Below are 203,104 nucleotides of genomic sequence, written 5' to 3' on the forward strand. Positions count from 1 at the left end.
ATCCCATATATCCCATATATCCCATATATCCCATATATCCCATATATCCCATATATCCCATATATCCCATATATCCCATACTCCATATCCCATATCCCATATATCCCATATATCCCATATATCCCATATATCCCATATATCCCGTATATCCCATGTATCCCATACTCCATATCCCATATCCCATATATCCCATATATCCCGTATATCCCATGTATCCCATACTCCATATCCCATATCCCATATCCCAATCCCAATCCCGTGTCCAGCACTGCGCCCCCTGGCGGCACGCTGCGCACACTCTCTCCCCCCGCCGCTCTCCGTGGTCTCGCCCGTCGCTCCCCGCGCCCCGGCCATGGTCCGTCCCTTCCCTCGCTCCCGCGCATGCGCGCTCCCGCCGGACGCGGCCCGGGCCGGCTGCGCGCTCGGGAGGCGCCGCGCGCACGCGCAGTGCGGGGCACCGGCACCGGGGCCGGGAGCGGGGGACACCGGGTGAGGGGGACCCGCGGGCCGGGCCGGCACCCCGCGGGGCGACACTGACCCCGCAGGCTTTAGGGACTCCCCGGAGCGCGGCGGCACCGGGAGCGGCGGCAGCATGAACGCGGCGCAGGGCACGGTGGGCAGCGACCCGGTGATCCTGGCCACGGCCGGCTACGACCACACGGTGCGGTTCTGGCAGGCGCACAGCGGCATCTGCACCCGCACGGTGCAGCACCAGGACTCCGTATCCTTCCCTCCTTGCCCGCCGCCCCGGCCGCCGGGGCCGGCCCCGGTTCGGGCCCCGCTGCTGCTCGGTAGCGACCTTAACGGAGCCCGCAGCAGGTGAACGCCCTGGAGATCACCCCGGACCGGAGCATGATCGCGGCCGCAGGTGAGCGCTGCTGGCCGCGGGCAGCCGGGCACCGCGCCGGTGATGAGCGTCTGCCGGTGCTGAGCCCTGCCCGGTGCTGAGCCCTGCCCGGTGCTGAGCCCTGCCCGGTGCTGAGCCCTGCCCGGTGCTGAGCCTGTACCCGGTGCTGAGCCTGTACCCGGTGCTGAGCCGTGCCCGGTGCTGAGCCTGTGCCCGGTGCTGAGCCTGTACCCGGTGCTGAGCCGTGCCCGGTGCTGAGCCTGTGCCCGGTGCTGAGCCTGTGCCCGGTGCCCGGCCCCTGCCCGGTGCTGAGCTGTGCCCAGTGCTGAGCCTGTACCCGGTGCAGAGCCTGTGCCCGGTGCTGAGCCGTGCCCGGTGCTGAGCCCTGCCCGGTGCTGAGCCTGTGCCCGGTGCCCGGCCCCTGCCCGGTGCTGAGCTGTGCCCAGTGCTGAGCTCTGCCCGGTGCTGAGCCCTGCCCGGTGCTGAGCCTGTGCCCGGTGCTGAGCCCTGCCCGGTGCTGAGCCCTGCCCGGTGCTGAGCCTGTGCCCGGTGCTGAGCCCTGCCCGGTGCTGAGCTCTGCCCGGTGCTGAGCCGGTGCTGAGCCCTGCCCGGTGCTGAGCCTGTACCTGGTGCCTGGCCCCTGCCCGGTGCCCGGCCCCTGCCCGGTGCCCAGCCGCTGCCCGTGCTCGCAGGGTACCAGCACATCCGCATGTACGACCTCAACTCCAACAACCCCAACCCCGTCATCAACTACGACGGCGTGAGCAAGAACATCACCTCGGTGGGGTTCCACGAGGACGGGCGCTGGATGTACACGGGCGGGGAGGACTGCATGGCACGCATCTGGGACCTCAGGTGGGCACCGGGGCTGCCCCGTGCCACAGCAGCCCGGCTGCAGGGCGAGCTCACCCCTCTGTCCCTGTCACAGGTGCCACAGCCCCTGAGCTCCCTCTGTCCCTGTCCCAGGTGCCATAACCCTTGAGTGCCCCTCTGTCCCTGTCCCAGGTGCCACAGCCCCTGAGCTCCCCTGTCACTGTCACAGGTGCCATAACCCCTGAGCTCCCCTCTGTCCCTGTCCCAGGTGCCACAGCCCCTGAGCTCCCCTGTCACTGTCACAGGTGCCATAACCCTTGAGTGCCCCTCTGTCCCTGTCCCAGGTGCCACAGCCCCTGAGCTCCCTCTGTCCCTGTCCCAGGTCCCATAGCCCCTATGTGTCCCTCTGTCCCTGTCCCAGGTGCCACAGCCCCTGAGCTCCCCTGTCCCTGTCCCAGGTCCCGGAACCTCCAGTGCCAGCGCATTTTCCAGGTGAACGCTCCCATCAACTGCGTGTGCCTGCACCCCAACCAGGTGAGGAAGCTGCCTGCTCTGGGGCTCCCAGCTCAGGATCCTGAGGAACAGCTCAGTGCCCATCCCATGCCATGGCAGGGACACCTCCCACTGTCCCAGGCTGCTCCCAGCCCCCTCCAGCCTGGCCTGGGCACTGCCAGGGATCCAGGGCACCCTGGGCACCAGAGATGTGTCCCAGCAGCAGATGGGTACCACAGGAATGGCTGGGGGCTTCACACGATGTGTTTGTGGTGCTGACCTAGTGGCTGCTGCAAGGGACAGCACAGGGGCTGCACTGAGCTCATCCCCTGGCAGGAAACACCCTTGGAGCAGGATCTGCCCCCCAGCATCCCTGGGGAGGCCATGGGAGCAAAGCTGGGAGAGTGGGGGCAGCTGGGAAGCTGGAGGGTGACAACATTGCCAGGGACAAGCTTCCTGGGGCCTTTGGCTGGGATTCCCTTCAGGTGGGGCTTGGCTGAAGTTCCCCAGTGGGTTCAGCAGCTGCTGCTGAGCAGGGGGAGAGTGGGGGCACTTGAAGAGGCTGAAGGGAGCAGGAGCAGGGAAATCAATAGGGATCAATCAGTGCTAATGGCTGGGCTGGGCTGGGCTTGCAGGGCTGTGGTTTTGCCTGCAGACAGGGCCGTGCAAACCTCTGTAAAGTCCCGAGTAATGGAAATGTTCCCTTGCATTTCATTTGGCAAAGGTTTAATTTTGCAAGTCAGGCATTTCAGGCTAAATTTGAGATCAGTAGTGCTGTGAGGGTGTGTTATGTTAAATGAATATTACGGAACATAGGTCTTAGATGTGAAATAATCCCTGACACGGTGCTGCTGAGGTGCAGAGTGTTGGTTTGTGAGCAGAAGGTGGTTAATTAGACCAAAGGTGGCAGCATTTCTTCGGGCAGTTCCCTCTGTGGCTCTGCAGTTCCCTCTGCAGAGATGCTGATCCAATTATCCAAGGATTCCTCACGGCCTGAGTAAAGCCATGGAAAGTTTGGACTCAGCGTTTACACCTGCTGAGAGGGGGCTGAGGAGCCCAGAAGAGACTTCAGTGCAGTCAGAGAAATGCATTGAGTGGTGTTTGTGGGCTCAGAACCAGCCTCTGCTCCCAGGGACAGGATTAGCTGTGCCTGATGACCTGATCTCCTCTAGGGATTCTGCTAAAATTGTGGACAGTGCAGGGCTGTCGATAAAGGCCGGGTTTGAGTGGAGACATGCCAGCATTGTCTCCTGCTCTGAGCACGGGATCAGAGCCAGGACTGCTGCCCTTGGCTCTTGTCCTTCCCCTGAGAAGGGGAGAGAGAGAGAAAAACCCACTTCAGGTTGTGTTTTTCTGGTGTCTGCACCCTTGAGTGCTTCAGTTGTTCAGTGGCCAGCCTGTCCCTTAGTGCTGCTCTCAGACGTGCTGAAAACCACTTGGCTGCTGTGGATGTTTGGAGCTGTGGCTGTGCCACAGCCCTGGAACTGGGACAGCTCTGGGGTGTAGAAAATCAGCAAACCCTGCTGGGGAGGGAAACAGCCTTCTGTGGAGTGTCACAGGAGTCATGCAGATGGGACAGCCAGGCTGGGGGACAGCCCTGGGCTGGGGGAGAGGAGGCAGGACAGGACTGTTCTGTTTAACCCCAGGGCTGCAGGGACACCATGTGGGACAGCCAGGCCATGGGACAGCCCTGAGCTGAGGAGAGGAGGCAGCACAGGACTGTTCTGTCTCACCCCAGAGCTGCAGGGCTGCAGCGGTGCTGCAGGGGCACCACGCGGGTGCCAGCTGCAGGCTGCTGCTCACGGTGCCCACAGAGACACGGCCGTGTGCCCTGCAGGCAGAGCTGATCGTGGGCGACCAGAGCGGGGCCATCCACATCTGGGACCTGAAGACTGACCACAACGAGCAGCTGATCCCCGAGCCCGAGGTGTCGGTGAACTCGGTGCACATCGACCCCGACGCCAGTTACATGGCAGCCGTCAACAGCTCGGTGAGCCCTGCTGGGACGGCCTTGGGTGGGCATCCCCCAGCCTGGCACAGCCCGGGCACGGCTCCCTCTGTGTCTGCAGGGAAACTGCTACGTGTGGAACCTGACGGGCGGCATCGGCGAGGAGGTGACGCAGCTGATCCCCAAGACCAAGATCCCGGCGCACAACCGCTACGCCCTGCAGTGCAAGTTCAGCCCCGACTCCACGTGAGTGTGGAGCCCCTCACCTCCCTCCCCGGGCAGGCAGGGGCCAGCCGTGCCTGCAGCCCTGCCTGCAGCCGTGCCTGCAGCTGTGGCTGCTGCAGGCTGCACACTGCAGGTCCCCAGGGAGGAGCAGGACGAGGCAGGGGATGTGGCACCAGGGGTTGCTGTCGGGGTGTCCCCCTCGTGCTCCCTGAGCTCAGCAAGGTTTGCAGCCAAGAGCTGTTCTGCAGTTGGGATCCAGCTGCTGCAGCATGAGCTCCTGCACGGAGTGTGTTCAGCTGCAATCTGCTGTCAGTGCAGGTGCAAGGAGATGTGGTTGCACTGGGGACAGGTCCCCAGGCTGCCACTGGCCCTGGCCCAGCTCTGTGCACCCAGAGGCCCGCAGGGGGACAGTGACTGATGAGCTTGCCCTCAGATGTCTCCTTCTTGCAGGCTCTTGGCCACCTGCTCTGCAGATCAGACGTGCAAGATCTGGAGGACTTCAAACTTCTCTCTGATGACAGAGCTGAGCATTAAGAGCAACAACCCCGGGGAGACGTCGCGGGGCTGGATGTGGGACTGCGCCTTCTCCGGGGACTCCCAGTACATCGTCACAGGTGAGGCTGCCCCGGGCTGTGCCAGGGCCCTGCAGCAGCCAGGCCTGACCAGTGGCCCTGCCTGGGTCGTGGGGCACAGGGGCTGTGAGCTGGGAGCAGCCAGTTCTGCTGCTGCAGTGGGGCAGCTGCTGGAACTGGAGAGGAGATCTCCAGCCGTGCTGTTCCCCTCACAGCTCACAGCTATGAGTCCCTTGAACACACCTGTGGTAATTTGCACACTCACTGCTCTGCAAAAGAGCTAAAGCCCACATGCAGAGCAGTGCACTGAGCTGCTCTGCCTTGCTGGTCATCACCAGCCCTAAGGATGGCTGAATGAAGCAAGAGCGAAGTATTTCTTAGAATAATAGTAAAAAAAGAAACTGAAAAGGTAATGTACATCCCACTCTTCTTTTCACTCTGTGTTCCAGCCTCCTCTGATAACCTGGCCAGACTGTGGTGTGTGGAGACAGGGGAGATCAAGAGGGAGTACAGTGGCCACCAGAAGGCCGTGGTCTGCCTGGCCTTCAACGACAGCGTCCTGGGATGATGGCACGTGGCAGGGACAGCACCTCTGCTTGTTCCCCCTTGCCTTGCCAGACCCTCTCCAGAGCCTGGGACACGCTCTGCACCCATCCCTGTCCATGTGCAGAGGGCTGGGGCTCTGCCAGGGGACAGCCTTCAGCTCCAGGCAGGACATGGCTGAAACGTGTGTGGCCCTGAGGGAGGGGATGGGAGAGGGAGGCACAGTCCCACTGCAGGGACACGGGTACAGTTCAGCTGCAGGAATCCCTGGGGCATCGGCTGCTGACTGCTCTGGATGTTCCTGTACCTCAGAGTGGGAAAAAATAAACATCAGCCTTTGCCAGTGATGGGAGAGGCTGAGCAAAGAGGAGAAGCAGCTCTTGTCTTGGTTTGCAATCCCTTTATTCAGAGTGTTTCAGAGTGACTTGGAGAGCTGCTCTCCTAAAGCCAACCACCCCCAGAGGTAACAACAACCACCTTGTGTTGAGCAGAGCCTGGAGCCCCAAAACTCAGCTGCTTCCTGGGATTCCTCTGGGCCTGGGTCTCCTGATTCCTAATTCCAGGCACAGCCCTGGAGCAGAGCTGCAGAGTCTGTGCTGACAGGGCTGAGCAGAGGCCTCCTGCTTCTCTTAACTCTCCTGCTGCTGCTTTTCTAAACTCTCCTGATGCTGCTTCCCTAAACTCTCCTGATGCTGCTTCCCTAAACTCTCCTGATGCTGCTTCCCTAAACTCCTGACCTGCAGCACGGAATCAGCAGGAAGCTCTGGGGGTGCTGTGGGTGTTCCTTCCTCGTGGAAGTCAGAGGCTTTTCAGGAGTCCAGTTCCAGTCTGAGGGCAGAGAGGGCGGCCGTGGCTGCAGCACCTACTCGGGCAGGTAGTAGAAGCAGATGGAGACACAGATGTTGCTGGGGAAGCAGATGTCAATGCACAGGTAGATGAGGCGCTGCCTGCCCGGCCCTGCCCAGGAGCAAGGACAGCAGTGAGAGCAATGCTTTGGTGCTGCAGCTGCAGGGTCCCCAGGGATGCTTTGGTGCTGCAGCTGCAGGGTCCCTGGGGAGCTGAGCAAGGGGAAGCCTCAGGGAATGACCTTTCTCATCCAAGCTGGATCAGATGGAGCAGGCTGACAGCTCAGCAGCTGCTTTGGCTGAGGATGAGGGTGACAGGGATTAAGCAGCATGTCTCAGGGACAGCTCTGTGCTGGCTGTGCTGCTGGGGCAGCTCAGAGCCCATCCCAGTGCCACGGCTCAGGACAGGGGGTGGGTACGAGCCAGCTCTCAGGGGTGGTGAACAATGGTCTGATTTTGCACTGGAGGTCACTGTCCCTGGGCCTTGGCAGCCTGTCCTGGGCTGCATCAGCTGCTGTGCAGCACAGCCTGATCCTCTTAGAGGTGCTGCAAAGCTCCTGCTTGCCCTGCCGGGGGAGGTGGCCCACTTACCGTGGCCTCTGCGCACCCAGAAGATGGAGCTGTGCCCACACAGGCTCTGCACAGCCTGCCCCAGCCCCCTGGGCTCCAGCTGCTCCCCGGCCACGATGCCCAGGAACTCCCGGTAGAACTGGGTCTGGTTGTTGGGCTGCAGCAGCTGCTCAGCCTGAAAGAAACGTCCTGTTGGTTCCTCCCAAGGCACTTTGTGCCCCTCAGCCCTGCTCTGGCACCCAGGAGGGTCTGTACCCCAGCAGCTTCCTCCTGCCAGCTGCCAGTCCTGGCTGCCAGCTCTCATCTCCTGTCTGTGGGCTCTGCCAACCCAGCACTACCAAGTCTTATCTCCATTTAGGAGCCTCAGGGCTGGGCAGGTGCTTTCCTCTCCCTGCATCCCTGCTGGGAGTCTGTGTCCCTACACTTCTCTGGGAGTGAGGTGGGGACCAAGGAGTCCCCAGGAGCTGCTGAGGAAATGGATTTCAGATGGCAGGGACACAAAAAAATGGGGCTTTCTGTCTTTGGAAATGGAACCTGCCCCTGCCCAGGCATCCACTGACACTTTGTCCTGAGGGTCCTTGTACACGATTGCCTCCAACTTCCTTCCCTGGCAGTTGGTAACAAACCCCCTTTGTTTTTCCTCCCCCGGATTTTTGAGCAGGTAACAGAATCCAGGGGGAGCAGGTCCTGCAGGAGCTGCTGTTCACTCCAGGAGCCACAGCCCCCTGCCCCAGGCTGCTTCCCACAGGAATCAGGGTCTGGATAAAGCCCTGGCTGAGAGCCCAGCCTGGGGCACAGCTCTGCTCCTGTGAGCAGTGCATCCCCAGAAGAGGGGCTGGGAGAGCCCTGCCCGGCTCCCTGGGCGTGGAGAGTCACCCCTGCAAATCCACACAGGGCAGAGCACTCCGTGACCTGTGCAAAGCTCAGTCCACCCCCCAGCTGGCCCGGGAGTGCTGCAGCAGCTGCTCACGCTGTGCTCAGAGGTGTTGAGAGCCGTCTGCAGGGTCTGCAGGTCCCAGGGCTCCATCCTCCTCAGGTAGCAGGCTCGCTGCTGCAGCGGCTTGTAGCACACGTAGCCCTGTGGACAGATGTGCCCCTTGCAGCAGGCAGCACACACCCACCCTGCCCCAGAAACCCCTGAGGAGGCCACTCTGCTCTCCCCTGCTCTGAGCTCATGGCTGAAGGTGCAGAGGAAGGCAGAAAGGGCAGCTGGGGAGGCAGGGTGCCCAGCACTCACGTTGCTGCTGTCGTACAGCACCACGGCGCTCTGGTTGCTCTGCGAGGTGATGTAGTAGGTGACAGTGCTCCTGGCCTTGTCCACCACGGCTGTCTGGTTCCTCAGCGGGTCCTGCTGGCCCTGGAGTGTCACTCGGAGGAGCTGGGAGCCAGCCTGGGCACGAGGAGGGAGGGCAGCACCCACCAGAGCTGCTCTGTGTGCAGCATCTCCCACCAACACCCGCAGCTGGCCCTGGGCTGGCCCCTGCTCTGTCTGATCCAGTGGGGAGGAGCAGGTTCTGACCCACTGAAGGATGATCCAGAACTCCATCCTCACCCCCAAAGGGAGGGAGGAAAGGGCCAGGGGACCCCAGCCCTGCCAGCACCTCCCTGCCCCTTCCTGCATTGGGCAGGGACTGACCCAGCCAGAGCTCAGCCCAGAGCTCTCCCATCCCTGCTGGGAGCTGCTGCCTGCCCAGACCAGCATCCCTTACCTGGGCAGAGCTGGGGGAGGAGCTGAGAACGCCCACGACACTGACACCAACAACCACAAAAAACAACAAGGCAACAGACAGGATGATCCAGAAGGTCCTGGAGGGAGCTGGGAACTGTGCTGTGGCCCTCCTGTCCTGGAGCCAGGCAAAAGAAGGAGGAACAGGAGTTAAAATGGACCCTTCTGCCAATTCTTCCTCATCAGTCAAGTTTCCAGCTCATGACACAAACCCTTGTGCAGACTGGAGTGCAGAGCTGCCAAACCATTGCAGCACCTGGAATAATCCCACAGCTCTGAATTCCTGATGCAGCATCCTGGCACCAGCACTGCCAGGAAAGCTGCAAAGCCCCCAGGGCAGCTTTCCAGACACGGGGAACAACAAATTAAATTATTGTGGTTTACAGCAGAAATCCCCAGGGGACAGTCAGCATTGGAATCAGACCCTGTGTGGAGTGATCCTGCTTCTGTCCCCCTCCCTGTGCTGGATTTTCTTTCTAAATTATTCTCCATGAGACCAAGGAAAAGAGCGTGGCAGTGCTGTGACATTTCTGTTGGCTCTATTAATTTACTTTAATTCTTATATTGAAGCAATTAAATTTAACTTCATGGCACATAACGGGATTTTTACAAAGCAGAAAATGTGCTTTCAATAATCTCAAACACAGCCCACATTTAAAAAATAACCTGTTTCTCAATCCTCTGAAGCACAGAGGAATTCAATCCATGCCCAGGATTACATGTGCACGAGGATGGGCTCATCCAGCCTTGGGACAGTTGTGGATCTTTATTGGGAACTGGGAACTTCCAGGTTATTCCCTGAGAAAAGCAGTGAGTTAAAACTGCACCTCTCTGAAATCCCAGCAGTCCAGCAGAGCAGAGCCCCAGCCCTGCAGTAACTGGCAGATTTTCAATAACCAGTGGAATTCCCTCTGGTGGGAAAGGTGCACACCAAGAAGTGCAGCAGCTCCCGGCCCTGGCAGGGCACAGCTCACACCCAGCCTGAGCTGAGAGCAGCTCCTGCCAGGAGCTGGGCTGGGGGAGCTGGGGACCAACAGGACCCTCCCAGGACCCCTGGGAATGGCAGCAGCTCTGCCCCTTGGGAGGGGGATCGGGCAAGCACAGAGCAGCACTGCCTGTGAGAGAATCACCCACTCCTGGAATGGTTTGGGGTGGAAGGGACCCTAAAGCCCACCCAGTGCCACCCCTTTCCATGGCAGGGACACCTCCCACTGTGCCAGGCTGCTCCCAGCCCTGTCCAGCCTGGCCTGGGCACTGCCAGGGATCCAGGGGCAGCCACAGCTTCCCTGGGCACCTGTGCCAGGGCCTGCCCACCCTCCCAGGGAGGAATTCCTTCCTAACAGCCCATCGAACCCTGCCCTCTGGCAGTGGGAAACCATCCCTGTGTCCTGTCACAGCCTTGTCCAGAGAAGGACACAGGGACACAGACAGCCTTTAGCCAGGAGCTGCTGGGACAGGAAATGCAGGAACAGGGAATATTCAGGAATACTCACTGCAGGAACAGGGGATACTGACTGCAGGAACAGGGGATAGAGCAGGAACAGGGATGCTCAGGGATGCTCAGAGCAGGAACAGGGGTGCTCAGGGATGCTCACAGCAGGAACAGGGATGCTCAGGGATGCTCACAGCAGGAACAGGGATGCTCAGGGGTACTCACAGCAGGAACAGGGATGCTCAGGGATGCTCACAGCAGGAACAGGGATGCTCAGGGATGCTCACAGCAGGAACAGGGATGCTCAGGGGTGCTCAGAGCAGGAACAGGGATGCTCAGGGGTACTCACAGCAGGAACAGGGATGCTCAGGGATGCTCACAGCAGGAACAGGGATGCTCAGGGATGCTCACAGCAGGAACAGGGATGCTCAGGGGTGCTCAGAGCAGGAACAGGGATGCTCAGGGATGCTCACAGCAGGAACAGGGATGCTCAGGGATGCTCACAGCAGGAACAGGGATGCTCAGGGATGCTCACAGCAGGAACAGGGATGCTCAGGGGTACTCACAGCAGGGGCAGCACGGCCGGCACCGTCCCCTCCTTCCATCCTCCACTTCAGGCGAGCGCCTGGCTGCTGCTGCTCTGCCTCCTGCCCACACACGGGCTGGGCATGATCCCGGCCCCAGGCACAGCTGGGGAGCCTGGCCGTGTGTCCGGGGGCCATAAATACCTGTCCAGGAAACCTGAGGAGGGAGCAGGAGTGAGCACTGCTGTCAGTGCCCAGCACGGCCCTTCCTGCCCAGCCCCGGCACGGGCAGGAGCCACAATGGAGCCCTTTGTGTGCCCGGGGCTGGCACGGCCCCACACGGGCCCAGGTGAGGCTCTTGGAGAGATCAAATGCCCAGAGGACAGTGGCAGCCTGCCCTTGTGGCAGCAGCAATTTCCAAATTTCATCAGGAACTCAGTGCTGCTGGAGCTCCTGGGGCTGGGGCCAGGTGTGATCCTGTGCCAGGTGTGATCCTGTGCCAGGTGTGATCCTGTGCTGATCCTGCTGTGCCAGGTGTGGTCCTGTGCTGATCCTGCTGTGCCTGGTGTGATCCTGTGCTGATCCTGCTGTGCCAGGTGTGATCCTGTGCCTGGTGTGATCCTGTGCCTGGTGTGATCCTGTGCTGATCCTGCTGTGCCAGGTGTGGTCCTGCTGTACCAGGTGTGATCCTATGCCAGGTGTGATCCTGCTGTGCCAGGTGTGCTCCCGCTGTCCCTGGGCTGCACAGACACACAGACACACCTGTGCCACCCTCGGAGGAAAAGGGAAAAGGGCTGTGCCACAAAGTCACCGCCCCTGCTCTCACACTGTCACCCGTGTCCTGAGAGCCTCCCTGTGGGAGCAGAGTTCCTGAGCACACAGATCCTGAGCAGTCCAGGAGCCCCCAAAACGTTCCAGACCTGACATGTCCAAGGTGTGGAGGCAAGGAAAAGCCAAGAATTCCTAGGTGTGATGTCTGTCCAGGGAAATTGCAGGCTTTGGACTTTTTCCTATCACGCACAGCCCAGGGCTGAACAAACTGGGTGACAGGAGCCCACAAGGAAGGAGGAGAGGGACTTTGGCCAAGGGCATGGGCAGGGCAAAGGGGAATGCCAGGGTTAGATTTGGTGTTGGAAAGAAATTCTTCCCTGGGAGGGAGGGCACGCCTGGCACAGGTGCCCAGAGCAGCTGGGGCTGCCCCTGGATCCCTGGCAGTGCCCAGGCCAGGCTGGACAGGGCTTGGGGCACCCTGGGACAATGGGAGGTGTCCCTGCCATGGCAGGGTGGCACTGGGTGGGCTCTGAGGTCCCTTCCAACCCAAACCATCCCTGACCCCCAGGATTCCCAAACACAGCTCACAGAGACCAGACCAGTGAGACAACGCTGGGGAGAGCAGGTTTGAGTTTAATGGGAATTCAAGTAGAGGATTAAGAACAGTTTGGAAGTCAGAACAGAGATTTGAAGCACGATTGACACCGCCACCAGCCCATGCCAGCACCCTGGGCCCAGGCAGTGGCTCCCTTGCCAGCCAGAGCCCTCGGCAGGGACAGCCTGACGAGGGATGCTGGACTCTCTGCTGGCCTTCTCCTGACACAAAAAGCACACCAGAAACAGAGACTGGATCCAAACCCACACTGTTACACCAGACACAACCTGCAGTGAGTGCACAATGTCCATCTCCACATTACCCAGAGCAAGGGCCAGCTCTGCCTCTGGCACTTTGCACAAGAGATTTTCCACACTTCTTCCACAACTCCCACCTTACAAACAAACAGCCTTTCAGAGGCTCAGCCAGTGCTCTGAACAGAGACCCTCTGGACTGCAGGGTTATTGCTGTACAAAGAAGGTGACAAGTTACCAGGCAGGAAATGGCATCAGCACTGCCCGAGCTCCTCAGCTGGGCAGGAAGGAAAACCAGTGCTCAAGTGGAACTGTAGGTACTGGAATCTATGCGATAAAAGCGTGTTATTTGCATATATAATTTTCAGTTAATTCTATAACGCAAAAGCTTTCACTGTGGGATTCGGGCAGCACAGAAACCACCCTGTGGTGAGCCCCTCATTGCCCAATCCCACCTGGAGATCAAGAGGAATCATCCCTGAGCAAGCCAGCACTCCTCCTGCCCACCGTGCCCGGCCCCCGCCGGCACACGCGGAAGATCTGAACCTCAGGGATGGGGAGGAAGCACGAGCTACCCTCACACACAGGCAGCAGCCACAGGGCTGCTGTGGACAGCTCTCCTGGGCACTACATCCATCACTGAGCAGGAACTGGGATTGTGCAGCTAAAGCCAAGGCTCGTTGATGCTGAGGGAAGTGCAGGAGCTTGGTCTGCATTGATCCAGGGATTTCTGGGAAGCAGCAGCAGGAATGAGGGACAGTCCTGTGTGGCTACAGACTCTCTGCATTACCAAATGCAACGTTTAGGAGAATTAAATCAGTGAAATACATTCCTCTCATCCTCCCTCCTGGGAAACAAGATATATTATCAATCATAGTCTCTATTTATAATTTAAATATACTCTAACTTTATGCTCAGGGCGTGCCAGTGTGTACATGTGCTTTACACTCTCGACCTTGGACAGACACTGTGTGCAGCAGCCAAGGGCTGGAATTTTGTGGGATCATCCCAATCTGCATCACAAGTGCAACGTGCAGTGGTCAAATGAAGGAGATGAATCTGTGTGACCTGAGGTGGGGCTGTGCCCTTCAAGAGGGCCCCAGCTGGGAAAAAGCCACCCCAAGGGCAAACACCAGCTCCACAAGTGTCTAACCACAACCAGAGCTGCTGCACATCCCAAGAGTTGTTTCCCTGAACAGACTGGGCTGAGCCACGGCCCAGCCTGGCCAGGACATGATCCTTCCCCTCAGACCAAGCAGCTCCAGCTCCCCGGCTCAGCGCAGAGGAGCCGGGCTGGGGAGCACCACCAGCACTGCATCCATGCACTACAGCTGCACTGCTGGGTGCATTACAACTGCACTGCATGGGTGCATCACAACTGCACTGCATGGGTGCACTACAGCTGCACTGCATGGGTGCACTACAGCTGCACTGCATGGGTGCATCACAACTGCACTGCAAGGCTGCACTACAGCTGCACTGCATGGGTGCACTACAACAATGCACTACAGCTGCACTGCATCCATGCACAACTCCACTGAATCCATACATTACAACCGCACTGCATGGATGCACTACAGCTGCACTGCATGGATGCATTACAGCTGCACTGCACCCATGCATCACAGCTAAAGCCAGCCGCAAGCCCCAGCCCCTGCAATGCCCCCGTTGTTCAAAGTGCATTTCAGACTGAGATGTAAACAGAACCGTACCGAGAGGACAGCGAGGAGACAAGCGAAGGGTTCTAACCCCGGGGAGTGCCTGGTGGGCACGCCACTGCCACGGGGCTGCTGCCCGGGCTGCCCCGGGCCCGTTACTCCCCCAGCGCCGGGAGCAGGTCGGCGATGCTGTCCACGTAGTAGTCGGGGACCAGGCTGTGCCTGGCGGGACAGCCGCTGTCCTGGTGGCCCCGCACCTCGTCCAGCGCCGTCACCCCGCTCAGGGTGAGCAGCGTGGTGAGGCCGCAGCTGTTGCCCATCAGGATGTCCGTGTCCAGCCGGTCCCCCACCATGATGGTGCGCGCGGGGTCCACCGGGAACTCCCCGGCCACGCAGTCGAACATGAAGCGGTTGGGCTTGCCCACGATGAACGCCTCGCGCTGCGCCGCCGTCTCCACGGCCTTCACCAGGCAGCCCGTGCCTGCGGGGACAGGGACAGGGATTAGGGACAGACAGTGTCTTCATGGCCTTCACCAGGAATCCTAGCCTTCACCAGGCAGCCCGTGCCTGCGGGAACAGGGACAGGGATTAGGGACAGTGTCTGCATGGCCTTCACCAGGCACCCTGTGCCTGTGGGAACAGGGACAGGGATTAGGGACATGGGGCATCTCCACGGCCTTCACCAGGCAGCCCGTGCCTGCGGGAACAGGGACAGGGATTAGGGACAGACAGTGTCTGCATGGCCTTCACCAGGCACCCTGTGCCTGAGGGAACAGGGACAGGGATTAGGGACATGGGGCATCTCCACGGCCTTCACCAGGAATCCTAGCCTTCACCAGGCAGCCTGTGCCTGTGGGAACAGGGACAGGGATTAGGGACAGTGTCTGCATGGCCTTCACCAGGAATCCTAGCCTTCACCAGGCAGCCCGTGCCTGTGGGAACAGGGACAGGGATTAGGGACACAGGGATCTCCACGGCCTTCACCAGGCAGCCCGTGCCTGTGGGAACAGGCAGAGGAATCAGGGACAGAAGGCTCACAATGCCCTATTGTGCCAGGACAAACCCGTCCAGGACACTGGGAATGGACACCTCAGCTTTACAGCAGAGGGCTGCGTGGGTCCCAGGAGAGGTGGTGCTTAAAGCCTGCCAGGAGATGGGAATTGCATCCCGCGGTGGCAAAAGGGAACTTCTATCTGCAAGTAAAGGATCAATAAGGATTCTCTCTCTTTAAGGGTGCTGTGGAAAGGCTCTGGGAAGCCCAGGCTGCCTCAAAGAACCCCAGGACAGCTGGAGCTGAGGGACCTCTGGAGATGATGCAGTCCAACCCCCCTAGAAGAAAAGGCCACCTGGATTAGGTGACACAGGAGCGTGCCAAGGCGAGTTTGGAACACCTCCAGAAACTCCACACCCTCCCCGGGCAGCCGCTCCAGCGCTCCGCCACTCCCCAGGCCAAAAGGCTCTTCCCGAGGCCGAGGAACAACTCTACCAACACCACCCCGAGGCGTGCCCAGCAGAGCACGGAGACCCCCCGCTCCCCGCTCGCCCCGCGCACCGGGGATGCCGGCGCCGCCCTCGAGCGGCAGCCGGTGGTCGCGGTTGGTGCCGACCAGGAGGCACTCGGCGCCGCCGCGCAGCAGGTACCGCAGCGCCTGGCACAGCTTGGCGTAGCTGAAGTGCTCGTCGAAGCCCACGAGCACGGCGCGCACGGCGGGCTCCAGCGGCGCCTGCAGCCAGTCGCGGGGCGCGGGCCCGGGCAGCGCGGCGGGCCCGGGCCCGAGGTGCGGGATGCCCACGGCCTCCAGCTCGGCGGCCAGCGCGGCGCTGCCCAGCACGTAGGCGGCGGCGCCGGGCGGCAGCGCCTGCCGCAGGTAGCGGGCGGCGCAGAAGGCCGAGCTGAAGACGTGCCGGGGCTCGGCGGGCGGGAAGCCCAGGCGCCGCAGCTTCTCGGTGTAGGCCGCGCGCGTCCGCCCGCTGTTGTTGGTCACGTAGCACAGCCGCTTGCCCGCCGCCGCCAGCCGGCCCAGCGCCTCCGCCGCGCCGCTCACGGCCGCCTCGCCGCGCCACAGCACGCCGTCGCAGTCGAAGAGCAGCGTGTCGGCGTTGGCCAGCACGGCCCGCGCCGCCTCGCCCTCCAGCCGCCGGCAGCGCCGCGGGCCGCCCGCCGCCATCGCGCCCGCCATGGCCGCGCCGCCGCGCCCGGCCGCCCGCGCCTCCCCATTGGCCGCGCCGCGCCGCGCGCCCGCCGCCCGCGCCTCCCCATTGGCCGCGCTCCGAGCGGACCGCGTTCCTATTGGGCGGCGCTGCCGGCGGCCACGCCCCCCGCGCCGGGAGCCGGCGCCCGGTGTCCCCTCCGTCCTCCCGCACGTCGCCGCCGATGGCGCCCGGCGCGCTGCGCTCTCATTGGCCGCCCGGCCCGAGGGCCCGCCCCCCGCGCGCTGCCATTGGCCAGGGCGCGCCGGGGCTCGGTCGGTACCGCGTTGGGCAACGCCGCGGTAGCTCCTCGGGAACTGCCCGGGCTCCGCTCCGCCGGGGCCCGGCGGTCACCGGGGCGAGCGGAGGGACCGCGCCCCGACAGCGCTGGACAGCGCCCGGAACCGCCGCGCGGCCGGCGCGTTCCCCGCCGAGCCCCGTCCCGTTGTTATGACGACACGGCCGTAAAGCCGCCATCTTGCGGCGCGTTGCGACACGGGGGCCGCGATGGCAACGGGCGCGGGGCCGGCGGCGCTTACGGCAGCAGCGGCCGGGCCGGGCCGGGGCGCGGCCGCCGCGGCCCCCGGGCCCCCCGCGCCCCTCGCGGCCCCCGCCGCCCTCATCGGCCTCCCGCCGCCCTTCGGCGAGCAAGGTACCGCCCTCGCGGGGCCCCGGCCGGCACCGCCCGGCCTGGCGGCGGCGCGGCCCGGTGGGTGCGGGGGCCGGGCCGGTGCTGCCCGCGGGGCGGGAGGCGGCGGGGTCGCCTGGGCCGGGGTCGCCCCGCTGCCCTGCAGCACCCCCAGGCGGTGTGTGCCGGGGCCGGGACAGGCTGGGAGCGCACCGAGCGCCCGGCGGCCCGGTGCCCGGTGCCGGTGCCCGGTGCCGGTGCCCGGTGCCGCGGCCCGGCCCCGCTGACGGCGCTCTCCCCGCAGACGAGGATGACGTGCACCGCTGCGGGCGCTGCCAGTCCGAGTTCAGCTCGCTGCAGGAGTTCGTGCAGCACAAGCTGCAGAAGCGCTGCCAGCGCCCTCCCGACGCGCTGGCCGGCCTGCTCGGGCAGGACGGACAAAAGGTGACTGCGAGGTTTTATCAAAAACCCTGTGTCGGGATTTTCCCCTCCTGAGGAGCTGAGGGGTTCAGGAGAGAAATGTAAACAATAATGATTTGCTGCTGTAGAATGCAACAGGTGCAGCTGGGATTGGGGCAGGTTGGTTGTTTCTAATTAAGAGCCAGTCACAGATGAAGCTGCATCGGGCCCTGAGAGTCACAACGTTTTGTTATGCATTCTGTTCTTGTTCTGTGTAGCTTTCTGGTCATTCTTTTCTCTCTGTTCTTTTAGTATAGTTTTAATGCAGTATTTTACTATAATATATATCATAATATAACAAACCAGCCTTCTGAAAATGGAGTCAAGCCTCGCGTCTCCACACATGGAGAGTTACCAACAGGTGACAGCGGCTTCTCCCAGCCTGGGCTGGAAATCATTCGGGTGTGCTGGGTTGGAGGGAGGGAGCAGTGTGCTCAGGCGAGCAGAGCCTGCCTGCTGAGGGCTGCTCTGTGCCAGCAGGTGGTTCCTGCTGTCGAGGAGTCCATCACTGTTGCTCACATTGTCGTTGAAGCCTCTTCCATAGCAGAGGAGATCAGCGACGCCTCGGCCATCGTAGGTGAGCTCTGCCAGTGCCGCGGCACCCCGGGGGGGTCTGGTACCTGTCCCCTCATCTGTGACCTTCCTGATGGCTTTGGGTGGGTGACACCTCCGTGTCACTGGGATTTGGGGCTGTTCCCACAGAGCCCTGGGCCAGCTCTGCAGTCCTCCCCCACCAGGGCAATGGAATAGCCATGGGATGGGTTGGGTTGGAGGGACCTCAGAGCCCACCCAGTGCCACCCCTGCCATGGCAGGGACACCTCCCACTGCCCCAGGCTGCTCCAAGCCCTGTCCAGCCTGGCCTGGGCACTGCCAGGGATCCAGGGGCAGCCCCAGCTGCTCTGGCACCTGTGCCAGGGCATGCCCACCCTCACAGAAACAATTCCTTTTCAATACCTATTCTAAACCCAATCTCCTTTAGCTTAATTAATACAACTAATTAATACAAATTAGATGTTAAACTCTGTTCCAGAAGTGCCCATTTATGCTGCCATAATGAGGAGGTTGCAAAGACTCCAGTGGCAGGTTTAAAACATCTTTTCTCCTTCTTCCTGCTGACATGCTGAGACAGGGGATGGTTTGTTGTCCTGCAAGGAACCCAACTGTGTCCCCACCTTTTCCCAGGCAGTGGGCACATCAAAGAGGTCATTGTAGCAGGAGAGCACGTGTTTGAGAACCCGAATGGCCACGTGGATGGGGAGGTCAGTGAGGAGCAGGGCAGCCCCGAGGAGCAGGAGCAGGACACGTCCAGCGAGCTGATCAAGGTCAAGCTGCAGGTCAACAAGGAGGGGCGATACGTGTGTGAGCTGTGCCAGAAGACATTTAAAACTGTGAGTAGCCCCTCTGCTGGTGTGGCTTGGGGAGCCTTTTAGGCTAAGAGATGCCAAGACTCAGCAGCAGTGTGCTTTACTGCCTGCCACCCTTCCCAGAGGGAAGTTCTGCCTTCACAAGGAGCCTTGTTGTTCTTTACAGCTCAAATGTAAAGTCTTTAAACTCTTTGGAACGTCTCTTAAAGGAAATTCTTTCCCTAGGCCAGCATCCTCAAAGCTCACATGATCACTCACAGCAGCAGGAAGGACTATGAGTGCAAACTCTGTGGGACCTCCTTTAGGACAAAGGGGTCTCTGATCCGACACCATCGGCGGCACACGGGTGAGAGTTCTCCCAAACAGAGCTCCTTCTTACTGGAGCTGTTTGTGGTTATCCATTTGCCTTCCAGTGGAATTCCTTGCTGCTTCCCATGTTTTGCTGAGCTGAGACCATTGAGCTCCCCAGAATTTGGGGGCCTGGGAGGCAGTAGAAGGTTCTGGGATAGGCACAGTCATGTTCTCCAGAAAGCTGAACATGTTCTTCACCCTGTCACACAGAGCTGATCCTGGCAGTGCTGGCTTTAACATGGTTGTTTGATTCTTGTCATTTCCAGATGAAAGACCTTACAAATGCAAGAAATGTGGGAAAAGCTTCCGGGAATCAGGAGCTTTGACTCGGCACCTTAAATCTCTGACGCCTTGCACTGAAAAAATCCGCTTCAACGTGACCAAAGAAATAGTTGTCAACAAAGATGATCTGCCATCAGGTCAGTGATGCTGCCAGGACCTGCCTCCTGTCTGAGAAAGCCAAACCCTCACAGCACTTGGAATAGAAATTCCTTCTGGCACAGGCTGCCCAGAGCAGCTGTGGCTGCCCCTGGATCCCTGGCAGTGCCCCAGGCCAGGCTGGACAGGGCTTGGAGCAGCCTGAGATGGTGGAAGGTGTCCCTGCCATGGCAGGGGTGGAACTGGATGACCTGTAAGATCCCTTTCAACCCAAACCATTCCATGATTCTTGTTTATTATAAGAATTATTCCCGTGGTTTTGAAATGATATTTTCTATACCAGAAAAAGTAATTTATAGAGCAAAGTTATTACCTTGAAGCTGGGTGTGAACTCAAGAATGTTTGAGAATCTGGTACCAAGGTGGTGTTAACAGGCACCTTGTGCTCTGAGGCAGGTTTTTTAGGGCACAAGGAGTTGCTGAGGGGTGCATTTCCCCACGTGGTTCATCCCTGCAGGGCCCTGCAGCTCCAGCACAGACACGGTGTCCTCCATAGCGAGCGAATCCATCGAGGCCTCCCCTGTCATCCACCTCGTGACAGATGCAAAAGGCAACGTGCTCCATGAGGTCCACGTGCAGATGCAGGAGCTTCCCGTGGTGGATGCAAAACCCCTGGAGCCAGATGTGAGTGTTGTTTGCCTCAAACACCCTCTGTGTGTTTTACACAAAGACATTCCACCTCGTGAGCAGAGGTGTCTCAGGTACTGACAGTAAATCTGGGTGTGGAATGAACTTGGTGGGCTTGTCATTGAGTACAGGTCCATCTCATCCTCCTCCTCAGCCCAAGGTATTCCCTGGTTGATCTTTGCACCCCACAGCACAGCACTGCACACCCCAGAGAGAGTGGCCCTGCAGCAGTGTTGCTGTAAAACGTTGTGGGTTTGCTGTGCCCAACTTCCTCTCTGTTCCTTCAGCAGCCGCATCCCGAGGAGCTGCCCTGCGAGGGGGAGGTGAACAGTGAGAACCTGCTGAGGCAGGCCATGAGGAATTCGGGCATTGTCATCGAGAGAGTGGCCGTGGAGGAGGTGCAGAAGCCAGAGGAACCTGTGGCAGCTGCTCCAGAAGAGCTGGAAAACAAAGGGGTGGAAGTAGAAGAGGAGCCGTGTGGGGAGCAGTGTGCTAAACTGGAAGGAGCAGAGTCTGTATGTTTGTATTCCATCAACAGATTCATTTTTTAACCTTCCTTGTCTCTATTTGGTTGTGGGCAGCACTGTTGTCCTCATGTGTCTGCCTGTGGCTTTGTGTCAGGTTTTAGAGTTACACTGTGCAGGTGTGATTTAAGGAAGATGTTCCTTCAGGCACATGGTGTCTCTTTTCACAACAGAGAACTCTTTCCTGTCAAAGCTGCAGTGCTTAACTGGGAATTTGGGTAGCAATCCTAACTGGACACAGCAGTACAAAAATAGAAAAGCAGTTTTCCCATTTTCTGTCCAGCAGACACCTGCAGAAAGAACCAACGGGTACAAACGTTACATTTGCTCTCACTGTAATGAAGCCTTCAGTGAAGCTGCTGCCCTGGAAACTCACAGCAAGAGTCACACAGGTAAAGTGCTGCTGGGGCTGCTGTGTGACACGAGCTGTGGCTCAGTGAGCTCAGCCATGCACAGCTCCCCTGAGGAGGAGAGACTGCAGGGGCTGGGCCTGGTCAGTCTGGAGAAGGGAAGGCTGCGAGGGGATCCATCAATCCACACAAATCCCTCCCAGGGGTGTCAGAGGATGGTGCCAGTGACAGGATGAGAAGCAGTGCCCAGAAACTAAAACACAACAAGTCCCATGTTGACATGAGGAAAAACCACTTTGCAATGAGGGTGGCAGAACCCTGGACACATTCCTGTGTCACCTGCTCCAGGTGACCCTGCCTGGGCACAGGGCTGGACTGGATGATCACCAGAGGTCCCTTCCCACCCCATTTTGGGGTTCTGTGAAAGCCCACACACATGGTTGACAATACAATTCCTCCCCTTCTCCAGGTCACTTTTTGTTACAATTCAGTCACACCTGTACCACATCCTTGTGCTGCAGCTTGCCCCGGATCAACCACACATTTTCCCCCTGTGTCCCTCTAGAGTACAAACCTTTCAAGTGTGAGGAGTGTGGCAAGGAGTTCACCAAGGGCTACCTGCTGAAGAAGCACCAGGAGGTGCACGTGAACGAGCGGCGGTTCCGCTGCGGGGAGTGTGGCAAGCTCTACAAGACCATAGCCCACGTCAAGGGGCACCGGCGCGTGCACTCGGACGAGCGGCCCTACGCCTGCCCCAAGTGCGGCAAGCGCTACAAGACAAAGGTGGGCCCCCTCCCAAACCTCCTCAGGGCATGCCCAGAGCCTGGCTTTGGCACAGGGCAGGAGGCTTTGCTCCTCAGAGAGCTCGCCTGTCTCGTGTAGCCCAGAGAAGTTGTGGCTGCTCCAACCCTGCGAGTGCACAAGGCTGGATTGGACAGGGCTTGGAGGAACCTGGGATAGCGAAAGGTGTCCCTGCCCATGGCAGGGGGGTGGAACAAGATGTTCCTCACAGTTCTTTCTAACCTAAACCATTCAGTGATTCTGTGAGCTGAAACTCCAGAAAGATGTTGGGGTTTAGTGGGCAAAAGGACATTTTTTGTAAAACCATCACATTTCTGAAGAAACTGTTCCTTCATGTGTGGAGCAAATATGTAATAACAGTGTCCTGGTTCTGGCCAGGACTGGGTTAATTTTTGCAGTAGCCAGGAGGGTGCATGGCTAGAACAATCTGGTGTGGGGGGAAAGGGGTTCCTTCTGTCTATTATTAGGGCAGGTAAGTTGCTCACCTCTTTCTTGCACTCTCTGTCATCAGTAGTGGTTTTCTATCTTATTTCTGTTTCTGGTAAATTGTTCTTATCTCAATCCATGATCTTCACCTTTTGTGCCTCCAATTCTCCTCCCCAGCTCACTGTGAGGGGAGGGGGAGAGGGAGAACAAGTGAGTGGCTCACGGTTTGGAGAGTCACGGTGTGAGCACTGACTTGGGAAGTACCATTCCTAAACCACCACCCCAGAAAATCATCCTCATGCCCTATAAGAGATGTTGAGTTCCAATGTGGGAACAAACCCGTGAGCTGGCCGTGTCCTTGCTGAGCCCTTGCCTTGCCTCCCTGTGCGTGCAGAACGCCCAGCAGGTGCATTTCCGGACCCACCTGGAGGACAAGCCCTACGTGTGCCAGTTCTGCAGCCGGGGCTTCCGGGAGAAGGGCTCCCTGGTGCGCCACATCCGCCACCACACCGGCGAGAAGCCCTTCAAGTGCTACAAGTGCGGCCGCGGCTTCGCCGAGCACGGCACCCTCAACAGGCACCTCAAAACCAAAGGTGAGCAGTGCTTCCCAGTGTGGGGACACGACTCCATTTTGCTCAGAAGGCTGATTTATTATGTCAGATATTAAAATACTACATTAAAACTATACTAAAAGAACAGAGAGAGAAGAAAGATCCAAGTGTGAGGACACGAGCCTTGACTCCATTTTGCTCAGAAGGCTGATTTATTATGTTATATATTATATTAAAATACTACATTAAAACTATACTAAAAGAACAGAGAGAGAAGAAAGATCAGAAGGTTACAAAGACATAGAATAGAATAGAATAGAATAGAATAGAATAGAATAGAATAGAATAGAATAGAATAGAATAGAATAGAATAGAATGCATAACAAAATCCTGTGACTGCTCACAGCCTCGGCACAGGTAGCTGTGATTGGTCATCAATTGAAAACAATCCACATGGAGCAGTGGAAGATGCACCTGTTGCATTCCACAGCAGCAGACAGTTATTGTTTACATTTCTTTCCTGAGGCTCTCAGCTCCTCAGGACGGGAAAATCCTAGGAAAGGATTTTTCATAAAATATCATGGCTACAGAGCAGAGCTGCCCTGGGCTGGCATCTGGGAGTGGTGCTGAGGGTGGATCTCAGCAGCTGACAGAAGCAGAGGACACGTCTCAAGCTGTGTCAAGGGAAATACAGGTTGGATATTAGGAAAAGGTTTTTTACAGAAAGTCCTGGAATGGTGTGCCCAGGAGGTGGTGGAGTCACCATCCCTGGATGTGTTTAAACCAAGACTGGATGTGGCACTCAGTGCCATGGTTTAGTTGAGGTGTTAGGGCTGGGTTGGACTCGATCTTGAAGGTCTCTTCCAAGCTGGTCATTCTGTGAATTCTGTGGATCTAATGGCCCACATGGAGTTCCAAGAAGGAAATGTCTGGGTAAAGTTTAATAATCTGGTCTGGTGGGATTAGTTGAACTGGACTTGCTGCTCCTTTAGCTCCTAAGCAGGGATTTCCAGACTTCTTCAGGTAGTGCTGACGGTGTTATTCCAAAGGAACAATGCAAGTTTACTGGAGGAAAAAATGGACTTTTGTAGGAGATACTGAGATGTATCAGCAGAAAAGATCAATTATGTAAAATATTACCAAATTCTTCCTGTGTGTTCTTCACACATGGCTTGGATACCCTGAGTGGTTTTACCACCTGAATTTACCCATGTGGTGCTTGGAGTTGCACTGGACAGCTGCCCTGCTCCTGGTGGCACTGGGACTCTCCTGGGCTGTTCCTTGGCTTGTCCTGGTGGGCCAGGAGCCCCTCAGGTGCCACTGGTCACTTGTCCGTGGCATCCCCCTGCTGCTGCTGGAGATGGTCACAAGAAGTGATGTTTTTCTGGACTCCCATGCAGGCGGCTGCCTCCTGGCTATGAAGGAGGTGGAAGAAGTGATAGTGTCAGAGGAGAGCCAGTCTGCTGACAACCTGGCAGCCACGGTCCTTTCGGAGGATCCGCACACGGTGCTGGTGGAGTTCTCCTCGGTGGTGGCAGACACCCAGGAGTACATCATCGAGGTGAGGAGGGGCAGCCAGCCTGCTCACGGGGAGCTCAGCACAGGCTTTGGTCAGGAAAAACTGCAGTTGTTCATGTTCCTGCTCCAGGCTCTGCCCTGCCTGCAGTGGGATCAGCCTTGTTTGGGGGGAAAGCACTTGGAGCCTCCCCACCCTCCCAAAGTGCTGTGTGTGCCAGGAGGCTGAGCCTGAGAACTTCTGACCACACCAGATTTTAGGTCCTCACAAGCTTCAGCTTTCCCTCCTATTTCCTCCCATTTCTATTTAATTTACTGTGCCCCAGATAATCTTGTTGTTTCTAACAGAGGCTGCCAAAAGCAATGAATTCTGCATTTCACTTTCTCCCCTCTGTCACACAGAGGCAGTTCTCAGCAGGGTAACACAGCTCAGTCATTGAGTGCTGCTGTAGTTCTCCTCCAGTAGGAGAAAAATCTGCTGCGTGGCCAAATCCTGCTGAGGGAGGACATTCTCTTTCAGTTATTTGTCAACATTGTGCATTCCTTTTAAGTAGCTCCTGATAATGGGATTGGGAGGGAATGTCAAGGAGTTGTCTTTGGAGCAGCTGCTGCATGTGAGTGGAACAGAAAGGCTTGTGCAAAAGATCTTAGTGAATTATATCTCAGTGATAAAATTCTTTTTATAAGAACCTAAAAAGAGAATAATCTTATTTTGTCTTCCAGACTTCTACCGAAGACATGGAGACCAGTGAAGCTACTGAAATAATAGAGGGAACAAGACACGAGGTAAAGCAGTGGCAGGAGGGGTGACACGTGGCAGAGTGTGTGTTCCTGGAGCAGCTGGATGCAGAGCTGCTCCTGCCACTGCCCCGTGCAGTGAAAACTGCTCCTAACGCAGCAGCCCTGTCCCCTGCAGGTGGACAGCCACATCATGAAGGTGGTGCAGCAGATCGTGAACCAGGCCAACTCGGGCCACCAGATCATCGTGCAGAACGTCACCGTGGCCGAGGGCGCCGCGGCCGCCGACGCCGCCGACACCATCACCATCGCCACGCCCGAGAGCCTGACCGAGCAGGTGGCCATGACGCTGGCCTCGGCCATCGGCGACGGCGCCGTGCTGGCCGCCGAGGGCGGGCTGGCCGCGCAGGAGGCCACCGTCACCATGGTGGCCTCCGAGGACATCGAGATCATGGAGCACGCGGGCGAGTTCGTGATCGCCGCCGCGCAGGAGGGAGAGGTGGAGGTGCAGACCGTGATCGTGTGAGGGGCTCGGGCTGCTCGGGGAGCGCGCGAGTGGTCAGGGGGCAGGGCAGGTGTGAAACGGGGCAGGTCTAAAATGGGACAGGACAGGTCTAAAATGGGATAGAACAGGTCTGAAACGGGACAGGGCAGGTCTGAAATGGGACAGGGCAGGTCTGAAACGGGGCAGGACAGGTCTGAAATGGGATAGAACAGGTCTGAAACGGGGCAGGGCAGGTGTGAAACTGGATAGAACAGGTCTAAAATGGGATATAACAGGGCAGGTCTGAAATGGGGCAGGTCTGAAACGGGACAGGACAGGTGTAAAATGGGATATAACAGGTCTGAAATGGGATATAACAGGCCTAAAACAGGACAGGACAGGTCTAAAATGGGATAGGACAGGCCCAAAGGGGACAGGGCAGGTCTAAAATGGGATATAACAGGTCTGAAACGGGACAGGACAGCTCTAAAACTTGATAGAAAAGGTCTAAAATGGGATAGAACGGGTCTGAAACAGGACAGGACAGGTCTAAAACTGGATAGAACAGGTCTAAAATGGGAGAGGACAGGTCTAAAATGGGAAAGGACAGGGCAGGCCTGAGGTGTTCTCAGTCTAAATCCAACACCGGGAGTTAAACCCTTGGCCTGGTCGCCCCGAGGAGACTGACAGGTCCCAAGTGGCACTCAGTATTCTGTACAGCAGCCTGGAATTAAGGAGGATCCTTTGGGAGTCAGCCCCCTGTGCCCAGCACTGGGACAGCAGTGGTCTGGTTTTTAAAAGGATCAGAAAGTGTAGCAAGTGTGTGGGGGTCTCACGAGGGATTACTGAAATATATGCATTTAAAACAAGTTGAGAAAACCAAACCTAAGGAGTGGTGGTGTGTGCTGAGCACCACTGAAACACTCTCATGCCTTTAACCTCACTCCTTCAGGCCTCCCAAGGCACGGTACTGCAGTATTTCTCTTTTCTTTGGTATCCTGGACAAGTAGCCTTATGTACTGGTCTATGAATGCATCATTGTACCCTGCAATGCCAGCCAGGCTGCTCTGAGAGCCAGCCTGGGGGCTGGAAAGCCATATTGTATAGCAATTTGGTTTTTTTTAACCATATATGGATTTTTAATTGCATATTGTACAGATTTGGCATGTAAATAAATACATTTTTAAAAATAAAATTATTTAAAGTTCTTACTACATTTTTTTTTCAATTTCTATTCTATTATACTCAAACAGAAGAATTTCTGGAAGGAGAGGAGAATTTAATTTCCTTCCTGAAGTTAGTGCTTCAAAGGTCAGTAGGACATGGTTTCTGCAGGTAAGACCCTGCCAGAAGTCATTCTTTCAGCTCAATCCACACAAGCTGCTGTAGTCATTGTTAACAGTCATGGCTTAATTGTTTCCCAAAGAAAGATACAAAAAGAGGCTGCTCCCTCAAAATTGACAGGAGCTCTGTGTTAGCCCTTGCCAGAGGTAAAGATTCACTTTGGGAAGATGGACAAATCCCTGTGCAGGGGCCAGGACTGGGCTGGCCTGAGTCCCACTGAGGGAGGGAGCTCCAGTGCTGCTCTGCTGAGGCACCAATGTGTGAATTCTGCAGTAATCCTGTTCCAAAATCTGCCTGGGGCAGCCAAGCCCAGTGCTGAACTCCAGTCTTAGAAAACATTTAAAAATGCCCAGAGAAACACTAACAATATCTTCATGTTTTCTTCTTCCTTTCCAGCACGGTGGGAGGGTTAAAGATTTCCTTCAAATTCCTCCAGATGCCTTTGGAATAAATGTTTCTGTAGACGAGGGGTCTGGCTTGAGGCTGCGAGGGGAGATGGGGGGAGCCCCCCAGCCTTCGGGATTTGCACCATTCATTGGTGGTCTGGTTGGTGAGGGCCAAGTACAGGCTGAAGGTGCAGTATCCCCCCAGCACGAGGGTGAGCAGGATGACGAACCCCAGCATGAAGACAATCCTGGGGAAAGTCAAGAAAAGGTGCTGCAGAGAGAGAGAGGAGTGAGTTAGAACGTGGGAGGGCTGAATCCCATGGGCACAGCAGGGCCCAGCTGGAGTGCACATCCCTTGCATGTGGAACTGTGCATTCCAGGGTGCTGTGTCCTGCTTGGGCACCTCCACCCAGGCACCTCAGGGACTCTCAGCTGTTTCCTGAACTTCACTACAGCAGCTGATCACTGGAATGGAAATTCCATCTCTGTGAACCTGAGCTGCCGAGTGACAGATCCTGCAGACAGGAGGCTGTAGGATGGGAAGTGCTGTGAGAAAAACACCCCATTCCCAAAGTATTCAGCAGTGGCAGTTTTCTAAATCTAGTTATATGTGTGAAACAGCTAAAACCCTGCAGACTGTCCCCAAACCCTGCAATCTGTCCCAAACCCTGCAGTCTGTCCCAAACCCTGCAGTCTGTCCCAGACCCTGCAGTCTGTTCCCAAACCCTGCAGTCTGTCCCAAAACCCTGCAGTCTATGTCAAAACTGTCTGTCCCAAACCCTGCAGTCTGTCCCAAACCCTGCAGTTTATCCCAAAACCCTTCAGTCTGTCCCCAACCCTGCAGTCTATGTCAAAACTCTGTCTGTCCCAAATCCTTCAGTCTGTCCCCAAACCCTGCAGTCTGTCCCCAAACCCTGCAGACTGTCCCAAACCCTTCAGTCTGTCCCAAACCCTGCAGTGTGTCCCAAACCCTGCAGTCTGTCCCAAACCCTGCAGTGTGTCCCAAACCCTTCAGTCTATCCCAAACCCTGCAGTCTGTCACAAACCCTTCAGTCTGTCCCAAACCCTGCAGTCTGTCCCAAACCCTGCAGTGTGTCCCAAACCCTGCAGTCTGTCCCAAAACTCTGTCTGTCCCAAACCCTGCAGTCTGTCCCCAAACCCTTCAGTCTGTCCCAAACCCTACAGTCTGTCCCCAAAACCTGCAGTGTGTCCCAAACCCTTCAGTCTATCCCAAAACCCTTCAGTCTGTCCCAAACCCTGCAGTGTGTCCCAAAACTCTGTCTGTCCCAAACCCTGCAGTCTGTCCCAAACCCTGCAGTCTGTCCCAAACCCTTCAGTCTGTCCCAAACCCTTCAGTCTGTCCCAAATCCCACAGTCTGTCCCAAACCCTGCAGTGTGTCCCAAACCCTTCAGTCTGTCCCAAACCCTGCAGTCTGTCCCAAACCCTGCAGTCTGTCCTGTGCTGGGGGAACAGGACGTTGTTCAGTGCCGGACAGAACACAGACTGACCTGCACGAGGAGGGGGATGTCCACGGGGTGCTCCTGGCCCTGGCCATCGCGGTAGGTGCCGTGCAGGGCGCTGGAGAGCAGCAGCAGCTGGGCGAGCAGGGCAGCAGTGACAGCAGCCAGGGCGGCGGCGGTGGCCGCCAGGGACAGCAGGTACAGCAGGAAGGCGCCGGCGTTGCGCGCCCCGATGCAGTTGTTCACCCACACACAGTGGTGGTCAAAGCGGTGCACGCACGCCCTGCACACGCCTCCAGGGGCAGGGGCAAAACGAGAGCCTTGGCACTTTGTTCTGCAGTAAGTGGTTTGATCTTTATGCTTTTTTTTTTTTTTTTTAAGATGAAAATATGTGGGAGTTGCAGTCAGGGTTTAGCTGACTGCAACCTTGAATAAATTCAATTGTGTGTCCTAAGAAAAACAATATATTTTGTTTCCTCTTTTATTCACCGAGACTGCAGCTCCAAGACTTTGTCTGACAGTACTGCCAGGCAAAGCACCTGGAAGGCAGAGATGAGAGCTCCCACCTCTATTCTAGGTGATAAAAAGAGGTGGTGGACTTATCCCTGGCAGTGCTCCAGGTCAGGCTGGCAGGCCTTGGAGCACCCTGGGCCAGTGGAAGGTGTCCCTGCCCCTGGCAGGGGGTGACATGAGATGGGCTTTAAAGATCCCTCCCAGCCCAAACCATTACAGGACTCTGTGACTGTGAAACAGAAAATCCTGATCTGAGGTCCTGGCAGGTGACAATTTCTCATTTATAATAATTTCTCATTTATAATTCCAGCTGCTCACAAGCTCAGCTGTTCCTGACCCTGAATTATCCCTCAGGACTGGTAAATTCTGTGAGCAGAAACAGCACCCAGCCAGCTCCAGGGATGGGCAAATGCAGCTGGGACCTGGGACCCCAGGAACACAAGCACAGCCCTGTGAGCACTGAGCTGGTAACAGCACAGCTGTGGTGGCAGCTGCAGCTCCTGGAGGAGGATGCCCTTGGGAAGGTCCTACTGCCACGGTAATGGAGGAATTTCAGATCCTTACTGCAGTGCTTGGACCGGGCTGGTTTCTGCACGGCGCACGTGGGACACACGAGGCCTCTCTGAAACAGCACCCCATCATAGGCATAAACCTCAGCCAGGGATGCAGCGTTGGATTTCGTTACCGTGCCTGCCAAAGAGGCGAGAAAAAGAACTCAAACATGGCATTTGTAGCACTTTTTTTCTCTTTTCAAAGAGCACGAGTGTGATCTGACCTGGGTCGGCCCGGGAGCAGAGCAGGAAGCAGCCCAGGTTGGCAGCCAGCAGCAGGTAGGGCAGGAGCAGCAGCAGGAGGGGGAACTGCAGCTCCCAGCAGTACCCAAACACCTCGCAGGTGTACTCCCCAAACACTGCAGCCTGCAGGGCCACGTGCAGCACCACAAACAAACAGCTCCTGCCGAGGAAAGGGGACAGCAGTTAATACCAGCATCCTGATTAACAGGTCAAGTACACTCAGAGGTGATCAAAGACTTTCCAAATGCAGGGAGACGCCTCTTTTAGGTTTTCAGGCCAGCTTGGATTGCATATTAATAGTGTTTTCTCCATCCACTGGCTTCTCCTTCTCTTCTTCCCACATATACTCCTTTAAATATGTCAGCTAAATTCCCTGCTTTATTCACATGTCCTTTGGATGTTTTTTCCCTGTCAGTACAAAGTCTTATAATCCCTTGCTGCTGACAAAATATGCCACAGCAACGGGCCACAAAACATTCTGCCAGAAGACATTTGCTACTCTGAAAGCAAAGAAAAAGCCCAAAAAATAATCTTTAAAACTCCACAATAATAAAACCAGCTGTCAGGAAATAAGGGTGGCAGGAGGTGGGCAGTGAGCACCAGTTCCAGAGTGTGTGCAGAATCCCAGCACCTCTGACAGTGTTAGAGCAGGCACAGAACCAGCCCAGCACAGCTGCAGATTCACAGCCCCGAGGTCACTGTCACAGCGAGCTGCTGTCCCCAGGGAAAAGGTATTTAAATCCTTCCTGAGGCACCAGAGTTCACAGACACACAGAATCCACCTGGATGCAGGGGCAGCTCCCCCTCAGCCACCTGGACAGCCAGGCTGCTGGACTGAGGCTGATGGGATTGCAGGCAGAGGATGGAGGCTGGGACAGTCTGACTCCATCTGCAGCTGCCACAGAGGCTGGGGTAATTCCTGTGGGGCTGCAGCATCCCAGCAGGGTCACCAACATCTGTTACTGGCCACGTTATCCTCATTTGTCAATGTGTTCAAACATTCCAGGGCACCCCTCCCAAACAAGGAGCAGGGGAGGCAGAGACAGCAGCGTGGCAAAGCTCAGAGGGAATCTGTAACCCCTGCCAGGCACCCCAATGGACACAGAATGCCTCAGGGTAATACTGAGAGCTCTGACGGTGGCAGGAGATCCCAACAGCAACCAGGAATCAGGGTAAAAAGGAATGGCAAAGCATGGAAGGGCAATACCTCGTGTGGAAGAGCCTGTGCAGGGCCCGCTGTGCCACCCTCTGCAGCTGCCGGGGGAGCACCAGTGACAGCACCTGAGGACATGAAGCTCTGTGTCACCCGGCCATCCCTGCTGCTCAGATTTCACTGCCAAGTCCCTCACCCTCAGCTCTGGAGCTGCACAGCCCCAGCACTGGGCAGCAGGATCCTTTTCAGGGGCTTCCCACCACAGAATCAAAGGTGGGAGAGACCTCCATGCAGTCCAGCCATAACACAGAACCACAGAAGGCTGGACAAGGCTTCACACCCCTCGAGTCCCAGCTGTGACAGATCCCCACCTTGTCCCAGCCCAGAGCTCTCAGTGCCACCTGCAGTCCCTCCCTGGACACCCCCAGGGATGGGGACCCCAAACCTCCCCGGGCAGCTCCCGCGCCTGAGCCCCCTCTCCATGAGGAGGGAAGAGAGGCAGGAATGCTGCCGGGGTTTTCCACAGGGGAATGAGGTTCCATGCCCCTGGGAGCCCCCCAGGCCCAAGCAAACGTATCTGGGTTAATGTGTGAAAGTTCTAAGGAGCTTAGGGTGGGTTAAGCAGGGGATAGAACTGAGCAATTCCCCAGCCACAATATGCTCCATCAGCCCATCTGACAGACAGGGGAGATAAGCGAAGGGATAAAGCTGGTGGCTTCCAGAAAAGAGAGGGAAAAAACCCCCACGAGCCACCAAACCCCAAAAATGCAGTTTGTGCAGCCCCAGCCCGATGGCTCCGTGTCCAATTGTCCTTTCCAGCAGAGCCTGCCCTGCTGAAGGAGCTGCCCTGCTCAGGGAGGGGCTCCCTGGGGCAGGGACGAGCCCCAGGGATCGCTGCTCCGAGTGACAATCTCTATAGCAACACAGGAATTACAGAGGCTGTGCCTATTTCTAGCTGACACGGAGGGAAAAATATGCAGTGAGAGCTTCTTGCCTCAGATGTGAAAGACCAGCAGGCAACAAGCATATGTGGAGCTGAGAAGATGCTAAATATTTTGGTGCGAACTGCTGCGTCGCAGCTCGGCGGCTCGAGGGACGAGTGTTTGCAAAAATAAAGATTTTTTTTTTCAAGTGTGCTGCAAGAGGAAACCAAACCCAGCAAAAAGAACCTGCAGGAAACCTCAGCACTCTGCAGGGTAGTGCCAAGTGCCCTGAGCTGCTCCCCCATGGCCCCTCCAGGCCCTTCCCCACCCCCTGCCCATCCCCTGGATGCTCTCTAAGGGCTTCAGACCCTGCTGATATTCTGGGGTTTGCATTGCTCCTTATCTTAAAATAATTTATCTTGTAATAATTTACCTTGTATTGTGACCTTGCACTCAGCATTGCCTGTATTTATATCCCAGGTAAAATATTGATTATATCCACATATATTTATTTCCCAGGCACAAGTATTGACTGGATTCCTCCAGACAGTGGCTTCATACCACAGCAGGAATTTAATTGCTGCTGTTTAAACACTTCATAGCAGCAGCTATTAAGATATGGGGGGAAAAAAAATCAATTTCTCTGCACAGTGTGTCTATAAACCAAAAGGAAGTATAATACCAGTAATAAAAAAAGTCTGTCTGAACTCCTGTGAACAGCATTAAACATAATTTACAATTTAAGTGATAATTCTCTCATCCTTTACCTTCCAGAAATATTACACCATTTTTTTTCCCCTTTTCATTCAGACACAGCCCAACAGACAGAAAAATGAACTGGTGCTTTCCCAATTCCCCATTTTCACAACAAAATGCCAATTCTTAATCCTCTTTTAAAGCTCCTCATTCCTGCTCCATTCTTAGAGAACAAGAGCCCGCAGCATTAGTACACACATTAAAGAGCTTTCCCTCAAATATCTGCCACCACTTATAATTCTCTCCCGATTTTAATCCTCAAACATCCCCCACCTTTTCCCTCTTGATGACAGCAGCAATTCCACAAAACTGCAAATTCCTGTTTAATTTTTCCAAGCTGTGCTGTGGTGTTAGTGAAGAAGGCACTCCTGGCGTGGTGAGAAGCTCCATCCTCACCCCAGGCAGGGACAGCAGCTGGCAGACCCAAGGGATTTGTACTGCCTACTTGGGCAGGGTTTAACCATCTCAAAGGAAGTGCACTTCCACTTCTAGCTCACTTCCTTGAGAGCAGGCATTAAAACAGGGTGAAATATCTATATCTATATCATCTATATCTATCCATATCTATATCTATATCTATATCTATATCTATATCTATATCTATATCTATATCTATCTATATCTATATCTATATCTATATCTATATCTATCTATAGATATCTATCTATAGATATAGATACAGATATAGATATAGATATAGATATAGATCTATCTATATCTATAGATCTATATCTATATCTATAGATAGATTAGATATAGATATAGATATAGATATATAGATATAGATATAGATATATGGATATGGATATGGATATGGATATAGATATAGATATATAGATATGGATATGGATATAGATATAGATATAGATAGATACAGATATAGATAATTTTTTTTTGAGAGCAAATGTAGCAGTCACACTAATTTTAGCACAACCAAGCAGGGCAGATGGGCAGCAGGGAGCTGCAGGCTCCCCTGGAGGCGCAGTGCTTTACCTGGCCGGCCCTGCTGGCACTCCTGCTGAGGAAGCTGTCCCTCCTCCCCGAGCACAGGCACAGCAGGGCACTGAGCGCGAGCACGGAGCACAGGTACACCAGGAAGAGCGTCAGGAAGTCCATCCCGAGCCCTGGAATGGAGAGGAGAGGCTGCTGGAGCCCTGGGTGCCCGTCCTGCAGCAGAGGCTGGCATTGCCTGAGGCCAGGGATGGAGGCACCGAGGGAGATGCTTGGTGCAGCTCTGAAACAGAAACACGCAATCCCCACATCCTTTCGGCTGGAAATTCCCATCCTGTAGGCTGGAAAAAGCCTCCCAGCCCACGGAGCCCCAGCTGTGCCCATGCCCACCTTGTCCCCAGCCCAGAGCTCAGTGCCACCTCCAGGAATTCCTGGGACACTCCAGGGACGGGCACCCCAAACCCACCTGGGCAGTTCCAGTGCCTGAGCAGCCTTTCCATGGGGAAATTCCTGCTGTGCCCACCCTGCCCCTCCCCTGGCCCAGCCTGGGGCCGTTCCCTCTCCTCCTGTCCCTGTTTCCTGGGATAAGACCCCAAATCCCCCCAGGATAGGACCCCAAATCCCCCCGGCTCTCCCCTCCGGGCAGGAGCTGCGCAGAGCCAGACATCCCTCCTGCTCCCCGTTTTCCTCCAGGCCAGCCCCTCCCCAGCTCCCTCGGGATGTCCCCAGCCCCTCCCGGCCCCGCTCCCTTCCCTGGCCGCGCCGCAGCCCCGGGGCTCACCGGGGCCGGCCCCGAGCAGCCGCGGCCCGGCGGAAGCGGCGCCGCTCCGGCTCCCGGTGCTGCCAGCGCCCTCCGGCGCCCCGGCGGGAGCGGGGCACAGCCGCCGAGCCGAGGAGGAGCACAGCCGTGGAAACACCCTCGGAACGAGCCCGCAGCCCCGGCGGTGCCGCAACCCGCAGCCCCGGGCCGGTGATGCGCTGCCTCCGTCCCCCCGCTGTGCCATCCTCAGCAACCGCCAGAAATTCCCGCAGCCTGAGGGAGTTTTTGTTGGAGCCCCCAAAGCAGAATTCCCGTGCCTTCCCGGGGCTGGGAGCACGATGTTCCCCGGTCCCCCGGTCCCGCCGTGCCCAGGCGCGGGGCTCGCTGCCCCGGTGCCGGTCTCACCCGGGCCGGGCTGAGCTCCGCACCCGGAGCGCTCCCGGCTCAGCCCGGCCCTGCGGGGCTGACAGCTGAAACCGCCGGGGCCGATCGGGTTACGGGCCTGCCTGCCTGGAAGCTGCCAGAGAAACGCTCCGGGGGCGGCCGCGCCGCCATCCCAAGGCTCCCAAAGGCTCCCAAGGGCTGGGATGGTTTTCCCGGCTCCGGGGCCCGCTGTGCCGCTGGCTGCAGCTCGGACAGCACAGGTAAGCCTTCCAGGGATGCCCCAGGGGCTTCGGCCAAAGAGGAGAAGAATCGTCGTGGTGGGAGGCAGGAGAGGAGCTTGAGTTTCAGGAAGAGTCTTTTTTTTTTCCCTTGGTAAGCTCAGTGCACCAAACAGGACATGAGAGGGAGAAATGCAGCCAAAATATTCCCGGGGCACAGCTGTCTTGGAGTGCAGCCCAACACATTGGGTCTTGATGGAGGATGGAGGGAAAAAACATTTCCCCCAACCTGCTGAGACCGCAGAATTTCTGCAGGTACAGAAACAGCTCGGCTCGGTCACTGGATGGCACAGAAGGGGCTGGGGTGGGCACCAGGGGGTTTATCTGTGGGGGACAGGCAGGGGGTGTGTGCCACGGTCCCTGGGCACAGCCAGGCCAGGAGCTGCAGGGAGGGCACTGGGACTGGCACCAGCACTGGGACTGGCACCAGCACTGGGACTGGCACCAGCAGTGCCCACTCTGGGTGCCCTCACAGGCTGTGCTCAAGGACAAGCAGCCAGCAAAGAGCTGGGCAGAGGCTGAGACTCAGAGGGGTGAAGCTCGCTCAGTCCAAGCACTGAAAATCACTCAGAAAATCTCATCTGGCCAAAGCCTGGCAGAAGGTTTTAATGGAAGGCACATCCATTCACTCGGGATCCCAGAACTCAGCTCTTTCGAGGATTAACATTTGCTGTCAGTGTTTAAAGGGCTCAAGTCAGTTAAAAATGGAGGGAAAAGAGGCAATTACCTCACTGGCTGAACAACAACAACAACAAAAGGGAATTAATTGCAGTTTTAACTGTTTGGGCAGGGAATGGCAACAGAGATGCTGAGTTTGTAGGAGCTGTGTGTGTCAGTGCCAGCTCAGGGGGACAGATGCCCCAAAGCCCCGGGATTGCTCAGAAGGAGATTTGTGCAGCAGAACCTGCCAGAAAGGAGCTGCAGGGGACAGGAGGAGCAGGAGGAGGAGGAAGGAGTGGGTTTCAATCCCCTGAGGCAGTGACATGACCACAGAGGTCCCGAGAAGGAGGAAAACCCCGCAGCTCTCGTTGCCCAGCCCCATGCCAGCTGTGCCAGCTGTGCCAGCTGTCCGGGGAGGTTTCCCAGCCCATCCATCGCTGCCGGCAGCACGGCCGTGCCGGAGCCGAGGGGGGCGATCACGGCGTGGTCCAGGGAGAGGTGCAGACCCCCCTCCCGCTGGAGCCGCGGCAGGACGTGTAATTCCCTGAAACCTCTTAGCGTGCTAAGCCCCGGCATCCCTCGGTGCCGGGGAAGCCGAGGAGAAAATCAGAAATAGCAGCTTAAGGGACAGTCGGTGACAGAGCGGGGGGCTCTGCGGCCAAACGCTCCCTGCTCCCCCTGCCGGGACCCCTCATCCCCTCATGGAGCAGCCCTGGGACAGCTCTGCTGCCTGGGACAGCTCTGCTGGCTGGGGACAGTTCTGCTGCCTGGGACAGCTCTGCTCCCTGGGGACAGCTCTGCTGCCTGGGACAGCTCTGCTCCCTGGGGACAGCTCTGCTGCCTGGGGACAGCTCTGCTGGCTGGGACAGCTCTGCTCCCTGGGGACAGCTCTGCTCCCTGGGGACAGCTCTCCTGCCTGGGACAGCTCTGCTGGCTGGGGACAGCTCTGCTGGGTGGGACAGCTCTGCTCCCTGGGGACAGCTCTGCTCCCTGGGGACAGCTCTCCTGCCTGGGACAGCTCTGCTCCCTGGGGACAGCTCTGCTGCCTGGGGACAGCTCTGCTCCCTGGGGACAGCTCTGCTGCCTGGGGACAGCTCTGCTGGCTGGGACAGCTCTGCTCCCTGGGGACAGCTCTGCTCCCTGGGGACAGCTCTCCTGCCTGGGACAGCTCTGCTCCCTGGGGACAGCTCTCCTGCCTGGGGACAGCTCTGCTGCCTGGGGACAGCTCTGCTGCCTGGGACAGCTCTGCTGCCTGGGGACAGCTCTGCTGCCTGGGACAGCTCTGCTGCCTGGGGACAGCTCTGCTGCCTGGGACAGCTCTGCTCCCTGGGGACAGCTCTGCTCCCTGGGGACAGCTCTGCTGCCTGGGGACAGCTCTGCTGGCTGGGACAGCTCTGCTGCCTGGGACAGCTCTGCTCCCTGGGGACAGCTCTCCTGCCTGGGGACAGCTCTCCTGCCTGGGACAGCTCTGCTGGCTGGGACAGCTCTGCTCCCTGGGGACAGCTCTCCTGCCTGGGGACAGCTCTCCTGCCTGGGACAGCTCTGCTGGCTGGGACAGCTCTGCTCCCTGGGGACAGCTCTCCTGCCTGGGGACAGCTCTGCTCCCTGGGGACAGCTCTCCTGCCTGGGACAGCTCTGCTGGCTGGGACAGCTCTGCTCCCTGGGGACAGCTCTGCTCCCTGGGGACAGCTCTCCTGCCTGGGACAGCTCTGCTCCCTGGGGACAGCTCTGCTCCCTGGGGACAGCTCTCCTGGTGAGCCCCAAAGCCCTGGACCCCCAAATCCCTGCAGCAAAGCAGGTGGGGGCTGCAGTCCCAGCCCCTCGGTGTGTCGCTCACCGTGCCGGGGTCCCGGCTGGCCCCGCTGGCCCCGGCGCTGGCCCCGCTCTCCGCACGGCGCTGTCGCTTCGCATTTGCCCTGCGGGAGGAGGATTTCCCTCCCCGGGCACTAATCTGTTTTCCCTCCTTGCAGCTCCTAATTCCCCCCAGATCTGCAGGCTCAGGTCAGCGCCAGGCTCAGCCAGGACGAGCACGGCAATTAGTCTGCCAGCGCCCCTCTGTGCGCTGGAAATAAAGTTAATTAGGAAAGGAAAAGGCCAGGATGACCTTAGCGCGTGTGTGGCGCTGAGCTGGAGCGCCTGGCAGGGCGCAGGCTCCCGTGAGAAGGCCGGGAAGGGGCAGCCACCCCCTGCCCGCCCTGTCCCGGTGCCACGGCAGCCGTTCCACCGGCCCGGAGCCACCCCCAGCCCCGGGGGCTGCAGGAGAGCGGGGGAGCCGGGAAGATGCTCCCAGGAGCCCTGCGGGTACACGGGAAGCGCTTCCCGGGGTGATGGAGGAGAGCCAGGAGAGCTCCGAGCGCTCGGTGGGGCAGAGCTGAGAGCCCCCGGCGGGCCCGATGGAATTCTGTAAGTGCCGAGGGCCGGGGAGGTGGAAGGGTGCAGAGCCCGGGCTTCCCCCTGGGCCCGTCCCAGGGCTCGCTGGGCTCCTCCTGGGGCTCTCAGAATTCCCGCTGGGGCTGTCAGAATTCCCGCTGGGGCTGTCAGAATTCCCGCTGGGGCTGTCAGAACTCCTGCCCAGCAGCCCCAGGGCTGGGGTTTTGTCGCAGGTGGGTTCATCCCGCCCCTGCCAGGCTTGCCCCGAGCTCCACCCTCAGCTCTCCCCCTCTGAGTCTCAGTCTCTGGAAGATGATTTGCCCAGGTGAAATTGTCTGGGTTTCATTTTTGTAAGTGCTTAATGCGTGTTCGGTGACACGGATGGAGCAAACACGGGGGTAAAAAGCACCTTCACAGACAGCTGAGATCAAGCACAGAGGAAAACCAGATAGGAATTACTTCAGTGAGAGTCAGCGGGCAGTGCAGGCACTCACACATCGCACAGAACGGGAGGGTGGGGAGGGACCTGGCAGGGTCATCTGGGCAGCACAGCTCGGAGAGGGCATCCGAGGGCATCCGAGGGCACCGTGCCCATCAGCCAGCCGGCTTCACCTCGGGCAAAGGCGACTCCTGCAGATGTTCAGATGTGCCCGATGTCTCCTGGAGCATCCGTGGAGCCAGTCCAAACCCTTCACGGGAACCACAAACCAGCCCTGCTGAAAGCTTTCTCCTGCCATTTCGGGGTGCTGCCATCAGGGCAGTTCAGACATGGGACTGAGAGGGCACAGAAGTGATCCTGGGAGGGCTGAGAGGATCTGGCAAATTCGAATGGATTTACAGTAATTTTGTAGTGGCAAACAGCTAAAATACTGAGCGTTGAGAAGGGCTGGTTAAAACCAAGCTGGTTTAAGTCCTTGGATCACGTACTCATTAATGTATGAGAAATTCATCATGTCTCTGACTTTCATCATGTCAGAGAAATGAACTAATCTTTTTGATAGGCAAATAAATACAAGGAGATGCCTAAGTGAGGCTCCTGGGGAAGGGGCAGGCGGGTGCCCCAGGTGAGACCAGGGCTGTGCCAGGTCACATCTGAGTGCCACGTGTAGCCCCAACCTTCCCAGCCAACGTGGCCTCCTCGGTGACACTGCCAGCAGCCAAAGACAGAGTAAAAGCTGCTATTTTCAGGAGATCTAGAGGAAATTCAGGCTTTTGGGGCACGGTGAGGGGGACACAGCACACGCTGTAATCCCCCACCCCATGGGCCCCACACGGCACCTACAGGAGCAACTCCAAAGGGTGGAAAACCCATCCCAACTCCTCTCTTTCCCTCCTTCTTTTCCAGTCGCAGCCATGCCGGCAACCAACCAGGGCTGGCCCGAGTCCTTCGGGTTCCGGATCGGCGGCTCGGGGCCGTGCTACATCCTCTGGGTGCAGGAGGGCAGCAGCGCGGCGCTGGCGGGGCTGCGCCCGGGGGACGAGGTGCTGGAGATCGAGGGCCAGCCCGTGTCCTCGCTGGGCTGCCAGGCGCTGCTGGGGCTGGCCCGGCGCTGCCGCAACGTGCCCCCGAGCATCGGCGTGGTGTCGCGGCTGCAGCACGCCAGCATCCCCCCCGGGCCGCGGGGGGGCTTCGGCTTCGAGCTGGCGAGCGAGAGCCCCCCGCGCGTGGGCAGCGTGAGCCCCGAGTCGCCGGCCGCGGCCTGCGGGCTGCAGCCCGGGGATTACCTGCTGCAGGTGGACGGCAGCCCCGTGGCGCTGCCGGAGGCGGCGGCAGCGCTCGTGGGGTCGTGCCGAGGGAGGACCCTGCGCCTGGCACTGCTGCGGCCACAGCGCGGGGACACGCCTGGGGACACGGCTGGGGACACGGCTAGTGACACCATCCATGACACCGCCCGGGACCCCGGGGCCAGCGGCGGCTCCGCCCGCCGGGACAGGAGGCAGAAGGCGCAGGAGTTCAGCAGGAAGGTGAGGCCGGGGTGTGCGGTGAGGGGTCGGGGCGCTGGGCACCCCCTGTGCCCAGCGGGGTTGGGGATTGTCGCCGCCAGCCTTGGCACGCTGCGGGGGAATGGTCCCGGCTTGGCCACGGGGCTGGGGTGCAGATCTGGGGCATGACAACCCGAGAGAAGGGTCTGGTCATTGCCTGGGGGACAGATGGGCGCTGCAAAGGGCTTGAGAGTCCCTGGGGATGACCCCAAGTTCTCGTTCCCTGGCACTGTGAGAGGTGGAGAGACCCACAGGGCAGGTCCTGCTCTGCTGCGTGCCCGGGTGTCCCTTCAAAGCCTGAGCCCGTCACCCCGCAGACATTTGAGTTCTTATTTTGTTGCAAAAGGGAAAACATCAACGCGATTACATCTTCATTGTGCTCCTGAAAGCTTCCTAGTGGGTATTTTACCAAACACCTCGCCTTGCGCTAATTATAAATTTGATCACAGTTGTTTTTTTTTCAATCTTTCTCATTTCCATTTCAAAGTAGCCTTTTAAAATGCTGTTATGAAAATACCCAGGCTGGTAGGGCTTTTTTTTTTTTTTTTTTTTATTCCGAGTTAATAAAGGAAGAAGACATCATAAAGAGATTTGTGGGTATCAGGCGAATCCCCTCAGTCAGCTTCTCCATTAAAGATTCACGAATACCCACCGAGGTTTGGATTCATGGGCGTGGGAAACAGATACCTGCTGATTGCAGGAGATAAACGAGGAGGGAATGTGACTGTCTCTGAAGTCACATTAAGCCGAGTAAAAGATTCCTGGACGATGACAGGACAGCAATTCTGTAGCGGTGCTGTGAGCAGCCCACGGGGACCGCTGTCCCCTCCCTCCCCAGCCCACGGAGCCACCTGGGCCAGCTCCAGCCGGCGTGGGCACAGGCAGGAGCACAGCGCTGCTGGAGCCCAGCTCAGCTGGCAGAAGCCTCTCCAGAGGGAATTCACAGCGCAGATGTTTGGAGTGGCTTCAGTTTCTCTGTGCTGCAGAAAATGCTGAACCAGGGGGGGTTTTACCCCTCCTCTTCTCGGTGCTGTGAGCACCCGGGGGCTGCTGCCTGCCCAGGGTGAGGCTGGAGGGCTCAGGGGGTTTGTGTTTGACACTGCACCGCCCACGGGTCACCTTGGCCCTGCCTCCTTCGTCTGGGAGAGCCCCAGGCTGAATCGCCTGCCTGGCAGGGAGTGGTGGCCCTGTCAGTGGCACCGGGCAGGGCTGGGCCGTGTCCCGGTGTCCTGGGGAGCCAGGGAGGTGCTGACAGTCTCAGTTCCAGGGCAGTGCCTTCTCTTGCCCCCTGTGTGCTCAGGGGACCGCCTGAGGGCTGGCAGCACCCCCGTGGTGGTGGGGTCCCCATCCCTGGAGGTGTCCAAGGAGAGGCTGGACGTGGCACTCCGGGCTCTGGGCTGGGTGAGGAGGTGGGGACCGGGCTCAGCTGGGACTCGAGGACCTGGGAGGCCTCTTCCAGCTGAAACGATTTGTGATTCTGCGATTCCCACCCACCAAGCCCTGCAATCCCGGCCCAGGCAGAGATTTCACAGCATCCCTCTGGGATCCACCCCCCAGGAGCACCGCGGTGTGTCAGCGTGAGCTGGCCCTGGGGACCGTGAGCCCAGGGGACACTGCTGCGGCTGCCCCACTTTGGGTAACCTTGAAGTGCTGCTGCTGCCGGCAGCCAGCAGCACCAGGGGGCTCTGCCGGGCTCCTGGTGCCGGTGTCAGCCTCCCTGGGGAGCTGCCAAGTGGGACAACACCTGGAGAAACGGCTCTTCCCCTTCCCCAGGCAGGTGATGCCCGCGGCTCCCTGGCAGTGCCAGCACGGGGGTGCACACAGAGCTCTGCCCACACCCCCAGTGCCCAGGGGAGGGTGAGGGGCTCCTCTCCCCTCCCTGCAGGCAAACCTGCTGGCAGCACAAAGAATCACCTTCAGGAAACCCCAGGTACCGAGAGGTGTCACTGGGAGTTCTGCATCCCACTCCGGGTGAGGAACCAGCTCCCACTGCCAAGGACAGGGGGCAACCCCCCAGAGTGGGAGGAGGTGAATAAGGAGGGTCCCCTGAAGGGTAATTGGTAATCAACGGTAATTAACTAATACTCTGCCTGTCCCAGCTGGAGAGGATGGGGCAGAGGCTGGCAGCTGTCAGTGCTGACCCAGGGCTGGCACTCACCCTCCTGTTCTGTGCCCCGGTGCCCAGGGCAGACAGAGCTGCCCAGAGGGATCAGGGAGTGAAGCACAAAGCACGAACAGCTCCAAAAGCCCATTGCAGCTTCCCCTGTCAGCAGGCTCCAGCCTGATCCCACCCAGGCTGAGAGCCAGCAGAATTTTGGGAATTTGGGGTCACAGCGCTGCTCTGGTGGAGTGTTGGGACAGCCCAGCAGCTGCAGGGCCACGTGTGGGAGCAGAGCAGTGTGTGGTGGGCTGGCTCTGCAGTGTCCCCCTGTCCCTGCGTGGCTCCCTCTGCCCTGGCTGGGCAGGGAGTGGGACACAGGAGTGCCCTGCTCCACGCCCTCCTGCTCAGTGCCCCTCTCCTCCCCTGTGCCACATGCAGGTGGACGCCATCCTGGGGGAGCAGCCGGAGCTGAAGGAGAAGCTGTTCACCGTGCTGAAGCAGTACGCTGCCCAGAGGAGGGTGGAGAGCCTGGCCCATGCCCTGGGCATGCTGCTCACCCACGAGTCCCACCAGCACCTCATCCACAGCATCAGGTACAGGGGCACCTGGCGCTGCCCTGTGGCACCAACCACGGCCTCCTGTGCCAGCTGCTGAGCTGGGAGGGTCCTGGGGAAGGGCTGGGATGGTCCTGGAGGAAGGGTTGGGAGGATCCTGCAGGGAAGGGTTGGGAGGATCCTGGAGGAAGGGATGGGATGATGCTGAAGGGAAGGGTTAGGAGGATCCTGCAGGGGAGGGCTGGGAGGGTCCTGCAGGGAAGGGTTGGGAGGATCCTGCAGGGAAGGGCTGGGAGGATCCTGAAGGGAAGATGCCAACCAACTTTCCAAGGGACAGCTGAGCCAAGCTTGGTGGCACTTAGCCCAGCACCCCTGTGCCCTCCTGCCCAGGGTGTGTGGGGGGGGCCTGCTCCCACTGCTCTGCCTGCAGCAGGGGATGTGGCTCCCATTCTTGGCTCTGATGTGGATGGGAGATGGGATTAGCCGCAGAGGCACTGGAGATTCTCCAGAAGCTTGGCCAGAAAATAATCTGAGTTCTGCAGGGTGAGAGCTGGTGTGGGTGAGGGCTTAGCCAGCGCTGCCAGCAGCTCTGGCAGGGGGGGCCTGGGGGTCTCTGCTGGGGCTCAGGGTCCCTGGCACCTCTGGAGCCCCAGTGCCAGGGCAGCGAGGCCAGAGCTGGGCTGGAGCTGGTGCTGGCCCGGGACACGTGGTGGGATTACAGCCAGGCTGAGACCATGGCCATTAGGGAATCAGGTCTCCATCTGGCCTCGCTCCGGGCCCAGCTTTCCAATTGCTGCTTTAATCAGAGGAATTGTAAGATATTACAGTTTCCATAACAACGTCCCCGTGCGGGGTCTGCTCTGACCCACCGTGGTGGGGGGGTGGCTCGGGGCCCTGGCCATGCAGCGTCCCCCTGCCATGCTGTCACTGCTCTGGGTCCCCCAGAGCCCTGCCCACCTGGGGACAGCAGGCACAGAGCCCTGCAGGTGCAGGGGGCACAGTCAGCTGCCCGCAGTCACCTTGCCCAGGTGCCCGTGTCCAGCCTGTCCTGTGCCATTGAGCGTTCTGGAGGGACCCGACCTGCCAACAGCTGGGGCTGGGGGAGGGATGGATGGCACCGAGCCAGGCCTGAACCATCACTTCAAACTGAATCACAAAATAAGCCCCCAGCACTCACAATTCGGGAGAATTCTTTCCCCCAGCAAGATCCCTGAAAATGCCTCAAACGCCTCGGGTACCCCCCTGCCACCATCCCTGGGGAATTACACGGGATTACCTCCCCTCACACAGGGGATTTCAGTAAGTGTCCAAATCTTCTTCCGGACCCAAGCCCCTCTGTGGGGGGCACAGCAGGGTCCCCCCAGGCTGTCCCTGTCCCAGCAATCCCTGTGTCAGTGAGCAGAGCGTGGCTGGACCCGGGGCTGCCATCCTGAGCTTGCCCTGTGCCCAGCCTGTGATGCCAGGGGCAGCAGCACCTCATGGCTCCCCAAAACAGGGTCAAACCCCCTGATTGCCCCCTGCCCCTGTGTGAAAGGTGAATGCCAGGCCTGGGCCAAGGGGCGCCGTGGATCTGGCAGCTAATCTGGCTTTAATGGAAATGAAATATTTAGCTCGGGCAAAAGATTTACCGTCTAATCTTAATGAAATGAAGGCAAGAGAATAAACAGAAGAGGTGCCTTGGAGAGCAGGTTTCCCAGCTGTGGGTGCTGGGGCAGTGCCAGGCGTGTTGCTGTGCCTGATCCTGGGGTCTCTCCCACGGCTTGGCTGCCAAGGAAGGGCTGTCCCTGCTTTTGCTGCCCCTGTTTTGGTGTCCCTGCTTTGCTGTCCCTGCCTTTGCTGTCCCTGCCTTTGCTGCCCCTGCTTTTGCTGCCCCTGCTTTTGCTGTCCCTGTTTTGCTGTCCCTGCTTTGCTGTCCCTGTTTTGCTGTCCCTGCCTTTGCTGTCCCTGCCTTTGCTGTCCCTGCTTTGCTGCCCCTGCAGGCGGTGAGCAGCTCCCAGGAGCTGTGCACTCCGGCTGCTGTGAACTCCTGGGTGATTCCGGCCGGTTCAGGCTGTCCCTGCCTGAGGAGGGGTCTGTGCCCTGGAGCAGCACCCGGGGCTGGGAGGGCAGGGGGGTCCTGCAGGGGCTGGCCCGGTTCCAGCGCTGCCTGGGGGTGGGTGCAGTGTGGGGGTGCTGCTGTGGCTGTCGTGCTGTCCCGGGACACGGGGCAGCCACCCCGGGCACTGACGGGGGTGCAGTCTGGAGCCCTCAGGCCTGAGCCAGCGAGTGTCCTGGGGCTTGTCCTGTGGGATCATCCAGGGGGCACTTGGCACCTCGGGAGTGCCCACGGCGCATCCCTTGAGGCCGTGCCCAGCTCTGCTCTCTTTCCACCCGAGGCGGGGACAGCCCCGTGATCTCATCCATGTGCTCACCGGGAGGAGAGGAGCCCTCGGAGTGGGGATGAGCCTCTCCTCCCCAGGATGGCCGTGCCACTGGCCAGGGCTGCGGTGGATGCCGGCTGAGGGGTCCCCGCCGTGCTCCGTGCCCCGGGCAGGCGGCGGAGCCCTGGCACGGTGGTGGCGGGCTGTGTGTGCCCGTGTGTGCCCTGGCACGCAGGGCCAGCCGCCGCTCCGTCCCCGTCTCCCACTGACCCTCGCGCCGGCCTGATTGGATCTTCCCTCTGCACCAGCTGTGTTTATCTCTGTGCTGTTGCTGCTGCCGGCTGTCCCCTGCTGTCCCCTTCCCTCTGGCCCCCCCTGCGAAGTGCTGCGGCTCAGCGGAGCCCCAGACCCCGGCTCAGCGCACGGATCCTCCCGGGGCTGCCGCCGCCCCTCCTCTGCCCTCCAGCCGGCCTTTCCCACTATTGGATTTTTTTTTTCCACCCCTCTTTCTTTTTATCTCCAATGGATTTCATCCCATTTGCCCAGTATTAAGCTCCTGCAGATTTTAATTTGCTGACATTTTTTTCATCTGCTTGGCTGTGGAGAGCGGGGATAATGCACGTGCTGCGCGGGTCCTCCCCGCTCCCATCGCTGCCCATATGGCTGATGTGTGCGGGCAAAGTGCACAGCTCTAGCTCTGCCCGGGGATGCTGAGATCCGGCTGCCGGGGGGGAAGATGAGCTGCCTCGGGTGAGTAACCAGCGCACCTTTCCCGGCACTGAGGGAAACGGGTTTAAATCACGTTCCTCCTGGAACGCGGCAGCCCCTGGCACCGCGGAAACGAGGTGTGCTGGAAGTTAATTAACTCTTAGCATCCTTATTGCCTCGGAGCTGCTCCGCTCGAGGGATCCGCCAGGCGGGGGAGGGAGGCTCTAATTTGGGTTATGCCATCACCTGCGACACCAGAGCGAGGGGCTTGTCCCCTCTGCCCCCCGCCGGGCCCCCGGGCCGGGGCTGGCCGGGATGGGTTATCTGGGGCCGGCCGGGATGGGTTATTTGGGGCCGGCCGGGATGGGTTATTTGGGGCCGGCCGGGATGGGTTATCTGGGGCCGGCCGGGATGGGTTATTTGGGGCTGGCCGGGATGGGTTATTTGGGGCCGGCCGGGATGGGTTATCTGGGGCCGGCCGGGATGGGTTATTTGGGGCCGGCCGGGATGGGTTATCTGGGGCCGGCCGGGATGGGTTATCTGGGGCCGGCCGGGATGGGTTATTTGGGGCCGGCCGGGATGGGTTACCTGGGGCCGGCCGCGGTCTCGGGGGTCCCGTCCCTCGGTGCTGCTCTGGTTTCTGAGCCGGTTCCAAAGCGGGCACAGCTCGGTGCCAGCTCCGTGCCCGGGGCTCTGCAGAGCCCCCCCAGCCTGTCCCCGGGCTCTGGGGGCTGGAGTGACCCTGGGGGCCGGGCGGGACTGCCGGGGTGCCCTCGGTGCCAGCAGGGCTGTGCGCTGGCACACCCCCGCGTCCGGGCACCGTGTCCCTTTGCAGCGCGGGTTCTCCCGGTGGTGCCGTGCCCGGGATGCGCGGCCCCTGGCAGCGCCGTTCAGGTTAAAACCATCGGTTTGCGGTGGAACTGGGGGAAATGTCTGGGTTTGCCAGCCGCGGGGACAGCAGCAGGGACACAGCCGGGGTCCGTGAGCCCGGCCCGGGCTGGGCTGGGCTGGGCCGGGATGGGATGGGATGGGATGGGATGGGATGCGATGCGATGGGATGGGATGTGTGCGGTCCAGCCCGGCTGCATCCTCAGGGGAAGCTCCGGCTCCCTTCGGACTGTGAGGTGTTTTCTCGGCTCTCCTGTAGGTCGTGTTGTGCTTCAGGGCTGCGGGCAGGACCCTTTGGGGCAGTTTGTTCCTCACTGCTTTGGTTTGGCTCCGTTTGCTCCCGGGATAACGCCGAGGGGGCCGTGCTGGGCTGGGCCGTGCTGGGCCGAGCCCGCTCCCGGCTCTGATCGCCGGCGCAGCTGAAATCGCTGCCCCCCGGGGGCTCCCTCATGACGGGAGAAATTCCGCCGAGTCCGCGTTCAGAACGCTCCCAACACAATCTATTTGTCCCAGCTTGTTTTTCACGGCAATAAAACTGCCTGGCGTGCTGCTGTATTAAACTGCTCCAACCATCTGTGACCGGCCCTGGATCAGAAATTCCATTTCAGCCGTTAGCATTTATATATTATGGATTGTGCTGCTTCCCTGCTTCTCAGCCCCCTCCACGGACCCACCCTCCGGGGCTGGGGGAGCTTCCCGGCTCTTTTGGGTGTAGATGGAACGTGAGAGACCCCCCGAGTCCCTGATGCTGACACGGACACTGAAAAACCCATTGAAAAACCACCTGGGTCACAGGATGCTAATGGAGGAAAAGCAGCTCTTGTTCGCTTCCATTAAAAAAAAAAATCCCTAATCTGATGGCCCAGCATATGCTCAGCTGCCCAAAAAAAGGGGAATTAGGGCGGCAGGGAACAAAACGTGTCAGCAGTGAGACAATTGGGAGCGAGTTCCTTTTTTATTGGCGGAGTTCAAATAGGTCACGACCAAAATGCCTCGGTGGGAAATCTCCTGATGGGAGATTAAATTCCTTTGGCAAATCAAACTCCGGCTGGGATGCAGATGGGATCAGCCTGGCCCGCCTGCACCCTGCTGGAGCCACAACTTGGATTTTGGGAAGTGCTTACTTGGGATGAGGTTCCCAGTGTCCTAAAGGAAACAGGAAAAGCAGAGTGGAGCTGCAGGAAAAGCCTTTCTGGGGTCTCTTTGAAGCTCTCGGTGTCCCCAGAGCTGTGGGACCGCCTGTCCGTGCCAGGACAAGGACAAGGCCAGCAGGTCGTGGTGCACAGCGTGGTTTGGGCACAGGGACACTGGGTTTGGGACAGCCGAGGGCACCCTGGGGTGCTGCTGGGACCCAGCCAGGGCGGGCTGTGGCCGCTCCGGGGCAGATGAATCCTCAGTGGGCAGGGAGGTGGCAGGAGGGTGACCCTCTCCCGAAGCTCCGGGGGCTCTGGGCTGTCCCCGGGGGTGGCAGGGTGCCGGGGAAGGGCTGAGGGGGCTCCAGCCCCGTGCTCAGCCTGCCTGCCCGCAGGAAAGGCACCTCCTGTCCTGGTGACGGCGACAATGGTCCCACCTGCCCTGGGTGAGGGTTGTGGAGGCTCCAGCCAGGGGAGAGCGGGGCTGGCACAGCTCCCTGCTGCTGCTGCGGGCTCAGCGAGCTCTGCTCCTGCACGAGGGGCTGGAGGCTCGGCAGCCCCGGGGCTCTGACCCTGTCCCACACACGGCTGGACGAGGTTTGGGCATTTGAGGTTCAGAATTCCTGTTCTGGGGTAAAGCCTGCAGGAGTTTTCTCTCCTGGATTTTAGCATCTGGCTGGACCAGCAGAGCTCTTCAGGGCTGGCAGTGGTTTCCACAGCACAGTTAGATATAATCCAAATGTAGCTCAGTGTTTTAATCCACTCTGGGACGTGTTTTTCTGCACAACTGCCAAACCCAAGGTCAGGTCTGTACTGGTTGTTTTGGGGCCAAACCGTACGTTTTTCATGTCTCCTTCCTTTGTTCCTACCTGGGGACTGTGTGTGATGTTGGCAGCTCGGGGAGCCTCACATCCTCCTCATCAAACACCAGCCATGAGCTTAAAGATGGCGTTATTTAAATCAAAGAAGGGGTTTCTCTTTTGTTCTACTGAAAGGCACTGGGGTTACCCTGGGGTAAAGGATGCTCCGGTGAGGCTTTGGGCCCGGGACTCTGCTCCTGAGCCTGACCTTGGCAGCTCCTGCCCAAAACCCCCGGTGCCGTTTGCCTTTAAGGTTCCTCACCCCTTCCTGCAGCACGTAATTTAAACACCAGCACTTTAGAAGGCAACTAATTAGCAGCAGGGAGGCATCCCCCCGGAGTTGGGCGCCGCGCCGTGCCCTCCTTTCCGAGGAGCGGCGAGCTCCAGCTGGAAATCCCAGCACAGGATTTTTGGGGAGAGACGGAGGGGAGGGCACGGCTGGCACCGGAGCCGGGCACACGGCAGCGGGGGCTCTCGGCCGATGCTGCAGCGGCCCCGGGGGCTGCAGCGGGGCCGAGCCGGGCCGAGCCGTGCCGAGCCGGGCGCAGGTGTCGCTCCCCGGGCACGGCGGGGGTGCCACAGGCGGGGCGGCAGCGGCTGGCGTGCTGGGCGTGAGCCGAGCCTGGGGCTCAGCTGCATGAGCATCTGAGGCGTCTCCCCTTTGTTCCCGCCGCACCCCGACAAATGGGAAAGGACCGGAGTTTCTCCCGGCATTTTCGGTACGTGTCCCCGCTCCGCCGGCCCGCGGGTGCCCGCTCTGGCACAGCCTCGTGCCCCGCGGCCGTGCCTGGCATGGCTCGGCTGCCTCTGGGGGCTGGGGGGACCCCGCTGTGTCCCCGGGACCGCCGTGCCACCGCAGAGCCCTGGCACTGCCCCGGGGCAGCGGCGGCGGGGGGAGCCGGGCGAGGCTGGGGTGGGGGCGCTGGAAGAGCCCGGGGCTGCTTCGACTGCAGCCTGCAGGACAGCCCGGGGGAGGACGAGGGGCTGGGGTGTGATGGAGCCAGGCTCGCTGTCCCCTCGCTGCCCTGGCTGAGAAAACTCGGGGCAGCTTCACCCGCCCCGGCCAGGCTGGAGCCGGCCCTGCTGCCCTGCCGGGGACACCTCCTGTCCTGCTGTCCTACAGGGGACACCTCCTGTCCTGCTGAGCCCCTGCCCTGCAGGGGACACGTCCTGTCCCGCTGAGCCCCATCCCGGCTGGCACTGTCCCGGGCAGCTCGGTGCCCTCGCAGGACGTGTGCGGGTGGCACAGGGGCTGGCTGGGGATGGGGAGCAGCTCCCAGCCAGGGCGGGCTGCAGGAGCAGGACTGTGCCCAGCTGGCAGCTGTGGCATGGGAGTGTGGCACAGGCTGAGAGCAGCCCCAAGCAGGAGCCCAGGGCAGGGGACGGGCACAGTGGCACTCTGCCACCATCCTGGCCGGGCTGCTTTGGGGCTGGGGGGAAGGTGAAGCAGCCCTGGAGCATCTGGGACTTTTCCTGGCCTGGAAGATGCCTTGAATTCACATCCACGTCTTCGAGCAGCTGAGCTCTCCCGAATGAGTGCAGAAGCTGCTGCAGAGGAGGGCTGGTGCCCGGGGGCTCAGTGGCATCGGGCATGGCAGGGGGCACAGGGCTCAGGGATGGGGGTGCTTTTCCATCCCCTCTCCAACAGGGAACAGAGCTGGGGCTGACCCGGAGCACCCGAGGAGGAGGAGGAAGCAGAAGGTGCCAGCACTGTGCCACCCTGCCCTGCTGGAGCTCCACAGGCAGGGTGGGCACATCCAGGCTCTGAATCCTGGTGGGGTTTGCTGGGAGAGGGAAACCCCAGCTGGGCACTGCTCCTTGGTGCCATGGCAGTGGACAGAGGCAGGTTTGTCCTGTGGGATGGCAGGACACTGCGGGAACAGCCACGGAAATGGTTTTTCCTGCTTTGGTGGCATTGTTTGCAGCAGTCGGTCGGGTCTCTCCTGTCTGGGCCCCGCTGTGCCCCAGCTCTGGGGCAGTGCCAGTGCCAGGTCCTGGGCTGGCTCTGGGGCCGAGCTGCTCAGCCCAGTGCTGAAGGAGCTCGTGCAAAGTGGGACAGCTCTGCCGGCACAGGCAGATGTAATTTGGCCAATTAAATGGGGTTGTGCTCATTCTGCCTGTGAGGAACCCGGACTTCTCCCTGGTGGGTGCCCAGCCCGGGGCAGGGGCTTGGGGGACCCACATCTTCCGTGTCCTACAGGGTGAACTATTTATTAGCAAAATGTCACTCTTTTCTAGTTGCTGCTGTATCACAGATCACCTGTGAATCGCACCAATGTGTTCCTTGTTTCAAATTGTCACCAGATGCTCTGCGTGAGCATCTGCCAGCCTGGGGTGGCTTGTGCTCTGCCTTCTCCTGCACCAGCTCCTGTTTTCAGTTCTGCCTTCGCCTGGGGGAAATACAGATGTCCTGCTCTGTAGGTTTGGGATTTGAAGCCTCTCCTCCTCTGTGTCCACCCAGGATTTTGTGTTCCCTTGGTGGAGCTGTGGGATCCCCTGCCTGCCCCAGCTGTGTCCCGCTGTCCCTTCCCCTCGGAGCAGCTCCTCGGGGCCCTGTGGCACCAGTTGGGCCCAGTTCCTGCTCTGATGGGGCGCGTGTCCCCAGGCAGCCGGGGGGGACTCGCACCCCTCGGGCTGTGATGACACCGGCCGTGCTCTCACCCCGCGCCGTGCCGGGCGCGAACCAAGCCCGGGATGGTTTTGTGTAAATGAGCTGCAGGAGTTGCTATAGAAACACCCGGAGATGCCAGCTCCTCCCGAAACCCCAAAATGTGTGAGCAGAGGGCTGGGGAAGGTGAGCAGGTGGCGGGGTCTGGCTGCTGTGAGGCAGAAGGAAAATTGTCTGCCGGGGTTATGGAGCTCACCCCGGCCCGGGTGGGAGCGGTGCCTCCTCCCTCCCTCCCCCCTGGGATCCTGCTGTGCACTCCCCGTGCCTCCTCTGGGGGTCCTGGGGGTCCTTGCAGGGGCACAAAGGCCACCTGGCTGCTCGTACCGAGCAGAGGGGAGGTGACCTGAAACAGAGCGAGTTCTGGGGGTGTCCCCTTGCCTGTGGCATCACCCTGCCCGTCCCTGCAGCACCCGAGGGACACGGGGCTCCTGCCTGGCTGTGCAGGGAGCTGGAATGTGGCTGGAATATGGGAGCATGGAGATGGGGAGCAGCGTTTGGGGGGTACCAGAAGAAACAGGTCTGGAGGAGGGGTCCGACATCATTGCTCCAGCTGAGCTCTGCATGGGATGGGGGAAGAGATGCGGCTGGCGTCCCCCCGGTGTCCCCGGCACCCCCGGTGTCCCCGGCACCCCCGGTGTCCCCAGCACCCCTGGTGTCCCCAGCACCCCCGGTGTCCCCAGCCCCGGCATTCTCAGCTCCCTGAGGCCCGAGGCCGAGCTCACACGCAGAGTTCTGCCCTTTCCCTCCCGGGGATGCCCGGATCCGCAGCTCCGTGCCACACCTGCCCGCGCCGCGCTCCTCACCCTCCTGCCTTGCCTCCCTCCCGCAGGATTTTCATCCCCAAGAAGCACCGGCAGCGCTTTGACGAGGTGGTGTCGCAGAGCCTCATCAGCAAGCTGTGCCGCTCCAGGAGCGAGCACGGCAGCCGCCTGCGCCGCAGCCGCAGCGAGGACCAGCAGGAGCGGCTGCTCGTGTCCACCCGCGCCAGCTCCGTGCCCCGCAGCCACGAGGAGCTCAGCAAGAGCCTCCGCAAGAGCGCCTCGCTCCTCAGCAGCAATGCGGCCTCGGGGGCGGCCCGCAGGTACCGCGCTGCCGGGGGAAAGGTGGGGTGCTCGGTGTGCAGCTCTCCTGGGGTCGGCGTCAACGAAGATCTCTCCCTCTGGAAGGCTGAGCAGCTGTGTGCCCCTTGTCCCAGCTCCGGGGCACCCTCTGTGTGCCCTCAGCTCCGCGGGGCTGGCTGGAGGAGCTGGGGTGGCACTTGCAGGCTGAGAGGGGGCGTTTGCTGCTCGCTGGGTGGGATGCAGGCTGTGCCAGCAGGATCCGGGATGCCTGGTTGTGCCAGCAGGACCCAGCATGTCTGGCTGTGCCAGCAGGATTCGGGATGCCTGGTTGTGCCAGCAGGACCCAGCATGTCTGGCTGTGCCAGCAGGATTCGGGGTGCCCGTCTGTGCCAGCGGGATTCAGGATGCCCAGCTGTGCCAGCAGAATTCAGTGTACCCGGCTTTGCACTAGGATTTGGGGTGCCCAGCTGTGCCAGCAGGATTCAGGATGCCCAGCTGTGCCAGCAGGATTCGGGATACCCGGCTGTGCCAGCAGGATTTGGGGTGCCCGGCCGTGCCAGTGGGATTCGGGGTGCCAGGCTGTGCCAGCAGGACTCGGGGCACAGAGCAGGCTGAAAGGAGCATGGAGCCAGGTTGGGGTTGGTCTCTTTTCCCAGGAGTGACAGGACGGGAGGAAATGGCCTCAAGCTGCAGCAGGGGAGGTTTGGTTTGGATGCCAGGGAAGGTTCCTGCCCAGCAGGGGCTGCGGGGCAGTGCCACCGGGCAGTGCCACTGGGCAGTGCCGATCCCCGTTCTGCCGGGGGGAGGACACGGTGCGTGTGGCACCGGCTGGCACTGGCGAGCAGCTGGTGCTGGCTGGCAGGTGGGGTTCATTACCTGAAAGGTCTTTTCCAGCCCCAGGACCCCCTGGCTCGAGGCGGTGCCTGCCCTGCCCCAGCAGGGTCTGGGTGCCAGGCTGTGGGTGGAAGGCAGGGCAATCCCAGCCCGGGATTAACCCACTTCCCTGCCGGTGCCCGAGGGCGGGGAGCTCCCGGGCTGCCTGCAGAGCCTGCCGAGAGCTGGGGGAGCCCGGCTCCAGCCACCCTCCTGCCGGGCTGCTCTGCCCTGTGCCTTGTCCAAAACACACTCCCAGCCCAGTCCCCCTCCCTGCCAGCGCAGGATCCCGCTGGTTGGAAATGATCTCAGTGATGCTGCCGCCCCCAGCCCCCTGCAGGAGCAGCCCCCAGCTCCAATCAGCCTCCCAGCAGGGGGATTTCCTAATGCTCCTTCCAAAATTTCCTGCAGGAATTTAATTCCTCTCTCATCAGCCTACGAGACCTTTGCTCCCTGAACCACATTGTGTCTCTAATTCTCTAATAAAGAATCACAGACTGCTTTGGGTTGGAAGAGCCCTTAAAGGTCATCCAATTCCAGCTCTCTGCCATGGGGGGCTGGAACCGGATGATTTTTAGCTTGTACACATACATTTATTCTTTAAATCTATATATTTATCCCATATTCCACTTTGAAACCACATCTGAAATGCTTTGGTATCAAAGCGACCTCGTGGGGACATTGGGGATTCAGGAGAAGCTGGGCTAACAGGGCTGTGGAGGGGCTGGGGAGGGAAAGCAGAGCTGATCTTGTACTCTGACATCCCGTTTGCCTTTGTCACCCCAGGACTGTGCGAGTTTATAAAGGCAACAGGAGCTTCGGCTTCACGCTCCGCGGGCACGCCCCGGTGTGGATCGAGTCTGTCCTGCCAGGTAAGAACAGGGGATCTGAGGCATCACAGACTCAGCTCTGCTCCGAGCTGGAAATGCTCAGTGCTGCTTGCTAGAAAAGAGCAAGAGGGACTTGCCCAAGGCTCGCTGATGGAGTTTTTGCAGTGGAATAAGGAGCATCTTTGGTACAGTTTAGCTTGGCTTTATCCACTCCTCGTTGGGGGAAATGGGAGATGTGTTCAGTGACCAGCCTGAAACGCCACCAGTGCTCCCAGTGCGGGGTGGGAGCTCCCAGCCCGCCCAGATGGGCCAGGCACGGGGGCTGGGGGTGTCCCCAGACCCCATCCCAGCCAGGGCTGCTGCAGCTGGAGCCCCTTTGTGCCTGCAGGGAGCCCGGCGGAGAAGGCTGCCCTCAAAGCTGGAGACAGGATCCTGTTCCTCAACGGCCTGGACATGAGGTAGGAGCTGTGAGGGCACCCAGGGCAGGGTGGGCACACGCTGTGGTCACTCCTGGGCGAGGGGAATGGGAGCTGCAGGCCCTGGTCCCTGCCGTGCACAGGGGTGTGCCCTGAGGGGACAGCAGGGACAGCTCCTTTAGTGCTGCTGTACAGAACCTGGCTCTGAGAGGAGCATTTTCTCCTCCCCTGCTCCTCCTCTGAGTTCTCTGTGCAGTTTATACAGCCTGGCTTCTCTGCAGCCTGCCCCCAGACCCCAATTCAGGCTCTCTGGGCTAATCTGTGCGTGTTAAACACCTGAGGTTCTGCTTTGGAGAGCAGCAGAGCCCCAGCCAGCCCAGGAATCACCCCCACAACGGGATCGTAAGCCTAAAGCCAGGTGGGAATCCCATGTGTACCCAGAAGTTAATTCTGTGTGTTGTTTGTGGGACCAAGGGTACCTGTGCCCCTCAGCAGTGCTGTGTCCCCGGCTGTGCCTTTCTGCATAAAAACCAAGAGCAAAGGGCTAGAGGAGGCTGCAGGACAAGAGGGGGTGATGAATATTTAAAGGTTAAGCTGATGCTGCTCTGTCAGGGCCAGGTTCTCACGTTTCAGCTGATCCAGCGAACTGTTGGCTGATGCAGCACTGCCAGAACAAAGAGACCGGCTTGAGGATTGTCCTCTGAGCCCTGGTTTTGGAAGGCATTGTCCCAGCCTGGCCCATGCCCTTCTCCAAGGGCATCCCAAGATTTTTTTCACCTACAAAATGACGCTTTATATTCACCTTGCATTTTCTTTCCATGCAGAATTGGGGCAGGCGAGGACAGACCTGCAGCGCTGTGTTATTTAAAGGAAAAATCATTTTCTGGGTCTGGGTGTAGCTTAGTTCTGCCTTCCTGTGCCGTGGCACTCCTCAGGGCGGCCAGGGGCATTCCCTTGGTTATTCCTGGGTGCACTCCTGGGGCAGGACCCAGCCTCTCCCTCGGGGGCTCCTCCTGAGCAGCACGGGTGGAGAGAACCCCGGGAATCTCAGAGGGGCCCAAACCCCTGTGGCTCCGAGCAGCACGGGGAGGCTTTTCCATGGCAGAGGGAGGCGGCTGCCGGCCGTGTGTGCCCGCTGCTGGGGGCTGCAGCAGCTCTCAGGGCTCTCTGTGCCCGCAGGAACTGCTCCCACGACAAGGTGGTGTCGATGCTGCAGGGCAGCGGGGCCATGCCCACCTTGGTGGTGGAAGAGGGCATCGTCAGCTTCCCCAGCGGTAAGAGAGCAGGGGGAGGGTCTGCAGAGCCACGCCAGCCCCGTCCCTGCTGCAGGAGGGGAGTGCTGGGGTCTCTGGAACGAGCAGGTGAACACACAGCCTGGGGATGCTGCTCTGCCCAGGCACGTGGGCCTGGCTCTGTGGGATCAGGCTGGATCCCAGGCTTGGCTGCCCTCCAGGAGGGCTCATCCTGCTGCGTGGCTGTCCTCGGTGTCCCTTGTCCTTGCTGTGCAGCGTGTGCTGTCCTTGTGTGCAGAAACCCAACGCCAGGGTGCTGCACACACCCCGTGGCTCGGGGCTGAGCTGGGCAGGATTGTTATCCTGCTGCAGGATCCGTGCCTGGTCAGGGCTCAGCGTGCCTGGGGCACTGCAGGGGGCCCGTGGAGGGCAGGAGCCCCCGGGCACAGCGTGGTCCCCAGGAAATGCAGGCTGGGGGGGATCCCTGTGCAGGGGTGACCCTGTGCTGGGGGTGACCCTGGGGTGTCCCTGTGCAGTCTGGAGGGTCCCTGTGCAGGCTGGGGTGACCCTGTGCTGTTGGGGTGCTGCTCCCCAGTGCCCAGAGCGGGGAGCCAGGGCCTGGCTGTCCCTCTGGAGCAGCACTGACTCCCCTCAGCCCCATGTCAGGAGCCCTGGGATGCCCCAGCTCGCTTGCAGGCGCACCCAGACCAACCCCAGCAGCCTGGAATGGTTTGGGTTGCAGGGGACCTAAAGACGATCTCATTTCACCCCCCAGCCTGGGCAGGGATACCTTCCACCTGACCAGGCTGTTCCCAACCCTTCCATCCCAACCCTCTCCAAAGCACAGAGCCAGCGCCCTCCAACTGCTCCCCTGCCCTCAAAGGAAGCCGAGGAAAGACAGAATGTTTATTTTGCAGACTCTGACTCTGCCGAGTGCCCGAGCAGCTCCTCGGCCCTCACCTCCCTGCAGTGGGTTGCAGAGATCCTCCCCTGTAGCATCAAGGTCCAGGGGAGGACGTTCCCGCAGCAGCTGGAGCACCTGCTGACCCCGCCCGAGCGTTTCTCCGTCTGCAGGGCCCTGGAGGGCTTCTTCCAGCACCGGTAACTCCTGCCAGCAGGGAGCCCTCCCTCGCCTGCCTGCAGCAGCGCCAGGGTCGCTGCCAGGCAGGGCACGGCTGGGCGGGCAGGCTGGCACAGCAGCTCTGTGCTCTCCAGCCCCAGCCAGGGCTCCCCTGGGCACGAGCTCACCTCGGCCCAGGTGTCCTGCCTGGGGACGGGCACATCCTGCAGGGTTTGGTTCTTTAGGTTAAGCTGGTCACCTCTTGTCCCCCAGTGCAGGCTGTCGTGCAGCCTGGCTGTCCCTGACACAGATCCTGTTCCCCTCTTTCAGTTCCATCCTTGTCTCCTCAGGACTCCCAGAATCCTGCCTGCAGCATTCCTTGGTGGCTGCACGGGAATGGCTGTGGTGGCAGAGCCCTGCTCCTGCCATGGGGCACATCCCCTGTCCTGTGCAGGGATCCAGCCACGTGCCCTGGCACACCCCAGGTTCCAGCCCTGACCTCCTTTCCTGCCTGGCTTGGGCTTCCAGCAGTGTCTTATCACAGAATCTTGGAATGATTTGGGTTAGAAGGGACCTTAATGAACATCTTGTCCCACCCCTGCCATGGCAGGGACACCTTCCACTGTCCCAGGTGCTCCCAGCCCTGTCCAGCCTGGCCTGGGCACTGCCAGGGATCCAGGGGCAGCCCCAGCTGCTCTGGGCACCTGTGCCAGGGCAGAATTTCATCCTGTTGCAGGCTGTTCTATCCTCATGGGATGGGTGCTCAGCTGTTCCCAGCAGCCCTTTTCCCTGCTCTACACACCCAAATCAGATGGAGCCTTTGGCCCCAGGAGCTGCCAGGCCAGCCACGCTCCCTGCTGCACTTCTGCCTCAGCCAGAGGGACACTGTCACTGCCCAGCCCACATTGTCCCTGTCACTGCCCAGCTCAGGAGCATTGTCACTGTCCCTGCCAGCCCTCTCCTGTTTCACAGGAACATTGTCACTGTCCCTGCCCAGCTCAGGAGCATTGTCCCTGTCACTGCCAGCCCTCTCCTCCTGTTTGTCAGGAGCATTGTCCCTGTCACTGCCCAGCTCAGGAACATTGTCACTGTCCCTGCCAGCCCTCTCCTCTTTCACAGGAACATTGTCACTGTCCCTGCCCAGCTCAGGAGCACTGTCACTGTCCCTGCCCAGCCCTCATTGTCACTGTCCCTGCCCAGCCCTCACTGTCACTGTCCCTGCCAGCCCTCACTGTCACTGTCCCTGCCAGCCCTCTCCTGTTTTGCAGGAACATTGACACTCTCATTGTGGATGTGTACCCGGTGCTGGACACACCAGCCAAGCAAGTCCTCTGGCAGTTTATCTACCAGCTGCTGAGCTACGAGGAGCAGGAGCACTGCCAGCAAAAGCTGGACAGGTTTCTGGGGTGCAAGGCCTTGGCAGGTGAGAGGAAGGAGGGACACGCCGTGTCCTCACGGCTGTGGCAGCTCAGTCCCCTGTGCTGCTCTGGTTGTGGAGTGGAACTGCGTGGAGAGGAGAGATGGCACCTGAGGGTGGCTCTGGGAGCTTTTGGAAGCTGCTCAGGTGCTTAGAGGTGAGGGAGTCCAGGAAAGGAGCAGCTGGTGTGAGGGCAGCATTCGGATCAGAGAGGTGAAATAAGGGTGACACGGCGTCCCTTGGGATGCCACAGAAATAGCCCTGCTTGGAAGAGGGGCTGCTGTCCCAAAAAGCCACAAAGGCAGCTGGTGATCCCCTTGTCCCTGGTCCCCTGTCCCCTCACCATCACCCTCACCTGGTTCTGTGGCAGCACAAAGCCAGTGATGGACAGGGGAGAGCAGGTTTGAAGAGAAATGTCCTAATCTGTGTGTTTGTGCTCTTAATTGCTTCCAATTTCCCTAGTCTCAGCTGCTCACACAGATGTGTTCATTTTAGACTCAGCAAAGGTAAAAGGAGTGTTGTTTTGGAGGCACACAGTGGTTTGAGCAGAAAACAGAAGCAGCTCCAAGTCGTGGTGCAAACCCTCCCTGTCGTGCCCGGGATCCTGTGCTCCACACTGGATCTGCTCAGGGGATTTGCACTCAGCCACCTCTGCTTTGTGTGTGCCGAATCACAGCTCGGCACGGGCTGTGGCTTCCCAGGAATCCATGCCCTTGTTTAGTGTAAAGTTCACAGCTGCATTCCAGGAGTGCAGAGCAGGAATGCCCAGCCGGGGAAAGGGAAGCACAGGAGCAGATCTCCCTGTCCAGGCTGGTCCCTGGCTCCTCTCAGGGAGCGGGGCAGGCTCTGAGCATGAGCATTTTGGTTGTTCTGGTCTGTCCTGTGTCTGTGTCTGTGCCTGGCAGCAGCATGGCCAGAGATGTCTGGGTTTGGGCTGCTCCTTCCCCTGGGCTCCCAAACCCCAGTGATCCCCCACGTCCCAGTGCTGGTCTGCAGGGTGCCTCAGGGATGGATGCTCCCTTCCTCCGTCCTGCTCTGAGCTCCCGGAGCTGGGTGGATGGCTCCACATGGCTCCCTGATGGATGGGGCCATGTGCTCCTTCCAGGCAGCATTCCAGGCTGGCCCCTCTTCCTTCCTTCCCCTTGGGGGCAGGAAGGCTTTGCTGGGAGCAGCCCAGCTCAGGGCTGGGGTTCCATGCAGGCCATGAGCTGCTGGCTGGCAATCCTGCTGGGAAAAGGGCCTGGATGTGCCATCCCTGAGCATCCATCCCTCCCTGTGCCGGCAGCAGCACCTGGAGCCTGCTCAGCTCCCGGGCGTGGGGCGAGCAGCTGCCTGGGGAGGGCAGCTGCTGTGAGTCCTGGGGGGCTCTGGGGGGCTTGGGGGGCTCTGGGGGGCTCTGGGGGCTGTGCAGGGTGGGCAGCCGTGGGGTCTGGCTGTGCCTCACAGAGGTGTTTCCCGTGCAGCCGAGGCAGAGGCTGAGGATCGGTACCGAGGCAGCTCCGTCCGCGGTGCCTCCCTGTGCCGGGGCAGCCTGCGGAGCCCCCGGCCCGAGGAGGGGGCAGCAGGTGGGTGACGGGGGCTGGGCAGGGGGGTGCTGCCTGCTGCGTCCTGCTCTGCCCCCAGCCAAATTCTGACCCATTCCTAAGCATGAACGGTGGGGAAGGGTGGAGGGAGGTCAGATAGAGCCAGCAGCGACACATCGGCTGGAAATCCTTGTTTTGTGAAACAGAATCACAGAATTACAGAATCACAGAATCATTTAGGTTGGAAAACCCTCCAAGATCACTGAGTCCAACCTGTGACTGATCCCCACCTTGTCACCCGGCCCAGAGCACTGAGTGCCACACCCAGGGGTGCCTCGGACACCTCCAGGGACAGCAATTCCACAGTGACAGAACCAATTCAGTAAGAGACCACTTGATCATGAGGCTGAACGTTATTTCCAACCCCTTCCATTACTCAGATGTGAACTGGTCCTGCTGGTCTGGGCCCCCCCTTCTGGAAGTAAAATTTATGGCTTCCCTCTGAACATTCTCAGAATCCATCAAATTAACAGGGAAAACCACACTTGTGAAATCCCTGTGAGGAAGGAGATGACGGCTCAGGGCCGCTTTGAGACTCCTGGCAAACCCCATTTGAGGCACCAGGCCTGCCTCCCTTCAGGGACACAGCCCTGCCTGTCCCATGGCTCCTGGCTGGTGCTGATGGGCCCTTGACCTGTGCTGCTGACCACCTCAGCTGTCAGGGGGGTCTCAGACACTTCCCAGGGAAGATCCTCTGCCCTGGCTCTGAGGATTTCTCCTGCTGGGGATTAGAGCCCGCAGAGCAGCCGACAGCTGTGCGTGCTGGAGGGGAGCCCTGTCTGGGCAGATGTTGGCCAGCTGTGGGGAGCAGCCCTGTCCTCAGCTGCCCCGAGGGAGGAGTGGAGCAGCTTGGAACTGTCTGCTGACCTCAGACCCGCCCTGCACTGCTCCCTCGGGACCCCAGGGCCGGGAGCTGGGGCAGGGGGGTCACCCTGGGCGCTGTGTGGGTCAGACTGTGGGGCTGGGGCACGGGCAGAGCAGTGACGGGTTTGTCTCTCCCTCCTGCAGGCAGTGACACCGTGGAGGTCCCCGTTCGCCTCATCCCTGGAGAGAGGCAGGCTGGTGATGGCACGTCCCTCCCGGAGACACCCAACCCCAAAATGGTGTGCGGGGGCAGGGGACACCTCTGGCAGGGCTTCGGCCACGTGTGTGGGGTGGCGTGTCCACGGGAAGGCAGTTTGGTTCCTTTACTGCGAGCACAGGGCAGCAGGAAAATGGAATGATGTGTCTGGGGGTGAACACCTGCAGGGGCTGACGGTGTCCCTGCCCCTCTCTGAGGTCACCTCCCTGGGCAATTAGTCATCTTTAATTAGTCTGCCAGTGTCTTCCTGCAGCCTCAGCAGTGAGAGGCTCTTGGGGGGCTCAGACAGGGCAGAGCAGCCTGGGCTGGGGTGAAGCCCCCCTTTAAAGAGTAAGAGATAGGTCAGAGAGTCCCAGACTGGTTTGGGTTGGAAGGACCTTAAAGCCCACCCAGTGCCACCCTGCCATGGCAGGGACACCTCCCACTGTCCCAGGTGCTCCCAGCCCTGTCCAGCCTGGCCTGGGCACTGCCAGGGACCCAGGGGCAGCCCCAGCTGCTCTGGGCAGCCTGGCCCGTGGGGACTGTCCTGTCCCCAGGGCAGGGCAGGTCTCTGGGGCAGGTCTGGGGCCCCACGGGCACGGCAGCAGCTCTGTCCTTCCCCAGATGTCGGCCGTGTACGCGGAGCTGGAGAACCGCCTGATCGGCGGCTTTGCGGGCAAGGTGGGCAACGCTGCCCTGCACAGGACATCGCCCCCCGCCCCCGAGCTGCCCCACGCTGCAGGTACCTCGGGGGGACCTCAGGGGAGGGCGGGCAGTGCTGGCCAGGCTGGGGAGAGGGCAGTGTCCCCTTGGTGCCGTTTCACGAGGCAGCAGCCGTGGTTCCGCGGGCAGGGCTGGCTCTGCCGGATGGTTCATCCCCTGGGATCACAGCCTGGCAGCTCCCCGCTCCTCTCCTCTCCTCTCCTCTCCTCTCCTCTCCTCTCCTCTCCTCTCCTCTCCTCTCCTCTCCTCTCCTCTCCTCGGGCTGCTGCCTGCCGTGCCCGGGGGCCACAGGACACCCAGGAACCCCTCGGCTGTGCCCTGCAGGTGGCCGCAAGCCGGGGCTGGCGTGGCCGAGCGAGCTGGCGAGCCAGCCCTGCTACTACCGGCTGCACAGCAGCGTGGCCTCGCCGTGCAGCACCGAGTCCAACCCCTACGTCAGCCTGGACAGCAGCCCGGCCCCGTCGCCCAAGCACCGCCAGTACTCGCCGCTGTCGCGGCGCAAGAAGCTCTTCACCTTCTCCAGGCCCCCGCGCAGCCGCGACACCGACCGCTTCCTGGACGCCCTCAGCGAGCAGCTGGGACACCGCGTCACCATCGTGGATGACTTCCTCACCCCCGAGAACGACTACGAGGAGGTGAGCGTGGCACAGGCTGCTCAGAGCGGGAGCTTTGGCACTCTGGGCATGGAGCTGCCCATGTGTGGGCTGAGGGGACACATCCTGGGCTCTGCAGGTGGCAGGGAGGGGCAGGAGACCCCGGGGTGGGATGGATGGATGGATGATGGATGGATGGATGGATGATGGATGGATGATGGATGGATGATGGATGGATGGATGGATGGATGGATGGATGGATGGATGGATGGATGGATGATGGATGGATGGATGATGGATGGATGATGGATGGATGGATGGATGGATGGATGGATGGATGGATGGATGGATGGATGGATGATGGATGGATGATGGATGGATGATGGATGATGGATGGATGGATGGATGATGGATGGATGGATGGATGGATGGATGGATGATGGATGGATGGGTGGATGGATGGATGGATGGATGGGTGGATGATGGATGGGTGATGGATGGATGGATGGATGGATGGATTGATGGATGGATGGGTGATGGATGGGTGGATGATGGATGGATGATGGATGATGGATGGATGGATGATGGATGATGGATGGATGATGGATGGGTGGATGATGGATGGATGGATGATGGATGGGTGGATGGATGGATGAAGGATGATGGATGGATTGATGGAGGATGAGGAAGATGGAGGATGTGGGTGAGGATGTGGAAGATGGTGGATGGAGGACGAGGAGCATGGAGAATGTGAGTGGAGGACAAGGAGCATGGAGGATATGGATGGAGGACGAGGAAGATGGAGGATGGTGGATGCAGGATATGGATGGAGGATGAGGAGGATGGTGGATGGAGGATGCAGGACAAGGAGGATGGAGGATGTGAGTGGAGGACAAGGAGCATGGAGGATGGGGAGGATGGAGGATGAGGAGCATAGAGGATGGCGGGTGGAGGATGAGGAACATGGAGGATGTGGATGGAGGATGAGGAGCGTGGAGGATGTGGGTGGAGGATGTGGGTGGAAGACCAGGTGCCACCTGCAGCCCCTGCTGTGTGCCCACCCAGATGAGTTTCCAGGACGACCAGGGCAGCTACGTCACCAACGATGTCAGCAGCAGCGAGTACATCAGCAGCAGCGACGAGGGCAGCTCCCTGACCTACTCCACGCTCTCGGACCACATCCCCCCGCCCCCGCTCAGCCCCCCGCCCCCGCCGCCCCCCCTGCAGTTCCACGACCCCCAGGGCGGCCCCACCAAGGCTGAGGCCACCAAGGCCAGCGCGGCCCCGGCCCCCAAGTCCCTGGTGGGCCACCTGCACCCCGTGCCCCCGCCGCCCCCGCCGCCCCCGCCGCCCCCCGTGCCCTGCGCCCCCCCCCTGCACCGGGGGCTGCTGCACCGCCGCAGCGACTGCAACCACATGAGCGTCAAGAGGCTGCGCTGGGAGCAGGTGGAGAACTCGGAGGGCACCATCTGGGGGCAGGTATGGCCCGGGAGAGGGGATGGGGAGGCACGGGGGTCCCGGCCGTGCCGGGGGAGCAGGCTGTGCGAGGCTCTGCAGGGCTCCCGCTCGTCCTTCGGGGGTTTGCACCAAACCGCCGGGCTGGGAGAGGCCCTGGGAAGCCTCTGAGCTGCCGGATTTGTCTGCAGCATCCTGGGAGCACTTCCCTGCCCTCGGGGGTTGCCTCCTGCAGATGTGTTCTGCAGCTGGGGGGGTTCAGTGGGAAAGGATGAGGATGGTTGGAGCAGTGATGGGAGAGCCCTGAGGACAGTGGAGGGGACAGCAGAGGTGAGGGGTGAGACAAGACACGACAACCCCCTGGCATGGTGGCCATGAAGTGGTGCAGGACTCAGGTGGATCCATCCCTCCCCGGGGTTTAGCTCCAGCCTCAGCTCTCTCCTGTGCCCAGGACGTGCCCTGTGCCCTGAGCAGCCAGAGGGGAGCTCTGGGATCATCTTCCCATCCCACAGGCACTGAAACCCTGCAGGTCCCTCTGCCCAGCGCTCCAGGAAGGAAGATCCTTCTTCCCAGTGATTTTTCTGTGTGCAGAAAAATCCCTGAAGCTCCTGGAATTCCCGTTTTATCCTTCAGTGAGGGATCATGCCCAAGGAGCAATGGAGACAGAGGTGCTCTGCAGGATTTCAGCTGTGTCAGGAGCTGAGGGAATCTGCAGGGCAGTGGCTGAGCCTCCTGTCACAGGAGGGTGCCACCAGCCTGTCCTGGCTGCTGGGGACAGCGAATGTGCCCGCAGAGGTGGCACTGTCGCGCTGTCCCTGAGCCAGCACAGCTCCTGACTCCTCCCCACAGCTCGGGGAAGACTCGGATTACGACAAGCTGAGTGATATGGTCAAATACCTCGACCTGGAGCTGCACTTTGGGACTCAGAAGCCCACGAGTAAGTACTGAGCCCCAGAACAGGTCCTGGTGCCAGCTGGGAGGGACTGGGAGGGACTGGGAGGGACTGGGAGGAGCTGGGGCTGCACGGGCAGCAAGGCAGTGCCTGTCTGTGACATCACCCTGGCACGAATTTGTTCATCCTCAGGGTTTTGGGGCTGGTGGCACAGAGGGTCATTAAGGTGGAGATGGTTTCATTATCTCCCTTAATGATCTCTGCTGCCATGGTCTATTTTCTCTCCATTTCACTGGGCACTGAAACCCGTCTGGAGGCTTTCACCAGTTGCAATTCCACCAATTCCAGCTTGAGAACCCTGGGAATGCTGAAAAAGCCGTGGAAACATTCCTGTGTCCAAAGAAATCCTCACCAGCAGCACTTTTCCCTTTATGAAACAATCAGTGGGTGTCCCAGGAGCTGTGGTGGCTCTGGGGCTCTGTGCCCGTGCAGCTCCCATCACTCTTCACTGGGGTGCCCCACTGGGACCCTCACCAGAGGAGTTTTTGGGTGCCCCAGGCCCAGAGCAGGCTCCAGGCTGGGCTGATCACTGGTGATGCTGTGGGAACACTCCAGCACGGCTGCTGGGATGGCTGAGCTCTGCTGCAGGGAGCCCAGCTGGCAGAGGGTGAAAGGGACTCATCTCAGGGGACACTGAGATGTTTGTGGGATGTTTCTGAGCAGTCTGGGGTTTCTGTGTGCTTCACCTCTTGTTTTACCTCTTTCAGCTCCAGCTGAGTCCTCCATTGGGGAGATCTTTGAATTGCAGAATTCAAGGATTCCTGGAGCCATTGCAGTGTGCCAAGCATCCGTCCTGCTCCCTCTCATTCGTGGTTTCACTGTTTGCAGCACAGATTTCTTCCCGCTGGAGCCGCCTGAGCCTGTCCTTACCCGTGATTAAATCTTTCAGTTTCTCTTCCAGAGCCAACCCTCATGCCTGAAAACTTTAAAAAGAAAGACGTGGTTGAAATTTTGTCCCACAAAAAGGCCTACAACACATGTAAGTGAAGCCCAGGGTGAAGGTAGCCCCGAAAGGGGCCCACAGGTGGGAAGTAGAGAACTGGAAAGGTAAAGGGAAGGAACACGAGCTCCATGCCACGGGCACAGCTCAGCTGGGATGGACTCTTCTGCAGCCCAGGCTGCGTTCAGCCCGGCCAGGGGCAGGAGGAACCTTTGGGGGAGGATGGGGATGGGATGGGATGGGATGGGATGGGATGGGATGGGATAATGGGATGGGATGGGATGTGCCTGGTGGTCCTGCAGAGCCCGCAGGGAGTGGGGCAGTGCAGGGGCGGTGCTGCCTCTCCAGGGTGTTCCTGGTCCGGAGGAGGCTGGGAGGGGTCGGTGGGACCCTGCCAGGGACCCCCGGGCTCCGGGGGAGGCGGGAGCAGGGCCAGTGCCAGGGCCGGTGCCAGGGCCGGTGCCAGGGCAGCCCAGCCCGGGGTCTGGGTGAGCTGCACGCCGTGCCCTGGGGGGCTGCGGGACTGGAGCGACCCGAGGGGCCCCACGCAGCCCCCGCAGGGTCCCAGCGAGGGGAAAACCCTCCCTGTGCCAGGGCTGTGCCTGCCTGGGCACGGGCACGGGGCTCAGGCCGGGGAGAGGGATGTCCCGGTCCTGTCCCGGTCCTGCGGGGCAGTGTGTCCCGGTCCTGTCCCAGTTCTGTCCCGGTCCTGCGGGGCAGTGTGTCCCGGTCCTGTCCCGGTCCTGTCCCGGTCCTGCCGGGCAGTGTGTCCCGGTCCTGTCCCGGTCCTGTCCCTGCTCCTGCCGGGCAGTGTGTCCCGGTCCTGTCCCGGTCCTGTCCCTGCTCCTGCCGGGCAGTGTGTCCCGGTCCTGTCCCGGTCCTGTCCCGGTCCTGTCCCTGCTCCTGCCGGGCAGTGTGTCCCCAGCACTGCCACCCCCGGAGTCCCCTCCCTCCCTCCCTCCCCCCGAGTGACAGTGTGTGCCTCCCTCCGCAGCCATCCTGATCGCCCACCTGAAGCTGTCGCACGTGGAGCTGCGGCAGATCCTGATGACGATGGAGACGGATCGCCTGGAGCCGTCCCACATCAAGCAGCTCCTGCTCTACGCCCCGGACGGGGACGAGGTGCAGCGCTTCCAGAGCTACACGGAGAGCCCCGGCAAGCTGAGCGAGCCCGACCAGTTCGTGCTGCAGGTACCGGCGGGGCTGGGCTCCGGGGCTGTGTGTGCCTGGGCACACTCACCTGGGCACACTCACCTGGGCACACTCACACCTGGGCTGTATGTGCCCGGCCTGGAGCAGCACACTCACACCGGGGCACACTCACACCGGGGCACACTCACACCGGGGCACACTCACCTGGGGCTGGTGGCACTGGGACCTGGGGGTGAGGCTCAGTTGATGCCTGCAGGGTCTGGCAGCCCCCAGGGGCAGGTTCAGAGCTGCGGCGCCACCACCACGTTTGCTCCCTGCTGACAGTGACTTTGCCCAGCTCTGATTCATCTTCCATTGAGGAAGCCACCCGTGGATGGTGGTGTGGGAGTGCCCATCCCGTGGCAGCACACCTGCCCAGCCTCCCCGTGCCAGCTGCAGCTCCTGCACCCCCGTGCCAGCTGCAGCTCCTGCCCTCCCCGTGCCACCTGCAGCTCCTGCACCCCCGTGCCAGCTGCAGCTCCTGCCCTCCCCGTGCCACCTGCAGCTCCTGCACCCCCGTGCCAGCTGCAGCTCCTGCCCTCCCATGCCAGCTGCAGCTCCTGCATTCCCCGTGCCAGCTGCAGCTCCTGCCCTCCCATGCCAGCTGCAGCTCCTGCCCTCCCCGTGCCAGCTGCAGCTCCTGCCCTCCCATGCCAGCTGCAGCTCCTGCACCCCCGTGCCAGCTGCAGCTCCTGCTCCGGGCACAGGGCAGCAGGAGAGCCCTGAGAGGGGGCTGTGGCACTGCAGAGGGTGACCCTGCCCTGCCCTGCCCTGCCCTGCCCAGATGCTGTCGGTGCCCGAGTACAAGATCCGCCTGCGCAGCCTGCACTTCAAGACCACCCTGCAGGAGAAGACCGAGGAGATCAAAGCCAGCTACGAGTGCATCTGCAAGGCCTCCCTGGAGCTGAAGAGCAGCAAGAAGCTGGCGAAGATCCTGGAGGTGAGAGCGCTCCCTCCCCCTTGGGGCAGCCACCTCTGGCCCTCAGCATTGCCCCGGAGCCCCCAGGGCTGTGTCCCACTGCTGGGCAGCATCCCAGGCTGCCCCCTGTGCCCCCCACACTGCCCTTCCCCCTGAGGAGCTGGTTTTGGGGTCCTGGGATGAGCTGTGCCCGGCAGAGAGAGAACAAATTCCACTGCAGGTCCTCCCTGACCCTCCTCAGATGAGCTGTCCCAAATTGCTGTTAATTCATTTGGTTTTGCCTTAAAAAAAAGCAGGTGGGACAAATGAGGTGGCTGTGTGCTCAGAGGCGTTTGCAGAGGAGGGATGAAGCTCCTCAGTAGCTCCTGGCCAGTGACCCCTCACCAGATCCTTAAATCCATGGGGACAGTGTTTGCCTGCACATTTTTGGGTGGGGAACAGAAGTTCTGGGAGCTGGGAGGAGACAGGGGCAGGAGCCCACAGCCCCTCATCCCCTGCTCTCCTCTTTGCAGTTCGTGCTGGCCATGGGCAACTACCTGAACAACGGGCAGCCCAAGACCAGCAAAACGACAGGATTCAAAATCAACTTCCTGACCGAGGTGAGGAGAGCCAGGCTCGCCCCCGGGGCAGGGACACCGAGCCTGGGAGCCAAGCTGCTCTCAAGGAGACCCTGGGGGCCAGGAGGGGCTGGGTTGATCTGCAGGGGCCCTTCAGAGGGGCTCTGCTGTGCCTCTGGTGGGAATCCTGCCCACCAGGGCTGGCAGGGCCCAGGGGTGGTGGCAGAGGTCCTCACCCCACAGGGTGACAGGGGACAGCCCTGCCCTGCAGGAGGAGCACCCCACAGCCCCCAGCTGGCACAGGTGCTGTGCAAGCATTGAATGTGCACTTTAACCACCAACCCTGGGCACGTGGGGCTGAGGCAGGAGCAGCCCACCCCCCGAGTGTGTGTGTGACCCCCTCCCTCTGCAGGGGGCTCCTCACTCGTTGTGCTTTGCTGCAGCTGAACACCACCAAGACTGTCGATGGGAAATCCACCTTCCTGCACATCCTCGCCAAATCCCTCAGCCAACACTTCCCAGAGCTCCTGGGCTTCGCCAAGGACCTCCCCACGGTGCCGCTGGCTGCCAAAGGTAAAGCACAGAGGAGCTGTGTGCCCTCGGGGCTTGCTGTGAGCCTGGGCTCAGCCCGGAGCTGCACAGCCCTGGCAGCAGCAGGACGGGAGCCTGGGCAGGTGAGGAAGGGCCCTGAGCAGGGGGAGAGCCTCAGGGAGGGCCGAGCTCAGTGACAGGGAGGTGACAGCCATCCCACACTGCTGCAGGTGGCAGTGCCTGGACAAGGCTCTGCCCCTGCCCTGCTGCTCCCTTCTGCCTCGAAACCCTGATCCCAGGCTCGGAGCACCTTGGAAGTGCAGGGGAGCAGAGGGAATGGAAGAGCCAGGAGATGGCGTGGCCCAGCCTCTGTGCAGGTGTGCAGGTGCTGCTGCAGCTGCCAGCACTGCAGTGCCACTGTCCCCGGTGCTGCAGAGCCCCGGGGAGGGTCTCAGTTCAGTCACAGCTGGCTCACCTTGAATGAGGAGCTCAGTTTTCTGCAATGAAAACCAGGCACACACACACTCTGGAGCTGTTCTGCCTGCTCTGGAGCTGGGGTGGCACAGGAGGCTGGCAGGTGTGACACGGGAGCAGGGCAGTGCCCGTCCCTGAGCTGGCACTGCTGGGGAGCCCTGGGGCAGCTCTGGGCCCCCACGACAGGGACACGAGGGGCTGGAGCGTGGCCAGGGCAGGGAACAGGGCTGGCAAGGGGCTGAGCCCCAGGAGGGGCTGAGGGAGCTGGGGAGGGGCTGGAGAATTCCCGAGGGAGCTGGGGAGGGGCTCAGCCTGGAGAAAAGGGGGATCAGGGGGAATTTCAGTCTCTGCACAGCTCCTGCCAGGAGGGCACAGCCGGGGGGTCGGGCTGTGCTCCAGGGAACAGGGACAGGAGCAGAGGGAACGGCCCCAGGCTGGGCCAGGGCAGCTCAGGGTGGATTTTGGGAGAATTTCCTCCTGGAGGGGCTGCCCAGCCCTGGCCCAGCTGCCCAGGGCAGGGTGGAGTCCCCATCCCTGAGGGGTTTAACAGCCCTGGGCATGTGGCACCTGGGGACAGTGCTTGGGTGGCTTTGGCAGAGCAGGGGAACAGCTGGGCTGGGTGACCTTGCAGGGCTTTCCCAACCTAAATGATTCCCTGATTGAGATTCTAAATGATGCAGTGAATTTTTGCAAAGCACGAGCTGCATCCCCCTTGCCCATCCTGCTGTGTGTGAGCAATTCCCTTGGGAATTGGTGCTGCCCTGGGTAAATAAAGGAGCAAATTCGCCTGGAGCTGTGAATTCCACTGGAGGAAGGTCTGCCCCTGGAGCTTTCCCAGCTGGAATTTCTGTCTGGGCTAACTCTGAAATAACCCTTCCCTCCCTGGAGGCCCCCAGCTGCCCAAACTCCTGCCACTGTGTCCCCTTGTCCTGATGTCTGTGTCCCTCCTGTGTCACTGTAGGACACGAAACAACACAAGGTGGACACGCTGCTGCTCTCAAGGCAGGAAACAGGAAGTTTATTTTCTGACTCCAACATTTATAGGTTTCCAAAGGTGGCAGTGGATTGGAGGGTGGCAGTGCCACCTCTCCAGTGACGCTGGACAAACCAACAGCCCATCAAATTTCTCCTCTTCCATAAAAAGATGCAAAACATTGAGTTGTTTACAGAAAGTTTGCTACAAAAATGCAAACATCAGGAAGCTTAGAAAAGCTTAGAAGATCAAAGCAGCACTCCCGGGTGTCCATCCCCCGAGCCCTGTGTGCCCCCTGTCCCTGGCATGCTTTGGCACTCCTGGCTGCCCTGGTGTGAGCCCTGGTGCCCTCTGGCTGCCCACCCTGCCTGGACAGCAGGACAGGGGTACAGAGCAGACAGACAGACAGACAGGCTGCCCACGCCGCCCAGCCCGCCCCGCTGACCCCGCTGTGCCCCGCAGTGAACCAGAGGACGCTGACAGCCGAGCTGAAGGACCTGCACAGCACGGTGAGTGACATCCAGAAGGCGTGTCACAGCATGCCAGCCACCGCCGAGGACAGGTTTGCCATCGTCATGAGCGTATCCTTGCGGGAGAGGGGAGCCCGGGGACACCCTGCCTCTGCCCGGGGGGCTCTGCCCGGGGGGCTCCCCGTGCCTGGCACGGCTGGGAGCAGCTTTGGGGGTGCCCCGTGTGGCACAGAGCTGGCACAGCGTCCTTGGGCACAGCAGAGCCTGCCAGCCCCTCCACGTGCGCTCCCTGCTGCCAGCTGGGCTGGCGGCCAGCTGGCTGATAAGGGATTGATAAGGGATTGATAAGGGATTGATAAGGCTGGGGTGCAGCCCGGAGCGGGGTTGGTCCTTAAGCAGCTCTGCAGTCCTTCCTGGAGAGCGCCCAGCCTGCCATGCGCTCCCTGGACGAGCTGCAGCACAAGGCCATGGAGGAGTTCAGCAAGGTGCTCTCCTTCTTCGGGGAGGACTCCAAGATGACCACTTCTGAAGCCTTCTTTGGCATTTTTGCAGAGTTCATGAGCAAGTTTGAGGTGAGTTGGACCCTTGCAGGGCAGCCAGGTGTCTCCTGTGGGGTCACTGAGGTGTGTCATTGGTTTGTGGGTGGGATGGGGTTTTGTGAGCAGCTGACCCGAGTTAGAGGCAGCTTTTCTGATGCTGATAAGGTGCAATTCTTCTAACACACAATCAGCTGGCCAGCTGGCACACTGAGGGAGGCCTCAAGCACAAGCCCCAGGGGAGAGTGATGTGGTTGTTCACAGAGGGTTTGGGCTGGAAGGGACCTTAAAATCACCCCATGTCCACCCCTGCCGTGGCAGGGACACCTCCCACTGCCCCAGGCTGCCCCAAGCCCTGTCCAGCCTGGCCTGGGCACTGCCAGGGATCCAGGGGCAGCCCCAGCTGCTCTGGGCAGGCTGTGCCAGTGCCCTGAAGCTGCTCCTGGCACAGCAGGCTCTCAGTGCTGCCCTTTGTGTCCCACAGCGGGCTCTCAGTGACGTGCAGGTGGGCGAGAGCCAGCGCAGCCCCAGGATGACCTCTCCCCTCGCCTGGTGATGGCCCGAGGCCACCTGAGGGCTGACAATTCCTTGCCAACAAAGTGCAATTTGCTCCTGTCCAGTCTGGTTGTAAATACGCTGCTGCCACCTGCTACCACCCAGCAGAGCCACAGGGGACACCGAGGAGGCACCGCAGGTGACACGGGGTGACACAGGGTGACACGAAGACAAACCCTGCCTGCTCCTGCTCTGACAGAGCTGCCTCAGCACCCTCCACTCCCAGGGCATCCCCGAGCCCAGGGTTTTGTGTCCATCGGGTAAAACCCCACCGTGCCACGTTTCCCAGAGTCCTGTGACCCCCCCCAGCAGCTGCAGAGCCCCCACACCCCCCGGCCCCTGCCCAGCGTGGGGGCTCTGCCCAGGCTGCCATGGGCTGGGGACAGCCCGGCCTCAGAGCCCTGGGAGCCCAGAGCAGGCCAGCAGGGAGGGAGCGTGGCCACCTCCACTCCCCTGGGACCCTGAGGACGCTGCTGTCCCCTCCCGTCCCTGTCCCTGCCCTTCTGCCCTGGGCAGAGCAGGGGGGCTGGAGCTGCACCTGCCCAAGGGGAGCAGTGGAGCAGAGAGCCCTGCAGGTGCCTGGAAGCCTCAGCTCCCTTCCCCTGGCAGCCAGAGGTGCTGGAAAGCAGCAGGACCTTGCAGACCCCTTCTGGCACATCCCCGTGGGCCCGAGGATGGATCCGGTCTGATCCTTCCAGCTCACGGGTCCTTCCTGGCCACCAGCTCTGCCCAGAGCTGTGCCAGGGGCTGACGGGCCTTGAAAGCTTCCCAAGGGAGGAACAGCCTGAGCACGAGGTCGTTGGAGCTCGCCAGCAGCCAGCCCTGAGCATGGGAGCCTCCTTGGAAAGCACAGAGTCCTGGAGAGGAGCAGGAGCCCCCAGAGAGGGCAGGGGCCCTGGGGAAGGCATCCCTGCCCCGCTGGGCCTGGGGGGGCTGAACAGCCCTGGCATGTGGCACCTGGGGACAGGGGACAGTGCTGGCTTTGGCAGAGCAGGGCAACAGCCCTGGTGACCTTGGAGGGCTGTCCCAGCCTAGATGAGTGCACGATTCCGGGAGCCCCTTTGCTGGAGCGGCAGGTTCCATGGGGAACAGCCCAGGGAACTGCAGAGGTGTCCATGGCCACCTCCAGCCGTGCACACCCACAGTGCACACCCACCTCCCAGTGTGCACACCCAGCTCCCAGTGTGCACACCCAGCTCCCAGTGTGCACACCCACCTCTCACTATACACACCCACCTCCAGCCATGCACATCCATCTCCCAGTGTGCACACCCACCTCCAGCTGTGCACACCCAGCTCCCAGTGTGCACACCAACCTCTTGATGTGCACACCAACCTCCAGCACATCCATCTCCCAGTGTGCACACCCACCTCCAGCCGTGCACACCCACAGTGCACACCCTCCTCCAGCTGTGCACACCCTCCTCCAGCCATGCACACCCACCTCCAGCTGTGCACACCAACCTCCAGCCATGCACACCCACCTCCAGCTGTGCACACCCTTCCCTTGATGTGCACACCCATGTCTCCCCGTGGCCAGCCCGTCCCTCTCTCCCCGTGGCCCGGCTGTCTCTCAGCTGCCCGGATCCCCCCCGGTTCCCCCCGTTCTGCCCCGGGCAGGGAGGGACAGCGTTCTGCGGCCAGTGCACCTCCTGCGGGGGCTCCCGAGCTCTCGATGCTTTGTGAGCATCCCCTCCGTGCAAAACCCACCCGTGTCCCCTCCGTGCAAAACCCACCCGTGTCCCCCCTGCCCCCCGTGTCCCCCGTGTCCCCCCTGCCCCTCCTGCCCCCCTGTCCCCCCGTGTCCCCCCCGTGTCCCCCCGGCCCCGCAGTGCCCTGCAGGTCCCCCCTGCCCCCGGCCAGCACAAGGGCTCCTCCTGCAGCCGCGGCTCCAGGACGCAATCACCGACCGGTGCATTACTTACGGGACACCTCACGCCCCTCAGATCTCCGGGTTTGGGTATTTTTTTAAGCCCTGCTGTAGAAAGCGAAGTTTATTTTCACGTGTTCTCTCCGTTTGTACAGCTCTAAGTGCCAGGTAGTGGGTAGCCTTGTGTTCCCAGAGGTCCAGGACAGGGCCACGCTCCCCCTGCTCCCCTTCCCTTCTGGATGTTGCACACTGCATTCCATTGGTTTTGTTTTTTCCTTTTTTTAAAAAACATACCCAATATTTAAACCACCAGAGGTTCTTTTGAAACTGTCCTGACAGAAGATGCTGTACATAGATTTTGCTACGTGTTGTAACTTTCTGAAATAGTTAGGACTCCAATCCCTTTGGTATTTTTATGTGAATATTTTCAAAGAGCCAGAACTCCTGATGATATGATTTGATAATGGGACAATGTATATTCACAGTTCAGTCTCTGCCCAATGCCTATGTGCTATTCCTAAAATAAAGCTACTGCCTTCTGCCTCCTGACTGCACAGGCCTGTATCTTCTGTCCAGAAGTGCTGCTGACGTGTGAGGAGTTCTGCACTTGTTCATCCTGGCCCTGACAGCTGCAGGCTCTCACCTGGCTGGGCTGGGGCTGGTGTGGAGAAGAACCTTCCTGCACCACAGCATCCAGGCTGGAGGGATCAAAATCAGCAGCAAATTCTTAAAATAGTATGGATTTTTAACTCCAGCCTTCAGAAGAAAACATTTTGTGAACTCTATGAGCCAGTGAATTGTTTCCCTCTGAAAAAGAATTCTTGGCTGAGGCCGAGTTATGTCCTGGGGCGATTTGTCCCCCGTGACACTCGGACAGACGGACAGGAGCAGCTCCCTGTCAGGTGCTGTGCTCCAGCTGGCTCCCAGCAGCCTGCTGGGGCTGCCCGGGGGCTGGAGCAGCTCCGTGCAGAGTCACCCACAGTGTCCCTGGCTGGGCACGTCCCCTCCTTCCCTGGAGGTACCGAAAGCACCTGGAAATACGGCACAGCACCCCGGGGCTGCGCTCCAGGAGCAGGGATCAGCGACCTGCGGGGCTCCCGTGCAGCCTGAGCCATCCTGAAATTCCATTTGGAGTGCTCCACTCCTCCTGCCCCAGGGACCGGCCCAGTGCTGCTGTCACAGCTGCAGGGCAGGGCTGAGCCCATAACCCAGCAGGAATGGTGTCCCTGAGCCCCATTCCCCTCCCTGAGCCCATAACCCAGCAGGAATGGTGTCCCCGAGCCCATAACCCAGCAGGAATGGTGACCCCGAGCCCCATTCCCCTCCCTGAGCCCATAACCCAGCAGGAATGGTGACCCCAAGCCCCATTCCCCTCCCTGAGCCCATAACCCAGCAGGAATGGTGTCCCCAAGCCCCATTCCCCATTCCTGAGCCCATAACCCAGCAGGAATGGTGTCCCCAAGGACCATTCCCCATTCCTGAGCCCATAAACCCAGCAGGAATGGTGTCCCTGAGCTCCAAGCCCCATTCCTGACCCCATAACCCAGCAGGATGGTGTCCCTGAGCCCCATTCCCCTCCATGAGCCCATAACCCAGCAGGAATGGTGACCCCAAGCCCCATTCCCCATTCCTGAGCCCATAACCCAGCAGGAATGGTGACCCCAAGCCCCATTCCCCATTCCTGAGCCCATAACCCAGCAGGAATGGTGACCCCAAGCCCATAACCCAGCAGGAATGGTGTCTCTGAGCCCCATTCCCCATTCCTGAGCCCATAACCCAGCAGGAATGGTGACCCCAAGCCCCATTCCCCTCCCTGAGCCCATAACCCAGCAGGAATGGTGTCTCTGAGCCCTATTCCCCATTCCTGAGCCCATAACCCAGCAGGAATGGTGACCCCAAGCCCCATTCCCCGTTCCTGAGCCCATAACCCAGCAGGAATGGTGACCCCAAGCCCCATTCCCCACGTCCCCACAGCACCCACACCGTTCCCTGCACGGCCCCGCTCTCCTGGCTCTGGTAACCCTCCTGCACACACGAGGTAATTCCTGCCCCGAGCTGGCACCTTTGAGCCTCACTCAGGATTCCTGTGGCAGCCCTGCCCGGGATCATCCTCACAGGAAAGGCTGTCCTTGGAAAGGAAATACCAGCTCGGGCAGCGGGCAGGGCAGGGCAGGGAGCACAGCCCTGGCTGCTCCTGCTCCACAGGTGCCACTTCCACCCCCCGAAATGGTGTCCCTGGAAATCCCACTTACATCCCAAACCCCAGGAGGTTCAGGGGCTTCGTTCTTTTGTGCAAGAAGCCGAGGGGAAAAGACCTCAGAGGGGAAAGGAGCAGCTTGAGCACAAGCAGGTGGGTCAGAGCTGGACACATTGGAACCAGGCAAAGTGGAACCACCTGGGAACCTCCCTCTAAGTGCCTTGATTGTGGTTTGCAGGGCCACGATCTGTAATTACTCCCCAGGTGCCATGAAAGATGCCCAAGGGGCAGAGAAGGATCTCAGCTTTGGGCTGGAAGGGTAAGTCAGGGGGGAAAGGGGGCACAGACTGGGAGGCAGCACAAGACTCCTGGTGCTGCTTTTGCAGGATCCACCTTTAGGAAAATTTGGGGTTTCCAAATCATAGCAGATCAATTAACACATCTCTGATTAACATGGATTAATTAACACATCTCCAATTGCAAGATTCAGAGCTGCAGTTATGTTCATGAGAGCTGTGACTGGGAAACAAGGAGATGAAATACAGACACTGTTTTTTTCACGGAATCATCAAGTTTGCACTGGAAGGGACTTTGAAAACCATCCAACCCTAACCCCTGCCATGGCAGGGACACCTTCTCCTGTCCCAGGCTGCTCCAAGCCCTGTCCAGCCTGGCCTGGGACATTTCCAGGATGGGGCAGCCACAGCTTCTCCTGTGCCAGGGCCTCCCCACGCTCACAGGGAAGAATTTATTCCCAATATCCTGGCTGACCCTGCCCCTGGCAGGCTAAATGCCCTTAGGGGTCACCTGCAGTAAAATCTGTTGGTGACATCAAGGCTGGGATGTGGATTGGGGTGTGAGGGCCCAGTGCCCCTTGTCACCTGCCAGCCAGGGGCTCCTCAGTGGTGCTGCTGGGATCTGAGCACCCAATTCCAGGGGCTGAGGAGCTGCTCCTGCCAGGGTCACTGTGCTGTGAGTGCCACCTCAGCACCGCTCTGTGTGCCTGGCCCTGAGGGTTTGTCAGGGATTTCAGACAGGTGATGCTGAAGATAAAACTCCAGCCAGCTCCCAGAGAGGGACTCGGTTCTGGGATGAACCCACAGCCTCAGCAGCGTGCCACCAACCCCAGCCCACGGGTGGATCCTGCGCTCTGCCAGGCTCGGGCACAAACACAGACACGGGGCTGGCTGTCAGCTCCTCCCTGTGCCACGGGCTGTCAGCCCCAGAGGACATCAGCCCTGATTTTTTATTGTTCTGTGTCCCTCGCATAGCCGCACAGATTGCTTAAGAGAATGGCACTCCGTGGAGTTTGACCCGGGAGCCCTGATAGTGAAAATAATGCACTTCTCACCAGAGCCACGGGAGACCAAAAGAGTAACTTCGGTCAATTAGTTTAACTTTGACTATAAATATTCCTTCTCATTCCTTGTGACCCTGTTAACAGCTCCGCTGGCAAACCCCGATTCTCTGGCAATATTTAAGCTGCCTGTCAGTTGGCAGAGCCCTGCTGGTGCCCGGCGCGGGGAGCAGAATAAGACCCAGCTGAGCGCAGTAAGTTCCCTTTCAGCTTCTACCTCGAGTCGGGAGCTCCGGCGGGGTCGGGCTCTGCTGGGCTGCTCGGGGCCCGGCTGCGGAGGAGGCGGATGGCCCCGGGAACGCTTCAAACCCCCCGAGGAGGGGTCGGCGGTGCCGGGCTGCTCGGAGCCACGTGTGCTGCGCTGCCGATGCTCGGCCGGCCGCAGCAGCTTCATTCCCATGCCGCGGCCGTGCCTTGCTCACAATCTCTGGCGAGGAAAGCGCCGCCGCCTGTGCCAGGCACCGGGGGACAGCGGGCTGTGAGCTGAATTCACAAAACGGGCAAAATTTCCACTGGGCCACGGCGGAGTCGGGATCTGGGGATCCGCGGCGCTGTCGTGCCCCGGGGGGAGCGGGAGCGGCACCGGCGGCACCGCGGGCACCGCGGGCACGTCCCGCAGGGCACCCGCCCTCCCTCCGGTGCCCGGGCACGGCAGGGGCTGCGGGGCTGGGCCCTGCCCGGCACCTCTGGAGGGACAGACGGACACGGCTGTCCCTATGTGCACACCTCTGGAGGGACAGACGGACACGGCTGTCCCTGTGTGCACAGCTCTGGAGGGACAGACAGACACGGGTGTCCCTGTGTGCACACCTCTGGGAGGGACAGGCACAGCCCTGTCCCCCTGTCCGACACCTCTGGAGGGACAGACAGACACGGCTGTCCCCTGCCCGACTCCTCTGGAGGGACAGACAGACGCGGGTGTCCCGGCCCGTCCCGGGCTCGGCCCCGCTGTCCCCGCGCTGTGACCCTGGGCACACTCTGGCGATCCCGGGGGTCCCTCGCAGCCCAGGAGGGTCCCTGATCCCGGGGTTCTGTGCCCTGCTCCGCGGGCCCGGGCTGGAAGGAGCCGGGGGCGCTGGAGGAGTGGAGCAGGGTGAGCAGCTTCCCGGGCTGACATACCAAACCCTGTTTTTCCTCCCCGAGTCAGAGGTTAGGCGTGCCAGTAAAAACTCAGCAGCAGCCAAGACACATCGGCCCTCGAGGAGGTAAGATAGCAGCGGGCTGGCCACCAGTGCCCTGCACCCTGCCCGGAGGGAGCCGGGGTGCAGAGGGATCCAGGGGGCTCACAGAGCATGGAACAGGCTCTGCCGGGGTGCTGAGTGTGCCCAGCCCCAGCCTGGGGCTGGCACCGCTGCCCTCAGCTGGCTCACGGCTCTCCTCCAGCTCTGGCACCTGTGCTGGAGGCTGCAGGGCCAGGATGCAGCTGCCAGCTGTGGGCAGCAGGTGCTGGGGTGGGTCCTGCCCCGGGAACTCCTTATTTACTGCCCGACCTTTGGTAAAAGGATGAGCCTGGTGGTGCTGCAGGAGGCAGGGCAGGCCTTGCCCTCCTCATCCTCCCGCTCCTCACCCTGCTGCTCTCCTGGCTCACCCGCCGGGGTGGCAGCACGCTCTGGGCGAGCCCCCGGGCCACAGGCCAGCTGAGGGCAGGTCCAGCTCGGCTGCACAGCTGGCCAGAGGTGTTGTGGAGCCCGTGGGGCAGGAGAATGCCCCAGCCCAGCTCTGCTGCCCTCGGCTCAGAGGAAGAACTTGTCGGACCGCTTGTGAGTCCGTGCCGGCTGTCGCGGCACCCTCGCCACACCTCCCGCAGCCTTTTGGCAGGGGACAGCTATAAGTGTCCCCTGAGAAGTGCAGAGAGGCCAGAGGAGCCGGCCGGAGGTGCAGGAGGGGACCAGCAGACACCTGGCACAGGTGTGTGGTGACACCGGGGCTGGTGGCTGCTCTCCCCGGGGAACCCAGCAGGGTAAGAGGAAAGATCCCAAACCTGCTCTGTGCAGCCCCGAGGGCTCCTTGGGGACCGACTGTGGCCACTGCTGAGCCAGGGACTGCCCAGGTGGCCTCAGGTGCCTCTCCTGTCCTGCTCTCAGTGTGCCTGACTGAGGGAAGGAGGAAACGGGAAGGAACTGCATTAATTCAAACACCCCTGACCAACCTCCCCACCTGGGCTTCATCCTGCCCCTTCTGCCAAGGGGATGCTCCAGGGAGCCCTTCAGGGACCCCACAGTGCTGCCACACCTCACCATCAGGTGATTCCGGAGAAGAAAATGGGTTTTGTGCTCCTTGGTGACACGTTGCCAGTCTCCGTTCCTGACAAGGAGCAGGGGACAGGGTTCCCTGGCTCAGGAGGGGACCCAAGTGCTCTGCACAGGGCTTGAGCTCATGCTGTGGCAGAGGAGGAGAATGGCAGCACTGCTGGGGCTGTGCATGTGCCACCACACTCTGCTGGGTGTGAGGGACACGTTTCTGGCAGCAGCTCCTCTCTGGGGCCAGTCCTGCCCTGCTGCCCCCAGGCTGTCACCCCCAGCTCTGCCCCTTCCCTCTGCCTGCTCCAGCTGCTTTCACCCTCTCTGTAATGCCCCCATTCCTCACCAGTCAGAAAACCACCCAGGAACTGCACCAGCATCTGCAACTGCAACTGCATCTGCGTGGGGCAGATGGCAGAGGCAGGAGCCTGCCCAGAGCTCTGGCAGCAGCAGCTCCTCGGCACCCTGAACCCCTCCAAGACCAGTCCACCTGCCTGGGGCTTTCCCTGGCCACGTTCCCGTCCTTCCACAGGCGTGTGCAGCAGGACAGAGGCGTGCTCAGGAAGCCATGGAGCCCACCAGCGTGCCCCCCGCCTCTGTGACCCCCTCGTGGGACGTGTTCCCCCAGCAGACCCTGGAGCCCGTGGACATCGCTGTGCTCGTGCTCTATTTCCTCTTCGTCCTCGCCGTGGGGCTCTGGGTGAGCAGAGACTTCCAGAGCTCCCCGTGTGCCCTGCTCTGCTGGACAACGGGGCTGCTTTAGCTGGAATTGGGCTGCTTTCCCCTGCACTCAGCTGGAGGGGGGAGTTCACAGGTTCTCATCCTCCCCTCAGCCTGGGGAGTGCCCTCACTGTCCCTGGGGAGGGCCAGGCCTGTGTTAGCCAAGGTTTTGAGAGCCCTGCTGAGGAAGAGGCTGTCTGAGCACAAACTCTTGCTAACAATGGTGTTTTGTTCATCCAGGAAGGAACTGCTGTCCTATAAATCACCTGTGCTCGTCCACAGGGGTCCTGACAGCAGATTCCTTAAATTATTAACGCTGTCTATATACAGTTAAGGCAGAAGGACATCCTTTGGGATGGCTTTTGTGACGGCCTGGCTGTCAGGAGGCAGAGGGAATAGCTGCTCCTTGGATGGGGTGCACAGCTCAGAGCATTGCACGGATCACCTCTGGGGCAGGGGAGTCACACGTGCAGTGCCCAGCATTCCTCCTGAGTGCTCCTGATACCCAGGATTCTGCAGTTCTTGCCCAAAACTGCTTGCCTTCCTTTCTGCCCTGGAGGGATCGAGTTTGCTGCTTACTCAAAACTTTCCATCAGGGGCCCAGGTGATGGAAAACTTTCTGGGGCTCGGGGCACGTCCCTCAGCCCCAGGATCTGCAGCAGCAAGTGTCCCTCAGGAAAGCCTTCTGCTGCAGCCCAGGGCAGCGGGGGGCTCTGCTGGGCTGGCCTGGGGCAGCCCTGAGCCCGTGCCCCTCTGTGTGCCCGCAGTCCATGTGGAAGACGCAGCGCAGCACCGTCAAGGGCTATTTCCTCGCCGGGGGACAGATGGTCTGGTGGCCCGTGAGTACCCCTGTCCCCTGCCCACGGCCCCGTGCGGCACCAGCGCTGCTGCTGGGGCACTGCCCGCCTCTCCAAACAGGAATGGACAACCAGAAGTTGCTCCTGTGCTTTGCCAGCTTCATGGTGGCTTTTCCCCCAGATTTGAGGCTGCAGGGAGAGGCCCTGACAAAACCTGGCGGCTTCTGGAGATTTCCAGAATTCCCTGGGGGCCCTCAGCTTTGTGCTGAGCCTGTGCTGGCTGGGTGTCTTCTCTGGGCTGGGCTGGTCCCTCAGCAGGTGCTGATGCCACAACCTGACATTCCTACCCGTTCCCCTCACCAATCTCTGCAAGATTGGATGCTTTGGAAGAAGGATGGTCCTGAGCACAAATGGGCAGTGAATGGTGAAAGGAGCTGGAGAGAGGTGCCAGGGCCACCGAACCTGTAGGGAAAAGAAGAAGGTGGCAGAGGCTGACAAGGATTCCCTGTCCTCTGCAGCCAGGAGCGGGGACAGCTTCCCTGTGCCCCCTGTGCCAGGGCCAGAGCTGATTTCTCCCTTTCCCCAGGTGGGTGCATCCCTGTTTGCCAGCAACGTGGGCAGCGGGCACTTCATCGGCCTGGCAGGCTCGGGAGCTGCCTCGGGCATTGCAGCCACAGCCTACGAGTGGAACGTGAGTGGCACAGGCAGATGGAGCCATCCCTGCCATCCCTGCCCTGCCATCCCTGCCCTGGGGGACAGCGGGGCTCAGCCCGCTCCTGCTGTGGGGCTGGCAGTCCCCAGCTGTGGGGACACCTGTGCCAGCCCAGCCCAGAGCCCTGAGCCCCACTCTGACCCTTCCCTTCCCTCCCTCCCTCCACAGGGGATGTTCTGTGTGCTGGTGCTGGCCTGGCTCTTCCTGCCCATCTACATCGCCTCGGGGGTAGGTGTGGGCTGGCTGTGCCTGGGGGAGAGGGATGGAGGGATGGGTGATGGAGGGATGGGTGAGGGATGGATGATGGATGGATGGATGATGGATGGATGATGGATGGATGATGGATGGATGGATGGAGGATGGATGGAGGATGGGTGGATGATGGATGGATGGATGGATGATGGATGGATGGATGATGGATGCATGGATGGATGATGGATGGATGGATGATTGATGGACGGATGGATGGATGATTGATGGACGGATGGACGGATGGATGGATGATGGATGGACGGATGGATGGATGATGGAATGATGGATGGATGGATGATGGATGGAAGGATGGATGGATGATGGATGGATGGATGATGGATGGATGGGGGATGGATGGATGATGGATGGATGGATGGATGATGGATGGATGGATGATGGATGGATGGGGGATGGATGGGTGGATGATGGATGGATGATGGATGGATGGATGATGGATGGATGATGGATGGATGGATGATGGATGGATGATGGATGGGGAATGGATGGATGGATGGATGGATGGATGGATGGATGATGGACGGATGGATGATGGATGGATGATGGATGATGGATGGATGGATGGATGATGGATGGATGATGGATGGATGATGGACGGATGGATGATGGATGGATGATGGATGATGGATGGATGGATGATGGATGGATGGAGGGATGGATGGATGATGGATGGATGGATGATGGATGGGTGGATGATGGATGGATGATGGATGGATGGATGATGGATGGATGGATGGATGGATGGATGGATGATGGATGGATGGATGGATGATGGATGGATGATGGATGGATGGATGATGGATGGATGATGGATGGATGGATGATGGATGGATGGATGGATGGATGGATGGATGGATGGATGGATGGATGGATGGATTCCCTCCGCTGCTCCTGGCGCTGCTCCCCTGGCCCGGCTGGGTGGCAGAGCTGCTGGCAGGGGCTCAGGCTGCCCCCATCCCCTGGCCATGGGCAGAGTCCCTCCATGTCCCCAGCTCGGGGATGGGGACTCACGGTTGATGGAGAGCCCCGTGCAGCATCACGGAGAGCCAAACACCAGCTCGGGGCAGCCCCGGGGCCCTCCTGCCCCTGTCCCTCTGCAAACACCCCCAGCTCCTTGGGGAGCCCCTGGCAGCTCCAGGAGTGCCCCAGGGACCCTCCCACCTTCCCTCACTCCTTTCCCTCTGCAGGTTACGACCATGCCGGAGTATTTGCAGAGACGTTTTGGAGGCAAAAGAATTCAGATATTCCTGGCCATTCTCTACTTGTTCATCTACATCTTCACCAAAATATCCGTGAGTAGGAAAAAAAGAAAAAGGGAAATGGGTTGGGTTGGATTCACTTTGGAAATGTGTGCTGAGCAGTGAGGCTGAGAAAGGCAAGGGTGGCTCTGCCTGGATGAGCACAGAAGGGTTTGTGATCAAACACCCGAGGAAGAGAGGCTCTGTTTTTTTAGAACCTACACAGAACGGAGTAGCTTCTCTTTTTTTGCTCAGTTAGCACCTGAATGCTTGCTGGAGGGAAAGCTGTGTCAGTGTCCTGAGCAATAGTCCACGGAAAGGTGGGGCTGTGAGGGTGGATGTGGTGGTTGTTAGATTTTGCACCCCTGGCAGCTCCCCCAGTTTCTCCCCTTTGCACATTTATTGCCTGTGCAGACACCAGGTGCTGTTATGGCAGGATGGATGAGCTGGGACAGGGTTGGAAGGAAACTCTTCATTCCTTTATTGCACCTGTTTGAATAAATAACTGAATCAAGCCTTGCACAACAGCTCGGTGGCTGTTCATTAACTGGATCCAGGGCACGGATCCCTGGAACAGACAGATCCCTGCTGGGGTTTTTCCTGTCCCAGAGGGGGACACGGTGTCCGACCCTGCCTCTGAACCTCCCAGATCTTCTGACAAAGGCTTGGAGTGCCAGGACACTGGGAATGGCTCCCCACAGCCAGAGGGCAGGGCTGGATGGGACATTGGGCAGGAATTCTTCCTGGGAGAGATGTGAGGCACAGGTGCCAGAGCAGCCCCTGGATCCCTGGCAGTGCCCAGGCCAGGCTGGACGGGGCCTGGGACAGTGGGAGGTGTCCCTGCCATGGCAGGGGTGGCACTGGGTGGGCTTTAGGGCCCCTTGAACCTCCAGGGTTGTATGGAGTGGGTGTGAGTGCTGGGGTTGGGATGGCACCGATGGGGAAGGCTCAGCTTCCCCCCAGATCAAAGGGCATTGATCCATCTCCATCTGTGGGGATGCCTGCCAGTGCAGCTCCTGTGCCCGGGCTGTTTTACCCCTCCTGCCCTCCCCTGGCCCATCCTGGAGCTCTCTATCCCGCAGCATTCTCACCGTGCTGCAGAGCGGGCTGGGCAGGGCAGGGCTGGCCCTGGGGACACTGCTGCTGGTCACCCTGTCCCCAGGGCAGCAGGGACAGCTCCCGGGGCAGCCGGGCAGGGGGTGCAGGGCAGATTCCCCAGCCCAGCTCCCCACCCTGGGCTTGGGGAAAGGGAGAGGCTCACCCCACCCTTTGTCCCAGAGCTGGGCACGTCCCCTCTGGTGACAGCCCTGCCACCCCCCGCTGTCACCACTGCAGTGACAAACTGCTCAGGAATGGCCCTGGTCCTGCTGTGGGGGCAGCTGCGGCTGGGGGGCCAGGAACAAACCAGGCTGGTCCCAGTAAAGGGGGCTGGGGGCGGACTGGGGACACTGGGAGGGGCTGGGTGGTGCTGCTCTGCAGTGTGTGACAGTGACAGTGCTGTCCCTGCAGTGTGTGACAGTGACTGCTGTCCCCTCAGTGTGTGACAGTGACAGTGCTGTCCCTGCAGTGTGTGACTGTGACAGTGATGTCCTGCAGTGTGTGACAGTGATGTCCCTGCAGTGTGTGACAGTGACGTCCCTGCAGTGTGTGACAGTCTCTCTGCTGTCCCCTCGGTGTGACAGTCTCTCTGCTGTCCTGCAGTGTGTGACAGTCTCTCTGCTGTCCCCTCGGTGTGACAGTCTCTCTGCTGTCCTGCAGTGTGTGACAGTCACTCTGCTGTCCCCTCGGTGTGACAGTCTCTCTGCTGTCCTGCAGGTGGACATGTACGCCGGGGCCCTGTTCATCCAGCAGGCCCTGCACTGGGACCTGTACATCGCCGTGGCCGGGCTGCTGGCCATCACTGCCGTGTACACCGTGTCTGGTGGGTGCTGGGGACACCCTGACCTGACCTGACCAGCACTGACCCTGCCCCAGACCTTCCCCAGACCCTGCCACTGGCCCTGACCTGCCCCAGACCCTGCACTGACCAGCACTGACCCTGACCAGCACTGACCCTGCCCCAGACCTTCCCCAGACCCTGCACTGAACCTGTCCCTTCCTTGTCCAGACCCTGCACTGACCCTGACCTGCCCCAGACCCTGTAGTGACCAGCACTGACCCTGACCCTGACCAGCACTGACCGTGCCCCAGACCTTCCCCAGACCCTGCACTGACCCTGTCCAGACCCTGCCACTGGCCCTGACCTGCCCCAGACCCTGTAGTGACCAGCACTGACCCTGACCCTGACCAGCACTGACCCTGACCAGCACTGACCCTGCCCCAGACCTTCCCCAGACCCTGCACTGTCCCTGTCCCTGTCCCTGTCCTGTCCAGACCCTGTCCCTGCCCTGCCCACTCAGCTGAGCCATTCGAGTGTCCCAGGCCAGGCTGGGCAGGGCTGGGAGCACCTGGGGCAGTGGGAGGTGTCCCTGCCATGGCAGGGGTGGCACTGGGTGGGCTCTGAGGTCCCTTCCCACCCAAGCCATTCCAGGACTCTGTGATTTGTGCCACGCACTATGTCCTGCCCCACAGCAGCCTGGTTTTGCCATGAGTATGGATACTGGGGTGGGAAAGCCATAGAAAATTCACCTTTTTAGAAGAAATTGCCCAGTGAGGGTAAGTGAGCGCTCCTGAGGGGCTGCCCCAGGTGGGTGCAGGTCGCTCTGCCCCAGGAGAAGCTCTGCAGGGCATTCTCAGGGTGCATTCCCCTGTTCCCCGGGCTCCCGGAGGTGTGAGGGATTTGCAGCACAATGAGTGTGTAATGCAGAAAGGCTCCGGGCTTGGATGCCCTTTCAGGGCTTAGGAGTGGCCAAATGGAGAACAGCCACACAGAAACCCCAGACAAATAAAGGTTATTCCTTTCCCAGTGATGAAAAATCCCACCCCCTTTTTTCCCCTCCTCCTTTTCCAGCTTGAGCTTTGTTTCAGAGCTTTTCCATGTATTTCCCGTAGAACTACTTCTGTTTTTGGCTTGTAGTGACAAAATAGTGACTCATGGTGACTCCAGTCCTGAGGAATTCCAAGGAGTCATCAGCCAAGGTTGCCCCCAGCCAGGCTGGGGCTCAGCTCGTGCTGCTGGGCAAGACCCTGTGCAAAGTGTGGAAGGATGTGGCAGGACAAGCCCGGCTGACCCCAGACTGTGGCTCTGTGCTCTGCAGGTGGCCTGGCAGCTGTGATCTACACGGATGCCCTGCAGACCCTCATCATGCTCATCGGGGCCCTGTCCCTCATGGTCTTCAGTGAGTGCTGTCCTGGGGCTGACAGGAGCCTCATCACCTTAAACACTGGGGAGAAATTAGGGAGAAATCCTCTTCTCTAGAGGGTGGGCAGGCCCTGGCACAGGTGCCCAGAGCAGCTGGGGCTGCCCCTGGATCCCTGGCAGTGCCCAAGGCCAGGTTGGATGGGGCTGGGAGCAACCATGGGATGGTGGAAAGTGTCCCTGCCATGGCAGGGGTGGCACTGGGTGGGATTCAAGGTGGCACTGGGTGGGCTTTAGGACCCCTCCCAACCCAAACCACGGCAGGACTCTGTGATTCCACAGGACAGGCAGCACCTGCTCCAGCCAGCAGCGAGTGCCTGCCCTTCCCCAGCCCAGAGGGGGGTCAGGAGCTGCTGATTTTTAAGGAATACTTGTGGAGCATCATCCCCAGAGACTGGAATCAGAGTCCTGCCCTGGGGGGGTGCAGTAACAGCTTCTCACGACCCTTTTCAGGTTTTATTGAAGTTGGTGGCCTTGAAGGTTTACAGGAAAAATACTTTGATGCCATTCCCAGCATCCGCAGGGAGAACAGCAGCTGCGGCCTGCCCAGGGAAGATGCTTTCCACATCTTCCGAGACCCCGTGAGCTCCGACCTGCCCTGGCCAGGCGTGCTGCTGGGAATGACCATCCCCTCCCTGTGGTACTGGTGCACAGATCAGGTGGGTCGCTGTGGTTCCTGTGGCGGGGTGGATCCCGCTACACACCTGGGGGCTGCCGCCTCACCTGGACTGATTTTCTGAGGGGGATCATCAGTAAAATGTTATTTTACCATCGGCAAAATCAGATGGTTAAGTCCTAAAGAAGGAAATATTGATATTAAATATATTTGTTTTACATATATTCTATTAATATAAATATACTGATATGTTAAATATATGAAAATAGAATATATATTTTATATATATTATATATTATATTTTATATATTATATTTTTATATAATATTATAATAAAATATATAATATATAATATATAATATATAATATGATATGTTATATTTTTATATATCAGTATATTTCTATATTCTATATTCTATATTATATATTATATAGATGATATATAAATATACTGATATATAAAAATATAATATATATTATATATATTATATATAATATATTACACCTATATTTATATTAAATATATACTATTGATATTAAATACAACTAAGTATTAATAATAATCTCTGTGGAAAAAGGGGTAAGAATGTGTTTGTGTGTTAATCCCAGTCTATAAAGAAGTCTTTTGTTTGTTTAACTTGATCCTTCTGTTCCTTGTGAGCCACCTGTGGATTTCTTCTCTCACCTTTCCCGGGTCTGGCTCCCACCCCTCCCAGTGGCACCGTCAGAGCCCGGGACCTGCAGCCCTAAAACACCTCCTGCTGCTCCAGCTGTGCTTTCTTGCTCTCTTATTTGCTGTGCCCATTTCAGCTCAGTGCTGCTCCTTGGCCAGGCTCCTCCACAGGGCCAGGGCAGTCCCAGAGCAGGAGAATGGAAATCCTGGTTCTGGGTAGGAGAGGGTCAGGCCCTGCAGCACCGAGTCAGTGCCTGTGCCTCTGAACGGAGCCAGGACCAAAGCTGTGCTCCAGAGGCACAGCCAGGCCCTGTGATCACCCTGTGAGACCTGCAGAGTTCAGTGGAGATCAAAGCCAGGGTCCTCCACCCCAGGCAGCTCCTGCTGCTGGCAGCCAACCAAACCCATTCCTTCATTCCTAGGTCATTGTTCAGAGGTCCCTCGCTGCCAAAAACCTCTCCCACGCCAAAGGAGGCTCCTTGATGACCTCCTACTTGAAGATTTTGCCCCTCTTTATGATGGTAATGCCAGGCATGATCAGCCGGGTTCTCTTCCCAGGTAAGTGCTGGGGGAGGTCTCTCCCCTGCTCTGGCTGGGCCAGCTGCAGAGCTGGAGAAGCCTCTCCTCAACCAGGGAGAGCTCCCAGTGCATCCAATGCCCAACACACGAGGAAATGTCCTTCCAGTTAGGAGCTGGAGGGTGCAGGTCCTGGAGAGCAGCCCCAGACAGCCCTGTGCTGAGCTGTCACTGCTGGGAGCCCCCAGGCTCTCCAGGAATTCCCTCAGAAAACACTTTACAACACTCAGCAGAGGAGATCAGGGACACTGCTGTGCCTGGGAGTGCTGCCTCTCACTCCACACTGCTTCTTTCAGATCTGGTGGCTTGTGCGGACCCAGAAATTTGCCAAAAAATCTGTGGCAACCCCTCTGGCTGTTCTGATATTGCTTATCCCAAGCTGGTGTTGGAGCTCCTGCCCGTGGGTAAGAGCCTGGTGATGGTTCTGGCACTGGTGGGGTTGGCACGTGGCAGCCACAGGCGCCTGGGAGGGAAGCTGAGAGAGGCAAAGAGCGTGGAACTGTCGTTTAGTGGGGTTTGTGTGGGGAGAACCTGTCACTGTCATTTTGAATTGGAGCTAAAACCAGTTTTACAAGTCTGTTCTAGCCCACAGAAGAGCTCGAGGCCACCCTGCAGCGGAGCCTCTGAGGGTTCCTCAGGGTGGCTGTGCCTCTCCTCGTTCCCAGGGCTCAGGGGCCTGATGATGTCCGTGATGATAGCAGCCCTCATGTCCTCCCTGACTTCCATCTTCAACAGCTCCAGCACCATTTTCACCATGGACCTCTGGAAACACTTCCGCCCTCGCTGCTCCGAGTGGGAGCTGATGATCGTGGGCAGGTGGGGACAACTGGGATGAGCTGGGCGGGAGCCTGGGTGCCTGGCACAGCTGGCACAGCTGCTGAGGTGGCACACCCTGCCCAGCCCGGGCAGCACCGCAGCAGAGGCACCGTGGGTGGGACACCGTGGTCACCCCGAGCAGCAGGGCCTGGGCTGACAGCAACGATCCTCTGTGCCACTCAGGGTGTTTGTGCTGCTGCTGACCGTGGTGTCCATCCTGTGGATCCCCCTGGTGCAGGCTGGCCAGGGCGGGCAGCTCTTCATCTACATCCAGTCCATCAGCTCCTACCTGCAGCCGCCCGTGGCCGTGGTCTTCATCCTGGGCTGCTTCTGGAGGAGGGCCAACGAGAAGGTAGGGGCTGTGCCGGCCCGGGAGCAGCCCTGCAGCCTGCCGGGCGCTGCTGCAGCACGGAATTGCCTCCCTTCCCTCGCCAGGGTGCCTTCTGGGGGCTGCTGGTGGGGCTGCTGCTGGGCGCCGTGCGCCTGGTGCTGGATTTCGCCTTCCCCGAGCCGCGCTGCGGGGAGCCCGACGGCCGCCCCGGCCTGCTCAAGTACATGCACTACCTCTACTTCTCCATGGTGCTGGGGGCCGTCACCACCCTCACCGTGCTCCTGGTCAGCCTGGCCACCGAGCCCCCGGCCCCCGAAATGGTGCGTGTCCCCCCCTGTGCTCCCTCAGCCCTAAACGCCTTCCTGGGTGCCCCTCGCTGCATCCCCGGGGGGATGAGCTGCAGGGTGAGCCCCTGTCCATTCTGGGTTTGTGGCACAGTGACCCCTCCTCTGCTGCAGCCCCTTTGCTGCTCTTTCTGACTTGGGGCACATAAATCCCACCCTGGGCACTGCTCAGCAGCAGATTCCAGCAAGAGCTGTTGTTAAGTTCAAGCTTGGGTGTTTCATCCATGACAAATCAGCCTTTTCCCCTCTATTTCCCAAGAAATTCCAGCTTCTGGGTCATCTTTGCCAACTATCTTACTAACTTAGCGAGGAAACACTTTTACTCACAGAAAGAGAAACCCCGTGCAGGGACACCTCTCCTCTGGAGCAGGTTTGTGCAGTTTGGCTGTTTGCAGTTTGTCCTGGTGCTGGGGCTGCAGGAAGGCCCCGAGAGCAGAAAGGAGGGGCAGGGGGGCTGCAGAGCTCACACAGCAGCTCATCCTCATCCTCAGTTCAGGACTAACCCCAAACTCAGAAATGGCCAGCAAGGGAGGTGCTGCAGGTGTGTGAGCAGCCCAGAGCTCACCTGCCCTCCCTGGAACAGCTTTTCCTCACCTCCAGCCTGAATCTTTCAGCTTTACGTGGTGCTCATCCCTCTCTATCCACGCTGCCATTGAGAACATCCCTCTATAATGTCCGTTAGATATCTGAAGGAAAAAAAACCCCTATTTCCCACCCCCAGTTCAAGGCAGCCCTCCCTGGCCACAATTTCTGCTCTTTTTGCCCCTCCCTGAGCTGCTGTGCCCAGGGACAGTCCCACACCGAGCTGTCCCTCGGCACAGACCTCACAGACCCTTTTCCTGGGTGGAGGAGGAGCAGCTGCCGTGCTCCAGGGGACACCCCCCGGTGCTGCCGGGCAGGAGGGGATTCGGCCGGGCAGCCCCTGAGCAGCTCTCTCCATGCCATCAGATCAGCCGGCTCACCTGGTTCACCCGCGGGGATGCTCCGGCCGGGCAGGAGGGGGCAGCCCCCGGCCCCGGCGCTGCCAAGGAGCCGCTGCAGCTGGAGCTGGGCCCCGAGAGCTCCGAAGGGAACAAAGGTCAGTGACCCCCAGCCACAGCCCCTTCCAGCGGCCCGCAGGACAGGGAACCTTCAAACTCCCTCCTCTGGAGCTCTGGAGCTTCAGGGTGTGCTGGAAGAATCGTGGAGTTAAAGAACAGAGACTCTGCTGGGTGGGGAGGGACCCCGAGGGTCATCCAGCCCAGCCCTGGCCCTGCACAGACCCCAGCAATGCCACCCAGCATCCCTGCAGTGCTGGCCAAGGCTCCTGGAGCTCTGGCAGTGCCCATTCCCTGCGGAGCCCGGGCAGTGCCAGCCCCTCTGGGGCAGAGCCTTTCCTGATCTGCAGCCTGAGCCTCCCTGGCCCAGCTCCAGCCCTGCCCTGGTCCTGTCCCTGCCCCAGAGCTGAGCTGGGAGCTGCCCCTCGGGAGGAGCTGCAGGGCACAGGGAGCTCTGGCCTCCATCTCCTCCTGTCCAGGGCAGAAAGGCTCTACCTGACATTTCACCTAAGCAGGAGTTCAGTCTCTGTTCCTGCTCTGGATGGCATTCCAAAAGCTTGGAACAAAGGAGCTGGAGGGGACACAGAGCCATGGCCACTGTCCCGTGGCTGGGGCTGTGGCACCTGCTGCCAGAAGTGGCTGGAAAAGGGGAGGGTGGAGGAAAGCACAGCAATGTTGATGAAATTCCCTTTGTTTTCCAGCGGTGTTCTCTGATCAGCTCTAGCAGCAGGGAGAGCCCAGAGCCCTGGGCCGGGCTCTTGGCAGAGCAGAGAGGGAGGATGTGTGTGGTTCAAAGCTGGTGCTGTCAGGAGTGGCAGAGCCATGTGCAGAGCTCCTGTGCATTCTGCAGCCGTGGTTCCATCCGTTGTTTTTTGCCAGGCTCACCCTGTTTATGTAACGGGTCAGCTTCGCTGCTGTCCCTTTGATCTGTGACAAGCTGTTGTGGGTTAATGAGTTATGGGGCAGCTCCCCTGCTGCTGGGAAGTCTCACACTCGCTGGACATGAGCGTTGCCTTCCACGTTTAATGATGTGTCCCATGTGAGGCACCTGGGAGCCCAGGCTCCAGGTGTGGCAGGGATGGACCCCAGCAGCACTCACCTGAGGGGCACCAGGCAGCTGCAGCTCGCTTTTGGGGTTGGTTTATCGTTCCCATGGCTGCTGGGGAGAGCAGAAGCTGAGCTCAGAGTGCAGGGAGGAGGGAACTGGTGCTGGCTGGAGGGTGGAACTGGTGCTGGCTGGAGAGTGGAACTGGTGCTGGCTGGAGAGTGGAACTGGTGCTGGCTGGAGAGTGGAACTGGTGCTGGCTGGAGGGTGGAACTGGTGCTGGCTGGAGGAGGGAACTGGTGCTGGCTGGAGGAGGGAACTGGTGCCGGCTGGAGAGTGGAACTGGTGCCGGCTGGAGAGTGGAACTGGTGCCGGCTGGAGAGTGGAACTGGTGCCGGCTGGAGGGTGGAACTGGTGCAGCTGGAGGAGGGAACTGGTGCTGGCTGGAGGAGGGAACTGGTGCTGGCTGGAGGGTGGAACTGGTGCCGGCTGGAGAGTGGAACTGGTGCCGGCTGGAGGGTGGAACTGGTGCCGGCTGGAGGGTGGAACTGGTGCCGGCTGGAGGGTGGAACTGGTGCCGGCTGGAGAGTGGAACTGGTGCCGGCTGGAGGAGGGAACTGGTGCCGGCTGGAGAGTGGAACTGGTGCCGGCTGGAGGAGGGAACTGGTGCCGGCTGGAGAGTGGAACTGGTGCTGGCTGGAGAGTGGAACTGGTGCTGGCTGGAGAGTGGAACTGGTGCTGGCTGGAGGGTGGAACTGGTGCCGGCTGGAGGAAGGAACTGGTGCCGGCTGGAGGAGGGAACTGGTGCTGGCTGGAGAGTGGAACTGGTGCTGGCTGGAGAGTGGAACTGGTGCCGGCTGGAGAGTGGAACTGGTGCTGGCTGGAGGAGGGAACTGGTGCTGGCTGGAGAGTGGAACTGGTGCAGCTGGAGGAGGGAACTGGTGCTGGCTGGAGAGTGGAACTGGTGCTGGCTGGAGAGTGGAACTGGTGCTGGCTGGAGAGTGGAACTGGTGCTGGCTGGAGGATGGATCTGGTGCAGCTGGAGAGTGCCAGTGCAGTGTTCAGCAGAGAGCAGGGCTGTCTCTGCACCAAACCCTGCTCTCCAGCTGGGCTGGCCAGGCTCATCCCTCACCTCCTGTTGCAGGTGCAGCCGAGGCCAAGGGCAGCTCCAAGCTGCTGAGCACCTTGCTGTGGCTCTGCGGGATGGAGCGCAGGCAGGAGCCTGCTGAGAACGTGCCCAGGGCTGAGCCCCTGCCCCTGGCGGCCCTGGAGGAGGAGCCGCTGGTGAAGCACGTCCTGAACATCAACCTGCTCCTGTGTGTGTGTGCTGGGGTCTTCCTCTGGGCGTACTTCGCATAGCCAGGGGGCTGCCAGTGCCCACAGCACCACCTAATCCTAACTGGTGTACATATTAATGATTAGCAGAGGGTTAATGTAATTCTTAATGCTTTCTAAATTTTATTTCTTTATTTAAGACATTTTAAAGACGTAATATTTTCCTTATTTCTAATGGGGGCCTGGCTGTGCCCACTTGGCACTGGCACCGTCAGACCCCACCCGGCACCAACCAGCTGAGGAAGGTTGGTTTGGTTATTTTAAATATTTAATTTTGCTCTTTGGCCTTAGAGCACTGCCTGGAATTCAGGAAGTCTGGAATCTCTTCTTATTTATGCCTCTATAACCAGCTACAACCACTTGGGTTCCCTCTGGTTCAGCCCTGAGGGACAGGAGTGACACCTCGAGTGCCCAGAGCAGAGCCAGGGGCTGTTCCCTGGGCTCTGGTGTGCCCCTGGCCCAGCTGTGCCCGTTCAGCTCCTTCCCTGTGTGCAGTGAGTGCTGAAGGGCCTGCCTGGGACCACTGACACTCCAATGGCAGCACCAGCACCCAGCGTGGAAACTGCCCCACAACTGCTGCTGGGGCCACCCGCAGGACCTGAGCCAGCCAAACCCACCAGCTGTGCCAGGGCAGAGGTGCCAGGGCCAGCCCCTCATGGCCTGGGCAGCCACAGCCCTTCTGGAGTGCCTGAGCAGAGAGCCCTGGGCTGGGACCACCACTGGCCCTGGGCTGGGACCACCAGTGACCCTGGGGACCACCACTGGCCCTGGGCTTTGTGCACCTGCAGAGAAACATTAAAGAGTGAGAGCTGGTCCCTGCCTGCCTGGACTCTGTGGGGATGGGGGGGCTGCCAAGACCTCTGGGCCCCAAGCTCCTGGAGCCCCCCAGCTGCCCTGCTGCCTGCAGAGCCTGCTCCCCTCCCCAGCCTGCTGGGGCTCCCCAGAATTCACTGAACACTGCAGGGTCAGAGCAAAGCTCACCCCAGAGCTGCCAGCACTCCATGTGCAGGCAGTGACAGCAGGCAGGAGCACCTGGGCACCTGCAGCAGCTCACAGAGTCAGGAAATCCTCTTGTTAAAGCACACAAAGGGAATTGGCACTGGGGGATCCTTCCTGAGCCTGTGAAACGCTGCTGGAAACCTGGGGGAGAGAGGCACTGACAGTCTGGGGGACAAACATCAAAATCAGGCACAGGATGGAGTCTGTGGCTCTTCAAACTGAACTCAGAGTCACAAAGATTTGTTACAGGGCTGCTGTGGTGACAGAGGAAGGTCTCAGTGCTCCCTCTGAAGTCCTTAAGGGAAAACCAAGCTGAGCAGCCAGTGACTCCAAGCTACAGTCCAGGGGATCACTGTGACCTTCAGGACCCAGTGGAAGCAACAAAACTAGAATAAAGATGCCTTAAGTTGACAAAAAACAATCTTTAATTTTATAAATGTTCACTCAACTTCTGAATCCAAACAGCTGTTTCAAAGTTCTTTCAAAATTCAACCGTTTTCAACAAAAGCACAAACCCCATTTCCACGGTTTCCTCGTGAAACAGTTGCCAGTTGCACATGAACAAAGCAGGTTAATACAAATAACTATGAAATCAGGGTAAGTACTGATCCTAAGTAGCAATGAAATGATTAAAGAGACAGAAGTTCCTCCTACAGCACGACAGTCCTTCGAGGCACTGGATGCATCCACAGTTCCACAGGTGACTGAGAACCAGCAGTCACCACCAGCACTGGGGCAGGGCTTGCTTCATGGCCTGGGGGGAATCTGCAGCAAATCCGAGAGGGAATGTCCCTTGGGAGGCAGCTCCTGGGACGGGCTAAGAACTACAAGGACCTCTAACCGTGCCGTGGCAAGGATTATTTCCGTAATACAGACATGCACTTTAAATAACTAACCTTCTTATTCTTTTGGAATTTCTGCTAACACCACCTGTAGCAGCACTGACCACGCTTCCTAGGCGAGTTCCTGCAGGAATTCATTCCTTCCATCCAAGAGTTTGAAAACCGTTGTCCAGACCCAGATCATTAAACTTCTTCTGAGGGCGAAACCGGAGCGCGGCCAAAGGCTGGGCTCGGTTTCCTGAGAGGTCTCCTCCAACCTCGGCCACCCTGGAGCTCAGTGTCCCCACGCGGCCCCAGGGCCAGCTCTGCCCGGCCGTGGCACGCTGCAGAAGAAGCCTTTCCCTGTCAGGTCTGTGGTTTTCCCCCCGGAGAGGAGCCAGGGAAGCCGGAGCGCCGCGTCACAGCGCCGTGCTCTCCGTGTCATTGTCAATGTCCAGCAGCAGGTGGTTGTGCAGCTCTCTGCCCGCCAGCTCTGCAGGAAGCTCTGGAGGAGGGTTTGGAAGTGGCTCTGGAATACTGGAATTAGAGTCTGCACAAAAAGGGAACAGCAAGTTTAGCAGCCGGGCCAGGGCCAGCTCACTCAGTCGGGGGGTCCTGGGCATCTCCTTAGACAGAGAAGGGAAAGCAGAGATCAACGAAGGCTCTGGGCACAGAGCTGGCCCCGTGGGCACACAGGGCTGAGCCCAGCTGGGCAGCTGGGACTGCTCCTCCTACAGCCCCTGGGCCAGGCCTGGGCAGAGGAACAGAAACCCTCTTCTTCCTGAGGGAGGGAGGGAGGACACCAAGCCTGACTTAGGCTCAGATTCCTCAGTGCCCCTGGAGAGCTACTCTGGACTTTCATGTCCAACACTCAGCAAAATGATCTGGCACCTAAATCATCCAGCAGGGAACAGCACCTGTGACTCTGAGAAGCAACAGGAACAAGGATGGTGTCACAAGTTATGTACACCAAGTGCAGATTAAACCTCTCTCCTGTGTACACAGGGCATGTCATGGTCTTTGCCTCTTCTGAGGAGGATTTTGTTCAAGCCAAGGTGTCAAAAAAGGATCTCTGCTGCATCTCTGGTGACTGACTGCCCTGGCAGCTAGAATTATCAGACCAGAAAAACCCCTAGCAGCTCAAAGAAAGGTAACTGAAAATCTTGTCAGGATTTTGGAAAGCTGATTTACAATGTGCCATGACATCCCTTACTGCAGTCCAGCAGCTGCTCCACATAGGAAGTCATTTAGATCGCTTAAATCAACAAAAAATCCAAATAAATGCCTTGTTTTCAAGCACAGGAGGTGCAGACAGGCATCCTAGAGAGACTGGGACTCATAACTCAAGCACGAAATCCTGGAGTTAACCCAGAAGTTACTGCAGAAAAGCTCAAGTTGGAGGTTTCTGAGCTGATTGACCTGGAAGAGGGGGAAGCAGCCCCTGAGTGCAGCCTGCCCTGCTCCTGAGCCCCCAGGCTGCAGGGATCTGGGACCCTGCACAGAGCAGCTGAACCCCACCCTGGCCTGGCACTGAGCACGAGCTTCAGCCCCAGACCCCCAAATGGGCTGGAAGGCACCTTACACCCCACCCCACCCCAGGCTGGCACGGGCAGGGGCACCCAGCAGCCTGAGCCCCTGCAGCAGCTCTCTGGGAGGCTGTGGCACCGGGGGAGCACTTGTGACACAGCACAGGGACACTGGTGACAGCGGTGACAGCAGGAGGCTCTGCAGGGACACAGCAGCTCTGCGCTCCTGCACACGGCACAGCACAAGGGACAGTGGCCAGGGCACAGCAAGAGCTTCACATTCTGCTCTCCAGGGCTTAGTGGGTTAATGGGAGCAGCAGCAGCCCCTCTCTGGCCATGCCAGGGACACACGCAGCAGGGCACTGGGGGGTTAGTCGTTAGCACACACATCATTAGCAATTAGCAATTAGCAACAGTGTCGGCCAATCAGGGGCCTTTTCCTTACCATTGCACTTGCCAATACAGTTCCTACTGAATGCTGGTCAAACATCTGGATTATTTAATAAAACCTTTGATTAGAATATTCTAGGGCTTCTTACTTGAACACCCTAAACAGAATTTGAGGCATTACTAAAGCCCAGTACCTGGACAAGGGAGCCAACAGTACAGGGGTTATGATGAGGATTGCTGGCACCTTAATTTTGTCCCCTCATTCCACTCGTTAAGGTTCAAATTAAAACCAGCAGCTGCACATTGTGAATTAGTGAGTCTGTAAGTGCTTTTATGTGCAGGTGTGAATATTAGAGCAGACACTCTCATGTGACAGGTGGTGGTGTTAATTCAGATTATTAATCCTTTAAAAACACATTGATCTGGAGAAGGTGGATGCTTTAGCATGGAGTGTACTGCTGCAGGTGAGCCTGAGAGTCACTTCAACCCCTCCCCAAGGGATTTTAGCTGAACAGGCTGGATCTTCCAGGTCCCTTCACCAGTTTTGGAGAGAACCCTCCCTCAGCAGCTTTCCTGTGCCAGTTCTCCTGCGTGGCAGCTCCCATCCTGTTCACAGCACACACCTGGGCCACTCTGCTCTGCTTTGCAGCCCCTCTGGCAGGTGTTTGCCGTGCCCAATCCTCATGAAGAGCCGCAGCTGGATGCTAATTACAAGATCAGGATTTCTCCCATTAAACTGGGGTAAAACAAACCCTCCCTGTCTGCCACCATTGAAGCAATTTCCTCAGAACCAGGAAAACCCTAAAGTGAAAATAAATATGGTCAAACTGTGGAACACTTGGAAATTTAGATTAAGTCTTTCCTGGAAGTTTGATTCACTAGCACAGCTGCTGCTGTTAACTTCACTGTCAAGTGCTGTCAGGACTCAGAGCCCAGCCCCACTTCTGACTTCAGCTTGGGAGTGAATTATCCTCATATTTTAAATATACTGACAAAAGTACAATCAGAAGTCAGTTGTTTTAAGAATCAAAGCTACTTTCCAGTTGCTTAAGCAGCTCATTTACTACAGGATTGTTCATGGAACCCCAAAATGAGCAGGGACACCTCCCACCATCCCAGGTTCCTGGCCTTGGACACCTCCAGGGATGCAGGGCAGCCCCCAGGCCACCTCCTTCTCCAGTTAACAGAAACCCCAAACCTGAGTGATTTCCAGCCTGACTTCCAGCCTGTTTTCAGTGTCCTGTGCTGCTCTCCTCAGGCAGGCAGCCCGAGTCCCCAGCTGTGGCAGGGCTCAGGAGGAGCAGCAGCAGCCAGGGCCCCCAGCCCAGCAGGGACACGAGTGGGGTGTGCAGGGGGGACTGAGCAGGCAGAGCCAGCAGGGAGCTGGCAGCCAGCGTGCCATGCTGCAGCTGCTCTTCTGCCAGGGCTTAGGCACATCAGCCTGGGTTTTGCCAGAAAAACTCCACGTGGTTAAAGATAACGGCAAAGCTAAAGGGAGAGCTACACTAAAAGGTAACCACAAACCACCAAATTGTAGGAAAAGTCATTTTTGCCTGCACTGAAGAGAACAAACCTGCTGGAAAGGGGTCACCCATCACAGCTGACTTGGGGACTAACTCTGGGGGCCTGGTGTGAAGTGTAATTCTCTCCAGGGACTTAAGGAATAACTGAAGGCTCACAGTCCCATTAGAGCTGAGCAGCAGAGCCTCAAACCCTCCTGCTGGCAGAATGCTGTGGAGGGACGAGGTACAGAGCTGGCAGAGCTCAGTTCCTGCATGGGGATGAGGACACAGGGCTGGCAGAGCTCAGTTCCTGCATGGGGATGAGCACACAGGGCTGGCAGAGCTCAGTTCCTGCATGGGGATGAGGACACAGGGCTGGCAGAGCTCAGTTCCTATGTGGGGATGAGGACACAGGGCTGGCAGAGCAGTTCCTATGTGGGGATGAGGATAAAGGGCTGGCAGAGCAGTTCCTATGGAGGGATGAGGACACAGGGCTGGCAGAGCACAGTTCCAAGCACACGTCTGAACTCAAGCTACAAACAGGAGCAGTTGAGCTGCACTTGCAGACTCTGTGAGTACAAACCTTATTCGCAGTAACCATCCCCACCTGTGAAGGCATTGGGGTAGAGCTGTTAGGCAACAGAATTGATACTCTGCATTCCAATACATTAGTCTAATTCTAGAGAAGCTGCAGTGTCATGGGAAAGTTCCAACCATTATTAATTATAAGTAGATTCAAAAGCGTTAGTCTCCCACATTTACTATCTCTTCCTTCAGCATTTCCCAGAATAAGCAGTGACTCAGCAGGAAAACATTCCAAAATCTGCTGGTTTTGAATGGCCTCAACAACTACATTAAAAAAAAAAAAAGCTTTATTAAAGTAACATTATCCCAACCACATTGGTAACTACAAGCTTCATGAAGCTTCTGTGAGAAGACAAAAGTTTCTCTTCACTTCATGGTTGTCTTAAAACAAGGATTGCACTTAAAATGTGAGGCTCTATAAATACTGACCTAAGACATACAGTTTAATAGAGGTGATTCCTCAGCTTCTGGATGTCCAATTTAAATGCACATCAGAAGGTTCTGTTCTCGTAAGGTAAAACACTCTCTGCATGTTTTGCCTACTAGAACACGTGTCAGTGACCACTGGTGCCCTTTTCTTATCTCAGTATGTGCTGAAATCCACCATCCCCGGCTACATCTTCTCCCTCCTCTAAATATTTGCTTTTTGGCAACAGATGTACAAGCAGAATTGACTGCCAAGACACTGGAGCTGCTGTCACAGCGCTAAGCTTCCAAACAGAGAAAAAATAAAACAACAGAAGTTCATCTCCACTTGCCCCCAAACATTGTGCCCGAGGAACGGCGCCCTGGTGCGCAGGGCAGCCGGGTGGGCACTGACTGGAAACCAGCTCTTGGCCTGACATTTGTGCCTCCCAGCTGCCCCCAGCCCCCGGCACTGGCTCTGCCCCCAGGGAGGCAGCAGCCCGGGGGGATGCACTCACCTGTGACGATTTTGGAGGCCGTTTGTGGTGGGTTTGCAGCCAGCCCGTCTGCGGAGGGCGGGTGCGGCGGAGGGGGCACGCTGGGTCTGTTCCTGGGCTTGGGCACGGGCCGGGGCCGGGGCAGGGTGCCCCCGTGGGGCAGGCAGGGCTCGGGGGGCACGGCCGGGGCGCTGCCCGGGTGCTTGCCCAGCGGGGGCGTGTCGGGAGGGGTCGGGGTCTGCGGCAGGGGCGCGGAGGAGGAGCAGGGCTGCTCCGGGCCCTGCTCGCCAGGAGAGGCTTGGCTGCTGCCAGGAGAGGCTTGGCTGCTGCCAGGAGAGGCTTGGCTGCTGCCCTTGGGCTGCAGGGGAGGAGTTGCCTGCGCTGGGGGCTGCGGGGGAGGGTGGCTGGGGGCTTGGAGTGGGGACAGGCTGCTGGAGTATCTCCGAGGGGCAGAAACCTGGCAAGGGGAGGAGGTCTGGGCTGCTCCCTGGTTTGGGTGCTGGGCAGGAGGAGAAGAGCTTCTGGCAGGGGGTTTTGGAGAGACAGAAGGTGGCTGGGCAGCTGGGGAAGAGCTTTGGCTTCCTGGCTGCCCCGGGGGGGGGTTGGCTGGTTTGGGGGGGGCTGGCGCCGGCTTCTTCATGGCTGTGGAGAGAAGAGGGGAGATTCCAGCATCAGGGACAGGCAGTGACAGGACATGGGGAATGGCTCCCACTGCCACAGGGCATGGATAGATGGGATATTGGGCAGGAATTGCTCTCTGTGATGCTGGGGAACCCTGGCACAGGTGCCCAGAGCAGCACTGGCTGCCCCTGGATCCCTGGCAGTGCCCAAGGCCAGGCTGGATGGAGCTTGGAGCACCCTGGGACAGTGGAAGGGGTCCCTGCCATGGCAGAGGATGGAACAAGATGCGTTTTAAGGTACCTTCCAACCCAAACCATTTTGGAATTGTACGATTCCAAACCAAGCTCCCAAAGAAAAGAATTAGCAGCACAAAAAATCCCCGGCTATGTTATCAAAATAAAGTGCTGCATTATCAAACACAAGCATTACTGATCAATAGCTTTTGAGAGTTTGTTAAACAGCACTGGTGACACTGTCACCATTCAGAGAGTCCAAAAGTCACAGCAGCTTTACAGCCAGGCCTTGGGGACAAGCCAACAGATTGAACTGCAGAGTAAGGGCAGGGATGCTGCTGAAGTCATCCCAGCAGCATTCCTGCAGTCCATCAGGGCTTGGGACACAGCGGAGGGAAAGCAAAGGACACACACCTCTCCTCAGGGCGTGGGGACTGGGCCCAGCAGCGCCCTGGGGCTGGCTGACAGAGAGCTGGGAGCTGCTGGGCACGGCCTGGCCCGGGGCAGGGCCCGCCTGGGCGCCGTTCCTCACCGGGGGAGGAGTGGCTGCACTCGCGCTCTCCTTGGATTTCGAGGTGCTGCAAAGGAAAGAGCTCGGTTAGAGACGGGGTAACGTGCCTTGTGTGGCTCAGCTGCAGCTGCTCCCTCACAGACCCTGCTGGGGATCAGATACAGGGAACAGTTTTCATGGAAGGCATTGCCAAGCCCTGGCACAGGTGCCCAGGGAAGTGTTACAAACACGTGGATGTGGCCCCTGAGGACGAGGCTCAGTGGTGGATGCTGGGGCAGTGCTGGGCTGCTGGGTGATGATGAGGATGAGCCAGCTGAGGTGGTTCTGGCAGGGTTCCCTCCTGGGCCGTGCACCTGCAGCCTTCTCTCACTTCTTTGTATCTGGAGTCACCTGCAGCAATTTAGCCCTCAAAAGGACTGACTTTATTCACTTCCACTGGAACTCTGCAATCCCTGTTTCTCCAGATGCTGTTAACAACCTGTGAGTGCTTGCACAGAGGCTGTGCAGATTTTAAGTGCAACTTTCAGACACGACCCCCGAGGTTCATTTTCAGCTGCCTGTCACAAAAGCCATCTGTGGAGGAAATACTGGTGTGCAGGGGATTTCCAAACGAGCTGGTTTTGTAAATATGTCACCTGAGAACGAGCTCTGTGCACAGGAATCAGTGCTGCACCAAGCCCCATGGTGGGTCTCACCCTGAGGCTGACATCTGGGAGCACTGCAGGCTTCACACGTGGTTTGTCACAGCTCAGAACACTGAGGAGCTGACAGCAAAGTGCTGCTTCCACCTCACAGGAGGAAGTCAGGCTGCTGCAACTAGCCTTGGAGTTCAGGGACACAAGCACAGAGCTTCAAGAGAAATTAAACAGCAAAGAGCCTGTGTACCTACTTGTCCTAAAGAAACTAATCCTGAAATGTGATAAACTGACTGCCTGATTTCTAGTAAGCAAGTCTGCTCATCACTAACACCTGCCACAGACAGATAAACAAAACAAGACATCACCAGATAACGAGTACAAGAAACAACAAGCAAGACCAACAGGTTTCTGGTATTGCCACTGTAGGTTTTGCTCCTTCAGCAGCCAACTGGTATCACCTGCGTGCACACCTCCAGAACACAACCTGGGAGGGTCAGTGTGGGCACTGGAAACAGAGTGTATTTTTCAGCATCATTTTTCTCCCAAGAATTCCAGAAGATGAGCTCCAGAATGAGACGAGCTCCAGATGAGATCACCCAGAAGATGAGCTCCAGAACAGACAGAACTGTGTGTGTTTTATTAACAGATCAATTCCAGAACACCCAGAACCATGGATGCTCTTTTGTAAGACCAATTCAGTGTGTAATTTGAGAAGCCCAATTGTGGAGCCATCCCCGTGGCAGGAGAGCTCCTGCAGGGCGCTGCTGCCCACACTGCCAGGGCACGTGCCAGGGCACATGCCAGGGGACATGCCAGGGGGCACAGGTGGCACCAGGGGCTGCGGAGCCGCTGCCAAGCCGCTGCCAGCGCAAGCCGTGCCTCTTACCTGGCATCCTCAGCGCCGGGAGGCTGGGGCTGCTCCGGGGGGGCAGCAGCGGGCGCGGGGGCAGCCCCGGGGCCGGGCTCAGCCCCGGCGGGCGGGCAGGGCTGCTCGGTGCCCGCGGGCTCGCCGGGCGGCAGCGGCGGCTGGAAGGCGGGCGACGTGAGCTTTCTGCTCACAGTGCCACAGCGCCGCGGCGTCGCGGGCAGCTCCAGCACCTTCACACCAAAGCTACAGAGAGAACAGAGAGTGAACACAGCAGGCGGCCACCCCGGCGCTGCTCCAGCAGGACCCTGCGTGTCCCACCCCAGACAAACCCACATGCAAAGCAGCGACGAGGAAAGCTCTGCTGGCTGCACCACAAACAAACACCATGTTAGAGCCACCACTGGCTGCACCACAAACACCATGGTGTCAGAGCCACCACTGGCTGCACCACAAACACCATGATGTTAGAGCCACCACTGGCTGCACACCACTATGGTGTTAGAGCTTCCAGTGGCTGCACAACACCAGCAAGGTTAGAGCCTCCAGTGGCTGCAACAAGACCATGATGTTAAAGCCTCCAGTGGCTGCACAACACCATGGTGTTAGAGTTTCCAGTGGTTGCACAACATCACGGTGTTAGAGCCACCACTGGCTGCACAACACCATGGTGTTAGAGCCTCCACAACACCAGCAAGGTTAGATCCACCACTGGCTGCCCAACACCAGCAAGGTTAGAGCTTCCAGTGGCTGCCCAACACCAGCAAGGTTAGAGCTGCCAGTGGCTGCACAACACCACGGTGTTAGAGCCACCACTGGCTGCCCAACACCAGCAAGGTTAGAGCTGCCAGTGGCTGCACAACACCACGGTGTTAGAGCCACCACTGGCTGCCCAACACCAGCAAGGTTAAGACATGCAACAGGACTTGGCTTATCCCCACAGAGGGATAAGCTCGACGCCAGTGAACAAACTACTCAATTACATTTGGAGACAAACACTGATGACAATGAGGTCAGAGCACTTGGAACCTCACATGTAAATACAGACATTTCCTTACATACCACGGTAGCTCCTCACTAAATGTGTTTTGCCACATGAATTTTGTTTCTATCACACACTAAGTTGCAGCAGAGATTCAAAAAAAGGTACTGAATACAGGCTATGATTTGGGGGCTGGAATGAGAGATCCTTACAGTCCTCTCCAACCCAAATAATTCTATTTGTGTTTCAAGGAGAACAGTGGAGAAACAGACCCCAACTCTAACAGATTTTAGAATGCATACAGCAATTCATTCTAGAAATTATTTGATTCTTGTTGTGTTAAACACTGAATCTTGAACTGATTTTCTTCTTCCTCTGTGAGTGCTGACAAATTTGCATGTGGCTGCTCATAGCTAACAGGTAACAACACTTGCATCAACAGCTAAAAACAAGCACATCACTTGAATACTCATGATGAGTGATAAGAATGAACATTACACTACATGTTATATGGGAAACAGCACGTTTTACTGGGAGTTTTTAGCATTCTACTGCTTGCTGTGGCAATACTGTACCATCATCACTCAGAAGTCTTATCATGAAGGCACCAGGTAACACCACCTCAGCTTATGGGCTTTGAAAGAGAAGCCATGGAATACCAGGAGTTAGAGACTGAGAGAGGCTACTGCAGACTCTTCAGTGATCTCAGACCACCCCCAGTCTGTACCAGGAGAATGGGGACTGGGAGCAGCAATATCTGCTGGGGATTTATCATGCATGGAGTGCAACTGGAAGGAAGTAACAGTACATTACCTCTGGGCCATCCTCAGGCTGCAGCAACAGGAAATAAATCACTATTGTTATTTAGAGCATTTCCATGAAATTCCTCTCCTGACACCAGTGAAGGTGTCTGACTAAAGCTTCACTGGAAGAGGGCTACAATGGACCCCTAAGGTGAGAATTACACCTACCTGTCCTTCTTCAGCAAATCCCCTTCCATCACAGTCATGCTCAGAGGCCTCTTCCTCTCCAGGGTCCCACATTCATAGTCATTGCCAGTGTGTGACAAGTGATTGGAATTTACAGCAGGAACTGCCACAAACGCCCCAGACACATTGAAATCTTCATCTGAAGAGGGACAGACAGAATGCCTCCTTAGAGACACACACACATCCCGAGGGCTGCCTCACTGCACAAGGCACCGAGGGTGACCTGAGGGCAGTGTGACACTGTGGCAGAGCTCACCTCCAGGGAAGAACCAGTCTGCGTGCTGAATGATGGGCTCAATAACTGCTACCACATGCACCGAGGTGGCTGCTGCCATTTCAGCAAGGGATCTTGGGAGAGATTTGAACAAAATTACTCAGAGTTCCATCAAAGCAAGAAAATTAAAATCAATTCAGACTACCTAAATAACAACTTGGGCTGAGCATGATGGATCAGCTTCTCAGAATCAGAGAAAGAGCAACAGTGCTGGACTCCAGACCATTCAGTAACATTCAGAGCTTTTGGAAACACCCCTAAAACCCTCCTGCCTCACAGGACCTGGAGGCATGGGCTGAAAGAACACTTATAATATTTTTTAGCTAAACAGCCCGTTGCTGTGAACTGCTAAATTCCTTGCTAAAGGATTTAAACCCATCAGTTCTACAGCTTCAGCCCTTTGTGCTTTGTAGCTTTCTCAAAAGAACTCACCCTTCATTCTTTGCCCACAACAAGTTGGGGCCCAAGACAATGGCGATGTTGCTCGGTGTCATTTTGTTAACGTCACTGTTCTGGGCAAGCTTGGCTAAAAATTTGATTAAATACCTTCAAAAAGGAAAGAAACAATTAAACAGCAGGAACCATGAGCGTTTCTTGTTGAAAGCAAGTAAATAAAAATTCAAGAGCTTGTACAGAGAGCTCCCAACACGGAAATGAGATGAGCAGCCTTCTTGCTTGGCAGCTGCCCAAAGCTTCTGCTCCTGACTCATGGAAGTTGAACTGGGGAGCAAAGAAAGCAGCTCCCATCTTAGCAAAACAGAACCACAGAAATATTATACTTCCAGAGAAAAATGCTTAACTTCAGCTAGTTTCATGTCCTGTAATGGAAATTCCATGCTTCTAGGAATCACCAGAGCTGGTTTTGTTCCGGTTCATTTCCAAAACACAAAACCAAAAGGGAAAATGAGATGTTTAAGACAGATCCAGGTGATTTCTAAGACTGGAAACTACAGCAAAGAGCAGAGCATGAGCCATAAGTAGAAAGGCTCTGTGCATCACTACCTCCTGACAGCCAACAGGCAATTAATCCAAGGACACCACCTATGCATGGCCACTGCTGCATGAAACAGGAGGTATTTTTATAAATCCCACTGAATTTGGCCAAGAACAGCACACCTGGACTAGAGTTTAGTTTAACTGGCTTTAGGGCACAGCTGAGCTAAGAGATGTTCACACCCACCTGAAGTTAACACGGTAATGCTCAGGTAATCTGTTACAAATCCTCCATAACTCCTGGAGCTTCTTATCCTGGTCCTGAATACTGAAAGGACAAAAAATGCCATGACATCTTACTTTCAGGGCAGGAATTAGTTGTTTCTGCAGTGACAAAGAGATGATGGTATCAACTTCCATTTCTGCCAAAGAAATGTTCTGTACTCAGTAACCTGCATGTCAGATCCCTGAATTATCTCTACCTGCAACAAAACTGCTTGAGCATCAATACCGTGCAGCCAGCAGCCTGAAGGAGCCCTAATAGTTACACAAAATAGATATTTCACCACATTTTGTGCAGTTTTTATTAAGCTATTTATTGTTTCAAATAATTTGTTACACGAAATGCCCGTTAGTGAAATAATAAATAACTGTGTGAGGTTGGTTGTTTCTTTTGAATTAATCTGTGAAGAATTAAATTTAACAGAAATATGCAGCATGATTTCCTCTGCAGGTACTTCTAGCATGCTTACTTTGCAGCTTGTGTCCACTCCTCATACAGGCTGTAGGTCATGAGAGGCTCTGGCAGCTCCCGCAAATAGGATTTCAAGGCACCTGCAATGCAGACAGGGACAGGTTGGCTCCTCAGCCACTGCTCTCACACTCCAGGGAAAATTCTGCCCTCACTTTGCAGTTTTATCTGTGCAATGTACCAGGGAAAGTGGCAAGACCTGACACTTGCACAGTGGAGCTGCTCAGATCTCAGCACAAAGGGTCTGTCAGTAATTGGTGCAATTTGACAGAAACATGCTGTAAAACTCTGAATCATCTCTTCAGGACAAGGACTCCTTATAAAGATGTACTGCAGGTCTACACGTGGCTCTAACCTACCCTGACCATGTTAACACTCTTGCCATGAGAGATGTGACAGCTGGGCCATTGTGATCACCTGAATTTTACACACCATTGTCACAAATACAGCAGCTGTGATCAGCACAGGCACCTTACACTTATCTGTGTCAAACTGTGCAGTGAACTGTCCACTGACTGTCACCTCTCCCAGGCTAACTGTGGAGATCAGCCCCTGAACAGCACGAAGCTGTGTTGTGCCAATTTACACCTGGTTTGGTTCAGAACACTCCCAATACCTGCAACAGCGTGGGGATCTGAGTAAAACTCATCCAGCTGCGAAGTGGAACAGTCCAGGGCAGCTTTCAGCTTTTTTAACTTGGAGGCTCCAGCAGCAATCCTGAACAAGCCCTGCATCAGAGAAATAAAATGCATTGGTTGGTAACCACACATTGGCACAAGCACGGCACAGCGCCAGGTTTACAGCAGCCTCTTTCAGAACATTCCAGCTGTGGTGCCTTCCCTGGCAGCAATGACCCAGCTGGCCCTGCACGTGCCCTGTCACTGCCACCTGACCATGGTTCAGCTCTTTCCCACCCTTGGCCCAGCCCTAATTTCACTGCATGTGCATCCACTTCCAAAATGCTTCACACAGTGCTGAGGTTGTTCTGTTGCAAAACATTTACCAACTACTAAATGGAGAAATTAGTTAAGCAACATATTAACAAACAGAGAGCAGTTTATGAGCCCCACTGGGCCCTGTCCCCCCTGTGATCTGGAGTCACCCACCTCCTCTCTCATCCCTGTTTCCAGCAGCATCATGACACAGGCTTCGATGGGAACCGCGACTTCCCGCCCGCTGCGCTTGAGATGCTCCTCCAGGGGAGTTCCAAAAGCTGGCTTTTCAGTCCATTTGTCTAAGTTGGAGAGTATCAGAACACTGAGCAGGACAGCACCAAACCCCTGAATTACAGCCCAGGCAGGAAGAGGGAAAAGCCTCTAGTACAGCACAGAAATGTTCAGACTACAGCAGGAGTTTTACAGCCCTTGATTGGTAAAGTCCCTTGGATCATGGGCAAAGAGAAAATGAGGCTGCTGGTGGTCAAGAAAAAAATACTTCTGCATCTTTCTGGATGGAATATCACATACAAATTCTGTGTATAACTAGAATTATAAATAACAAACTCAACAAGTGCCAGCACAAGGCTGCACATTCCAGTAACACTGATTTGGCTCTGCAAGAACCTGTGAGGCAAATTTTGTCCACACTGCATGACCTGGGCTGATTTTGGTTGTAACTGTATTTAAGGTGAATAAAAACTGAGCTGTTTTATTCCTTAAATTTGATCCCTTAAATAAGCAAATTACAATGGATGTTAACAGCCCCAGTGTATCACATCAGAACTACCATGGCAACAGCTCAGCACCATAATGTTCAAATTTCCAATTTAATTTTTCAACTCTTGTTTAACTCCAATTTGCACAAATTTCTCCAAATTGAATGTGAATTTCTTCTTTCCTACAATTTACGTTCTGACCCATTTCTGCTACTTTAACTGAAAAAATGCAGATGTAAAAGGTTATTGTTAGTACAGATGTGTTATTTCTTTTATGTGGAAAAGAGGCCAAGAAGGACAAAAACTTCAGAGGACTTCAAAGAGTGCTCTGAAGGCAAAGTGTTTCTGCAGAGGATTTAATTCACCCCTTTTCTTTACAAAACCACATCAATCACCTCCCTCGCCTGGTTTTAGTCCCTCTCATTTGTTAACACACCGTGAGATGCACATGGCATTTCCCAACCTCTGCAAATTACAGCAAGCATTAGGAAAAGAAACCTCAGCACTTGTTCAGAGCCTCAGCTCCCATCCCTGGCAGTGCCCAGGCCAGGCTGGACAGGGCTTGGGCACCCTGGGACAGTGGGAGGTGTCCCTGCCATGGCAGGGGTGGCACTGGGTGGGCTTTAGGGTCCCCTGAACCCAAACCTTTATGGGATTCTAATTTACACTGCACATAAGGTGAGAAATTCCCTACATTCAGCCACTTGGCCACCTTCTAGGGAGGCCAGTCTGTTCTGAAGCCTTTGCTGCTCAGCTGCTGTGTCCAAACTCTCCATGCAATAATAACAAATTTCAAGCAGCCATATTCCCAAAGAACCTTCTGCACAGGCCTGCTGATCCCTGCTGCTCACACAGAGTACAGACATCCCACACCATTTTCCACAATGCTCCTTCTGGTTTATCTATTGAATTGGTTCATTTACAATTCATCAGCTGCAGATACCTGACCTTCCTCAGCTCTGACTGTATTTTCCCTCAGACTGTTCAACTATTGCTCCAAAGATTCAGGGACAGCACAGCCAATATTGTGGAGAGCAGTTTCCAAAACACACAGTGCATCTTCATGCCAAATCATCAGTGATACACCTGCAAGTCCCTGACAGTGGAAGCTTAGCAGCAGCTCCAGTCTTCTTAGGGAAGAAATGAAGCTGTACAATTGAATTTTTTAACAGCTGATAATCAGCACAAGAATCCGAACTCTCAGTTTCCCTGCATGTAGTGCACACTGGGGAAGAGGACTGCACAAAATGAGGGGGGGGAAATCAAGCTCCCTAAAATCCATGGAGTTTTCCTGATAATCACCTCAAGAACCAAATCACAATGACACTTTCATTGGCCTGAAGAGCCAGCTGCGACTCAGCAAAAGGGCACAAGGAAAACAGGTAAGCAAATAGCAAAATCCTTCCTTTACCCTCCTGGATATCAGAGAGATCCTTAATTAATATTTTATTAGTGTGTTAAACATGGCTGGAGAACTCTGGAGAACAGGAAGATGGAATTATGCTTGGGAATGTAAAATTGTTAAGCAGATCAAAATGGCCTTATTAAATCAGTCTGCATGCAAGAGAGTCAAGATAGAGGAGGAGAATATTGTGCATAGGTGGCACAGGCAAGGAGAAGCATCAGCCAGAGCACAGGTTACTTTACCTTGATGGGCTTGAATTTCGGGTAGGACCTTTTCTATGACTGCTAATGCTTTTCTATGGTAATCTGCTTGTGCTTCTAATAACTGAGAACAGAAGCCACATTTTAAAAACAAAAAGAGCATTAGCTTCTGATGAGCACATAAGACAAGACTAAAGGTTCAGCACACAAAAGGTCGTGTGGGAAGGCCGTGTGTGTGCCCAGCTGTGCTGCAGCAGAGCCGTGCAGCACTCACCGTCACGAAGCAGCGCGCGTACTCCCCCTCCTTGGACACGAAGCTGTACATGTCTGCAGCCAGCTGGTCCTGGGGAATGCAAGGCAGGACAGCACATTTACTCATCTCACACTGCACAGGCAGCTTCATTGCGTTTATTTTGCCTAAGAAGCTGTAATGCACCTGCTCTGATCCAAGCAAAATGATTTCAGAATCGTAACTCTGGTTTATGCAGCAAAGCAGGTGCCCCCCTCAGTCAAGGACACATTGCCATCCAGTCCAGTTATTTATAGCACTCAAAGACAAGCACTAATAAAAATGGTTTCAGTTCTCAGTACTCAATGGAGCATTTGCTGCTGAGAAGTGAAAATGAATGTGAGCTGCTCAGAGCTGTCACAGGTCCTGGGGTGGCCCAGCTTCAGCTTCCTCCAGGTGCCTCCTGCTGCACAGCTGCCCCATGGCTTGGAGCACCCAGACACCCTGAGCGTTCACTCATGGCCAGGACACAGCCAGCTCAGACTGAAACTGAAAATAATGTCCAATACCCAACTTAGAAACACCCTGGATGGAGTTCCTCATTGAAGTAAAGCAATCCAGAGATCAGCTGGCATGAAAATGCCCCCAGGACAGACACTGTCACAGCCACATGACTGCAGCTGCAAACTGGGCAATCCCATGGGAGCTGTGAAGGGACACTCCTCCTGTCCTTACCTTGCACTGCTCTACTTTATTTCCAGCTTCATCCATCTCTTCCTTAAGAGATTCTATTTTTGAAGGATGCACTTGGAAATTTGTTCCTGAAGTCTTGTGGGCTTGGTTGTACCTGGGGAAGAAAAGTTTCATTCTGTGAGACTCAATATTCAACAAGAATCTGCATTTATGGCTCCCTTGGAATTGGTTTCTCTCTACAGGAAACAATCCCCACAGCTCCAGAGGTTTTCTAACAGAACCAAAAGGTTCCAAACACACCATTCCTGACATGCTGACACAATCCACCAGCAGCCATAAAAATCACCAGGGATCCTGTGTGTGCCCCATAACATGGGTGTAGAATATGCTGAAAATGGCCCCACCAGTTCCCAGGGCAGTGGAAAACCATGCAAAGGTGAGCTGGACAGCCCAGGAGCCTCCCAGTGAGATGGCTCCAAGCAGGGCTGTGCAAGCACAGAGAGGTTCCTGCTCCCTCTTTAAGCTGAGAACTTCAGTGATTCCTTACTGAAGTTAAACACGTGCATGAACTGGAAACTGGATGAGCTTCCAACATTTTCCCAATTGTACACAGGCATGTAAGGACTCTGAAATCTTGATTCTGTTTGGATCTAGCAGCCATGGATCCTCCTCTGGTGGAGCTTAAATGTAAGTCTGTCTTTTTTCACCTCTTGCCTGCTCACAGCAGCATTTCAGGAGCAAGCACCAGAGCAGAGCAGGTGCCATGAGATGCCAACAAGGATTTCACATGGACAGAAAAGCACCCAGTAACTACAGTGCTCTCCTACCTTCCCCTGGCAGAATCCCAGTCCAGCACCAGCTTTGCAAGCTGCTTCCTCTGCTTCTGAATGTTTGGGATCTCTGTCTGAAAGGAGAATTAGGGGCTTACATTCCATTTTAAACTGTGCATTGTAACAAGTTACACGTTGTAGGTTTCACACCCACTTTCCACCACTAACACAGGGCCCCTTAAAGCACTTTTTTAACACCAGCCCTGAGATAAACCCATTTTGCTCAGTTTATGCATCAGCCCAGACTCCTCCTCAGGCTGAGCTGCCTCACCTCTGTCAGCAGGCACAGTGGGTCTATAACTTCTCTCTCAATCTGTACTTCATGCTGGGACAGCTCCATTGCCAGTTTGTTCTCTGCATCCCCACAGGTATCCAGCATTTTCCTGTAGGAATTACAGAAATTGTCATAGCAGTTACCACTGACTGAAGGCAGGGCAGGGCTTTGGAAAGCTCTAGAAAGCAAAGCATCCCTTCATGGCCTGAACCCAACTGCTCTGTGCTCTCTTGGAGAAATCTGGGACAGGAAAGTGTTGTTATTAAACCTTTTTCTTCTGAATTCCTGAGCCATGACAACACTTTGGAGGCTCTCAGACATCCAGGTGATTACAGCACCCTGAGGGCACAGAAGTCAGTATTTAATTCCAAGCCCATCCTTCCATCTCACAGATGCAAGAGGAGTTGCTCAATGCAGTATTTAATTTTCTGCTAAGCCCCTTTAATGTGAAGGTTTTAACACCCTAATTCCCAGCAATCCCATCCCCAGCAGTCTCAGGCTCCAAACCCAAGGCTTGACTTTCATTTTATGCTTGTTATAAGGAAAACCCCTATTCTGCAAGATTTTTATCCAGGTTTAAATCTCCAGCAGTGGCTCAGAAATATGTTCTCAAAGGTTTCTGAGGTCATTCTACACTGTCTCCATAAGAATTCCCACCAGCAAAGGAAAACCCACTTGGCTCCAGGAATTCAGCACAGCGAGCTTTGTTTGTTTCAGCCACTTTCCTGTAAATTGTAAATAACCACTTTGCCAGGATAGATACATTTGGGCTACTTTGAACCTGGAGCCATTAATGCAAATTGACATTATTTTAAGTCATCAAGCCAAACCTGCAGAATGCAGTTTAAAATAAAAATGCACTTTAATTGCAGAATACACAACATTTTAAACTTCCAGTGGAGATGATAATTCTACTAACCCAGAAGGAAAAAAGTCATCTTAAAAGCTTTTATGACAGCAGAGCATCAGAATCCTCTGGAATGCAATTCAGCCTAAAACTTGTCCCCAAATCATTCCAGAAAAACTGCTTGCTCACAGTTTCTCCCTTTGGACTGCAGAAAGAATCTAGAAATATTCCGTTTTATTAGATTGAAACCAGCCTTTGTGCACCAGAGGCTCTGTTAGAGCCCTGCAGGCAATAAGAAGTCAGACAGCCAGTCAGGAAAGAAAGGCAAACACTTACCCCAGCAGAGTCTCATCACTCAGCTGGATGGATCCTTCCTGCATGTTCTGAGCCAGAGCTGTTAGAGGAAGTTTTTTCTGTGGAGCAGGAGGAACAGAGCTTTAGTGCTGCTCACTCTTTCCAGCCTCCCCAGCACATCCCCTCTCAGGTCCTGCTCCCCTTCCATATGGTTTCTATTACACAAACAGCTCGTTCTTGGACTCCAGGAAAATGCCAAGTCACTAAAAGTTTTGAGCCCCAAGACTCCTGTTCTCAGACACTCTGAAAAGCACTTTTTTCTCAGTTTTAGCTGGAATGGCTGGCCCAAAGCACATCTCAACCACTGCCAAGGAGAGATAAACAGCTTCAAGCAGAGATTTAAGCACCCAGCTTGTCACCTTTCTCTCCTGCTCCCAGGTCTCTGTTACTCAATAAAAGGAAAGTGTGAATGCGAATTCTTTCTGGCTCTGATGCTTACAGAAAAGCTACAGACAGCTTTGCCAAGCAGGGCAGAATCAAACGTACAGAAAAGCATTTCCAGGCAGCTGGAGCTGCCAGGGTCCAAGGGCACCTCCAGATCTGAGAGCTGGGGCAGAGCTGCAGATTGTCCTCGCCAGCTGTGCCAGGAGAGCCCAGCAGGGACAAGAAGGGTCCTGGCACTGCTGAGCTGCTCCCAGCTCTGCTGGGATGGGCTTCCCTGGGGTGGCACTGGGGTTTCAGTTAAGTTTCACTGGGATTTCAGTGAAGTTTCACTGGGTTATCACTGGTGTTTCACTGGGGTGTCACTGGGGTGTCACTGGGGTGTCACTGGGGTGACACTACAGTGTCACTGAAGTTTCACTGGGGTTTCACTGAAGTTTCACTGGGATTTCAGTGAAGTTTCACTGGGATATCACTGATGTTTCACTGAAGTTTCACTGAAGTTTCACTGAAGTTTCACTGGGGTTTCACTGGGGTGACACTGCAGTGTCACTGAAGTTTCCCTGGAGTGTCACAGGGATGTCACTGGAGTGTCACTGGTGTTTCCCTGGTGTTTCCCTGGATTTCACCAGTGCCAGCAGCGAGCTGCTGTGGCAGAGCCGTGGTGCCCTGGCTGCCCTGGCAGGGCAGCAGGGAGGCAGCCAGCTGTACTCACGTGTCTCTTGTCAGGGTCAGTGCCATGCTGGCCCTGCAGACAGGCAATCAGCCTCTTCTGGGCCAGGTGGCACACGGACCTCACGGCGTCCAGGCGCCTCTCGATCTGCTCGGCCGGAGGGGAGGGAGAGAAAACAACACAAAAACCAGAAGTTATTTCCCTGGCCTCAGCAGAAAACCTTCCCCCTGTGCCACAGCCGCTCTGGGCTGCAGATTTCTCAAATTCTCCAGCTTACAAGAAGTGCAGCTGCTTAGCAGAAGTGCCTGACAGCAAAAATGCTTGGGGGGAAACTGAAATTGGTTTTCTCTTCAGTGGCACAGAAATTCAGTCAGAGCTCATGGCACTGGAAAGTGGGAAAGGGAAAAAGCATTGCCCTGCTTGGCATCTCTGCAAAAGGGAATCAAGGTGGCACTGGGCATCTGAGATGAATGGCACATGCAGGTATGCAAGACACTAATTTAGAGAGCAAACTGTGGGAAAACTCGTAATTTTCACTGTGACCTTGTGAAGCAGGTGCTGAAGACACCTCTGACAGCTCCTTCCCACTGCACAAACCTGCACTCCAAGCTCCTCCTGCATGTCCTTCCCTGGCTGTGAAACACAAGGACAAAGCTCCCACATGCTGAGCAAAACAGAATTTCCAGGGAGAGACTACTGAGATTCAGATGGGATATGGAATGAAAAAATAGGAGTCAAAGCCCAAACAAGAGTGCTGTTTATCAGCATCTAATTCAAACAGGGCTTAATACACAGCCTGTGAATAGGACAAATATATACATGATAAACTGTTCTTTTAAGGGATTTTAAGCAAGGAATTTGGACTATTTTATTTCAAAGAACACCAAAAACAAACAAAGTGATGAGCAGTGGGACAGAACTGCTCATGGCACTGAGCTCTCTGTGCACAGCACCCAAAGAATGCTGTTTATCTGCATTTTGATGACTCACCAAGAATAACAGGAGGCCCTTTGGAATGGATTCTATTTAAAAAGCAAGGGAAAAAAAAAAGCAGATTTCATCTGTAGAAATAATCTGAACAGATTCCAGTTTTTGATACAGCTCTAAAATCACTTTTATTCTATTTTCAGGAGGGCAAAATGAACCCAAGTTGAAGTGCTCAAAACAATCAGTAAAAATCTGTTAGGGTAGAAAAAGCTGCAGAGAAACTGCCCAGAGATTGCTCTGAGAGCACAAGGCTCTGCCTTTTATCTACAGAGCATGGAGCAACAAATTCAAAAATTGAGTCCAGGTGGGAAAAGTCCATGAGGAGACCAATGAACAAGCAGGTATTGTTTGTGCTCTATTGATGCAGCCAAGATTATTGACTTGTGTTATCTTCAAAATGCAATCCTGGAATGGTTTGGGGTGGAAGGAACCTTAAAGCCCACCCAGTGCCACCCCTGCCCAGGGGGCTCCAGCCCCAGTGTCCAGCCTGGCCTGGGCACTGCCAGGGATCAGGGGCAGCCCCAGCTGCTCTGGGCACCTGTGCCAGCCCTGCCCACCCTCACAGGGAGCAAACACCACCACCACACTCTCAGCCATCCTCTTGTTACAGAAGAATTCACTTCTGCAAGGTCAGGCAGTTAAAACCCCTAACTCTGAGCAGGTTTTCCCACACCTGGAGCACAGTGACACCCTGGGGCACGGTGACATCCTGGAGCCAGGCAGAGCCCAGGGCAGCCCTGGCTGGGGCTGGGGCTCCTTGCAAAGGCTCTGGAGCACACACACGCACAGACACACACAGACACACACACACAGACACACACACAGACACACAGACACACACACACACACAGACACACAGACACACAGACACACACACACAGACACACAGACACACACACACACACACACACACACAGACACACACACACACACACAGACACACACACACACAGACACACACACACACACACAGACACACACACAGACACACACACACACACACAGACACACACACAGACACACACACACACACACACAGACACACACACAGACACACACACACACACACACAGACACACACACAGACACACACAGACACACAGACACACACACAGACACACACAGACACACACACACACACAGACACACACACACAGACACACACACACAGACACACACATTCCCAAGCCTCTTTCCAGGCACCCTGAACTGCAGAGAGGGCACATGAGTGACAGGAGGAACATGACCCCACAACTCCACAGTGCACCCTCTCCTCTCTGATCTGCTTTCTAGTGCAGAGATGTCAGGAACACCACAAGGGACATTAATTTCCTTCGAGCCACCTCTGAAGTGACAGTGTGACCCACAGGCACGCTGTCTGTCCCCTCAGGCCATCCCCAGAGCACAGAACATCACACAATTGCTTTATTATCTGCCACGGGGGCCGGGCCAGAAAGCAGGGCTATTGTAAAGGCCTTTGAGCTCTGAATTACAGCCCTTGTCTTCAGATGAAACACACTGAACAGACACTTGAAATGGAGCACAACCCTTCAGCAAACAGAACAAAAAAAAGCTGTAACAATCCTGTGGCAAAGCTTGGGCTAAATATAAAAAAGCCCAACTGTGAAGCGTGTTTGTGAAGTGAGCAGCACCATGTTTCCAAACTCGTGGCTTAGATAAGAGCCTCCTGCCCCTGCTCAAGCCCCCAAGAGCAAACAAACAAGTGAGTAAATTCTTCCACTTGGGTGTAGCCAGGCTGCTCGGGGCCTGGGAAAGCCTTGCTTGCAAAATTTTTTTGGCAACAAGCAGCAGAGCTTTTGGCTTTCACTTCTTGTTACTATTCTGCAGCTAAGCAAGAAAGCAGCTGGGCCCTCGCAGGCCACCAAGGTGTTCAACATCCTCCGTGCCACTGGGCTGCACACCTCCTCAGAAGCTGAGAACACAACTGACAAGCTGGGGAGATTATATTTAGTTTAAATTAAGCAAACCCCTGAGAAGGGGGTGAAATGTTTCAGGTCACCATTACACTGGCACAGGTGCCCAAAGCAGCTGGGGCTGCCCCTGGATCCCTGGCAGTGCCCAGGCCAGGCTGGACAGGGCTGGGAGCAGCCTGGCACAGTGGAGGGTGTCCCTGCCATGGCAGGGTGGCACTGGGTGGGCTCTGAGGTCCCCTCCACCCCAAGCCAGTCTGGGATTCTGTAATTCCATGTATTTGTGCTGAATTCATGTCTGAGGGCTGACACACTCCCTCAGCTGCCTCCTGAGCCTGGAAGCTCTGAAGCAGAGGCACTTCCAGCATCTGCCTGAGCTCCCTGGGCCCTGAGCTCAGGCAGGCCGAGGTGCTTTGCAAGGAACCAGCAATGAGCACCACACTCGACCCCAGGAGCAGCCAGCCTGCCTGCCCTCGCTGCTTTGTGCTCCTTCACAGAGAAACCAGAGGAAGACAGCTCTGTGGGACAAGCCTGCAGGCAAATCTGCTCCATGGAATCAGTCACCCTTGTTAATGTGACAGCTGCAGTTTAAATTCCACCACGAAAGTCGTGTTTGATGAGATGATAAATCTGCACAAAGATGACAAGTCTGCAAACAAATGGATGTCAGCATGACAAATCTGAGAACAAGTATCACAGCTAAACAAGAAGCATTTGTACACTCACTTGAAGCAGTAACAGACATCATCAGTGAGCAGTTGGAATGATTTTTGTGCCACTGCTCTGAAGGCCCAGTTGATCTGCCCAGGTGGAAGCAGCGAGGACAGAAACCAGCTGTGCCCAGCAGGGTTTCTTCATCCTCCCCAGCCAGACTGGCACGTCCCCAGCACCAATGGCTCCTGGGCTCAGCAGGCCTGCTCATCTCATTAAAATCAGCAATGGTTCCTCCTCCACTGCACCAAGCCATGTGACTGGACTCAGAAATAACTGAGTTTTTCTACTCAAAATGTACCAGTTTTTTTCAGATGCTGAAAAATCCAGCGTTCCATCCCTGACACGTGCAGAATTTCTCCCCACATCAGGTTCTCCACAAACCTCAGAAGGCTCACACATCTCAGCATTAAAAAAAAACACATATGAAGCATGTTACAATACCTGCAACAGGTCTTCACTGAGTACCTCTGTTCTCTCAGCCCTAAGGGAGGAAAAAAGACATTGTCAGACAACTGGCATGTCCAGGGTCACTGAATTCCCAGGAAACCTGCTCAGTTCCAAGTTCTGGTGCTGTGAGTGCCACTGCTGCAAACAGCACCACGTTCAGCTGTCCAGGGGCTGGGGAGCCCTGGCAGCCCTGCAGTGCCCAGCCTGCAGCACAGATCCACTGCACCGAGCTGCAGGTGGTGCTTCCAGCATCAAAAAACCAAAATAACCCAAAGCACACCGCACCAATGCACCTGGGTGTAAAGGAATTCAAAGCCAGCAGGGGAGCAGCACCAGCTCAGTGCTGGAGCACTGCAGAGCTTCATCCCCCAAGCAGAGGGGATGGCCTGAAGCTTCCCTCAGCCCTACACACACAGCCTGCACCAAAACCTGCCATCACCTCACCCTGCTGAGCTCCCAGCCCCAGACCAGAGTGGTACCTGAGAAGCTCAGCAGAGGTGAATGCATTCCCAGGAAGGGCTCCTTCCACAGCAAACCCTGGCTGCTCCCACACTCCTGCAGGCTGCAGCCCCACTGCTGTCCCTGCACACCCCTCCACAGCCCCTGTCAGCCCAGCCTGCACACACTTTACATTGTCCAGTGTTGACACAGGTTTATTTGGTTTTGGCTCTAATGTGATTGAGTCTCCCTCTGCCAGGCCTATAAAATAAAGATAAATTCAGTTCCCTGCTCTCTGCTGCTCACCGTTACTGCACATCTACACCAGGGAGCCCTTGGAGGGACTCCAGCACACTCTTCCTGTTCTGAGAGTTTCCCCTGCTGCTGCCAGAGTCCCTCAGCTACCCCAGGCTTTATCAGACCCTGCAATCTGTCAAACAACCCACTGCAAACCCAGGCATGCACAGCAAGCTCCTGTTCCTGAGCAGCCCCCAGCAGCTGAACGTGCCAAAAGCCTCCAAGGACAAGATTCCTGCAGGTTTGGGTTGGTGCTTTTAAAGCATTTATTTGACTTCAATTTTACAGCACATTATCTGCTTCAACTAGTTGTGAACCATAAGGTGTTTAATAATTAAATGCTAGAATGAAGCAAAAGCTCAAAACCTCAGCCAGACTCAGACAAAGGCAGCTGAAATACTCTGACAGCACTGCAATATTTATTTGTTGAGGAAAACACAGACAAGATTGATAAACTTTTCTCCCACCCAAACAGAAATATTTCGTCTGACGGAAATTACATCCTGTGAGAGAGCAATTACTTATACTTATTACTTATATATATTTATTTTTTATCCCTGCATAACCCACTTTGCTGCAACCACAACTTTAATCCAAACCCCCTCAAACATTAGAACAGAGCTTCCATACAACTTTAGAGTAATAGAGAGTTTGATTTCTCTTCCCTTCCTTCTCCCCAGGATATTCCATCCAGTGCAGTGAGTGGGGCTCAGGACTGTGCCAGCAGAAGTTTGCTCCAGTTTGAGTGTGCTCACCCTCGTACTATGGATCCTTTTGTGAAGTGTACAATAATGGTATTTCTTTTTCTCAAACAGAACAGGACCCAAAGCCCCCTGGGGCAGTGCAGGTCCCCTCCCTGGGGATGCTGTCCCCAGCCCTGGTGGCAGCAGGAGCCTGGCCAGGCCAGGCAGAGCCACAACAGCCCCTGGTGGTGATGTCAGGTCGGAAGTGCAGCGAGGGAAGACCTCACCCTTCCTGCAGGCCCACATTCCACCTTTAATAAGGAAGCCAAGAAAGAGCCACTAAATAATGTTGTTTTTCGGTGATCACAACCATGAAAGAGAAAAGTCAGCCCTGTGATAGCAGCACAGCCCATCTCCTCCCTGCACAGGGGAAAGCAGCAAACCATCAAAGGGACCTGGCTCCCTGGAGTTAACCTCTGTCTCCCTGGAATTAACCTCTGTCTCCCTTGGAATTAACCTCTGTCTCCCTGGAACTACAGGTATGACCAGTTTGAAGTTTCCATCCAACTGCAGCTTCGAGGGATGCTAATTCCTTCTGCCAGCTAATCAGGGAAGCAGCAAACTTCTAAAAAAGAACAGATTTTCTTTTTCACTGCTAAACTTCTGTCCTCAGCCCTTGTTAGGGCTTATTTGCACCTTATCTAATTGAAGCAGTGAAGAAATCCTTCTGGAATAAGAACTGGAAGCTGCAGAGTGCTCCCAAGGGCTTCCCAAGCCCAGCAGTGCTGGTCACTGGCCACCAGCCTGGCCAGCCTGCCCTGGGACACCCTGAGCCCAGGCAGGGCTGTTCACACTCCCAGAGCTGAGCTCCAGTCCAAACAGTGACATCTGCCTTGCAGAGCCATTAGTGACGGGTAATTAGCCCTGCCCAGCCCCTCCTGCCCCCCAGCATGGGATGGTCCTGCAGGAGCTGTCCCTGTGCCCTGGGGACAGGATCCACAGGGAAAGGGGCACCTGCCTGCCCAGAGCCTCTGCTGACACAGGTGGCAGTGCCAGGGGTGGTGCTGGCACACGGGACAGAGCAGGGCACACAGGAATGCTGGACTGGGCACACAGGGCTGGCACCCCACCCACAGCAGCAGCACAGGCTCAGCTGCCCCAGTCCCAAATATCTGCACTGCAGAATGGAGCTGCTCCCCTGGGAAAGGAACTTGTGCAGCCGAGGCTGCCCTGCTGCACACAGGAACCCTGGCATGAATCAACTGGCACTGAGGCCTTCAGCCAGCAGTGCCTTTTAAAAGACTGATTGTGAAAAACACAACAGAACAATCATTTGTTACGGCTGTAATAATCCTCTTAATGACAGAAGGGATAAAGCCACTGAGCTCTCTGGAAACAGTCTTTGACAAGGTCCCCCAGAGCCCCCTGCACTGCCCCTCTCCTGCAGGGATCAAAACCTGACAGAAAGAGCTGCTGCTCACCGAAGCAGCTCCCCAGGGCACCCAGGGGCACACAGCCTCCCTGGCACAGCTCCAGGGTGGAGAGGCAGCACAGCTGCCAGGCTCAGCCAGAACCCTGAGCACAGCAGCCTTGCCCCCCGTGGTGCCAGGGCACTGAGAAACTGTCATTTTTAACTAAACTGTTGGTTCTCCAGGCAAATTTTCTTCTCAAGACAGTAAATACAGTACTTAGCATGAAACAGGATATGGGACAGAAGTGCTGGTGCCATTTCCTATTTGTGGGTGGCCTGGCTTTAACTCACTCCAAGCAAAAACCCAATTGGTTTTACAGGGAAAGACTGTATCTTTTTATTCTAGACACGTTAATCACAATACTTTGGCTTGCTGTGACATTTTAAAAATTAATTCCATGTGCCCCTAATTGAACTCCTGTCAGAGTGCTTTATGGTATAATGCCTTTTAATTCCCTTTACTTTTTCCTTTCTTTCTGCCCTAGCCAGCCAAGCCACGGGGCTCTGCTGCAGCTCAAAGCCTGCCTCAGCCCAGGTGGGCAGAACAGCCCCCAGGTTAAAAACTGATCCCCTCACTCATTTTTCCCCAAAATGACGTGATCATTTTGCAGCTCCTTCACACTTCCAGGCCAGAAGTCTTCTCTGTACATCTGGAAAGAGCAGATGGGAATTCCTGAGACAAAACTGCCTACCTTACATCAGGAAAGAATTTACATTCCCATGTAAATCTTCATCTAAAGAGTATCTGAGAGCCCCCTGGTCCTGCCCATCACTGGGGCATCAGTTGTGAAGCAGGGCTGACCTCCAAGGCAGGTGAAAGCTGCAGAACCACTGCAAGAAACCTTTTACAGGGGCTGGGGAATCTCTCTGTCAGAGGGATAAATGGGATAGAGGAAGGAATTCCTGCCTGGCAGGGTGGGCAGGCCCTGGCACAGGTGCCCAGAGCAGCTGTGGCTGCCCCTGGATCCCTGGCAGTGCCCAGGCCAGGCTGGACAGGGCTTGGGGCAGTGGGAGGTGTCCCTGCCATGGCAGGGGTGGCACTGGGTGGGATTTAGGGTCCCTTCCACCCCAAACCATCCCAGGATTCTGTGAAATGCACACTCCTGAAAGGCTGACCAGGAAGGAAGGAGAGCTAACCTGACACATGAGCCATAAAACCCTGGCCAGTGGCAGCAGAACAAGTGACTCAGTGGCAATGTCACCCTGGAAACAAACCCTGACTCACCCAGCTGGGCGGGGGCCCTGGCAGAGCTGATGCCATGGGAGGGCAGGGACCAGTCCTCAACCCTGGAAAGGTTTCAGTGGCAGCAAGGAGACATCCACCCCAAACTGGAGACAGACTCAGGAGCCTTCCCTGCTGGGTGGTTTTCCTCAGACAAAGGCTGTGCTTGTTACCAGCTCAGCCACTGGTGAGGTAACACTGAGCACCTTGGGCTGGCAGCACATTCTGCCTGCTTTCCACATACAATAGACAGCACTTGTTGCCAGGAAAAGTGAAAGAATCAGCAGCTCTGCTCCAAAACAAGGAATCCAGAATTAGATGGCAATTTCCCTTCAAAAAGGTGTGCTTTTCTAACACTCACCAAGACAAACTCCACAATAAATACAACTCCAAGGTGTTTCAGGACCACCAAGTCACTCCTGCCTGTTTGACCTTAGGCTAATTTTTGAATGGAAACCAGCATGACCCAAGGTAAACACCAATATTCTGAAGTGGGTTTCAAATGTTCAAAAATAACTCCGAGAACACTGTCAGGTGCTAGTCACCACTCACTTTCAGTATTAGTATTTAGGGAACACCACAACCAGCCATCAGCATGATTTCTAGTCTGCCTCCTATTCTTATTTTTCACACAAATTACAAGTGTAAGCTTCTGTACATGTATCAAAATTGATTTAATTGTAAATCTGGTGACCACGGATGTGTCAGTGATGCAGAAATCCCACCAAAGGCTGCTGCTCTGGAGCTCACCCCCAGCTGCTTCCAGTCCTTCAGGAGTGCTTTAAAAATGGTGCATCACCTCCAAAACATTCCAGTGATCCAAACACCTCAGAGCTGCACAACTCCACCTCAGGGAGTGCATAAAGAAAGATTTCTGCTGCTTTGCCTTCCCTCTTTCTGATCTGCACTGAGCTCCCATCAAACCGTGCCTGGTCCCTCGCTCTCCAGGCTCAGCTGTGATCGCTCCTCCTGAGCCCTGCAGTGGGAGCTGCCTGCCCTCAGAGGCTGCAGGGAACAGATAATCATCTTGGCAGGAGAGCAGAGAGCTCCTGAGCAGGGCAGGGAAGCCCAGCACAGGCTCTGCACAGGGGGGGACTGGAATTCCTGCCTGGTGAAATGCATCCAAGGCTGGGCTCCGCAGCCAGGCAGTAAATTTAGCTCTGGAGAACAACCACGGCTCAAGCCAAATCCTATTTCCAGGCCAGTCCCAAGGCCGTGCACAGCTCCTCCCTGTGAAACACTCGCTGAGTGGTTTTAATGTCACACCTTGAGAGCTCCAGTGAATCCAGAGCAGCTCAACAAAAGCACTGGCAGCTCAGGGCAGCAAAGCCAGGCTGATCACCTGGAGCCACAGCTCTGCAAAGCCGAGAGGAATTCAAGCTGAGCTTTCTACAGGCAAAAATACAAGTGTGGTCTAAAAGTAGAAGCCCATTTGGAGCAGTTTTGTTTGAGGGAAGGAAGCGATGTTTCAGCGAGCAGCCTGATGAGTCCAACAGCTTGTAAACTTCTGGGTTTATAAATACAAAATTACACTCAGTGCTTCCAATCACCTGCTAGCCCAGCAAACCAAATACTGACTGCTGACCTCCTATTCCATACCTGGGACAAAGTCACAGCTATTAAAGCTCTCCCCATATTTCTTTTGACTTTGAAAAACCCCAAACCTCTGTCAGGCAGAAAGTTTTGTCTTTCTTTTAAAAAGTGCCTTTGATTGGTGAAACTATGAATAGCTTCTGAAGGAAAGGCAAAGTGCTGCTGCAGGGGATTAACATTCTAACTGCTAAACTCCAGTAGGGCTCTCATGTTTTGCTCCCCAAAGAAAAAAGTCCTATGACAAGCTGTCATAAGTTAGTGACCAAAAACCCCAGAGAGTTTGAGACAAACTCTTTAAAGTTTCTGGCATAGCTTATCAAATGATGGTGTATTTCCTATGCTTTGCTTTTTCCCCCTTAAGTACTACAATCTACATTTCTTATGCTTACTTTACTACAAAACTTGAGCTTTCCAAGCATGTCAGTTTATTAACATAATGTATTTTAAAAAAAGGTACACACACTCCACACCATGTCTTGGTAACTGCTTTTAATATTTAACTGCCAGGTATTTATTTACATTTAAAAGCTTATTCTCACACAAGGTCTCTCTGTAGCAACAACCTCTTACTTATGCAGAATCATTTATGTAAAATCAGCTGGGTACAGTTCTGCTATAGGACACAGTCCAGCAGAAAGCAACCTAAATAATTCCTGAATTGCTATTCCTGAATGTCAGGTGCAATTTTACAACCCCTGCGTGCCAACACAACACTAGGTGCTGCCAGAGCAGGGATTCCTGTGCTTTGGGCCACAGCAGCAGCTCCAGGTGAAATTCAACCTGGGCACCAGGAGCAAGAAAGGATCCTGCAACACCTGGCCAGGTGCTCAGCCAGGCCCTGCAGGCACCCAGGTGTGTGCCAGGGCAAAGCCAGGGCACGGAGCAGGGCTGGACTGGCCCTCAGTCACCTCCCTACACCCTCTGCCCTCCCTGTGCCCTGCCCAAGCACTGCCCCTTCCCCAGGTCCTGCAGGTCCTTGCAGCTCACACTGCAATCACACCAGTAACACACACACTGCTTCCAGCTACCCCGGCCCTGCACGGCTGGGGACAGGGAAATCTGTCCCTCCCAGCAACAGCAGCCACTGAGATCAGCTTCAGCTGATAATGAACTGCGCCCTGGGGCCCACATGTCACTCCCAGGAGGTGACACCAGCTGGCAGGGCTGCTGACACCGGGGGCTGGGAAAGGAGCATCCCCACCTCAGCAGCTCCAGGGATGGCCTGGCTGGAGAAAAGGCATTTCCCACCCAGAGGCCAGAGGTGTGAGCTCCAGGGACTGGGGACAAGGGGAAGGGCAGCTGGAATCAGGCTGGCAGGGCGCTGGGCACCCAGGCAGCTGCAGGTCTGAGCAGGGCTGGGGACACCAGGAGGGCTCAGGGATGGGTAACAGGGATTGGTACCAGGAGGGCTCGGGGACTGACAACAGGGCTCAGAGACTGGTAACAGGAGGGTTCAGGGACTGATAACAGGGATTGATAACAGGAGAGCTCAGGGATTGATAACAGGGACTGATAACAGGGCTCAGGGATGGGTAACAGGGATTGGTACCAGGAGGGCTCAGGGACTGACAACAGGGCTCAGAGACTGGTAACAGGAGGGCTCAGGGATTGATAACAGGGATTGATAACAGGAGAGCTCAGGGATTGATAACAGGGACTGATAACAGGGATTGGTACCAGGAGGGCTCAGGGACTGATAACAGGGCTCAGGGATGGGTAACAGGGCTCAGAGACTGGTAACAGGAGGGTTCAGGGACTGATAACAGGGATTGATAACAGGAGAGCTCAGGGATTGATAACAGGGACTGGTACCAGGGGGGCTCAGGGATTGATAACAGGGACTGGTACCAGGGGGGCTCAGGGATTGATAACAGGGATTGGTACCAGGGGGGCTCAGGGACTGATAACAGGGATTGATAACAGGGTTCAGGGATTGATAACAGGGACTGGTACCAGGGGGGCTCAGGGATTCCCCCTGTGCCTTTGTCAGCTTGCACTTTTGAGTGAGTGCAGCCCCCTGGCCAAACCACCTGCTGACATGAGAGCTCCTCCACACGTGAAAAGGGAATTTTAAAATCTACCAAAACACCCTCCAACACCTCCTAAACTTCCCAACAGATCCTGACTCCCACTGCAGCCATGAGACAGGTGGATTAGCACCAACTCAAGACATTTTTAGTGATTCACGATTTCTTTTCCCAGAAGTCTTGCATTGTCAGTTGCTGGAAAGGACTCCAAGAAGCACTGCCTTCTCCACAGACAAGCTTTTTACAGGACAGACATGTCTGAATAGGAAAAAAATGCACTACAGGAATGAACAAAATTCACTGAACTGCTGAAAAACCCTGGGCGTTTTTTGCATATTTGTTCCTTTTTTTTAAACTTTGACAAGACAAGGGGGAATGGCTTCATGCTGACAGCAAATAGGTTTAGATTGGATATTAAGAAGTAAGTTCTTCCCTGGGAAGGGGGTGAGGCCCTGGCACAGGGCACCCAGGGATTCAATGGCTCCAGTCTTGCATAAGTGTCAAAAAACTCCAGTCCAGAAATTATTATTTCACCAAAGGTAACGCTGTTCTTCTTTAATGTATTGCCCAGCCTGATCTATTTTAAGTTTGGGGATTCACAAAACTGGCAAGAGAAAGTCTTGGAGAAGGAACCAAAGTGAATCAACACAAGAAGCAAAACAAGGAAATGCAGAAAAGGCAGAACAATGAAGCAGGAATAGAAAGTCGGGCTGCAAGAGGAGCTGAAGCATTGCAGTAACAGCAGAAAGGCTGCAAGGGAATTCGGGATCTGAAGTTATCAAAAATCAGCTGGGGACAAACCAGGCACTCTTCCCTATGGCCACGATTTCACAACGGAGCCTTTGCGCTGATTTCCTGAGCACGCCGTGATTAACAATTAATGCTGAGCCCTCGATTGTGTTTGTGCAGGAGGAGGCAGGCATCCCCGGGATCCCGGGCTGGCCACGGCCCCTGCCCTGCTGCCTGCCTCCTGTTTGCTGCCTTGCCGTTGCCTGGGCACGGCACACAGAGCCAGGGTGCCAACACCATTCCCCCCTGGCAGCAGGCTCCAGCTGAAACCCAGCCCCAGCGCTTCGGAGGGAATCAGGAGCCTCACGCTCATCAAAGTTTATGATCCTGCGCTTCCACACACGCCTGGACCTGCTGGTACAAAAGCAGGATTACTTGAGCTCGCTGTTCTGTCCTGCAAAGCCCAGCAGCTCAGAACACTTAATCTGTGTGTGAAATCACTCTGCAGCAGGCACAGCACTCGCTGCTCAGCACGAACAGAAGCTGCAAGCTCAGCTCACACACTGATTCCTCTGTGTGAGAATATCAGGGTTTTATCAGCTTTATTTCCTACAGAAAATAGAATTTTTAATCTGGGGATTGATGTTTGCTAACAATCGCTTGATATTTATATGTGAGGAGTCCACGTTTGAGTAACTGCTGGATTTCCCACAGCCATATCTCAGCTGTGACTTTTCAAACTGCCCGCAGGACAATTCATCTTCTAAAAACCAGCCCACCTTTGAAATTAACTTTCCTGTCACTGGCTAAAGTAGCTTTCTTAGCTTTAAACACGGAGGATGTGTTACCTGGGTGTACAACAGCATTTACAGCTCTCACCAGAGACCTACCTTGTCTATGCAATATTCAGCTATAAAAGCTATCATTTATCCTTTAACTGATTTTAAATTTCACCCTGAAACATCACTGGGATCCTGAGAAACCAGCGAGGATATGTACACAAAAAACTCAGAGCAGCAACATGGAGCACAGGACAACTTGCAAGACAGAAGGAAAAACTCCTCCTCTGTCGATCCTTGTGCCCCAAAGGCCATTTGGCCATCCTGCACGGCTGCCCTTGGACTCACTGCCCTGCATCCCTCCAGCATGTCCCTGGCACTCTGCAGAGCAGTCACTCCGGCAGACAACAATCCCTGGCCAGGAAAAGAGGCTCCACCTCAGCCAGAGGAGCTCCTGTGACCTCACCCAGCTGGCCCCGGCTCCAGGAGCTGTTTCCTGGTGAGAAGGAGGAGCTGCACAAGCACCCCGACTGTCCTGGGATCAGCCAGGGAACAGCAGCTTCCAGCTCCAAGGTTCTAAGGCTATTTGGTTCCTAAATACATTTTAATCAAAACCACAGAATCCTGGAAGGGCTTGGGTTGGGAGAGACCGAGGATTGAGTTTAGCCTTCCAGACTGGTACCTACAACAGCCAAAGAGCCTGGAAAATGAGGAATCCAGTACATAATCCATCCAAATCACCTGGTGTTTAACTGGTGTTTAATCAAACTCCCACGGTTCCAGACCAGAGCTGTGCATGGCCAACTGCTGCCTCACACAAGGCCCACTGCTGTGGGCTGGAGGCTCTCCTAAATGCCAAAAATTGGAGCTACTTCATTGAAGTTACAATTCCTTTCTTCCCAGAAAGACACTATTTATTTAACCCCTTCCTAGAAAGATCCTGTTATTGGGCATTTCTTCATTGCTAATACAGTGACCTCTAACAAGCAGCTCTGGCCACAGATCCATTATCATAACCTTAAAATAACATGCAAGTGTCTAAGAAATACATTTGCCTTCACCAATTCCGAGTGTATCCCATTACAGCATCAGGCTGAAACAGACTCTTACATCACTCCTGGCTATTTCAGCAGATCAAATCATGACTATTTCAAGATTTTGACTCTGGGCATAACCTGATACTGAAATTATTCACTCTGAAGAACACCCATTGGATCAAGTCAGAATCAGGGAATCATCCATGATGGGAATTACTTTGTTTATATGAATAAATATCAGGAGGAAAAGAGGCAGCCCCAGTGCCCTCAGCTGCCACTGAAGCAGATCCAGGTGTACTTTTCCCTCCCCATCCTGGTGCTATGTCAGACACCAAACTCTGCACCCTGGGTGCTCCTAACCCCCATGGACAACATCCCTCCCCACTGCCCCCCAGCTCCAGCCAGGAATGGTGACTCAGGCTCTGTGCTGTGACAGGGCACAGCGTGCCAGCTTTGGCACTGCCCTCCAAACCCTCCTGGAGCCACCTGGGAGTCACCTGCACAGAAAGAGGACCCTTTATTCCTCACTTCCAGGCACTGTGAGACCAGGCTCTCTCGAGACAGAGGCTCCCTTTATCCCCACACCATCCTGAGCCCAGCAGAACAGGGCAGCAGAGCAGATCCCACGATGTCTGTCTGGATTGTGAATATTTTATCAGCCCTCTCATCTGTGTCATCAAGCAGCAGCTCAAACAGAGCCAAAGGAGAAGAGGACACGCATGCAAGAAGGCAATTAATACTACCCAAATCCCCCAGCTTGGAATCTTTTTTATTTCTTTTTCTGCAACAAAAATCTCAAGTATTTTACCCACTGCCCACTCAGCACCTGACACACAAGTTGGACACAAAGTTATATAGTTACTTTTTCTTTTCACCAACAGGCTTTAACTGGTTCCTACTGGAATTCACAACAATTTACTGTTCAAGTAAACAAAATGTAGTTTGTTGTTTAGTTCTCTCTGGGAAAGAGAAGCTTTGGGGTGACCTAACTGTGGCCTTCCAGCACCTGAGAGAGCTGATGAGACAGACAGGGAGAGACTGCTCACAAGGGCCTGGAGTGCCAGGCCAAGGGGGAATGGCATCCCCAGGTGTGGTGGACACTGAAGACCTGGTGCTGCCAGATGCCAGCAGGCAGCAGGCAGCCCTGGCTCGGAGCTGGGAGCACACAGGTGGGAAATGCCACCCACGGGATCCCCGGGCATCACACCCTGCCCACGTCACGCCTCTGGACGTGGGCAAGGCATTCCCAGGTTTCATGTGGTCTGGAAGCAGATCACAAGCGATGAGGCTTCCAAACTGAGGGCTGAGCAACTCCTTACTCATTGATTTAAAACCGGCTGCTGCCCTTGTAAGGGCACGAGGAAGAAGTTTCTCAAAAAAACCAGCGTCATTTCTGAAGTGTCTGATCTTCAGGATTCCTCATGACCTGGACTTTAAACACGAGATCACCTTGGCCCATGAGGAATTACAGGATCCTGATAAACTCGCTGCTTTTACAAACCCTAAAGGAAACACCAGAACTAGGCCAGAATATATTGTTTTCTTCCCCATTCACAGCCAGGACCTCGGGTCCTAGCAGGGTTCCAGCACAGCAATGCAGCAGCTCAGCCTCACGGGTCTCCCCAGCTGCCAGGCTCTCCAGAGCACTGCAATGAACTCCCTACAAAGCCCTCACCTTCAGGACATTCAGGTGATTTTCCCTTGCCTTCAGCAATCTGCTTTGAAGGGGACATTAATCAATGGGAATACCAGACATGCTCACAAAATTCAGTCCAGACCACAGCTCGGATCCAACCTCTAACAGCCACTTCTGCAATGGTTTCTATAACCTGTGGTCCATGCCTGTGATAACACAGTCCCAAACCCCCACTGGTGCCAAGTCTCAGCACAAGCAGCAGCCCCAAACTGGACACAGAATAGTGGTTTTCTATAACTGGAACTTTGTCCTGGTAGAAAAACCCAAGTCCCAAGCTGCACAAGCCATTACATTGTGTCACAGGTCCCCAAAGGGCGCAGGAAACAGATAAATGCACTGATACTGAGCCTGCTGGGGTAACTGAGCTCTTTCCCTGCTCCCACCCTGCGTGGAAACTCCTCTTGGCTGAGTTCTGTGCCTGTGCACAGCCCCAGTGCAGCTCCTGCAGTCCCCCTGCCCCACAGCCCCAGATGTTCATTCCAGCTGTGACCCCTGGGCTGTCATTCCCCACCCTGCCTGGCCTGCAGCCCCAAACCCTGCCCCTGCATCCCCCTAATTAAATCCACTCAGACTCCTTTAAACCCATCATTGCATTCAGCTGCCATCCAGAAAGACCTAATGCAATTTCCTAATTAGAGACCTGGAACTTCATTTGGAGATAAACAGGAAATGCTTAAGATAACGATTATAAACACTGAAATGAGATTTTTCTTTTCATGAGCACTCTGATGGAGACAAATGCCAACCTGCAAACTCCCTGTAAATATGAAATATTTCAACCCTGTTTACCACTTCTTCAAAGATCTCTGCCAAACACAACAAGCAGTGCAAGTAAATAACACCAGCAGATTTAACTTCTATTAAAGGATGTTTGGGTGAGCCAGAAATTTCCAAGTACGGGGGTCCTATTCAATTCTTCCCCCACCAAAAACCAGAAAAATATTAAAGAAAACATTCTTTGATATTAAATGGCACTGTAGGGTTAATGTTATACTGATGGAAGTATTGAGAGATGGATGCACTCTTGTTTTACCACCCTGGACACTGAAAAAGTGAGTTTCAAAGTACTGTCAACACAACACGAAGAAGCAGAACAACCTTCCTTAAGTAATAATAGGCAGAGCAATTCTAGGAAAGACAACAATCAGCAGATAATGCTTTAGCAGTAAAAAAAAAGGAATCATTTGGACCATCCACATTTTCCATGAAGTATTACTAGAAATTGTTGCTTTCCAGCAGGTTTTCCATGTACAGATAAACGCAGGCAGCTCCTCCTTGTACAATATCTCAATAACAGGCATTTTAACATAACCTGCTTTAATCTAATAATTATGTTACAACTCCAGCTCCAACTCAAGACTCGAGCATTGCCAAGTGGCTTGAAGAAACACTAAATATAGCTCAGCACAGTAACTTTTAGGCAGGACATGCGCTATTAAAAGGCATGTTCCAAAACCCCTGGTGAGTCACAGCAATGCCATGAGTCCAGGGCCTGGAAAAACCGATTTGTACACAAGGAGTTGGATTTGAGCAGTGGGAAACGAGCACAGAAGCTGCAGTAAGTCAGCCTCTGCACAAAACCAGAGCCTTCTGAGGCACTCTGTGGGCTCCTCCAGATTTCTAATTAGTCAGAGCTGCCTGTCCCTGGTTTAAATTACTGCCAGAGCCTCGGGGCAGATCGAGTATCTCTCCCAGCACAGGCAGTAAGGAAATCCACCTGTCTGATCTGGGGTGACTGCACCAGAGCCAAACCTCCCCAGCAGTTGTCTGGAATCATTTTTAATCAGAAAGGCACTCAGGGATTGCACCTAAAGGATGAAGAAAGAACCTGATGGAAGCAGCAGCAGTCGGGCCCCAGGGGCTGGAAGCCCAGCTCGTGGAGATTGTCACAGCCTGAAATGTCATTAATTACCAACCTGGGCTCTGGAAGCAAACAGCACATCCAGACCTCTCCACGGGCTCATTCCTCATGGAAATTACTCAGCTATGTCGTTCAAATGCTTATTAGTGTATCACTGCAAAGCTTTGATGACAATAGCTCTGAACATTTATTTTCATTAGGGATGATGCAGCTATAAAGGAGAATATTCCCAAGCTTCTAATCAAATCTGTCTCCTTTGTAATTTACAAAAGGGTACAGAAACCAAGACAAGCCCTTGTAGCTACGTGAAGAATTACTTTGCTGACATCAAACATGATATCATTTAAATTTCTGAGCCTAACTCTCAGGTGCTCTGCTGCAGCGAGGATCTGCTCAGGAAGCATCCCAAGGGAAGGAACAACCTCACCTCCTCCAACCTGTGAGACAGCATACCCTAAACCAGCCCACAAGTGCTCTGTGCCCAGGCCAGGCACACCAGCTGCTCCCAGGGGATAGAGATAAAGATTTAGAGGAATTGGGAGAGAAATCCCATCAAAAGCAAAACCAGCACGTGGCCCCTAACAAATCACTGAAACTCATGAAGCTCAGAATTAAAGTCACTCCTTTCTTCTCCACTCCCTCCCCAGCTCATTTTTTCAGGCGAACTGAACTTCCCAGCTGTTTGCAGCTGGATTCAGGCTGCAGCCCAAGATGAAGCCAGCTCTGAGCTGGTTCCTCTGGGTGATCAGCCCTGTGCCCGTTGTGGGCACGATGCCACTTCATGGCCATGCATTAATTCAGCTCATGAGGAACTGATGCCTCCCCAGCAAGCCCTGCCCCTGCTCACCTGCTGCTCCCAGCCCTGCTTTTTGGGTTCTCCTGCCTGCATGTGAGAGCCTGGAGGATGCCACGAGCACCAGCACACACCAGGACTCCCAGTTCACTCCTCCAGCTAAGCCTGCCCTGAGATCACCCCGTGATGCCACCTCCAGTGCCCCTGCCAAGCTCTGATATTTCACTTTTGAGGTTTCCCAGGGCTCGTGCTGCTCCCCTCGGCAGCACTGACAACAAATCTGTCCAATACATGAAATATAAAGTCCTCAGCAGCAGATTGAACACTCAAGGCAGCCAAGAACATCCATGAGATAATTGCTGCAAAATATTTAACACATCTATTAATTATCGTGGAATCCTGTTCCACTGAGCTAATCCCCTCTTTAATTAGTTTCCTACATGTATTTCACAACTCCATATAATTCATCTGTGGACTCACAGGCTTCTCATAAATGCCATTCCTCAGCTTTGATGGAGCTCTTGCCCATCCTTTCTTATTTCCCATATCAAGGTGTTCCTTCCCTGATGCCAGGTCTGGTGTTTGGGGTGCAAGGCCCTGGATGGCACCCCTGGAAGCTGGCTGGAAGAAGGGCAGTGCCACTTCTCCCTGCACTCAGACAGCTCCTTGTGGAGTTTTATCTTTTTCTTTGTCAGGTTTGGGATTAAATGTGTGAGATGGTATTTTTTGTTTGGATTCAGAAGTTTATTAGTTTTTTTATCTATATCATAGTTGCACAATCCATGAGTTTTATAGTACTCACTCTAATAAACTAAAAAATGAAGCTGTATTTTTTTTTCTCTGTAAGGTTTTTAAGGATAAACGATTTGCCTTTATTAAGGCAACAACGCCAGGGTGCCCAGCCCTGCTGGCCTCAGGGGAACGTGGCTGCTCTCCCACAGCCCAGGAAGCTCTGAGGGAGGGAAAAGCAGAGCAGGAGGAGACAGCCCTTCCAAACACAGCCCCAGGAGCTGCAGCAGGCAGGCAGGGATCAGCCCCAGGGGATGGACCCTCCCACAGACCCCAAACAGCTCCCAGCACTGCTTCTCCTGGGAGCAGCCCCCTCCCTGCAGGGCCCTGAACACTGAGCCACCCCCTGTGCAGCATTCACACACCCCAGGGATCCCCCTGACCCCCACTCCATCCCAGAGCAAAGAACCAACAGACGAGTTCTCCAGCCCAACAGAACACAATAAACTCAACAGAACATAACAAACTCAACAGAACACAATAAACTCAACAGAAGAGAACATATACTGCTGCCTGTGGGACCCTGCTGAGTGTCTCCCATGTCTTCATGAGCCCTGCAGTGCTTCTCAAACCACTCTGAAAGGCTCAGCCCTGATACCTGGAAGTGAAACGTGTTAAAAGCCACCCCTGCTATGGGATTTTGCTCTGGGAAACAAAATAAGGCCCTGGTGACTCCAGGAATGCTTGACTAGCACACGAAATGTGAGCAGCAGGTGAGCAATATGAAACAGTCACCATTAATGAACACCAAACCTGCAAAACCCAACGGCTGGGTGTCACTTACACAGCTTTTAATGAAAGCAGTGCCAGCACTCCCTGAGAGCAGCCTCCCCCAGCCCAGCCCGCCCAGGGCACCCCCAGTCCGTGGCACAGGGGCAGGAGCTGCCCAGACACCACACCCCAGCGCCCCGCTGCCCTCAGGTGCCCGGGCAAAGGTCAGTGCCAGCCTCCCCACCCAGGGCTCAGCCTGCCCTGCATTCCTGCGGGCAGCACCAGGCACCCCGAGCTGTTTATCCCGCCCGGTACAGCCCGGGCTGCTCCACATTCCACCCGGGATTTGGGGCTGGGGGCTGGCACACGCAAACGGGGAACGCCACTAATCCCCCCAACACAAAAAAATCCTTTCAGTCATGTGAAATGGGAACGAGAGGCTGGTTGGGAAGTTGTTCCCCCTTTAATAGCAAAACAAAGCTATTAAAAATCTCTTCCTTGGGCTTTATGAGCTGGCACACCTGCCCTGGGCTGTGTGGGCTCCAAGGAAAACAAACACCCGTGGAGGGAGTTCTTGGAAAGGAGGCCACCAAGACATAAACTCAGATAAAAACTTTACACTGGTAGACTTTCAATTTATACTCTCAACAGAAGAACTGCTTTTCAAATGAAATCTTTACCAAAAGCAGAAGGAAGTTTCTGCGTTGATTTCTGCCAGAGAAGCAGTGTGTGACAGCGGTGAAATTTGCATGCTGAGCTCGGGGACAGCTGCAGGGCACTTCCCTGGCTGGGAACAGATTTGTTGCTACCCGGCTAAAAACCTTCCCGAGTCCCGCAGCTGGGAACGGCTGGGAACTGCAGCTACAGGGCTCCTCCAGAGTCCTGGGGAGGCCACTGGGGTCCGGGAGAGGCACTCGGGGCGTTCTCCGGTGGGAGAGAAAGGAGAAACACAGCAAACAGCCCGAGAGCAACGCGGCAGAAAGGAAACGAAAGCCGCCAGGGCGCAGACCGGCAGCGCCCGATGCGAACGGCCCCGGGAGCGCCTCGGGGACCGGGGAACGGCTCGGGACCCCCGGGAGCGGCTCGGGGACCGGGGAGCGGCTCGGGGACCGGGAAGCGGCTCGGGGACCGGGGAGCGGCTCGGGACCCCCGGGAGCGGCTCGGGGACCGGGGAGCGGCTCGGGGACCGGGGAACGACTCGGGACCCCAAGAGCGCCTCGGGACCCCCGGAGCGGCTCGGGGACCCCCGGGAGCCCCGCGGACCCCCCGACCCCGGCGCGGCTGCGACCCCCGGGCGGACGGAGCAGAGCCGCGGGACGGCGCGGACCGAGCCTTCACCCCCATCCCCGAGGCTTCGCCCCCGCCCGGCCCCGCGAGGCCGAGCAGCGGAGCGGAGCCCCCGCGCCCGGCGCGGCGCCCACCTGCCCACGGTCTGGTTGGCCAGCTGCTTCATGCGGTTGAATTGCTTCTTCATGGCGGCGGCCGCTGCCCCGGGCTGCCCGGGCCCCGCCGCTCTGCCCCGGCCGCCCCCGGCCCCGCCGCCGCCGCCCCGGCTCCGCCCGCCCGCCCGGCCCGGCCCGGCCCCGCCGCTTCCGGCCCGGCCCTCCGCCCGCGCCGCGCGGGATGGGCGCCCCCGGCCCGGATGTCCCGCCCGCAGCCCGGATGGCGCTGCGCTCAGCGCCGCGGCTCTTCCTGCGCCGCTCGCTCGCTGGCGGGCACCGGGCGCTGCTGCTTCACGAGGGGCAGCCGGACCGAGCCCCCGGGCAGCCGCCGCCCCGCATCCGCGCGGGTACCGCCCGGCGGCTCCCGGACTACAACTCCCGGCCCGCCTTGCGCTGCCGCCGCCGCTTCCCGGGCGGGGCGCCGCACCCCGCGCGCTCCCATTGGGCGCCGTGCACGGCCCTGAGCGCACGGGCCAATGGCCGCCGAGTTGCGGCGCGGGCTGCCCAATGAGCGGCGGCGGGGGGCGGGCCGCAGGGGCGGCGGCAGCGGCCGGGCCCCGCGCGCTCCATGGCGGCCGCCGCCGGCCCCGACGAGGCGGACGAGGCGGTGCGCGGCACCTGCGAGGACGCGTCCGTCTGCAAGCGGTACCGGAGCCGGAACAGCGGGCGGTGCCCGCCGCTGCTCCCCGCGGCGGGGCGGGGGGCGGGCGAGGCTCGGGAGCGGCGCTGGAGCGGGGCGGCCTGCCGCGGTGCCGGGGCTGTGTGCGTGCGGCCCTCAGGGCCCGGCCCGGCCCGGCTCGGATCCGGTGTGAGCCCCGGGCACAGCGGCTGCTCCGGGCGGCGGGGAGCAGCTGCCGCTGCTGCCGGGGCTCGTTGCTGGCCGGCGGCGTGGTCGATCCTGAGCCGGGAGCCCGCCCGGGGTTCTCCGTGCCCGTGCCCGTGCCCGTCCCGCCGGGAGGGGCGCTGGCCGGCACGGGGGCACTGCCCGGCTCTGTGCTTTGGGCTCGTGGCGGCAGGGCGTTTGTTGGGGAGGGTTTTCCTTTGGGAAGCTGTTGTACGAGCCATGAGTTCTGTTAATCAGAGTGGCTCTGTGCTGAAGTGGTGTGTTGGAGCTTGGAATCCGTGCACACACCGTGCCATAGAACAGTGGGTAGAAGGACAGCCTCACTTGCGTGCCTGAGGAGCTGGAGGCAGACAGCTCATCTTCTGGGTCCCCCAGGAGGGAATATTTGAGATTTGGGTCTTTGCTCACAAAATTTCATCCAATAATGAAGAGGCCATTAAAGAGATGCATTTTGAATATGGCAAGACTAAACTTTATACAATCTCTTCATTCAAGCAGTTCCACACATGGAACAGATTTTTAAACCGTGTCTGCATGTGCACACCCAGGGCAGAGAGACTCTCCAGCCTGTGTATCTTTCAGGGTGACTTTTGGGGACCTTATTTCATAATTCTCTCTTTTCCCTGCTGCTGCACAGGTTTGCTGTGAGTGTTGGCTACTGGAAGGACCCTTACATCCAGTATTTTGTGAGACAAGCCAAGGAAAGGAAGGCTCCTGAGATCAACAGAGGCAAGTTGGAACAGGGATGGGGGCACTTTACCTGTCCTGACAAAACCTCTGCACCCTGGGAGTTGGGGGGCAGAGAATATGTGTGAGACAAGGTTTCTTCACAGCAATAATTCCATCCATGCTGTGTCTGATATTTTAAATATCAATCTGTGAGTCTCTTCCTTTGCTTTCTGAGTTTTGATTGGGCTGTCTTGGTGTGTCCCAGTGCAGAGATCTCCTCAAAGCAATCAGAAATGTTGGTTTGACCCAGAGCAGTTTGGTCTCTGCACGTGTAGAATTATTCTGCTCTGCTGGAGGTGAAACTTGACTAAAACTTCTGTTTGCCCGGGGGGCTGAGTTTTATCAGTGCATGGGGTTTTTTTGTAATTAGAAAACCAGAAGCCCTCAGGCATCTCAAAAAGAGGCATTGTTGTTCTGCAGACTGCCTGGGGCCCCTCAGGAGTGTTAGATGTGGCCAGGTGTGTGCCAGTGGTGACTGGCAGGTCTGTGTGTGCTGCAGGTTACTATGCTCGGGTGCACGGCGTCAGTCACCTGGTCAAGGCTTTCCTGGAGAAGACAGCATGCAACTGCCAGATTGTCAACCTTGGGGCTGGCATGGACACCCTCTTCTGGAGGCTGAAGGTAACCAGGGCAGCGGGGCTGGGGACCCCTGAGGGGCTGCCTGGGCTCTGCAGCCTGGCTCTGCCCCACAGGGCAGCACTGCAGGAGCTCTCACAGCCCCACCACAGCTGGGACCCCTCTGGAGCCCATCCAGGGCAGCCCCTGCCCAGGCAGGGTCACCTGGAGCAGGTGACACAGGACTGGGTTTGGGATGGCTCCTGGGGGAGGCTGCACACCCTCCCTGGGCAGCTGTTCCAGGCTCTGCCGTGTCAGGGCTCGGCTCTTTCCCCTCTCATGGAAAGAGGTTTTTCCTCCTCTCAGGTGGAACTTGCTGTGGTTTAGTTCCTGGCCATTGCTCCTCACCCTGTCACTGAACAGAGTCTGGCACCATCCTCTGACACCCCTGGGAGGGATTTGTGTGGATTGATGGATCCCCTCGCAGCCTTCCCTTCTCCAGACTGACCAGGCCCAGCCCCTGCAGTCTCTCCTCATCACAGAGATGCTCCAGAGCCCAGATCATCTCTGTGGCCTCTGCTGGACCCTCTCCAGCAGCTCCTTGTCTTTCTTGGGGATCAGGACTGGACCCTGCAGCTGTCCAGGGACGAGTGAATAGAATAAATTGTATTTATATTCTTGTAAATCCCCTGCCAGGAGCGCTCCCTGACCTGCTGCCATGCTTTCTCCACATCCCCTGGGACCCCAGCTGTGAGTTTATTTATGTAAATCATGGAATCACAGAGTGGTTTGGGTTGGAAGGGATCTGGAAAATCATCCAGTGCCACCCCTGCCATGGCAGGGACACCTTCCCCTGTCCCAGGCTGCTCCCAGCCCTGTCCAGCCTGGCCTGGGCACTGCCAGGGATCCAGGGGCAGCCCCAGCTGCTCTGGGCAGCCTGTTGTTATATAGCACTGTTTGTGTGTGTGATTCATGGAAATTCAGTTACTCAGGTGTTGTTTGATGGTATCATTCTGGGTCAACACACATCTAAATGAATTGTCTTCTCATTAGCATTTACACGGGTAAATTTGGGTCCTGGAGGGAAGCCTGAGGAGCATTTTGCTTGGTCACAGTTTATTGTATTCCATCAGTGGAAGAGAGACAATTCTGATTTTTATTTTTTTTCCTGAGATGTGAAGCTTTTCTCTTCTTTCCTTTTCTATTCCTATAAAAGCTCTGCCAATATACTGTTTTGGTGACAGTGATTTTAAGAGCTGAAGCGGGGCCTGTAATTCCAGTTGTTTGTCCTTGCAGAGAGCAGGTGTGTAATGAGTGTGCAGAGCTGGGGCAGTTCCTGGAGTGGTGGGTGCTGCTTTCACCTCAGAAAGCCACAGGTTGACATCCATCACAAAGGGAGAGACCTGGCACAGTTCTCCACCAGGCTGGAAGTCCTGCCTGCATGGAAGGAAGAGCTTTGCCCTCTGTTGTGTCCAGCAGGCTGGGTGCCTGTGCTCTGGCTGTGGGCTGGGGAGAGCTGCCCTGTGCTCACTGGCTGGGTGAGCCCCTGCTGAGCCTTCCTGGTTCTGCCCCGGGAGGCTGTGCTGGAAATGCTGCTCCGTGCTGTGGCAGTTTGCTGTGCTGTGCCCTCCCACAGCCCAGGACACACGGCTGGAGGGTGTGTTTCACTGCCCTGTGCCTGGGGTTAGAGTCCTTCTCCTGGCAGGAGCCATCCCAGCCCCACCTGGTCACATTCCTGTCACCTGCCTGGGCAGGGCTTGCACTGGGTGAGCTCCACAGGTCCCTTCCCACCCCGGCTGTGCTGGTTCTGTGATCACATCCAGTGTAAATCATTTCTTTAGCTCTTAGAGGGCATTCTGATGTCTCTCAGCTGGATTTTAGAGGGTTTAAGCTGTGGGACACTGGTTCAGCACTGTTACAAAGGGCAGTGTAAGCCAAACCAGAACTGTTCAGGATTTGAGGTTCTGTCTTGTCCTGTGCATGTGAAACTCAAGTGTCCCTAATTCTAGTGTCTTCCTGCAATTCCCAGGATGAAAATCTCCTCCCTAAGAAATATTTTGAAGTGGATTTTCCAATGATCGTTGCAAGAAAAATACATAATATCAAGTAAGTGTGAGGCCTGTGTTCAGCTGTGGAGACTGGCTGCCAGTCTGGGCCATTATTGCATCTCTGCTGAGAAACTCTTTGTGTTCTGGGCTGGCAGGGTGGGCAGGGCTGGCACAGGGTGCCAGAGCAGCTGGGGCTGCCCCTGGATCCCTGGCAGTGCCCAGCCCAGGCTGGACAGGGCTGGGAGCAGCCTGGGGCAGTGGGAGGTGTCCCTGCCATGGCAGGGTGGCACTGGGTGGGCTCTGAGCTCCTTCCCCAAGGCATTCCAGGACTGGAGGTAGAATAAAGGCTCATGGTGCAGGCAGGCTCTGCAGCACTGCCCCAGGCTGCAGAGGGGGTGAGAGGCTTTGGGGAGCCAAGCAGAGCTTGCTGTGTGCCAGGGACAGTGTCCTGGCAGTTGGAGCTGATGAAACCTTCTCTTTCTGTTGAGGACAGCACTGAATTCCCAGATGTGCCTGCTCAGCTGCAGGCAGGCAGCTGCTGCTGCTTGGGAATGTCCTGTTGGAATGAACCATCAGGGTTATTGAGGCCACCTTTTAATTTGCCTGGATTTCTCTTGAAATGTTCTCTCAGAATTGCAGAAATTGTGTATAAAAGTCAGCTCCAGCTCCACCAGACTTGCAAAGGTTTTCCTTTCCAGCAGAGGGCAGAGATATTCCCTCAGCTGCCTTTGGCACACACACACACACACACACACACATATATATATATATGTTAAGAAAAAAGCTGTAAGCACACTGTTCAACAGGCTGAACTGCTCTGAGATGCTTCTTCCTTCTTCCCACAGATCAAAACCTCCCCTGTCAAAACCAATTATGGAATCCCATTCAGGGGACTCTCTTCTAATAGGTGAGTCATCTTCAAACTCAGTCAGTGATGTACTGCAGCACTTTTAAAACTTTTCTGATCATTTTGTTCTGCTATGTGGGCAGGCTTTTAATGTTTGAAATGCTGTTTGGACAGAGAATTGGGAGGGAAAAGAGGCTTTTTTTTTCTCTTACAGACTCCTGCCCATTTGTTCCATGTCATGTTAGAAATGTCTTCTCTTTAAGTGGTTTTATTCTGGCAGAAAGTTGTTGGGTTTTTTCTTTTTCTCTCATATGTAGCTCCTTTTCTGTCACAGGAAAGAAAAAAGTGCTACAGAGAGGCATGGATACTGGATTAAAATATCTGTTGAGTGTTTATCTGCTTTCTGTCTCATTAAGAGCACAAATCTTTACATTTAGCAGAGTTTTCACAGCAGAAACACAGCCTGCACAGTCCAGGCTCCTGAGCCAGGGCTGTTTGTTACATTTCAGTATTAAAGGATAATAACTTCAGGTGTGATGTGGCTGTGCTCTGTTGTTTCTGCCCTCGTTAGGGAACAGCAGGTTGTGTGCTCCCATCCCTGGCAGTGCCCAGGCCAGGCTGGACAGGGCTGGGAGCACCTGGGACAGGGGAAGGTGTCCCTGCCATGGCAGGGGTGGCACTGGATGATCTCTAGGGTCCCTCCCAGCCCAAATCATCCTATAATTGTGTATTTGTGTCAGGACTGCACTTGAAAACCTTTTTACCTGTGGAGAATTCCCTGGGCTCCGTTGAGTTTGTGTTCTCAGTGCAGGTGCTGAGCTGCAGCAGCTGCCTTGCACAGTTCAGGGGGCAGCAGTCCTGCATGCCCCAGAGTGCTCTGTGTGAGCAGTGTGACCTGGCACAGCCTGCTGCTCCCTGCTGTCACCACGGGGCCCTTCCCTGGCACAGTTCCAGCCCAGCTTTGGGCACATGCTGCAGATTTTATTGCTGCACGTTATTGCTCTTCCCTTCCCAGCCCTGCAGGTGTCCTTCCAAGGGCAGAGCTCTCCCCTGGCCCCTCAGGCCTCCAGAGATGAAGGCCCAGAGCCCAGCTCAGAAAGGGCTCCTGGGGACTCCTGGCTTGCAGGCTGGCCCTGCTGGGGCACATCTGGCCCCAGGGAGAGCTCTGCACCTGCACTGCCCAGAGGCAGCCCTGGGAGTGTCCCTTTGTGTCCCTGAGGGGCTGCAGGCACATCTGGAGCAGCAGAACCCCTGCAGGGCTCTCAGCCTGCCCTGCTGTGACCTGGGGCTGTTAGTGGCCACTTCCCCTGCCCTGGGCTGCCCTGCTGGGACTGGTTTCTCTGGAGCTGCTCCCCTCTCAGGCTGGGTGTCACAGCTCAGTCACAGCCTGCTGCCAGGCTGGGGAGGCTCTGCACCGAGGTTTTGGGGTGCAGCAGTGCCCAGGAGATGTGGAAGGGCTGTGGGACTCCAGTTTGAGCTGAGCCCAGCCACAGGCCAGGCCCCGTGAGAGCCCTGAGAGCTCTGGTTTAAGGATCAGTTAAGGGAGCTGTTTCCTGGGGAAGGGCCAGCAGGAGAGGTGCTGGAATAAGTGGATAAATCAAAGAGATGAGCTGAGAGCTCTTACAGGTCTAAAGGGACTTGACAAGGAATTTACTCAGCCTCTGGTTGGGCTGTGCCCTCTCATTTCAAACTCTTCAGCTGGAGGTTGTGGCTGTGCCTCATTTGGCTCCAGGGAAGTCCAGGGAGCCCCAAGGCAGCAGGACTGATGTCTCTGCTGGGCAGGCCATGGGAGCTGTGACAGCCTTGTGGAGCACAGGAATCACGGGATGTGTTGGGAAGGAGTCCCGAGGCCTTTGAAGGGTAAGCTGTGCTTCCAGCTCTGCTGGAGTTCCCTAAACCAACATAGCTGTTGGAAAAGGACATCAGCACAGTGCTTGCATTTCAAGAACGTGTTTTGACTGTGTCCCATGGCAAAGTGTGCCAGAGAAATGGCACAGTGGTTGTGGGGAAGGAATGGCTCTCATATGGATGAGGAGCTGGGATGGAGGGCGAGCATATGTTGTTCATTTTTGTTATGGAGGAGATGGAGATCTGTGCTTGAGGGTATGTTGTTGTTCAACACTAAGAAAAAATTGGGAAAATAGTGATTAGTAAGTGGCAGCTTGTTGGCAAATCCAAACTCTGAAGAGTGGTAAAGAACTGTAGAAGTATCTTGTGAAATTAGTGACTTGATGATGATTTCAATGTGGATTAATAGAAAGTGATGCACATGGGGGGGAAACAGTTTGTGCCTCACATGTAAATGATTATTGCTGCCTTCCTGCAGGATCTGGGTATTAGAATAAATAGATGGATGAAAGCATGAGCTCAGTAATGGTCCAGAAATACAAAGCAGTTTGAAGTACTTTTGGAAAAAGCTAGAAAACAACTTGGGTGCCAGTGTTAGTAGATGTTTCCTGTCTTTGACTTTTCCCTTTGGAGCTGCTGTTGGCCTCTGGAAGGCTGGGTGTCATCCTGGGGAGGCCTCTGGAGTGTCCTGGTGCAGGTGTTAGACCCTGCAGTGTTCTGGGGTCACCCCCTGGCACAGGAGCAGCAAAGGTTGCTCATTCCTGTGGGGATGTGGGCTGGGATTTTGGAATCCTGTCCTTCCCTGTGCCTGCCTGCCCACATCAGGCACACTCCTGCCTCTGGTGCACCAGGAATGTTTAGGTGTTTGGAATTTTGGCTGAGTTGTGCTGATATGGAGGGACATCCAGGTCCTCTCTCTGCTGCTCTGCTCACCCTGCTGTTGTCACACCGTGCCTGTTCATTGTGTGCCTCTCAGCCTTCTGCCCTGGCCAGCTTGGTTCTTTCAGCTTCCTCCATCCCCAGAGCTTCTTGTGGCCCAGTGTGGGTGTCAGGGGACTTGCAGGGCTGGCCCTGGGCCTCCAGGACAGGCTGGGAGCGTGGCAGTGCTGCTGGGCTGGTGGAGTGAAGCTGGGCTGGGGCAGAGCAGCGTGCAGGGCAGGCTGCAGGGGCTGCTGCTTTGAGAAGCTGCCACACATACCTGAGCATGAAAATCCTGATGAAATCACTTGCAGTCAATGGTATCCTGCATGCTGGCTCTTGGAACAGCTCCAGGAAATTGTTGCATTAATGTGAGAAGAGAGCAAGAGAAGAAAGCTGAGCTCTTGAGGCAGAGGCAGAGCTTGGTGTGCCTGGAGGCTGCAGTGCTGCCCAGCAGCTGGGTTAGGGCAGCAGGAGGGCCTGGGGCCTCCCTCCAGCACAGCAGCAGCTCTGACACAGCTGGGAAGAAAAGATTCTATGTGCTGAGGTCAAAAGGCAACTACAAACAGCTCCTGCTACTACTCAGTTACTACAAGCTTGTCTTGTTCTATGCCTATGGGATCTGAACCACTTGTGTTGTTGCCTGTGTGCCAGAGTCATGGAAAATAACCACAGGTGTGTGCCCAGGGCAGAGCATTCTCTACTGGATATCCCTGGAGAGCTGAGCCTGTGCCAGGGCTGGGGTAGGTGGGGTGGGGGCTCATCTTTCCCCCATTCTCCATCCCCTCCCTTGTATTTCTGCAATTAAATCTGAGCTTGGTGTTTCTCACAGCTTCATTTCAGCCACGTTCAGAGAGAATTGTTGTACATGAGTGTGAGCATCACACAGATCCCCAGGGCAGCTCTAGGGGAGAGCACCAACCAACAACCTCACTAAAACCAGCACGAGCTGCTGTGCCTGCTAGGAATTAGTGTCTGGAGCATGGGATTTGCAGTGCCTGAAGCCACCAAGTGTCACTGGCTGTGGGCAGCTGGCCTGAGTCACAGCCCTGCAGTGAGAGTGAGCAGAGGGCTGTGAACATGCACCCAGAATCAATTCAGGTAAAACAAACTCCTGTTCCTCACAAGAAATCGATGGGCACCACGTGACTGTGCTGCCAAGCTGGACCTTGGTTTTGCTTTTCCAGCTGCCCTGTGGATGGCAGGAATTGTAAAATCCATTTGCAGCAGGGCTGCTCACCTTGGGCAGCAGATTGCTCACTCTGTACTGCCCAGAGCATCCTGAGTGCTCAGGGAGCACCCCAGTCCAGCCCCTCCCTGCACAGCACAGCCCCAAGAGCCTCCAGCTCTGCAGGAGTTGGTGCCAGGCCCTGCCCCAGCAGTTTTTGGGATGTTTGTGGGTGGATGTGTCTCCAGGCTGGGGACAGTGGCACTCCCAGCTGCCCCTGCCCTGCTCTCAGTGTGTGTTTGCTCCCTAAGGGGAGGTGCTGGGGCAGTTGAAGCTTGCCTAGTTCAGTGTGATCAGACTGAAAAGGGGGAAATTCAGTGAGATACTGAGGAGAAATCCTTCCCTGGCAGGGTGGGCAGGCCCTGGCACAGGGTGCCCAGAGCAGCTGTGGCTGTGGATCCCTGGCAGTGCCCAAGGCCAGGCTGGAGCAGCCTGGGACAGTGGGAGGTGACCCTGCCATGGCAGGGGTGGCAGTGGATGGGCTCTGTGGTCCCTTCCACCCCAAACCAATTCAGGGTTTTGTGATAAAAATGCTCCAGTCAGTGAGGTGTGAGCAAAGCACGCTTACTTCCACCTTGGAGTGTTTGTGCTCCTTCTCTCCTGATCACTTAAAAAGTTTTGTGGTTTATTTCTGGCTTTTATTTCTGTTCTTTGTGGATGTATTTGTGTGACCCAGCCTCCGAGGCTGGACAGGGAGCTGGCATTAATTCCCTACTAATTGTGGTGGCTGACGCTCGCTGTGCCGTATCCAGGGACAGAAACCAATCCCTATTTAAACACTTCCCTGTGTGTGGTGGGGTTTTTGGGTGGCTTTTTTTGATGCCATTATCATGGCCTTGATGTAATCACTTAAATAGAAGGGTGTGGGAAGTAGTAAAGCTATTACAGAACATGCACATGGAAAAAGCCTTGACTCAAAATGTTGAATCATTCAACATGCTGCACAACTTCTTTTTTTCTCTTTTCTTCCCTTGTAACTCTCTTTCTGAACTGTTTCTGATTCCTGGATCTGCTCCCAAGTGTTGCTGGAATGGCAGCTATTTTCCTTGCTAGTGGCACTTCCAGGGAGTTGAAAAGCCAGCAGAGGTGCATCCTCTGGGGTGTTTGGTCACTGCTGTCATGATTGGGCAAACCCACACTTGGCCCCAGTTGTTTTGCTCCCCTCTCCTGAAATGGAAGCCCCTTTCATGCTGCCCCTTCAGCCAGCTCTCTGCTCACTCAGCCTGTGCCAGGGCAGGCTCAGGCTGGACATCAGGAGGAATTTCTCCATGGACAGGTGGCCAGGCACTGGAAGGGGCTGCCCAGGGAGCTTTGAGTCCCCTCCAGAGCCATCCCAGTATTCTGCAGGACGTTGGCTCTGCCTGGGTGTGATGGAGCACTTGGGAGGTGCCTCCTGTGGGCACTGGGCTCCTCTGGGTGCCCTCATTGCTGCTGGGTGTCAGAGTCACTGATGGCCAGAGGCTCTGCTGCCTGCTCCCAGCTGGGCCAGGGTGGCAGGGCCTCCTTGGACTCTGCATTTGTCCCTCCTTCGTGCTGGGGAGCATCCACAGGCTCCTGGTGTATCCCAGGGGAATATCAGCAAATTCAGAATACCTTCTGTCATTTGACTCTTTCTTAAATAGCACCACTAAATCATACCAAAAGGCTAAATGATACCTTCTTTTGGCCCCAAGTCTGGCTGCTCCCCATATTTATTATGTAACTACATATGCAGTTAATTTGTATAGCTGTATCTGTTAATATTTGAAATATTGTCACCTAGCTTAGTTTTTCCAAAATTGATGTACTTTTATCTAGTTCCTATGTGCATACATTGGGCCATCTAAGAAGACTCCCCAAACAAAACAAAACCCCAGCCTTTAATCTTGCCATTTTCCTTCTCTCTGCATTGCTGGAAACCATGGTAACAGCTGGGCTAACCTCTCTGCATGGCTGCAGAGGGAGAGGAGCTCAGTGCAGGGTCTGCTGGTGATGGAGCACTGCAAAACACCGCCAGGAGGGCAATTCGGGTTCAAAAAGAAGAGTTTGCTGCTCGGTTGGGGGTAACAGAGCAAACTGGGCTCCAGCCCTGTGCTCCCCTGCAGTGGTTGTGGTCCCTGACTGCACGTCCCTCTCAGCTGTCCCTCCACCTGTGCCTTGCAGATTCCCACAGCCTGGACTCCAGCCGCTACTCCATCGTGGGAGCAGACCTCCGCTCCTCCTCAGATCTGGAGGACAAGCTGAAGAAGCATGGCTTGGATACACAGTGAGATCACAGGGCTTTAGTTGGCTTTTTGTGGGGTTTTTTTGGTTTTTTTTTTTCAGTGGGGGCTCATGGATGCCCTGGGCCAGGCTGGGCAGGGCTTGGAGCTGGGACAGTGGGAGCTGTCCCTGCCAGGGCAGGGGTGGCACTGGCTGGGCTCTGTGATCCCTCCCAACCCAAACCATCCCAGGATTCTGAGATTTCTGAGTTTTAGCTCTGTAATCCTTGTCTGTGGCCTCCTCTCATACCCCTGTTGTTTCCTAAACATTTTGGTGGGGCTGCAGTGGAGTCCTTGGGATGTGAATGCCAAAGCTCCCCTGGGGTTCTCTTGTTCAACACGAGGCTTTGGGGGGGCAGGAGTGGAGTTCTGAGTGGATGATGGACAGACCTTTCAAATGGAAGCAATATAAATAGCAGCGATCTGGCTGGGTGGGAGAGAGCATATGGGGAAGCAGAATGCATCAAATTGCCATTTAATTCTTTACACTTCCATCCTCTGAAATGTTGCCTTGCTTGCCTACATTGCTGCTCCTTGTGGAATTTCTCCTGCTTCTAGTGACTTTTTTTTCCCCTTTCATTCCAGCAATTAAAAGCAAACTCAATAATTGTGAAGAAAATCACTTGTGTAGATGTCTATTTTTGTTGTTTTGTGGATGGAGGGGGAAGAGGCAACGTGCAAACTATAGATTACATTTTGTTAGATAATAATATGTGAAGATTGTTTTACAGATACTGAACAAATTTGTCTAATTAAAATTCTTCCTAGAACTTTTTTGAAGAGAAAACTTTTTTTTTTCTATTTGTAATTAATGCCTGAATTCACTGATCTCCACAAGACTGTGAGCTGTGTGTACAGGGCACAATGGTCCTGCAAAGGGAATTTTAACACACCCCAGTTCCTGCTGTAGAGAGGACTCACAGAATGCACAAGGTTCTGTGCTCAGGGCTGGCTTTTGGGGAGATTGATCCCTGAAATCTGGTTCACAACCACAGGAGTCTCTGTGGTTCATTAATTCACAGCTGCCACAAAGCCCAGTTGGAGTCAATGTGATGGAGAGATTTCATTCAGTCTTCAGTGTCTAGTTCATAAAAGATGGAGCTCTTTCAGGAAATTGTGCAGACATGAAGTGACTTGCTTGCTCACAGTCCTTAGCAGATTTTTCTTGTTCTTGTGCTGGAAATCATGTTCTGCTCTGGTTCTGTTTTACAGTTTGCCAACGCTGCTGGTGGCCGAGTGTGTGCTGGTTTACATGACCCCCCAGCAGTCTGCAAACCTGCTCAAGTGGGCAGCAAGCACCTTCCCCGTGGCCATGGTTATCAATTATGAGCAGGTAAAACCAAAGGGGCATTTTTAGACCTGCATTGTTGTCATTCAAATTGCTCTCGTAGGTGGCAGTTGCTGAGGAATGAGAGTGGGCCACGTCCTTTTGTAGAAACAGCAGTTTCTGCTGAATTTCTGGAGTAATGTGTTTTAACTTGCAGCTTGCTTAGCTCATTGTAGAGAAAATACAGCTATTCTGAAAGACAATTTCTGAACTATGTTGAAGTAAAATAATTGAGACTTAATCCATACGTGGAGAAAAAACCATAGCATATTGATTTGGCTAAAGCAGAGCAGAAAGAAACGGTGCTGAGTGCTGGCTCTGGCTCTGTAACATTACATAATTACCTCTGTGTTCTCTGGCAAAGTGGAGCAGAAATCACATCAGCACGAACTCTGTTTCTCCCTGTGGAAGTGAAGCACTGCCTCGGGGGAGCTGGGTGGCTGCAGGAATTATGACAGGCTCTCCCAAGCTGTAAATGGCTGCTGGAGGGCTGAGCAGGGTGCTGGGAGCTGAGGCAGCTGTGCTGCCAGCCCCGTGTCCCTGCGGGCAGAGCCACTGTCCCCCTGGCACTGGGCTCTCTGGGCAGTGAGAGCTGCTGTCAGCCGTGCCACTCATGGGCACCCCGTGTGACCCAGGCAGTGCCAGGGCTCAGGCAGGCTCTGCTGTGCTGGGAAGGGACCATTTCTGTCCCCTTGTGCCCCCCAGGTGAACATGAGGGACCGCTTTGGGCAGATCATGATCGAGAACCTGCAGCGCCGGCACTGCAACCTGGCTGGGGTGGAGCTCTGCAGCTCCCTGGACTCGCAGGTAGGGGCACAGGGCTGCTCTGAGCTTTGCTGACCTGCCTGTGAGTTCTCAGTGTGCCCTGGGGGCTCAGCAGGGCCAGGGCAGGGTGGGGCAGGCACTGAGCCCTTTGCTGGCCACTGGGGTCGGGGCATGCTGTGGTTTGGCAGGGACTGTGGAGCCCACCCTGTGCCACCCTGCCATGGCAGGGACACTTCCACTGTCCCAGGGGGCTCCAAGCCCTGTCCAGCCTGGCCTGGGCACTGCCAGGGATCCAGGGGCAGCCCCAGCTGCTCTGGGCACCTGTGCCAGAGCCTCACACCCTGCCAGGGAACAATTCCCAGTCTCCCATCCATCCCTGCCCTCTGGCACTGGGAGCCATTCCCTGTGTCCCTTGTAATGTCTCTCTCCATGTTTCTTGTTGGCTCCTTCAGGTCCTGGCAGGCCACAGTTAGGTCAGGCCAGAGCTTCTCTCTGCTGCTGAAGGTCAGTGGCTGCACAAACCTGGGCAGAGCAGCCCTGCCTGGCCCTGCAGAGATCAGCAGCACACACTTAGGGAAGAGTTGGGGAGCCCTTCAAAGGACAGGTCAAGCACTGCCCAGTGAGATCCTTCGGGGCAGAGCTGTGCTCTGGTGCTTCCCCTGGGGGCCTGTGAAAGCTGTGCTTTGCTCTCCAGAGGGAAAGGCTGCTGCTCAGTGGCTGGGAGAACGCCCGTGCCGTGGATATGATGAAGGTGTACAGCTTCCTGCCACAGGCTGACGTCAAAAGGTACCACCCCTGCACCCCAGAGCCATCCTCACGTGCCATTTCCAAGGTCCTTGCCACGCGTGGGATCCCCTGGTGGAGCAGAGCAGGCTGCCCAGGGGACACAGCACTCCTGAGGCTCTGCAGAGCCTCCAGGGCAATGCCTGGGCTGGTGGTGCAGAGGGTGAACTGCCAGGAGCAGGCTGGGAGCAGGGATGGCTGCTTTGGGTGTGACAGAAGGCATCTCCTGACAGAAATTTGCAGCTGGGAGATGCCACAGAAATGCTGCGTTGAGTTTTTGCAGTCCCCAGAATGTTCCTTGTGAAGATTTTGGCTGGGGTTAAACCACGAGATGTTGAAATCATGAGGGGGAGACTGCTGGGTCTGCAGAACTCAGAGCAGGGACTGAAGGCTGTTAAACACTCACTACCCTGCCTGGATTTTGTTAATGTTCCTGCAGTAAATGCTAAACAGTGGGAAATTTTAAGGAGTAACTTCTTAGGGATATAATGTGAAATGTGAACTGCTGTGAGTCATTCATAGGGGGAATTAGCTGAGCAAGTTACCTTGGTCAAAATCTTCACCTATGGGGGTTTCTCAGAGCCTGGAACTGAACAGGTGAGAGTGGAAATCAGAGGTGGTTTAAATAGGAACAGGGATGTGTGGTGGGACCATATGGCACTGGTGGAGACACAGAGCTCGTGCTTTCTCTGCAGCATTTTTGGCTACCTCGGATCTGTTCAGCTCCTTGCACTTGTTCCACATGCCAGGAAATAGGGTTATGTAAACTCTGTCCTCCAGAATCTCTGAGGCAAATGCTTTTTCTTCAGAAAAGTCTTTCCCAGCGTGCTCCTCTGCAGCACTTCACACCTGGCAGTGCATTGAGGAACTTCTGCCCCTTGGAGCCTCAGCAGCAGCCCTGGTATTTGTGAGGAGTTACACAGATGAGTCCTGGACAGGAATTCCAGGGATGAGGAGCTGGAAGCAGCCTGGGGGTCACTTGTTCCATGCATTGGCAGGGGTGGGACCAGTGGTGGCATCATGGACAATACCTGTAATTATTCCCTGGAGAGCTAATTGCCTTTCTGGCCATAGTTCTCACTCCCATGGAGTGAAAATTCAGTAAAAACTCTGCTGAGAAACCAGCTCAAATCCCGACCTTTATTTTATTCCTACAGAATAGAAGCCCTTGAATTCCTGGATGAAAAGGAACTGTTTGAGCAGCTCATGCAGCACTACTGCATCTGCTGGGCTTCCAAGGACAGCAGCAACCTGGGTAATGCTCTCCTGCCCCTGGGGGTGATCCTGCCCTGGAGATGTCCTGGGGAGGGCTGGGCTGGGCTGGGCTGTTACCCCAGGGGTGCTCAGAGCCCCCTGTGCCAGGGCTCTGCTGCTCCTTTGGGGCTTTATGGGCCTCCAAGTGGGAAGCCTGTCCAGTACAGGGGAGTTGGAATTTTTCCACCAGAAGATGCCGTATGGGTTCCTTTAAATAACTGCCTGCTTTATCCCATCAGTGCTAATTGAAAGGTTTACAAATCCATGCATGGGAAGTGCCATATGGGCACACGGTATATGAAGGCACAGTGTCCTGACAACACAAAAATAAATTTGTATTACTTATCCCAGCTTCTCTGCACTGTCCCCATTTGCAGCCATCTGACACTGAAGTTTTCCACACTGCTTTCTCCCTGGGGAAAAATATTCCCTCTGAAATGAACTCTTCTACCTGTTCCTTTTGTTCCTAAAATTCTGTCTCTCCTGGACTGGAATTTCTGTGAGAGAGAGACTTGATTTAGGCTTTCTGTAGCATTTGGATGTTGCTGCTGCTCAAGAGATGGTAAAATGAGGGGAGCTGTTGCTTGGCTGAAGCATGGATGGCCACAGCCTGTATTTGTCCAGATTAGAAAGACAACTCTGTTGCAGTCAGTTTGTCTCTACTTCTGGCTGCAATTTCAGGGACTTCAGTCTTTCCAGAAAAACTCTGCCTGCCACTTAAATCATTTCCTCCCCTTCATCCTCTCTGCCCTTTCCCTGCTCCTGACTGAGTATCCAAGAGCAGATTTTATTTATTGACTCTTCCTCAGCAAATGGGAATAGATTTGGTCTCTGCAGCCTGGCTGGGCAGCACAGCCTCTGACAGAGCTGCTAAAAGGAGATCTTCAAATAAAAACTGGTAAAGGGAGCTCTTCAACACCCTGCTGCTGCTGCTGTGACAGAGCTGCTGCCTTGTGCTGGTGCTCCTGCATCTCCAGAGTTGTGAGCTGCAGACCCCCTGTTCTACACTGCATTTCCTCAGGCTGAGCAGTGGTGACTGTAACAGCCTGGTTTGGAGGAGCTGGGGCCCAAAGGCTCAGGTGTTCACAGCAGCCCCAGTTGGGGCTCTCAGCTCTGCTCTGTGCTGTGATTAGAGAAAATACAGCTCAGGGTGTGAGGTTGGGGTGTCTCAGCAGTTACAGGAGACACTGATCTCAGGGGTGATAATCAAGTGTCCAGTGGACATGGCATGGGTGTGCCTTAGTCTGAAGCAGGGCTTTTTTATCCTGAGTGAATTCACTCATGAATGGCACCTTCCCCTGCTTTATCTTCCTGGTTTCATGGGCAGACCCTGAGGTTCCTGAACATTGCCATGAATAATTCCAGTGCCTCTGCAAATTGACTTCATTAAATTAATTGCTGCATCACAATCAAAAATGGGTTTAAAAGTACAGCCCAAGCTGCTTCCTGCTTTCCTCACACTAAATCCTTCATGTTTAAGTTTAAAAATACGAAATAGCTCTGAAAGCATCTCCCCTGCTGTATGTAAGGACCCTGGTGCAGCGAGGGTAAGAACAAACCCTCCTTTCTTGCCCCAAATCCCTCTTTGTCTTCCCACAGGTCTGGCAGACATCGACTTCTGAGGGCTGCAGGGAGGGAGCCCTGGGGAGCTCAGGGCTGGGGCCAGGACGTGGAGAGGATGGGATTTGCACGTGCCAGCCCCAGCTGGGGCTGGGACACTCGTGGTGCTGCTGCTGGGGACGGGCCTGCTGCCCCTGGGGGACCCAGGGAGCATTTTCTGTGAGCAGGACTTGCCCCAGCTGTTCAACGGTGGACTCGCACAAGGTGTCAGTAACTCCTGTTCAAAGCTTGCCTTCCTTGGCCTAACACTGCAAGGCAGGTGGTTTTGGTTCCTTGATTTCCCTCTGGTGTGTTTTTGTGGCTGTGTAACCCGTGTTTGTGGCAGGCAGCTGGGGGTGCCTGGGCAGGAGGGGATTTGTGCATTTCTGCTCTGTTCAGGTCTCATGTTGGTGCAGTGTCACCGTGCTGGCTCCTCCAGGCTTCCCTGCCCCCCAGGGCTCTCACTGCTGGGAGCTCCTGGAGGGGAGGGTGCAGAGGAGGGCCCTGACTGTTCAGTGATGTACAGGAAACTGGAAAATAGACCTGATTTAACTGGGAAGGGCTTGGCTTGTGGTTTCAGCACTGGCATGCTGAAGAAGGAAATTTATCTCAATTTGCACTGCTTCTGGTAGTATCTTTACACCAGTTCCTCCTCTCTTTCCCCTTAAAAGAAGCAAAACAAAATCCCAACAGCAATGAAAGCCCTTGTCCTGTTGTTTGAAATTGAATCTTGCAACCTTCCTATGAGGAAAAACAATAAATGTTTAGTATTTGTAATTTGTCTCTGTCTTCCTTGCTAGAAATGACTGCTTTCTATCTGCTTTAGTGACATTTTCCTCTCACCCAATGCCTCACCAGGAGTATTTTTTAAGCAGTTTCTGGCAGTGTCCCAGGGCTTGGAGCAGCCTGGGGCAGGGGAAGGTGTCCCTGCCATGGCAGGGGTGGCACTGGGTGGGCTCTGAGGTCCCTCCAGCCCTTTCTGGGATCCTGTGGGATCCTTCAGGGATTAAAAATGAGCCCAATCCCCCACCCAGCAGTGCCCCAGAGCCCCTCTGCCCTGCAGGGCCGTCCTGAGCAGTCCCCAATGCCCAGAGGCACCACCCTGTCCTGCTTTCTTGGGAATTCAGTGAGGAATTCCGAGTTGCATGAAAGCCCATCTGCTATCAGTTTAATTTTGGCCAGACCCCCTCTGGCCCCGTGTTCCCTGAGCCCCCTGCAGCATCTCCCTGAGTGGGAGCCAAGCTGGAGTTGTACCTGCCCTGGAACATCCCAATTGTTCCTTTGGAGCTGCTTCCCCCTGGGAACACCCCCTGAGCTGCTGCAGTTTTCCTCTCAGAGGCTTGGAGCAGAGCTCCCTGCAGGGCTGTCCTGGGCTCCATCAGTCTTTTGTGTCTTTTTTGTCATGATTTCATCCCTTTGTGTTTGGGAATAATGGCTCAGCTAGCGTGGGGCAGATCCTGGTGCTCATCAGTGCTATTTTGGGTGCCTGTGAGCTCTGCAGCCCTGGAGCATCCCTGCTGCCCTGGGAGGGGAGGCAGCACGGTGCCCCTGCCCTGCTGCAGCCTGCCTTCCCCTCCCAGCTCCTCAGCATCCAGCTGGGAGAAGGGGAATCTGCTGCCAAGGCTCTGCCAGCGTCTGCTGGGTGCTGCCAGCAGTGCTGGGAAATTGGGTCACCTTGTGCTCCAGGGTTCCAGCAGCACTGAAGGAACCCGGTCCCTGGCAGCTGGGGGAGGACAGGGTGGGCAGCCCGGGCTCAGGGTTGTGCTGGCTGGAACAGATCAATAAACCCTTCACCCCTCTGGGGAATGTTTGGGTGTGCAGGGTGCTGCTGGCTCAGGAAGCTTTTGCAGGCAGGAGCGGCTCCAGCTCTGCCCTGTGCTGCTGCTGCCGGGGATGTGAGACCCTGCAGGTGCCCTGCCTCTCTGCCTCTCCCTCCTGCTCCAGCCTGGCCTTTCTCCTGGGGGATTGCTGCTGATGGGGCAAGGAAATTCATCTCTGGGAGTCACAGAATGCTTCAGACTGGAAGGAGCCTTTAAAGCCCCTCCAGTGCCACCCTGCCATGGCAGGGACACCTCCCACTGCCCCAGGCTGCTCCAAGCTCTGTTCTGGGGCACTGCCAGGGATCCAGGGGCAGCCACAGCTGCTCTGCCACCTGTGCCAGGGCTGCCCACCCTGGCAGGGCAGGATTGTGCCCAGAGAGGCTGGAGAGGAGCCGTGCCCAGGATGGGGATGGAAGGGAAGCCTTGCTCAGCAGGCACTGGGTCCTGTGTCCCTGCAAAGTCAGGCAGTGCCCCCTGCCCGGGAGCTGCCTGCCCCTGCCTGCTCCTCCAGGGGCTGCTCCTGCCTGCCCACGCTCACTGCTGCCCGTGGCTCCTGCTCCTGGTGTGGCCCTGCCTGCACCTGTGCCCATCCCCGTTCCATCCCTGAGCCCTGCCTGCTCGCTCTTCACTCGTGGGTACAAGCAGCTGCCTTCCAGGAAATTAAATTATTTACCTTCAACTATTTCAATTTAGGAGCTGAAGGAAAAGCAGTGGTTGGCTCAGTGCATGGTATTTCAGCCCCTCTGCAGAGTCCAGCTCCCCAGTCCGAGTTTACACAGTTTTTCAGGTGCCTGGGCTGCTGGGGCACAGGAGAGCGTGGTTATTGAGGATGGAAATGTGGGTGGGCTGGCAGGACAGCCAGGGGCCAGGTCATTGCAGGGAAGATGTGCAGGGGTGTGGGGGACCAGGAGCATCCACCCCTTCTGTGGGATCTCGGTGGATTTTATTGCTAAGCACCAGAATTAAGAATGTGAAACAGCACAATGAAGGTCTGGGTGGCTTCATCCTGCTCGGGTGGTGATTTTCCCAGCCCAAACACCAGCCTGGGCTGCAGGACTGACACAAATCCATCCCTGCTCTGCAGCAGGCAACGCTCAGCCCGCCCGAGGGATCCCTGGAAATTTCCATCTGCTCTGAGACAGCGACGGGGAGGAAAACTCTTACACAACGTGGGCTCTGTAAGGGGCAGAGGTCACCTCACCTGTGCCACAGCTACGAGCTGCAAATCATTCTGCAAGTTCTCTTTCAGCCCCGTTGTGTAACCCCGGGACTCTCCGGCTCCGAGATAAACGTGGGAAGATAAGGCAGTGTCAGAGGAGCTGCTCTGCTTCTTTATGGCTCTGCGAAAGAGCTGATGCTGGATTTGCCGGGGTCCTTCCTTGCAGCACCAGAATATTTTGGAATAACCTTTTTATAGATGCCATCTGGAATTCTGGCCTTTCAGATGTACCAGCACCAATTCACAGAGAGCACTCGAAGCATTTCAAGAGCATGGAGTGACAGGAAAAGGGGAATGAATTCAAGCTGATAGAAAGGAGGTTTAGATTAGATTTTAGGATGAGATTCTTCCCTGGGAGGGTGAGGAGGCCCTGGCACAGGTGGTTTCAGTGTCCCTTCCAGCCCAAAGCAGTCTGGGATTCTGGGACTGAGCTTTGACAGCACTCAGTGATGTTCTTTAGTTCTGCTTCAGTGCTTTTTGCAGTTTGGGTGGTTTGGGTTTAGAGCCCCAGAATGGTTGGGGTTGGAAGGGACACTGGAGGTCATCCAACCCTCAGATCTGGTTTTCTGCACAGACCCTCGTCTGGGTGTTTGGTTGGCATGGGAAAGCCAAGGAAAGGGGGCAGATCTGCACGGTGAAACGAGGAGAGGAGTGAAACAGGGGGAGGATAAACCAGGGGTGTTCTGCCTTTCCTGGCCGGGTGGATGGGCGAGGGAAACGTTCTCTGTGATTCCTAAAAACCATTTTTGGAAGCCTTGGCTCGCTTGGTGCCACCACTTCCTGTACTAATTGACACAGTTGCTATTGTCACTTATCTAACAAATCGGTGCAAGCCCAAACAAGGACAAAAATAAGTGTCTGCTGATATGAACAGATTTATCTGTTCTCATCCCCACGCCTTTTCCCACGGGCAGAGTTCCCGTGTATCTCTCTGAGCAAACCTTGGTGCCGAGGATTCCAGCTCCTGCTCAGAGCAGGGCTCTGGCCTTGGCGGGCTGCTGGCACCCCTGAACACCCGGCAGGTGCTGAGGCTGAAGCTCCAGTGAAGGGAAACCCTTCCCTCAGGGCTGAGCTTTTGTTCACTCCAGTTTCAGGCCTGTGCTCAGCAAGAACTGAAGCCTCTGTTGCCTGAATGTGGAGCATTTCCTCTGCAGGCTCAGGCAAACATCCCCGCGCCCTCAGGAGTGGTAAATGTTTAAAAGCCAAGGACAGGGGTTAATCCTGGCGTTTGGGCTGTGACCTTGCCGTGCTCTGAAGCCACCACTGGGGTGGGAGACAGAGCACGGGCAGGGTGGCACCAGCCTGGGCATCTCCTGTGCCAGGAGCACCCAGCAGCACCCTGGATCAGCCACCTGGCTGTTCCCTGGCCAGGGAGAGTCCTGGAGCTCCTGGGGCTCACCCATGCTGCTGGGAGCTTTGGGGTCTGGGATATGGGATCTGGAGTTTGGAGTTTGGGGTCTGGGATATGGGTCTGGGATCTGGGCTCTGGGGTATGAGATATGGGTCTGGGATTTGGGGTCTGGGTCTGGGATCTGGAGTTTGGGGTTTGGGGTCTGGGATATGGGTCTGGGATCTGGGCTCTGGGGCCTGGGGTCTGGGATGTGGGATATGGGGTCTGGGGTCTGGGATCTCAGGTTTGGGGTCTTGGGTTTGGGGTCTGGGGTCTGGCATATGGGGTCTGGGATCTGGGGTTTGGGGTCTGGGGTCTGGGATATGGGGTCTAGGATCTGGGGTCTGGGGTCTGGGGTCTGGGGTCTGGGACAGCCCAGCTCCTGGCAGTGCCTGCCTGGCACTGTGGGAGCTGCTGCAAGGAAGGAGCAGCTGAAATCTGGGTATGTGTTACATTGATATGTGTTACATTGATCTCTCATGATAAGCACCCCAAAAATAAATGAAATCTGGATTCCTTCTGCCCAAATTCAGTTTTTTCTTCTGCCCAAGTTCAGTTTCTTGCCAAAGAGCACTCGGCTGGTCGTGCTGGGAGCTGAGGTGCCAGATGGGTTCCATGACCTGCTGGAAGCTGGGGTGCCCTGTGAGCTGATGGGATTGGGTCAGGTGTTTCCCTGCCCCCCAGGTCTGGGGGTTCCTGGGGGTCCAGGCAGACCCAGCTGCCACTCTCCATGTCCCAGCTGTATCCATGAGCTGATGCCAAGACCTCTTGGCTGCAGGAAGCTCTTGAGAGGGGAAGAGGGTCGATGGAGGCTCATTCAGAGGTGCCTTGACTGGGATTCTCCTGCCTGACCCTTGTCTGTGGCGTGGCCACAGGGACAGGCCAGTGGAAATTTCCTTCCCATCCCCAGTGCCTTGTGACAACACCATAAACCACGGTGGCGTTCTTTACCCTGCTGACAGGAGAGAAGAGCCCTGGAAACCCCAGTCCTGGGGCAGCCACACAAACACGGGGCTGCACGAGGCTGCTCAAGCTCCCTGCAGGGCTGGGCTGCTCCCTGCCTGTGTCCTGGGCACATTCCTGCTGCTCCCAGGAGCTGCCCTGGGACCACCCGGCCGTGCCCATCCCTGGGCAGGGTCACACTGGCCCCTCTCAATCAGTGCCCCAAAGATCTGGGCTCCTTCAGCCCCAGCTCAAAGCCCTCCCAGCGGGAGCCTTGCTGGTCCTGCTGGGAGCTGGGGGAGGCTGGTGCCTGGGGGTCCCCCTGCTCCCCCTGCCCTGGCTGGATCTGCTGTTCCAGGCAGTGATCCCGCTGGGATGAGGAGGATTTAGGCGGGGTTTAATCAGTGCTTGATCAGTGCCAGCTTTTGCAGTGGCTGGTGGATCCCTTGGCATCTTTCCCTCCTCTTTATTCAAGAGCAGTGCAAGAGGGACATGAGCCCCAGCCCTGGAATCACGGGCAGGAGGTGGGCTGAGCTTTAGAGGAATTGTCACTGGTGGTCTCCACTCACAGGGTGGGCAGCCCTGGCACGGGGCGCCCAGAGCAGCTGTGGCTGCCCTGCATCCCTGGCAGTGCCCCATGGATGGGGATGGTGGAAGGTGCCCTGCCAGGGCAGGGGTGGCACAGGATGGTTCCGTTTCCCAGAGCTCCCTTCCCACCCGGAGCAGTGTGGGGCTCTGGGCTGGCAGCACCAGCTCCTTCCCAGGCTGCTGCCCTTGGTGGCTCCTGCAGGACAGAGCCCCCGGGCTGAGCACAGGTGCCACACTGCAGGTGAGGGGGCAGGAACCACATCCTGACCCTTGGCAGGACCCCTCACACCAACAGCAACAGAAATCCGAGGCAAAAATCCCAAGCCTTGAGCCAAGGCTTGGCAGTGATAACGAGCTTTGATATCCCTGGGGGCCGGCCCAGCAGCTTTTATGACCCCTTTTTTTTCCTTAGCAATGCAAATCCAATCTGCATTTAGAGCCTCCCGTGCAGAGCTGCCTCTCAGACACTCGGGGGGAGCCCGGAGCCTCCAGGGGTGCTCATCCCTGCTGGGAGCCCCGGGTGCTGCACAGCCAGCCTCTGCCTGCAGCCTCGCCAGCCGTGCCAGCCGTGCCCAGCCGTGCCCAGCCTTGCCCAGCCGTGCCCAGCCGTGCCCAGCCGTGCCCAGCCGTGCCCAGCCTTGCCAGCCGTGCCCAGCCGTGCCCAGCCGTGCCCAGCCGTGCCCAGCCGTGCCCAGCCTCTCCAGCCGTGCCCAGCCGTGCCCAGCCGTGCCCAGCCGTGCCATCCAGGACAGGCTGCACATGGAGGCCAAGCCCTCGGCCCCGCGGCCGCGCTGCCTCGAGCGCCACGTGCAGCCCTGCGTGGCCGAGCTGCTGGGCACTGCCCTCTTCGTCTTCATCGGCTGCCTGGCCGTGCTGGAGGACGCGGGGGGCACGGGCCGGCTGCAGCCCGCCCTGGCACACGGGCTGGCCCTGGCCGTCACCGTGGCTGTGCTGGGGGACATCAGGTAAGGGACAGCGAGCGCGCCGGGGCCCTGCCAGCAGCGGGGAGGTGCCCCCACCTTCGGGCCCTTCCCTGCCCAAACCCTCTGCCCTCTGCACCCCTGCCTTGCCACGGAGCCCCGGTGGGCAGCGTGGCCCTTTGGGGGGTGGTGGCATCGCTGGTGGCACCGTTGGTGGCACCCGTAACACCGTGGGTTTGGGGCTGCTCACCTGGCTTTGGATTGCAGCGTTTCAATTTTTGGCCTCTTCTAATAAAAATGGTGAAGCTGGAACAGGAACGTTCTCCTCTGGGAGCTGGAGCTAGGAGATGTTTAAGGGCCCTTCCAGCCCAAACCATTCTGTGATTTTATGATTCTCTGTGAAGCTGAGATGATTCCTTTTACAAGGATGTCAGAGCAAAACATTTTGACCCAACTGTGCTTCTCCTCAGGGTATTTTCAGGCTAAAAAAAACGTGGTTTCAATTACTCAAAAGCAACATTTGGACAACTCTGCTCATTGAAAAGCTGTTGTGTGGAGCTGAGATATAGATTGATTCCCAAGGAAGATGCTGGAAGAGTCCCTGGGGGTTTCTTGCCTTCCCTGTGCCAGCCCCACAGGGGCTGGGGCTCTCCAGGCTGTCCTGGGTGGCTGGGCAGGATCAGGGCCAGCCTGGAGTCCAGAGCAATGGGGTGATAATTCATCAGTAGGGGGGAGAACAGCCCAGCGTGGGGTTTGTGCAGGGGGCACTCCTGACCCACGGTGCCTGTGCCAGGTCCTGCTGCACCCCAACCCTGGCGTGGAGAAACCAGGGCAGCAGCACTGGGGGCTTCGTGGTGAGGGGCTGCAGGGTCACACTGAATCCTGAAATGGTTGGGCTTAGAGAGGACCTGAAATCCCACCAAAGCCCACCCCTGCCATCGCAGGGACACCTTCCACGTGTCCCAGGCTGGCCCAAGCCCTATCCAAGCTGGCCTTGGGCACTGCCAGGGATCCAGGGAATCTGCTCTGGGCACCCTGTGCCAGGGCCTGGAAGGATTGCCCAGGGAAGGATTGAGCCCAGGGAAGGATTGAGCCTTGGGAAGGATTGCCCAGGGGAGGATTGCCCAGGGAAGGATTGAGCCTTGGGAAGGATTGAGCCCAGGGAAGGATTGAGCCCAGGCAAGGACTGAGCCCAGGCAGCTGCAGAGGAGCCCTGCTCGGTGGGTTCCCCAGGCAGGCTGCTGCCCGAGGGGGGTTTGTGTGCAGCCAGGTCCCCCTGAGCCCTGGCTACCCCCAGCCCAGAGCTGGCAGTGCAGCCCTGTCCAGCCCAGGCACCCCGAGCAGCCCAGCTCCCTGCTCTCCTGGGGGCTCAGTCCCAGCTGAGCATCACATGTGCTTGTGGCTCCCAGACTCTCTGACTCATCACCAGCAATTATCAGGCTGATCAGTTATGAAACCTGTTCATTAACCTGTGTCTCATGGTAATCAGAATTAATTAGAGGGTCTCTGTGTCTGGCTTGCTTGTGCTTTTTGAGGTGAAGGATTTAGGTCTGGTGCTGAGGGCCAGCCTGCAGCCCTGCTCTGGGGGAGCTGTGTCCTGCCAGGCTGGTGCCAGCCCCAGCACTGCCTTCCTGCAGCTCTGCCAGGCCCCTGCTGCCCACAGCAGCCCTGGCAGAGCTGCAGCAGCTGCTGGGAGCACCTCAGTGACACATCCCCAGCTCCTGTCCGTCAGTCCCTGCTGTCCCTGCAGCCCAGAGGACAGAGCTGGCTCAGTGACACATCCCCAGCTCCTGTCCCTCAAACTGTCCCTGCCAGTGCTACAGCCTCGAGGACACACTGGATCCAGGGACACATCCCCAGCTCCTGTCCGTCAGTCCCTGCTGTCCCTGCAGCCCAGAGGACACAGCTGGGTCAGTGACACATCCCCAGCTCCTGTCCCTCGGTCCCTCCGGCCCTGCAGCCCAGAGGACACAGCTGGATCAGTGACACATCCCCAGCTCCTGTCCCTCGGTCCCTGCGGCCCTGCAGCAGGGGCCGTGTGCCCAGGGAGGGGACACATCCCAAATCCTGTCCCCTGGAAGAGCTGGGAAAGCCGCGGTGCTGCAGGCCGGGGCTGGGCCGCTGACACTCCTCTCTCCTGGCAGCGGAGGCCACCTGAACCCCGCCGTGTCGCTGGCCGTGTGGCTGCTCGGGGGGCTCCACTCCACCATGCTCATCCCCTACTGGCTGTGCCAGCTCTGCGGAGGGGTGATCGGAGCCAGCCTGGCAAAGGTACGGAGCCTGGGCACGGGGACTGTCCCTGCCGGCCTGGCCTGTGCCCTGTGGAGGCTTGCTGTGCCCTCTCAGGGGGTGCAGGAGGGCTTGGGTGCCCATGCAGTGCTGCCATGCTCACACAGACCTTTCCCCATGTTCACCCAGACCTTTCCCCGTGTTCACCCAGGCCTTTCCCCGTGTTCACCCAGACCTTTCCCCATGTTCACCCGGACCTTTCCCCGTGTTCACCCAGACCTTTCCCCATGTTCACCCAGGCCTTTCCCCGTGTTCACCCAGGTGTTTCCCCACTCTCCTTCCCCCAGCACGGTGCCCTAAGGGCCGTTTGGGCTCTGTGCTGCCCGTTCCAGCACCGTGTGCTGTTCCTCACACCCCCTGGGCACACAGGGGTCTCACCCTGCTGGGAGCAGTGCCCTCCGAGGTGCCCAGAGCCCTCTCAGACAGGTCTGTGCTTGCCAGGTGCTCAGGCTGCTTTTCCTCCTGCAAATGCCCAGTTTAGCTCCTCTTTAACCCGCCCACGCTGCCCACGCTGCCCTGACGGTGAGCCCATCTGCTGGCACAGGGCACAGTCTGGAGCATGGTGGGCACTGAACAGTGAGCACTGCACAGTGAGCCCACTGCTGGCACAGGGCACAGCCAGGAGCACGGTGGGCACTCACAGCTGTCCCCACAGGCTGTGGCACCCAGCGAGCACTTTGGCAATGCCAGCGGAGCAGCCTTCGTTGGCATCACGGCTGGCGAGCAGGTCCCCGCTGTGCTGGGGGCTGAGATCGTCCTGAGCTCCTTCCTGCTGCTGGTGGTCTGCATGGGAGCCGTCAACGGCAGGACCAGCACCCCGCTGGCCCCGCTGTGCATCGGCCTCGCCGTCACCGCCGACATCCTGGCAGGGTGAGCTCTGTCCCCTCTGTCCCTCTGTCCCCACAGAGCCACCCAGCCGTGGCTGCGGGGGCTGCTGGCACCAGGCGGGCTCAGGAGGGACCCTGGGCTGTGGGGTGGAGCTGGGGGCAGCTCTAGCACCCTCCGTCGGGGCACCCCAAATCCCACTGACCTGCTGCACCAGGGAGGAGACAGAGCTGGGATGGGGTGGGGTAATGGATGGGATGGGATAATGGGATGGGATGGGATGGGATGGGATGGGATGGGATGGGATGGGATGGGATAATGGGATGGGATAATGGGATGAGATAATGGGATGAGATAATGGGATGGGATGGGATGGGATGGGATGGGATGGGATGGGATGGGATGGGATAATGGGATGGGATGGGACAGACCTGCCCTCCTGCAGCACAGCACAGACCCTGTGCCCAGGGACACGGAGCACGCTGGGGATGCCATCAAATGAGCCCAGTGGGCACTCTGGCACTGTTGGGCTGGGGGCAGGAGCAGCCCGGGCTCAGCCTGGAGCAGGACCAGCCTCAGCTCCCCCCTGCACGTGGCACCCAGCCGGTGCAGCCCCCCACCCTGGGTGATAAACCCCGGGCCCGCCCGGGCTGTGTTTGCCGTGGGAAGCCCTGAGCAAACAGGGGGCTTTGTGTCCCCCGGGTCCCCCTGGGTTTGTGTCCCTCGGGTCCCCCCGGGTTTGTGTCCCCCAGGTCCCCGCGGCTGCTGGCAGCACTGCCAGGCCCAGCAATCAGCGATGGTGATGGAGTGCTGGGTTAAGGCAGCGCTCACCCCCTGTGGCAGCACCCCGGGCCGTGTTTGCACAAACCCCCGGGCAAATATTTACCCCTAAAGCTGTGATTGCTGCCGCCCTGCTCCCGAGTGTGAGCCGTGTGGTGTGAGCCAAGCCTGGCTCCCTGGCCCCAGCCCAGTGCCCAGCAGAGCCCCGGGAAGACCCCAGGAGGGGGATGCTGCTGCCCACCCCACCACTGCCCTGTCCAGCACTGAGGGGAGGGTGCTGCTCCCTGTCCCCCTGGCATGACAGGGCCCCGTGCTCCCCTCGCAGGGGCGGCGTGTCCGGAGCCTGCATGAACCCAGCCCGAGCCTTCGGGCCAGCCCTGGTGGCCAACTGCTGGGACTACCACTGGGTGTACTGGCTGGGGCCCATGCTGGCCGCGCTCCTGGTCGGGGCCCTGCTGAGGTACGTGACAGCTCAGTGGCACTGCGACTGGCACCCCGCAGGCTGAGCCTGCCCTTGCCCCCGTGCTGCTGCCTCCTCCCTCGGGCAAGGCTCCCAGCAGGTGCTTTTCCAGAGGGGAGACTCCTTTCCCTTCTCCTTCCAAGAGGACAGGGTGACAGCAAAGGCCCAGCCTGTGCCCCACGTGCCTTGTGTGGTGAATCAGCCTGGGGCTGGTGCTGTCCCCGTGTCCTTGTTGTCCCCTTGCTGTGGCAGAAACGCTGACCCCGCATTTCTGTCTCTTTTCCCTCCCCACAGGCTCCTGATGGGTGACCAGGCCACCCGCCTGATCCTGAAGTGACAGCGGGCACAGGGCCCCGTCCCTGGGCAGCGGGTGCAGCCCAGCCCAGCTGCCATGGAACCCCCTGCCCCTGCTCCTTCCCTTCGTCCTGCCCCCCTGGCATCTCCCTGGCACCCGTGGGCCAGCCACGCTTCCTGTGCTGCTGGGGGAGGGTGGAAACCTGGCTCTGCCAGCCCTGCCATGGCACCGGCTCACCGGGAGCACCCTCTGGCAGCACCGGGTCCGTGGTGCCCCCGGCTGCTCTGGCACTGACCCCAGAGCTGTGCCCGGGCACCCCGGGAGCCCTGTGCCCACTGGGTGGGCACCACTGCCCCCACTGACACTGGCCGGGGTGATGCCAGGCAGCTCCTACCCCAGAGGGTGACAGAAGGGGCCCTGGGGACACCTCCTGTCCCTGCGGGCAGCAGGAGGACACGGGGAGAGGCGCTCAGCTGCCAGGGTGAGCATCCCTGCCCTGCCAGGGCAGGAGTGCTGCGGGGGGCTGCTGGGCAGAGGGGGCTCTGCCAGAGGCAGGAGAGTCAGCGGGAGGGGAGGATGGAGCTGTGTGGGCAGGGGGAGAGGAGCCAGCGCAGCAGCTCTGCGTCAGCCGGGCATCCATCCCCCCGGCAGCGCTGCCCTGACTCATCCTGCGGCCGCCAGCCTCCCCTGGGGGGGCTCGAGGGGGCCGTGCCCCGCCGGGGGCTGCCCTGGCACACGGCTGTCACTGCGAGCACCCCCAGCCCCACGCAGGAGCCCCTCGTGTTCCCTGGGCTGGGTCACTCCGGATTTTGGGAAACGATAACTTGGGAAATGCCTGTTGCTTTCCCAGCGTGGCTCGGAGGTGCCCTGGGGCGGGGGTCGTGCTGCGGGAGGGCTGTGCCCGCACACCGGGCTGCCCACCCTGCCCAAACCCGGGGCACCAGGGCAGCGACGGGGCTGGGAGGCAGCGGGAGGCAGGAGCGGGAAGGGCCGGGCTGGAACGGGGCTGGAACGGGGCTGGAACGGGGCTGGAACGGGGCTGGAACGGGGCTGGGAGGCAGCGGGAGGCAGGAGCGGGAAGGGCCGGGCTGGAACGGGGTTGTTCCCCCCCCGGCGGGTCCGGACAGCCCCGGGGGGGCAGATGCCTCCCCCCGATCGCTCTGGTGGCTCTCGCAGTCGCCGTGCCCGGGCACTTCCCAGCTGTCCCCGTGGGGCTGGCAGGGCGCTGCCAATGTCACCTCTCTATTTTCGGCTTGTTTTCCGCTGTGCCGTGCCGGGAGGTGACCCACGCAGGGCGCAGGCAGCACAGGGATGTGTTTTTAGGGAAGGACAGCGCTGCAGAGGGGCCGGAGCGGGGGAATGGCGCATCCCCGGCTGGGGCTGGCCGGGAGCCGGGAGCCGGGGCGGCTCCAGGTGAGCCGCAGCCCGGCAGCTGCTCGCTCAGGGAGGGAAATGGTGCAGCCCCCAGAAGGAGACAAACAGCATGAAGATGTCACCGGGACGGTTGTCATGGCAACGCCACAAAAATGCCGAACCAAACGCGGAGCAGAACGGCTGTTTCCTGCCCGAGGGGAGCCCGCGGGGACCCCAGCGAGTCCCCGCCCCGCTCGGGCCCCGCGCTCGGGGGGAGCGGGGCTGGGCCCCGGGGCTCCCACCTTCCCCTTTCGAGAGGATGCTCGGGCCCGCAGGAAACGCGCTTGGCTGCGGCTGCCTCTGCAGCGGGCAGCCTCCTGCACCCGGGTCCTGCCGGCATCCCGGGGCCTGCACCCCAGATCCACCCTGCACCCCGAAACCCTGCACCCCAGATCCATCCTGCACCGCGGGTCCTGCTGGCATCCCGGGGCCCTGCACCCCAAATCCACCCTGCACCCCGAAACCCTGCACCCCAGATCCACCCTGCACCCCAAATCCACCCTGCACCTCGAAACCCTGCACCCCAGACCCACCCTGCACACCAAATCCATCCTACACCGCGGGTACTGCCGGCATCCTGGAACTCTGCACCCCAAATCCATCCTGCATCCCGGAGCCCTGGACCCCAAATCCACCCTGCACCCCAAATCCACCCTGCACCCCAGCTCCCTCCTGCACCCCAGCTCCCTCCTGCATCCCAGATCCCTCCCAGCCCCCATCTCCCTGCTGCACCCCTGTTTCAAGGCACCTCTCCCCAGAGCTGAGGGCAGGGGGCTCAGCAGGTCCCTCCGGGGCAGTGGTGCCACTGCCTGCGGTGCCCGGGTTCAGGGGACAGCAGGGGAGAGCCAGGGACAGCAGGGGACAGCAGGGGACAGCAGGGGACAGCAGGGGACAGCCCGTGCACGGCCTCGTGTGCTGCTGTGTTGGGCACATTCCTCTTTCGTTTGTCAGGGTGACTCTGATAAAGCATCTGTAATACCACGTTGTTTTTCCTTGAGTATTATTAAAGTGCTTGATTTATGCTAATTAAATACCAATTAACTTCCAAGCACTTAATGTGCTTTAAGGACATAAAATACATCTCATTCCCATTCAATTAAATTTGCATCAGGCCTGGACATGGGTCTGCGCCGTGTTTTTATCAGCACATGGCTCTGCTGGGATGCTGCCCGGGGATTCCCGGTCCTGGTGCCCGTTGGGATGGAAAGGATCCATAGGGGTGGGGGTGGCACTCAGGAGCAGGGGGCAGGATCCTGCTGCAGTCACAGCGTGGCCATGGCCGAGTGAGGGGCTGCAGAGGCACCGACACAGCCCCAGCGTGGTGGAAAGCTGGATGAGCTCAGGGCACTCGGGAGAGGTGCCAAGGGCTGCACAGACACCAGGCACATGCCGGCCCAGGTGCCACCAGCTGTGCCCGGTGCCAGCACTGTGGGAACACAGGGAGAACAACCAGGGTGCTGCAGAAGAACACCCAGCCCTTCCCTGTGCCTGCTGCTCACCAGCCCTCACCCACGGTCTGGGGAAGGAGCAGCTCCCAGCCTTTCCCTTCCCAATCCTCCCTCCAGCAGGACTGGGGGGGTCTGGCACTGTGTTCCCAAATCCTGGTGCTCAAACAGCAGAAGCAAAGGCAGCACAGTGAGGGGTGCCAGGAGCAGGGCTGGGCGGGTTAGGATGGATGGACACTTCAGAATGTGCCCTGTGAGAACATCTGGGAATTCTCCTGTTGCTCAGCCCCAAAGGTTTTCTGCAGCTGGAGAAATCACTGCCTGAAACTGAAAGAGGTGAATGAATCCTCTCAGCTCAGGCTGCCCACCAGGCAGAGCCGCAGCGGCTGCAGAACCCCGAGCTCCTCTCTGGCGCTGCAGCATCCCCGGCAGCTCCCGGCCCGCGCCCGGTGCCCGGGGGCTCCCAAGGGTGCCCGGGCCGGGCGGGGCTGGGTGGCTGCGTGGGCACAGCCGGGGGACAGCGGAGGTGGCGATGACGCGCGGAGCCAGCTCTGCGCGTGAGCTGGCAGCTGCCGGTAGGAGCGGGGAGCGGGGCGATGCGGGAGTGGGAGCGGGGATGGCATTCTGGGGAAGCTGCGGCAGCCGCGCCGCCGCCGGCCGCTGCAGGCGGCGTGGGGATGGCTCCGGCCCGCCTCGGCTGTGCCCGCGGGGCCGCGGGGCTGGGCAGCATCCCTCGCCGCTGTGCCACCTGCCCCAGTGGTGTGCCATGGCCCTCAACACCGTGCCACGTCCCTCCTGCTGTGCCGTGGCCCTTGTCCCTGTGCCAAATCCCCCAGCAGTGCTCTGTGTCCCCAGCACTGCCTCATGTCCCCAGCACTGCTCCGTGTCCCCATCACTGCCCCGTGTCCCCAGCATTGCCGTGTGCCCAGCAGTGCCCTGTGTCCCCATCACTGCCCCGTGTCCCCATCACTGCCCCGTGTCCCCAGCACTGCCTCATGTCCCCAGCACTGCTCCGTGTCCCCATCACTGCCCCGTGTCCCCAGCATTGCCGTGTGCCCAGCAGTGCCCTGTGTCCCCATCACTGCCCCGTGTCCCCAGCACTGTCCCATGTCCCCAGCACTGCCTCATGTCCCCAGCACTGCTCCGTGTCCCCATCACTGCCCCGTGTCCCCAGCACTGTCCCATGTCCCCAGCACTTCCTCATGTCCCCAGCACTGCTCCGTGTCCCCATCACTGCCCCGTGTCCCCAGCACTGTCCCATGTCCCCAGCACGGTGCCACCTCCCTGCCCACCGTGCAGTGCCCCAGCACCGTGCCTGCCGTGCCCCCCCAGCCCCCCAGGCTGTGCAGAGCCCCGAGGAGCCTCCCCAGCTCGTGCAGAGCTCCAGGGCCTCCTGGCAGTGTTCCCCGGGGCAGAGGGCACACTCCCAGCTCAGTGCTGTCGGTGCCACAGCTGCTCCCCGTGGCACAGCGGGGACAGCCCCGGAGCAAGGCTGCTGGCAGGGAATGTGGGAACAGGGGTTCTCTCCGTTCCACCCCGCTTCTCCTGCTCACTCCACTGATCTTTCATTTCCTCTCACTGGCATCGGCCACCCGCTGGGGCTCCCTGGAGAGGGGCTGGCACAGAGGCGTCCCCTGGGGACCCCCGGGTCCCTGCAGCCCCATTCCCCGCAGGGGAGGGGGAGCAGACCCCCCTCGTCCCCGCTGCCATCCAGCCTCCCCCAGCTCCGACGGCTTCCTGTGCCCAGCACTGCTCGAGCTGAAGGATTTACATTTTAAAGGGCTTTTAGAATGGATTTGCACAGACATTTATTTGCAAGTGTTATTTTTTTTTCAGCTTTTGCCACTTTGAATGTTTGTGGAGAAGAAATAACAGACAGAAACCACAGCAGGGAAAGCCTCAGAGAACTCGTTTGTGCTCATGCAAATGCGGCGAGGGTGGCAGTCCAGGGTCACAGCGGCGATCCTCAGCGGCAGCCCGGGCTGCTGTCGCTCCTTGCTGTGTCCCCCAGCTCCGGGAGGTGCCAGCTCCCGCAGTTTGCCAGCAGCCAGCAGCGGGGCCGCGGTGCGGGCAGCTCCGGTCACCCGGGGCCGGCGGGGGCCGGGGCTCGGGAGGGGAATGCTGCTGGTGTTCTGTGCCGGCAGCAGCCAGAGCGCCGCACAATAAATAGCCTTTTTAATTACTGCACAATATTTACAAGATTGCTTCCTCATTTGGGAAATTAAAACAAATGCTCCATCAAAATGATCAACACTGCGCAGAGAAGCGCGGGGCTGATGGAGGAATCCTCGGGCTGCGGATGGAGGTTGGCATGAGATTGCTGCTGAGACTGGCACCTCGAGCTGCCGGGGCTGCCTCTGCTCCCGTGCCCTGCAGGACCGGGGTGCCAGGACAGGGGTGCCCAGCAGGACAGGGGTGCCCAGCAGGACCGGGGTGCCAGGACAGGGGTGCCAGGACAGGGGTGCCCAGCAGGACCGGGGTGCCAGGACAGGGGTGCCCAGCAGGACTGGGGTGCCAGGACAAGGGTGCCCAGCAGGACCAGCAGGCTCTGGCAGCTCGGCCGTGGCACTGCTCGGCCAAAGGAGAGCTGGGGCGGTGCTGCAGGGGATGCTGAGCTGCCAGGGCCGCTCAGCCCGGGATGGGCTGGCAGCGGGTGGCTGTGCGGTGCCGGGGAGGTGGCTGTCCTCCTGGGGACTCAACCCCCGGGGTGCTCTTCTCCCAGCCCCCTCCCATTCCCAGCTCTTCCCTCAGCTCCTTTCCCCCTTGTTTTGGTTTTTTATTATATATTTTTTTTGCAGAACTGCCGTTGCCATGGGAACGGTGACATCCCGAGCCGGGCGGAGCGGAGGGAGCGCGGCTGCCCGGGGCCACCCCGGACACGGGCGGGGGTCCCACGGGCGGGGATCCCACGGGCTGGGGGCTCCCACGGGCAGGGAATTCCCCCGGAGCGCTCCTGTTCCAGCGGAAAGAGCAGCGCGGTTTAATTACACTCGAGCTCCTGCTGCCAGTCCGGAGAGTCCTTCCAGGGGAGCAAATTCCGTCTGAACGGACGGGGTGGGGTGGGGGTACAGGCAGGATGGCCCTTGGCATCCAAGTGTTGGTTAATAAAGGAGCTCGCAGGACCCGAGGGATGCGATCCAGGGAAATTTGGGATTACGGAGAATTCAATTGTTCCTGGAGCAGGGGGGTGCCCGGGGAGCCCAGGTGACAGCTCAGGGGCTGTCCTGGGGGCGCAGGGGCAGCTGGGCTTCACGGGGACACTGGGACAGGGAACCGAGAGGGGAATGCGGTGGGCTCCGAGCCCCTGCCGTGTGTCAGTGCCAGCGCGACCCCCGAGCGACAGGGCACAGCCTGGGAGGGCACAGCCTGGGCACGAAACAGCCTGGGCACGGCACAATCTGGGCATGGCACAACCTGGGCATGGCACAACCTGGCACGGCACAGCCTGGGCATGGCACAGCCTGAGTATGGCATAGCCTGGGCTCGGCACAGCCTGGGCACGGCTCAACAGCCCCGAGCTGGGCACAGCCAGGGGGCAGCCACTGCCCGATGGCCAAGGAAAACCCTTGGACACCATCACAAGAAAACCCTTGGACACCGTCACGGGAAAGCCACGGACACCGGAGCTGCTGGGGCTCTGTTCCCCCGGAGCTGCAGGAGGGAGCCGGGCCGGGCCGGGCACTGCCCGCTGCCGGTGCTGCGGATCCCCGGCTTCACCGGGAGCAGGAAGGAGCTGCAGGAGCTGCAGCCGAGAGGGAAAAGCCAGAAAACAATTTACAGCTTCCTGCAGATGGCAACCGGTACGATCTGGCTGACAAGCACAGATGAGCAGGAGCGAGGGAGGGATAAATAAACCTCGCAGCTCGCGGAGTAAAACAACCCGCTGGGCTTTGCTGCAGAACATTCCCGCTGGGCCAGCGCCGGGCTCCCCATCCCAGCGCCGGGATGAGCGCTGAGGCAGGACCGGGGCACCACTGGGGCACGGCTGGGCACAGGAAACACCGCTGGGCACAGGGGACACGGTGTCCTCCCAGCTGCTGCCCCAGGGGTGCCCTCGGGGCCAGGCGCCCAGGAGCAGCCGAGGCACCGCTGCAAAAGTACCCCGAGTCACTTCATCTGAGCCCAGGGAAAGCCTCATGCAAATGTTTTCCATTCCAGAATTACTTTGGTTCCTAAACCATTGAAGGCCCTCTTTCTGGAAGACTTCTTCTTCTTCTTCTTCTTCTTCTTCTTCTTCTTCTTCTTCTTCTTCTTCTTCTTCTTCTTCTTCTTCTTCTTCTTCTTCTTCTATGAAACTTTTTAAAAATATATCTGCTAATTCATGACAGGTATGTTGTCCTGTGTCTGCAGTATTTTTTTCATGGTTTTTCCTCCCGGTGAGGAGCAGAGGGGACACGAAGCACTGGATGTGGCACTGGGGAGGGTGACCAGGGGGACAGTAGGGGACAGCGAGGCAGGGCTCTGGCACTCCGGCCTGCAGAACGAGCCCCCCCGGCGCCCCGGGCTCCTCTGTGTGGGGAAGTGCCCGGGCAGCCGGGCCGGGGCTCCTGGGAGGGCACAGAGCCCCCGGGCACGGGGCACAGCGAGCCCCGATGCTCTGCGCAGCATCTGCGGGCAGGGATTTAGCAGCCAGGGCACCCAGGGCCCCCGGCCAGGCCGGATAAGCTGGCGTGGCCAAAGGCCAAAGGCAGGGCAGGAACATCTGGGATTTGCACATCCCAGGGCCCGAGGCAGCCGGGTGACAGGAGCAGGAGCAGCCCGGCACATCCCTGCCCCACAGCTGCAGCCCACGGCATCCCTGAGCGTGGAGCAGCAGCGAGCGGCTGCCAGGGAAGGGATTACTGCCTCGGCTGGGAGGAAAACCCTCCCAGGCAAAGCTTAATGAAGAAATCATTGTTCAGGGATCAGCCCTGCGCCGTTAATGAGCCTCGTTGTTATTTAAATGAGGCTCCTGGAAGGGCTGGGTGAAGAATTCATTATGAGATGAATTTTCTGAGCAATGTGATGAATGATGGATGTAAAACCAGCCTTCCCTCGGGAGGAGGAAGCTGCAGAGAAATTCAGCTCCGGGGGGAGAGCAGCTGGAGCTTGCCATGGCACAAGCAGAATTGCTGCGCGGCCCGGAGGGGGCAGGTGCCGCAGCCCGGCCCGGGGACAGCAGGGGCTTGGTGGCTCTGCTGCTCTCCTGCTTCCCTGGGCTCTGCCTGCCGAGCTGGGCAGCGACACCAGGCTGCTCCCAGCCCTGTCCAGCCTGGCCTGGGCACTGCCAGGGATCCAGGGGCAGCCACAGCTGCTCTGGGCACCTGTGCCAGGGCCTGCCCACCCTCCCAGCCAGGAATTCCTCATTCCCAATATCCCACCCAGCCCTGCCCTCTGGCAGTGGGAGTCATTCCCTGTGTCCTGTCCCTCCATGCCTTGTCCCCAGTCCCTCTGCAGCTCTCCTGGGAATCCCACAGGCGCTGGGAGAGGCTCTGAGCTCTCCCTGGAGCTTCTCTTCATCTTGCACCCATCACTCACAGCTCAGTCTTGCTGTTGAGTTTGAGTCTTGCTTTTTTATCCAGCACAAAAATTTCGTGCAGTCCTTGGTTCTTCGTGCTGTTGCCTGGTGTCCCAAGCCCGAAGCTCCCTCTGTGTCCTGTGGGGGTGGCAGTGCCACTCTGCCCCTGCCACCACCCTTACCTGGCCGTGCACTAACCCAGTGTGGAGCACAGAGGGAAACCAAACAGTTGGATCAGTAGCAAGGAATAATGACAACTTCCTGTAGAGTTATAGGACATGGAAGCCAATTATCGATCAGATGGTTTGGGAACCAAGCAACAACACCCCAAGGATTTCACCACAAACTTTGCTTAACCAACTGTGCAGGAAGGCGGTTTGATGTGGGCCGTTTCTGGGTACATAAAACAGAATTAATTTGTTCTCCCTGCAAGCCAGCAGCCAGGAATATGAAATATTTAAATAGCCTAAGCATGTTTGGCATGTGCCGAGCCATGCGAGCACCCGGAGGGGCTGAGCCCGCGGGCTCGGGGCTCGGAGCGGCTCTGGGCAGCGCCCCTCGCTGCAGGGAGCCGAGGATGCGCATCCCTGCGGCTCCGTGCTCGCTTCGCCCGGCTTCCCTCCTCTCTGCCCGGCTTCCCTCCTCTCTGCCCGGCTTCCCTCCTCTCTGCCCAGCACTGCTGGGTGCTCTGCCCCCGGTTTACCCCGCTCCCGGTGGGCAGAGGTGCTCTGCAGGGGAGCCCTCTGTGCCCCGGCAGCGCTGGCACGGCCGGCAGTGTCCCGATGTCCTCAGGACAGCCCTGCCCGGCCCCTGCCCGTCACACCCCTGCAGCCCGGGGCAGCAGGCATTGCACATCCGCCCTGCGGGGCACGGCCAGGCCGCTGGGGGAGGCAAAGGAAATGATGGATTTTCACATCCAGGACGGGAGCAGGGGCTGCTCCAGCCGGGCGGCGCTGTGGCCGTGTCCCCGCGTCTGTCCCGTGTCCCTGCTGCTCTCCCCGTGTCCCCGCTGCTGTCCCCGTGTCCCTGCTGCTGTCCCCGTGTCCCCGCGGCTGTCCCCGTGTCCCCGCGGCTGTCCCCTCGCTCTGTCCCCACTCCGGAGCTCTCTGTAGGCTCAGGCTCCAGCCTCTGGGCTCTTTCTCGCCCGCGGCGGCCCCGGGGGATCTCCTGCCGCCGGTGCGTGGGGAGCCGGGTCTCTCCCCACACGCACGCAGCATCGCTCTCCCCGCTCCATCCTCGCTGCACGGAGGACGTGGCACACGCCAAAGCTGTGAAAGCAGAAAGGGAAAAAGCGGAGCAGCTGATGCCACCCCGCTGCGGGGGGTGCCCGTCACCCCGGCCGTCCCCGGTGTCCCCACGGAACCCGGGGCCGGTCCCCACCCCAGCGCTGCCCCAGCCCGCGGCTCCGCTGCGGCTCCGCTGCGGCTCCGCTGCGGCTCTGCCCCGGCCCTTTGTCCCGCGGGGTTTGACCGCGGCTCTGCTGCCCCCGGGACCCCGGGCAGCCGCTGAGCGGGGGCTGGAGAGCGGCTGTGAGCAGCGACAGCGTCCTCCGCAGTTGACAGCGACCAGGATTTTCTGCCTAAGATCCCTGACCCTGTTCCAGGATCTCTGTCCCACTCCAGGATCCCTGTCCCTCTCCAGGATCTCTCCTGGCCTGCTGGGTGAGGGCAAGAGGACAAACGGATGTGGAGGCTGCCGAGTGCTGCTCAGGCACCTTTATATGTAATTAGAGCTGGACTTTTCCTCCACCTGTTTCCTGCGGCGGATTTGGGTCCTGAAGAAAAAAGAGATTAAGAAACAGAAAGGAATCTGTTGTGCAGCTTTTTTTGACTCTTCAGAGGAGATCGGTGCGGGCAGCAGGGCAGCAGCATCCCCCTCAGCCGGGCTGGAAGCTGCAGGACCCGCCCGGAGCTCCTCACACCCAGGAGCTCCCGCACACCCGGGGACTCCTCACGCCCAGGGGATCCCGCATACCCAAGGGATCCCGCACACCTGGGGTCCAGCTCCCCCAGGAAATGGGGGGATTCCGCTGGCTCTGGGGGTTGTATCCCTTTGCTGGGCTTTGGGGCTGGCTGTGGGGTGAGGCGGGGCTGGAGCTGTCCAGCACAGCGCATCCCGCGCTCTGCCCCGAGCCCTGAGCCCCTGTTTGGGCTGCGGTTTTTTCTGGCAAGGTTGGAGCCCCCCAGCTCCTGCCCCGACCCCCCGGGCTCGCCGCTCCCGCATTTCCACCCCTGTGCTGCTCCGAGCTCCCCCTCCCAGAGCAGCTCCTGCGCTGCCCGGGGGAGGATGAGGAGCGGGAGGATGAGGGCCCTTCCTGAGGATGTGAATCACGCTCCGGGGACGCTGCCCTGCTCCCGCGGTGCCCCGGCGGCCGGGGAGGCCCGGGGCCGAGGCAGCTCCATGGAGATCCCTGCGGCAGGCAGTGATCTCTTCCACACCTCTGCCACAGCGCCGGGGGGCTTTGGAGCCTTCCCTGCAGCAGAACAGCGTCAGAACGCAGATTTTCATGGGAACGGGGATGGACTGGGCTGGTTTCCCTCTGCTCCAGCACTGTGCTCCCCCGAGAGCGCCGCTCGGGGTTGTTTGTGTGTGTGAGCCCCTGTGCACACCTGGGGACTGCCCCTGCTTTAATAAATATAACAGCTTCCTCAGAGGAAGGAGCTGCTGGGATGTTCATCCCGACGTCTCAGATGCTGGGGGATCTGGGTCCTCAGCTTTTGTGAAAATTAACACGGCCGTGAAGATCCTGCCTGTAATATGACGTGACTCAGAGTGCACTAAATAATGAAAAAAGTAAAATTAAGTGGAATTACGTAAACTAAGGAAAGAAGAAAGCAATCCCCTGAGAGCAAGAACTGTACCTGGCTTTTGTACTTTTGTACTTTTGTACCGTGGCCCAGCAGTGACAAAAGTTTGAGCATGATTATCATGATTATCAACACTCGTAGGGGGAAATGAAAGCCATATTCTCTGCGTTCCACATGCAGCAGCTATGGGGGCTGTCCTTGGAAAATGGGAACATACAGTAAAAAAACAAGAAGGCAGAAACAGGCAGAGCCCAGAGTTCACGGTTAAAAGGAGCAGAACCCAGCCCGGTGTGGCTCCACGTGCAGCGCAGCAGCTCGGAGGGGAACACCCCTAGAACGGAGCAGAGGGTGGGAGCCAAAACGCCCTGTAATTATTCCCGTTATTGCTGGGTTCCTTTCCGTGCTGGAGGAGTTATTTCTGCTCCACAGCCCCTGTGTGAGCCCGCAGTGAGGGGGGCTCCTGGGGCAGGGGGACCCGGGGCTGCTGGGCACAGACAGCCCCACGTGTGGCCCCCACACACCCCGGGGACCCTCCCTCAGCCCCACGTGTGGCCCCCACACACCCCGGGGACCCTCCCTCATCCCCTCCCAGCACAGCTCAGCACCAGCAGGGACGGCTGCAATCGATTTCTCCTTCTTAGCAGGAAAATCCGACGGTGCTGAGAGATGGAAGCAGCCTGCTGGTGCTGGGGGGTGACACCAGCAGGACAGGTCAGCCCCGTTTCATTACTGCAGTGAACCTTTTAGAGCAGCTGCATAATAACAGCCCTGGGCCTATTTCGGGAAAGCCTCCTGGGTGTTTAATTCCATGGAGTGAGCGGGGCTTTCTTCACAGAAAGAGCATGTAGGATGGAGGGCTGGATCACAGCGGAGCAGGGATGGTCCTGGGCCTCAAAAGGGGAAGGATCACGTGGATGCAGATCCAGAATTAAATCCCAGAAATGAGAATTTGGAAAGACTTGTTTGTGGAAATACGGTTACGTTTCACTTGGAGTTGTCTCGTGTTTTGATTTGAATTCTCATTGTCCTCAGAGCAGGACGATGCAGCACCAGGCTGGCCAGGGAGACCTGGATGTCAGAGGAGGAGGCTGCTGGATCTGATTTTCCACGTCTGTGGGTGCTGTCAGGGAGCGAGAGAGACGAACGGTGGATGTGGTTGGAAACTCCTCTGTGCCAGCCAGCTGAGGTGCCTGCAGTGGGCTGGGAAAAGACGATCATTCATTATTCCAACTGCAAATTCAAAATATCATTCCCAGAGACCCAGTGAGCTGGTGGCTGGTGCCCAGGGTCTGTGTGAGCCCAGGGTCTGTGTGATTCCTGTGTCCGTGTGAGCCCTGGGCACGTGGCCTGGCGTGGGCTGCTCGTGGCCACGCTCCTGCTCCCCCAGGCATGGCCAGCCCAGTGCCCAGCCTGGCACAGCTGCTGTGCCCGAGCTCCTGCCCGGATCCCCTCTGGACTTGACTCGTGCTGTGCAGAAAATCAGGGTGGGAAAAAACCATTCTGGCCTCAACAGTGGGAAGTCTGGGACTCGCGAGGACCCAGCAGTGTCACTGCCAGTCCTGCAGAGGGCATGGGGCAGTGCTGGTGTCCCCATGGCTGGCACCAAGACATCCATACCCAGCTCCCACTGAGTCCTGCTCATTCCCCACCTGCCGGCTCGGGCACTGGGACAGGACAATGTTCCTGCCTTGGAGACCCTGCCCAGAGCCCTGCCTCACGTGGGCCAACAGCTGGGGTCATCCCTGCCCGTGCCCAGTGCCCATCCCTGCCTGTGCCCAGTGTCCATCCCTGCTCATTCCCGGTGTCCATCCCTGCCCATCCCCTGTGTCCATCCCTGTCTGTGCCCAGTGCCCATCCCTGCCCATTCCCGGTGTCCATCCCTGCCCATTCCCGGTGTCCCAGTGCCCATCCCTGTCCATTCCTGGTGTCCATCCCCGCCTGTGCCCAGTGTCCATCCCTGCCCATCCCCTGTGTCCATCCCTGCCCATTCCCGGTGTCCATCCCTGCCCATTCCTGGTGTCCATCCCTGCCCATCCCCTGTGTCCATCCCTGCTCATTCCCAGTGTCCCGGTGTCCATCCCTGCCTGTGCCCAGTGTCCATCCCTGCCCGTGCCCAGTGTCCATCCCTGTCCATTCCTGGTGTCCATCCCTGCCCGTGCCCGATGCTGCCCGCGCATCCCCGCGGGATGCAGACGCTCCATGCAAACGAAGGGCGGGCCGTGCCCCATGCAAATCACCATGCAAATCACCATGCAAATCACCATGCAAATAGAGGTGGGCGGGGCCGCGCGCGGGGGGCGGGGCTGGCGGTGCCGCGAGGGGCCGGGGGCGTGGCCGGCGATGCAGATGAGGGCGGGGCGGTGCCGCATGTAAATGAGGGGGCGTGTCCCGGCGGGCGGTGTCGGAGCCTCCCGCCAGCTGCGGGCAGCGGCCCCGGCAGCGCAGCGGAGCCGGAGCCGGAGCAGCCCCGGCGGAGCAGCGGAGCGCAGCGGGCCGGGCCGGGCCCGCAGCCCCGCGCAGCATGGCCGAGCCGCCCGCGGCAGCGCCGGCCCCCGAGGGCGAGGAGGGCCCGGTGCGCTTCGCCCGCAAGGGCGCCCTGCGGCAGAAGAACGTGCACGAGGTGAAGAACCACAAGTTCACGGCGCGGTTCTTCAAGCAGCCCACCTTCTGCAGCCACTGCACCGACTTCATCTGGTGAGCCTTGCCGCGACCGCCGCCGCCGCTCCGGGACCGCGGCTCGGCGGGACATCCCTCCCCGGGCTCACCCTCGCCATCCCCCGGGCCCCTTCCTCTCCTCCCGTCCCGGCTCCCCTCACCCCCCGCATCCCTCCCGCTGCCCCGGCGCCCGCTCCCCTCCGGCAGGGCCGGTGTCTCACTCCGCCTCTCTCTCCGCAGGGGCTTCGGCAAGCAGGGCTTCCAGTGTCAAGGTGAGTGTGGCGCTGCCGGGGGGTGAGGAGGGGTCCGCACTCCGCGCCCGCCCCCCCGGAGCATCCCCGGGAGCATCCCCGCGTCCCCCCGGGACCGTCCCCGCGTCCCCCCGGGACCGTCCCCGGCCCCGAGCATCCCCGCGTCCCCGGCCCCGAGCATCCCCGCGGCTCCGCGAAGCAGCTTAGTCATTTTTTTAATCAACCCAGCAACTAGTCGGTGCCTTTAAGCCGGTCGGGTCTCGTTAGCAGAGATAAGCGCCCGGGGCTTCAGCTAAATCCCCGAAAAAGGCCGAGGGGAGTTTGTTTTTAATGTACTTAACACCAAAACGTGTGTCGGGTGGCGAGCGGGCTGGGCGAGGGCTGCTCCCGGCTGGAGCTGCGCAGCCGGCGAGGACTTCAATGGCTTGGTTGTGTTGCTGGGGAAAAAAATGAGGCTTTATAACCAAATATGTTGCAGTAGCCGGGTTACTATGACCATAATTCTTTGTTCTGGTAATGCTGGGATCCTGGAGAGGCTCTTGGGGGATTTGGGATGTCCCTCCGGGAGATTCGGCTGAATTACCCAGGCGTTCTCTGCTTGCTGTCGTGGCCAGCCCAGCTGGGCTGCTGCTGCTCGGGCTCGCCCTGGCCCGTGGCTCCCACCTGGGTTCAAACGGGGCTGCTGCTCGCAGCTGCTGGCAGCGAAATTTTGCTTTTGTGAATATTTGGGACAGAGTTTTATTTTGGCGGGTGGCTGACTCCCAAGCTGAGGTATTTGGCATGAAAACAAGCGTGCTTTAGAGCTCTGAAAGGCTCCTCTTCAGAGCTGTCCTTGAGGTTTTGGAGTGGCTGTGAGGAGCTGGGTGGGTCTGGAGCATCCCTGCAGCTGCCTGTACCAGCAGTGTGAGGCTAATCCAATTTAAACGATGCTGCTCCTCATCCTTAACACTTGCCACATGCATAGCACCTTAAAATACCAAACCCATCTCCCTGCCACCTCCAAAGCCCAGCCTGAAGGCCTGGACAGGTGTTGGCAGGCAGAGGAAAGTGGATATGGAGACGAAAATGTATCCTAGGGCTGTTTCTCAAGGTCACAGCTTCCCCTGGTACCTGAGGTTTCACACATGGGCAGTTCAGTCACGTTACTGAGAGGGATTTTGTGCACCTCAGTCTCTGCTTTGGTCCTCCCAGGCTTTCCTGGCTGTGAATTCCCTGGGTTGGCTCACAGCGAGGTGTCTGAGTGCACACACCGTGTCTGTGAAATGCAGAGTGTGTGTGGAGCAGCGGGGACCACGCCGCCTTTGCCTGCATTGTTTCCAGAGCCTGCTCAGCTCCACCTGGAGCACCCCGTGTCGGGTGACTGGAGCCTTTCCAAATCCCCTGCAGCTGTCGGGAGCTGTTATCCAAACCTGTAACGTGCTCCTGCTTCCAGGGCTGTGCTCAGGTGTTCCTGGGCAGTGCAAATCACCCCGGGTGCCAGGGCAGCAGGTGGGCTCGGGGTGGTGCAGAGGTGCCGCCCTGGCTCGGGGGTGCTGTGGCACCAGCAGCGCTGCCAGGGTGTCAGTGCCACCCCCAGGGGTGTGTGGCAGGTCTGTGACATCCCTTTGTGCCTTGGGAACCCCCTTGGCAGGTCACTGTGGTGTGTGCCACGGGGAACGTGGACTGTGCAGCCGGGAATCCTGCAGATCGCGCTCCGCACGCCAGCCCGGGCTCTTCCTGCCGAAAATCAGTGATCTGGGGGTTCTCCAGAGCCCGGCTGGGAGTGCTGGGGTGCCCAGGGAAGGTGCCAGGGGAAGGTGCTCCTGAGGGGGAAGCAGCTGTGGGCTGTGCCCATCAGGGCAAGGGCACTCCCGGCTCCCTGCAGGGCATTCCCAGCTCGGGAATTCCACACAGAGGTCTCTGGCACTGCCATCTGCTCTGGAATCACGGCTGCCCCGGGGCCTGTCCTGGTGGGAGGCAGAGCTGGGGCTGCCAGGGCTGGCACTGCCCTGCTCCAGCCGTGCCAGGGGAGCTGTGCTCGTGCTGGGCTGTGCAGGGAGCACCAGCTTTGGGCTTGTGCCCCACAGGTTGAACTTGGCAAGCGTTGACACGGAGGCAGAAAATCCCAGGGCTGGCTTTTGTGTAAGGGTCCTTCAGCCCCACAGGGGGGGCAGGAAGCTCTGGGGTGAGGGTCTGCCTCTCCCTTTCCTGAGCACAGCTTTCATCCAGCTTGAACACTTCCCTGAGTGTCTCGTCTCCGAGTGCTGTGGGATGGCTGGGAATGCAGCTGGGGCACAGCCTGGCTGCTCTCAGCTGCTCCTACTGCTGTGCCCGCTTTAAGTAGGTTTTCACCTGTGCCCTGATTTCTTTCTAGGGCATTTGCAATAATTAGATTGTTAATTAGCTCATTACTTGTGACTTTTGGCAGGAAGTTAGCAGAAACTGACTCTTTGTAGCTTGAAATACTAATGGATACCACAAAATGCCACTTAATTGCCTGCTAATCTGCTTCTTATCCTCGCACACGATCTCCTCCTTATCCTTGTGCTCATCTGAAGACTTCCTGGGCCAGCGTCTCTCTCTGAGCCAGAAAGTGTCTGGGTGTGGGCAGGGGGGGCTGAGCACAGCCCCTGCTCCTGGCAGGTGAACAGAAAGGAATCAATACCTCGTGGCTGTTGGAGGCTGAGGGATGTGCCTGGGGCTGCCAGGAGGATGCACTGCTGCCGAGGGAGGCTCGGTGTCCCCTGGCTGCCCCTCAGCCCGGGCACAGAGTGCAGCTGGAAGGTGCAGACACTTCTCAGGAGCAGAAGGTGGAGTGGAGTCCTCCCCTTCCCTGGGGCTCACCCAGGCAGCCCCAGCAGCAGGAATGCTTTGGGAGGGAGCGAGGGAGCAGCCCTGGGTGCCGGCAGGCTGGGAAGGAGCACACGGCCAAGCCTTGGCTCTCCTGACGGGGAAGTGCTGTAGGATGGGGAAGGGAACTGCTCTGAAAGCCTTTGAGTGAAGTTCTCGGTCGCCTTCTGGGAATGTGCTGCTGCTGGGAGCTGGCAGCTCCCCTCCCTGCTCGTGTTTCCCACCCTGGCATCCTCGGGGCTGTTTCTCCTGCTGTCCAGGCAGATCTGGTCCCTGGGTGGCTCAGGGTGCTGAGGGGGACGTGGTCCCTGGAGCTGGGCTTGCTCAGCCAGAGCTGCTGTGGCTGGGCAGAGGTGAGGAGCAGTGGAACATGATTCACACTTGGGAGCAAAAAATAACCTGCATCTGTCGCTGCTTTCGTGTGTACAGTGCAGAAAGGATCTTGGAAAGGAGAATCCTGATTCTTCCCCAAGAGAAAGGGGGAAAAAAAGCATAATTTGGTAATGTGTGCTTGGATGTCATGCAGTAACTTTTCTGGAGAGAATGTTTACTTCTTGTCCCTGCTGGTGACTCAGTAAGCAAAGAGACTCTTCAGATTAGATCTCCTTCCAAACCTTGTGCCATGCAGAATTCCTCCCTCCAGGTTTCCTCTCCCTGCCCTCCAAGGCCACTGCTCTCGGTCTGTTTTGTCTTCTCACGAGTCAACATCTGAGTCCAGAAGTGAGCAGCTGGGAAATGTCACCCAGGCCTTACCTCTCAAGCAAGTATTTCTCTGGTGTTGGAGCCCTCAGAAGCCACCCTTCCTCCCCCCAGACGGAAGTGAAACCCATCACACTTTGCTCTCCAGAGCGGCTCGAGCCACGCTGCGGGCTGGCTGCCGCCTCGTATTGACTGCATTAAACAAGTCAGAAACAAAAGCAAAACAAACTCCAATCATCCCGAGTTCCTCAAACCCAGTAATTTCGTGTCAACATATTATGCACACTGGAGAAATGTTAGTGTTCAAATAGACTAATTAAAAATGTTACTGCAATTACTTTTGCAACACAAATGATGCTAATTATATAATGCTGCAGAAATTGGAAACATGATTTCAGAGGGGGCTTGGTGCTCCTGGCCGTGGTAACGCAGCTCTGGGTGCTGGAGCCGTGTCCCCAGGCCAGCAGGGTGTGTGTCCCCAGGCCAGGGGCTGTCTGTCCCCACGGGGCTGTGGCAGCAGGGCAGCTCTGCAGAGCAGGTACAGCAGAAAAGGGAAGTGGGGCTGGCCCCGCTGCACGGCTGGGCTGTGGCGTGCACAGCCCAGTGCACACAGAGCACAGGAGATGGGAACGGGTGCCCCTGGCAGGGTCCCTGCCAGGCTGGCCCTGGAGCTGCCACCTGGGCTGGCCCCGCTGCTCCTGCCCCTCCCTGGGCTGGCAGGGAGCTGCTTTGGAGGGAAATGTTTTGGATGAGGGGTGTTGGGTGTTTTGTGGGAGCTGTTTGGATGAGGGGTGTTGGGTGTTTTGGCTGTTTTGTCAGGAGCTGCTGTGGGCAGTTTTTGGGGCTGGGCAGGGCCAGCTCGGTGCCACTGCTGTCCCCGTGGGCGCTCAGGGGCTCGCCCAGCTCTCACAGTGGAAGTGGTTTCTCCTTCCCTCCCCCCAGCAGCTGCAGGGTGGATTTTTCTTTCTTATCTCCGGAGATAGCTGTCATCCTAAAATGATCTCGGGCCCGGGTAATGAGGTGGTCTGTTTCCTTCCCGGGGGGATCTGCTGCAGCTGCTGCCAGCCCTGGGGTGCTGGGGATGCTGCCCAGGCTCTGGAGCTGGCACTGGGGTGCCCTGGGTGCCAGGAGGGTGGGCAGCGTGCCTGCCTGGTGCCTGCTGGCTGTGCCACACTGCAGAGGTTAAAGCACCCCGGCCCCGAGCCTCTGCCACAATATTCTCCAGCTATTGAGACTTCCTGGGGAATTGAATGCCTGGCTGTCTCTAAGGAGACTTCCAGCAAACAGTGCTGGCATTTCTGCACGCCCGCTCGCTCGCACGCGTGTGATCCCCAGATCCCTGCAGCACAGGGCCCTGGCAGGGGTGCAGGGCACCTTCCCTGGCAGCGAGCTGTGGGTGGGCTCTCGTGTCTGGGCTGTGAAACCTTGAGGGTTTGGTGTCTGCTGAGGAGCAGGAGGAGGGGCTGGAGCTGCTCTCAGAGCCTGCTGTGGGCTCTGTGCACTGCTGGGCTTTCTGCAGGAGCTGGAGGGAGCGAGGGCAGTTGTGCAAGGTCTGCCTGTGGGCTGCTGCCCTCCCTCCTGCCAGCCAGCACAGCTCCTCCTGCTCCTCCTGCAGCTCCAAAATCCTGGAAGTGTCAGCGAGGCTCCTCAGTGCCATGTTGGATCTGTTGGCACCATGGCAGTGCCCGGAGTTAACTTCTGGCTGTGCTGTGACCAGCCAGGGCAGGGTCACCTGGAACCCCCTGTCACAAGGGTGGGTCAGAAGGGGAAGGTGAGGTGCTTCCCTGGCTGCAGTGTGTGCTCCCCAGAGGGGATGGGGTGGGATGGGATCGTGCCCAGGGTGCTCCCCTGACTGCAGTGTGTGCTCCCCAGAGGGGATGGGGTGGGATCGTGCCCAGGGTGCTTCCCTGGCTGCAGTGTGTGCTCCCCAGAGGGGATGGGGTGGGATCGTGCCCAGGGGGAGTGTTTGGGGGGGCTTTTCCTGCTGCAGCCAGCTGTGACAGCATCGCCTGCTCAGGGACACAGCTGCACACCCCACCCTGTGCTGGTGGCCTTGGTGGCTCTGAGGTCCAGCTCGGGCCCCAGGGCAGCACAGAGCGTGGTGGAGGGTGCTGGGGAGGTGAATCCCTCCAGGGTGGCTCTGTGAGTCACTGCTCTGCATGTTCACACCTCAGAGCTGCTCTGGTGGGTGAGTGAGGGGCTCCCTGTGGGGGAAGAGTGACCCCAGGGGCTTGGGCAGCGTGCTCCTGTGCTCTGGGGGGCTGCAGGCTGTCAAAAACAAAACCAGGAGTCCCTGTGTGGGGGTCCTGGGTGCAGCCCCGTGTTCTGGGGCTGCCCTGTGTGCACCCCCCAGCTGATGGTGTCCTGTCCTGTCCCACAGCTGGGTGAGGGAGGGCACAGGGAGCTCCAGAGCCCCCCACACCCTCCAGGTGATGCTGTAGGAGATAAAGCCTGGCCAGGGATTTCCCCATTCCCTGGAACGACTGTGCTGTACTCTGAGATTTAGCAGGAACCACAGGCCCTGTGCTCCTCGGAGGGGCTCCTGGGTGACCCAGTGCCCTCACAGCTGGAACCTGAACAGGGCTGGGGCATCAGGGTGGCGCAGACAAGGCTGTCCCTTGGGTTGCCTTTCCTCAGGGAAGGACAGCTCTGGGCTGCTGTTCCCAGCTCTGAACCCATCGCTGGGCTGGGCTTGGTGGCCTCTGTGCATGGCCAGGAGTCCCTGGAGGCAGAAATGTGCCGTGAACATCAGGGCTGTGAAATGCCACAGTAACCGCTCAGCTTTGCCCTGAGCCGATGGACGAAGCTGAAAATCTCCCTGGGCTCTCCAGCCCCGTCAGGGCTGCTGGCAGCAGGAGGGGACAGAGGTGGCCTGGCTGGCCCTGTGCTGCAGAGCCAGCAGCAGGCAGTCCGTTCTCCCGCAGGAGCCCAGAGGGGATGGGGAGAAGGGCAGAGGGCTCTGGTGGTGGTTGGCGGCTGCTGAGTTCTGCGTGGAGCAGAAGCAATTCCCAGAAGTGGCAGCGCTGGCTGGGGCTGTTCCTGGGAAGGGAAGCTCAGCCCCAAAGCACAGGCTGCTCGTGCTGGGGCACCCGGGGCCGTGCAGGGACAGCCTGCCTCCCCCGCTGCTCGGGATCCCCACGGGGCCCTCTCTGCTCCCTGCTGTGCCTCACCCCAAGCAGGCTGTGGGAGGAAATCCCCTGGCTGTGCTGAGGGACGGCAGGGACAAAGCTGTGCCCTGGGTGCCCTCTCAGCACCCCAGACGTGTCTCCCCTCTGGGGAGGGTGGCCAAGGCTCGGCTGGCCCAGCCAAAGGGGGGGCTCTGCCCAAAGAGCTCCTCCTGGGTGCAGGGGCTCGTGGGGCTTTGTCCTGCTCAGTCCTGGGCTCCTGGGGCCACGCTGCTGCCAGCTCTGAGGGACTGAGCCATCCTGTCAGGCTGGCCTCCGCTGCAGAAATGGAACCATGAAAACGTTCTCGCTGTGAGAGGCACCCGAGCTCTGCAATTCACAGCCTGGCTTTCCCCTGCTGGGGCTGACTGCTGCCCCTGGGTGGGGGCTGGCTGAGCCTCCAGACCCTCCTGGAGCCCTGGCCGTGGCTCCCTGTGACGGGAGGTGCCTTTCACGAGAGGTGCCAGCGGTGCCCCCGTGGCATGGCGGGGCAGATGGAGCTCTGCTGCTGCTGCTCCCCCTGGCAGCTGCTGTCCCCATCCCCGTCCCCATCCCTGTCCCCATGCTGCCCCAGCACAGGCTGTCCCCTACAGCCCCGTGTCCCACACGGGGACAGGGCTCTGTGTCCCCCTCCTGCCAGCCAGGCCTCCCCTGCTGTGGCTCTGCCCAAGCTGTTTGCTTTTGAACATTTTGGGCAGATTCCCTCAGCTCTTTATCCCCTCCTGCTCTTCCCACCGTGTGGAAAAACAGAATAAATCCCAGTGCAGCCCGGTACTGGATTCAGGAAGCGTTTGGGGTGGGTGACCTCGTTAGCCCCCGTTTGAGAATTTAACTCCTGTGCCCAGAGCCTGCCTGCCCCGGCTGATGGGCACTGACTGCCAGTGCTTAATGCTTCTGAGCCACATCTTGTCAATTTAAATAATTTGCTTCCATATTTGGTCTTGCTTTTGTGCCAGATTTATACATCTTGTTTAAATCTGACAAGCAGAATATACTTGCTGCTAATCCGAGCTGGACAAGGCAGTGCCTGCCAAAAAATCCAATATTAATAAGCTCCAGTACATGGAAGTTACTGGATTTGCAAACTTGAGGCTTGTTATGGCACAGCTCCCTGAAAACTGGCTTTTTTGCATCTACTTAAATCTGGGTTTTTCCAAGAGCCAGTCTGTGAGCTTCCCTCTTCGGGTGGGAAGCTCAGTCTTCAGAGCAAGGGAAGCTTTCCAGCTCTAGCAGGAGATGAGTTGTGTATTCCTGGGTGTGGTTGGGAAGATGGGGGATAGCTGTGTCTGTGCAGGGAGTCTGCAGCACGAGCTGGGAGCTGGGGCTCTGCTGTGCTGTCACTCTGGGCTTGTGCTGGGGGGCCTGGGGCTGCTGGAGCCAGGGCAGAGGAGCCCAGGGCTGGAGCCGGGCTGGGAGAGCTGGGGGTGCTCACCTGGAGAGCTCAGAGCCCTGCCAGGGCCTGAAGGGGCTCCAGGAGAGCTGCAGAGGGACTGGGGACAAGGATGGAGGGACAGGACCCAGGGAATGGCTGCCAGTGCCAGAGGGCAGGGATGGATGGGACATTGGGAATGAGGAATTGTTCCTGGCAGAGTGGGCAGGGCTGGCACAGGGTGCCAGAGCAGCTGGGGCTGCCCCTGGATCCCTGGCAGTGCCCAGGCCAGGCTGGACAGGGCTTGGACACCCTGGGATGGTGGAAGGTGTCCCTGCCATGGCAGGGGTGGAACAGGATGAGCTCTAAGGTCCCTTCCAACCCAAACCCTTCAGGATTCTCTGATTCTATGTTTAAAATCTCCAGTCTCTGGTGGTTCTGCTCTCGTCTTCCTACATTTGATATTTAGTCAGCAGCAGGGAAGCTAAAAAAGATTCAGATGTCTAAATCTCAGCCTTCAGCTGTTCTTCCTCTTCCTCGTGCTGTGTTGCCAGCGTGCTCCAGCTGATCCTGCTGGTGGATTCCTCCCTGTCTTTTGTTGCCGCGTGAAAGGATGCAACAGGAATAGCTTCACCTTTGGGGGGAACAGCTAAATACCTTTATTCCGATGGTCTGAACAGAGAGCACAAGCACATTGAATAGCTGACACTCGGAGCACATGAACAAATGCATTTTCATGATTTCCAATTATAGCAGAAGAATGAGAAAGTGAGGTGGTGAAGAGGAGTGAAAGTCGTCCTGGCTCCCCTGAAGCTTCCTGCAGCCGGTGACATCGCGATGAAGTCAGGATTGTTTTATAATATCACCGAGGAGCCGGAGTGAGGGGGAAGTGGCCCATGAATTTCATTTGCATCACTGAGTGGATTAGCTCCTGACGCAGTGCAAAGTCATTATTTACTGTGTCTCCGGCTCCGGAGCCCTCCCAGCGCAGCGCGGCTGTGCAGAGGCTGAATCAGAGCGGGAGCGGCTCCCGGGGAGCAGCCCTGCCTGCGGGCACGGGCATGGAGCCTGGCAGGGCTCAGGGATGGAGCCTGGCAGGGCACAGGCACGGGGATGGAGTCTGTGCCATGGGGATGGAACCTGGCAGGACACAGGGATGAAACCTGGCAAGGCTCTGGGCACAGGGATGGAGGCTGGCAGGGCTCTGGGCACAGGGATGAAGCCTGGCAGGGCTCTGGGCACAGGGATGGAGGCTGGCAGGGCTCCAGGGGCCGTGCCTGAGCTCCAGGCTTTGGGTTCTGCCCTCCCTGGCGTTCACTGCGCTTCAGTGCTGAACTTGAGCCTGGCTTAGGAGAAATCCCTGGCTGTGCTCCAGAGCCTGGCCTAAACCGAGAGCAGCCAAGACGGGGAGGCAGCCCAAGGGACAGAAGTGGTGCCTGGGGCAGGTGCACTGTCCCTGTCAGGCAGGAGCCGTGCTGTGCCAGGCTGTGCCGTGCCAATCCATGCCAGGCTGTTCCAGGCCGTGCCGTGCTCGCAGGGCCAGCTCTGGAGCCCCTCTGTTCTCACTCAGGATGAGTCACTGCCCCCAGGAGGTTTCTGCACAGCTGGAATTAGCCCCCAAATGGTCACTGATCATTTCCCGGGGCTCGGTACCGTTTGTGCTGTGCAGAGGGGCTGTGGCAGAGGCTGTGCTGTGCTGTCTGCCCAGCTCTGTATGGGCTCCTTGGGCAGCCAGCCCTGTGGGGAGCGATCAACATCTCCATGTTCTCCTGGTTTCTGGATGGAATAACTTGATTTTTGGGTCTGATCAGTGCCAAGTGCCCTTCCATGCGCCATCTGTAGTTGCCAGGGGAGCTGCCAGGGGGGCTGTCCCTGTGTGCAAGGGGCAGAAAGGTGAGCAGGATCTGTGTGTCCCCTCCCTCTCAGGGCGGATTTCTGCCCCAGGAATGGCTCTAAACCTGGACTAATTGGCTTTTGTGTGATGGTGTGTCTGAGGAGTCCCCAATAGCTCAGTCCAGGAATTTCCAAATTTGTCTTGCTCGCTGATCTTTGATGGAGAGGAGCCTCAGGGCCAGAGCCTTCTGGAAAGGAGGGTTTGGGTGTGTGAGGTTTGGGGTAACTCGGAACCATCCCTGTGAGGAGCAGGATCAGCCCTGGTGGCTCTGCCTTCAGCAGGGAGGGCACAGCCACGGCGGTGACAAGGGCAGAGTTGCCGACCTGGTGTCTCCCAGGGCTTCTGAGGTGGAAAAAGTCTCACTTACTGGGTCATTTAGAGACTGAATCTGGGGTTTTGGCAGGAGGAAAGGCTTTAATTAGCTGCTGCTCAGTAGGGCTGCTATTAGATCTTCAGAGCAAGATGCTGCCGGACTGGAAAAAATGCAGCAATAGCTCATTTGCTCAGGAGGCCATGATGGTGATTTGCATTTTGGTCGGGTGCTGAACCCCTGTAGAGAATTCTTCTAAAATAACTCCAAACTGCAGCTCAGATTCCTTCCCTGTCTGCTCTGGGTGAAGGTTTGCCTTGGTCCCAAACAGCTGGGGTGTGAATTCCTTTGTTTGCAGCCCTCAGCTCCGGGGAGGGAGGCAGGGCTGGGGACACGTCCTGTCAGCGAATGACAAATGGCTTTTGTCTCTCCACCTTGGAGCAGAATTCAATTCTACCTTATTATGTACCTAAAAGGATTTTCTGCTCTGCCAGCAGCCCCTCTGCTGACCTGCATACCCAGGAGATGTGCAGTAGGGTAGGGAGCTTTGCCGTGCACCTCCTGAACTCAGCTCTGCTGCTCCCGGAGGATAAGGTGCTCTGAAAGGTGTCCTGAACACTTTGAAGTGTGTTTTGGACATGTTTTGGTTTCTCCTGGGCTGTCAGCTTGCACAGGTGCCAAATGAGAGCGAGCCCCACACCCCTGGGCTGGCTCCTGCTGCCTCAGTGCTGCCAGGAGGGTCCCAGGCTGGTGTTTGGGGTGGTGGCTCTGTCACCAGGCTTTGTGTGGGCACAGTGGCCGTGGCAGGGCCCTCCAGGCTGTCCTGGCCCCCTGCTCCCCAGGCTGCCTCTCCTCAGAGCAGCCCCTGGCCCTGCCCCTCATGGTGGGAGCCTTGCTGTGCTTTCCTCTTTGCTGTGCTGGGAGTTGCTGTTCCTTTCCCAGCTGTTCTGGCCTCTGTTCAGGCTTTGGAAGGTGAGGTCCCTCTGCTGTCACCTGGCTGCAGTGTTCCCAGCAGGTTAGGGGGCAGGAGGCTGGTTTATCTTTTAGGTCACTTCAGCCACTTCCCCAGGGTGGAGTGGGTGGGAAAAGTGGGATAACGCGGGTGACATAACAGCACATCCTGCCGGGGGACAGGCCCTGCAGTGCAGGAAGGGTCCCTGTAGCCTGTGCTGCCTGCTGGGATGGGACAGGAGCACAGCAGATCCCCTGGTCCCTGCTGCTCTGGAGTTCCCTACAAAACCACCTCCCCTCTTCTGGGCTTTGCAAATTTGGAATAAACTTAATTTCTCTGCTGTTACTATTAACTGAGTCCGAGAGGATGAAAATAAATGCCTGTTGGGAAGGGCAGGCTGACTCACTTTCTCATTCTCCTGTAAATTTCCATTTAAGTTTCAGTTTAAGCTCAGGTATGAGGGGAGTGAAAGCCGGTAATTTGTGACAAAAACTTCTATTTTAACTTGCAGTAGAAGAACTCCCTTTTTAATTGCAGAAATTACAAGGCTGGGTTCTGTGAGGGGATGCTGGCTCCAGGGGTGGCTGCTGGCTGCTGTGGGTGCTGCACTGCAGGCCACCAAAGGAGTGTCCCCCTGTGACAGGGGCAGGGGCTCCCCTCGAGCTCTGGTTTGCTCTCACTCTCCTGCTGGGGCTTGTTGGGGTTCAAGCACCTTTGTGTGACGTTCCTCACAGCAGCCAGTGCTCCTGCAGCCAGGACTGTGGCTTTGTGATGTCCCCATGTCTGTCCCACCCCAGGCTGGGCTTTGCAGCCTTCTCCAGCACTCTCCGTGCCCAGCCAGCTGCAGTTTTGGTCACCTTGCCCTTGGCTGGGCCTCCTGCTGCTCTCTGGGGTTTGGAGGCAGCAAAGCTTCGCTGCTGTGGGTGGAAGGGCTGCCCTGCACCCCCAGGACAGGGGGCCCCTTCCTCGCTGTGGGGCCTGGTCACTTATCTGACTCCTGGATCAGGTGCCTGGGGCTCTGCAGCAAGTTCTTCCCTTATCACTCCTGCCTGCCTGCAAATTTACTTCCACTGTGTCAGAGCGAAACAAGAAAACTTCTTTAAAAAGCAAGAGGAAAGTCATGTGAGGGAGCAGTGTTGTGTCAGCACTTGCAGAGGGTTCAGAACGACGTGGCCCATCTGGTGCCTGCCAAAAGGGGAAGCAGGGGCTCCCAGGCACGGCTCCCTCCTTGCCCCGTGCTGGGGCACCCAGGGGAGCTCTGTGGGACCAGCTGGCTGCTGCTGCTGCCTGGGTTGGAGGGACCTCAGAGCCCACCCAGTGCCACTGCTGCCATGGCAGGGACACCTCCCACTGTCCCAGGTGCTCCCAGCCCTGTCCAGCCTGGCCTGGGCACTGCCAGGGATCCAGGGGCACCCCCTAGAATCCTCCCCTCCTGGAACCCTTCAGGGACGGGAAGGTGCTCCAAGTCCAACATCCCCCGGGGGTGGGAGCAGCATCCCCTCCCCGGCAGCCTGTGCCCTAAATTAGAGCAGCAAGATGCTGCAATGGGTCCATATGGAGACTCCCAAAATAATAGCTGCCAGCTCCCTGTGACTTGCACGGGGTGCTAAAGCTTTTGGCTTTGGGAACGAGGGTTTAGGGAACAGGGATGTGGGTGGGCTGGAGCCAGACCGGAGCTGCCGCTGCCTTGGCCCCACCTGAGCTGGGATGGGCACGCCCAGGACCAGCAGCTGCTGCTGCTGGAGCATCCCACAGGTCCTGGGGAGCTGTAACCACCCGTCCATTGAGCACAAGGCTGGCGCTGAGCTGCCAGGGTGCAGCACTTGTTATAGCCATGGCAGCTGGGGCAGGTGTGAGCGTGGCAGCGCTGCCAGGCACGCGTGGCAGGGCTGGAGCCGGGGCATCAGTGCTGCCCGAGCAGCACAGGGCTGTGTGGGTGCTGCTGCCCACCTTCCAGCCCCGCTGCTGCCCTTTGGCTTTGATGTCCCTCCCTGCGAGGAGCGGGCCGGTGATGTCTGATAACGAGCCGGTGTCTCATCCTCCTCGGCTGCGCGGCCTCTGGGGCTCCTCTAATTGCTCTGCAGTGGCCGTGGGAGGTGGCTGCCTGTCAGGACAGCTGTTCCTTTGATCGGCCTATTGCACATTCAGGTCTTGTCCTGCTCAGGTTTTATTTGCTGTCCAGGCCCTGCCAAGCCATTACACTGAAACGAGCGCCTTAATTGCGAGGGCTCGTGGCTGGCATCACCCTGGGGCTCAGCATCCCTGCTGGGAGTGGGAGCTGTGCTCCCCCCATCACCCTGGGGCTCAGCATCCCTGCTGGGAGTGGGAGCTGTGCTCCCCCCATCACCCTGGGGCTCAGCATCCCTGCTGGGAGTGGGAGCTGTGCTCCCCCCATCACCCTGGGGCTCAGCATCCCTGCTGGGAGTGGGAGCAGTGCTGCTCCCCCAGCATCACCCTGGGGCTCAGCATCCCTGCTGGGAGTGGGAGCAGTGCTGATCTCCCCAGCATCACCCTGGGGCTCAGCATCCCCTGCTGGGAGTGGGAGCTGTGCTGCTCCCCCCATCACCCTGGGGTTCAGCATCCCCTGCTGGGAGTGGGAGCTGAGCTGATCTCCCCCAGCATCACCCTGGGGCTCAGCATCCCCTGCTGGGACTGGGAGCAGTGCTGCTGCCCTGGCACAGCCAGCTGGGAGTGCTGCTGCAGGAGCCACGCTGGTACCCGGGGGCACCGAGCAGACCTGTGCTGGAACAGCTCGGAAAATGCTGGTTGTCATAAAAACCTCTGTTTGCTGCTGGGTGGGAGCGAGCCCCTTCCCCTGGCAGTGTGGGGAAGGGGCTGCTGGAGCAGGGCAGCCCCTGGGGACAGGATCCAGTGGTGGAGCTGATGGAATGAGGCACAGAAATCCACGTTTGTGCTCGCTGATGGCGAGCTGTGGCAGGAGCCTTTGGCCTCTGCGTGGAACAGCTGGAGCTCCTGGGCAGGAGGAGGCACCTCCTGGCAGGACAGTGCTGGTGGCCTCGGTGCCCTCCTGGGGCACATTGTGGAGCTTTCTGTGCAAGAGCCAGGCTTTGTGAGCAGGGCTGTGCTGAAGTAACACGGAAACTGCAGTAACTTCCTGTGAGAGACTCACTGGCAGGGGAATGAGAATTGTACAGCCTTCAGAAGGCTTAGGTGGAACATCTAAGGGTGCATTTCAGGTCTTTGTGTCATGTGTGAGGAAGGGTCATTTTTTAAAGTCTATTTGCATCTAAGTGACAGGTGGGAAGCCTGCTCTGCCAGGGCTTGGGGTAGCTCAGCTGTGTCTGGGGGAGGTGACGCCAACCTCCCCGGTGTCACCGTACCCAGCTAGAAACTTCTCCTGCGTGGTTTGGCTTGCTGTCATGGAGCGCCCTGCCTTCCCCCAGGAGTGCTGCTGGCAGCAGGCTGTGCCAGCCGGGGTGAGCCTGAGCTGCCTCCACATGGCACGGCAAGGGCCTTCCTGGAAGGGTCCAAGGCCAGGCTGGTGGGGCTCTGGGCAGCCTGGGACAGCAGAAGGTTTGGGTGGCAGGTCCACATGGCAGGGGGCGGCTTGGGATGCTCTTACAGGTCCCTTCCAGCCCAAACCCCTGTGTGATTCCTCGGGCTCAGCCTTCTCCTGTTCCCATGGGGCTGGAAGGCAGCTGTGGTGTGGCTGTGTGCAGGCTTTGGGGTGAGCCTGGGCACTGAGGGGTCACAGCCCCAGGGATGGGAGAGCCTGGCACAGACCCCTCCCTGGGGAGCTCCTCGGGTGCAGCTCCTTGCTGTGAGAGAGGCCCTGGGAGCCAGCAAAGCCCAGGGGATGAGGGGGAGCAGAGGGGTCCTGGAAGCCCCACGGGGGGCAGGCAGAGCCCCGCTCCCTGCACAGGCAACCTGGCTGTGCTGCAGGGCAATCCCATGCACTGCAGACCATGGAACACACCAGGCAGGCACCTTTGGAGGCTCCAGACTGGAATTTCCTCCCAGAGCCCCCCGTGAGCAGGTGGAGCTGCAGTGGTGTCCCCGTGCCCGCTGCAGTGCCACCCCAGCTGGCTGCACCCCGGGCTCGCAGCCTTCCCCCACTCTGCCGTGTTTGCCGTCAATATCTGCCTCTGCTCTGCCTGACACGTAGTGATTTTTCTCTCTGTGAAGGTTTCTGAGCAGTCTAAATTGAGGAAGGGGAGGATTGCTTACAGACACGGCACTGGCTTGGCTCTATTTTGGGGGAGTATTTTGAGGTTTGACTCAACGGTAGCAGCTTCTCTGCAGGGAGGGCTGGATTGATAGTCAGGAGTGGTAGCAGGTCAGGTAGGCTATTTTTGGAAGGGCTGTTTAATTGTCTGGTGTGATTCTTGCAGGGCTCGTGGCTGGATGGTTACTTATCTCCTGTCAGAGTTTGTTAGCGTGAGGCAGCTCTGCTTACACGCTGCTATTAAATCAGAAACCCACGAGAGGGGCTCGCATCTGCTCTGCCTCACCTGGGAGGGTGGCAGGGGATAAAGCACTCAGCATCTCTGTGCTTTAATGCCAGAATCTGTCCAGAATTGTTGTAAGTCTGTCGTGTCCCCCACCACGGTGGGTTGCCCCTCGGGGGCATCGCTGCCCACCCAGGGCCTCCCCCAGCCGGGCTCTGCTGCCCTCCCTGCCCCTGCACCCACTGGATTTGGTTTCAAGCTCATTTTCCACCTCAGCTGCATGAGGGACACGCTCTCAGCAGCAGACAGGGTTTAACTCAACGCTTGTTATTCGTGTAAGGCAGTGGTGAAAATGCTCCTGCTGTGCCACGATCCCCAGCAGGGTTTGGGGTCTGAGGTGGGCTCAGAAGCTTTTCCAGCCCCAGGGGCTCGGTGTGTGGGGGGAGGGCTCTCCCTGTGGTATTTGCCAAGACAGCTGTGTTCCAGCTGTGAACTCTGCACCAACCCCTCTCCTCTTGCAGCTTTCCAGGCCCGTCCCTGGGGGTGTCACCTGCGAGTGGATGTCCCAGGACCTCTTGGTGCAGCATTACCAAACCACCAGCGCCAGCAGGCAGTGCCAGGGAAGCGTTTAGGTCCTGCCCAGTCCCTGGGAGGTGCTCAGACCTGGTTAAGGCATTGCTTTTGGATCTGTGGAGTGTGAGGGCTCAGAACCTGTTTGACCTTGGGGTGTTTGTTTTAGGCTTGGTCAGGAAATTCCACTGTGACCCCTGGAGAAGAGAAGGGGAGGATGAGTACAGGATGAGGGCAGGGAGGGTTTGCCCGAGCTGCTCCTCCTGCATGGCCTGGCTGTCCCAGCTCCTTTCTGTCCCTGGTTTCACTGCAGTCCCCACGTGTCCAGCCTGCCCTTGGTGGGCTGCTGAGGCTGCAGCTGCTCCCCAGCTGCAGCGTGAGCTCTGCAGCCCTCAGGCTGAGGAAAAGCTCCTCAAAGCCCCCCGTGCCTGCCGAGGAGCACAGCCCCTGGCCTCTGTGCCATGGAGGGACTCCTTCCCTGGCATTCTGCTGCAGGGGGTGGCAGCCAGGCCCTGGGGCTGTGTCCTGCACCCACGGGTGCCACTGCCTCTCCTGGGGTCCTGGCTTGCTGGAGCACACAGCCTTGGATGATATATTTTCATTAGTTTCATTCTCAGGCTGTCCTTACTGTGCTGGCTCGCTTCCTGGTGGCTTCACACAGGACTCGGTGTGGGGACAGAGGGACAGCAGAGGTGGCACTGCCGGGGTGTGGGGCAGCCTGTGCTGGTGCCTGGCTTTGGGGGAAGCCAAAGGAAGTCTGAGGTCAGGCTGCACTCAGAGCTCCAGCAGGGAGGGGTGGGGTGCAGGAGGTGCAGCAGCAGCATCCTCGGCTTTCTCCAGCTTTTCCTGCAGCGCTGCTGCTCGGGGGCTGTGGGACTGCAGGACGGGGCAGCAGCGGTGCAGTGCCAGGAGCTGTGCCCCCAGAAGTCCCCGTGTGTGCCCCGCAGCGCTGTGTGTGGTATCACTTCCCCAAAGCTATTTCTGGCACGGGAGGTTCTCACTGCTCAGCCTGAACTCGTCTTGTTTCGTGTCTGCCGTGGGCAGGGTCCTGCTGGTCCTGGCCCAGGGAGCTTTTGGGGCAGGAGCAGCGGCTGCACCGGGGTCACACACGCCCGGGTGCTCCTGCCCCCTCAGGGAGCACTGGCTGTGCCCTCGTGCTGCCCCAAGCCCTCCCGAGGGCTGCTGCAGGGCCTGCACTGGTGGTTTTGGGGGGCTGCTGCAGGGCCTGCACTGGTGGTTTGGGGGGGCTGCTGCAGGGCCTGCATGGGCGGTTTTGGGGGGCTGCTGCAGGACCTGCCTGCACTGTGGTTTTGGGGGGCTGCTGCAGGGCCTCCTGCACGGGCGCTTTTGGGGGGCTGCTGCAGGGCCTGCACGGGCGGTTTTGGGGGCTGCTGCAGGGCCTGCTGCACTGGCGCTTTTGGGGGGCTCATGCAGGCCCTGCCTGCACTGTGGTTTTGGGGGGCTGCTGCAGGGCCTCCTGCACTGTGGTTTTGGGGGGCTGTCCCCCAGCTCTGCTCCCCCTGCAGGGCTGTGGGTGGGGAGGCTGCAGGGGGAGCAGCTTCTTGCTGTTCCCCTAATTGCTCTCCCACAGCTCGGAGCTGTGCTGAGCTGCGTCCCTGGGGACGCTGCTGCTTCTGTCAGCGTCCCCGTCCCCGCAGAGGGCCCTTTCTTTCCTTTCAAAGGAGCCCTGCTCTGTTTTGACTCGGGCCATCTTCCCCTTGACGTGGGAGCGATCCATCTGCCTCCTGATGTGCTGGAGGATGCCGGGGCTGTGCTGAAGCCTCCCGAGCGGGGGCGAGAGCTCCCGGGAGGCTCCCGGGGCCCGCGGAGCGAGGGCTGGGAGCAGGCCTCCATCCCCAGCCTCTGCCTCGAGAGTGCCTTGCTCCAGACTTGTTACTAGAAGCTGATAATAAAATTTGTAGGAGGTTTTTTTTTTTTCTGATGGAAAGCGTGGGGGAGTGCGGGAGGAGCTCCCCTGCTCTGCTCAGCGTGGTCTGGGCTGTGCGGAGCGCCAGCCCCGAGGCCACGCTTTGGGGTGGGCGCCCGGATTTTGGGGAGATGGAGGCTCAGGGATTCCCTGCAGTGTGTCACCCAGGCAGCCCTGTGGGGCTGGCAGGTGCCCGAGATGGCCCAGAGGGCTTTCCCAGGCTGGTGGAGCCAGGGCTGGCCCTGGCAGCAGAGGAGCTGCCCTGGAGCCTGTGCCAGTTCACTGTGATGTCCCTGCCGGGTGGTCAGCACCTTCCAAAGCAGCAGCAGTGCCCTGCCTGCAGCTGGGCATCCTGCTGCTCCTGCCCTGCCCGTGTGTTCCTCTCTGGGAGCCGGGATGTGCTCGTGTTGGTCCTCACAGGCAGCTGGAGGTGCATGCTGAGTGTTGCTCTCCCCAGGGCAGAGCCCAGCAGAGCTGTGTTCCTGCCTCTCTGCAGTCACACGTGCCCCGTGACAAAAAATTTGGGTCTTTCTCGACGAAAGAATGAAATTCCATCCAGAATTGCGTGGAAAGTGATTGCGAGGAGCAGGAGTGCTGGGGGAGGAAAGCTGCCAGCTCGTGGAATGGGTTGGGTTGGAAGGGACCTTAAAGAGCATCCAATTCCATCTCCTGCCATGGCAGGGCACCTTCCACTGCTCCGAGCTCCATCCAGCCCGGCCTTGGGCACTGCCAGGGATCCAGGGGCAGCCACAGCTGCTCTGGGCACCTGTGCCAGGGCCTCAGCACCCTCACAGGGAAGAATTGAAAAGGAGCTTTTTCCGCTCCAGAATTACTCAGCAAATTTCTCCTGGAAGTTGATTTCAGGCTGATTCTGCTAAAGATTGTTGGCTTTTTCTAATTTTTCCCCTGGTTGTTGTATTTGTAGAAATAATGATGTCTAATCACTGTCTTACCAGCTGGTCAGGAATTCACTGGAGAGTTGATCATTTCCAAAGGAAATATTCCCTCAGCAGTAACTCCCAATTCGTGTGTGCCCACCTGGATGCGTTTTCCCTGGAGGCAATTTCTGTTTCAGCGGTGGTTAAACACCTTCTCCTCCCTGCAGCTGCCACTGGCCCTTCTGTTCTGAGCCATCTTTACAAACCAGCTGCTCTGGGCACTGGAACTCCCAGGATGTGCTTGGTGTGGGAGACTTCTACATGGACAGACAGTGGTGGAGCAAGGGGAGCAGCTCCAGGCTGAGAGGGGAGGCTGAGTGGGAAGGAATCCTTCCCTGGGAGGGTGCCCAGAGCAGCTGAGGCTGCCCCTGGATCCCTGGCAGTGCCCAGGCCAGGCTGGGCAGGGCTTGGAGCAGCCTGGCACAGTGGGAGGTGTCCCTGCCATGGCAGGGGTGGCACTGGGTGGGCTCTGACGTCCCTCCCAACGCAGCCATTCTGTGCTTTGGTGATTTCTGTGCGCCCCACGTGCCCCAGCCCCAGTTTGGGGTAGGCTGTGCCATCCCATCCCCATCCCACGGTTCCCAGCCAGCACAGGGCTGCTGTTGCCACGGGAACGGGCGTTCTGGAGCTGGAAGCCTCCTTTGATTCCCTCTCCCTGCTAGTTAAGACACTCAGATGGATTTGAAGTCACAAACACAATAGTTTTTGGGGTGGTGCAGGCAGTTCAAGGATCTTTCCCTGCTGAAGGAGCTGCCTGAACTCTCGAGGGGTTGAATGAGATTTTCCCCTCAGTGCCCACTCAAAGCCCACTCTGCCAGCTCGCTGTGTGTGGGGCTGCTCGTTCTGCCACCTGCGGGGATAATTAAGACCTTTCAGGTTGCCATAGAGAGTATTTTGCCTCCTAATATTGCATCAATTTATATTTGGGATATTTTTCTATAAAATTGCCAGTGCAGAGGCTGCTGTCTTTGTCAGGTGCACCAGTGGCAGGTACAGAAGGGGAGGCCTTAACCAGCCTGTAATTTGCAGGATGGAGGAGCTGCTCAGCGCTCTTGGTATTTCTTTACACTTGGTTTTTCTAACAAACACCATCCAGAATGTTCTCTCCTCGCTGGAGGGACGTCAGCAGCCTGCTGCAGGAGTGATGGGATCTTATGTAGGCCAAGCCCTGGACGTGGAGCAAGCAGCTCCAGAGGAATTGCTCTGCAGTCACATTAGCCCAGCTGAGATTCATCTTGGTGAGCCTGGCCCTCTTGAACGGGCCCTGCAGAATCAGAACTGCACCAGGGCACGTTGTGTCTGCTCCTGGGAGCGTCTCACCCTCTCTTCTTTCTGGAAACCCCTTCCTGCTTTCCAAACCCCACAGTGGCTGGTTCAGGTGGGGATGGAACCAGGGGTGGGTTGGGACTGCAGCTCCAGCCTTCCCCTGCATCCCCAGGGCCCCAGCGCTCACCCCTGCTCCTTTGGGAGCCTGCAGCGCTGAAAAGAGCAGCAGAAAGGTTTGTGTCGAGTGAGAGCCTCATAGCAAAGAGCTGCTCTGAAGGGAGGTGTGAACGTTCCCCTCGTACCCCAGGACGGGAGCTGTGGCTCTGCAAACAACCACCCCGGAGGGAAAAAGGCTGGGGCAGCAGCCGAGCCCTGCCTGGTCACCCCTGACCAGCAGCTCAGACAGGGGACAGGGCAGCTCCAGCAGCTCCAGCAGAGGGGACAGGGACAGGGCAGCTCCTGCAGCTCCAGCAGAGGGGACAGGGACAGGGCAGCTCCTACAGAGGGGACAGGGCAGCTCCAGCAGAGGGGACAGGGACAGGACAGCTCCTACAGAGGGGACAGGGCAGCTCCTACAGAGGGGACAGAGACAGGACAGCTTCAGCAGAGGGGACAGGGCAGCTCCAGCAGAGGGGACAGGGACAGGGCAGCTCCTGGACAGGGACAGGGCAGCTCCTGCAGCTCCAGCAGAGGGGACAGGGACAGGACAGCTCCTACAGAGGGGACAGGGCAGCTCCAGCAGAGGGGACAGGGACAGGACAGCTCCAGCAGAGGGGACAGGGACAGGACAGCTCCAGCAGAGGGGACAGGGCAGCTCCAGCACCCGGCGCTGCCGCTCTCCCTCGCTCCCTGCCCGGGGCTGCGGAAGGAGCTGTAATTCCATTAACGAGCTGAATATGCTGGGGTCAGCCTTTGCCGTCCAAAATAACAGGATAATGAAAGAGAATCAGGCGGTAATTGTTATTAATGGCCCGGCTGGAGGGAGCTGCCGCAGTGGGCTCACACTGCTGGCCCAGCAGCGGTGCGGTGAGGATGGGAGGGGAGGAAGGTCCTGCAGCTGCTGGAGGAGGAGGGATGGTGAGAGGCAGGAGAAGGAGTCCAGGAGGAGATTGTGCAGTATGAATGCTGTTTATTTGAGTTTATTTGGGAAGCAGTTTGCTGTGAATTAGCATCCCGGCAGGGCGCAAGACATGAATTTTGGGGAGGCACCTTTTGGTGGTGTTTGGTGTTCCAGAGGCCGAAGGGCAGAGAGGAGCTTCCCTCAGGGGGGCTGGCAGGCCAGCTGGAGTCCCGGGCTGAACCTGCCTCCCCTCCTCTGGCTGCAGCCCCCGGAGCTGTCGGGACAAGCTGTCAGTGGTGCGGGCGGTGATTTACAGCGGGACCCGGCTGGTTCAGCCCGGAGCTGCGGGGGGGCTCGGAGCCTGTGGCAGGTCTGCCAGGCTGCTGGGGCTGCAGGGATGCAGGGCGAGCCCGAGGTTTGCGTGTTACAGCAGCCCCGTGGCAGGGGAGGGCTGGAGCGGGCTGCCCAGGCACGGTGTGGAGCCCCCCTGCTCCGAGATGCTCAAAAGCCAGCTGGGCATGGTCCGGGGTGAGCAGAGGGCTTGGGCAAGGCGACCGCCCGAAATCCCTTCCAGCCGCTCCGTGATTTTATGGAGAGGGAGCTGGGAGAGCTGATGGACTACAAAACTCTGGTGGGGCTTCAGGGGGGCTGGGGAGATCTCGGGGGGCTCTGCGGGCCGGAGGAGCGAGCCCCGCAGCGCCTGGAGCTGCCTGGCCGGGAGGGGACAGCGGGGACAGCGGGGACAGCGGCCGGAGCCGCGCTCGGCAGCCGGGAGCCGGCTCTTTCCCCAGCCTCGGCAATGTGTTGTGGCTGTTTATGTGAAAATAACAGATCTTTCCAAATATTTATTACTCGATCATGTGCTGAGGAGCGGGTGCCGTGCGCTCAGAAGTGGAAAGCCGCCCCCGGGCAGCTGCCAATCCGGGCTGAGGCTGCCTCGGGGATGCGGCTGCCAGGGAGGGCAGGAGGAGCAGCTGGGGGACCCTGGCGGTGCCACCGGGGCTGGGCAGTGAGGGACAGCGCTGCGAGCCCGCCTGAAACGGGATCTGCTGGAGCGGGCACCTCTCCTAGGGGCTTTCTCGCCCCACACCCTTCCAACAAACACCAGTTTGTGTTGGCAAGAACTTTTGAGTGGCCTTGGGGCGGCTCTGGAGGCAGCGTGGAGGGCGAGCATCCCTCGGAGGAGCTGGGGAGCTGGCTCTGTGTCTCTTGTGCAGTCCCAGCAGCCTTCAGCCTGCCAGGAGCGCTGTTCTGCTGCAGGAGCTGCTGGGCAGGGCAGCGCTGGGGCCATCCCGCAGCATTCCTGCTCTGCAGCTGCTGCCAGGCACCGGCCAGAGGGGCTGTGCCGTGGGGAGCTGCACCGCCATCCCTGCAAAGGGAAGGGGAATGCGGGGGGAGGATTGCTGGGAGCTGGGGGGAGTTTTGGATGCAGCTGGTTTCCCTGCAGCTGGTTTCCCTGCAGCTGGTTTCCCTGCCCTGCTGAGCTGGCCTGGCCCTGCAGTGTGTCACAGGTAAAAGGTGAGCGTCCCCTCTGCTGAAGATCATGGTTTAATCCCAGAAATCAAACTGGTGGCGTGGAAAGGCTGGGCACACAGCTGGGGGCTGCTGCCCGTGGGGGAGCTGGAGCTGCAGCTTCTGAGGAGTTACCAGGAGCTTCTGCTCCTTCTGCTCCTTCTCCTCCTGCCCGTGCTGGCAGCTCAGGCTCAGCAGAGGCTCCTCTTGCTCGTCTGCTCAGCACAGGGGACAGGGAAGGAGGCTGGGGAGAGCTGCAGGCATGGCTGGGCACACACAGCTCAGTATTTCTGAAATCTGCTCTATTTTGTTCCTCTGAAGTGCTGCAGAGCAGCTGGGAGACATTTTGGGCGAGCTCACAGATTTTTGCTGTCCCACTTAGTCTCTTATGTACGGAGCTCTCCCCTTCATTGCTTTATTAAAACAGACTGGATGTAAATGTAAAGCTGCCTCTGGGCACGATGGCTGGGCCAGGGCGGGTGCTGTGCCAGCCCAGGATTGGGATGGGATGTCCCCTCTTGGCACCAGGGCCATTCTGAGTGACACCAGGGTCGCTCTGGGTGGCACCAGGGCTGGCAGGAGCTCTGGGGCTGAATTTCCTGTGCTTTGGGTGAGGGTTCTGGAGCCCAGCGAGCCAGGGATCTGCTAAATTGCTTATCCAAATGCCATTAAAAATGCAAATGGATCCCTTCAGCGGGACAGAGCTGCATTAGGAAGTAGGGCACCTCGTAAGCATTAATAAAGTCCTGCTGGCCAGCAGGGACGTGGACGGGCACAGTGAGCCAGGAAAGCCCTTTGCAGAGCTCCACGAAAATAAAACAGCTCCTCTCTCTCTCTCTCCTGCCCTCCTCCCCCTCGAGCTGCCAGCCCAGATAACGTTCTCACTGAGCCCAGTGCTGTGGAATTGCACAGGACTGCTCCCCACCGACAGCAAACTCAGTCCCTGGCTTGGTGGAGTTTTTTAGGACAGCAGATGCAAAGGCTTCAGCCACTTTGTTACAACAAAATTCACCTAAACGATGATTTCTTTTAAAATAAGGTAAAGCATGGAGCAGGTTTGATTTCCTCCTCCCCAGCAAAGTGTTCTAAAACACCTCCCTTAACGTGATCCTGCAGGTAGTGTCTGATTTCACCTTCCCTGCTGACCTTGGCCGAGGGCTGCTGCTCCTGTGTCCCAGCTCTCCATGGCCATCACCTTGAGCAGGTTCCTGAGCTCGTCCCACGCGCTGCTGCATCCCTGGGGACAGCTGGGGACAGGGACAGCCAGATCCCTGGGACAGAGCTGCCCACTCCTCCCGTAGCAAGGTGACTCCTCCAGCTCTGCGCTGCCTGTCTGGCAGCATCAATAAAACCCTGCTCTAAACAGCTCTGGCTGGAGCAGGGGGGGAGCAGACACAGTAAATCTGCATGTTGGAAATGTTCTTTTAATATCTTATCCGCGGAGCATCAAACACGGTGCCAAGTACACGAGCACGGTGCCAGCTGCAGCCCTTTGAATGTCTTCGAGGCAGAGATGGTGCTGTGCAGCAGCACCCCGTGCTGCAGCCTGGCAGAGGGTGAGGGCCCGTTTTCCAGGCAGGAGAGCCAAGCAGAGCCATGAAATGCCCTCCCCTCCCCTTCCTGCAGCCGAGGGGCTGCAGCTGCCAGGGGCAGAGCTGAGGGGTTCTGCTGCTCCTGCTGCTGCTGGCAAACCTCTCCTGGGAAGTGAGCATTGCTCTCCTGGCTGGGGCCCAGGAGAGCAGCAAGCATCCTCCTCCCTGCCTCCTTCCCTCCCTTCTCCGTGCCCTGCCAGG

At 57.7% G+C, this 203,104-nt stretch overlaps 11 protein-coding genes and 1 long non-coding RNA gene across 42 annotated transcripts in view; 8 read left to right on the forward strand and 4 right to left on the reverse strand.

Annotated features, from left to right (window-relative positions):
- The first annotated feature begins 405 nt into the window (after nt 1-405).
- On the forward strand, nt 406-5,813 carry MLST8 (MTOR associated protein, LST8 homolog). Its single transcript, XM_064390271.1, has 8 exons — nt 406-721; nt 817-868; nt 1,540-1,702; nt 2,119-2,194; nt 3,990-4,142; nt 4,222-4,346; nt 4,776-4,939; nt 5,347-5,813. Exons 1-8 carry the CDS (start codon nt 593-595, stop codon nt 5,463-5,465), a joined length of 981 nt encoding a protein of 326 aa, XP_064246341.1. The 5' UTR covers nt 406-592; the 3' UTR covers nt 5,466-5,813.
- Nucleotides 5,751-11,673, reverse strand: BRICD5 (BRICHOS domain containing 5). Of its 2 annotated transcripts, none has more exons than XM_064390272.1 (6): nt 10,580-11,673; nt 8,565-8,699; nt 8,093-8,245; nt 7,826-7,933; nt 6,877-7,030; nt 5,751-6,397 (listed from the first exon to the last, which is right to left on the reverse strand). In XM_064390272.1, exons 1-6 carry the CDS (start codon nt 10,733-10,735, stop codon nt 6,303-6,305), a joined length of 801 nt encoding a protein of 266 aa, XP_064246342.1. In that variant the 5' UTR covers nt 10,736-11,673; the 3' UTR covers nt 5,751-6,302. The 2 variants fall into 2 exon arrangements, with proteins under 2 accessions (XP_064246342.1, XP_064246343.1); XM_064390273.1 differs by lacking the exon at nt 10,580-11,673 and adding an exon at nt 9,248-9,563 and having other exon boundaries at nt 5,752-6,397.
- A 248-nt stretch (nt 11,674-11,921) lies between these two features.
- PGP (phosphoglycolate phosphatase) lies at nt 11,922-16,034 on the reverse strand. The gene is made up of 2 exons (XM_064389969.1): nt 15,368-16,034; nt 11,922-14,296 (listed from the first exon to the last, which is right to left on the reverse strand). Exons 1-2 carry the CDS (start codon nt 15,993-15,995, stop codon nt 13,971-13,973), a joined length of 954 nt encoding a protein of 317 aa, XP_064246039.1. The 5' UTR covers nt 15,996-16,034; the 3' UTR covers nt 11,922-13,970.
- Nucleotides 16,035-16,220: 186 nt separating this feature from the next.
- E4F1 (E4F transcription factor 1) lies at nt 16,221-26,477 on the forward strand. Of its 13 annotated transcripts, none has more exons than XR_010347944.1 (16): nt 16,234-16,657; nt 16,938-17,077; nt 17,573-17,669; nt 18,276-18,481; nt 18,683-18,803; nt 19,075-19,227; nt 19,703-19,869; nt 20,160-20,387; nt 20,680-20,788; nt 21,312-21,529; nt 22,368-22,566; nt 23,925-24,085; nt 24,763-24,825; nt 24,956-25,368; nt 25,411-25,452; nt 25,495-26,477. XR_010347944.1 is itself a non-coding variant. In XM_064389962.1 (15 exons), the coding sequence occupies exons 1-14, from the start codon at nt 16,513-16,515 to the stop codon at nt 25,301-25,303; spliced, it is 2,355 nt and encodes a 784-aa protein (XP_064246032.1). In that variant the 5' UTR covers nt 16,234-16,512; the 3' UTR covers nt 25,304-25,352; nt 25,411-26,477. The 13 variants fall into 13 exon arrangements, 5 of the variants coding, with proteins under 5 accessions (XP_064246034.1, XP_064246035.1, XP_064246032.1 ...); XR_010347945.1 differs by having other exon boundaries at nt 25,411-25,431; XR_010347946.1 differs by having other exon boundaries at nt 24,956-25,662; nt 25,746-26,477.
- Nucleotides 26,478-26,961: 484 nt separating this feature from the next.
- On the reverse strand, nt 26,962-34,696 carry ZDHHC4 (zinc finger DHHC-type palmitoyltransferase 4). The gene is made up of 7 exons (XM_064389967.1): nt 34,324-34,696; nt 33,585-33,715; nt 30,967-31,040; nt 29,741-29,919; nt 29,530-29,655; nt 28,501-28,745; nt 26,962-27,262 (listed from the first exon to the last, which is right to left on the reverse strand). The coding sequence occupies exons 1-7, from the start codon at nt 34,544-34,546 to the stop codon at nt 26,978-26,980; spliced, it is 1,263 nt and encodes a 420-aa protein (XP_064246037.1). The 5' UTR covers nt 34,547-34,696; the 3' UTR covers nt 26,962-26,977.
- Nucleotides 34,697-34,811: 115 nt separating this feature from the next.
- GRID2IP (Grid2 interacting protein) lies at nt 34,812-74,069 on the forward strand. 5 transcript variants are annotated; one of them, XM_064389944.1, is made up of 24 exons: nt 34,812-34,946; nt 39,340-39,959; nt 42,517-42,671; nt 52,079-52,330; nt 53,970-54,055; nt 54,402-54,471; nt 55,609-55,703; nt 56,579-56,762; nt 57,990-58,144; nt 59,602-59,703; nt 60,730-60,824; nt 61,406-61,523; nt 61,829-62,139; nt 63,163-63,576; nt 64,402-64,489; nt 65,394-65,483; nt 66,439-66,635; nt 67,420-67,575; nt 68,067-68,153; nt 68,555-68,684; nt 70,552-70,670; nt 70,967-71,131; nt 71,580-72,832; nt 72,933-74,069. In XM_064389944.1, exons 2-23 carry the CDS (start codon nt 39,348-39,350, stop codon nt 71,649-71,651), a joined length of 3,753 nt encoding a protein of 1,250 aa, XP_064246014.1. In that variant the 5' UTR covers nt 34,812-34,946; nt 39,340-39,347; the 3' UTR covers nt 71,652-72,832; nt 72,933-74,069. The 5 variants fall into 5 exon arrangements, with proteins under 5 accessions (XP_064246014.1, XP_064246015.1, XP_064246016.1 ...); XM_064389945.1 differs by having other exon boundaries at nt 65,406-65,483; XM_064389946.1 differs by lacking the exons at nt 34,812-34,946; nt 39,340-39,959; nt 42,517-42,671 and adding an exon at nt 44,967-45,742.
- A 1,449-nt stretch (nt 74,070-75,518) lies between these two features.
- Nucleotides 75,519-94,528, forward strand: SLC5A11 (solute carrier family 5 member 11). Its single transcript, XM_064389966.1, has 17 exons — nt 75,519-76,036; nt 77,162-77,268; nt 79,847-80,014; nt 80,802-80,873; nt 81,418-81,522; nt 81,712-81,771; nt 83,001-83,105; nt 84,867-84,972; nt 86,249-86,329; nt 86,803-87,008; nt 88,061-88,196; nt 88,511-88,618; nt 88,880-89,030; nt 89,214-89,382; nt 89,466-89,681; nt 90,654-90,783; nt 92,932-94,528. Exons 1-17 carry the CDS (start codon nt 75,994-75,996, stop codon nt 93,144-93,146), a joined length of 2,178 nt encoding a protein of 725 aa, XP_064246036.1. The 5' UTR covers nt 75,519-75,993; the 3' UTR covers nt 93,147-94,528.
- On the reverse strand, nt 94,524-135,960 carry ARHGAP17 (Rho GTPase activating protein 17). Of its 12 annotated transcripts, none has more exons than XM_064389952.1 (22): nt 135,811-135,959; nt 118,258-118,297; nt 114,227-114,331; nt 113,113-113,189; nt 111,927-112,038; nt 111,653-111,729; nt 110,868-110,979; nt 110,178-110,246; nt 109,946-110,027; nt 107,751-107,878; nt 107,261-107,372; nt 106,646-106,727; nt 106,141-106,221; nt 105,393-105,506; nt 104,943-105,034; nt 104,669-104,825; nt 102,737-102,961; nt 101,116-101,279; nt 99,869-100,489; nt 98,944-98,967; nt 96,914-96,958; nt 94,524-95,568 (listed from the first exon to the last, which is right to left on the reverse strand). In XM_064389952.1, exons 1-20 carry the CDS (start codon nt 135,861-135,863, stop codon nt 98,945-98,947), a joined length of 2,526 nt encoding a protein of 841 aa, XP_064246022.1. In that variant the 5' UTR covers nt 135,864-135,959; the 3' UTR covers nt 94,524-95,568; nt 96,914-96,958; nt 98,944. The 12 variants fall into 12 exon arrangements, with proteins under 12 accessions (XP_064246022.1, XP_064246027.1, XP_064246023.1 ...); XM_064389955.1 differs by having other exon boundaries at nt 95,381-95,492; XM_064389957.1 differs by lacking the exon at nt 98,944-98,967.
- On the forward strand, nt 103,210-104,831 carry LOC135281245 (uncharacterized). The gene is made up of 2 exons (XR_010347949.1): nt 103,210-103,353; nt 103,414-104,831. It is a non-coding gene; the product is annotated as an uncharacterized LOC135281245 (long non-coding RNA).
- A 370-nt stretch (nt 135,961-136,330) lies between the features above and the next one.
- Nucleotides 136,331-153,593, forward strand: LCMT1 (leucine carboxyl methyltransferase 1). Its single transcript, XM_064389968.1, has 11 exons — nt 136,331-136,476; nt 137,313-137,404; nt 137,904-138,025; nt 139,989-140,065; nt 140,853-140,914; nt 146,991-147,093; nt 148,301-148,421; nt 149,121-149,222; nt 149,875-149,966; nt 151,121-151,218; nt 152,817-153,593. Exons 1-11 carry the CDS (start codon nt 136,400-136,402, stop codon nt 152,837-152,839), a joined length of 969 nt encoding a protein of 322 aa, XP_064246038.1. The 5' UTR covers nt 136,331-136,399; the 3' UTR covers nt 152,840-153,593.
- A 5,941-nt stretch (nt 153,594-159,534) lies between these two features.
- On the forward strand, nt 159,535-164,971 carry AQP8 (aquaporin 8). The gene is made up of 5 exons (XM_064390738.1): nt 159,535-159,740; nt 161,840-161,966; nt 162,640-162,854; nt 163,915-164,049; nt 164,344-164,971. The coding sequence occupies exons 1-5, from the start codon at nt 159,535-159,537 to the stop codon at nt 164,384-164,386; spliced, it is 726 nt and encodes a 241-aa protein (XP_064246808.1). The 3' UTR covers nt 164,387-164,971.
- A 12,910-nt stretch (nt 164,972-177,881) lies between these two features.
- Nucleotides 177,882-203,104, forward strand: part of PRKCB (protein kinase C beta) — a 93,504-nt gene continuing 68,281 nt past the window's right edge. For 2 of the 3 annotated variants that reach the window (XR_010348197.1, XM_064390615.1), the window contains exons 1-2: nt 177,885-178,200; nt 178,402-178,433. Coding sequence is in view for 2 of the 3 variants with exons in the window: in XM_064390615.1 (XP_064246685.1) it covers nt 178,028-178,200; nt 178,402-178,433 (205 nt within the window). In the remaining variant the exon portion in view is untranslated. Of the gene's footprint in view, nt 178,201-178,401; nt 178,434-203,104 lie in introns of all 3 variants that reach the window. The other variant, XM_064390614.1, reaches the window with a different exon arrangement.

This window comes from Passer domesticus, chromosome 15 (genome assembly GCF_036417665.1).
Source record: "Passer domesticus isolate bPasDom1 chromosome 15, bPasDom1.hap1, whole genome shotgun sequence".
In the NCBI taxonomy this organism is placed as follows: Eukaryota; Metazoa; Chordata; class Aves; order Passeriformes; family Passeridae; genus Passer; species Passer domesticus.

Excerpts from the sequence above, each read along its gene's own strand:
- MLST8 (XM_064390271.1), top strand. The coding sequence starts at position 593 with ATGAACGCGGCGCAGGGCACGGTGGGCAGCGACCCGGTGATCCTGGCC. Across the intron at positions 869-1,539 it reads GAGCATGATCGCGGCCGCAG|GGTACCAGCACATCCGCATG; the intron begins GTGAGCGCTGCT and ends CCGTGCTCGCAG. Across the intron at positions 1,703-2,118 it reads GCACGCATCTGGGACCTCAG|GTCCCGGAACCTCCAGTGCC; the intron begins GTGGGCACCGGG and ends TCCCTGTCCCAG.
- BRICD5 (XM_064390272.1), bottom strand. The coding sequence starts at position 10,735 with ATGGCCCCCGGACACACGGCCAGGCTCCCCAGCTGTGCCTGGGGCCGG. Across the intron at positions 8,700-10,579 it reads CCGGCCGTGCTGCCCCTGCT|GACAGGAGGGCCACAGCACA; the intron begins GTGAGTACCCCT and ends GCCTGGCTCCAG. Across the intron at positions 6,398-6,876 it reads CTGGGTGCGCAGAGGCCACG|GGCCGGGCAGGCAGCGCCTC; the intron begins GTAAGTGGGCCA and ends GCTCCTGGGCAG.
- PGP (XM_064389969.1), bottom strand. The coding sequence starts at position 15,995 with ATGGCGGGCGCGATGGCGGCGGGCGGCCCGCGGCGCTGCCGGCGGCTG. Across the intron at positions 14,297-15,367 it reads GGGCGGCGCCGGCATCCCCG|GCACGGGCTGCCTGGTGAAG; the intron begins GTGCGCGGGGCG and ends CTGTCCCCGCAG.
- E4F1 (XM_064389961.1), top strand. The coding sequence starts at position 16,513 with ATGGCAACGGGCGCGGGGCCGGCGGCGCTTACGGCAGCAGCGGCCGGG. Across the intron at positions 19,870-20,159 it reads CAAAACCCCTGGAGCCAGAT|CAGCCGCATCCCGAGGAGCT; the intron begins GTGAGTGTTGTT and ends CTGTTCCTTCAG. Across the intron at positions 20,789-21,311 it reads TCACAGCAAGAGTCACACAG|AGTACAAACCTTTCAAGTGT; the intron begins GTAAAGTGCTGC and ends GTGTCCCTCTAG.
- ZDHHC4 (XM_064389967.1), bottom strand. The coding sequence starts at position 34,546 with ATGGCACAGCGGGGGGACGGAGGCAGCGCATCACCGGCCCGGGGCTGC. Across the intron at positions 33,716-34,323 it reads GCTGCTCGGGGCCGGCCCCG|GGCTCGGGATGGACTTCCTG; the intron begins GTGAGCCCCGGG and ends TCTCCATTCCAG. Across the intron at positions 28,746-29,529 it reads AGCCCGGTCCAAGCACTGCA|GCGTGTGCAGGGCGTGCGTG; the intron begins GTAAGGATCTGA and ends CTGCCCCTGGAG.
- GRID2IP (XM_064389944.1), top strand. The coding sequence starts at position 39,348 with ATGCCGGCAACCAACCAGGGCTGGCCCGAGTCCTTCGGGTTCCGGATC. Across the intron at positions 39,960-42,516 it reads CGCAGGAGTTCAGCAGGAAG|GTGGACGCCATCCTGGGGGA; the intron begins GTGAGGCCGGGG and ends TGCCACATGCAG. Across the intron at positions 66,636-67,419 it reads CCGACCAGTTCGTGCTGCAG|ATGCTGTCGGTGCCCGAGTA; the intron begins GTACCGGCGGGG and ends TGCCCTGCCCAG.
- SLC5A11 (XM_064389966.1), top strand. The coding sequence starts at position 75,994 with ATGCCCAAGGGGCAGAGAAGGATCTCAGCTTTGGGCTGGAAGG. Across the intron at positions 80,015-80,801 it reads TCCTCGCCGTGGGGCTCTGG|TCCATGTGGAAGACGCAGCG; the intron begins GTGAGCAGAGAC and ends GTGTGCCCGCAG. Across the intron at positions 84,973-86,248 it reads TGCCGTGTACACCGTGTCTG|GTGGCCTGGCAGCTGTGATC; the intron begins GTGGGTGCTGGG and ends TGTGCTCTGCAG.
- ARHGAP17 (XM_064389949.1), bottom strand. The coding sequence starts at position 135,863 with ATGAAGAAGCAATTCAACCGCATGAAGCAGCTGGCCAACCAGACCGTG. Across the intron at positions 114,332-118,257 it reads TCAGTGAAGACCTGTTGCAG|ATCGAGAGGCGCCTGGACGC; the intron begins GTATTGTAACAT and ends CCGGCCGAGCAG. Across the intron at positions 106,728-107,260 it reads AGATCCCCACGCTGTTGCAG|GTGCCTTGAAATCCTATTTG; the intron begins GTATTGGGAGTG and ends TCTGCATTGCAG.
- LCMT1 (XM_064389968.1), top strand. The coding sequence starts at position 136,400 with ATGGCGGCCGCCGCCGGCCCCGACGAGGCGGACGAGGCGGTGCGCGGC. Across the intron at positions 138,026-139,988 it reads CCCTCTTCTGGAGGCTGAAG|GATGAAAATCTCCTCCCTAA; the intron begins GTAACCAGGGCA and ends TGCAATTCCCAG. Across the intron at positions 140,066-140,852 it reads AGAAAAATACATAATATCAA|ATCAAAACCTCCCCTGTCAA; the intron begins GTAAGTGTGAGG and ends TTCTTCCCACAG.
- AQP8 (XM_064390738.1), top strand. The coding sequence starts at position 159,535 with ATGGAGGCCAAGCCCTCGGCCCCGCGGCCGCGCTGCCTCGAGCGCCAC. Across the intron at positions 159,741-161,839 it reads GCTGTGCTGGGGGACATCAG|CGGAGGCCACCTGAACCCCG; the intron begins GTAAGGGACAGC and ends CTCTCCTGGCAG. Across the intron at positions 162,855-163,914 it reads ACCGCCGACATCCTGGCAGG|GGGCGGCGTGTCCGGAGCCT; the intron begins GTGAGCTCTGTC and ends CTCCCCTCGCAG.